At 43.5% G+C, this 284,286-nt stretch overlaps 10 protein-coding genes, 1 non-coding gene and 2 pseudogenes across 28 annotated transcripts; 7 read left to right on the forward strand and 6 right to left on the reverse strand.

The window, feature by feature from the left end:
• Nucleotides 1–1,175: 1,175 nt before the first annotated feature.
• On the reverse strand, nt 1,176–55,839 carry Rpa1 (replication protein A1). The gene is made up of 17 exons (XM_026388872.2): nt 55,703–55,839; nt 50,661–50,711; nt 49,371–49,449; nt 48,614–48,722; nt 38,273–38,361; nt 24,319–24,411; nt 19,145–19,277; nt 17,709–17,811; nt 15,602–15,670; nt 15,268–15,460; nt 14,977–15,116; nt 14,464–14,612; nt 11,799–11,931; nt 9,227–9,403; nt 7,425–7,532; nt 3,553–3,639; nt 1,176–2,117 (listed from the first exon to the last, which is right to left on the reverse strand). Exons 1-17 carry the CDS (start codon nt 55,733–55,735, stop codon nt 2,013–2,015), a joined length of 1,851 nt encoding a protein of 616 aa, XP_026244657.1. The 5' UTR covers nt 55,736–55,839; the 3' UTR covers nt 1,176–2,012.
• Nucleotides 19,524–21,894, forward strand: LOC113182764 (14-3-3 protein theta pseudogene; annotated as a pseudogene).
• A 167-nt stretch (nt 55,840–56,006) lies between the features above and the next one.
• Smyd4 (SET and MYND domain containing 4) lies at nt 56,007–117,419 on the forward strand. Of its 8 annotated transcripts, none has more exons than XM_077800854.1 (12): nt 56,007–56,329; nt 57,312–57,457; nt 68,185–68,329; nt 74,566–74,655; nt 76,231–77,383; nt 89,331–89,513; nt 90,202–90,365; nt 91,904–92,027; nt 92,966–93,082; nt 93,580–93,703; nt 115,038–115,149; nt 116,926–117,161. In XM_077800854.1, the coding sequence occupies exons 2-12, from the start codon at nt 57,324–57,326 to the stop codon at nt 117,076–117,078; spliced, it is 2,499 nt and encodes an 832-aa protein (XP_077656980.1). In that variant the 5' UTR covers nt 56,007–56,329; nt 57,312–57,323; the 3' UTR covers nt 117,079–117,161. The 8 variants fall into 8 exon arrangements, 7 of the variants coding, with proteins under 7 accessions (XP_077656980.1, XP_077656978.1, XP_077656979.1 ...); XR_013343963.1 differs by lacking the exon at nt 116,926–117,161 and adding an exon at nt 111,238–111,715 and having other exon boundaries at nt 56,008–56,329; nt 91,904–92,036; nt 115,038–115,107; XM_077800852.1 differs by having other exon boundaries at nt 56,008–56,329; nt 91,904–92,036.
• Nucleotides 98,981–111,131, reverse strand: Serpinf1 (serpin family F member 1). 2 transcript variants are annotated; one of them, XM_026388827.2, is made up of 9 exons: nt 111,028–111,131; nt 107,314–107,478; nt 107,013–107,100; nt 105,214–105,412; nt 104,287–104,442; nt 103,698–103,901; nt 102,562–102,704; nt 99,947–100,157; nt 98,981–99,353 (listed from the first exon to the last, which is right to left on the reverse strand). In XM_026388827.2, the coding sequence occupies exons 2-9, from the start codon at nt 107,424–107,426 to the stop codon at nt 99,094–99,096; spliced, it is 1,374 nt and encodes a 457-aa protein (XP_026244612.2). In that variant the 5' UTR covers nt 107,427–107,478; nt 111,028–111,131; the 3' UTR covers nt 98,981–99,093. The 2 variants fall into 2 exon arrangements, with proteins under 2 accessions (XP_026244612.2, XP_026244610.2); XM_026388825.2 differs by lacking the exon at nt 107,314–107,478.
• Nucleotides 117,420–118,211: 792 nt separating the features above from the next.
• LOC113182909 (small nucleolar RNA U83B) lies at nt 118,212–118,299 on the reverse strand. The gene has a single exon (XR_003300809.1). It is a non-coding gene; the product is annotated as a small nucleolar RNA U83B (small nucleolar RNA).
• Nucleotides 118,300–120,026: 1,727 nt separating this feature from the next.
• Nucleotides 120,027–127,992, reverse strand: Serpinf2 (serpin family F member 2). Of its 3 annotated transcripts, none has more exons than XM_026388881.2 (10): nt 127,728–127,992; nt 126,266–126,332; nt 126,078–126,116; nt 125,896–125,958; nt 125,415–125,616; nt 124,780–124,923; nt 124,454–124,657; nt 123,914–124,056; nt 121,177–121,381; nt 120,027–120,520 (listed from the first exon to the last, which is right to left on the reverse strand). In XM_026388881.2, the coding sequence occupies exons 2-10, from the start codon at nt 126,326–126,328 to the stop codon at nt 120,108–120,110; spliced, it is 1,476 nt and encodes a 491-aa protein (XP_026244666.2). In that variant the 5' UTR covers nt 126,329–126,332; nt 127,728–127,992; the 3' UTR covers nt 120,027–120,107. The 3 variants fall into 3 exon arrangements, with proteins under 3 accessions (XP_026244666.2, XP_026244665.2, XP_026244664.2); XM_026388880.2 differs by having other exon boundaries at nt 126,063–126,116; XM_026388879.2 differs by having other exon boundaries at nt 126,057–126,116.
• Nucleotides 127,993–128,945: 953 nt separating this feature from the next.
• On the reverse strand, nt 128,946–140,942 carry Wdr81 (WD repeat domain 81). 2 transcript variants are annotated; one of them, XM_026388801.2, is made up of 10 exons: nt 137,038–140,942; nt 135,434–135,541; nt 134,979–135,169; nt 134,666–134,856; nt 134,224–134,389; nt 133,981–134,146; nt 132,641–133,330; nt 131,851–131,996; nt 131,350–131,529; nt 128,946–130,095 (listed from the first exon to the last, which is right to left on the reverse strand). In XM_026388801.2, exons 1-10 carry the CDS (start codon nt 140,702–140,704, stop codon nt 129,775–129,777), a joined length of 5,826 nt encoding a protein of 1,941 aa, XP_026244586.2. In that variant the 5' UTR covers nt 140,705–140,942; the 3' UTR covers nt 128,946–129,774. The 2 variants fall into 2 exon arrangements, with proteins under 2 accessions (XP_026244586.2, XP_026244587.2); XM_026388802.2 differs by lacking the exon at nt 135,434–135,541.
• Nucleotides 140,943–153,305: 12,363 nt separating this feature from the next.
• Nucleotides 153,306–154,987, forward strand: Tlcd2 (TLC domain containing 2). Its single transcript, XM_077801268.1, is given in 8 exon segments — nt 153,306–153,351; nt 153,354–153,418; nt 153,420–153,475; nt 153,689–153,870; nt 153,873–153,907; nt 154,425–154,582; nt 154,584–154,734; nt 154,736–154,987. Coding segments are annotated over 8 exon segments (945 nt in total).
• A 28,702-nt stretch (nt 154,988–183,689) lies between these two features.
• On the forward strand, nt 183,690–218,329 carry Prpf8 (pre-mRNA processing factor 8). The gene is made up of 43 exons (XM_026389017.2): nt 183,690–183,765; nt 183,970–184,080; nt 184,535–184,703; nt 186,116–186,280; nt 186,374–186,592; nt 186,707–186,919; nt 187,148–187,273; nt 187,369–187,474; nt 189,848–190,038; nt 190,148–190,267; nt 190,358–190,547; nt 190,666–190,785; nt 190,895–191,029; nt 191,374–191,503; nt 191,828–192,024; nt 192,154–192,360; nt 192,484–192,647; nt 192,789–192,915; nt 193,035–193,227; nt 193,497–193,684; nt 193,818–194,056; nt 194,232–194,378; nt 194,564–194,774; nt 195,031–195,147; nt 207,147–207,394; nt 207,512–207,691; nt 207,908–208,043; nt 208,312–208,481; nt 208,871–209,000; nt 209,121–209,267; nt 209,644–209,804; nt 210,136–210,327; nt 210,595–210,832; nt 211,401–211,529; nt 212,475–212,588; nt 212,671–212,844; nt 213,053–213,246; nt 214,550–214,789; nt 214,884–215,025; nt 217,139–217,279; nt 217,435–217,574; nt 217,667–217,869; nt 218,010–218,329. Exons 2-43 carry the CDS (start codon nt 183,981–183,983, stop codon nt 218,162–218,164), a joined length of 7,008 nt encoding a protein of 2,335 aa, XP_026244802.1. The 5' UTR covers nt 183,690–183,765; nt 183,970–183,980; the 3' UTR covers nt 218,165–218,329.
• LOC113182890 (POU domain, class 5, transcription factor 1-like) lies at nt 200,289–201,515 on the reverse strand (annotated as a pseudogene).
• Nucleotides 218,330–218,881: 552 nt separating the features above from the next.
• On the forward strand, nt 218,882–222,407 carry Rilp (Rab interacting lysosomal protein). Of its 5 annotated transcripts, none has more exons than XM_026388831.2 (8): nt 218,884–219,313; nt 219,392–219,479; nt 219,569–219,675; nt 219,767–219,946; nt 220,228–220,373; nt 220,796–220,918; nt 221,589–221,672; nt 221,934–222,407. In XM_026388831.2, the coding sequence occupies exons 1-8, from the start codon at nt 219,086–219,088 to the stop codon at nt 222,076–222,078; spliced, it is 1,101 nt and encodes a 366-aa protein (XP_026244616.1). In that variant the 5' UTR covers nt 218,884–219,085; the 3' UTR covers nt 222,079–222,407. The 5 variants fall into 5 exon arrangements, with proteins under 5 accessions (XP_026244618.1, XP_026244619.1, XP_026244616.1 ...); XM_026388832.2 differs by having other exon boundaries at nt 219,386–219,479; nt 220,796–220,914; nt 221,934–222,102; XM_026388830.2 differs by having other exon boundaries at nt 218,885–219,313; nt 219,386–219,479; nt 221,934–222,406.
• Nucleotides 222,408–222,533: 126 nt separating this feature from the next.
• Scarf1 (scavenger receptor class F member 1) lies at nt 222,534–234,196 on the forward strand. Its single transcript, XM_026388829.2, has 11 exons — nt 222,534–222,979; nt 223,284–223,345; nt 223,585–223,686; nt 224,797–225,319; nt 226,568–226,786; nt 227,164–227,292; nt 228,669–228,763; nt 229,183–229,303; nt 230,230–230,351; nt 230,428–230,574; nt 231,202–234,196. Exons 1-11 carry the CDS (start codon nt 222,762–222,764, stop codon nt 232,143–232,145), a joined length of 2,682 nt encoding a protein of 893 aa, XP_026244614.2. The 5' UTR covers nt 222,534–222,761; the 3' UTR covers nt 232,146–234,196.
• Nucleotides 234,197–238,765: 4,569 nt separating this feature from the next.
• Slc43a2 (solute carrier family 43 member 2) lies at nt 238,766–283,035 on the forward strand. Of its 3 annotated transcripts, none has more exons than XM_026388997.2 (14): nt 238,767–239,084; nt 239,974–240,170; nt 249,336–249,543; nt 251,029–251,084; nt 252,371–252,447; nt 270,189–270,281; nt 271,637–271,770; nt 271,853–272,055; nt 272,486–272,632; nt 275,768–275,906; nt 277,223–277,352; nt 278,926–278,999; nt 280,225–280,348; nt 280,859–283,035. In XM_026388997.2, the coding sequence occupies exons 2-14, from the start codon at nt 240,011–240,013 to the stop codon at nt 281,018–281,020; spliced, it is 1,707 nt and encodes a 568-aa protein (XP_026244782.1). In that variant the 5' UTR covers nt 238,767–239,084; nt 239,974–240,010; the 3' UTR covers nt 281,021–283,035. The 3 variants fall into 3 exon arrangements, with proteins under 3 accessions (XP_077657281.1, XP_026244782.1, XP_026244783.1); XM_026388998.2 differs by lacking the exon at nt 238,767–239,084 and adding an exon at nt 239,483–239,572; XM_077801155.1 differs by lacking the exon at nt 280,225–280,348 and having other exon boundaries at nt 238,766–239,084; nt 280,859–280,949.
• Nucleotides 283,036–284,286: the final 1,251 nt, after the last annotated feature.

Consider the following 284,286-nt stretch of genomic DNA (forward strand, 5'->3'; position numbering starts at 1 on the left):
AAAGCAAAACAGTGGAGCCAATTTCTGAGGCTGCTCTGCTGGTGATCTGATTTTTTAGTAGGGAAATCTGTTAAGCATCCTCCCTCCAGGGAGCCCCCTCCCTCTCACTCCCCCTGGATTTCTAATCACATCCATGTAGATATGCTGCTTTCCTTGCACTGGCCGAGGACCAAGTATGGAGACTGGTCCAGCGTCCTCGGACACATGCTGGTAGAGCTGCTAGTCAGTCCCCCTCACTGGGCAGACAGATACATGCTGGGGAGAAGGAGGAATGTCGGGAATAGTAGATATAAAAGACTGGTTACTGGACTGAAAGCTAGATTACCATCTCCAACCCACAATTTGTCAATCCCAAACAGCGCTTAAGACTATAATTTTCTAGTCAATGCTTGATCAGCAAGGTCAGACAGAAAAGAGTTTCCTTAAATATTGGTGAGACCTCAGCCAGAGAATCAGGTGCAACCCAATTCCCTTCTTCTGAGATGAGGGAAGGGTAAGGAGAAATGAATCTCGACCCTCAGTGGGCCTCAAAGGAAGCCATTCTGTCTGTTCTCAGCAATGGGAGTCATTCAGTCTAAGGTTGGCTGCTTCCTCTTGAAAAAGGAGAGCAGAGGATGAAACAGACAGGGTGGCATCACTCTTGGGGTCCACAAAGCCTCCACATGCTGCTTCTACACAAATTAGAAACCAGGACCGCAGCTGCAGGCCGACTGCAACACTGCCCGCATACTTGGAGAGATGTGCAGCAAATGCCAAGCGGTGTGTTGCAGCAACTGGATAGATAATTAATATGATTAGGAACACACAGCGCAAGCATGCTCTTGCTGACTGAAAAGCCCAGTAGCATAATTACTGTTTTCTTACTGGCTCACTGTCTGTACACATTTCAAAGCCTGGTTGGTGTTAGACTGCTGTGTAAACATCAATAAAATCCCAAAGTGCCAGATCATCAGCATTCTTGGGCACAATGGCTTTTCTTTTTTGTGTTTTCATTCTTTTAAAGATGCATTTTGGGGTTGCAAACATTAGCAAGAATGATCTCCAGGCCTTGGACTAATCTCCAAGTTTGTAACGAGTTAACATCTCTCCCAAGTGAACATTTATTATGAAGGCTAATTAATTGCTTTCCAGTTACAAGAACCCTTTGCATTCAAAGAAAGTACGATTCACATGCATAGAATATACTGTTTATTAAAACAAAGTAAGGGAAACAAAAGGCTTTTTCTCTTCAAAATCCTTTCTATTTAACATAGCTTTAATCAAGAAATGAAACACACAAACACAAGAAATGATGTACAGGTAGACACAGTGTCGTTCACCAACCAAATGCAGCATTAATTGAAGCAAAAACTCCAGCAATGCTTTGTGGTTGCCTGCATGTCCCTGGGGGACAGCAAGTCAATGCTTATCAGCCATCCTCACAAGAAACAATTTTGATTAATATCAGACCCATCTGACGCAGTCTATTAAATCTATTAAACCCTGAAGGAAGGATAGTCTTCAGATATAAAGATATGCCTTTGATTAATAATTCTACCCTACCGCCATTCCAAGCTTTAATGACGATGTGGCACCTCTCTCTAGAGGCTTTGAATTCCAGGAAGACACACAGACTCAATGCCTGGGTTCCTCACCAACTCGCCAGGCTCCACCCAGGAGGAACCCAAGTTGAAGGCGTCACCACTGGAGAAGCAAAACTTGAGTGACATAATTTAATTCACTGTTTGCAGAGTTAGGGTCAATTACTTGTAACATAATTGCTGCTTGAAGATAAAGAAATTTTAATAAAATCAGTAAAAGCCTGAAGCCAGAGGGAGGGCCTGGGTCTGAGAGTTTGCACTACAGCCCTCTGAGCACTTTGTCCTTTGCCTGGGTCCCATGAGGCACTCAGAGGGGAAACTGCCAGTCCACCACAGAGGTGCTCTAACTCTTGACTATCATGTGGGGGTAGGAACGAGACTGACTCCATTTTAGCTTTCAAACTTCTGCCCAATCAGCGCTGCACTGCTCTCTTACATCGCCGCGTTTCTCCTGATGTTCATGATCAGTCTTTTGCCGTAGTCTCTGTAGTCCACGGGCTTCACGTCCATCACAGTGGCCTTAATTCGAGACTCATCCTTTGAAATGAGAAAAGCGGTTTGTGAGTGATAGAAGTCCTGGCATGGAGCAGTGGTGATAACCCGCTTTGCTTCAGTGATTTCAACAAGCCCAGCAGGAGGAAACAGACACACTGATTCAGAGTTCAGTAATTCCCACAAAGAAAACACTGTGTGTGAGAGCCTAGCCCAAAATTCTCAGGGCTGGGACAGTGGCCAAAACATCTCCGCTTTGTGCAGGCCCTTTCCTTCCTGTCCTCAGGCGCTCAACACTCAGAGACCTCAAAGTCTAACTGAATGGCTTTGAGGGGCATCTCTAGTCTTTATTCTTTTTACAGGGGGGCAAATAGGAGCCCCGAGAGGATAAGTGACTTGCCCAAAACCACACAGCTTGTTTGAAAGCTGATTTTCATCTCAAGAAAAGCTGAGCTGTTGTCAAAGAAAAAGCATCTATAGCAGAGGGGGTGGCCCTGTCTCAGCTCTGACCACTGAGGGGACTTAAGTGACCCTAAAATCATCCCTCTTTAGCCCAATCCATTCCCTCCTGTCATATCACACTGCTATTTGACATCCATCTCATTTAATGCTTACAAACATCTCACCCAAAGTCTGATAATACAGAATGAGTTAAATGCTGCAGCTAGCAAAGGTTGGTAGACTTCTTCCTTCTCACTCATATATTATCTCCAGGGACTGAGTAGTGCCTTTAGAGGCAGAAAGGGCGATGCCCAGAGGTTGCATGGTCCAGCTAGCAGCTCTCACACTCCCGAGTGCTCAGTACATTATTAAATATACTGATATTTAAAAAAAACGGTTAGGAGAAAAGCTTATAAGTCGAACAGCTTGGGTTGGAATCTCAGGTCTGTTGCTTGCTAGCACATGACTTTCAGGCCAGAGACTCAATCTCAGCATGCCTGCATTTTTCATTGGCAAAATGGGGGCACCACAGGGGGTACTGTGAGGATCAAGTGAGACAACACATGTAAAGGATGTAGGACAGTGTCTGACAGTGCTCAGTGAAAGCTGCTTATCATGCTACACAACCGTAGGACATGGGCAATTAAAGGAATTTTCAAGGTAATTTTAACTACATGTGACCTTTGTTTCATATGTTGATTAAACTTATAAGAGCTGTGAGTCTAGTATAGACATTACCATTTTTTTTATCAGTACACAGACAAAAACACCAAACCAAACAAAAACCCAGATTCTAATAGAAAGGGCCATACAGACAGCATTTCCCTGTCTAGATGTTCAAACAAGACATTGAACCTGAGTCTGTTTCCTTGGGGTAAGAGTGCCTCAGTGCAAGGAAAGTTCCACAAGTAATGAACACAGGGTGCTTAGCTGTGGGTCAGGCATTCAATAGGCCACTCAAAGACTCCAATATCAGAACGTTGCTGGGGAGCAGTCATTTCCCACTGTTAACCCTTCTGTCTCTGATGACCTTACTTACATTGTAGGTCTCCAGTTTGACCCTGATTTTGAATGTGAAAGATCGAAAGTTGGCGTTCTGGAAAACTTCTTCAAATGCCTGCTCATTCTGTAAAAAACAAACATAAAAAACTACACATGGGGACTGAAGATATAGCTCAGTTGGTAGAGTGCTTGCTTTGCACGCACAAGGCCCTGAGTTCAATCCCCAGTACCACCAAAAAAACAAAAACAAAAACAAACTACACATGGAAACCACTAGATTACTTGTATAAGAGCATGTGTGTGCATGTGTGTGTGTTGCTAGGGACTGAACCAGGTTCTTGCACATGGTAGGTAGGTGCTCTATCACTGAGCTATATCCTCCAGCTTTTTATTTTTTGAGACAGGGTCTTACTAAGTTTCCTAGGTTGGTTTTGAATTTTCCGTCCTCATGACTCACCCTCTTAAGTAGCCACTGTACCTTTTGAATTATCATGCCCCCCCAGCCCCACTTGAAATTACTGAGAAACGACTTACAAGTGATGTTTCATCACATAAAACCATTTAAGCAGAATTTTATTAAAAATTTCAACACTCTAGAGTACCAGTCTCCCTCCCTGTTCCATGACCTCCCCTCAAACAAATACCAAAGGATACTCAAGTTCCTCAAATAAAACAGCATAGTATTTACATAGAACCTACGAACATACTCCCATACACTTTACATCATCTCTAGATTACTTTTAATATCTAATACAATGTAAATACTATGTAAATAGTTTTGTATACTGAATTGTTCGGCAAATAAGGACAAGAAAAAATATGTGTTCAGCTTAGATGCAATTTTTTTTCCCAAAAAAATTTTTTTGATCTGTGGTTGATTGAATTTCAGATGCAGAGGGCTGACTGCCATCAAATTCACAGAAGCAGAATGGTGGTTACCAGGTGCTGGGAGAAGTTGGGAATGGGGAGCTATTGTTTGAATACAGTTAGTGCCAGTTAGTTACATGCTTCAAAATGGTTACAATGGTAAGTTTTATGTCTATTTTTCCACATATGAAAAATTAAAAACATTCTTAGAAAACACATTTCTAGGGGCTGGGGATGTAGCTCAAGTGGTAGCACGCTCGCCTGGCATGCGTGTGGCCCGGGTTTGATCCTCAGCACCACATACAAACAAAGATGTTGTATCCTGCCAAAAACTAAAAAATAAATATTAAAAAATTCTCTCTCTTTCTCTCTTAAAAAAAAAAAAAGAAAACACATTTCTAAGACTTCAAATGTTTGTGATGGAATTGAGGTTGTGGCTCAGTGGTAGAGTGCTTGCCTCACACTGGGTTCAATTCTCAGCACCACATATAAATAAATTAATAAAATAAAGGCCCATCAACGCTAAAAAAAAATTTATATATATATATACACACACATATGAATTTGGTGAGAAAGCTGGGTATGGTGGTGCATACTTGCAATCCCAGACTCTCAAAAGAGACTGAGGCAGGAGGATCTCAAGTTCAAGGCCAGCCTGCATAACTTAGAGACACCTTGCTCAAAATAAGAAATATAGCCAGACGAGGTGGTGCATGCCTGTAATCCTAGCAGCTGGGGAAGCAAAGGCAGGAGCCTCAGCAAAAAGTGAAGTGCTAAGCAACTCAGTGAGATTCAGTCTCTAAATAGAATACAAAATAATGCTGGGGATATGGCTTGGTGGTCAAGTACCAAAAAGAAAAGAAAAAAAAAAACCCAAAAAACCCAGGTGGGAAAACACCAGAAAATGTAAGTTCAAGTTCAAATTGTCATTTATTTCATTATTTCAGTCTCTGTATAAATACTAATTTAGTAAGTACATGTAGACAGGTAGAATGGGCAAAGGTCTGAGAATATCTAAAAACACAGTCCTTTCTCTCTTATTTGCATTCCTCAATGCTACTTAAAGTTTTTGTATTGAAAAAAAATTTTCTGGTAAGGCAAGTATGCATAAAACACATAAAATAAACTTATTAACTTTACATATAAAACTAATAGTTGCTGTAAGTAAAGTAATTTGCAAGCATATGGAACATGAAAATGGCTTTATCATATGGACCTCTTTTCATAAATGTTACTTGAACAAAATAGTCATTCTCTGGGCTTTCAACATGTAATAAAATTATACGTTAAACCTTAAGAGAATTATACAGCCGCCATTATTCTTCCAGATTAGGAAAAGCATGGCTGCACACATCCTCCATCTGCACCTGGACCCTGTGGAACACACCTACAATCCCAACCTCTCTAGAGGCTGAGGCAGGAGGACCACATGTCTCCGCCAGCCTGGGTAACTTAGTGCAACCCCTTTTCAGAAATAAAAAAGACTGGCCTGGGGTGGGGCTCACTGGGAGAGCATTTACCTAGCATGTGTGAGGCACTGGGTTCGATCCCCAGCACCACATAAAACAAACAAACAAACAAAAGAAATTTTAAAAAGGCTGGGGGTGTAGCTCAATGGTAGAGCACTTGCCTAGCAAGCATGAAGTCATGGTTCTATTCCCAGTACTACAAGAAAAAAAAAAAAAAAAAAGCCACTATGCTTCCTGAGGGAAGAGTTCCTATATATCCTTATTCACCAGCAGTAAAAACAGTCAAATATAAGCTCATAAAAAATCCTGAAGGCTGACTGGAGCCTTAAACTCTGATATGAAAATAAAGGACCAGATGAAATAGATAAAAGATACTATCACACTTCAAAGTCAATTCCAGTTATTTTTGTAAAAGAACTTGTTGCTTCTATAAAGCAAGCGAGATTATAAAATATATCTTACATAAAAATGCATAAAATAAACTATAATAACTTTATATAAAAATAATAATAACTTCATTATATAGACATTTTATAAGTATTATATGACCAAAAATAAAAGTTGTTCCCTAGGCTTTCAACATGTACATTAAAAGAACTTGTGACTATTTTCAGAGATCTCATGGACAATTTAAAATAGAAGTGGGGACAGAATCAAATAGAACCAAGGACAGAAAGGAAAAAAAATGGCAAATTCTCTTTTCTTTGTGATCTTTGTAAGCATTCCAATTTGGAGGAAATATGGGGAGGCTGGGGGTGGGGACAACACAGATATATAGATGGACGCCGATTTTCATGGCCTAGAAAATACAGGTTTACTAGTCTTCTATGTTACATCTGAGCAACTTACTAATTAGTAGTCTATTCTCTGCACTAAATAATCCTAATATATAAAAATTCGAATTTGTAAAAATAAAATGGGTAAAATCTTATGAAAGAAAATTGCTTCATAAGAATTATATCTGATGATCTTTAATAGCAAGCACTTCATGTGTGCATTTAAAACAGAATTTGACTCAAATGTTCTGGAAGGCATTTATTATATTAAAAAGGCACACCTAAACTCTGGGTTATTTACCATCCAAATTTGAGTGATAAGAAGCACACATAGTATCTACATGGAATAAACAGGTGCTTTATTTTGTCAGGCCTGGTGGCACATGCCTATAATCGCAGTGATTTGGGAGGCTGAGAATGGAGGATTGCAAGTTCAAAGCCAGCCCCAGCAACTTAGTTGGACACTAAGCAACTTAGACTGTGTTTAAAGTTAAAAATAAAAAGAACTGGGGATGTAGCTCAGTGGTTAATTGCCTCTGTGTTTAATCCCCAGTAACCCTTTCACAAAAAAGGTGCCTTATTTGTAAAGCTTTTTTTATACACCTGTTTCATTACCTCATTGTTATACACATTCAAAATGGACAAAATTAGAAAAAAATCAGATGTGATAACAAATAACCACCAGACCAGAGAAATGATATATAACACCCAAAATTAGGAAACCAAAAAATATTAAACAGCAAAAAAGTGCTCATTGTTATGAGAATAATTACAGCTATAAAAAATATGTGGCTAACCTTCTCTTTTAATTCCCCAAGATAAGCAGCGTTTTGTCCGAGGATAGCTTCAGCAGACTCCTGGAAACAAGTCACCCACTGATTTTCTTGAAAATCCGCAATATTTGCCTAAAACACATAATTTTATTATTTCAACAAAGAAATAATAAAAGACACACTGAAAGTGAGAGATTAACTTTTCCCACTCATTAAAATGATTTCCAAGAGAAAAAATATTACCGTTACATATAGATGTAGTTGCCAACTTAGGGTGATTTGACTTAATAATTTTCACCTTATGCAAAAATCATAACCATTCAATAATTGTCTTCCATATTAAGTTCAGTATTCAATAAATTATATGAGATTCAAGACTTTAATCATAAAACGGGTTTTGTAAACTGAGTGTGGTGATGTACACCTGCAATCCCTCAGTTTGGGAGGTTGAGGGAAGAGGGTCACAGGTTAGAGGCCAGCCTCAGCAACCAAGCAAAACCCTCCCTCAAAATAAAGGTTGGAATGTAGCTCAGTGTCCCTGGGTTCAATCCTCATCAATCAATCAATCAATCAATTTGGGGGCAGGGGGGAACCAAACAGGCTTTGTGTTGCATGATTTTGCCTAGCTATAGGCTATTAAAAATGTTCTGAGCATGTTTAAGGTAGGTAAGGCTAAGGCTAAGCTATGATGTTTGGTAGGTATAGTAAATGAATTTTCAACTTAGAATATTTTCCACTTACCGTGGATTTATCAGGATGTAATCCATTTAAGCTAAGGGGCACCTATACTATATCCTAAAAACTGTGAAAGATATAGAAAGGAGTTTAATATGGAGGCTGTGGATGTGTGATTTCAGAGCTCAGTGGGGACTGAGCCTAACCAAACTCTCCTCCAGATGCAAACTCAGGCACATGGAATCTAGGTCACCTCCAGATGCAATGTGCTATGAACTAAAGTTTTTTTTTTCTTCCTTGTGGTGCTGGGGATTGATGCATATGTCTCTGAACTATGTCCCTGGCACTTTTTTATTTTTATTTTTTTAATTTTTTATTTATTTATTTTTAAATTCTAAAAAAATCATGTTTGCCCTGGGTTCAATCCCCAGCACGGCCAAAAAAAGAAAAAAGAAAAAAAATCTGAGAAAGGTTCTTGCTATGTTGACAAGGCTACCCTCAAACTTGCAATCCTCCTGCCTCAGCCTTCCAACTTCCTGACAGGAAATATAAACATTTTTAAGGTTTCTGATACATTATTGCCAAATCATTGTGTGGAAAAATGCAAGAGTGCCTGTTTTATTGTATCATTACCAATTACTGTCATGAAAGAAAAATGAACAATCTTTACAATACAAAAAAGCAACAATCCCATAGGAGCACACAGTCACATTCCTACCATGGCTAGAAGAACAAATTATCCATAAGAAAAATAACTAAATATAGGCACTGGCTGTATAAGTACAATTATTGCTCTCCAGAAATGCCATTTCAAATTAATTTATCTTCATAACTGTTAGCAGGTGAGTGCCACCAATACTGTAAGCTGTATGACATGCACAGAAGACTGAAATCAGCCAGGGCATCTCAACATAACTTTCTGGCATTAAAAAAAAAAAAAAGCTTTTAGTAGCTGAAAACAGACTGCTATTCAGTTGAGTGAAAGGCCCTTCCTTCCTTATTTATAGAACAGTAATAAGCTCTTCAGCACTTACTCATCTGTAAGCTTCCTACCATGAACGATCTTGTTTCTGCTATTGTATCACAGTACCTGGCACGTGGGAATGACTCAAAAAATACCACATTGCTTCTCATCTACCCATTCTACTTACCGACAAGATCATGCGGTATTTAAAATTGGCAAATTCACTGTCGCACTTTTCACAGCGGTACAATCCATTTTGTTGGTCAATCACTTTCTTATTGCAGTCCTGAGTTGGGCAAGCCTGGTACATACAGTTCTCTTTTCGAAGATACACCACTGTTGCCACAGAGCTAAAATAGTCTGCCTTCAGAAGAAAAGAATGACAATGGGACACTGAACACCAAGCCTATGTTCAGGACTGGACTCAATGGCAGCTCAAAGCCTACATACATGTACTCAAATTCTTAAACTCACAAAGTGAGTACAAGGAATCATGCACTCTGAATAATTCAGAAATAATTTGTACTGCTTACAAAACCCACAAAGGTAGTAAACCAAGTTCTAAAGCATATAATTCCTTATCAACACAAAAATGCATTCTAAATTAGACTCAATTAATTAATTAAAACTGACATTGTTTTCATCTTTGAAGATTATAGGCAAGACAAAACTTGTTCCTCCTTAGCCTCAGACCCTCTAGAGGCTACAAATCTAGGAAATAGACTAATATAGATCACAAAAATCTAATGCAGCTATGATTAGCCAATCCCCCCACATGAAAATCAAGGACTGTGATTTCTAGGCCCTAGATTCACCTTTATCTTTGTCTAGGCCAGAGATAAAGCTAGATTTTTTCTGCTAAAAGCTGAACAGTGAGGGCTGGGGTTGTGGCTCAGAGGTAGAGCACTTGCCTAGCACATTAGGGGCCCTGGGTTCAATCCTCAGCACCACATATAAATCAATAAAATAAAGGTATTGTTTCCAACTACAACTGAAAAATAAATATTTAAAAAAAAAGTTGGACAGTGAATATTTTAGGCCTAATGAGCTATTCAATAATACAGTCTATTGCAACTACTCAACCCTGCTATTATGGGGCAAGAAGATCCATGGTTAGCATGTAGATGGAAGCACATGGCTATGTTCCATTAAAACTTTATAATAGGTGGCAGGTTAGACAAGACCCTAGACCTTGTTTGCCAACCCCTGGTCTGAGTCATTCAGTAGAATACAAAAATACCAGTGCCTAAGAGATGTGCCTTCTAAGCAAAGAAATCATGAATGAGTAAATCTAGCAAGGGATAAGTCTTGTTTTGGGGATTTTTGTTGATATTTGTCTTTTCTTTTAGCACCCCACAGAGGATCTCAGATCTTAGTACTGGCAGGTAGCAGTTGACTCTGGGTGTACCCTGAATTCAGAGTCAGGTCAGCATCACCGTGTCTTTATGATATCTCAGACCAAAAGAGGCAATACAACGTGTGTGAGCCAGGGCTAGTACCCAGTTTAGATGGTTCTATGGCTGGGAATGAGCCTAACAGTAGAGCACATGCCCAGCATGCATGTGGTTTTCTGTATTTGTGGGTTATACTTGGAAGTCTAGGTATAGACAGGTATTTTATATGTCTGATTTCTTTTGTTTCTTTCTTTTCTTTTTTAAAGAGAGAGAGAGAGAGAGAGAGAGAGAGAGAGAGAACTTTTTAATATTTATTTTTTAGTTTTTGGTGGACACAACATCTTTATTTTATTTTTATTTGGTGCTGAAGATAGAACCCAGCACCCCACGCATGCCAGGTGAGCGTGTTACCGCTTGAGCCACATCCCCAGCCCTATATGTCCGATTTATTATTATATATTGCTACTTTTTTTTTTTTTTAATAATATTTATTTTTTAGTTTTCGGCAGACACAACATCTTTGTTTGTATGTGGTGCTGAGGATCGAACCCGGGCCGCACGTATGCCAGGTGAGCGCGCTACCGCTTGAGCCACATCCCCAGCCCTATTGCTACCTTTAAGTTAAGAAAGAATTTGGGTGACAGGACAACACAGCTTTGTCCAATGTTTCATTATCAAGATATTATATAACAGCGTCATAAGTTGCTGTTCATGACAATGATGGATGGGGTGTACGGTGAAATGAAACAATAAGAGACTAAAACCTAAATCGTATATGATGACAAGAAAGGAGCAGGGATTGCTATTTGGGGAAGCATAAAAGAAAAATAAATGATTTAAATACTTTACTGACATAACAGGTTAGATAAGATGGGATAGGGGTCATTAAGTACAAACCTTAAAAGGAAAGCTGCAACTAAGTCAAATACCAGAACCAGTCCTCTCAGCCTATGAGAGGTTAAAGCATATGGGAACTGCTGGACACTTGACACTGAGTCTGACTAATGCTCTGTTCAAAAAATGTCTCCATGATATGTGATACTTTGATTTGCAGAAAAGAAATATGGATGTGAAGTCAGTTCATATTATACAAAGCTTGGTTATTACCACTTACTCAGGATCCCTTGAAGAGGTTTTCACATTTTCTGCCTCAACATACTAGGGGGCCACAACATATTCCCATTTGCAAGCACAGCCCCTTCACTCTGGTGGTGACTCTCAACCACTGTGTCACCCTCTGGGCAGGGAGCTCTGGGTAAGAATTATGGCTCTGATCAGAAACCAGATTTCAAGACAAACCACATTTCAAAACTCATCCCTTTGTACACATTTTCTATGATCTTGTGAATGTAAGGAACAAGATACCTTGTCACCTTGGCCCAGATTCTCTGATTTAACCTCATACAAGGTTTTCCAGTTGGTGTTGCTTCCTCCTACTCCTCCACTCTTCAGATCAGAGATGGAAACACCATCTAAGGCTTGTCCTTCTGAGTCAAACCTGAAAAAAAAAAAAAAAAAAAAAAAACAAGGACAGGCACTTCTTTATTATTATTATTATTTTTTGAGTTATAGATGACCAGCATGCCTTTGTTTCCTTTTTGTGTGGTGCTAAGAATCGAATCCAGTGCTCCCCACAAAATAGGCAAGTGTTCTGCCACTGAGCTACAGCCCCAGTGGGAAGGACAGGCACTTTATGTACTTTTCAAATGTGCCACCTGTTTCTATATACCAAACATAGCTCTCTGCCTGGGCACCCAACTTTCACATCAGTCATGGTCATATGGACTCAAGTCAGTATCTTCTACTGTACCCTAAGTCTACTGAAGAAACCAAATGTCCTTTGTTAACTAATTTGCTTTGATGCCCCCCAGTGGTCAAAACAAACAGTGCCAAAGTACCATAGACCCTCTTTCTAAACTAGCCATGCATATCAAGAGTGGCTGGGCTACAGCCTCAAAACAGTAACACACAAAGACAAAAAGAGAAAGTAATAATGGGGATCTATGGTGTAATCCTTTGGGCTACTAATGCTCATCTCAGTTGGCAGATGCCTTTTTTGTTGTTGTTGGTACTGAAGAAGGAACCCAGAGATGCTTTTCCATTGAGCAACATCCCCAGTCCATTTTTTATTTTGAGACAGGGTCTCCCTAAATTGCTGAGGCTGGTTTTGAACTTGAGATCTTCCTGCCTCAGCCTCCTGAATTGCTGGGATTACAGATATGTGCCAATGGCTGCAGATGCATTTTTATCATCACTGAAATGTATTTAGTATGAAAAGGGGGCAATTAACATGTTGGAATAAGTTAGTCAAAAAACATTTTTATGGTAGAAAACTTCTAAAGCCTGATAGAGTTTCAACAATTATATAACCCAAAGTAATCTAACAGAAGGCATTATCTCCTTTTTTTTTGAAATTACTTTCTTAGTGATATTTTACTATTAAACTTAATTTGTATTGAATCATTATTAAAATTCATCATACTTCCTGATCACCTATTAGGTGATGTGAAGGAAAGGAGACCAGGTAAAAGGTGGTTCAGAAACACACCTGTGGCAGGCAGTAGTCAGTCTGAGATTAAAAACACCCAACATCATCCAAAAGGTGGATAACTAAAAGCTAACCATGTACAGAACAGGCTTCCTAAAAGAGACCATCTTACAGAATGAATGTTGCCCTAAGCTGCAGACAATTGCCTTCTCATTCTGTCAGGTAAGCAGCTAAATCCATCACAGAGGCACAGCAAGGTCCATAAATCTGTTTCACCACTACTAGCTACACAACTTTACGGTTTCAAAAACTCCAAGGAGACATTTGCCACCAAAGACAGCTCATCAGGAGTCAACAGAGCAAGGAGAGAGGCAGCCCTTCTTACAATAAAAATTCCACTTTGTTAGAGTCAAGATCTAAACATCACTAATCCTTGCCTATGTGGGGTATGTGCACCAAACTTCTCTTTGATCAATGCCAAGTTATTTTGTCCTGGGGACAGCCATGTCTTTTTATGTTGCCAGGGATCACAGTTATTGACAAGTGAAATATGAACACCTTAAATGTGGGCACACAATTAACCTGGGGTCGAACTCCAGAGCTGGAAAGCAAATCAAGCAACAAGAACAAAATGAAGCTGTGGTTATTTCTAGTCATACTATAATGGGCTCTGCCTTATAATACAATGCCAGCTACCAGAATAGTTAAATAGATATATGTGGACTGTACTCATGGGAATGGCTAAAGTGACATGAATACTCCAAATACATTGCCTGAAACTATTTAAATACTACACTACTGGTTCACATTAGACTCAAAACAAAGTGAGGAGTATGAAATATGAGCCAATTCTGAAGTCACTTAAACCCTAAGACACAGCTGGAAACTGACACACATGCCCCTGTGACCAGCTATACAAATTATTTAAGCCTGGGCTAGTTAAAGTGTTTTCCCTGACCACATCAATTCTTGCATACCATGTTTCAGGGTGAAGTGCTCTTTTATAGCAGAGTCTTAATGCCTTAAAAAGTTAGATATTGTGAGGAGATTTCAATAGGCTCTCCTCATCCCTTGAGTGCTTTGGGAATAGCAATATAATGCCAACAAAAATCCCAATGTTCCACCATGCTTTACCAGAGTCCAAGTAATACTACAGATGTGAGTCCACAGAGTAAGAAAGTACATTCTTGCCAGACTCCTGTAGCTCATGGTATAAGCATGCAGTCCTGCCCTCATGCAGTCCTTCCCCACATTGCTGCTACAGTTTGGTACCCCTTTTTGGCAGGATGGAGGTCAGCATATAGTACTCACATTCTAACAGCCTCCCTGGACTGTCCAGGTTTGTCATGGATTATGGGCTTGTCAGTTTAAGGGCTTTAAAATCATCCTCTCAGAAGGTGTAACACCACCAGGAAATATGGAAACTGCTACATTAAATAGTGAAGCCTTTTAGTTGGCAAAGAACTCACATACTGATGGTAACCTGTTCTTCTCCAAGCCTAGACTAAATAATTCATCTTAGTTTAGTCCTACAAAACCTACCATCCACGAAGCTTATAGGCCTCTGGGATGTCAGGATTCACAATGATAGTACTTGAAGACAATACGGAAAGGCTCCGTCCACCAAAATCGGAAACTCTGGCTCCTTTAATGGCCATCACGGGCTGTCTAGAACCATCAAACTTGTCAGCCTGCCAAATGAACACCAAATGCACACAAATGTCACCAGCAAGAACACGCAAAGTATTTTTTATAGAAAACAATCAACAGTAGAGTGAATATAATCAATGTATACAAAATCTATACAAGATAGACCTCAAACAAATCTGCTCAGTGATATATAAAAACTAATCTATCATTTCTTTCCTAGTGTTATAGGAAAGAACATTTTAACCAGAGAAAGCTGAAATCATAGTACATTCCACAAAAGTAAACGAAAAGATTTCAAATAATTACGACAGTACAACCCTTTGACACCCACATGACCAAAGCCCCACAACTTATAGGACAAGACAGCCAACCTGTGGAGCATTCTACTAAGCGTCAAGTACTTACATCTTCTCCCCACAGAGTAGCATTCACCACTTTCCCTGACATGTCCATTAAATAGATATTTCTTTTAGAAACTTCTCTGTTGGTTGACTTTACTGTGATTTTAGTAGCATCTTCATAGCTCTTGCAGATCCCAATTATGTCTAAAGCACAAAAACAAAGTTTTAAAAGAGGTCAAGTCTCCCATTATAACATGACCAAGGCTTAATGACAAGCTTGTAAGTCTTTAAGCTCCCCATACACTGCAAATAAAACTGATCATCACCACTCTTTTTCTCTCATATTTGGACTTACCTACAAGTGAGTCTTTAGGCTTATTCTCTAAGTCACCAATCCCTGTGAAATCAAACTGAACCGTAGGTAAATGATGATCATCTTCACAAGGCATGACAGAAGTCTCATTATTGAAAGTCATTTCATAGTCATTTTTAACAGCAGAGAATTGTTTGTTAGCGATCTTCAGGGTGCCTTTTGAGAAATAATACACCTGTAAAAGAAGCCAAGCCACTGAATGCAAGATAATTTATCAAATTGGGCATAAAAACCCTTTACTGCTCCAATGAAGGGGCGTCTCCTTGTTCTCACTGTACCACCCAACTGCATCAATTTTAAATCAACACTTTCGTACCTTGTTAACTTCAATAAGGGGAAAGAACTTGTCCACTTGTTCATTGAATGCAGTAGCTCTGATTTCACCCTGTAGAAGCAAGTGAGGGTAGATTAGGATTGTGGTGTTTGACACTTGAGTTCAACCAATGAAAAGGCAGGCCACTTTAGCATCAAGATGACACCTTTGAGCTGAGCACAGTGGCACATGCCTGTAACTCCACCATGTGTGCTCCACCATGCCTGGCCATCTGTATGTAACATTTTGATTGACTGAAAAATAAATGTGAAAATCAAATCACAAGCAACTTTCTTGAGTGACATTTTTGGTAGTGACTGCCAAATGTGAAGTGGCTCGGGAGACTGAAGTAGGAGGATCCCTAGTTCAAAGTCAATCTTAGCAATTTAGTGAGATGCTAAGAAACTCAGCAAGACCCTGTCTCTAAATAATATACAAAAATGGGCTGAGGATATGGCTCAGTGGTTAAGTGCCCTTGAGTTCAATCCCCAGTTCCAAACAAACAAACAAACAAACAAAAAGACCTTTGAGCAGTGGCACAAACACAAAATGGACCACTGATTGAGAAGGCTGCATATATACCAGAAACCCACATCTTTTTTTTTTTTTTTTTAGAATTTTTAATATTTATTTTTTAGTTCTCGGCGGACACAACATCTTTGTTGGTATGTGGTGCTGAGGATCGAACCCGGGCCGCACGCATGCCAGGCGAGCGCGCTACCGCTTGAGCCACATCCCCAGCCCAAGAAACCCACATCTTAAATCATACTTAAGCCATCTGCTGACTAAACAAGAGTTCAACTAGCTGATCCTATAATCATGCTTTAATCATGCTTTCTAACCTCAAGTTAGAAACTTAAAACAATGACACGTTTAATATTCTGAAAATAAACAAATTTTAGATACCAAGGACACAACTGAAGCCCACAGGAAGGATGCTGAACTAGGATGATTCAGCAACTTCTCACACTTGCAACCTAGATGATGAATTACTTCACATTCAGCAATCACTACCAAAATGTCACTCAAGAAATATTTTTAAGTTGCTTGTGATTTGATTTTCACATTTATTTTTCAGTCAATCAAAATGTTACATACAGATGGCCAGGCATGATGGAGCACACCTGTAATCTCAGCTGCTTGGGAGGCTGAGGCAGGAGGATTACAAGTTTAAGGCCAGGTTGTACTATTTAGTGACAACTTGTCTCAAAATAAAAAAGCTGGGAATATAGCGCAATGGTAGAATGCCCACAGATTCAGTCCCCAGTACCACCAAGGGGGAAAAGAAAAAAAAAAGTTACAGAATAAGAAAAAATAAATGATGGAATTTTAGCCAACTGCAGATTAGTGGAACAACTTGCAGAAAATTAGTTTTTTGATAATAATTACACTATCTTCCATAAAAGAGAAGAAAATAAATTATTCTTTCCCCTCACGTTTGGGGCTTCAAGCCAATAGGAAATATGCAGCAGTTTGAAAAGAATACTTAAAAGTATAATTTAGCCATTATAAACAAAACTATGGGCAAATCAGTTATCAAAACTCAAGATTCCATGGCTCAGGAATTTTGTCCTACCATCAGGGTTCTGTTTCATTTAAATAAGGCATATATGGGGCTGGGGATGTGGCTCAAGCATGCTCGCCTGGCATGCGTGCGGCCCGGGTTCGATCCTCAGCACCACATACAAAGATGTTGTGTCCGCCAAAAACTAAAAAAATAAATAAATATTAATAAGGCATATAGACAATCTGCCCAGACAGAACCCATTTCCCACACCGTTCACTATACAAGGTGGCTTATTGCCTGCCTTTTGTTGGGGGTCAAAGCCCCAATTTGCTTATTAGTAGACATTACATCCTAGGGCTTCAACTAAGCTTCCAGCAAATCAGACAGACCATCTCAGGTTTTTTTGTACCCGAGAGGCAACTTATACATTTAGAAAACTAATTTCTAACACAACAAATGCTTTCCTTTAAGTTCAAGGATTTTATGTATGATCTTTAACCCTCTACCCCAGATAGCATCTAAGAAGCAAAACAGAAGGAAAACCACATCTCCACCACATAGGCCAGCAGAGCTCAGCCTAAGATCCACTTGGCATATACTCACACTTTCATCAACCAGTTCTATAGAGAAAAGTTTCCCTTCTCCTCGAGAATTGCTCCAGGTACGGATCTGACTTTTGTTGGTAACACGAGCACAAATAGTCCACCTAAAAACCAAACAGGTCACATTAGTGTTTGGTGTCTTACTTGGAATAAAGATGAAGTAAGAAATCATCTTCCTATGGCCTTTCTTATCTTATGCATATTCCATTTGTCAATGTCAGCTGTACTTTAATCCAGCTAATTAAACCCCAAGATGATATACAGATTTGACAATTTATAGGATAGACAGAGTAAAACATACAAGGTGATTTAACACTAAATCATTCTTCTGTCAAGTAAGTAAATGTATAAACTCTCTGTCTTCTCCAAAAGCCATCACCAAGGCAACAATCTTCCCTTAATGGAAGGATCTAAGCTAAAAAATGCAGTAATACCAGCAATTACATTTTGCCACTATTTTCAGTTTTGGGAACTGATATAACCGGTATCAAACTCCTGTTTCATTTCTAATGCATGCCAATTATAAACATAAGCCACAGAACATTGTGTCTGTGGACCACCAAAAGAAAACACACTGAAGCTGTATGACCTTGAAAAAGCCCATTAAGCTGGGCGTGGTGGCATATTCCCACAATCCTAGCAACTCAGGAAGCTAAGTAAGGAATATAACAAATTTGAGATCAGTCCCCCAACTTAGTGAGACTTTTGACTCAAAATACAAAATCAAAAAGGATATGGGTACAGTTCATTGGTAGAGTGCCCCTGGTTCCATCACCACTTCTGGGATGAACAAAACAGAAGGGAGGGAGGGGCAGGGCCCAAGAGACAAGACCCAAGCCTAGTACCCATCTTAAAAGCAGGTGCTGGGCATACTGGGTTCCTTACTTACAATTTCACAGGGGAATTAATTTTATCTATATTACCAAATATTGAAGAATAAATAAATGCATATCTGAAAGAATTCTAGAAAAAGAACTAATTTTCAATGGAAAAAAGTCACATAAAACAAATACATGTTCAGGGTATATTTACGTGATTAATACAAATAGTACAGATTATCTTAGCCAAACTAAACTATAGCAACAATTTTTAGACCAAAAGTCACTTACTTATATGAGATAAAATGCCTTCTGAATTAGCACAAATATTTATTTTTATTCACAAGCCTAATGATCTATTCTTCAAGCAGTAAATATTTAAAATTTTAAATTCTTAAAAAATGAATGAAACCTCACAGGCTATGGCAGATTGCTGTTTATGTTATTCTTTTTGATAGAAAAGTTAAAGTTTGTTGTAATTTGTACTCTCCTCCCCTCAGAATAAAGAAACCCACTCTATGTGTGGTGACTGTTCACAACTAAGTCACACTAGAGCTCACAATAACTTCCTATACCATTTTGTAACTACATTCTGTACTTGACCTATGCATCAACTCACTTGGACTGGTAAGGGGTGAGGCTGGCAATGGGTACCACTTTGGACTGCGTCCCCCCAGAAGGATATGATAGGCTGGTTCCTCCAGGTTTTCCAAATGTCTTTGGAGCACCAAAAGCCTTAGATGCAGTAGAACCTTTACAAACACAAAAAAATGATTTGATTGAACTTTTATAATAAAGTTTTATAATAATTCTTATTGCTGATGTACCATTGTCAAATTATATAAAATGAACGGCAAAGTTTTTCCTTTACAGTGTCTGAGAGATATGCAATCAGACAGACTGAAACAAGAGGCCAGGAAAGCCATTTGGAAGGAAGGATGAGCACACAGTAGTTCAGGAATCCATCTGCTGACTTAAGCCCTAAGGTGAAGATAACAATGGTAATGTATGCACAAAACACTTTCTGAGATTCACCCTCCAAAAACTTTCCCTTGCATCAATGGTCAAGATAATGGGCCAGAGAAAGAAAATCAACTTTCTTGACTGGGAAAACTAATGGCAAGTCATTAGTCTCATAAGAAAAGAAAAGCAGGGGCTAAGGAGATAGCTCACTAATCCAGTATGAGACACACCATAGGTTCTACCTCCAGCACTGCCCCTCCTTCCCCCAAAAAGAAAGACTAGATGGTAAAGGATCTAGAAGACAAATGTGGGGGGCTGAGGTTATAGCTCAGTGGTAAAGTGCTTTCCTCACAATGGTGAGGTACTGGGTTCAATCCTCAGCACCACATAAAAATAAATAAAGATACTGTGTGTTCATCTACAACTAAATAAATGTTTTTTTTTTAAAAAAAAAAAAGAAGAAGAAGACAAATGTGGGAGGTGAAGGACACCTATCATAAATGCATCAGCTCAAAACACCACCACAGGAAGAAAGAGTCTAGAACAAAGTCTATAGGATGCCATTTAGTTAGCAAAAGGCAAGAATCAGTTTTTGGTCAAGATAGGTAAGTGGGTGGCACACACCTGTAACCCTAGTGACTCAGGAGACTGAGGTAGAAGAACTGGAAATGCAAGTTCAAGACCCTTTCCCAAAATTAAAAAGAAAAAAAGAAAAAAAGGCTGGGGATGTAGCTTAGTGGTAGAGCACTCTTGGGCTGATCTCCAGTACCAAAAAACAAATAAGCAACATAGGTGAGTGGTCCTGTGAGCCTTGCCCAAGCCTGTGTGGCTGCCCTGCAGTATTAGATGAGTTTCTTTATATGCACATTGCATCTCTAAAGCTTCAACCTCCTATTCAGAAAACCTAATTTAGTTCAATGATCTCCTACATTTTATACCAAAATGTTTCCTCCGAATAGAATTTGGCTAAAAATATAAATTCACCATTTATTTACTGAGTTTCCACAGCATGCACACACTATTCTAAGTATTTGTAGCACTTAGTGAGAAATACACAAAGGAATGGCCCAGATCCTAAAATTCCCTATTCTAACTGGGGAGTCAGGAGAGATAAACACATACACAGCAGTCATAATGATCTTAAGATGATGCTAGGAAATGCACATATATGACAGAATATATGTATGTGTATATACATATACAATATAAAATACACAATTTTATTACACTCATAAGCATCCATTCATCCAATTTTTTTCCACCCAATTATTTTTTCGGGGGGGGGGGACCAGGGATTGAACTCAGGGCCACACCCCCAGCCCTATTTTGTATTTTATTTAGAGACAGGGTCTCACTGGGTTGCTTAGCGCTTGGCTAAATTGCTGAGCTGGCTTTGAACTTGAGATCCTCCTGCCTCCATCCCCTGAGCCACTGGGATTACCCTGCACCACCACACCTAGCTCCACCCAATTTTTGTATGCTAGGTAGCCACCCCTCAGTACACATGTAACTCACTATCCAACGTAGAGTATATTAAATAATCTTTATAAATAAATTTCAAGACTCGAGTTGCGGGTGCGAGGGGACCAGAAGCTCTAGAGGAGGAGGACTCCCGATCAGGGCTGGCGCTCGTCCTCACTGGCCTTGCCCCCAGCCCTGGTCCCTGTGCCAAGGAGAAGACCCAGCTGACCCAGAAGGCCAAGCTGACTGAGCAGGCCGAGCAGGCCAAGCACTACGACGAAACAACCACCTACATGAAGGCTGTGACCGAGCAGGGTATGAGCTGTCCAATGAGGAGCGCAATGGCTCTTGGTGGCCTACAAAAACGTGTTCAGGGGGCCACAGGTCCGCCTGGAGGGTCATCTCGAGCACTGAGCAGAAGACTAACACCTCCGAGAAGTTGCAGCTTATTAAGGGCTATCAGGAGAAAGTGGAGTCAGAGCTGAGGTCCATCTGCACCACGGTGCTGGAATTGTTGGATAAGTATTTAATAGCCAATGCAACTAATTGAGAGAGTAAGGTCTTCTATCTGAAAATGAAAGGAGATTACTTCCGGTATGTTGCTGAAGTTGTATGTGGTGATGATCGAAAACAAACTCTAGATAATTCCCAAGGAGCTTATCAAAAGGCATTTGATATAAGCAAGAAAGAGATGCAACCCACACACCCAATCCTCCTGGGGCTGGCTCTTAACTTTTCTGTATTTTACTATGAGAACCTTAATAACCTAGAGCTTGCCTGCACACTGGCTAAACAGCTTTTGATGAGGTCATTGAAGAACTTGATACACTGAAGACTCATACAAGGACAGCACTCTCATCATGCAGTTGCTTGAGACAACTTAACATTATGAATATCAGACAGGGCAGGAGAAGAATTGATGTAGCAGAAGGGGCTGAAAACTAAATGCAAACAGGGTGTTATCCTTCTTCTTTCTTTTTTTAAAGAGAGAGAGAGAGAGAGAGAAAAAAAGAGAGAGAATTTTCTTTTTAATACTTCTTTCAAGAAACCTTTTTACACATCTCCATTCCTTATTCCACTTGGATTTCCTACAGCAAAGAAACCCATTTATGTGTATGGAATCAACTGTTTACAGTCTTTTCACACTACAGCTTTGGGAAGACTCATTCCTTGATTTGTGTTTGTCTTGGCTTTCCTAGTGTGCAGTTACTGCTGTAGAAAAGTATTAATAGCTTCATTTCATATAAATATAATTAATTCCAAACACTTAGTAGAAGACTAAAAATGTATGTGGTATTTGAGTAATCTGAGTCAGTTCTACAGGTAGCTGTGTTTTGTATTATGTGAAGATAAGAAAATGTAGTTAATTGCAATTTCAAGAGTGTTCTAAATGACTTCTTAATTTCTACATTTCCTTCCTTGTTCTTCTTTAAGGCTTTCCTTTCAGTAAGTAACCTCTCTCTCTCTCTTTCTTTCTTTCTTTTGTGGTGCTGGGGATTGAACCCAGGGCCTTGTGCATGCAAGGCAAGCATTCTACCAACTCTATACCCCCAGCCCAGTAAGCAACCTTTCTATACTCTTACTGTTATTCCTTTTTAGCAGGAATCCAGAACTATTAGATCGAATAGGAAAGCACTTGACATTTCCTGACTGCTGGGGGGGAGGATAGCATTCGTGTGTGTGTGTGTGTGTGTGTGTGTGTGTGTGTGTGTGACAAATTTAAATGTCTTCTATATCCCATGTTGCGAAGGTCATGTCTATCTGTGATAATAGGGAGTTTTCTTATTCACTCATCATTTGCTGCTGTTTAAGTTGACAATTTCCCTTCCCAGTAAAAATTCACTTACACTTCCTGCCTTTGTAGTTCTGGTATTCACTTTACTATGTAATAGAAGTAGCATGTTGCTGCCAGAATACAAGCATTGCTTTTGGCAAATTAAAGTACATGTCATTTCTTAATACTCTAGAAAGGGGAAATAAAAGTACACAAGTTCAAGTCTAAAACTTTAGTACATTTCCATGCAGATCTGAGCACTTGTGAGAGGGTATCCAGTTTGTCTAGTGATTATCCTTTAGACAGTTGGACCACTATTGTGTGTTGCTAATCATTGACTGTAGTCCCCAAAAAGCCTGTGAAACTGTTATGCCCTATGAGGCTGGGGTTGTAGCTCAGCGACAGAGCGCTTGCCTTGTACATGTGAGGCACTGGGTTGGATCCTCAGCACCACATGAAAATAAATAAAGACATTGTGTCCATATCAAAAAAGATCTTTTAAAAAAAAAGGTTATGCCCTATGTAATAGCAGAGTAACATAAAATAAAATTATATTCTATAATAAGTAAATAAATAAATTTCAATGTAATTCAACAGATAGATGGAAAGATGAATCTGTGTAGGGAGAAGAAAGAATAAATACTGTATTATTTATATTTCAGTCTAAGGAAGAGGCTTTTGCGGTTATTTAGCATTTTGGATAATCTATTCCACTACCCCTTCAACAGTCCATAATTTGAGAGCTGTGTATAAGTAGATCCACTCATAAAGGGAGATGGATAGATGAGAGATACACAGATATTACAAGGTAGATAACAGATAAAAACAACAAAGACCAAAGGGGAAAAGTAGTATGTCCTAAAAGTTTCACAGAAACATCAGTGATGTCTTAACCCCGCTGTTCTCAGAATCCTGCATTGAAAAATAGAAACTAATAATGGAAGGGAAGAGAAGAAGAGGTGTAGGTGATGTTGTGACAGAAAAAGAAACTTCTAAAAATAAATCCAACCACATTCTACAAAGTGTTAAGTCTCACTATTGACTTCCAGAGCAAGTAGTCCCTAAAACAAAGGCCAAACAGTAACTAAAATGATTCCATCAGGGCCTCTCAGGACTTGCTGAAGAGAAAATTAAAAGGAGAAATTATTTCTCATCCAGGAGTCTGAGAAGCAGAACCTATGACCAATATAAATGATTGTGTCTTCAAGCAAACAACAAATACTCAGGAGATCCCAAACTGAGAAACTTGGAGAGAGACAAGCCAAATTTAATAAGTGGATCCTAGATCATTAAAAGGCAAGAATTTAAAAGGTATGCAAATTCACAGGCAGAGGGTGTAAAACATAAAGATGTGAGAAACCACCAGATGAACTGAGAAGGGTATATGATTCTGATAAGAAAAGACATATTATTAAGCATCTTTCAAAGACTTTCATTTTTTTCAACCACATGCTCTACAATAAGAATTGCAATTATTCTTCACAACTGTATCATGAATGGCATTTGAGAAATTCCCTTCAGTCCAGAGTAACTTTTAAGGCATTAAAAAACCTGACATACATAAACAACACACGTCCAACACATGGCAATCTTACCCACTCCCGAGCTCCCATTCTGTTGCTGGGGCTTGCTGGTTGGTGCACTGACTGCTGAGATGGGGGAAGGAACTACTTGCTGCTGCCCTTGTCCTGAAATTCAAAAGGGAAAGGCCATTTTAGTGCAAATAATTTGAGCTAAGAGACTTAAATTTAAGTATAAAAAATACTCCAAGAGAGTGTAAATTTATTATTTCTCATAAGGTCAGAATTCATGCTGGGGCATTCAAATGCATGTGGTGAATTTGCTAGGGGTTCACTTTTTGTTTTCCTTGTAGAAAAGGTTAGCTCCATTTACCTTTCACCTGCTCATAATTGATGGCTTTCAGTTTTAATGAGGTTCTCCCCTAAAGCCTTGCCCATTTCTCCTGCAAGAACCTGCAGTAAAGTTACTGGGCTGAATCTGTGACACTACCACTATTTCCATAGCAACAAATAGATGTCATCAACAGAACCGTGTGTTCATGGCAGGATCTATCAGAAGAAAAGGCTGGGTGGTAAGAAAATCTAAAAGCAGTTCAATTGTCTCTGAAGTGTTCCTGTTTCAAAGGAAAAGGAGACATTCAGAAAGGACTCTCCCCTTTCCCTCCCAAAGCAACCTTATTTCGCATCTGACAGTTGGCGGAAAATAAGAGTTGAAAGAGTCTTAGGTACCGTGAAGCGCTAGTGAACTGTCACAGCAGGGAGAGATGAGAATGGAGTTCAGAAGCAGTTGTGTCAAGAAAACAGGAAGATTAAAAGGAGAGGAGGGGAAATGAACATGTCCCTCAAGCAGAAAATAAGAATTTGCCCCTTGCCCTTTATAAAAATGTTTATGAAGTTGAAGAATGTTAAAATGGTAAAACATGCCCCATGCTTTAAAATATTAGATTCATGGAATTTGATTTTGCCTTTGTAATTGGCTTCAAGATAGAAGTCAACTTCATCTGGGCTGCTCACCAAGAGTGCTTGCAGCACACAAGGGCAGCTCAGAAAAATGTCCTAGAGTGTATTAAAACATTAATAGTGAGCATAGCTAGCAAAGTTCCTCATTTGCCACTCTGTCTTTGCCTTCTTCAACTTGCTGGTTCAAGTTCCTGTTGGACTTCCCAAGGTCCTAACTCAAATGGGCACGTTACATACTGATTTTACTGATTTACTTCTGCCACTATTATGATTAAGCGGTATAGCTAAATGAGACATAACTGTGTCATTAGAGTATAATAAATCTAGCATAAAATGAAAAAGGTTAAATAGAATTATTCTTTAGTTCTTCCTATGGAGAGAAAAATTGAGATTTTATTTACATAGAAAAAGGACCTAGATTATTGACACAAATTTTCATGCTTACTTTTTAGCTTTTCCATTATCTCTGAATTTACAAAAGTGTCACAGAAACAGCATGGGAGAACTGTCTCCTTTAACAATGTGTCTTGTGAAGAAAACAGTTTTAAATTCTTAAATGAAACTTTTGAAAAAATTAGTAGGGAAAAGATGAGTTACTCAGTAAATAGTACTGAATTGGTTGGGGGAAGAACTATCTTTACCTGCTTCATAAAATACATGCCAAAAAAATAAAGATTAAACACTTAAAAATGAAACCATAAAATACAAACCCCTACTATCTCCCACCCCAGTTCCTCCTTTTCTTCTATATAGTCTCAAAAATGTCTAAACTATCTAAACAATCTAAAAAGTCCCTTTCCTTCTCAGGGACCAGGGAGGAGAGGAGGGTAAGGGAAAATGCTAGGAAACAATACTGACCAAATTCTATTATGTGCATGTACCAATATGTAAAAATGAATCCCAATATTAAGTGTAATTATAATGCACCAATTAAAAATATGGAAAAAATGTCCCTTTCTCAGGGTCTTGTCTGCTGCCTCACATACTGGTGGAACAGGAAACAATCACTGGTTTTTGCTGATTACACATATTCAATTTCTATAAAAATGTAACTGAGCCAGGCATGGTGCAATGGTGTATAGGCCATTTTTTTTTTGGGGGGGGTATCAAGGATTGAACTCAGGGAGGGACACTCAACCACTGAGCCACATCCCTGTTTTGTATTTTATTTAGAGACAGGGTCTCACTGAAATGCTTAATGCCTCACCTTTGCTGAGGCTATCTTTGAATCTGCGATCCTCTTGTCTCAGCCTCCCAAACCACTGGGATTACAGGTGTGTGCCACCATACTCAGCGGTGCATATGCCTTTAATCCCAGCAATTTAGGGATTGGGATTGGAGGCTGAGGCAGGAGGACTGCAAGTTTGAGGCTAGTCTCAGCAATTTAGTGAAGCCCTAAGCAATTTAGCAGGACCTTGTCTCAAAAATAATAATAATAAGGGGTTGGGAATGTAGCTCAGGGGTAAAGCACTCCTGGGTTCAATCTCCAGTACCAAAAAAAAAAAAATAAAAGTAAAATTAAAAAAGATAACTTGACTCTTAGGAGGAAGTGGAAATAGTCAAATATAGAAAAGCAAAGTAGAAGAGTGGTTACCAGGGCTGGACCCAGTGGCTCACACCTGTAATCCCAGTGGCTCCGGAGGCTGAGGCAGGAGGATCAAGAGTTCAAAGCCAGCCTCAGCAACTTAGTGAGGCACTAAGCAACTCAGTGAGACCCTGTCTCTAAAAAAAAAAAAAATACAAAATAGGGTTCGGGATGTGGCTCAGTGGTTGAGTGCCCCTAGTTCAATTCCTGGTACCCCCCCCCCAAAAAAAGGGTGGTTACCAGGTATGAATAGGAGTGGGAACTGGGAGTTGAGTGTGTATGGAGTTTTAGTTGGGGAAGATGAAAGTTCTGGAATAGAGAGTGGTGATGGAAGAACAAAAGTGTGAGCAGATTTAATGTCACTGAGTTATGCACTTAAAAATGGTCAAGTAGCCAGATGCAGTGGCATGTACTCATAGTACCCCATACTTAGGGGAGGCTGAGCCAGGAGGACTGCTTAAGCCCAGGAGTTTGAGACTACCATGGGCAACATAGCAAGACCACGTCTCCCGAAAAAATAAATAACTAAATAAATAAAAGAAAAAAAAAAAAGGAAGAACGAACTGCTCAGTTGCAGAGCGCTCGCCTAGCATGTGTGAGGCACTGGGTTTGATCCTCAGCACTGCATATAAATAAACAAAAGTCTGTGTCCATCTACAACTAAAAAATTAAATTACAAAAAGAACTAAATGTAAATTACTTAGTTACCTATTCTAAAAAGCACATTTTTTACATTTTAATATGTGAACTAAAATTAATGTTACCATAATATAAGTATAGCAATGATATACAGTCTTAACATTTATTTATTTAAGCAGTACTAAGGATTCCACCGAGAGCCTCCCACATGCTAGGCAAGCATTCTACCACTGACCTATATCCCCAAACTTTAAAAAAAAATTTATTTTCAGACACAGTCTTACTAAGTTATCCAGGCTAGCCTTGAATTTGTGATCCTCTTGCCTCAGCCTTCCAAGTAGCTGGGACTACAGGCACGTGCCACCAAATCTGGCATAACTATTGGATTATTAAGATCCGATGAAACATCTAGCTAGTCTCCATTTAATAATAGCTACCATTTTCTGAGGGCTTACTATGCACCGGGTTCAAGGTCAAGTGCATTATTCCAGGAAGTATTAGTACTATGATGTAGACAGTACTATACCTTCTAAAAAGATGAGAAAACTAAGATATGTAAATGAAGTACCCAAAGTCACACAGCTGGGAAGAGTAAACCTAATCTTGAGTTCAGGTTTATGTATGTCCATGCACATCACTATATGCAGTTAAGGGCGGGGGGGGGGAGAGGGAGGGGTGTGTGTGTGTGTGTTATTTGGGACTGAATCCAAGGCACTCTATCATCAAACTACATTCCTAGTCCTTTTTATTTTGAGACAGTGTCTTGCTTAATTGTCTAGGTTGGTTATGAACTTGCAATTCTCCTGCCTCAGCCTCCCTAGTCATTGGGATTATAGGCTTGAGTTAAATTCAAATTTTAAACAACTAGTCCTGGCATTAATAAGTCTAATTATATAGAACATAACTAATAACCATGTCTGGTAATCAGGAATAGCTACTAATCGGCTTAACAGCACATTTATTTATTTATTTATACATATATATATATATATACATCCCCTTTTAAAATATTTTATTTAGATACAGTGTCTCACTGAGTTGCTTAGGCCCTCACTAAATTGCTGAGGCTGGTTTTGAACTTACAATTCTCCTGCCTCAGCCTCCTGAGCCACTGGGATTATGGGCCCAACAAAAGAGCAATTCTTAACTCCTTCCTGCTTTGAACCATACTTCAAATCTGGGATAAGAAACAGCCCCAAACAAATGGATAGTAAGAATCTTGGTGCATTCTAAATAGCAACCCCTCAACTAATGCACTTCGACATAGCAGCTGCTCACAAGACCTCACATATATCAGTTTAAACTCAGCTAAAGTGCAATCTTTCTAAAAATCAAAATTATACTGCACAGCAGTAATGTTGAAACTCAGTTTCTGATAATCTTCTGCTTTAAGCCACCTGCAAATTAAACCATTACAATAAAATGGATCAATATCATAATTCTTAGACTCTTGATCTGCGCTGGTTTTCACATCATTGGCTCTGATACAGAAAGGAAATATTTAAAAGCAGACTCTTTAGCCATGCCTGGTGGTGGACACCTGTAATCCCAGTGACTCCAGAGGCTGAAGCTTTAGTAACTTAGTGAGACCTAAGCAATTTAGAGAAACCCTGTCTCAAAATATAAAAAGGGCTGGGGATGTGGCTTAGTGGCAAAAAAACAAACAAACAAACAAACAAACAAAAAAAAAACCAGACGCCTTGATTTACCTGCACTCACACTTATCATTTTTATTATCTATTATAATAGTAGGTGAGTCATGAGCAGAGAAAAAAATAGCTTATAGCTAATGGAGTATACAGAGCAACAAAAATCACAACTTTTACCAGCAAGTACTTTCTTTTTTTTTTAATATTTATTTTTTAGTTGCAGTTGCACACAATACCTTTATTTTATTGATTTATATGTGGTGCTGAGGATCTCGAACCCAAGGCCCTTCATGTGCCAGGCAAGTGTTCTACCACTGAGCTACAACCCCAGCCCCAGCCCCAGCAAGTACTTTCTTAATACCAACTACAAAGAATAAATATCATAATTATAATTTTCTGTTTACACAAAATAGACAAAATCAGTCTGAAAAGAATTCCAACTAATGTCAGTAATAAAATACTAATAACTAAGAATTGGGGCTGGTGTTGTGGCTCAGTGGTAGAGTGCTTGCCTTGAATTCGTAAGGCACTGGGTTCAACTCTCAGCACCACATATAAATGAAAAAATAAAGGCTCATCAATAACTAAAATGAATAAAATAAATAATTTTTTAAAAAGAATTGTATAGTATACTTAAGTACAATATTATTAGCAACAGTATATCTGTACAGAGAATTTATACACAAGCATATACACTGACAAAATTTAGTGGTAAGGGCTGGGAATGTAGCTCAGGCGGTAGCATGCTCGCCTGGCATGCATGCGGCCTGGGTTCGATCCTCAGCACCACATACAAATAAAGATGTGTGTCCGCTGAAAACTAAAAAATAAATGTTAAAATTCTCTCTCTCTCTCTCTCTCTCTGTTTAAAAAAAAAAAATTTAGTGGTAAGTATGAAAGATTTAAAATAATCCAATTCAGTATTATATGAAGTATAAATTGTTTGAAGCTTTATTTCTTACACTTCAGAAATTCTGTAATCATCTTTACTTAATCTAGTAATGGTACTATACATGCATATTTAAAATTTCAATGCACATTTTGGAATCCTACTTATTTCCGGGCTTGATTTAGTCAACCAATTTTACTGGTCACCTGACAAGTAACAGGTTCAGGATTATGTACTGGGAGGATATAAAAATCTGATTTTAGTTCTCTGCCTACTAACACAAGTTTCCTTACTTTCACAATAGAAAATTAGAAACCATTACTGTGAATATACTACAAGGCAGCTGTAACAATATTCCATCATGGCCCAACAATGTCTAGTAACAATTCTATAATAAATAATTCTGAACAGCAAAATATTTTCCTATCCTTGGGCACTTTTACAGACTCTGAAGAAAGGGAAGGGCCGTTAAACTGGATATTGAGACAAAGGAAGTATTTTTCCACAGCTATAGATCTGACTTCAAGCAATAATTATTTTTCAGCATTTCCATCTCCATCTTTATCACAAACACTTTTGCCCCTGAATCATAAAATGTCCAGAGTAACCATTCAAATAAATACAACATAAAAAGCATTATAAACCTGGCCAACGGTGATAAAAGTTGGCTACAGGCACACTTCCCTGCCCCTACTGCACTCACCAGGGATGCTAACTATTGCTTTACCTTAGCACTCCTTCTAAAAGCTGAGAATGTGATAACCAATGTGCTCATCTCAATAAAACTTTACTATTGCAAAACAAATGTGATATTCTAATTTAATTATTTGGCACTTTACCTGGTAAGTTCCAGTTTTCCCTCTCCAATTTAAAGCACCAAATTACTACTATTTGTGTAAGTAAAAATATCCATCAGGTTCCATTACTGGGAAGAGCATGGTGATGGCCTAGTTCCAAAATCTTGCCACTTTTCCTAAAAACCATACAAAGCAATAAGAACACAAAGCTACCCTATGTATGTTCACATATGTGAATACACACATACCACATAAAAGCTGTATCTTTAATTTAGAGAAACTAGGACAGAGCAAACCTACAAATTTTTCAAATTATGTGAAAGTAAAGCCAATAACAGCACCAGTTAAGAAATCACAACAGTAAGACAGAAGCAGCCTGGATGATTTAAATGTAAAAACTAAAATGTGCAAGTACTAGAATAAGACATGAGCTAATGCCTTAATAACTTTGGAGTGAGGAAGACATTTCTAATTATGGCTCAGAATCCCGAAGTCATAAAAAATAATTGGCAAATCCAATTACATTAAAAAAATAAAAAGCCTACCACATAGCAAAATAAAAACACCATAAGCAAATCAGTCAAAAGGCTCTACAATTCATATTAGAGACAAAGGACTAGACCCTCTACTTTTTCTTTTCTTTTTATAATTCCCCTACTTTTATTTTGGCACTGGAGTTTGTAGTCTTTTTTCTGTTTTTATTTTGAGATACACTCTTGCTAAACTGCCCATGTTGGTCTTGATCCTCGCCTTCTAGTCACTGGGATTACAGGTATGTGCCACCTCACCCATACCCCCTACTTTTCCATAGAAAAACAAAAATAAAACCAACAAGGTGCTTAAACATTTATGCTGATCTTGCTCAGAATACATGTTAAAACTACACCTAGATACCATTTTTCATCTATCAAATTTGTAAAAATTCAAAATATTAATAGTATACTATCTTGGCATGGCTATGAAGAAACCAATATTTTTGTGTACTTCTGGTAGGAATATAAAAATGATACTATCTGATATGAAGTAGAATATCTAATTGTATTTACCAACCAGATACATTTAACAGTTAACTCAGTTATCTCATCTGTGGCAACCAAATCCCTTGAGTTCATATACCTGCCTATGTATGAAATTGTTCACTGTAGTAATGTTTCTTTTTTCTTAAGGTGCAAGAGATCAAACCCAAGGTTTCAGACATTTACAGCACTGTTTTAATAGCCAAAGTATGAAAGTAATCCAAGTGTCTTTCAAATAAAGGGATGATTAAATAAACTATGGAAAAGCCACACAAATACTTAATTTAGAAAAAAAGAAAAAAATGCTGCATATATAAGGAAATATCTCTAGGTTAAAAACTTTTTAAAAACGGTTTATAAGAGGATAAAAAAGAGGGTGTGGTAATGTATACCTGTATCCCAGTGACTCAGGAGGTTGATTACAAGTTCAAGTGATTACAAGTTGAAGATCAACTTTACAACTTAGCAAAACCTTATCCTAAAATAAAAAAGTAGAGGGAAAAAAAGAGAGAAAATAGTGCCATAATATGCTGCCTTGTAAGCAAGGTGGAGTACAGAATGATAATATATAATATTTGTGCTTGGTTATATTTACATAAAGAAATATATGAAGAACAAAAATAAATCATTATAAAGGGCAGCAGTGCCATAGAGAAAAATAAAATTATATCATTTGCAGGAAAATAGATGAAACTTGAGATCATTATTTTAAGTAAAATAAGCCAAACTCAGAAGGTCAAGGGTTCTATGTATTCTCTCATTTGTGGAAACTAGAGAGAGAAAGAGGAAAAGGAAAGGGACAGGGGCAGGGATCTCATGAAAATCAAAGGGGATTAGTAGATGAAAGGGAATAGGGGGTGGGAAGGAAGGACAGAGGAAGAAAGTGTTAAGGAATGATATTGGCCAAATTACATTGTTAAATTGTGTCCATGTGTGAATATGTAACAAAAAAAATCCCATTAATATGTAAAATTATAATGTACCAACAAACAAAATGTGGCCAGAAAAAAAAACGTGGTAGTAGAGACAGTAGTAGGATAAGATTTCTCTGACTATATAATTTTATAATTTTGACTTCAGAAAACATATATTTAGGCTGGAGTTGTGGCCGAAGTGGTACAGCAAGCGCATGGGGCACTGGGTTCGATCCTCAGCACCACATAAAAAAATAAAATAAAGATACTGTGTCCACCTAAAACTAAAAAATAAATACTTAAAAAATATATATATTTAAAAATTAAAAAAATTAATGTTTACTGAAAAAAAATCTGATCATCTTTATTGTTTCAATTCAAAAATTATACATTTAAAGGGCACATATACTAATATGAAATAATGATAACTTCCAATTATTTGACATTCCCATAATGGATTCACTCACACAATCTACATACCTAAATATAATTTTTACAGTAGGTAAAAGTTTGGTGTAAAGGTTAATCCTCAAAGTCCAGGATACAACAGAAAGAGGCTTCAGCTGGAAATCACCAATACTAACTCATTTCCTCAAGCAATTCACCATGTGACTTTTGGCAAGTCCCTTCCTTACCCTAACAACTGACCTCTAAAATTATTCTCTCGTTCTCCCATTCTGTAATTGTGTTCAGAATTGAAATCCAAGTTTCTTTTCCCTTCCTTTACTCTACTTGGGCAAAGGCTAGGACCAAGTTTTATTTTTTTATTTTTATTTTTTTATATTTTTTTAAGAGAGAGAGAGAAAAAAAATTTTTTTAATATTTATTTTTTAGTTTTCGGCGGACACAACATCTTTGTTTGTATGTGGTGCTGAGGCTCGAACCCAGGCCGCACGCATGCCAGGCCAGCGCGCCACCGCTTGAGCCACATCCCCAGCCCTAGGACCAAGTTTTAGATTCGATAACCATGACAGGATGTAGTTAGCCTCCAGTACAAAATTTATCGGGTTCAACTTCATTTATCTTTAATCCAGAGAAACTATGAAAGGATTGGGGTGAAGCTCAGTGTACAGCATCGCATGTGAGAGCTTGTAAAAATAAAAAAGAGGGGTTGGGGCTGTGGCTCAGTGGTAGAGTGCTTGCCTAGCATGTGCAAGGCTCTGGGTTTGATCCTCAGCACCATATAAACAGAAATAAATAAAATAAATGTATTGTGTCCAACAGCAACTAAAAATTTTTTTAAAAAAATTAAAAAGAGGGCTGGGGATGTGGCTCAAGCGGTAGCGTGCTCGCATGGCATGCGTGCGGCCCGGGTTCGATCCTCAGCACCACATACCAACAAAGATGTTGTGTCCGCCGAGAACTAAAAAATAAATATTAAAAATTCTCTCTCTCTCTCTCTCTCCTCTCTCACTCTCTCTTTAAAAAAAAAAATTAAAAAGAGAGAAAGTGTGGACTGGAATTGTGGCTCAGTAGTAGAGCGTTTGCCTAGCACAGATGAGGCACTGGGTCCGATTCTGTGGCAACCAATAAATAAATAAAGTAAAGGTATTAAATAAAGTAAAGGTATTGTATCCATCTACAACTAATTTTTTTTTAAAAAAGTGTGAGAGCGAAAGTGTTAAGCACAGAAGAATAAAAATGAAGATGATACAAAAGTTCATTCATTGAGGGTAACTATACACGTAAGATGACATCTTTAAAATCCTGAAAAGAAAATAAACTGTCTACCTAGAATTCTATTCTCAGCAAAAATATCTCTGAAAGCCAAAGGGAAAATATTTTCAGACACAAAAACTGAAAGAATTCAGACTGGAGATATACCTCAGTTAGTAGAGTGCTTACCTTGCATGCACAAGGCCCTGGATTTAATCCCCAGCACCACACACACAAAAAAGCAAAGAATTCACTACCAGTGGAAAGGATACCAGTTGGAAAAGTGGCCCTACACAAAGGAATCAAGAGCACTAGAAATGACAACTATATGAGTAAATATGTGACACTTTTTCTTATTATTTAAATCTCTTTTAAAAAATAATTGACTGCTTAAACAAAGATAGTAACAGGGGCTGAGGTTGTCACTCTGTGGTAGAGCACTTGCTTGAATGCATGAGGAACTGAGTTTGATCCTTAGCACCACATAAAAACCAAATAAATAAAGATATTGTGTCATTCTACAACTAAAAACATTTTTTAAAAAAGATAGTAGCAATGTATTATAGGATTTATTACACAGATAAAAGGAAAATTGTTGACAACCATAATACAAAGTTTGGAGAAAAGAAAAGGGAGATTCCTATACTATACATGAAGCAGTACAGTATCACCCACAATAGACCATGATAAACTAAAATGCATACTATAAACCCTAAAGCACCAATAGAATAACAAAAAATTATAGTAATGAAGCCAATAAAGAAGAAAATAATCATAAAAAATATTCAACCAAAAAGAAAGTATAAAGAAAAAAGAAAAAGAAAACCAGATAGGACAAATAAAAAACAAATAGAAAGGAGAGACTAAACATATCACTAAGTTATATGTTATAACTATACAAAATATAAAGAGTCTAACCCCCAACCCATTAAAAGGCAGAAATTATCAAACTGGACAAAAAAGTAAGACCCACATATATATACTGTCTATAAAAATACAAATTTAATATTTAGATGTATTTAAAAATAGATTCAAATAAAAGGACAGGAAAAGATATAGCAAGCTAATACTAAATTTAAAAAAGCTAATGTGGCTTTATTTGTATTAAAAAAGATTTCAAAGCATATATTTTCACTGGGAATAAAGGAAGTCATTTCATGATGATAAAGGAATCAATTCATCAAAAGAACATAATAGGTCTAGATGCTTATACACTTAATAATGGAGTTTCAAAATGTAGGAAGCAAAAGCTAACAAAAATTGCAAAGAGAGAAACCTATAACTGTAGCCAGAGTCTAAAATGAATCTCTCAAAAATAGAACAAGAGGAAATCAGTTAAGAATACAGAAACCGGGGCTGGGAATGTGGCTCAAGCGGTAGCACATCGCCTGGCATGCGTGCGGCCCAGGTTCGATCCTCAGCACCACATACAAACAAAGATGTTGTGTCTGCCGATAAACTAAAAATAAATAATATTAAAAAAAAAAAGAATACAGAAACCTTGAACTACACTAACTTGACTTAACTGACACAATACTCCACCCAACAACCAAAATACACCTTTTTCAAGTACACACATAATTTACCGAGACTATAATCTGAGACATAAAAATAAGACTAAATAAATTTAACAGGATTTGAGTCATAAAAGTATGTTGCTTGGCCACAACAGAATTAAATTAAATATCAATAACAATAAGATCCCTAGAAAACATTTACATTTGGTAAAAACCACAAAGTCAAAGAAATTAAAAAGGGAAATAATACAGTCTTTTGAACAGAATAAAAATGAGAATGTAACATTCCAGAATTTGCTGGATGCTGTTAGAGCAGTATTTAGGGGTAAATTTATAACACTATAACCTATATTAGAAAGAAGAAAGCTCTCAGTAAACGTAGCTTCCACTTTAAGAAAAAAAGACATCTAAAATATAATGTAAACAGCACCACATAAAGATCAAAATCATAAATCACTACAATAGAAAACGTAACAGAAAAATCAATGAAACTAAAAGTTGGGTCTTTCAAATCAATAACATAAACCTCTAGTTAAACTGATCACAATAAAGAGAACATAGAGCTAGGGATATAGCTCAGTGGTAGAGCTCTTACCTAGCATGCACCAGACCCCAGTGGTACCACAAAACAAACAACAACACACACATACAAAAAGAAAGAAATAAAAAGAAAAAACTAAAACAAGAAAAAAATTACCAATATAAGGAATCAGAGAGGTGATATCACCATAGATTCTACAGACCCTAAAATAATAATGAGGGAATATTATATGAAACTACATATATGTATGTTTATAAGTACATATAAATCCATTTGATATTTTCTGCCTTTTAATTTATTTTAATTACTTTAACTAATTATTAATGTATTTATAACATTTAAACTTATACAGGCCAATAAATTCAAGAACTCAAATGTAATGGCTATATTTCTTAAAATACAATCTATTAAAGCCCACAGAAAAAGAAATAGATAACCTGAATCACCCTGTATCTATCTGATTAAAAAAAAAAATGAAGTTAAAACCTTTTCGGGGCTGGGGTTGTAGCTCAGTGGAAAAGCACTTGCCTAGCCTGCGTGAGGCACTGGGTTCGAGTCTCAGCACCACATAAAAATAAACAAATAAAATAAAGGCATTCTGTCCATCTACAATGACAAAAAAATTAAATAAAATTTTAAAAAAGAAAAAAGGTAAATAAAGGCATGCTATCTGTCTATAACTACAAAATAAAAAATAAAAATCTTTTCATAAAAAGTAACAAAGGCTAGGGTTGTAGCTCAGAAGTACAGCACTTGCATGTGAGGCACTGGGTTCGATCCTCAGCACCACATAAAAATAAATAAAAAATAAAGGTATTATGCCCATCTATTTAATATATATTATATATATATATATTGTATATAGCAAGCAAACAAAATACATTGGGCATCTTTGGTGAATTCTACTAAACATTAAAAAAAATTTTTTTTTTTAGTTGTCAGTAGACCTGTATTTTATTTATTTATATGTAGTGCTGAGAATTGAACTCAGTGCCTCCACATGCTAGGCAAGTGTTCTACTACTGAGCTACAACCCCAGCCTATCTACTAAATATTTAAGGAAGAAGTAATGCTAATTGTATACAAACTCTTAGAAAATTTAAGAAGGAACACTTTCCAACCAATTCTGAGATCAGAGTTATTCTGATACCAAAGTCAGTCAGCCATGATTTAATAAACAAAAAACTATTGACTAATCTCTCTCAGAGATATGCAAAAATTCTAAACAAAATCAAATCAAGTAGTCTTAGAAAAACAAATCCAACAATATATAAAAAGAATAGTACATCATAATGACACAGACTTACCCCAGAAATCCCAGGTTGGTATAGAATTAAAAAAAAAAAAAAATCAATCAATATCATTCACTATATTAATCAAACAAAAACAAAACAAAACCCCCCACAATTATAATTATCAATAGAAACAGAAAAGGCATGACAAAATTGCTGAGGCTGGCTTTGAACTCCCCATCCTCCTGCCTCAGATTCCCGAGCCTCTGGGGTTACAGGTGTGCACCACCATGCCTGGCTCACATTTTAAAAACATTAATGTGCCTTAATCTTAAGAAAACACATTTCTCATTAATATTACAGACATCCTATAGTACCCTCTATTGTTATAACATCCTAGACAGTTGTTATTTTTTAGCCTACTCTAAGTGAATCTTACAGAGAATGTCTGTTACATTTTCTTTTTCTTCATAGATCATTTCTTCAGTATTGAAAATAAGGCAGAATAACCTTGTTCCCAGATCCCCCAAATCACTGTGATTTTATTAAGACTAACAACTGAATCCATAAAATAGAATCCTGGATCAATAAAGAGTTATTCTGTTAAGGGTACAAACTATAAAGAGCATTTTACCTTCATTATAGGGCACTGGATTACCAATTTTCATTCCAACTGTTTCAGCTGATTTCAAAACTTCTAAGTCCATCAAAATAACTACTCTCCTACAAGGGCAAAATAGAAACAAGATAGAATAAATTCAGAAGCATTCTAAATGACAAACTATTTAAAAAGCTTATCCTCAATAATCATTTTGATAAAAACTATTATCCCTTTGTCAACTGTTTTTCATTGTTGAATAACTTGAGAAATATATGATATCAATTCCTACACAAATATTTCCTTTAATCTTTCACTGCATCATTATCAAGCCTTTTAATGATTGCAGGGTATTCACTTCCCATGTAGTCCTTTAATTAAAATGCTGCGTTCTTGCTACACACCATATCTTCAAGGAGCCACTGACATGATAAGAATTTAGATTATTAAACATGAGAGTATGTGGCACCAAAAGATTATGAATTCTCAGCAACATACTTATCTAAATAATTACAAAACCAATTATGACAGCAGGTATTTTAAAAAATGTAATTACCTATCCTTAAGAACTTACAGGCCTTTGACACATCTTTACCTCGGATTAAAATTTTTCAATAACTTTCCCAAAACCTTAGACCCCAAAAACCACTTTGATGAGTAAGATAAGTAACTAAAATAAAAACCTTTGACATGTTTTACAAGGCTTTATGTGGTCTGGCCTTTCTAACCTCTCTGGTTCAACTCATCCCTCCTGAGTTCTCTGCCCTCTAAGCCACATCTTTCTATTCCTGCCATATGCCACAAGGCCTACCTCTGTACAGACTGCCCTCTGTGGCTTTTTACCCCCACTGATTCTTCTTCATCTAATACTGTTTTTTTAAATTCTTTTTTAAAGTATTTATTTTTTAGTTGGACACAATATCTTTATTTATTTATTTTTATGTGGTGCTTCGGATTGAACCTAGGGCCTGGCACATGCTAGGCGAGCGCTCTACAGCTGAGCCACAACCCTAGCCCTCTAATACTTTTAACCTCTCATCTCAAACATTATTACATTAAGAAATAATTCTCCAGTCTCTCATTTAAATCAGGTCTCCTTGTTCTACTCTTTGCTATAGCTATGATTTCTTTTTTTCAGAACACTCCTGTTAGTTTAATTTCATATTTATTAGTAATTATTTTATTATATATCTCTCCTGGACAGGATCTCAATAAGTTCCCCAAGACCTTAAACTTGATATCCTCCTGAGTAGCTGGGATGACAGATGTGTACCACTGCACATGGCTAAGAATTCTTTAGAAAGTATTTACAAAAATATTTCTGAATAATATAATGTCTGATATTTACTTCAAATTTTTAGAGGAAAGAGGATGTGGAAAGGAGTACACAAAGCAAGATTGGATATCAGGTAAAATACGAAGCTGAAAAATGGGCTCTAATGGGAACTCACAATACCACTGTATGATCTTTTTTTTTGGTACTGGGATTGAACCCAAGGGCACAGTACCACTGAGATACATCCCAAGTCATTCCTTTAAAAAATTTTTCTTTTTTTTTAATTTGTAAGTGGATGCAAAACTTCATTTTATTTATTTATTTTTGGGTGGTGCTGAGGATCAAACCCAGTGCCTCAGTGCTAGGCAAGCACTTTACCACAGAGCCACAACCCAGCCCACCCAGGTCCTTTTTTATTTTTGAGACAGGGTCTGGCTAAGTTGCTGAGGCTGGCCTTGAACTTGCAATTCTCCTACCTCAACATCCTGAGTCACTGGAGTTACAAGTATGAACCACCATACCTGGCTCTACTGTTTTAGACATTTAAAATTATTTAGAATAAAAACAGATTAAAAAAGAGAGAGAAAGGAAGCTAAGAGGATTACTTTCTAAGGCAGAATTTACTTTCTAGGAATGAAAGAACAGTTCATTATTAGATAATCTATTAAAATAATTAATAATGCTAAAAGATTAAAAATATGATTGTATCAAAATACAGTAAAAGCTTTTTTAAAAATTCAAGAGCCATTGCTAACAAAACCCTGAATAACAGAAGGACCTAAAAAATACCCTGAACATGATAAAGTGCATGCATTTATGTGATAAACACTATGGTAAGCACTAAGCATTTCCATCAAAATCAGTATACAAATATGGTACCCACTACCACCATTACTTTGATAGTGCTAGCTAATTCAATAAGATTAAAAATAAACAAAATGAATGATATAAATATCGAATAAGGAGATAATACAACTGTGTATCTAAAAAATCCGAGAGACTTTAAATGGATACATACCATATTCTTACATAAAAAGGTTTCCTAACATCAAATATTACATAAATGTAACACAATTATTTGTATTCCAACACAATATTTGCTTTGTTTTCAAACTCGATAACAGAACTCTAAAATTCATATGGAAGAATAAAGATGAGGACTGCTAAGAAAACTTCTGATATTTACTTCAAATTTTTGTAAACTGAAGTAAAAAAAGGAATATATTGTCAAAAGAGACTACAATACTCTACAGAATCTGATATTTTAACTGAAACTCTATATCACATAATTACAAGGTTGGCTAGGATATGTGGAAACTTCCACACTCATATGCTGCTGCTGAGAAGCTGCTTTGAAAAATAGTTCAGTAAGTTAACATCTGATCCAATTTTCATTCTAGATATGGTTGGACCTCAGAATCTATAGTGACTAGTTCCAGGATACCACTTAACACAATCTGGTAATATCTTTATCATCTATATTTTTTGGATAAGAAAACTAACATACTGAATTAAGTTTCTTTCATAAAGTTATACTTCTAGTAAGAGGTAGGGTCAGTATGTAAAATGCAGGTTTGTTCAGTCTTTGAAGTCTGTGCTCTTAAATGCCTCATATTTCTGTAAAAAATTAAAATTATTTAGAATAAAAACAGATTAAAAAAAGAGAAAGAAAGGTAAGAGGATTATTTTTTAGGCAGAATTTACTTTCTAGGAATAAAAGAACAGTTCACTATTAGATAATCTATTAAAATAATTCATAATGCTAAAAGATTAAAAGATTTTTTCCCTTAAAATAGAAATATTTAAGAACCAGACATCTGACACACTCCTGGAATCCCAGCTAGTTGGGAGGCTAAAGCAGGAAGATTGCAAGTTCCAGGCCAGCTTCAGAACTTAGTGAGACCCTTAGCAACTTAGGGAGACTGTCTCAAAATAAAAAATAAAAAGGGTTAGGAATGTAGCTCTGTGGTAGAACACCCTAGGGTTCAAAACACAGTACCACTACCAAAAAAAAAAAAAAAAAAGGTAGTGAAATAAAGCAGATCCCATGGGAGTGGAACTGATTCCTGACTGGAGAGAACAGGCATTGAAGAGTTTCCCAGGAAGGACGGTACTCAATTCCAGCAAGGTCCTCTACCCTTTCCCATAATCATGTCCTAAAGGACAGAAAATGGATGGAAAGCACAGCTTAAGACACACAAAGGTGGCCTGGAGTGAAAGATAACAGGTCTCAAGCGACAAGATTGGCAAGAAGGCACACTTAGCATAGTTAGAGCAAACAGCAAGTCTGGATAGAAGTGTCCACATGAAGCTCAAACAAGACAAAAGGAGACAACACAGCAATACTGCAAGACAATAATGCATAAAAATGAAAGGAACAAGGGAAGCGAAAAGACAATGAAAGAACCCAGCCTGGAAGAAAGCAGAAGCCAAGAAAGGAAATGGATAAATACGACTGAATTTAAAAAATATTTATATACACACACACACACACACACACACACACACACGTGCCAAAAGATTAGGTGAAACAAGACACAGAACAGGGACCTTTTTAAAAAGCTAAGAAATTATTACACATCTAATACTTAAAACATAAACATTAAAGAAGAGAAGAGAGCTAAAAACTATTATGTTGAGAAACACTGATGGAATCCAACACATATTAGAAAAAGGATTGAAGCACACTAAAGACTTACACGGAGAACAAAGTTACCCAGGAATTCAATAAATTACATAGAAAACAGCATAAGGGAATAACACAGAAAAAAACTTCAAAATGGAAGAACTGAATCTGCAGACTGAAAGAGCATACCGTATGCCCGCAGTGGGTGGGGACCGATAAATCAGAAAAACTGATACTGAAACATAACCAGGTAAGTAACTGAACATAAAGTATAAAAATAAACAAAGAAACAAAATAAAGGTATTGTGTCCTTCTGCAACTAAAAAAATATTTAAAAAAGAAAAGAAAAAAGGCAGAAATTGCCAAGCACGGTAGCGGACATCTATATTCCCAGCAATTTGGGAGGCTGAGGCAGGAGGATCTCAGTGGTTTGGGAGGCTGAGGCAGGAGGATCTTGAGTTCAAAGCCAGCCTCAGCAACATTGAGGTGCCAACAAACTCAGTGAGACCCTGTCTCTAAAATAAAATACAAAATAGGGTTAGGGATGTGCTTCAATGGTTGAGTGCCCCAGAGTTCAATCCCTGTACCTACTCCCCTCCAAAAAACAGCATAAATGCAGAAATCAGAATAGGCTGGTCTTGACTTCTATGGATCAACATTAAAATTCTGAGGGTAAAACTACTGTGGAACTCCAAAACAGATACCCAGCCAGGTTGTCATTCTAGAATAAAGGCAAATAGACTGGTATTAGGGAACAGGAGTATCCCAGGAAAAAGAAGTTTCTGAATTAAATCAAACTAGTCAAGAGAATCAAAATTAAGGAGATAAAGAGAAGGAAGGCTGGCAAAAATACAAATGTCCTTAAATTAATTTAACAGATTTTAAAGCCATTTTAATCCTTTAAATTTGTTTATACATTTTGTCTTATTTAAATCTTTGTTATGTGGGAGAGCAGGAGAGCTCTACCACTGAGCTACATCCCTAGCCCTTTTATTTTGAGACAGGCTCTTGTTAAATTGTAAAGGCTGGCCTTGAACTTGAGATCATTCTGTCTCAGCATCAGGATTCACTGAAATGACAAGCATGCGCCACCTGACTTCTTTAAATCTTCCCAGAAATTCACAGAAGTTTCTTTCTTCTGGTAAAGAAAAATTTGTCTGATTAAACCAGTTCCTTCCGTTCATTTGTGTTAAATCACTTAAAAAAATTTTAAACTAAACACAGTGTGAAACTTTGAAATGTTTAGTTCAACTTCCTAACCACAATAAAATCATCAAAATTAGGAAATTAAGCTGGGTGCAGTGGCGCATGCCTGTAATCCCAGTGACTGGGGAGGGTGAGGCAGGGGGATCACAGTTTCAAAGCTAGTCTCAGCAATGGCAAGGCACTAAGCAACTAAGTGAGACCCTGTCTCTAAGTAAAAATTTAAAAAAAGGGCTGGAGATGTGGCCCAGTGGTCAAGTGTCCCTGAGTTCAATCCCTGGTACCAAAAGAAAAAAAAAAGAAATTAATATTCATACTTCTATCTAATCCCCATAACCCACTCAAATTTCATCAACTGTTTCAATCATGCCCTTTTTTTTGGGGGGGGGGGGGGACTAGGGATCTAACCAATGGGTACTCTACCACTGAGCTACACCCCCAGCCTTTTTCAGTTTGAGACAGGTTTATCAAATCCCCTCCTGCCATAGCCTCTCAAGAGGCTGGGACTACAGGTGAGCACCATCCTGCCCAGTTGGATGATGCCCTTAATAGCAAAAAGATCTAGTTACATTTAATTATCACACCTCTTTAAACTCCTTCAATCTGTAAGTTTTTAAATTTTTCTTTTACTTTCAAGTTTGAAATTCTGAAGATCAAAGATCAGTTATTTTGTAAATATCCCTCACTCTTCTGAGGCTTCCTCATAATTGGATACAAATTATATACCTTTGGCAAGAATATGACAGAATAGTCTCTGAGTTACTACTGTATTCTATTAAGTGACACAGGATGTTCACTTGTTGCATTACTGGCAATTTTATCACTGACATTAGAATATGTCAGGTTTCTTCCCTGTTAAAATTTCTTTCTAGGGCTGGGGTTGTGGCTCACCTAACATGCATGAGGCACTGGGTTTGATCCTCAGCACCACATAAAAATAAAACGAAGATATAATGTCGGGCTGGGGTTGTGGCTCAGTGGTAGAGCGCTTGTCTAGCACAGGTGAGGCCTGGGTTCCCCAACACCACATAAAAATAAATAAATAAAGATTTTTAAAAAATATATAATGTCCATCTATAATTAATATATATATTTTTTAAAAATTACCTTTTAGCTGAGCACAGTGGCACACACCTGTAAACCCAGCAACAGGGGCCTGAGGCAGGAGGATCACAAGTTTGAGGTCAGCCTCAGGAACTCAGCAAGGTCCTAAGTAATTTAGGAGATTCTCTCAAAATAAGAAATTTTTAAAAAAGGGCTTGGGATGTAGCTCACTAGTAGAGCACTTCTGGATTCAATCTCCAGAATTAAAAAAAAAAAAAAAAAAAAAACTTTTCTGTTTTTAATTAATAGTTATGTTGTTAAGAGGTACTTTAATTCTATAAATATCTTCTTATCAAATCTTCACCCACTTGTTTTAGTATTTGTTGTAGGTTGAATAATGATTCCACAAAACAAACCCACATCCTAATTCCTGGAACCTGTGAATGTTACCTGATATGGCAAAAGGGGACTTGGCAAATGCAACTAACTTGAGGGCTAAAATGAGAAGATCATCATAGAAGGGTCATAAATGTAATCACAAGTATCCTCATAAGAGGGAAACTGAGAATTGACAGGCCAAAGAGAAGGCAATATGACAATGGTGGCACAGATTGGAATGATGCAGCCATAAGTCAAGAAATGCCAGCAGCCACAAGAAGCTGGAAGAGTCAAGGATTGCATTCTCCCAAAGCTTCCAGATGGAACACACAGTCTGCTGACACTAGTGAAACATCTCAACTTCTGGACTCCAGACAAAATAGTTTGTTGTTTTGTTATTATCTGGTAAGTTTCTATTGCTTTAAAGCACCAAATTTGAGGTAGCAGCCACTAGAAACTTAACCAGCACTTATCACGCATCAGTCATTACCATGATGGTAGCCCAATGCTGATTTTCTAATTATATAATTCCTTCTTCTTTTGTAAGATGGCAATCTGTTATAAGAAAAATCTTTCTATTCCAATCACATACATTCATTCATTTATCCAGGATTTATGAATTCCTATTTCCTCCAATAGGCTTAAGTCTGTTACTATCTTGATTTTTAAGTTGTCCCAATTTGGCAATTTTAAGGCCCTGACACCAGTTTCTGTCATTTTGACATGACTTCCTCACTCTTCTAGAATAATAAGATATTTTAGGATCATCTTAGAATTTTCAAGCCTGCCAATCACATAAAAGCAAAACACATACAATTATGTATAGTACACAATTCCTGATAATAATAACAACTATATTACTAAGTTTATGTATTTACTATACTTTAAAAAAATTTTTTTAGTTGTTGACGGAGCTTTATTTTATTCATTTATTTATATACAGTGCTGAGAACTGAACCCAGTGCCTCACACTTGTGAAGCAAGCCCTCTGCCGCTGAGCCATGACCCCAGCCCCTATGTACTATACTTTTTATTGTTAGAATGTACTCCTGATTACTAGAGAAACAAGTTAAATCTAAAATGGTTGCCATGCTATGCTAGCAGTAGCTTCATTCTTTTCATGTTTGTATCTCTTGACTGCACCAAGAAGCCACATCCAACGACGACCTCTCCCATCTAGGCTTGTGTAAATGTACTCTATGATGTTCACACAATGACAAAATTACCTAAATGCATTTCTCAGAACAACCTCAGTCATTCTTTTTTCTTATTTGTGATGCTCAGGATTAAACCCAGGGCCTCCTGCATACAATCTACCACTGACCTACATCCCTAGCCCTGAAGTATCACAATCTTTAAGTGACATGATTAAAACTTTCAACTTAGAATTCGACACCTGATAAAACCAGCTTAACCAAAAGTCAAAATAAAGACATTTTTACATAATAGTTTTACCATTCAAACTCTCCTTTAAGTTCCTAAAAGATGTGCTTTAGAAATTGACCAAGTTGGGGGCTGGGCTGTAGCTCAGTGGCAGAGTGCTTGCCTAGCATGTATGAGGCACTGGGTTTGATCCTCAGCACTACATAAAAGTAAACCAATAGGGCTGGGGATGTGGCTCAAGCGGTAGCGCGCTCGCCTGTCATGCGTGAGGCCCGGGTTCGATCCTCAGCACCACATACCAACAAAGATGTTGTGTCCGCCAAAAAATAAATAAATATTAAAAAAAAAAATCTTAAAAAAAAAAAGTAAACCAATAAAATAAAGGCATTCTGTCCATCAACAACTACAAAAAAAAAGAAAGAAAAAGATATTGACCAAGTTGGGCACAGTAGCACACATCTGTAATCCTAGTCATTAGAGAGGCAGAAACAGGAAGATTGCAAGTTGGAGGCCAGCCTTGGCAACTTAATGAGATCCTGTCTCAAAAACAAAACAAAACAAAACAAAGGTTGGGGATATAGTTCTGTAATAGAGCACCCTAGGGTAATAGAAGACCCTAGGGTTCAATCCTCAGCAATTAAAACAAAACAAAAAGAAAGAAAAATTGAACCAAAAAGGAAGGAGTGTGGCTAAAGAGGCAAAGGTGAGCTAACAAAATATAAGCAACCCTCAATAGGTGCTGACTCTAGGAGAGAATAAAGTTAACTGGAGGAAATAAAAAACAAAGTTGAACCTTCAATCCAAACAAAGTCTTCAGACTTTTTTTTTTTAACCATGATAAAAACACATAAAAATATGACATGCTTTAGAACCTATGTTCACTCTATATTTTATAGATTTTTTTTTAAATTTAAGAATTACCCAGGAAAGCAGAAATAGAATATAAAGCTTACAAACCAGTAGGGGAAAAAGGAGGAAACTCAATCAATCCCAGACAGGAAGAGAGAAAAATTAAAACAAACAAAATACAGAAATATAAAATTAGAAAAAAAGAATCAACACCAATTAAATCTCAAGTTGAATTTTATACCTATATGCTATTTATAAAAGTCATTCAAAATTTACAACAGAAAGGTTAAAAGTTAAAAGAAGGATAAATCTGGGTGTGGTGGCATAGCCTATATAATCCTATCATCTCAGTATGCTGAGGCAGGAGGATCACAAGTTTGAGGCCAGCCTCAGCAACTTAGCAAGGCCCTAAGCAACTTAGCGAGACCCTGTCAAAATAAAAAATAAAAAAGTAGAGAGATTGAGGTGTGGCTCAGTGGTTAAGCACCCCTGGATTAAATCCCTAGTACCCCCCAAAAAGAAAAAAAAAAATACAAGAAGGATAAAGATACACCTAACAGAAATAAATTGAAAAGCTGCTTGGAAATATACAGATAATTTAACATACATTGATATATCCTTAGTCATATGGGAATGCTTGTCATTTTTGCATCTCGTGTGTTTTGGTTACATCTTGTGATTGAAAAACTAGACAGGAAAATAGTATATAAAGCACCTCCCCTGTAAAATGAATCATTTAGTAAAAGGAATAAGTTTTGTTCCCCAATGTACTTCTAGCATATAACATCTACTTGGGAGGCTGAGGCAGGAGAAGCACAAGTTTCAAACCCAGCCTCAGCAACTTAGCAAGACAAAATTTTTTTAAAAATGCAAAAGGCTAGGGATGTTGCTCGTGGTAAAGTTCAATACTAGCACAAAATAAAATTAAAAAAAAAAAAGACTCCAAAAAAAAGGGACATCATTAGGGCTGGGGTTGAGGATCAGCAGTAAAGCACTCACCTAGCACATGCGAGGCCCTAAGTTCGATCCTCAGCACCACATAAAAATAAATAAATAAAATAAAGGTATTAAAAAAAGGAACAGCTTATGTAATTAAATATGTCTTTTTGTTGTAGTAAGTGACCTCTTCTCTTCATTAAAAGATACTAAAAACAGTGAAGAAATTAGAAATGAGGTCTGGTGCAGTGGCACAAACTTTTAATCCCATCAACTCATGAGGTTAAGGCAGGAGGATCACAAAGTTTGAAGCCAGCCTGGGCAACTCAGCAAGACCCTGTCTCAAAATCTAAACTAATAAATATAGAGAGCTGGGGGTGTAGCTCAGTGGTACAGAATCTCTGGGTTCAAAGCCCAGTGTCAAAAAAAAAAAAAAAAAGAAAAAAGAAAGAAAGAAAGAAAGAAAACGAAATTAGAAAAAAATTGTAGTTATGCATTCTGCTTTGATCTGCTCTGAGATTTCCGATTTGTTGCCGTATTTCTCTTGATACCACATTTTAGACACCTGAGCTCAAACTCATTACTGCCTTTTAAAAATTCCTAATTGAATTTTGGCATCTAATAAAATTCTCTGTTCAAACTCCATTCCATAATAAAATAAAACAGAAAACATAACACATACCTTCCATCTTTCAGAGTGTTAACAATAAATCGGTTAATTTGGCAAATACAATTACTGGACAACCGTTCTTCCTCAACAAGAGGGTTCAACTGTGTTGCCAACATAAAAGCTGCAAAGCACAAAGATTACTTTAGCCTTTAAAACAATTCAGTCTTAAGCATCTGAAAGCTAATTACAAAGAAAAAGAATGACTTAAATATGGTCCTATTCAAGGACTAATCAGATTCTGCCTACTCAAAAACAGTATAATCAACTATGTGTTCAACATCTGCTGCTATTCTTAAATGTATATATTTCTTAAAGGGCCAAAACTAATTTTTTTCATCATTTAGGTTTCTTGACAAAAACTAAAAAAGTCTTTTCTAGGTCTTTCACATTGTAACCAGAGATAGCAAGCCCATATTCTGAAAATTCTTTCCTGTCTTGCTTTTAAAGCTTCCTACACGGAAATAAAATCCCCAAAAATGCAAGTATAGGACAGCTAACCCATCACAGTCACTAAATGTCAATATCATCCTTAGGGAAATTAATCAAAGAAAACATAGAGCACCAGTTAGTGAAAATTAATTAAGCCAAGTGGCAGCTTTCCACTACATCCAGTCTATTGTTAGAACACTCTCCAAGAGCTGCAATTCTGAATAAAGTGCACAGTCAAGCAAATGCTGACTTCAGGAAGGTGCTAAAATATTGAAATCTAAGTACTAGTTGTACTTTTATTATTTAAATACAAATTCTTAGACTTATATATCATACTCACATGACAGAGTGTTCAATCCATCACTCATAAGCAGTCGATAACGTGGTGGACTATTCCCTGTTGTGATGGGACGGATGTTCTAGGACAGAAAACTTGATTCATTAGCCAGATTTGCTGCCCAATCCCCAAAGATAAGTAAACCTTAGTGGTAGGACAGTGGGTTTGCCATTAGTTCAAAATGAGGGGCTGGGGTTGTGGCTCAGTGATAGAGTGCTTGTCTACCACATGTGAAGCACTGGGTTCAACCCTTAGCATCACATAAAAATAAACAAATAAAATAAAAGTATTGTATCTATCTTCAACTAAAAATATTTTTTTTTAAAAAAGAAGAAGATGATAAGATTCTCATTCTCTTGCCACTTAAACCTAAACAAAAGAAAAACTAGATTAGATGATTTTCCCACCAACCTTTCTCCTCAAACACAATACAGACCAGAATAAAATGAACTGCCAATACTCTGTGTTCCCTCTTCCCTAACTAAAATTTGGCTGAAAATCATCCCCCAAATAATAATAATTTTAAAAAACAAGGTACCTAGTTTATACAAGATAATATATAGGAAACATGCTAAAAATAATAAATAAAAATTTAAAAAATCCTTGAACTGCAGGGGCTTACAATTGGGATGGAGATGGAAGCAGAAAGACACATGCAATAAATGCACCTAACGATATGGGGCAGAGCTGATACATTTACTTGAACTTGAAGTTCATTTTAGGTATCTCTCTGCAGGTTACACATAAGGCAGATTTAAACAAGATAAACCTAAAAGCAAAGTGACAAGTAAGAATTGTACTAATGCATTACAGTCATCAACCAACCATGGAAAAGAACATAGACACAAAGCATTAAATCTGAACCCCCCAAAGGTTTAACTTTAGCTCACATTAAAAAAAAAAAAAAAAAAGGCCTGGTTCCTTTCCCAAGTATGATGTGGACTGGCCTACTTTTTTTTTTTTTTTGCAGTGATGGAAAGAATTTCCTGAAGTGGACAAATCTGTACGTTCTTCATCAAACATATTTAACATGAGTCTAAAAAATGTTCAACATCCTGGGCTAGGCAGGGGTAGAGCACCTGCATAGCATGTGTGAGGCACTGGGATCAATCCTCAGCACCACATAAAAATAAGTGAAATAAAGGTAGCATGTCCATCTGCAAATAAAAATATTTTTAAAAAAATTCAACATCCTGAATTGGAAAAAAAATTTCTCCAAGACCTTACTGGAACAAATGGCAAAAGACTATATAATAGCTAAAGGGAAAGAAAATTACATACAGAGGTACTTACAATGACCTGGAGAATAGGTTTTATGGATGTATCTCCCTGTTGCATTATGGCCTGAAAGAGTAAAAACAGATTATAAGATATGCACTCAAATCACCATTAAAAACCAACATATTTTTTACAGTTTGGTATATGGAATAAACTACACATAATATTGTTGTAGGAATATGTAGGGCATGGTGGTACATGCCTGTAATCCCAGCAAAATTGAGTCAGGAAGATTTTCAAGTTGAAGGCCAATCTCAGCAATTTAGTGAGACCACAAGCAACTTATTGAGACTCTATCTCAAAATACAAAATAAAAAGGGTTGGGGATGTGACTCAATGGTAAAGTGCTTCTGGGTTTAATCATCAGTACCAAAAAACAAAACAAAAAAAAGTCAGAGTCAGTCATTTGAAAAACCTAATTTATCACTCTGAACAAATCATAGGAATGCCTGTTTTCAAAGAAAACAACAAATAGTATCTGTTGCCAAAAGTAAAAGTGTTTCCTTGTAAAAATCAGAACTTTTGAATATTTACATTCACTACTATCAACTTTAAAGTTTCACAATACTTTTCTCATGAAATCACTGGTAATGTTAATGAATTTGAGTTTTTGATATAGTGAAATACATCAACATTTGGAAGACCTGCATAATGTAATGAGCTAATATTTCCCAAATGACTAATACATGTTAAAAATAACACAAAGGGGGGGGGTGGCTGGGGTTGTGGCTCAGAGATAGAGCACTCACCTAGCATGCGTGAGGTACTGGGTTTGATTCTCAGCACCACATAAATAATAAAGGTATTGTATCTATCTGCAACTAAACACACACACACACACAGAGTTCAGTGTGGTAACACATCCCTGTAATGTCAGCTACTCCAGAGGTTGTGGAGGATTCAAAGTTTGAGGCCAGCCTGGATGTAGCTCAGTAGTAGAGCAGCTGGGTTCAATCTCCAGCATCACCAAAAAAAAAAAAAAAAGAGAGAGAGAGAGAGAGAAAGAGGGGGAGAGAGAGAAAAATAAAGGGCCATAAAAGGATATTAAAACACTCCTCCCTTTTTCAATTACATTATCTTGTGTGAGGCCAGATTTCCTTCATATAATTCAAACCAAACTAGACTGAATACAGAAGTGGATATGAAAACCTACATATCATGTTTTCTACCAAACGCCAGATTAATGAGGTGTACAAAAATGTAAAACATACCACTTTTTCACTATTTTTGTTTTGAAATGTTTTTCACTAAATGTTACTTGTGTTAATGAATGACTATACTATTATTTTAAATAAGTAAACATTTTTAAACATCTTGGTTATAATTTCAAATTATAAATATTACAAATATAAACCAAAAAACACAAACTCCCAGTGGACCTCAATGATTTTTAAGAGTCTAAAAATGATTCTAGGGCTGGGGCTATAGCTCAGTGGCAAAGCACTTGGCTAGCACGAGTGAGGCACTGAGTTAGATCCTCAGCACCACTTAAAAATAAACAAATAAAATAAAGGTACCTGTCCATTTCCAACTACAAAATAAATTTTAGGGGAAAAAAACGGTTCTAACAAAATTATGGATTGAATTTTTAAATATTTATTTTTTAGTTTAGTTGGACACAATACCTTTATTTCATTTATTTTTATGTGGTGCTGAGGATTGAACCCAGGACCTCACACATGCTAGGCGAATGCTCTACTATGAGCCACAACCCCAACCCCTGGATTGAATGTTTGTGACTTCCCAAATTGATATGTTGAAACCCTATTCTCCAATATGATTGCATTAGGCAAAGCCAACGGGAAGCAACTAGTTTTAAATGAGGTCATAAACATGGAACAACCCTCCTGCAATGGGATAAGAGACCAGTGCTCTCTTCCTGCAAAAGCACAGACATCTATGAACATATAGCAAGATGAAAGCAGTCTAAAAGCCAAGAAGTGGGCTCTAACCAAGAATCAAACCTACTGGTACCTTGATCTTGGACTCCCAGTCTCCAGAAATGAAAAAAAAAAAAAAATAGTGTCTGTTTAAGCCATCAGGGCTATGGTATTTTTTTATAGTAGCCCCAGCTGACTAAGAAGATACACAGTCCAAGAGTAAAGAACACAGCTAGTCATCAATAGAGATAAATATGAATCAAGAAATAAAATACATAAATAATCCAAAAGTCAGGAAACCTAAAAACAAAAAAAAAAATAGAAAACAAGTAGCAACACAAAAAATTTAAAACCTAAATACATAATTATATTAGGTGTAAGTGGTTTGAGCATTTCAACTAAATGGCAGATATTGTCAGAATGAACTATTTGCTGTCCACAAGAAAGGCAATTTAAACATAAAAAGACAAATTAAAAGTCAAACACTGGGCCATGGTGGTGCATGCCTGTAATCCCAGTGGCTTGGGAGGCTGAGGCAGGAGGATCACAAGTTCAAAGTAGCCTCAGCAAAAGCAAGGTGCTAAGCAACTCAGGAGACCCTGTCTCTAAAGAAAATACAAAATAGGGCTGGGGCTATGACTCAGAGGTTGAGTGACCCCGAGTTCAATTCCCGGTACCCCCCCAAAAAAGTTAAACATTGGGCAACGCACAGTAGTGCAGGCCTGTAATCAGAAACTTGGGAGGTTAGGCAGAAGGATGGCAAGTTTAAGGTCAGCCTGAGCGATTTAGCAAGACTCTCAACTCTGTCTCAAAATAAAAAATAAAAAGGGCTGGGAATGTAGCTCATTGGGAGAGCAACCCTGGGTTCAATCCCCAGTACCCACTCCAAAAAACTATGAAAGTAAGTACCACTTTGTCTTTCCCAATTTTTAAAGTCTCAAGGCAAATAGCTATAAATTAAATGAGGACTACCATTTGTGATCACTTCCCAGGCTTCGCAATTTATTCAAATAATCGCTTGACTCTTGCAGGGCACAGAAAGTTATATTAACTAAATAAACAAAAATGTAAACATACATATATAATTATTTATAATAGGAAATATACACTAAACATTTACTATATCAGGCACCACCTGTAATTCCAGCAACTAGAGGCTGAGGCAGGAAGATCGCAAGTTTGGAAAAGCTTTTGGTAAAGCCTCAGCAGTTTACCATATATCAGGCAGCAGGCTAAGCACTTTAAAATGTAATAACATGGGCTGGGGATATAGTTCAGTTGACAGAGTGCTTGCCTTGCATGCACAAGGCTCTGGGTTCAATTCCTAGCACTACACACAAAAAAAAGTAATAATGCACTTAATCCTCCCACTAATCTTACAAGTAACAGGTATCATTTCCCTTGTTTTACAGGAAAGGAAAAGAGGTTAGTATCTAGCCCAAAGTCACACATCTAATAAGCAAATAAAGAGAAATTAAGGTCTCAAAGTAAAGACATTTAAGCCAGCTGTGGTGGTGCATGCCTGTAATCTCAGTGGCACAGGAAGCTGAAGCAGTAGGATTGCAAATTCAAAGCCAGCCTCAGCAATTTAGCAAGGCCCTTGGCGACTCAAGAAGACTGTCTCAAAATTAAAAAGGCTGGGGATGGGCTAGGGTTGTGGCTCAGTGGTAGAGCGCTCGCCTCGCACGTGAGAGACCCTGGGTTCTATCCTCAGCACCACATAAAAATAAATAAACAAAAATAAAGATTGTGTCAATGTATAACTAAAAAAAAAAATTTTAAAAAAAAGGCTGGGGATGAGAGTTGGGGACTGGGGTTGTGGCTCAGTGGTAGAGCACTTGCCTAGAATGTGTGAGGCACTGGGTTCGATTCTCAGCACCACATATAAATAAATAAATAAATAAAGGTCCATCAATAACTAATAATAAAAATTTTTTAAAAAAGAACTGGGGGTGTAGCTCAGTGGTTAAGCCCCTGGGTTCAACCCCTGGTACCAAAAAAAAAAAAAAAAATTACTTGTTTAGTAAGGAAAGTCAAATGAAGACTTTCCTGAAACAGTAATTGATCTGAATTTGAACATTATGTTAGCTAGTGAGGTAGGAGTCAAGAACAATCCAGGCAGAAGAAAAAGAATGATCAGGGCACTGAGAGAAGGCAAAGGTAGACAGTATACAAACTAGATGGGAATGGTGGGAGCCCGGTATGCCAAGTGAGAGCACCCGGGGCAAGAAATGATGGTGCCAGTGTGGGTGGAGAAAAGTCAATGGGCTTAAAAGATCTATATGGAGATAAAATACACTTCACTTAGTAATGAACTGGGCAACCAGAGTGATGAAGAATGTAGAAAGAATGACTCCTCCATTTCCTGCTAGCATAACTTTCTAAAGGTATCATTCGCTGAGACAAGTACATCAAGAGGTCCCCTTATGTAATGCATTTGCTGAATTTGAGATGGCTTTGAGAATCAACAAGGCAGACAGACCACAGAAGCTCGTCTTTTAGAGTAAAGGTGGCTGGCACAAAGGAATTAGTGCGACTGACATCTAGATGGCAATGAAATTGCCCAGGGAGAAGAGGGCCTAGAGGGAATCTGGAGTGAACAGAAATTTACAAAAAGAGGCCTACAAATACGACGGGAAAGACTAGCTGAGCCACAGAACCCAGAAGACGACAGTGTTAGCAAAAGGCAGCACGGATCAATACAGGCCCAAACAATTCTGATTATTCATCTAAGTCGAAATTTGAAAAGCGGCTGTCGAACTTGGCGACCTGGACGGGTAACTTTCGCCAGTTTTCTATAGTGATCAGAGGACTGTCTGATTGGAGAGGGCTATGGGAGGTACGGAAATGAAACAGGGGAAAGGAACAACTCTACGAAAGTTTGGGTGTGGATGGGGGAAGAGTTGGAGACAATGTGGCCGCAGGTGGACGATGGGGGGGGGGTCGTTTATTTTGTTTTCTTAATTAGAAAAGTGAGCCTGTTTAAAAGACAAGGAAAAAATCCTTTCAGGAAGCATAGAGAGAGAGAGACCCTAGGCTGTCCTCCCCACGGTCCTCCACTTCTCCCCCTCCAGCGTTCCTTCCCCATAGCCTGCGGCTTCCTCCCGCTCCGCTACCCACAGCTCCGGGCCTACAGCCTCCCGAAGCCACCGGCTCGGTTTCCTGATGTCTTCTCACCGCAATGGCCCCCTCGCTTAAGGGTCCAACCATGGTTCCAGGGCTCTAACTCCCGCGCTCGCGCTCCTCGGCTCCCCAACTTCACTACCGGGGTCCCGCGGGCTGTGCAGCGATTGGCCGGAGAAACTGTGCGCGCCACTCCCGCCCCCGACGTGTGCGCGACGCTGGGGCGGGCCTAGGCGCCAAGCAGCCATCGTATTGGTCGAGGCTCGATGGGCGGTCCACGTGATTCGCCCGTGGTTGGGTCCGAGGCCAGGTGGCGGGATGGCGGGTCCTGGGGGTGAGGCCGAGAGCCAAATTGCGCGCGCAGTGATTGGCGGGAGCCCCTGAAGGCCCCGGCGCCCTCTTCCAGGTCCTTTCGCAGCGGGGTTTCGGAAGTGTACCCGCCACGGCCTTTGGCCGATGGGCCGCAGGGTAGCCCAGAGAATAGAGTTGTTTTCTGATAACTGTTCTAAATGTAGTCAAAGCAGTGACCTGGTTCTTTCCGCAACCCACTGCAGGCCTCCCGCCCGTGCCAGGCCCAGAGCTTGGCACCGTGGGATCCCTGAAGGTAAAGAAGCCTCAGATGTGAGCACAGTCTGTTTGGGGAATTTCTACCCAGAGGAACCCACACTCAAGGTAGACAAGGTATGGGCCCCCAGTGTGATGCATCACAGGTGGAAAATTAGGAAGGCAACCCAGACGAAGTGCCATTTGAATCGAATCCAGTAAGTGTGGGTATTTGCCAGGTGGACTCCAAGTGACTGTGGATTCTGGAAGAACAAATGGCCTATGCAAAAACATTGGAGACAGGAAATTACCTGGCAAGCCTGGGAATAACAATGAGTAGCTCAGTATGATAGGATACCGAGGAAGAGGAGAATTAGAAAGTAAGCCAAAGATCAAATAATGACGAATTTGTACTGGGTTTCCCTGTATGCTAGGAGGAACGAATTGACAGAGGACTGAGGTCTCTCCCAATGTGTGGAGTAGATTTGAAAGGGAAGGAAGGATGGGATTGAGGGGATGGAGACTGTTATAACACTCTGGAAAGAATCCTCCAATGAGCTGTGAGTGGCATAGGCCTGTGATCCCAGTTACTCAGGAGGCTGAGGCAGGAGGATCACAGATTCAAAGCCAACCTGGGCAATTTAGCCAGAGACAGACACACACACACACACACACACACACACACACACACACGATGGTGAGAGCTTTGATGGAAAGAATGATCTGGAGATTGAAGCAAAAAACTGATTTATGGAGAGAAATATTTAATAGTTGCTAGTGTGAGTGGAAAATAAAATCTGGAGTGACTTGGGCAACTAGGGAAGATGGAAATTAAATAGGACTGGGATGGTAGCTATCTGCTGTTATCTGATTGTCTTTGTATAACCACTACCTACCATAATTCCTGGAACAAAGTAGGCTTTTGATAAATGTTTCTGACTGAGTTTGTTGAGTGGATTGGCATGACAAAATATTGATCCTTCTTCAGCATATGAACAATTACAGTAGAAGACCATAAGAATCGATTTTGTTGCTTTACATTTGCTTGGATGAAATCTTGATTTTCTAGAATTATACATTTGTAGAAATCTGAATTCTTCATTTCTTACTCACTTTACAGACCTGAAATAGAATGGATCTACCTGTGGATGAATGGAAATCATACGTATTTCAGAAGTGGACTTTACTCCCGAAGTCTGTTCAGGTCACCATTTCCAAAGCAAAGACTTTGAGTGATATCTTTCTTCACTCCTCTTCGCTTCTTCAGTAAGTGAATGGAAGCTTTAACCAGGGAAGTTTCAATCTGAGAAATGTTCTCTTTTGTCATTTGCTGTGAAGTAGTATTTCTTTGATGGAAAGGTTAAATAACTTCAGATTTATGTATTTTAGGGGATTTACCAGTTCTTGCTGTTGTGGTAATTTATTGAACATAGAAAACTAATTGATGTGAGTTTGGGGAGAAGAGTAACATGATCTGATTATATTTTAAAACAGAGATTAGCAAAACTACAGCCCAAAAGGTAAATCTATCCCACTTCCTGTTTTGTGTAGCCCACAACTAGTAATGGTTTTTACAGATAAACAGTTGCAATTGATTTGATGATAAGAAACACAGGCTTTGTACACTAAGCAAAATGGTTCCCATTTAAAAAAAAAAGAAGAAGAATTTCAGTTTTTGCAATAGTAGACCTGAATTATAAAAAAATTGTTATCTATTATAATTATATTTTGAATTTTGTCAATAAAAAGGTTTGGGAAATTAATTTTTGTTATGTAAGTACCTTTGTAAGAGCTTTGGTTTTGTCTCTTGGCTCACAAAGCCTAAATATTTACTCTCTGGCCTATACCAAAAAAGTTTGCTGACCGTTGTTTTAAAGGAATACTCTGACTGCTAAGTTGAGGATAGACAGGAGAGTAGCAAGGGTGGGAGCAGAGAGGACTGGAGGGTTGTATTAACCCAGGTGAGAGACAAGATGATGATAACTTGGGCCAGAGTGGCAGTTGTGGGGAAGGGGAGAAGCAACTGGATTCTGAGGTATATATTTAATAGCTTTCCTGACAGGTGGAATGTAGTGTGTTAGAGAATATAAAAAGCAACACTCTGGAAGTAGAAGAATGACATTGTCATCATTAGGGAAGGCTACAGAGGTGGCTGTTTCAGGAAGAAAGACGAGGGCTTCATATTGGAGTTTTAGATATCTAGTAGACTCCCTCAGCTAAGAATGTTTTGTTTTGTTTGCTCGTTTTACAGATTACATTTGCAATTGGTGATATCTAAATGAGTGTGGAGTTTAGGAGAGAGGCCTGGGGTAGAGATACAAATATGAAAGTTGAGCCAAGTGCGCTGGTGCACGCCTTTAATCCCAGCAGCTCAGGAAGCTGAGATAGGAGGAGCATGAGTTCAAAGCTAGCCTTAGCAACTTAGCAAGGCCCTAAACAACTCAGTGAGACTATGTCTCTAAAAATAAAAAATAAAAAAAAAAAAAAAGGCTGGGGATGAGGCTTAGTGAATGCCCTGTCTTCAGTATATATATATGCATACACACACACACACACACACACACACACACACACAAATATTAATGTTGAACATGGCTTTAAGAGTCGTGAATCTGGATAAGTTCACCAAGCAAGAAGGTATAGATACTTATTGCATATGATACACTTTGATATTTTCCCTTCTACTTATCTCATTTTAAAAATGCTAATCAGGACCCACTAAATTAATTTCATGACCCACTGAGTCATGACCTATAGTTTGAAAAATAATATCTAAAGCTCTACAGGATCTGTGGATTTCCTTTGCAGAACTTCCAAAAATAGAAAACTGCTGGTAAAACTTTGGAAAATAGATAGCTGTCCCAATACAGTTTATTCACAGCAAAATGTAATAATCAATGAGAATTGACAGCAATATAAATTAAAGAAGAGATTTCCTGGTTGTTTAATATTGAATTCCTTAAGACTCCAGCATGGGTTTTCTTTCCTGTTTACTGTATTCTCAACTGAGGTGGTCACATTCACACCTATGACTTCAGTTATCTCCTGTATACTGATCACCTTTAAAATCATTATCTCTAGCCCTTACCTCTGTTCTGAGACTCAGATATTTGAATCCAACTGACTACTTGAAAGTCTCAAAGATACTTAAAATCCAGCTGGGTATCGTGCTGCATGCCTGTAATCCCAGTGGCTTGGGAGGCTGAGACAGGAGGATCACAAGTTCAAAGGCAGCCTCAGCAAAAGCAAGGCACCAAGCAACTCAGTGAGAACCTATTTCTAAATAAAATACAAAATAGGGCTGGGGATGTAGCTCAGTGGTCAAGGGCCCCTGAGTTCAATTACAAATACCCCCCCCAAAAAAAGAGATACTTAAAATCCAGTGTATTCAAAACCAAACTCAGGATCCCACCCTCAAAATTATATTCTCTTTCAGTGATTCCTATCTTAGTGAATTGCATTAGCTTGTTTTCATTCATTATATTCAACAAGAAACCTAAGAGCCATTCCATATTAAACACTGAACTCATGATCTTCTCCCATGCTATGTCATATCATCTTATGTAATCTCTTAATGAATTGCACTATATCTGTCCAGAAACCTAGGAGTCATGTCTAATCTTTCCCTTTCCCTCACAACCCACATTATTCTCAAATCTTGTCTATTGTAGTACTGTGAATGCTATGTTTCTTTGGCATATGTAGTTTTGCTTCTGGATAGGATATGATAGATCACAGAAGGCAACATTCTCAATGCAATTAAAAATATTTTATTTAATAAATGTTTTTAAAGACATAAAATAGCAATAAGAGCTAGAGGGACTAAAATTGCAGAGAGGGACAACTTCTTCCTAGGTGATCATTTTTTAGCATTTTCTTTCCTGGGATAATTTCAGGCCAAGGATCAGGCTGGACCCTAACAGAGGAACTGTCCTGGAGGAAACGGAAGCCAAAAGACTCTATCTCAAAAAATAAAAAGAACTGGGGGATAGCTCAGTGATAGAGCACCTCTAGGTTCAGTCTCCAGTATCCCAAAAAAAAAAACAAAAAAAACCTATATGTGCAAATGTACACAAAAGTGACCAATAATTAATCAGAAGAAAAATAAATAAATATTAGAAACAGTCCAACTCATGTCCACATATAGGAGTTTGTAAGCAGGAATTTAAAATAACTATAATTAATATAGTTAAGAAAATAGAAGGCTAAGATATTGTGTCCATCTACAACTAAAAAAATTTTAAAAAGAAAATAGAGGAAAAAATGGACAAAGTAGACAAAAAAAGATGTAATTCAATGAAATATTGGAATCCATAGAAAGAACAACAAGCCAGACATTGTGGCACACACCTCCAATCCCAACTACTCAGGAGGATCACTGGAACTCAAAGAGTCAAGGCCAGCCTGGGCAACATAGTTATATCCTCATCTCAAAACAACAATAAAAGATTCAGATGTACTTCTAGAACTGAAAAATACTCATTTTAATTTGAACGCTTCTGATTATTAGTGAAATAATGTTATTTTTCTGACATAACCCATTTGTATTTCTTCTGTGAATTGGTTATTTGTGTTCTTTGCCCATATTTTCAATAGGTCATCTTTCTCTTATAAATGTATAGACCTTCATAAATCTGGCTATATGATTATTTGCTATATTTGTTGTTAATTTTCCTCCTAGTCTGTTTTATCTTTTAGCCCTTTTTATTGTGTCTCACCATACAGTCAGCCCTCCATATCCATGGGTCCTGTATCCATGTATTCACCAAACCTTGGATGGGAAACATTTGAGGGGATCCCCAGAAAGTCCCAAAAAGCAAAACTTGAATTGCGCCAAAAACTATACTTAATCCACACAAATGACATGATGTATGGCAAACCCTGCAGTAGCTTCCTGCCATTTCACAAAATCAAATCTCAATCTCTCTCCAGCACTCAGTGTTTGAGCATTGTTTGCTGCGTGTCTGGGCATCTTGCTCATGTAATATGTAATTAGGCCTATGGTGTTTAATCAGTCCTAAGATGCACAGAATTCTTTTTTCTTATCATAGTTCCCTAAAGCATATAGTGTAACAGCTATTTATAGAGCTCTTATGCTATTAGATATTGTAAGTAATCTAGAGATGATTTAAAGCATAAGGAAGGATGTGCATAGTTATATGCAAATACTACATCATTTGATATAAGATACTTGAGCACCTGCAGATTTTATTATCTGCAGGGGCCCTGGAACCAATGCCCCTCAGGAAGCAAGGGATGACAGTATATAAATTATGTGTATTTGTTTTGCATTTATAGCTGGCATTTTTTATAACTTTTTTTTTTTTTAGTTGTAGTTGGACACAACACCTTTATTTCACTTGCTTATTTTTGTATGTGGTGCTGAGGATCAAACCCAGGGTCTCACACGCGAGAGGCAAGCGCTCTACTGCTGAGTCACAACCCCAGCCCCCTTTAAAACTTTTATATTATGTGTCTTACTTAGTTAGGATGGTCTACTTTTCCCAAAAATTACAAAGCTACTGGATTTTCTCCTAATTTTTTTGGTGGTTTTATGCCTTTTTTTTTTTTTGGCCATACTTGGGATGGAACCTAGGGGTGCTCATCCCTTTCTTTTCTTTTTTTTTTTTTTTAAAGAGAGAGTGAGAGAGGAGAGAGAGAGAGAGAATTTTTAATATTTATTTTTTAGTTCTCAGCGGACACAACATCTTTGTTGGTATGTGGTGCTGAGGATCGAACCCGGGCCGCACGCATGCCAGGCCGCTTGAGCCACATCCCCAGCCCCCTTTCTTTTCTTTGTTTTTCTTTTTTTTTTTTTTTTTTTTTTTTTTTGAGAGAGAGAGGCCGGGGCCTGCAAGTTGCCTAGCTGGCCTCAAACTTGTGATCCTCCTGCCTCAGCTTCCTGAGTCACTGGAATTATAGGCATACACCACTACAAGCAGTTTATGCTTTATTTAAAAAAAAAATTTTTTTTTTAGTTGTACATGGACGGTGCCTCACAAGTGCTAGGCAAGCGCTCTACCACTGAGCCACAACCCCAGCCCCTATGTTTTATTTATTTAGTTAGTTGTAGATGGACACAATATCTTTATCTTTGTTTGTTTATTTTTAAGTCATGCTGAGGATCAAACCCAATGCCTCATGCTTGCAAGGCAATGCTCTACCACTGAGCTACAACCTCAGCCCACCCCATGCTTTCTTTTAACTCTGTAATCCATCTGCAGCTTTGTAGAGATATAATTGAAAAATAAAAGTTATTATATATTTAAGGTATACAATATGAAATTATGATTCATGTACATATCTGTTTGACGTGAAGGAATATTCTAACTCCCCCCCCATAAACAGTTTTTCCACAGCATTTATTGAATGGTCCAACCTTTCCCCAATGCTTCAAAATGCCGTACTTATTGAATCATTATTATATTTCAACTTACCATAACCAAAGGGTTTTAATTACCATGACTTTACAGTATCATTTCAGGACTCTGTTCAGTTTCAAGTAACCGAAACTCAGTTCAAATTATGAAACTGATAGCTATGAAACTAGGGTGTGCAAAAGCAGATCTATTTTCAGACTGGGTTGTTATCCAGAGGCTCAGAGGATTTCATCAGACTCCATATTTTTTCATCTCAGACTCTGCATCTGGTGGATGCTGTAACTATTTGCAGCCTTGGACACACCCTGATTGCTAAATAGCTCCAAGGAAAGAGGCCATCTTTCTGGCATATTTCAGCAAAAATTCTGAGTTGAGCTCAGAGTAACCTAACTGATCATATGCAATAACATTCACATTCCTTCAAATACAGATGTGTGGTTCCCTCCAATTTCCAGACCCTATTGTGATGTTGAGGTCAATCCTACTTCAACCCAAGGAATGATTTGTCCACTGAGATTTGCCAGAGGTAGGAGGAAGAGCCACTATAAAGCAGGGAAATTTGTAGTATAAATGTGACTTAGCTATCTGTTAAGCCAAGTTTCCCCACATATATACATAGTCATTGTGCTTTTCTAAGAATATCTTGACTATGGTATATGCATTTCCCCCATGTGAACTTTAGAATTGGTTTATCAAATTCCATAAAAAATGTCGCTGGGTTTTTGATTGGGATTGTGTTGAATTTATAGATTCATTTAGGGAGACCTGACATGTTTACAATATTAAATTTCTTCATCCAAGTAAAGAGTTGTCTTGCCATTTATTTAGGTTTTCTTTTATGTGCTTAAGTAAAGTTTTATAGTTTTCTTTATATAGGTCTTGCACATTTCCTGTTAGATTTATTCTTACTTTGTTGTATGGTAATCCTTCCCCCTCCCATAACATTCTCTAATTGGTGATTTGAAATGTAAATAAAAGAAATTCTTTATTATCTTAGAGCTGGCCACCCAACTGTACTTTCATGTTACTTCATCATTATTATTCTAATCCACTTGGAATATTTAGATTGAGTAACTATATCTGTAAATAGTTATCCTCCTTTTCAATATTTGTACCTCTTATTTTACTTTTTAATTTCATAGCTTTAGTTCAACCTTTAGTACAATGTTGAATAGTTATAGCCATTTAGGACATTTACCATTGATTTGTGGTATATACCATTTAAGGAATACCATTCAGTTTAAGGAAGTTGCCCTATATTCTTCTTCTTTTTTTATGGGGTGCGGTACCAGGGATTGAACTCAAGGGCACTTCATCACTGAGCCACATCCCCAGCCCTATTTTGTATTTTTTTTTTTTAGAGATAGGGTCTCACTGAGTTGCTTAGCGCTTCACTTTTGCTAAGGCTGGCTTTGAACTCTCAATTCTTCTGCCTCAGCCTCCTGAAACACTGGGTTTACAGGTCTGCACCACCATGCCAGGCGCCCTATATTCTTTTGTGTGTGTGTGTGTGTGTCGGGGGGTGTTACTGGGGATTGAACACAGGATGCTCTATCATTAAGTTATACCCCAGCCCTTTTTTATTTTTAGTAAAAATAAATGAATAAAAAGTTAAGGGGGCTGGGAATGTGGCTCAGGCGGTAGCGCGCTCGTCTGGCATGCGTGCGACCCGGGTTCGATCCCTAGCACCACATACCAACAAAGATGTTGTGTCCGCCGAGAACTAAAAAATAAATATTAAAAATTCTCTCTCTCTCTCTCTCTCTTAAAAAAAAAAAAAAAAAAAAAAGTTAAGTTGCTGAGCCTGACTTTGAACTTGTGATTCTCCTGAGCTGCTGAAATTATGGGTGAGAGCCACATCGCCTGGCTTTTTTTTTTTTTTTTTTGTAATTTTGAGACAAGGTCTTGCTAAACAGGTATTACAGGCCTGCATCACTGCACCTAGCTTGTATAATAATATTCTTAACAAAAAAGTATTGAATCTGATTCTAATCATGAGGAAATAATGAGACTAAACCAGAATGTGGAACATTTTCCTAGTCTTGAGTCTTCAAAAATGTTACTCATTAAAAAGAATTGGCCAGACACTGTGGCACACACTTAAAATCCTAGCAACTCAGGAAACTGATGCTGGAGGATCACAAGTTCAAGACCAACCTCAGCAACTTAACAAGACCCTGTCTCAAAATAAAAGGGGGTGAGGGAGATGTGGCTCAGTGGTAGAGCACGCCTGAATTCAATCCAAGTACCACTAAAAAAAAAAAAAAAAAAAAATTCAATACTTCATTACAACCTTAATCCTGGATAGGGTTGACATGAGAAAAAGATATAAAGGACATTTTAAGAATAATAGGGAAGCAGGCACAGTGGCATACGCCTGTAATCCCAGCAACCCAGGATGCTGAGACAAGAGGATTGCAAGTTCAAAGCCAGCCTCAGCAAGTAAGTGAGGCCCTCAGCAACTTAGCCAGACCCTGTCTCAAAATAAAAAAATAAAAGGACTGGCGAGGACTGGGGCTGTAGCTCAGTTGGTGAATGCTTGCCTTGCATGAATGAAGCACTGGGTTCCATCATTAGCACCGTATAAAAATAAACATTAAAATAAAGGCCTGCTATCCATCTACAACTACAAAAATATTTTTTTTTAAAAAAGGCCTGGGGATGCAGTTTAGTGGGTTCAATCCCCAGTAACCCCCCCCCAAAAAAAGAAAAGAATAATAGGGAAAATATAAATTTAGATGATATTTGAATTTGTGTTATTTTTTTTTAGTGATAATGATATTGTATTTGTATAGCAGAATATCCTTTGTCTTAGCAGAGGCCTGCAAATATTTAGAGGTGAAATTCAATAATGGCTGTACTTACTTTCAAATGGTTCAGAGGAAAACAATATGTTTACCTGGATGTGTGCCAGTTATTAAACTACTATTTCCAATCTCAAACTTCTGATTGAGTACTTCTGTACTCTGTGACTGGGACTGAAATTTTCTGCTTTGCCAACTGATTCCATAAGTGATTGCTTCTGTAGGGCTCCAGAGAAAGAAGTCAAGACTGGGGGAATAAGGTACTTGGTTCATCTGTATGAATCCACATGTAAAAGGATGAAACTGGACCTTTATTTTACACTATGTCTACACACACACATAAACTCAAATTGAATAAAGAAAATCTAAGTGCTAAAACAGTAAAACTCTTAAAAGAAAACATGAGAAAAAAATCTTCATGATATTGGACTTGACAATGATTCCTTGGATATGATACCAAAAACAAGCTACAAGAGAAAAAAATAAATTAGACTTCATCAAAATTTATTTTTTGTGCATCAAAGTATTATCAAGAGAGTAAAAAGACACACAAAATGGGAGAAAATACTTGCAAATCACTTACCTGATAAGGGATCCAGAATACATAAAAATACATAAATACATAAATACTCCTACAACTCAACAACAGAAAATCCAGTTAAAAAATAGGCAAGGACTTGAGTTAAACTTGGTACCTGAAGAAAAGAATGAATTATTGCAGCTTAGTTTTTAATTAAGCCAAAGAATAATTATAAAACATGAGTTTGTTATTATTTTGATCTAAAATTCAAAAAATATCTATGTTATACAAAAACAGTTTTGCTATTCTTGCTGTTTACCACAACCATTTCATCTGAACTAGGATTTTCAGGTTTAACCTACCTTAAAACAAAAACAAATAAGAATAGATTCTATAGTGAGCTAGGTATGGTGGCTCCTGCCTGTAATCCCAGCAACTCTGGAGACTGAGGCAGGAAGATTGCATATTTGAGTCCAGCCTGGGCAATTTAGCAAGACACTGTCTCAAAATAAAAAATTAAAGGTAATGGGGTGTGACTCAGTGGTAGAGTGCTCCTGGGTTCAATCCACAATATCAAAAAAAGGATATGCTCTATGAAGATATACATGGGAATATTATCCCCATATGTTCTGAACTGGAGTAAATTTAGGACAGGCAAACAAACATACTTTTTTTTATTTATTTTTTTTAGTTGTAGGTGGACACAATACCTTTATTTTGTTTATATGTGGTGCTGAGGATTGAACCCAGGGCCTCGTACGTGCTAGATGAGTATTCTGCTGAGCCACAACCCCAGCCCACAAGCATACCTTTTGAATTAAATCTTTCCTAATTTTTTTTGTGTTGTAATTTTGTCTATTATATTTAAATATTAATTCACATTTAATAGTAACAATTTTTAACTTATACACAGCAAAGACAATTTTTTTAAAATATACTATATACATACATAGAAGCAGCATACCAAATCACAGTGTAAAAGGAGGTTTTTTTGTTTGTTTGTTTGTTTTGTTTTGTTTTTGCAGTGCTGGGGATTAAACCCACAGCCTATTGCATGCCAGTCAAGTGCTCTACCATTGAGCTACACCCCTAGCCCATAGAAGGTATTTTTTATTATTGGTTCTTGAAAACAAAAATTTTAAAGCCATATATAAGCATTCTGTAGGGTTTTTTTTATTTTTTTGTAGTTGTACATGGACAGAATGCCTTTATTTTATTTGTTTATTTTTATATACTGCTGCGGATTTAACCCAGTGCCTCATGCATGCTTGGCAAGCGATTTGCCACTAAGTTACAGCCCCTGCCCCATTCTTCCAAGAATTGCTTAAGAGAATTTTTATTTTTCATATCATCTTTGTTTCTACTTTTGTTATTCATATTTTACTCTATGGCATTATAGTTAAAGAACGTAGTACAGGTTATTCTATACTGTTTCTCTTTATTGGAAAAAAGGATGTATTCTCTATTACTAATGTATGTGTGTATTTATATGTTAAATCAACTTTATTAATTCTGTTATGTAGAGTACTTATATACTTATTTTTTTGTTTCTGTTTTGTATTGGACACTCGGGATTGAACCCAAAGGCACTTTACCACTGAGCTACATCCCCAACACTTTTGTTTTTTCATTTTCTTTTTTTTTTTTTTTAAGACAGAATCTTACTCCGTTGCTTAAGATCTCACTAAGTCTAAGTTGCTGAGGCTGCCCTTGAACTCTCAATTTTCCTGCCTCAGCCTCCCGATTCCTGAGATTACAGGCATGTGCCATGGCACTCAGCTTGTATACTTACTTTTAAAACTTTTAGAGTTTGAAATAATATCAGACTTGCCAAAATCATACAAAGAATCACTGTATGATAGCCTTTTTCCAGATGCCCCAGATATTAACAATTCATTACATGTACTTTATGATTCATTTCCTGTCTCTCTCTCTGTCTCTCTTCCTCTCCTCGGCCATTAACAAGTATTTTCAACACAGTTTAAGTGAAGAATACTCTTTGGTACAAAGAAGCCATGTGTTCTCCACATCCAATCTTATTTATGATATATGATCCAAAGAATGGTTCATTAATCAATAAATATGAGATAAAGAATAAAACATTAGCATTATTTCAAGAAATCAGAAGAATACCATGAGATATTTTCCTCCATAATATGTACAGACTTGTATGCTCCAGTGTTCTCAGGCACACATTCTTGTTTCAAGTGTTATGGTTTGGAACTTCCCTTGAAATAACAAATTTCTGTTGTTTGCCCCCCGCCCCTTTCTCTCTCCTTCTTTACAAAGACCTGAGGATGAGATATTTTTAAAAAGACTTTCTAGAGACTACCTGGTGGAAAAGGACCCCAATGCTCCCCTTTTCTACAGAGAAAAAGGAAACAATAAATTCCAGGAGAAGGATTATACAGGAGCTGCAGTGCTGTACTCTAAGGTAAAATGCTCCCAGTCCAGCAATTCAACAGAGCATATTTCTGCAGAAGATAGAGCAGTATTACTAAATTTCTAGCCAGATATTTTTGTCTATAAATCATGCATTGGATTTGAAAAAAGTAAATTGATAGAATTCTGCTTTTGGTTGTATTCTGAAACAAAGGGTAGTTCATCTGTCCTGAATTTTTTTCTCTTTTTCCTTTTGTTTTGTGGTACTGGGCATGGAACCCAGGGTCTTGCACATGCTATGCAAGTTCTCTATCATTGAGCCACATCTATGGCCCTTTTTATTTGTATTTATTTATTAATTTTTTTAATATGAATTTTTTAGTTGTTGGTGGATCTTTATTTTACTCATTTATTTATATATGGTGCTGAGAATCAAACCCGGTGCCTCATACATGCCAGGCAAGTGCTCTACCACTGTGCCACAACTCCAGCTCCTTATTTATTAATATTTTTGAGACAGCATTTTGCTAAGTCGCCCAGCCTGTCCTTGAACTTGCAATCCTCCTGCCTCAGCCTCCCAAGTACCTGGGATTACTGGCATGCCTGCTCTGAATTTCATTAAGAAACTTATGTTCATTTATTCCTTCAGACATCTACTTAATATTCCTGACTTAGAGAACAACTAGATTTTAAGTAGCCACAGTGTCAGCTCAGAACCAAAATGACTTAGATACTAAGTTTGAAAGGAAAATGAGCTGATTTGCCACAGCCCAGTTAAACTCCATTTTATCGTTTGCAAGTATTTAAAATTATATTAACCATCACTGAGTAGATTTATGAGGAATCATGGCTTGTAACAATCTTACCCTTGTTGGCCTGCTTCCATGGTAGAAACTGGAATAAGATCTGGAGAGACTTTTTCAATAGTTTTGAAGAGATTTGTATGATCTTAAAGCAAGTACATATCAATCCCTTCCATCAGGTCTGTGATCTTATTTATTAAAAGAATGAGTATAAGCTGGGCATGGTAGCACACACCTGTAACCTCAGCTACTTGGGATGCTAAACTAGAAGAATCACAAGTTCCAGGCCAGCCTGGGCAACTTAGAGTACAAGGGACTGGAGGTGTAGTTCAGTGGTAGAGGGCTTGCCTAGCATACATGAGACCCTGGGTTTGATCCCCAGCACCCCCACCCCAAAATGTGACTTGAAGGGTGTACCCTTATTCTCAATCTTTAACAGGCCTATACTCAAAGTTTGGAATTAATTTTTCAAAAACTGTCAAACCTATAACAACAGCATCTGCAACTGATAAAAACCCTGCTTTGTAGTGTTATAACAAAGTATTTAACTTTAGTGATTGCTGAAGGAGTAAAATCCATTAGAAATAATGATTTAATGATAAATGGCTTATAAGTTTTGTTTGTTTGCTTGTTTTTGGTTCCAGGGATTGAACCCAGGGGCTCTTAACCACTGAGCTACATCCCCAGTCCTGTTTTTGTATTTTATTTAGAGACAGGGTCTCACTGAGTTGCTAAACACCTTGCTGTTGCTGAGGCTGGCTTTGAACTCATGATCATCTTGTCTCAGCCTCCCAAGCCTCTGGAATTACAGGCGTGTGCCACTGTGCAGGCTGGCTTAATAGTTATTTAAAACTAATATAAGCCAGGCATGGTGGCGCACACCTGTAATCCCAGCGTCTTGGGAGACTGAGACAGGAGGATCGTAAATTCAAAGCCAGCCTCAGCAATGGAGAGGCGCTTAGCAATTCAGTGAGATTCTGTCTCTAAATAAAATACAAAATAGGGCTGGGGATGTGGCTCAGTGGTCAAGTGACCCTTAGTTCAGTGCCCTGTACCCAAAAAAAAAAAAAAAAGTTAATCTTGTCAGCTTTATACATGTGCATCATAAATGTGATCATATGGAGGGCTGGGGATGTAGCTCAGCAGTAGAAGACTTACCTAGTATGCATGGACCCTGAATTTGATTCCCAGAACCACCACCACCAAAAAAAAAAAAAAAAAAAAAAAAAAAAAAATCTGATCACCTGAAAAATTGTTGAAGGAAAAATAATAAAATAAAAAATTAAGTCAGAAAAAAAATTAAGTCAGATAAAAGATTAAGATTGCGCTAGATATGAAGGGAGATGAGCTTCCTATTTCCTAAAGCTAGTGTTTGGGTAATTATGGTGCCCTGCAATTTTCTAGAAAGCTACTATTTTCTTTCTTTTTAAAAATAATACTTGTTGTTTTTGTCTGTGAAAGTAATATATGTTACTTTGGAAAATATAGAGAAGTCTAAAGAGTAAAAAAATCTCATAACCAGTGATAGACACTGTTAACATCTTTGCTTATATCCATCCATCTAGACGGTTTTGCTCTGAAAATGTGTTTTCCTTTTACAAAATTGGGGTAATGCTGCACTTACTGTTTGGTAACCTGCTTTTTCCCCTCAACAATTTATTGTGTCCATTTTCTCGTATTATTAAATTTTCCACTAGAACATGATGTTTTACAGCTGGCTTAGTGTTACATTACAGAGAAGAAATGGACTTAATTTAGCATCTAATGTTGACATATGTTTGGTAAAATAGTGCTACAGTAAGCACCTTTCTATGTAAATATTTGTATACAACTAATTATTTTCTTAGGATAAACCTAAAGGATCAAAGGCAGTATATTTTTAAGGCCTTTGATACCTGATGCTGAATTGATCTCTTGGAGAGAACTAGTTGACATGCCTTCTAATAGAGCATGGAATGTTCATTTCATCTCCTAAGTAATACTGGCCATTATGGTTTTATTATCATATCTATTTATTTTTAATAGTGAATATGTTTGCATAGTTAGATTTTAAAAGTTCCGAGAATATACAGTGTAGTCTGCTTCTGCACCCTAGCCACCTCATTGCCCATCCCCATAAATAAACACTGTAACTATCATATTTCTCACACATATAAGTGAATATTCACAGTGGCAGGAGGATTGTTTGAGTCCAAGTGTTCAAGACCAGTCTGGGCAACATAGTGAGACGCTGTCTCTTAAAACAAAATTGATTTTTAATTAAATATAGGGTTAGGGTTAGGGTTAAGGCAGGGCCCAGCAGTGCATGCCTGTAATCCCAGTTGACTCAGGAGGCTGAGGCAAGAGGATTACAAGTTCAAGGCTAGCCTCAGCAACTTAACAAGACCCTAAGCAACTTAGTGAGACCCTATCTCAAAATAAAAAATAAAAAGGGCTGAGGCCTTGTTTCAAAATGAAAAATAAAATAAAAGGGGCAGTGGTACACACCTATAATCTCAGAGACTTGGGAGGCCCAGGCAGGAGGATCTCAAGTTCAAAGCCAACCTTAGCAATTTAGCAAGGCCTTAGGCAACTTAGGGAGACCCTGTCTCAAAATAAAAAGGTCTGGGGATGTGGCTCAGTGTTTAATTCCCCTGGGTTCAATCTGTGGTACAAAAAACAAACCACAGACAGAAGTATAGCTCAGTGGTAAAGCACATGACAAGCATGCACAATGCCCTGGGCTTGATCCCCAGCCCCACAAATAAATAAATAATATTCACTCCTACACTCCCAGTCTCATTTTACACAAATGATACCATTCTGTACAAACCGTTTGACACCATATGTTTTGTATTTAACAGTAAGTTTGAAGATCATCCCACATCGGTAGGTAAAGAGCTTCTTCATTCTTTTTTAATAGCTACATGATAGTCCATTAAATGGATGTATCATAATTTATTTAACCAGTAGTCTGTAGATGATTATGAATGTTGCTTCCTATCTTTTGCTATCAAACAATTCTATGATGAGAAATTTTTCATATATTTTGTTTTATACATGTCTGTAAGATAAACTATCATATTTATAGAATCATTTCCTAGAAGAAGAATTGCTGGTCAATGGAGATTTTGTGTGTATATATAATATGTATAATAAAGTATTGATATATATTGCTAAATTGCCCTCCATAATCATCAGACCAATCTGCAGTGCCACTAGCAACTCAATGAGAATGCCTATTATCCCATTCCTTTGCCAACTCAACGTGCTGTTTTATTTATTTATTTATTTATTTATTTATTTATTTATCTTTCTTTGCCAAATTGATATGTGACAAATGATATCTCAGAATGATTTCAATTTGCATTTTGTTATGAATCAGGTTGAGCATGTTCTCATATGTTTTAGAGCCATTTGTATTTCCCTAAAAGAACTGTCCATATCATTTGCATATTTTCCTATTGAAATATTGGTTGTCATCTTATTGATCTGTAGAAACTCTTGATAAAGCAATTAATTCTTGGGCTGGGGCTGTAGCTCAGTGGCAGAGTGCTTGCCTATAGCATGTATGAGGCACTGGGTTCAATCCTCAGCACCACATAAAAATTAACAAATAAAATAAAGGCATACTGGGGCTGGGAATGTGGCTCAAACAGTGACACGCTCGCCTGGCATGTGCTAGGTGCTGGGTTCGATCCTCAGCACCACATTAAATAAAATAAAGATGTTGTGTCCACCGAAGACTGAAAAATAAATATTAAAAAATTTTCTCTCTCTCTCTAAAAAAATAATTAAAAAATAAATAAAGGCATACTATCCATACACAACTACAAAAACTAAATTAAAAAGAAATTAACTCTTTGCCTGTAATATGACTTGTAAATTTTTTCCAGCCCAATGTTTGCTTTTATATATATATATTTTATATTTTTTTATATATATATATATATTTTATATATATATATATATATATGTTGTAGATGTACACAATACCTTTTTTTTTTTAAAGAGAGAGAGAGGAGAGAGAGAGAGAGAGACAGTGAGAGAGAGAGAATTTTTAATATTTTTATTCTTTAGTTCTCGGCGGACACAACATCTTTGTTGGTATGTGGTGCTGAGGATCGAACCCGGGCCACACGCATGCCAGGCGAGCGTGCTACCGTTGAGCCACATCCCCAGCCCCACAATACCTTTTTTAATATTTATTTTTATGTAGTGTTGGAGATCAAACCTAGTGCCTCACATGTGGTAAGCAAGTGCTCTACCACTGAGCTACAACCCTAGTCCTAATGTTTGCTTTTTGATACTGCTTGGGGTTTTTTGTTTGTTTGTTTTGTTTTTGTTTTTTGGTACCAAGGATTGAATGAAGGGGTGGGGTGCTTAACCACTGAGTCACATCCCCAGCTCTTTTTTATATTTTATTTTGAGACAGGATCTTGCTGAGTTGCTGAGGCTGGCTTTGAATTTGCAATCCTCCTGCCTCAGCCTCCGGAGGTGCTGGGATTATCGGCATACACTACTGCACCTGGCTCCTTTTACTGTTTTATGTGATCAAATTTATTAACCTTTTATGACTTCTGGGTTTAGACTATTCTTATAGTTTCCTCCAATGCTATTATAATTGCTTTTTTTTTATGTTAGGAGTTTGATCCATTGGAAGGCAGGAGGTGGCAGAGTGAGAGGGTAACTCAGTGATAGGACACTTACATGTGTAAGGCCCTGGGTTTAATCCCCAGCGCCCCGCGGCCCCCCCCACTCCCCGCCACCAAAAAAGTTTAATCCATTTGTATTTCCTAGAGAAACACTTCTCATACATTGAGCTAACTTTACTTTTTCTCAGAGGCTACCTACTTGTCCCAATACTTTCACTGAATAATCCCCATCTTTTCTCTAATCATTTGAGACTCCACCTTTGAGGTTATTATTCTTGCCAATTTGATGAGAGGGAGAAAAGTAAGCCTTTTTTGCTTTCGTTTTCATGTGTTTGGTAGTCCATATGTAAATTAACTATTTGTTTTTCATATATTAACTCTTTGTTTTTCTTATTTAGTGAATTTCTATTTGTAACAATCTCACTCTTTGTTTCTATTTGGTTGCTTGTTTATTTGTCGCTAGGGATCAAATCTAGAGCCATGCACATGTGAGGCAAGTACTCCACCGTTGAGCTGTAACCCAGTCCCACACACACCCTTTGTTAAATGCAGAATTTTGCTTGCAAATATTTTCCTCAGTTTTTTCATTTGCCTTTATTGTTGTTTTCAGTTGAAGCTGTGTCTGATGCTGCTATCTTCAAAGTGTTGAATATTTATTTCTTCACTTGGTTTTCACAGCTTTGCTCTAAGGTAGTTAAAAATGAACTGAAGCAGCTGGAACACATAAAAACGTAGTGACTTTCCCAATTTCATTCAGTCTTTATTAGTAGAGCCCTTATTATCCAGAAAAAAAAAATGTCCTTAGATATTCTAGTTTCCATTTATGCCTTTAACAATTCATTGTTTTGCAGGGAATTTCACATTCAAAGCCTAACACTGAGGACATTTCACTGTGCTATGCTAATCGTTCTGCAGCCCTCTTCCACCTGGGTCAGTATGAAGTGAGTATCAGGATGCCAGGAGCCTCCTGCTTCACTGAAGATGGCCTCCTCTCGGCTTCTTCCTTATACATGAAATCCAGCTATGTTGCAACTCATTAATTGGGAGCACATTAATATCCAACCAAACTTGTCCTTTCTCCTGATTTATTTTACCTATCACCCATGACCAGAAAATCTGTGGCACACTCCATAGGGCCATGGACTATAGCCAATAGGTCAGCTGTTCTTAGTGTCAAGCTCAGCTGTACAAAATACATTGCTAATAATACTTCAGGTTCCAAGTGTGTCCCAAGTATTTGCTTGTTTATTTGTTTGTTTTAGATAAGTAAGGAGTGTTTAAAATTATCCCTGTAATAATATAGCTCACCCTAAATAAGCCACAAGAAAATAAAGGTACCCTGAGTACCTGTGAGTGCCTATGAGGTGAGCTTTCTGTGAATGGCTTTCTTCTGATCCTTTAATTGTTGAGAATTGGGTCAGTGGGGTTTTTAAAACAGGAAGTGACCAAAATCAGATTTGTGCTTTAAAAAGTCACCTCTGGGACCTCTGAAGTTTATAATAGAAAGTCCTAAGTACAAGCTCTAAAGTACCATTTGGTACATCCATTTCAGAGTTCCACAGAAATTCTAGTGATACCCTACAGTTAACAACTACTAGAATAGTCACATGTTCACACTTACTGCCATTCAGACTAAAAGAGAAGAGCAAGAATCTAACTGTAGATCCTAAGCAAGAAAGTCCTGGACTAATGAGGACAGTTATTTTTTTAAAATATTTTCTTAATTGTTGATGGACCTTTATTTTATTTATTTATATGTGGTGCTGAGAATTGAACCCAGTGCCTCACACATGCTAGGCAAGTGTTCTACTACTGAGCCACAACCCCAGCCCAAGGACAGTTATTAATAGAACTTGAAAAACATTTAACCCTTTATAACTTTTCTATATTGACTGTTTCTGTTTTTCTTTTTCTAATTACTATTTATTGAGAACATACTATGTTCCAGGCCCTTCTTTCCGCACTTTGGACATATTATTTTATTTCCTCATTAAAATAATCTAGTGAGATATTATCCCTGTTTTTCAGATGAGAAACTAAGGCATTAAGAAATTATGTTATCTATGTAAGGTCATGTTTCTATCTGTGTCAGGTCATGCATAGTCAGTATTTGAACACAGGTTTGTTTGGTTCAAAACTGCCCTCTTAAATTCCCTATAATTCTGTAAGATATTTTCCCCCTTAGAAATAGAAACATTTAAGAGCCAGGTGTGAAGGTGTGCACCTGTAATCCCAGCTCCTCCAGAGGCTGGGAGTGAGGAATCACAAATTCAAGACCAGCTTGAGTAATTTAGGAAAACCCTGTCTCAAAATAAAAAGGGCTGGAGATATGACTCAGTGATAGAATAGCCTGAATTCAATGCCCAGTACCACAAAGGATTAAAAAAAGAGCTCTTGGTTATAGTTGTTTCACTTTTTTATAATACATAACTTTCCTGTAAATTTTTGGAAGGATTTTCAGTTCACATTGAAGAGTAGGGACCAAGGATATCTTGGGATTTTCTTTCTGTTTTCAGATGTGTCTTGAAGACATCATCAGAGCACAGACACATGGATATCCAGAAAGACTGCAACCTAAGATGAATTTGCGTAAGGCTGAATGCCTGGTGACTCTGGGGAAACTTCAGGAAGCAAGTCAAACAGTCAGTGATCTTGAAAGTGACTTTGCTGCCAAACAAACCCTAGCAGCTTCCTCCTTTCAAATTCTGCAGAAAAACCTTCATCGTCTAAAAAAGAAAGTACAAGAAAAGGAAAGTCTCCCAGAGACCTTCCCACCATCTCTAGCCAAAGCCTTGGAGGATATGGACCTAAAGGAAGAGAATGAACAAATTTCCAGTGCGTCGCCATCTGTCAGCTTATGCACAGACCCTTTAAAAGGCCGCTGTCTGATCGCCACAAAAGACATTCTCCCAGGAGAACTCCTGGTGAAGGAGGATGCTTTTGTGAGTGTCCTTATCCCAGGAGAAATGCCACATCACAGCCTAGAGAACAAGTGGGATACCAGAATTGCCATTGGGGACCTCTACTGTCACCGATGTCTGAAGCACACTTTGGCTACTGTTCCCTGTGATGGGTGCAGCTATGCCAAGTATTGCAGTCAAGAGTGTATGCAGCAGGCCTGGGAGTTCTACCACAGTGTAGAGTGTCCCCTGGGGGCGCTGCTTCTCACCCTGGGTGTCTTTTGCCACGTTTCTCTGAGGTTGACTCTTCTGACCAGATTTGAGGATGTTGGCAAAGTCACAAGTAAGCTTCGTGATGAAATTAGTAACAACATCTCTTTCCCTAAAAGCAAGAATCTGGTCAAGATGCTCAATTACGACCAGGAGGAAAATGAGGAACATGACAAAGTAGTTAAGACCCCAATTCCCGGATGCGATATTAGTGGGAAGTATGAAAATAATTATAATGCTGTCTTCAACCTCTTGCCTCATACTGAAAACCATAGTCCAGAACACAAATTCCTTTGTGCTCTAAGTGTCTCTGCACTGTGCAAGGAACTCAAGGCAGCCAGCTCCCGGGTCCTTGCCACAGGTCTGAATTCCTCTAAGCTGAAAGCCACAGTGACTCCTGAGTTGTGTGCAGATTTGAATATTTGGGGCGTGGCCATGCTGCGACACATGTTACAGCTGCAGTGTAATGCTCAGGCCATAACCACCCTACAGCACACAGGTAAGGCGGGAATCTCTTTTTTGGCCTTACTGTTGTTTTTGTAGCTGATGTTTGGCGGGGGGAGAACTATAAAGGAAAACAAACCTTCAAACAAATCAGTGACCTAGTGAGCAAACACAGCTGTCTTGTCTTATCATTATTATGCCATAGAGAAGCCATGTGACTGTAACAAATTATTTTATCCTACTGTGCTTCAGCCTTCCCATCTGTAAAATGCATAGTTCATCTAGCCTAACTACAGAGTTGTGTATGTACATGCACAAAAATCATTTAAAAAGTTAAATGTGTGTTACTGAGATATTTTGATTTTAAAGGAAAACTCTCAAATAGTAATAACAAGTTTGTCAGAAAGATACACCCACAGAGAAAGCTAAATAGCAGGAAAGGCAAAAACAATAGTGAAACGAGACTGCATAAGGATAGGGTCCAACCAAGAGCAGTGGAGAATGCCTATAATCCTTGTGACTCAGGAGGCTGAGGCAGGAGGATTGCAAATTTGAGGCTAGACTCAGCAATTTATTAATGACCCTAAGCAACTTAGCAAGACCCTGTCTCAAAATAAAAAAGACTGGGGAATGTAGGCTCAGTGGTAAAGTACCCTGGGTTAAATCCTCAGTACCAAAACAAAACAATAAAAACAGAGAATCCTTCCCAGCCAGCTTTTCACACTAGACTATACCATGAACTATTGGCCACCCTACAAATGGCCTGTCTATGGTCAGGTGGCCAGCCATCCAAGGACTACCTCTAGACACTGACCAGCCAGCCTAGCACTGCTTATCTGAACTAGGTTCTATAGCCAAGGGTTTGCAAGCTAGATAAGGAGGTTGAATGTGCCCAGAATCGTGAGTGAATCTCCAGTATGACTGTATTGACAACAGAGCACAATTAATAGAAAGTAAATGACATTTGTAATATTTCTATTGTATGATTTTCATAGCAGAAAATGTGTTTTAATTCTATCAGTTTATTACACTTAACTTTTCCAGTTAATTCATTGAAAGGGAAGAAATTAGATGTTAGCTAAACCTAAGATTTATAAGCAGATTAATAGTCAAGATAGTTTAACTAAACGTATATTTAGCTCTTCTGTTTTTCATATTAGGTAATTTAGAATTTATCAGCATTTTAGTGTGCATTTTATGTTTAATTTTAATTTAGTTACCAAGCTATATGGTATATAGATACCCACTAGAAAATGTTTTAGGACCTGATACTCTCTCCTAACCACAAGCACATGGAACATCTAAAACTAGCACTAGCCTGGTGCCATTGTATTACTGAAGGCACTTCAGAAGAGTCTGTTTTCTGCTTTGCCTTCTTTTGCTTCAATAGAATCAAAATAAAATAAAATGGACTGGGGCTAGGGTTGTGACTCAGTGTAGAGCGCTTGTCTGTTGTCAGCACCACATATAAATAAATAAAAGTCCATCAATACCTAATAAAAATATTTTAAAAATAAAAAATAAAATTGACTGGGGATGAAGCTCTGTAGTAGAGTGCTTGCCTAGCATGCATGAGGCCATGGATTATCCCCAGTACCAGGGGGGGAAATATGGATTGTATACCTTTCCTATCATTTTATGTGCAGATTTGAATATTTGGGGCATGGCCATTTTAGAGGGAAATTTTTTTTTTAAACCTCACAGTGGGGCTGGGGTTGTGGCTCGATGGTAGAGTGCTCACCTAACATGCTTGAGGCACCTCATAAATGTAAAATAAAGATATTGTGTCCACTTAAAAGTAAAAAATAAATATTTTTTAAAAAATTAAAAATAAAAACCTCACAGAGCAAAAGATAATAAAAATGAGTTTATAATAGTAAATATAAACTGGCTAAACACCTATTAAAGGAGTCTTTTCAGGATAGATTAAAAATTTTAAATTCAACTATATTCTGTTTCCAAAAGTGACTCCTATAGCAAAATGACAGGATGTTTGGACAAGACATATAAAGAATCACAAGTAAATCATGGCATTGGTATTAATACAAAATAATAGAACTCAAGGTAAGATACACAGTAAAACAAAGAAAGCATTTTATTTTTATAAAAGAGGCTCTCCACACTGAAATATATCATCAGCCTTAGCTCTCAGAAACATATCTATAAAACAAAAATGGTTAGGTATACAAGGAGAAGATTGTTTCCATTGTTGTGAAAAAATTTAATGTACCACTCTGACTTTGACTGATCAAATATATTAAGGATCTAGAAACCAAGATAAAAATAATAAGCTAGGGGATTTAGTAGATATCTATCTATCTTTCTAAGCTTGTATCTCATAGATCAGAAGTCGCAAACTTTTCTATAAAGGGCCAGATAGTAAATGTTTTAGATTTTAGTGGCAGTATGGTCTCTGTTGCAGCTTTTCACCTCAAAAACAGCCATGAACAAAACGCAAATGAATGAGAAATTTGAATTTTTGAAATTTTTCACATTTTAGAAGAATCATTCTTTTGTATTTCTTTTTCCCAACCACTTAAAAATGTAAAATCCAGGGCTGAGGTTGTGGCTCAGTGGTAGAGTGCTCACCTAGCATGTACAAGGCCTTGGGTTCTATCCTCAGCACCACGTAAAAATAAATAAATAAAATAAAGGTATTGTGTCCAACTACAACTAAAAAATAAATGCTAAAAAAAAAAAAATGTAAAAACCAGCCAGGCATGGTGGCACACATCTGTAATCCCAGCAGCTCGGGAGGTTGAGACAGGAAGATAAGAAATTTAAAGCCAGCCTCAGCAAAATCGAGGTGCTAAGCAACTCAGTGAGACCCTGTCTCTAAATAAAATACAAAATAGGGCTGGAGAAGTGGCTCAGTGGTTGAGCGCCCCTGAGTTCAATCCCTGGTACCCCCAAATTAAAAAAAAATGTAAAAGCCATTCTTAGACCACAGATTTCAGTTTATAGATTCTTGATATAGACAAAGATCTGGCAAATCCAATTAAGAAATCTGTTTGGGGGAGGGAAGGCCACAAAATTTGAACAATAAAGGAGATATTTTATAAATTCAAATGTGAAAAACTTTGATGCCAGGTACAGTTACACATGCCTGTAGACTAAAGCCACTCAGGAGGCTGAGGCAGGAGGATTGCTTGAGCCCAAGAGTTTGAGGCTAGCCTGGGCAATATAGTAAGACCCTATCTTGGGCTGGGGTTGTAGCTCAGTGGTAGAGCACTGGCCTAGCATGTGTGAGGCCCTGGGTTCAATCCTTACCACCACATAAAGAAATAAATAAGTAAAATAAAGGTATTGTGTTCAACTACAACTAAAAAATAAATATTAAAAAAGACCGTAGCTCCTTAAAAAATAAGTAAATAAATAATAGAATTTTAGGCTATTCATTTTGTAAATATTAAGTAGACAGCTTGCTTTTTTGTTTTGTTTTAAGACAGGGTCTTTCTAAGTTGTGAGGGGCTTGCTAAATTGTTGAGGCTAGCCTTGACCTTGCAATCCTCCTGCCTCAGCCTCAAAAATCCCTGTAATTATAGCATGCACCACCAAGTGTGGCACAAAAAAAAAAAAAAAAAAAACAACTTTTAAGGAGCATACTTAACTATAATTTTTTCTTTCAGTAAATTTTTATTGTGCATAAAAATTATACCATAATTTTGAAAAAAGTTATCTTAAGAAAAAATTGTTTCTGTGGTATATAAACTGTTCCAGAGAATGGGGAAACCTAGCCCTCTTTCACTTGTGAATATAGCTGTTAAGACCATGAATAGGGGCTGGAGTTTGGCACAGTGGTAGAGTGCTTGCCTCCCATGTGTGAGGCACTGGGTTTGATCCTCAGCACCACATAAAAAAATAAATAAAATAAAGTGATTGTCCACAAAATGAGTGGCAAATATCTTAAAAAAAACATGAATAAATCACTCCCATATCACATCCTGCAGTTGATTAAAGGAATAATAATAACTGACCATGTAAGGTTTCTCCCAAAAGTGTGAAGGGATCTAAAAGGATTGGATAAACAGACATGCCATCTTCTTATTGGAAAGACTGTAAAGGTGGCAGTTTCCCTGTATTAACCTAATCATCTTAATGCAATTTCAAACAGAATCAAAATTGGGCTTTTCTTGGAACTTGACAGCATTCTAAAGTTCTTCATGAATGAGTGAGCAATACTATAGATGGCTGTTTTTATTTGAACACTGAAGGGTCTTGATAATATTAGATCGTATGCCAGCATTAAAGCTACAGTAATTGAAAGCAATATGGAACAGATGGTAGCCCCCAAATAAGTATTAGATTCTTCAAATCATCAAAAAGTTAAATATTTAGACATGGTGCAGTGGCACACTCCTGTAATCCCAGCAACTCTGGAAGGTGAGACAGGAGGAGTATAAGTTCAAGGCTAGCCTCAGCAATTTAGCAAGGCCCTAAGCAATTTAGTGACCCTATCTCAAAATAAAAAATAAAAAGAGGGGCTGCGGTTGTGGCTCAGTGGTACAGCCCTTGCCTAGTAAGGGAGGCACTGGGTTCAATCCTCAGCACTACATAAAAAAAATAAATAAATAAAATAAAGGTATTGTGTCCATCTACAACTAAAAAATAAGTGTTTTTTTAAAAAATGAGGCTTTGAGCGTGTATCTCTCAAATCACCATGATGGTTTGATCCCTAGGACCACAGAGTGGGGGTGGGGGACATCATAAAGGATGAAGAAGATAAGGATAACCTGGTGTGGTGGTGCAGGCATGTAATCTCTGCTACTTGGGAAGCTAAAGCAGGAGAATTGGGAGTATTAAGCCAACCTGGACAACACAGAGAGAGAGAGCCTGTCTATTAATTAATTAATTAAGGTGAAGGATGTAGGTGAAAGAGGCGTTCAAGGAATGAAAATGTTGAACTGGGATATGAAAGACCTGGTTCTTGAACTCCTCTGTGTCTCAGGGCACTTATATATAATGAGAGAACTCAGTGAGCCTCAAAGTCTCTGGGGAAGATTGTTTACAAAGATAACCACAACTATTTCTCCTATCCCTATTTGCCACTTTGTAGCTTGACATTACTTTTGTCTCATCAAGAAGTGGAATATCAGGCTGGGGAAAGAGCTCAGTTGGTAGAGTGCTTGTTTTGCATGCACAAAGCTCTGGGTTCAATCCCCAACATCACAAAAAAAAAAAAAAAAAAGAAAGAAAGAAAATCAGAAACTAGAGTGTCTTTCCTCTCCCCTTGAATGTGGGCTAGCTCTCTAACTTGTTTTGACCAATAGAATACAGTAGGAGTAACATTATATAACTTTTGAGTCTAAACTTCAAAAAGCCTTATAACTTCCACTATCACCTCTTTGGAATGATGATGTCACCATGTGAACAAGGGCTCCTTAAAGAGAAAAGACCATGTGCCAGATAAAAGCAATCACATGAGTAATCTCTGGATAAAACCAGCAGAAAAAAGCATTCAACTGAGCTTAGTCAAAATTGCTAGCACATGGGATTGTGAACGAATGAAATTGTTGTTTTATCATCCTTGCCCCTAAAAAAACCCATAAACAAAAATTAAGATGTGGATGACAAAATGAAGAACATCTCTAGCAATGATACAACTTTTAAAATGAGCTTTTAAAAATCTGCATAGTGATGAAAATGTTCTAAAACTGGATTGTGGTAATGGTTGCATAACTATGTAAATTTCCCCCAAAATCATTGAATTGTACACTTAAGATGCATGAATTTTTATAGTAGATAAATTATATCTCAATAAAGCTTTTTGAAATGCACATGAACAAACACTATATCAAAGTAGTAATAAAAATGGTCAATCTCTAATCTCATGCTAGAAATTAAAACAAGATAGCATTTTTTTGCCTCTTAAGATTGGAAGAATTGTTTTGTTGGTTTGTTTTTTTCATTATTATAATATGCACTTGTGTTTTGTTTTGTTTGCAGTGCTAGAATCAAACCTAGGGCTTCACATGCATGGCAAGTGCTCTATCACTGAGCTATATCTCCAGCCCTAATATGTGCATTTTAGATTAGGGTGTAAAAAAATGACCATGATATATTACATGAAGAAAAATAAATTACAAATCCCCACGTGCACCATGTTGCCAATTATGTTAAAAATTCCATGCATAGCCAGGAACAATGACGCATGCCTATAATCCCAGCACTATCACTATTTCAAAGCCAGCCTCAGCAAATCAGTGAGACCCTGTCTCAAAATAAAATATAAAAAAGGGCTGGGAATGTAGGTCAGTGGTAAAGTACCCCTGGGTTCAATACCTGGTAGAAAAAAAAAATCATGCATACACCTCGAAAGAAGACTGAGAAAATACATCAAAATGTTATACCTGCCCAACCGGATAACTATCATTATCTCTTTCAAGGGGTTTGGTTTGTTTTGTTTGAAGCACTGGAGATTGAACCCAGGGGATAGCTACATCTCAACCCTTTTTGTTATTTTTTTTTTTATTCTTTGAGAGGATCTCACTAAGTTACCCAGGCTGGCCTTGAACTTGCCTTCCTCCTGACTCAGCCTTCAGAGTAACTGGAATTACAGGCATGCATCATAAACAATTTTAGGTTTTAAATTTTTTTTCTGACTGCCATGTATTTCTTTTGTAATTTTTTTTCCTCTTACAAATCAACAATTTTACTTTTTTTTTAAGAGAGAATGAGATTGGAGAGAGAGAGAGAGAGAGAGAGAATTTTTAGTATTTATTTTTTAGTTCTCGGCGGACACAAACATCTTTGTTGGTATGTGGTGCTGAGGATTGAACCCGGGCCGCAGGCATGCCAGGCGAGCGCGCTACCGCTTGAACCACATCCCCAGCCCCTCTTTTGTAATTTTAATTGTTTTTTTTTAATATCATTTTTTTATTGTTGTTTATGTTTTATATGGTGATGGGGATTGAACTCAGGGCCTAATGCTTGCTAGGCAGGTGCCTTACCACTGAGCTACTCCCCAGCCCCTTAATTAATTTTTTATAACAAAAATAATTCAAATGCTAAGAACTTTTTTTTAATATGAGCATTTTAAGGCACTTGATACATTTTACAAATTTGCCCTCCAGGTAAGTTGTATCAGTTACATGCCCACCAGCAATGTTCACTTTCATTTTTTTAATTCAATCTAATTCTGTTTTAGTCTGCTCATATTTCTAATCTTGTTATATCCCTCTTTATTATTTCTTTGGGGTTCCAACACCTCCCAGTTTAGTGTTCTCATTGAATTTCATTAGCAGCTGTTTCATTAGTAGCACAGAAGAAGGATTAAAGTGTTAACTAGGATAGACTTTGACAAAAACCTATAAAAATGTACATTATTATCTTTTTATAAATCCTTTTTAATCAAAACTCCTTGGAAACCTCTCTCTGGTGCCCATCTCAAGGGCAAGAACTGGCCACCGATGACATCCTAGACTTTGACACAGGTGTGCGTGGTTCTGTCTCAGTGGCACAGCCACAATGCATCTGGATTCATGTCAAAACAAGGCTTACTAAAGCCACAAGTAGCTTCACGTCACTTCACTGCCCTTCACTTTTACTCTTCAACAACCCAGAAATCTACTTTTAGTTTGGGTCCTTGATTACTTGACTCACAGTTCTGGTTTTACAAGATATGGACCAGAGTAGATACAGTCTGCAAGTATTGTGAATGAATTTTTTTAACTTAAATTTCGTTTTAAATGCATTAGGGATATTAGCAAGACAACCTTTTTAAAGAATCATTCCCTCTTTGTTTTTTTTTTTTAAGTACAAAATGTCACACATTAAATTTGCTTGATAAGGCACTTACATATTCTCACTTTCTATTATCTCTACTAATAGATGACTAATGCAAAATATTGAGCAATTTTTAAAAATCAATACTTAATTTTTTAGAAATAATTAGAGAGACATTCAACTCTGACATAAGCACCCCACTCAGTTCCTGGGCCTACTTCTGCTAGAGGATAATCTATAAATAATTCACAGAGCTGACATTATTACTCACTGTATTGTGATCATTTTTTCTGGGAAAATTTTAGCAACTGTTCTAATATGGATTGCCAGTTATCAGTAGTTGGGAATGCAAGTCAACTTTTAATTATGCCGAGGCTGATTATTCAGACTCTAAATTGTTCATGCCCTGCACTGCTCCTTCCTGCTGCCTACCTTTTAGCATTTTCACTGCTCATTAGCACATACTCCAGAAGGTAGACATCGGACAAGCAGGGAGGAGGGAGGAGAGGAAACTAAAATTAGTCAAGCACTTAGGAGAAGTTCTGATGAAAGGTTTTAATACAATTTGTAGAATTATTGACTAAAATCAAGGCATTTGAATTCCCTGTGAATTGTATTTACTTGTTCTATTCTTGTTCCCCATAGCAACAGATAATAGAATTGTCTGCAGAGAGACTACATAATTCCTGTATTTAATGTTTTCCTTTATAGAACATTTTCACATGATGGTTCATGATATTTTCTATATTCATTACATTTATATTTAGAATATTTATTTCCCTGTTGATGGTTTGTTGAGATTCCTAGCATATGCACAGTAATATCACAATTATCTAATGGCTTTCTAGTTTTCTAGAAAACTAAATGTTTTCCTTTAAGTATTAGTATCTTTCATGTTTCAACCAGACTGCTGGAAACATGATCTTTCTCATGCTTATACTGAGGCTATAACATATATACTCCTGGGATATGTGTGGCTATTACAAAATCCCATGCACGTGTGCTATCTATCTAGGAGCCTCTGGTTAGGTGAAATATTACAAGTGTGATAAAACTTGAGGGGTGCTGAGCACAGTGGTGTACACCTGTAATCCCAGTGACTCAGGAGGCTAAGGCAGGAAGATTGCAAGTTAGAGGCTAGCCTCGGCAATTTAATGAGACACTCAGCAACTTAGCAAGATCCTGTCTCAAAATTAAAAAAATAAAAAGCGCTGAGGATGTAGCTCAGAGAAAATGTGCTCCTGGATTCAGTCCCTACTACCTCAATCATTCTGGAGTGGTACTAGTGTTGTGTTGTTGTTTTTTTTTTTTAATACCAAGAATTTAATCTGGGGCACTTTACCACTGAGCCACATCCCCTCCCTTTTTTATTTTGAGACAGGTTCTTGCTAAATTACTTAGGTCTTTGGGATGGGGCCAGGGTTCAGTGGGAGAGCGCTCACCTAGCACGCATGAGGCACTGGGTTCAATCCTCAGCACCACATAAAAATAAAATAAAGCCGGGAGTGGTGATGCACACTTGTAATCCCAGCAGCTCAGGAGGCTGAGACAGGAGGATTGAAAGTTCAAAGCCAGCCTCAGCAATGGCAAGGCACTTAGCAACTCAGTAAGACTCTTAAAAAAAAATACAAAATAGGGCTGGGGATATGGCTCAGTAGTTGAATGCTCCTGAGTTTAATCCCCTGTACCAAAAAAAAAAAAATTTTTTTTCAGAAAATACAATAAAGATATTGTATCCATCTGCAATTTAAAGAAATTTATTTTTTTCCTTTAATTTTTATTGTTGGTTGTTCAAAACATTACATAGTTCTTGACATATCATATTTCACACTTTGATTCAAGTGGGTTATGAACTCCCATTTTTACCCCGTATACAGATTGCAGCATCACATCAGTTACACACCCACTGTTTTACATATTGCTATACTAGTGTCTGTTGTATTCTGCTGCCTTTCCTATCCTCTACTATCCCCCATCCCCTCCCCTCCCATCTTCTCTCTCTACCCCATCTACTGTAATTCATTTCTCCCCCTTGTTTTTTTTTCCCCTTTCCCCTCACTTCCTCTTGTATGTAATTTTGTATAACCATGAGGGTCTCCTTCCATTTCCATGCAATTTCCCTTCTTAAAGAAAATTATTAAAAATATTACTGAGGTCCTTGCTAGGCTGCTGAGGCTGACCTCAAATTTACAATCCTCCTGCCTCAGCCTCCCAAGTAACTAGGATACAGATGTTCACCACCATATCCAGTGGTACTAGTGTTGCTGTACTGGTGTTTTTGCCCTAAAGCTATTATTCTTATGTGAATTTTCTTTCTCCATTTTCATTCTGTCACCTCTCTCCTTTTCATTGTCAGAAAAACCTGCCTCTTATACTCTGCTGGTATTAGTTCCCTGCTTCTGAACTTTTGTGGCCTTAGAAACTACATAACCAAATCAAGTAGCACTGTGTCCAAAGTGAAAGCAAATAGCTGTTACAGTTTGGGTCTTAAATGTCCCCCACAGGCCCATATGCTAAGGCTTGGTTACCAGGCTGTGGCACTATTGGGAGGTGGTAGAACCGTTAGGAAGCAGGACCTAGTGGAAGGAAATTAGGTTATTGAGGGTGTTCCCTTGAGGGGATCCTAGGACCCCACCCTGCTCCCCACTTCCTGGCCACCGTGAGATGAGAAGCTGCTTCTGCCGTGCATTCCCAGTATGAAGCACTGTATCACCACAGGCCCAAAGCTGCAGGGCCAGGCAAGCATGCACCCTCTGAAGCAATGAACCAAAATAAACTTCTCTCTTGAAGTTGATTTTCTCAGGTCACAGAGACAGAAATCTAACACATTGGCCAGCACATGAGCCGAACAACTCGCATGTGAACATAAATTCAAGAGCTTTGGTGCAGAGCAGGCTCACTACAGGAGGCCTTTTTCTTTCTTCCTGATTTTCAATCATATAGTTAAGTTGCTGGTCAATTGGGCGACAAAGAGATTATTTGGAGCATGAGACTGTCTTCAGTAAAGCTAGCACAGAGAGTCAGCTTCCATAAAAACTTCTAACTGGTTTCCCATAAAAGTGGGACAAAGGGCAGGATGGAGAAGTGAGTGTAAAAAATATGATTTTTTTTTTTTTGTACTGGGAATTGAACCCAGGTTACTCTACCACGTGACTTCTCTACCACTGAGCTACATCTCAAACCTTTTTTGGCAGGTGGGGGGGTACCGGGAATTGAACTCTGTGGCACTCCACTACTAAGCTGCATTCCCAGCCCTATTTTGTGTGTGTGTTGGGCGGGGGGGGGGGGGTTGTTTGTTTCTTTGGTACCAGGGATTGAACCCAGGGGCACTTAACCACTGAGCCACATCCCTAGCCCTTTTTTATAGTCTGTTAGACAGGGTCTCACTGTGTTGCTTATGGCCTCATTAAGTTGCTGAGGCTGGCTTTGAACTCTTTTTTTTTTCTTTTTTTAGATGTTGATGTACCTTTATTTTATTCGCTTATTTATATGTGGTGCTGAGAATCGAACCCAGTGCCTCACACATGCTAAGCAAGTGCTCTACCACTGAGACCACAACCCCAGCCCTGGCTTTGAACTCTTCATCCTCCTGTCTCAACCTTCCAAGTTGCTGGGACTATAGGCGTGTGCCATGGCACCCAGTCCTTTTTTTTTTTTTTTTTTTTTTTTTTGAGATAGGTTCTTGCTAAGATGCTGAGACTGGCCTTGAACTTTGCAATCCTGCTGCTTCAGCCTCCCAAGTTATTGGATTTACAGGCAAATTTCTATACACAGCAGAAATATTGATTTTTTTTATATACACTTAAGCCTACTTAAATATATAAAGTTCAGTAAGGTAGTTAGGCCACTTGTTCTGTTAACCATCCAAGGACCTATTAAACAAAAGCACTTAGTCTTTGGGAAATAATCCCAACACGTACTCTAGTTTCTGTGTCCTTGTGAATGTTATGAAACTGTCTAGAAGGCTCCCTACTGATAATGCCTTTTTTATGATTTTTTTTAATAAATTCCAATCTTGAGGTTTTTGTGCATGTGGTGTAGAGACACAATGGCTATGTTCCAGGATTCCAGTGGACTTTTCATGTGTTCGTTCACTTTGCTTCCTGGGGACCAGAATTTGCTGTGAGTCATGTTCCATCCAATTTATATTGTATCTGACTGTGGAGCCATGACTCAGATGGGCTTCAGGCCCAGCTGCCTAGCTCATCTGAAGAATGGCTGATGAGGCCAGGACTTATGTTCTGATACATTTTTCCTTCTGCCTATTGCACTTTCAGGATCTAAAGAGAGCATCATTGCCAACAGCAGGCAAGTACGCCTTGCCACGGGTATCTTCCCTGTTGTCAGCCTCCTGAACCACTCCTGCAGCCCCAACACCAGCATGTCCTTCACCAGCACCGTCGCCACCATTCGGGCAGCACAAAGGATTAGAAAAGGGCAAGAGATTCTCCACTGCTATGGTGAGCCAGCCCTCCTCACCACTGTCCTGCCCTTTACCGACTGAAAGGACGAGGTACAGAGGAATGAGCAAGGCGATGGGCAGGTGCCTTCCCCTGTCCAGTGTTTGTTTCCTGGAAAAGGCATCCTCAGGCCAGGGGCAATAAAGAAAAGAAAAAAGGTCTTCTTATCATAGTACAAAACCATATCATCGTGTCACTCACTTAATCCCTAAAAGCCTCCTATACTGAAAAGGGTCAAGAAGCACCTTCTCAGCTTCTTTTTCTTCCTGTCCCGGCAACTTGGAAGCTTATTTATTTCAGTAGCCAGTTTTACAAATGTTTGAGTAATGGTCATCAGTCATGGTGAATGATTGTCCAGACCCTCAGCTCTGCTAAAGGCTTTTTTTTTTTTTTTTACTGACAGTTGGGGAAGTTTTATTTCAAGGGAACGTTTCTGCAAGATCAAGCAAAATTATGATTTCTTTGGTAGATTATCATTTACATTGGCACAGTCAAGACACATGGAAACTAACCTACTTTGTTCTAGGACAAAGATAATGTTTTTCATTCTCAGATTCAGTTGAGCCTTCATTTTATTTCTGAAAGTTGAAGGAAGGTGTAGTCTACCAGTTATAAAAACTGCTAAAGGCTTTTAAGTGGTGTTGAACTCTCTTGCTTTAAGTCTCAGCCAAGGGTGATCTCTCTCCAGGACCTCACCAGAACCGGATGGGTGTTGCTGAAAGGCAGCAGAAGCTGAGGTCTCAGTACTTCTTTGACTGCAGTTGTCCAGCCTGCCATACTGAGGAGCTCAGAACAGCTGCAGGGCCCAGGTGGGAAGCATTCTGTTGTAACAGTTGCAGAGCAATCATGCAGGTAAATCTCTCTTCTCCCTTCTGAGCCCAAAGGTCATCAGACTTTAGGAGGAAGCCTGGGGGACTTATAGATCCTGAGAGCAATAATATCAATTCTGTTTAACACAACAGAAAACTCAACTCGTGGGTTTTTCCCTCCAAAGGAACCACAGGGAAAGGTTGGAGTTAGTGATGCTTCTCTTGCAAATGATAGAAAATCCCATCTAAACTGATTTAAGGAGGGGAAAAAAGACTGCAAATTTATTTGCTCAGGTAAATCAAGAAGTCCCAGGGCAGTAATACATGCCTATAATCCCAGAAGTTTGGGAGTCTGAGGAAGAAAAATCGCAAGATTGAGGCCAGCCTGGACAATTTAGACCTATCTCAAATTAAAATATATAATAATAATAATAGGAATGGAGCTTAGTGGTAGAGCACCCCTGAGTTCAATCCTCAGTACCATTTAAAAAAAAAAATCCTCGGGTAAGGCTACTTCAGATTCATTTTGATTCAGAGGCTCAAATAATGTCACCAGGACCCTATTTTTCTGCTTGCCTCTTTCAGCTCCAATCCCTCTGTGCTGGCCCCATCCTCAGACAGACTTCCTTGTCACCATGCAAGAACATCCAGCAGCTCAGTCTCCTTGTCCTCCCTGCCCAGGAGGATGAAAATGTGTGCCATTCCAACATAGTCTGGACAGAAAGTCCTATTGTGTCATTGACCAATGACTGTGGCTGAAGGAAAATCAGAGCCCACAGTTGTCCTCCAGCCATTTGGGCCAGAGGAATGGGTCACATGGGAGCCACATGCCCAACACCTCAGCTATGGGACACTAGGGAAGGAATTAGGAGGATTTCCAGGAGAAATTGGATTGCTCTTGATGGCATAGATATTGGCATCTTGAACACAGCAAATGCCCACCTCAGGTTTTATCCTCTGCCAGAGGAAACAATGTTCTTCTTAGGAAGTAAAATACAGAGCTAATTATTTGGAAATCTGGAATTGCAAACCTAAGGTCAAATGCTTTTCTTTTTTTGTTTGTGCTGGGGATGGAACCCAGGGCCTTGTGCATTACTAGGCAAGTGCTCTACCTCTGGCCTTTTTTTTTTTTTTTTTTTTTTTTAATTTTATTTTGAGACAGTCTTCCTAAGTTGCCCAGGCTAGCTTCAAACTTGAATCCTCTTACCTCACCCTCCTGAGTAGGTGGGATTATAGGCTTGCACCACCCAGCTCTGTTGGCTTTTCTTAATAACCACTAGAAATGTGTTTGTCATTCAAAGGTCTGGCCCCAAAGAGAGGTAAGAGAGGGGCTGCTGAGATGGAAAGAAATTGTGAACTATTCTGGAACAGTTCTGTTCCAAAAATGAAATCTCAGGATTAGATCAGCTACTGCTTTCATTGGAGTAGCTGCTATCAGACGAAATTCAGTCAGGCTTTGATCCTGATGTATTATTGCAGGAATTTCTTTTCCCTATCACGTCAGTGATCCTATAATGTAAGCACATGCAATATTAATAACCGACTCCGGTATAGGAATAAAGACAGTGCTAACTTCCACAGGGAGATGATGTGCTGAGCTGCGGCAACAGATTTTGTACAGAATCTGTCAGCAGGGATCACCTGGTCTCTCGGTTACAAGACCTTCAGCAGCAGGTTGGGATGGCCCAGAAGCTTCTCAGAAGTGGTAAGCTAGGTGAGACTGGCTCCCTGCTTTGATCGTCCAGTCCCTTCCCTTTTGTTTATTCTCAAAACAACTTGCACTTGCATATACTCAGGAATGACTGAAGAACTGAATTCAATTATCCCCACACCAGCCACAAGATGGCTATGTAGGCCAGTGAGACTAAACCCTAACCAGCTCAGACTGGTGTCCTTGAAAAAGTTCCAGATAGTTCAAGCTGTTGTTGTCTTAGGCATCAGATAGCTAAGTTACAACTATCTGAACTTATCCTGACCGCTGAAGGGTTATCTCTGACTTCCATGAGCTTTATGCAGTTCCAGAAATTCAGTGTCATTTATTTTAACTCCACAGTCTTTTTTTTTTTAATATTTCTTTTTTAGTTTTCGGTGGACACAACATCTTTATTTGTATGTGGTGCTGAGGATTGAACCCAGCGCCGCACGCATGCCAGGCAAGCACGATACTGCTTGAGCCTCATCCTCAGCCCCAACTCCACAGTCTTAATGATCTAACTTCCTTGGAAGGTTGTTCTGCCCTCATAAGGGCCTGTCTCTTCTAGAGAGCAGTGAGGCATGTGCCCAGTGGAGACAAGAATCCTGTTATTGGACCAGGGTATATGGCTCAGTGGTAGAGTGCTTTCCTAGCATGCATGCGGCCCTGGGTTTGATCCTCAGCATCACTAAAAAAAAAAAAAAAAAAAAAAAAAAGGGAAGAAAAATAGAAAGGAAAAAATCCTCTCTTTAGAAAAGTAGTTGTTGGACTCCCGCTTAACCCTTACAAGTTAGAGCTTGACATTATGAAAAGCGGTAACGACCCAGGGAAGAAGGGGGAGTTTCCACATTCAGCCCAATGTATATAGAACTTGAGACCTAGGTTCTCATTTCCAGGGCTGGGTCTATGTCCATAGTGAGGCGCTTTTTTTTTTCCCCCTCAATCAACAGAGAAAGCCATTCAGCAGTTGTTGAGATGCCAGCAAGATGCAGAGAGCTTCCTGTCAATTGAGCACACCATGGTGGGAGAAATTGAGGATGACTTAGCCCAAGCCTATGCTGCCTTAGGTATGGTGTGTGTTTTCATTTCCAGCATCATGTGCTTTGTCCTACTCCTCGCCTTTTCTGGTTGTTTTTTTCAGTCTTTAAACTGAGGCTGTTCTCCCTTCCATTTGGCTTTCCATACCCTGGAAATTTATCCAAGTTAACTCTGTTTTTACAGTGCTGGGATTGAACTCATGCATGCTAGGCAAGTGCTCTGCCACTGAGCTACATCCCCAGCCCTTGACTATGGATATTTTTTGTGGGTTTTGTTTGTTTGTTTTGTGTTTTGTTTTTTGTTTTTGTGCCAGGGATTGAACCCAGGGGTACTTAACCTCTGAGCCACATCCCCAGCCCTTTTTATTTTTTATTTTGAGACAGGTCCTCATTAAGTTGTTGAGGCTGGCTTTGAACTTGCAGTCCTTTTGCCTCAGCCTCCTAAGCTGCTGAGGATTACAGGCATGTGCCACCGCACCTGGCAGACTGTGGTCCTTTATAGAAGTAAGATTTTCCTTTTCTCACAGGGGACTGGCAAAAATCAGCTGCCCACCTACAGAAGAGTCTCCGAGTGGTTGAGGCTCGCCATGGCCCATCCAGTGTTGAAATGGGCCATGAACTCTTCAAATTGGCCCAAGTCTTGTTCAATGGGTGAGTCTTTCCCTTTTCCTAGTACTTTGCCAGGGTACGTTGTCCTGTTTTTTACTAGGCACTTCTGTGTATGGGGTTTTTGTTTGTTTGTTTTGTTTTTTTAGTTACATAGGTGGACACAATATCTTTATTTATTTTAATATGATGCTGAGGATCGAACCCAATGCCTCACGTATGGTAGGCAACTGCTCTACCTCTGAGCCACAACCCTAGCCCTCTGTGAATATTTTTTATGATACTTTTAAGCATATCGAAGCTTTTTTCTTTCCTCTTCAGAAGAGATCTTTGCTTTCTGTTATACTGACAAACTTGAAGCTTTAAACTTTCCTCCAGAGAGATGCAGGGAAAGCACTTAAATCTGAAGCAAATTTCCCAGGGGGACTTTCTTGGCAGCCCACCACCCACCAGCATAGCATTCCTTCTCATTCCTGTCTGGTTAATCACACCTCCTTGGCTCTTATTTCCAACAACCTCAACTCTAGGGGCTCTGCTTTTTCCCTAGTTTGCATTTGCATCCTATTCCTTTTAAAGTAGTTGTTTTCAACCAGGAGTGATTTTTACCCTCAGACAGTATTTGGTACTGTCTGGAAACAGTTTTGATTGCCATCCCTGGGGTTGAGGGGTGCTACTAGCATCTGTTGAGTAGAGGCCAGTGGTACATACGTAAATATATAAATGGACTGAGAGAATAGCTCAGTTGTAGAGCACTTACCTAGCATTTGTGAGGCCCTGGGTTCAAACTCCAGCACCACACACATACACAAACAAACAAACAAACATTAAGAGTAAGGAGGGCTGGGGTTGAAGCTTAGTAGTAAAGCACTTGCCTAGCATGTGTGAGGCACTGGGTTCGATCCTCAGCACCACGTAAAAATAAAATAAATAAAATAAAAGTATTTTATTAAAAAAAGTGATTAAGGAACAGCAGGGTTGATGAGGTGATGCCTCACTGACTTTCTTTACTGAAGTTATTGCAGGAGATTTGATTTCAGTATTTCTGGATGTAATATCTCCAGCCTTAATAATAACTGTCATTGGCATACATTGGTATGAGAAAGCGTTTGAAGCATATGAAGCTTAAATGTAAGATTGTGAGTCATAGGGTCAAAGAGAGAGGAAAGAGTGCAGAATTTGGTCCGGGTAGACTTGTTTGCCCTAGGATGAACACTCTTTCATAAATATTGCATAAAAACCAGGCACGATAGCACATGCCTACAGTCTTAGCAATTTAGGAGACTGAGACAAAAGGATCACAAACTCAAAGCCAGCCTCACGAATTTAGCAAGGCCCTAAGCAATTTAGTGTCTCAAAATTAAAAATCAAAAGGTCTTGGGATGTGGTTCAGTGGTTAAGTGCCCTTGGGTTCAATAATAATAATAAAAATAAACCTTGCATAAATATCAGATTAGAGCTTTAAATTTACCTGTTTTCTCAGGATTCTGGAGTCTTTCTTTCTTTCTTTCTTTCTTTCTTTCTTTTTTAGTGGTAGATGGACAGAAAACCTTTATTTTACTTATTTATTTTTATGTGGTGCTGAGGATCAAACCCAGTGCTTCACAGGTGCAAGGGCAGCGCTCTACCACTGAGCCACAACCCTGCCCCAAGGATTCTGGAATCTTTATACTTTTAATCATAGCTTTTTTTCCCTCAAGCTTACCTTGCAGTATATTTGTGAAAGTGTCTTATCCTAGATTATAAGATCCTGGAGGATAGAAATGAACTTAGATGACTTTCTGTCTTTCACAGTATGTGAAAAAGCCTTCAATTAATATTTGCTCGACTGGCTAAACTAACTCCTCTTACCTCCCTTGGTCCAGGTTTGCAGTACCTGAAGCTCTGAACACCATACAAAAGGCAGAAAAAATTCTGTTGGTACACTGTGGCACTTTGAGTGATGAGATCCAGGAGCTGCAAAAGATGAGATCCTTTTTATTGGACTTGCCACCCATTCCTACAGGGCCTTTAGGGTAAAGTCCCTAAAGGTCTCTGGCCCACTGGAAAGGAATCATGGCAGAGTAAAGAGATTCTTTTGCTGCAGACCTGTCATCAGAGAAGGCAGGATTTGCCCAGCTATCCCATGCCAAGTATTATGAGGGGCAGGGAGGACACTGCAGTTGGAGAGAGATGCACACCTATTTTGATGAATATGTCTTGAAGTAGTTAATCGCCCTCCAATAAAAAATTCCCAGGCCCCAGAAAAGACTTACAACTAGTATCTAGAGAATCCAAACCCTTTAAAAGGGTTGTAGCTGATCTGCAGGCATCTGGATGTTAGCCTGGGGTTTTGGCTAAATTCCATTTCACTCAGTGATGAGAATCTGTTTCCCTGGAACATTCCTATGGTTTCTAGTAGTAATGAAATGTTGCATACCACTCCAGTGGGAACTTCAACTCTTAGTAGTTATATTGTAATTGAAAAATAATTATAAAGCAAGAAACCATCATGGCTTCTTAACCCTAGAGACACAGAATTCCACTTACAGCATCTAGCTTCCTCAAATCCTTTGTTAAAACCAGGGAAGAATAAATTGTTACATAAAGAAATAAATATGGGGCCATTTTATTGCTGGACAGTTTCTTCCTGTAATGGCAACTCTGTATTTGTGTTTTACCAGTCCTTATTCCCTGGCTTTGAATCCTTTTGGGAAACTCACTAACCAAACACTAATAAAAATCAAACTCACAGGAATGACTTGATAACACATGTGCCTCTTTTTTGAGTTCTACCTGTTAGCAATTTGAAAAGAGACTACTTATTTCTACCAAACCTCCACATACTGACAAATGAAATACAGATTGTGTGAGTACCTGGAAGGAAGATGGAGGACTTCAAAAAATGCCGAGAGGGTCCTGAGGATATAGTTCAGTGGTAGAGTGCATGAGACCCTGAGTTCGATCCCCAGTGCCACCAAAAGAGAAGTTGTGAGGATGTGTGGATGTTGCTTTTTGTAGTTTCAAACCCAAGAAACAGAAGATAGGGATGGCATCCCATGAGGTTATGTAGCAATAATCCAGACCCCATCCCAATCAAGACTGTGGGAGTCTCTAGATCTGAACCCTGCTGCTGTATCACTACTGGTGACCAAGTGGTTCAGATGAGTTAGTGGGAAGGAAGGCCAGGCCAACTCTACTTTTGAAGGTTTACTTACCCTGGCCATGCCCAAGAAGTACCCGTCAGTTGCCATGGCATTATAGTCAGGAAATGAATAATCCTAAGCTGGTGGCAGCTTTCAAAAAACTGAATATTTAACATACAGGTTAGGGCTGGGGATGTGGCTCAAGCGGTAGCGCGCTCGCCTGGCATGCGTGCGGCCCAGGTTCAATCCTCAGCACCACATACAAACAAATATGTTGTGTCCGCCAAAAACTAAAAAAAAAAAAATAAATATTTTTTAAAAATTCTAACATACAGGTTAGCATTCAAACACTTGTTGAATGGAAATCAGGCAGAATGTAGTTTCTCCTCTAATAACTCACTGTGGCAAAGGAGTAGCCAATAAGATTTTTTGCTAGGGCTTTTTCAAGAAAAAAAAATTTTAGTCAATTGCAGGCAATTTCTGTAGTTATTCCATTCCAAACATTTAGCATGTTTCATGTTCCTAAAGAAGGCTCTCTTGTACTTTGTAATATAGGTATACTTCCTTAAAGGATACATTTATGACTAGGGTTGTGGCTCAGTGGCAGAGCGATTGCCTTGCACATATGAGGCACTGGGTTTGATCCCCAGCACCACATAAAAATAAACAAAGAATTTGTGTCCATGTATAACTAAAACATATATTTTAAAAGATTTGTTTAAAAAAAATGATAAAGGGACTGGGGCTGCAGCTCAGTGGTAAAGTGCTTGCCTCTTATGTGTGAGGCACTGGGTTTGATCCTCAGCACCACATAAAAATAAATAAAGATACTGTATGTTCATCTACAACTAAATAAATATTTTTTTAAAAAAGGATACATTTAGAATTTTATATATCAAGTCCCATTTTATGTGTACTTGGGAAATTTCTTTAAATGCTTTATAAAAAAATTATTTCTAGGGCTGGGGTTGTGGCTCAAGTGGTAGAAGTGGTAGAGCTGTATCACTACTGGTAGGGTACTGGGTTCGATCCTCAGTACCACATAAAAATAAAGATATCGTGTATACACCTAAAACTAAAAAATAAACATTAAAAAAATTGTTTCTAGCTAGATATACACCTGTAATCCCAGTTACTGAGGAAGCTGAGGCAGGAGGATCACAAGTTCAAGGCCAGCCTGGGCAACATAGTGAGACTCTAAGCAACTTAGTCCTTGACTCAGAATTTTAAAAAATAAAATAAAAAGAGCTGAGAATGTGGTTAAACGCCCCTGGGTTAAATCCCTAGTACTAAATGAGATCCAGTACTAAATAGATAAATAAATAAATAAAATATAAAGGGCTTGGCACAGTGGTGCAAGCGGCTCAGAGGCTGAGGCAGGAGGATTACAAATTCAAAGCCAGCCTCAGCAACTTAGTAAGGCCCTAACAACTTAGCAAGATTGTGTCTCAAAATTAAGAAATAAAAAAGGCTGGGGATATAGCTCAGTGGTTAAGCACCACTTGGTTCAATTCCCCCAGTACCCAAAATTTTTAAAAAAATAAATAAAAAGAATTAGGAGGATAGCTCAGTGGTAAAGCACCCCTGGGTTCAATTCCCAGTACACCTCCCACCCCCCAAAAAAATCATAGTTTTTTTTAATATCTTTTTAGAAGTATGGACCTTTATTTTATTCATTACTTATATGTGGTGCTGAGAATCGAACTCAGTGCCTCATACATGCTAAGCAAACGCTCTACCACTGAGCCACAGCCTCAGCCTCAGTCTTGTAGTATATTTTATTTAAAAGCTTGTGCTACTTTGGTTCTTAGTTGCCTGGGCTGTCCTTGAACTTGAAATACTCCTGCCTCAGCCTACTGAGTAGCTAGGATTACAGGCATGCACCACTTGTACACTTGGCAAACCTTTTCCCTTACTAATTGTCTCAGGTATTTGTTATAGTAATGGAAAGTTGACTTAGACAACATGCTTCAGTGACTGTGGGTATGGGAGGTGCCCTCCAGGAGGGATTAGCAGTAGGACTAATACATAAACACTCCCACAGCAGAAAATCAGTCCCTGCATTATACAACACAGATAACTAAAAATACTTATAAATGGTAATTTTCAGCAGAGTTTGAACAGAACCAGGCTCTAAGTAGGAAATGTATCTTCATAGCTCAAAATTGGAGGAGAAACAAAGTAACAAAAGTTAAGGAGAAAGCTCTTTTATTGCAAAGTATACATTGAAACTAGGGGTGTCCTTCATGTAATGTATAATCTGCCATCCCTCTGGGGTTTTCTTCTAGGGTTCTAGAATGTTGAAGTAGAGCATTAAGTGCCCCTGGGGTCCAGAATTTTGCCTATGAAGAGAAGGGCTCCTGTGTCCGTGTCCCTCAGTACAAAGATGAAAGGTTGGTTAAGGTGATATTCCAGGGGAAAAGTGAGGTGGGCAGGCTGGAGGTCTGGGCTGGGGGTGGTTCCTGCCCCATCCTCATTCCACTCAAAACCAGCCTTGTGTTCCACTTGGGTAAGCTTGATAGGTTTGCCTGTGATCTTGGTGAAGTCTGGTGACTCAAATAAGGATTGCAGTTCTGCAAAGATAAGAGATTCCCATTAAAACCCACCCATATCCAACACACCAGAGGATAAATCCTGAATCCTATATCCTGAGTCTCAAAAAGGCAAGCAAGCTGGAGTGGAGCCCTGCTTTTGATCTTCTGTGAATTATGTAGACCTCTGAGCAGGCTGAGAGGTAAGTGCTCCACCCCTGAGCACACAGCACATGACAGCTTAGAAACCCCGGTCAAACAGGCTGTGGCTGTGGCTCAGTGGTAGAGCACTTGCCTGGCATCTGTAAGGCCCTGGGTTTGATCCTCAGCATCGCATATAAATAATAAATAAAATAAAGGCCCATTGGCCACTAAGAAATATTAAAAAGAAAAAAAAAGAGAAAACAGGTCAAACAGACCTGTCTGGAGGGTCAATGTTCTGACCTGTGATGGGGCTGAGGAATGAGTGACAGGAAGACAGCTCGGTCTTCCCCTCCAGAACTAGTAGAATAGAGGACATGTGCAGGGCCTTCCAAAAAGGCCATGGAGCTCTTGAGTTCTGCTTAGCAAGGCAGAATGCTTGAAGATTTCAAGCCACCCCACCCACCGAGAGCAAAGGGGTGTGGCAAACATACTCATCTCCTGTATGGACTTGGTAACTTCGCCTTCATAACTCAGCTTCAGCTTGGGGATGCTCAGGACTGCTTGGATAGTCTTCAGTTCTCGGTCTATGTCATGAATGAACTCAGAAGTGAGACTCTCTTCTATCAAGGTCAAGTTCTGAGTCACTTTCAGGGGCAAGAAGAAGATGATACTCATGCTTCCAGATAAGGGCAGCTGGGCAATCTGAAACAACAGAGAGGAAGGATAAGGGTCAGCCCTTTACAGCCCAAGAGCTTAGGAATGGACATACACCAAGAGCTGTCTTCCTCTTTCTTCTGGTGGGGCCCAGGCCTTATGTGTCCCGAGACCCTGATCTATGTAACAGTTGTCTCCTAGGTTGTTGTTTTCTGGCAGAAAGTCATCTCTGAATATTCCTTCAAAAAGTAGGCTTTGGGCCAGGTACATTGGCACATGCCTATAATCCCAGTGGCTCAAGAAGCTGAGGCAGGAGGATCAAGAGTTCAAAGCCATCTTCAGCAAAAGCAATTTAGTGAGACCCTGTCTCTCAATAAAATACAAAATAGGTCTGGGGATGTGGCTCAGTGGTTGAGTGCCCCTGAGTTCAATCCCCAGTTACCCACCCCCCAAAAAACAAACAAACAAACAAAAAAAGTAGGCTTTAGGGCTAGGGATGTGGCTCAGTGCTAGAGTGCTTGCCTAGTGTGCAAAAGATTGAAAGCAGCAAATTAGAATTATGTATATGGGCCATTAGCATCATGGTCAATAGACGGAGAAGTGTTTCTTTTTGCTTGTTTGTTTGACCTCATGTCCTGAGTTCAATCCCCAGTATTACAAAAATAAAAAGAAAAGAAAATGCACAGAAGAACACACCTATAATCCCATTAACTCAGGAGCCTGAGTAAAGCAAGAAAATCTCAAGTTCAAGGCCAGTCTGGGTAACTTAGCAAGACTTTTCTCAAAATAAAAAATAAAAAGGGCTGGAGATATAGCTCAGTGGTAGAATACATCTGGGTTCAATCCCTAGTACTGAAAAAGAAAAAATAATATGGGGTGGTGGTGCTAGGGATATAGCTCAGTGCTTGCCTCCCATGTGCAAGGCCCTGGATTCAATTCCCAGTTCCATCAAAAAAAAAAAAAAAGTTATACTCTTCTTAGCCTAATACCAACTGAAGTTATCTGTGGAAAGAATTTTCTGGTATAGTTCTAAAGAAGTAGAATTGAATTTCAGGTCTCTGTTTTCTCCCAAAATCCACTTGCCAACATTAATTTATTGATTGATCATCTGTTCTGTGCAGGTAATTGAACTAGAAATGGGAGTCTTGCACACAGCAATACAAAAGCAGCAATATCATAGAGTTTTTGACCAAAGATTGTTAACCTAAGGCCCACAGAAAAAAATATAAGGGTCCCAAGAACCCTTCTGGGATCTTACAGAAATGGGTTCATGTGCACAAGTGGCATTTATCCTGTAGTATTTCAGGCACTATTGTCCTAAAGACATCCATAGCCCAAAAAAGGGTTAAGAACTACTGACAGAATTACAAGAAGTCAGGTATGCACGAAGCCTTAGAAAGCCAGCAATGTGGAGTTTGTAACAGTTTGTGGAGTTTGGTTCTTAATTCTAAACACAAAAGTTCTCAAGAAAATATATTATTGGTGTTAACATACTTTATATACAACCAGAGATATGAAAAATTGTGTTGTTTATGTGTAATAAGAATCGTAATGGGGAGCTGGGGTTGTGGCTCAGTGGTAGAGCGCTTACCTACCATATGGGTTCGATCCTCAGCACCTCATAAAAATAAAAAAATAAAGTTATAAAAAAAAGAATCGTAATGCATTCTGCTGTCATTTATTTTAAAAAAATAAATAAATACAGTGGCTGGGGTTGTAGCTCAGTGGTAAAGCACTTGCCTAGCATGTGTGAGGCACTGAGTTCTATCCTCAGCACCACATAAAAATAAATAAACAAAATAAAGGTTTTTAAAAAGTCATCCAACTTATTTAAAACTTATTTAAAATTATTTAAAATTAAAAATAAAATAAAAATACAAGCTTGGATTACACACACAAAAAAAAGAAAGAAAAAAAAGATATCAACATAGCTTACGGTAGAGAGTCCCAGGGAGTTCAATTCCCAGTATCCCCCCCAAAAAATGAAAAGACATCAATATTTGAGTGCCAAAATTTGAGGATCCATTTTTCATTACCTAATCCTTATACCAAGTCCTGAGAGGATAAGTTTTGACAACTACCTCTCACCCAATTTTGAGAAGAAAGGTTTTGAGATGTATTTTGTTTTAGTTTTTGGTACTAGAGATTTAACTCAGGGTCACCCCTGAGTCCATCCCTAGCCCTTTTTATTTTTTTATTTTGCGATAGGGTCTCACTAAGTTTATAAGACTGGCCTTAAAGTTGTATCCTCCTGTCTCAGCCTCCTGAGATGCTGGGATACAGGCATGCGCCACCACACCTGACTTGAGAGATGTTATTTACTTGCTCAAAGTCACAGAGCTGGCCAAATTCAGATAGCTGTAGAATTTTAAAAGTATATCTATTTCTGCTATACCATTCTGCCTCTCTAAGACCTCTCCCACCACCCTCCATTGACTTCACCCCTACAGACCTTGCAGTTGAGATCAGAATCCAAGCCATAGCGTAAAATGGCCTTAGAGTCTGACATCATGGGGACTCTCACAGTCCTTTCCTCATCCAAGTGGAAATCCTGCAGAGAAGTCTTTCTGGCGTCAAACTTTGTTACCCACTGCCCTGAAATGAAATGAACAGAGTATCCTGAGCCCCAGTGACCAGAAAAGCCATGGGATCACACTGTATCTCCAAAGCCCACTACTGAAAATTGCCCAGTTAAAGAAATCTTAGTCCTCAGTGGCTCTGTATTGACACCTGAGGGAATAGCTGCTCCATGTTGGCAGGTATTGTTTGGACCTCAGTATTTCCAGGACCCTCTGCAAGCAAATAGGTCTGGAAAACTCAGATGCAAATAATTTGATTTTGTTGATTTGAATGGATTACCAAGCTCCTTTGGTTTAATGTGGCTTTGAATATACTGGGTCTGTGACTATGACTCTCTCACTCCCTGGATATCAATGCTTGAAATAGGAAGCCATCAGACTTTTCTCTAGGAATTCAGGGGTTCACTCTTGCTACTACCTGATTTATAGTCATAAAGCATTTTAAGGGGAAGATTCCCCAAACCACTCTCTGCAAAGCCTTATCTGAATAGCACTGGCTTCAGAATGAGACCTGTGGAACAGTCTCTGGGTACATCACCAATACCTAGAAAAAAATTGGTAGATAACTAACAATAGTTTACTGAGCACCTGTTGTGTTCCAGTTATAGCTGTAGGGGTGCTGAGAAGACATATAAAGTGTCTACGAAGTCAGCGTGTGACCTGTACATTAAAGATGAGAAATAGACTCAGAAACATTCTGAAACTTGTGCAGGGTCATGCAGCTCATAAAGGCAGAGCCAGGATTTAAACCTGGTCTAAGTCAAAAGCCAGAAATCTAACACAGTGCCCAATGCCAACAGGCTTTTACACCACGTAGATACTTATCAGATACTTTCTGGGCACTTGGTAGATGACAAGCAGGCATACTTCAGGCACCTGTAGTTCTTGTATCCTCCTCTAGCATTCTCCCTGGGTTGTGTTGGGCAAGGTCTTTGACTTCGACTCTTTCTCAGCCCCCTCTGACACCTGCCATCCACCCTTGGACAAAGAGAAGTGGAGAAACCCTCACCCTTAAAGTAAGCCACACTGAGAAGGAGGATGCTGACTTCACTGGGCACTTCCCTTGTGGACCTGGCAATTTTCCCTTTCATCTGGGCCTGTACCCAGTGGTTAATCTCCTGAAGGTCCACTCGAGGGTTGCCAGTCAGGATTCTGGGCCTGGTCCCATAGGCCTTCTCCAGTGGTGAGACAAAGCTGGATTTTATCCGCAGCTCTGAAAAGAGGTGGAGCAGAGGTTAGTATCCCAGAGCTGAGCCAGCACCCTCTCTTTGAGAACATGCTGGGCTTAGGTTCTAGTTGACCACTCAGCAGGCTCCAGTTTCCTGCTCAGCATCTTTCCATGACTCCATAGGACCTCTGCCAGCTTCCCCAGGAACTGGACAGGGAGCAACAGATTTTGCCTATTGCTGTTCTTTTTCACATTACTGCCTTCCCCGTACCCTCCCACTGTCCCTACTTCCTCTTTCTGATCCTCTCTGGGCTCACAGATCCCTTTCTGCCCACCAGTGCCAGGCCTGGCCTGAGCACACGTGGTCTGTTGTTTAAAAGAAATTCCTGGGATAGAGCACAGAGCCCCTCAGGCTGGAAAGGCAACTGACTCTTCTCAAAGACAATCCGGGAAGCACTCTTGAGGTTCTTCTGGGGGGCGGTGACGGTGGCAAGGAGTTCCTTGTAGGTGCTGTGGATGTCAGGGTTGCTGATCAAGTCATAGTAGAGAGCCCGGTGGATGGTAGATTCTGTTCGCTGTTCCGCTCCTGCCAGAGAGATAAGCACAGGAGCCTTGATAACTGCCTGCCGGCTCAGTCAGGCCTCCGCCAAGACAGGGAGACTATACTCCTATTCTTTATTATTATTATTATTAATCTTTTTAGTTGTAGATGGACACAATGCCTTTATGAGGTGCTGAGAATCGAACCCAGTGCCTCATGCATGCTAGGCAATTGCTCTAACACTGAGCCACCACCCCAGCCCTATACTCCTATTTTGTTTTGTGTGCTGAGAGCCTAAATAAGCCAATATTGCAGACATTCTAGGTGGGCAAGGAATTTGAGGGCAATAGAAGCAAAGTAACTGCATGCTTAGAGATTTTCTTAGTGGCACTAACCTAGAGAGAGGTAAAGGTAGGGGTGAGGCAAAGTCCCTGCACTTCCATCACCAAACCAAACACTTTTTTTTTTTTTTGTAGTGGTTGGGATTGTTTTGTGGTTACCTATTCATTGCCCCCTGTGAACTCAGCTGTGACCCACTGAGGGTGAACTCAGGCAGTTAGATCCCCAGGACCTGAGTGAATGGCTGACACATAGCACAGCTTTTTAAAGGAAGGGATGAATGAGCAGTAAGGTCATCGTGTCCATAAGTGGAGGGAATTGTGGGTGTGTAGCCCTCAAGCTCCCATGTATATAGATTGGTACCCTGCCAGGGCCACCTTCCCAACACCCCTTACCCATCCTGGAGCCACACACACACAGACCCAGTGGGGGACTCCCCCCAGGTCCACCTGGGGCCTTTTGCAGCTGCTCACTCACCCAGTGAAAGGGCAGAGAGAGCAGTGGCCACACTGAGCGGGGACAGCAGTACGTTGGCCGTGGGACTCGCACTGGATTTCAAGCGATACAGGTCATAGCCAAAGTTGGAGACAGCTGCTGCCAGCTTGTTCACAGGTACTTTGAAGAAAGGGTCCTCCTCCTCCACTGGTTCCCCTGTGCTATCAGGAGCCAAGGAACCCTGATGGGTGACAGGAAGTCCTGGATTAGAGGATGAGGACTAGTAGAGACACACAGTGAATAATGTCTCCTGTGGCTTTGGGTGGGGTTTTTGTTCTGGCCCCTTATTATGTTTAGTCTTAAGAATTGGGGTGAGTTTGCTCCCTGGGAAGCATGAGCTCTCTGCTGGGGAGAAATTGCCCAGAAGAGAAATTGTCTGGCCAGGTTTAAACACTTGTGACCTGTGAGCTGCAAGCCTCACACACTTTTTTCAAAATGGCACTTGGGCTTGGTGGCACACAGCTCTAATCCCAACCACTCGGGAGGTTAAGCCAGGAGGATTATAAATTTGAAGGCAGCCTGGGAAACTTAATGAGACCCTGTCTCAAAATAAAAAGTGTTGGGGCTGCAGCTTGGTGATAGAGTGCTTGCCTAATAAATGCAAGGCCCTGGGTTTGATTCCCCACCTCCAAAAAAGGCAAGGAACTCTCCTCCCCACTACCCAAGAAACCCTATACTCAGACCACACCAGGCTCCCATCTGCTCACCCTTGCTGACTGCTCCCAAGTCTTTGCCTTCCTGTCTTTCATGACTAGATATCTTTTCCTCCATCACAAATTTTCCCTGACCACCCCTATCTAAAGGGCACTTCTAGTTTTCTGATCGTTTTGCAGCATCTGCTGCCACTTACTTATTAGCTACCTACCATTTCTTCTTCTTTTTTTTTCCCTCCTTTCTTCTTTTAGCAATGCTGGGGATAGAACCCAGGGCCTCACACATGCTAGGCAAGCACTCTACCACTGAGCTACACCCAAAACTACCTTTTCTAGTTCTTTTTAACTAATTTCAATTCATACTGGTTGATAGATGTATCTGATACCCAAAAAACTAATATTTCAAAAGAATTTGAGTTCCTTGAAAGCAAGAATAAATTCTTTTACATTTCTACCCATCCCCAGCAGCTTCAGAGTAGGTGTTCAGTAGGTAAGAAATAAATGAAAGGCCACAGTGGCCCTGTAAGGAAACAGAGACTGAGGTAAGAGTCACTTGTCTAAAGTCACCAAGCCAGAATTCGAACTTAGAATCCATGACAAAGTCCAGGGCTCCAGCTGATAGTTCCTAGCTGCCTTGTCTGTTGTGTGGCATGGCTACCTTACACACACTGTCATATAGCAGAAGCTTTCCTCCAAGGGCCTGTATCTGCCTTTGCAACCCTACTATGCCCTCTGGCCAGGAGGGAGGTCCATCTGCGCTCATTCATCCTTTGCTGTGCCTCTGGTCAGCATGGGAACAAATACTCAAGAACATCACCCACTCGATGAGCCCCACAAGTAGTACATGTAAATGAGGAAAGATCTTGACAGAAGGGGCACCTTGGACTTGTTCAAGTGCTTTGGATTTTCACTGTTTTGGATCTTGTTTCTGTCCCCACTCTATCCCTTGAAAGACAAGGCAAGACATTTTCTCTGTTTTGCTGCTGAAGAAACCTATGCCCTGGAGGAATAAAGGCCAGAGCCTGGCTTGGAACCCAAGTGCCAGCTCCCTGTCCTGTCTCCCATGCAGCCTGTTAAGGAGGGGCTGGGACAGCAGATGCCCCCACCTGCCCTCCCATCCCCACTGACCTCGGAGCTGCCAGCGACATTCTGGCAGCTGCTGTGCCCAAGCAGGGCTCCAGTCCAGAGCAGTAGCACAAGAACCTGCATCCTGGACCTGGAAGAGAGAGAGGAACAGGCCACTCCCCTAGCCCACCACCCTGGGCGGAACGGGGGATGAGCAAGGGAAATAACTTCCCAGCCTAGAAATGGACCCTTAGCCTGAGGACGACTGCCTCCCAGCAGGGTCCTCCCCAATCTGTACCTGCCTCTCACCCACTGTCCCCCAGGAGCTATGCCCTTATCCCATGCTGTCTGTCCCAGGACCCACCTTAAACCTAAAACTCCAGAGCGGTAAAGACCCAGCAGTGCTCCTCTGCATGGAGTAGGACCTGGCACAAATGCAAACTGAGGCTTTTCCCTGGAGGCACCCCGCCAGCTCATTTGATAGGATTCGGACCCTCTTTCCCAAAGCAGTGGGGGCAGAACCAGGTCTCTGTAGAATCACAGAATACCAAGAATGGGAGCATCTGGTCCAGCCCACACAAGTTCTCAAACACTTCTTGAATTCCTCTGGCCTGGCCTAAGGGAGTTCATTCCCTTCTCATTTCCATTTCAAGAGTTCTTCCCCTCATGGTTAGCAATGCAGGGCCGAGGGGTCAGACTGCCTAGGTTCAAATCTTGATTCTGGAAGTTAATTGCTTCTAAAAAAAAAATAAATTTTTTTCCTTGCAAAATGTAAATCAACTGGGCACTGTGGCACACACCTATAATCCCTACTACTTAGGAGGCTGAGGCAGGAGGATTGTAAATTTGGGCAGCCTGGGCAATTTAGTTAGAACTGGTCTCAAAACAAAAAATAAATAAATAAATAAAAGGGCTGAGGATGTGGCTCTGTGGTAGAACACTTGCCTAGCAATGCCCCTGGTTTCAATCCCTAGTATCACAATAAATAAATAAAGCACTTACCTATTGTTATGAGAATTAAAAATTAGACAATGTCTTAGCAGCACTTAGTGCTAGAGATTGGAAGGCACCCAGGGCTGAATCTGTCCCCCTTCAACCAGAATTCTATGGCTTCATGGCTCCCATGTAAAGCCATAGCCCCACCCCAACCCCAGCCCAGCTCAAAATTAGCTCTTAAACTCCTTCTTTCCTTCAGGTTAAAGCTTCCTACTTCTTGGTAAGACCACCCACATTTTTTTCACCTTCCCCAGCAGAAGCCCCTCTGTCCAGCCTCTGGTCTGGCAGCTGGACCACAAGGGACAACTCAAATCTGGATCTAGTGCTCTCTATCCTCCTGTATTCACCTCATCTCTGCACTCCCCTGGAGTCAGGATCTAGGGATGGGAGGGGATGAAGGCAGCTGGGGGGAGGGTCACAGATACAATCTTCCAAGAGGCATTCTATTTATTTATTTACTTATTTATTATGTATTGGTATTGGGGATTGAAGCCAGGGGTGCTTTACCACTGAGCTACATCCCCAATCCTTTTTGTATTTTATTTTGAGAAAGTGTCCTGCTAAATTGCTGAGGCTGGGCTCCAAGTTGCAATCCTCCTGCCTCAATCTCCCTAGTTGCTGGGATTATAGGCGTGTAGCACCATGCCCAACTCCAGGAGACCTTCTAGCTACAAAGTCAGTAGCCAGGACCACTGGCTGCTCCTTGATCTCCCTCCATCTGTCTATCCTGCAACATACATATCCTGAGGGTCTCCTGGGCTCTATCTTCATCCTTTTACACACACACACACACACACACACACACACCAATTTTTCTGTCTTCCCAGAGCAAATTGGATCAGAAAAGTTAAGAGTGCAGTATGTGATTGTTGGCTAAAGTCCTTAAAATTAAATCTGATAATCCACCAGACAACACTCTAGTACGTGAAAGGCAACAAAAGAAACTGTCTCTGAGTTTGCTCAGCTTAAGGCAGGACGGCTGGCAGGAACCAGCCTCAGCTTTCTAAGCCCTCCTTTCCCGCTGCTCTGAGTGAGAGTTCCAGGGAGCCCTGTGTTCTCAGCCAGCTGCTCTTCCACTTGGCTGCCCTGCTGCTCAGGAAGAAACCATCCATTGAGACTACAGGAAAAGCTTTTTGTGGCACAGGACAGAGACCTCAATGCCATCCACGACTGCAATTGCTCTCCACCCAGCAGACCCCACCCTGCGCTGTCAGGAGCCTCCCTTGCCTGAGCCTCAAGAGACTGGTTTATTGGAGACTGAAAATTCAGTGAGATGCAGGCGGAGGCGAGACCAGAGGGGAAAGCTGTCTGCTCAGGGATCCTCTTGCAGCAATAGGAAATGGAGAGAAAAGGGAGGAGACAGGGTCACCCTGGCAGAATACATAAGGAAGCAATTCTGATGCGCTTGAAAAGAGGACCTTCTTGAGTCCCTACAGAGCCTAAGTCCAAGCGCCCGCTTATGTGACAGAGAATTGTCACCAAATGGGTAGGCTGAGGACAGAAGATGAGGTAAGGGAACCTGTCAGGGGAAGGCACAGGGGTCCAGAGCCAGCCCCAGAGCTAGATGCAGGGATAGGTAGTGTAAGTGGCATGTCTTTGAATCTGCCACCTCAAGCCATAGGGATTAAGGAAGTGGAGAGATCAAAGCCACCTACCAGGGGACTGAGAGGGCAGAAATTAAGGGTTGTAAGGGGTGTCCCTCAGAGCACACGCAAGGCCCTGTGAAAGATGATTGTTGTGTGGGCTGGAGCAGGCAACCATTGGCTGGCCAGGGGCACAGAGACAATGATGCCATCCTGGCCAAAGGGCAGTACTGGAGTCAGACTCCTGGCCTACAGAGTGGGGAGGGCCTGGGAAGGAGGTGAATATGATCCCTGCTGCCCAAGGTCAGCCTTCCTTTCTGCCACAAATCTAGAGGCACAGGAACTGTGATGACTTCAAGCTGAGAGGATAAATTTAAGCCAGTACATGTGTTTCAGATTAAACCCAGTTGTGAGACAAACACCATTGCTCCTCCTCCGCCTCCTCCCAGAACCACACAGCCTTTAAGCCACATGGCCATAGAGCAAGGAAGGGCACCTCCCTCTCCCCTGGCTCTGGAAACAAGGGTTTCTAGGGGTCCCCTCTGACCCACCCATGGTGTCACCACCAGTCCCCAGGCAAGGTTTTTTCCTGAAATCTTGGAACCTAAATGAGTCAGGGCAAGTTGCCCCAGAGTAGCACCTCTGCACACCCCAGAAAGATCAGCCCTGGGTCCCCACCCAGCCCACCCCAAAGGGGTCTGAATTCCTGGTGGACAGGCCTAGACCAAACAAAGATGGGGTTTGGGGAAGCCTGCAGCTTTTCTTTGGCTCAGACCAAGCCTTCCCAGCTGTGGCTCACCCCAAGGAATGTGAAGGATGGGCTGAGAGAGCTAAGGCCCAAACCCCTTGCACTGGTGGAGCTAAACAGTGGTTGTTGTTTGCAAAAGGCCATGACCTCATGTGACTCCCAGCCTTTATTCACAAATCATGTGGCCAAAGAGAATGGTGGGGACAGAACAGAGGGACCCTGCCGTATTCCATCCCAGTCCTCAGCAGGACAGCTGCCTGGTGGCACTGGGAAACTACCTTTGAAATCAGCACCAGTTGGTTTTGGAAAAGTGTCAGGGAGCTGAGTGAGCGGAAGCCAGGCTGGGCTGCTGGAGGGACACCTTCCCCACTGCCCCTGGCAGAGGCAGCTCCCTGAGAGTGTCCTTCCCTTTTGGGTGCTGCTCAGACCTGACTCTGAACTTCCCCATCACACACCTCCACTCCATTGTCCCCACTCACTCCATTCAAAAGTCCTTCCAGTGTCTTCTATAGCAGTGGGGGTTTGGGGTTAACTGGCTCCGGGTCTTCTGTGCTCCCATTCCCCTTGCCCTCTCCCATCTACTCAGCCTGGTGACCAAGTTTCAGGCATACTGCCTCACCACCTCTTCCTCTTTGCACCCCTCTTTTCTGCTCCCTGGGATACCCCAGCCTCTTGCAGTCCCCTGGGCCCAGGGGAACCTCTCCCAACCTCCCCTGATGCACAGACACAGACCGGACAGGAGCAGCTTTACCTGAGTTTTGCTGCAGCTCCACTCCCAGCCCAGGAACCTCTCAGAAGCACACAGAGGGGCTCCAGCAAGCTGCCTTTCAACCCAGCGTCCAGCAGGCTTCAGATTACAGCTACTCCTTTCTTAAAGCGACCTGCACTCATTTTGGATTCTGTGATTGCATCATTGTTTGGTGTTAACTTTAACCCACTGCTGTTTCCTTCCACCCCCCAGCCCCAGGACCCACACTCGCATACCTCCTCCACCAGATCTTCCTTGTGCGGAGGCCCGGGTCTTCGTTGCTGCTCCCTGGGACTCCCTGCAAAATGGTCAACCCCAGAAGGCACCTTGGCCACCTTGGAGGACTGGACAGAGCATGAGTATTTTTCAGCAGGAGTGGGAAGAGAGCAGGGAGAGGAAACACTGGCCCAGCATGGGGATTAGGGCTACTGCTGGTCATTGACTCTGGTGCTAACTGGCATCTGGGGCAAGATAACTTTCATGGCTCTTCCTTCCCCTTGGCTGAAAAACAAAGAGATAAAAACAGAACTTTCCAGATCTGAAATTCTATGATTTCTGAAGTATAAAAATGGAAATGGGGCAAATATCTGACCATTGGAAGAAATGAGAAATACTGTACACATCAGTACCAAGAGGAGGCCTACAATAGAGGCTGCCTGGAGAGGAAACCACTTGTGCCCAGCTTGCTGTGGTATTTATTTATTTATTTATTTATTTATTTATTTATTTATGTGGTGCCAGGGATTGAACATAAGAATACTCAACCACTGAGCCACATCCCCAGCCCCCTCCCTTTTTAAGTATTTTTAGTTATAGATGGACACAATACCCTTATTTTGTTTATTGTTTTATGTGGTGCTGAGGATTGAACCCAGTGCCTCACATGTGCTAGGCAAGTGCTCTACCACTGAGCCATAACCCCAGCCCTTTTTATTTTTTGAGACAAGATCTAAGTTGCTGAGGCTAGCTTAGAGCTTGAAATCCTCCTGCCTCAGCCTCCAGGAATTTCAGGTATGTGCCCGTACACCCAGCTCTCACCCATGGTATTTAGGAGCTTACACTGTGGTTGTGAAACTAAAAGATCAACATAAGAAATTATTAGATTACAGGTTGAGTATCCCTTATTTAAATTGTTTAGGATCCAAAGTATTTCTGGATTTCCGATTTTTTTCAGATTTTAGAATATTTTCATTTAGGTGATGATAAATCTTGGGGATGAAACTGAAGCCTATATGCATGCATGGGCTCTCTCTCATCCAGCGAGGAGATCCAGGGAACAGGGTAGAGAAGAGTGTGGCTGAGGAGTCACTAATCAAGACCTCTGGAGACCAAGCAGGAAGCAGGTCTGATTTTATTGCACAGTTACCATGTATATATACTGAGGCAGTAGCTAAGCAGATTACAGGCAGCCATCAGTATAATTTCTGGCCAACTGTCTATGTAGCGACCAATCGAGAGTGGGCCGTGGAGCAAGCACAGGGACTGTAACACATGGCCTCACGCCCAGGGCTGTGCCTACGGGGTAAGCAGTTTGCCATTCACACCCCTAGCACTTGTCCCCACATCTATATACAAAATTCATTTATGTTTCATATACACCTTATACACATAGCTAATTTTATACAATATTTTTAATAATTTTGTGCATGGAACAAAATTTGTGTACATTGACCCATCAGTCTTGTGGCTTCATATCAGCATTCAAAGAATTCTGAATTTTGGAGCATTTTAGATTTCAGATATTCTGATTAGGAATTCTCAGCCTCAATAACAAATTATTTTCTAAGCGGATATAAGTCCTAAATGAGAAAATCCAATAGTTATTCAGAGAAGGAGATATCAAAGAAGGAAAGGCGAGTACTCTTGAATATTAAGTTCATAAAAGAGAAAACTGCTGGGTACAATAGTCTGTGCCTATAATTCCAGCACTAAGGAGGCTGAGGCAGGAGGATCCAAAGTTTGGAGCCAGCCTAGGCAACTTAGAGAAACCCTGTCTCAAAACACAAATAAAAGGGGCTGGAGCTGTAGCTCAGTGGTAGAGTGCTTGCCTAGCATGTGTGAGGCCCTAGGTTTGATTCTCAGTACCACGTAAAAATAAACAAATAAAATAAAGGCACCTGTCCATCTATAACTACCCAAAATTAAAAAAAAAAAAAAAACCTACAAATAAAGGGGCAGGGATGTAGCTCAGTGGGAAAGCACCCTGGGTTCAATCCCAATACCAAAAGAGGGAGTGGCTGAACTCCAGGTGTAGCTCAATGGTAGAACACGCCCTGGATTCAAGAAAAAAGAGAGAGGAAAAAAAAAAAAAACTTACAGGAATCTATGTGTATTCTCATATAAAGACCTAGGGAGCAGAGCTAGGGTCCCTGCACCACTTTCTAGTGGGCAACTTTCAGCTTTATAGAAAAAAGTGTGCCAACCGTCAGAGTTCAGTCTCTTCCAACAAAAATTTGTAGAGCACCTCTAGCAAATCACCATGCTACAGACTCAGTGGAGGAGTATTTAAAAAAAAAAAAAATTTTTTTTTGTAGTTGTAGATGGACAGAATACCTTTATTTTATTTGATTATTTTTATGTGGATCCAACCCAGTGCCTTCCGCACACTAGCCAAGGGCTCTACCACTGAGCCCCAGACCCTGCCCACAGTGGAGGAGTGTTGTAGAGGAATGAGACTCAGGGCCCACCCTCTAGAAACTCACTGCACAGTGAAAATAGATTGTTCCTACGTAATGTGGCACATTCTACACAGCCATCTTTACAGCTGCACCATCTACTAACAGTGCCTACTAGCCACCCGTGCCTTGCTTTAATATAAAGTGAATGTGAAATTTCAGATATTTTATATGCGAAAAACATTTCTCCAACATTTCACATTAGTTACATATATTAGGCTAAATAAAATATATTATTAAAATTTACTTTTTTGTGTGGTTCTGGGGATTGAACCCAGGGTCTCATGCATACTATACAAGTGCTGTACCACTGAACTATATCCTATTTACTTTTTTTTTTTTTTTTTTTGTGGTGCCAGGGATTGAACCCAGGGCCTTGTGCATGTGAGGCAAGCACTCTACCAACTGAGCTATATCCTCATTTTTTTTTTTTTTAGACTGGGAATTGAACCCAAGGCTATCTTACTACTGAACTATAACTGCAGTCCTTTTTTTTTTCCTAAATATTTTTTAGTTGTCTATGGACCTTTATTTTATTTATTTGAGTGTGGGGCTGAGGATCAAACCCAGTGCTTTCCACATACTAGGCAAGTACACACCACCAAGCCACAACCCCAGCCCCATGCAGTCCTTTTTTAAAATTTATTCTTTATTTTAAGCCAGGGTCTTGATAAATTGCTAAGACTGGCCTCGAACTTGTGATCATCTTGCCTCAGCTTCCCCAGTGGTCACTGAGGTTACAGGCATGCGCCACTGCACCCAGCTCTACTTACTTAATTTTGAACAGGCTTTTTGTTTACATGATTTAAAACTCAAAGGCAGTAAAAGCTATACCGAGGGCTGGGGTTGTGGCTCAGTGGTAGAGCATTTGCCTAGCATGCGTGAGGCACTGGATTCAATCCCCAGCACCACATAAAAATAAATAAATAAATAGACAAAATAAAGTTACTAAAAAAAAAAGTTATACAGAGCTGGGTGTAATCCCAGCTACTCAGAAGGCTGAGGCAGGGGGATCATAAATTCAATATCAGCCTCAACAACTTAGCAAGAATCGTTTTCAAAATTAAAATAAAATAAAATAAAAGAGCTGAGGTACATATAGCTCATTGTTAGAGCACCCCTGGGTTAAATGCCCAGTCCTGAAAAAAAAAAAGTAACTATTACATTTGAAAAGATGGAAAAATTTACAACCATGAAAAATAACAAAGTTAAACCACATATATCCAAACAGACTTCTCTCACAAGGTGGAGGGGCACAAATTGAAGAAAGAAATGAACAGTCTGATACCTTTACGTAAGGTTTTTTTTTTTTTTTTTTTTTTAATTTATTTTTTTTAGTTCTCGGCGGACACAACATCTTCCTTGGTATATGGTGCTGAGGATCGAACCCGGGCCGCACGCATGCCAGGCGAGCGCACTACCGCTGAGCCACATCCCTAGCCCCCTTTACGTAAGGTTTCAAAAGATGCAAGACAATACTATATATCATTCAGGGATTTGAAATTTACATAGTGAAGCTAAGCACACTGACATACATCTATGATCCCAGCTACCTGGGAGGCTGAAGCAGGCAGATGGCAAGTTCAAGGCCAGCCTGTAAAACTCAGCCAGACCCTGTCTCAAAAGTTAAAATAATAATAAAGAATGGGGGTGGGGCTCAATGATAGAGTGCCCCATGGGTTCAATCCCAAGTACCTCCCCACAATTTTTTTAAAATAAAAAAAATCAAAAAGACATTTCTTTAGGCCACATCCCCTAAAGTCACACCCATTTCTTGGTCTCCTCCACAGACACAATGGAAAGAGTTATTTACTCATGTATCTACACATTCTCAGGTCCCATTTCCTTCCAAATGCCTTGCTCCTGTGCCCACTATTCTTTGAAACTGCAGTTGCCACCTTCCTGGATGACCTGGTGCTCAGCACTAAGGGGACACCTCTGTCCTTGACAGCAGGCAGCAATGGACCATTCTCCTTCCTTGAAATCCATACTCCATGCCCCTCCATTCTCTTCCACCTCTCGATACCTCATCTTTTCTGTCTCTTCTGCTGGCTTGATCCTGGGACCCTCTCTTCTCTATTAGCATCACCTCCCCTTAAGTGGCTTCCTATAGTTCCATGACTTTGGTGGAGTGTTAAGGATCAAACCCAGGACCTTGCACATGCTAAGGATGACCTCTATCCAGCCCCTATGATTTTACATGCTCTCAGCTATGCACTTCTATTTCTGATCCAAATATCCAATTGTCTACTTGACCCAGCGATCGCACTACTACCATGTCCACATGGATGCCAGGTAAGTACGATGAACCTATAACTGATCATTTAAACAGGGATACCTCTAAAAGCAAAAGGGGGTGCTAACTAATTATGTTAGAACCACAGGCATAACCCAAACTTTCCAAGCCAACTGGAATGTACAACCAATCACCTTGTGTTCCTGTGGTATTTCCATCATAACTTGTTCAAAATGGAACTCTCCAACCCACCGTATAATTGTCCCTCACTCTGTGTCCCATCACAAAAAAGGGACTGTTACTAATCCATTTTCTCAAAACAAAAAAACCGAGTGTGGGGGATGTAGCCCAGTGAGAACATGTGTCAGGCTCTGGTTTCATTCCCAGGACCACAGAATAAACAACAAATAAAAGGCCTAAGAATGTACTGGGTGTAGTGGAGCACGCCTGTAATTCCAGTGGTTCGGGAGGTTGAGGCAGTAGGATCGTGAGTTCAAAGCCAGCCTCAGCAATGGGAAGGCACTAAGCAACTCAGTGAGACCCTGTCTCTAATAAAATACAAAATAAGGCTGGGGATGTGACTTAGTGGGTCCAGTGCCCCTGAGTTCAATCCCTGGTACCTAATAACAACAAAAAAGACCTAGGAATTTATCTATGAGCCCCATATCCTTGAGTCTTCCTTCTCATTCTCTCATCTCCCACACCATCTATCCACAAGTCATCCTTCTTCTTCTCCTTCTCCTTTTTCTTTTATTCAATACTGGGGATTGAACGCAGGGGCACCTTCCCAGTGAGCTACATCCCCAGGCCTTTTTTATTTTTTTGAGTCATGGTTGCCTGGGCTGGTCTCAAATTTGTGATCCTCCTGTCTCAGCCTCCCAAGTAGCTGGGATTACAGCATGTGCCACCATGCCTGGCTCTACCCACAAATTCTATAACGTCCATCTGAAAAATACATTTCGATTCTGACTGCTTCCCCCATTTCCACAGCCAGCACCTGGGCCAAGGTACCTTCATCTCCTGCCTGTCTACCTGTCTTCCTGTGCCTATCATTCCAGTCTGTTCCCCACATGGGAGCCAAAGGAGTCTTCCAGAACTCAACTCAGATCACGACACCCCGCAATTAAAAGGCTTCCACAGTGACAGAGTATTGCCATCCTCGAAAACACAGATGGATCTCACAACCATGAGCTTGCACTAAAGAAGCCAGACAGACACGAGAGAGCACAAGACTGTGAGATTCCTTTATCTAAAGCCTGAAAGCAAGTAAAAACTCATCGCTGTCACCAGGGGACAGGAATGTGAAGTCTGTTTCTTGTTTGGGGTGCTGGTTGCACAGGGATATTTGATTCATGAAAATATTAATTAGGGGCTGGGAATGTCCTCAGTGGTAGAGCACTTGCCTAGCATGTGCAAGGCCCTGGGTTTTATTCCCCAGTAGTGCAGGAGAAAAAAATATATATTAAGCTTATATATAGCTACAATTGTATACTTTTCATATTATATTTCAACTAAAAAATTTAAAGCGAAACACTCTTGCAGGGCTTCCCTTTGTACTTGAGATAAAATGCAAATCCCTGGCTCTGGCCTGCAAGGACCCACATGATCTGACTCCATCCAGCTCTAGTTTCATCTTTTTATTTTTTCTCTGGCCTCTCACACTCTCATCACACTGTCCTTCCTTATGTCTCTCCAATAATCCAAATCCTTTTGTGCCCAGGGCCTTTGCTCCTGACTGTTGCCTTATCCTGAACAATAAATGATCAGGTCTCTCTAAATAGTCAGGTGGTTATAATATCCATCTTGCTGCTCAGATGTCACCCTTGGAAAGGATTTTCCTAGTTACCCATGTGAGTTTTCTTCTTTTTTTTTTTTTTTCTTTTTGTACCAGGGAATCAAACCCTGGGGTATTCTACCACTGAGCCACATCCCCAGGCCTTTTTTCTTTTTTATTTAGGGTCTTACTGAGTTGTTTAAGGCTTCTCTAAATTGCTGAAGCTGGCTTTGAACTTGTGATCCTCCTGCCTCAGCCTCCAGAGCCACTGGGATTATAGGCGTGTGCCACCGCACTGCCATGTGAGTTTTCTTTAAAGCAGTTCTCATACTGTTTAATGGATCTTCTCTTTTTCTTCTTCCTGAGATGGAGTTTCACTAAGTTGCTGAGGCTGACCTCAAACTTGAGATCCTCCTGCCTCAGCCTCCCAAGTGGCTGGATTACAGGAATGTGCCACTGCACGGGGCTTTTTTACTGGATCTTGTTTTTGTTTTGTTTTGCTTTTTCTCTCAGTAGGAAGGCAACAAGAAACAGTCCCACAGTCTGATGAGCTGCTATGCCTCCTGTTCACTCCAGGCTTCATAGCTGAACTTTATCTTAAATTTTTACTTACTATCTAGACCACTTGGGCTTGGGCATCTCAGGGTAATGGAGATCCTATTTTCTTTATTATTGCTGCATTTGCAGAGACTGGCCACTTGGGAGGTGCTCAGTAAGGAGTTGCAGGACAGAGGATACCATTAAGTAGCAGACCAGCATCAGGGAGACTCAGTCAATGGCAGTGACCCTGGGCAGTGATGACTAGTGGCCTGGGCACTGGTAGCTGAAATGGAGAGGAGGAGAGCACTGAGAAAGACCAGAGGTAAAACTGAAGTTGATTGATGGGTGAGTTAACCTTCCAGTGACTTCTTACCTCTCCTAAGACAGAAACCACATTTTCACCATGGCCCTGGAGCCCTAGCGATCCGTCCCAGCAACTCTCTGACACCATGCGCTTCTTTCTTTATCCACCTCCCCATGCTGCTAGCTCATAAGCGTGGAGAAGCCAGGTCTCTCTGACCTCCAGGCACTTTAGGACCCAAGGGGCTGCTGCCAAAAGGACACCCTGCACTCACAGATGAAGGCCCAGCAGGGAGGCGTGGCCAGCCCACAGGCCCCGCCCACTTAGACACCCGTGCTGCCCCCAGTTCCTGGACTCTCACAGAGGAAGTTGCAGCCCTGTGCCAAGGTACCCCCAACCTTGTTCCCCAAATCCTCAGGCATGATGGCCTCCAGCTGTCAGCCTGCCCCCGGCTGGCGGGCGCCAGCTCCTGGCAGAGGGGCTGATGTGTAATTAAAAGCCCCACAAACCCCCTAATTGCCAGTTCTCGCAAACCAGGAGGCCGGGGCTATTCTGAGCTGCCTTTGTTGCCGGCTGCCTGAGGCATGTGGAGAGGAAAAGGCTGAGAGCAGAGCCAGGCTGGCATGGAGGTGGCCCTGGAGAGGACTGGCATTTGGCCAGAGACCAAACGTGGCACAGAGAGGGCTCACTGCAGTCTGCTCTGTGGCCGCCTCCCTGCCTCCCCTCTGCCCCCACTTGCTCTCGGCCCTACGGCCCTACTCAGAACAGTGACATCCAAACAGCCCAGCCCATTCATTCTTTATTCAGGTGGCATAAAAATCACTACAAAAACTTTACAAAATTGCCTGAGAGAGCTAATGAGACCCTTCCCTGCCTCAGCCCCTGAGCTCCCGGCTGAGGAGGAAGACAGGAGAGAGGAAGGAAGGGGAATCCTGGCAGTGTTGGCATCTCTAAGGATGAGGGTGTGTGGACAGGAGACCGGGAGTGGGCAGGACATCTGGGGTAGGCTGGAGGCTGGTAGGCCTTTAGCAGGTTACATCAGAGGTAATGTCAACCTTGACCTATGGATACAAGAAGGATACAAGGTCCTATGAGAGACAGAGGTGGAACCCAGGGCAATGCTCTGCCTTCTGAGCCACCACCAGGGCCTCTCTTCTCCCCAGCCAGAGAGTTCAGGGATAAGGCCAAAGACAGCCCTCCCTCCAGTGCCCCGGCTGATTTAGGGACTAACCTAGTTTGCTTCCTGTCAAAACCGGATCCACCACTGTCCTAATACCCTAGCCCTCAAAAGGACAACTTCTGAGCTTCTTTGGAAGAAATGAAGAGGGATCCAGCCCAACATTCCCTAACGCCTGCTGGCTTCCGGCCCCAGCCCATTCCCCAGACTCCCCAGGAAGAGCTGGGAGAGAATGGCTCCTCCCCTTTCCCAGAAGACCCACCCAGCCCGCCCCCCCCCGCCCCCCCCCCCGCCCCCATCCCACAAAGCTGGTTGGAAAGAGTCACACAAGTTGAGAGGCTGGTCCGGATGGGGACTCAGGATGCTGGTGACCAGGGCCCTCACTTGGGGCTGTTAAACTCAGAGTAATCCTCCTCGGAGGGTGGCATGAGTTTCAAGTCAGGGCCAAAGGGCTTATCTCTGTGGAGGAAAGCTTTCTGGTCCTGGAAGGAGTCCCTGTTGTCAGGGGAATCCTGCTGCTCCTGGAGCTCAGGCTGTGCGCCAGGGTTGGGGTTCCTCACACTGCCCACAAAGAGGGGCAGGCCTGTGGTGTCCTCGAGGATGAAGAAGAGGAAGGGGCGGTTCACGCTGAAGGAGGAGAGGGACATGCGGGACATGGCCGTGCTGGTGGCTGCAGCTGCCTCCACACCAGCCTCACTGAGCTCCAGCGTGGACTGATGCTGCACACTGGATACCACCAGCCTCTCGTCTGAGATCCCACGCAGGTCTGGGGACTGGAACAGCTCCTGCAGGCCTGTGCAGGGCAGCAGACAGCTGGTCAGGACCACCCTCTCTCCCCCAGGCTGCCTGGGCCTGTCTAGCACCTTGGCCAGGGAACACCTTGAATCCACAGATTGCTACTTAACTCCTGTTTAACCTTCAAGTCTTAGCTTAAATATCACTTCCTCTAGGAAGTCTTCCCTGATCCCCAGCCCCAAAATCTAGAGTGGGTACCTGCTCAGTATTCCCCTGGGTGAGCCGGAGAAAAGCCCTGTGTCTTTATCACTTATGATGGACTATAAATTCCTGAATCCCTGGGTGCCCACCCCATTAGACTGAGCATTCTTTATAGTGTGGGTTCTCAGTGCCTAGCACAGTGCCTGGAATCTAGAAGTTGCTTAGCAAATGGCTGATAGGTAGATGCACCCCAGCTTCTCCAACCCCTTCCAGGAGAGTCAGCAAGGCTCATATGCTGCCCTGGGCTCTCTATTAGGAGTCTTTGCAGTGCTCTCTCTTGGGCAGCACTGTAGCTCCTCATACCCTGGGTTGCCCCAGTTCACCCCAGGACAGAAGGACAAAGGACTCATATAATACACTCTCACCCTCCCCCAACCTCTAGAAAACGTCAGGATTCAGAGCCAGCTCTGAGTCAGTCTTCTCCTTGCCCAGCCCCACGCCAAGCCTCCTTACCCAGCTGGCTGAGTGTGGTCACCAAGTCCAGGTGGTGTTTCAGATGCAGTTTAGGCAGCCGCACCTTGGTGGGCCTCTCCCGCAGCAAGGGCTGGTGCAGAGTGTCCCAGCTCAGGTTGGCCAGTATCTGGGACACGTTCCACTCAAAGTGGGTAGGCACCATCACCACAAAGCTCATGTTGTTCTTAAAAGGGAAATGAGCCACCTACAAAGAGGAAGGCGAGAACATGAGTATCAGAAAGCATCCAAACCTACCTGGAGTCTGGTCCAGAATGTACTTTTTGAGACAGATAGACTGGGGTTCAAGTCTATCCTGATCAAGCCTTTACCTCCTCACCTGGTGAGGTGGAGCAACATCTCCTGCCCCACTGCAAGCTGACATGAGACGGGACAAGATAATGTTTTTATTCTAGCAGTGTCTGGACTCAGGCTGCGCTCAATAAATAAAAGCTATCTCACTTGGTGCAGTGGCCCATGACTAATTCCAGTGACTTGGGAGGCTGAAGCAAGAGGATCACAAGTTTGAGGCTGGCTTTAGCAAGTTAGCGAGGCCCTAACTTAGTAAAAAACTGTCCAAAGACTTTTTTTAAATTAAAAAAGGGCTGGGGATGCTGTAGCTCAATGGTAAAACTCTTCTGGTGTTAACCCTAGTACTAGAAATAAATAATGTCTCTCTCTTCATCTTGTACATCTAGCCATATGAATGGGCTAAAGAACCACCTGTCTTTGCTTCTGATATTCTCCATGTGAGGGGGTCACTGTTTTTATTTTTCTTTTCATTTTTTGGTACTGGGGATTGAACTCAGGGGCACTGGACCCACTGAGCCACATCCCCAGCCCTTTTTTTGTATTTTATTGAGAGACAGGGTCTCACTGAGTTGCTTAGCACTTCACCATTGCTGAGGCTGGCTTTGAAATCACGATCCTCCTGCTTCAGCCTCCCAAGCTGCTGGGATTACAAGCATGTGCCACCATGCCCAGCTGGGTCACTGGTTTTCAAACTAACCTAGAATTCTGTGCAGGAGCCACTGCAAAAGGTAGTCCCCTCCCCTCTCCCTCTCACTTCATGCAGTGATTTTGTCAGCTATGAATATACACTGAGTTTCAGGGTGAGAGTTCCTGCAGCTAAGGCACTAGGCTCAAGGCGCTTTTGTAGCTGAAACTCCTTGGGTTCTAGCAGAGCACCTGTGTGCAGGCCTCCTGCCCGCAGGGAGAGGAGCACTAGGTCTGGTTTCCTGGGCCTGAGAAAGAGGAAGGTTAAAGAGGATGGGGAAATGGAGATGAAGAATGAAGGAAGAGAAGGCCTTCTTTCAGGATGGAATGGAGAGAAGCCATCCTAGGCGAGTGCTCTACCACTGAGCTATACTCCTAGACCTTTTCAAAATTTGATTTTGAGACAGAATCTTACTACATTGCCCAGTCTGGCCTCAAACTTGCCATTCTCTTGCCTCAGCCTCCCAAATTGCTGGGATTACAGACAAGCACCAATATGCCCGACTTGGATCCTTCTATTTTTTTTTAAATTTTATTTATTTATTTTTATATTATAATTCTTAATATACCACTATACCATAATTTATTACATCCATTTTTAAAATTTATTTATTTTAAAATTTTGAGAGAGTCTTGCTAAGCTCTTTTTTTAATTTTTTTTTTTTTAGTTATAGGTGGACACACAATATCTTTATTTCATTTTTTTTTTAATGTGGTGCTGAGGATTGAACCCAGAGCCTCACACATGCTAGGTGAGTGCTCTATCACTAAGCCATAACCCCAGCCCATCTTGCTAAGTTCTTGAAGGCCTCACTAAGTTGCCCAGGCTGACCTTGAATTTGTGATCTTCCTGTCTCAGTCTCCCAAATTTCTGGGATCACAGACCTAAGCCATGGTGCCTGGTTTAGATCCTTCCTTCTAAGCAGCACTGTGTGAGAGAGCCAGTGGAATTTCCAAGGCTTGGGGGTTACTAAGGCACTGAGTAGCTACCTGGCTGCTGGGATTGTCCCTCTGCTGCCCCACAAACTTCAGGTCCTTGGAATAAACCCATATCACCAAAAGGCATCTAGATCTCAAGTCAGTGCCTCCTCTTGAAATAATTTTCCCTGACCATATCACTACAGATCTCCCTTCCTTCCTTCCTTTTTCCTTTATAGGACTTAACTCTATCCAAAATGATTGTGTGCCAGGTGCAGTGGCACACGCCTGTAATCCCAGTGACTGAGGCAGGACGATTGAGAGTTCAAAGCCAGCCTTAGCAATGCAGTGAGAGCCTCAGCAACTCAGTGAGACCCTGTCTCTAAATAAAATTTTTAAAAGCTGGGCATGTGACTCAGTGGTTAAGCGCCCCTGAGTTCAATATCTGGTACCCCCCGCCCCTCAAAAAAAATTAAAATTAATATAAATTAAAATAAAAACAATTGATGGTGTTGATTTATATTTGCTCATGCACTGTGTATCTTCCCTCCTAAGAGTAGGACCCTGATCTCCACTAAAACCCACTGTGTGTAGAACAGTATCACACACAGCAAATGCTCAGTATAATTTCATTGACTTAATAAACTTCAAAGATCCTGCAGCCTCAGTTCTCCTGGGTGGAGTCACAGTGCTGCCTTTCAGAGCCTCCTGCCTCAGGGTTAAGACTGCAAGGAAAGCGGGGCATCCGCTTCACCCCTGTAAAACTACTCCACAGCCTGCCTCCCCCCTTCCCTGCCTCCCAACACCCAGGCCCAGCAAGGGTGACCTGTATCTCAGGCTGCTCCAGCAAGAACCAGCGCAGGGGGTAGGAATGGGCTTGCATCATGTCCACTGGCACCGTAAACTGTTCGTCCAAGTGGAAGGAGTCTTTCTGGGTGAGGCTTGGGTCAAACTTGGTCCTCCAAAAACCTGCAGCCAGGCAGAGGGCAGAGGCCATGTAGCCTAGGACCAGGCTCTTGCCTATCCTCCCTAGAACCCAGTCAAGGGTCAAGAAGTAGAGGCCAAGACCCCAGGGGGTGCTGTTAATTTGAGTTTTCTTCCCACATTTCTAAATCTGGGCTTGTATTCCCCTCCCCCCGCAATGCTCCCAGGAACCCCCCTGGGTCTTTCTGGCCCCCCATTTTCTCCCAAGATACTCTATCTTCAACCGCCTCATCCCAGTTCCTGAGCCCCTTCCCTACTCCACCCAGAGAGCCCCTTGCCTCATGGCCCAGCCTGAGGTGGAAAAGAGACCCTCGGAAGAAAGCCTACACAACCCCACTCAGCCTGTAGGGCAAGGGGAGAGCTTCTAGGCAGAGAAGTGTACCCTGAAAGTGGATGGCATTGAGGAGAAGCAATATGGTATTATCTGAGAGCTCTGAGAGGAAATTCTCAATCTTTCCCTCTGTGGCCTCCTTCACCCATTGGTTGATGTTCGCCAGGTCATCCTCCTGCCTTCCCACCAGGTTCATGGGCTTTGCACGGAAGAGCTGTTCTGATTGCTCCAGGAAATGCTCTTTGATGGGAAATCCTAAACACAAAGAGCCACACAAGCTGTTCCCAGGGGCTGGGGCCTCCATAGCCACCAATATTCCAGCTGATCATGTGAGGCCAAATCCATCTCCCTCACCATTCTCCCATGCAGGGCACTACCTTTTTGCAGGTACATTCTGGCAGCCAATCGAAAGGTCCCAGGGCCCAAGTTCTGACAGAGGTGGCTCAGCAGATGGGGGAGACAGGATCCTGAGTCTGCATGCAGTACCTGTTGTAAGCTCTGCAGTGTTTGATTCTGAGCACCTGGAGGAGACCATGTGGGCTGAGGCCCTGGTGGGGGCTTCTTTTCCACCCCCACTTCCCATTCCAGCCCTCTCAGATACCCACGATGAGTACGCCCACAAAGCCCATGCTTTCTCCCTGTATCCACTGACTGACAGGACTCCTGAAGGCTACTTTCATCTATGCTGCTCACAGACTGGCCTCATCTTGCTCAAGTTACCTTTCCTCTCTGGACCTCAGTTTCCCACAAGGAGACCCTCGAGTCCAGTGGGAGATATCATAGCTATCAAACTCTTGCACAAAAATCACTAGAGAAACTTGTAAATAAACACATTGTCAGGCCCAATCCCTGGGAATCTGATTCACAGAGACTGGTGAGGGCCCAGGAATCTGCATTTTTACCAAATGTCCATGTGACCCTGATGAAGGAGCCATCCACTGATAACCTCTGGAGTAGTGAGTTCCTACTGGCCTCTCAGTTCTGCTGGTCTGGATAGGTGCTGCCACAGTACCTAGTGCCAGGTGAGACAGAGCCAGGGCCACACTCAAGGGCGACAGGATGAGGTTGGGGCTGGTGGAACTTTGGGCCACCAGGGAGAACAAATCAGCGGTGAATGACATTATGGCCTGGGCCAGCCTGCGAGTCTCCTCTGGAGTTGGGGCACCTTTGCAGTCTCCTGGGGACCTCTTCAGGGCAGTTGGGCCACCAGGCTCCTACAAGGACAGATTGTGGGCAGTGAGGTCAGAAGCGTCAGCTCCAGGTACTACATTGAATGTCTCCTTCATAGACCCTGTGCCTGATTGTGGCAGGGCCTTGTCCCAGCCCTTGGGGTAGTGGGAGGCCACCTGAGGGTCCTTCCTACCCGATCCCTTCTGGCCTCTGAACCCCTGAGGTTCAGCCTCACGGCCACGCCTCCCAGTTTCCTCACCCCTGCTGATTGGCCCTTCTCCCTCTGGCCCTGCCCACTCTTCCCCAGCCCCACCTGGTTGTACCTGGTTGCCCAACTTGAGGAGGGCAAGCGGGGACAGCTTCTCCTGGGCCTGCCCGATAATTGACTGCAGAAGGAGGAAGCAGATGGAGAGCGATCCTCTCTACAGGTCCCACACCCTGCCCAAGCCACAGGCGAGACCCCTCAGGTCCTCCCTTCTCTCACATGCACCTCATCGCCCATTACTTGCTGGTCCAAGGACTCCATGGCGCTCACAGGAGAGAACTGTTGAGAAAAGGGTGAGGCGAGGTAGGGGAGCCCCCTTGAGCCAAGCCCTCCCTGGACCCAAACCCCTTCAGCCCCACGGCTTTCCCCCACCAGCCACTTCTTCAACTTGACTGACCAGCCCCACCCAGAACTCAGCCCAACCTCACCACGGAGCAGGGGCCTTGCAGGCAAGACAAGCTGAGCACCAGGAGCCCTCGGAGCAGTGCCATGTTCCTGTGTCAGGGACAGGAAGGCTTAGTTTCCACCTCAAGCTCCCACACCAGGTGGTGGAATCCTACCCACACATACCCTGACTCAGCCAAGCTACAGAACCAGGATGCACACTAAAAACACACTAGCAGTGGTTCTCAATCTGAAGGATGGGATTCCCTCCAACTGTTTTCGCCTTTGTCGTTTCTAGGTCTTCCCATTTCATTCACTAAGGACATTTTGGTTCATCGGGAGTTGTTAAAGCGTTCTCATTCTTCTAGGGCTTGCATTGTTCATCAGACATGGGTTTGCATCTAGGCTCTGCCTCTTGGCTGGAGGCCTCAGGTACCTGCCTTGTCTTGGAAAATGGTGGCAGAAGTCCCCGCCTCCTCCCATGTGGATTGTGAGAACCAAAAAAAGACAGTCTTTATAAATGCTGAGTACAAGGCCTGGCCCTCTGTGGAAGAAAGCTGGCAGGCTAGCTCCAGGGCCACTACGGTGGAAGCCTGTCCTGAGCCTCTCGGAAGGGCTCCCACACCAGAGAGCCTACCCAGCCTGCCGTCTGTTTGGTCAGTCTTTCTCAGGTTGGTCGGGTATTGCCAACAATAGTGGACAGGACCGTGAAGCCCTGAGGCTCAGCAGGCGTGGTGGGGTGGACAGAGGACTGCCTCTTTGACCCAGCAGCAGAGCCCAATGAATGACTGGTCCAGCCACCTTTGGACTTACGGGAATCACAAGCCTCGCCCCCTGCTCTGTTCCACGCCAGTTCAGGAAAATCAGGCTGATAGGTGGGAATGGGCATGTCTTTTTTTTTTTTTTGCGGGGGATGGGGAGTAACCATGGATTAAACTCAGGGGCACTCGATCACTGGGCCACATTCCCAGCCCTATTTTGTATTTTATTTAGAGACAGGGTCTCACTGAATTGCTTAGCGCCTTGCTTTTGCTGAGACTGGCTTTGAACTCGCTATTCTCCTGTCTCAGCCTCCCAAGCCGCTGGGATTATAGGCATGTGCCACCACGCCCAGTAGCATGTCTTGATTTAGGGGAGGATAAATCAGCCCCAGCCTTGGCCTAAGAGATGGTCTCACATCCCCCATCTCTATCCCTCCCCTATCTCAGGGCCAATCCTTCTAGAGGATCCTTCTATCATTCCTGAGCCCACCCCCATCACATACAAGGGCCCTTGGCCAGCCTGGTCTCCAACCTGGGCATTTGACTCTTCCTAGCAAGAAAGACCTTATCTCTCAAGTCCCAGAGGGACTTCTTCTGGAACCCCCACCTTGACTCCTCATTACCCCAGGAGGCTGCAAAACTACAGGCTTCCTGAATAAATTCAGCCCAGACCCCTCAGCCAAGTAAGCAGCTCCCCACCTCCACTCCTGCCCCAGGGGCAGGCTGAGCCACCCCTCCACCCTACCTCGACAGGTTCCTTGCTGCTGCACACGATGTTCCTCTGGCCCAACTCGGTGCTCCCCACGCTCTGGCGGGCTCCACCAGCCCAGCCTAGCCCTCCCCTCCTACCAGGACCTTTGCTCTTAGCCAACCCCTGTTCAGATAGCTTTCTCTTCTGGTAAATATTGACCTGAACATCCGGTTAAACATTGATATGAGTGCCAGAAGCCCCTTTTCTACAGGGGTATCTAGTCTTGAAACAGTTACCCAAAGCCTCTGTGGATTTGGATCCACCTGAGCCTGGAGAAAGGACGTTCAGAAGGAGACAGTTGAGGACGCTGGATCTGGTCAGCCAAGACCAGGACACACAGGGGTCTCGCACTATGTCAGACCTCCCAGTGGAGATTATCCCTGTTCAGTCCAGCTCAGAGAGGCTATGTGCCCTGCCCAAGGACACAGAGCTGGATCCAGAGTCACATCCAGTTTCCTGCTTCCAGTGTCCCCCCCTCCCCCCCCACAGCTGCCTCCCCATCCCAAGGGGAGGAAAGGTGAGGCTGCACAAGCCTATGCAGAGACCCACCCCCATCCCTTACAAACCCCAGATCCTGGCTGGCTGTTCAGCGTGAGCCAGAAGTCAGGGCATGGAGAGAGGAGAGAGAGGGTTGCAGTCTCCACAAGTGTCCTACCTCATGAGGAACAAGACTTGCTTACTCTTCCTAAGAATGAGGGTTTGGAAAACTGACTTGAGGCTGCACCAACTAGAAGCCCTGCACCCTCTGCCACCCAAAGAGCAATAACAATCAGGCTGCTTTCCCTGTTCTTCATCTCCTAGACCCAGCTGCTGAGTTTCAATTGTCCCCACCCTGCCACCACCATTAAGACAAGTCATAAGTTTGGTTTGGTGGTGTGCGACTATAACTCCAACTACTTGGGAGGTCAACCAGGAGCATCCCTTGAGGCAAGCTTGGGAAACATGGTGATACCTTGTCTCAAAAAAAGAGACCCAGACCGGGTGGCGCAAGCTTGTAATCCCAGTGGCTTAGGAGGCTTTCAAGTTCAGACAGCCCTAGCAATTTAGTGAGGCCCTAAGCAATTTAGTGAGACCCTGTCTCAAAATAAAAATAAAATAGGCTGATGATGTGGCTCAGTGGTTAAGCACCTCTGGGATCAATCCCTGGTACCAAAAGGAAGGAAAGAAGGAAGGGAAGAAAGGAAAAGAAAATAAAAAGACAGCTCACTCTACTCCATGGCTCTTCCAAAGGATTTATGTAATATTTACATCTATTGCAAATAGTAAGGAGGCAGCAGGGGCCATGAGCCTCAGTCCTCATGTCTGCTCCAGCTAAGGACCCAGAGATGACTGGTTCTGTCCCCTGGGAGAGACCTGAGATGCAGAGATGAGTCTTCTCTCCCCCTCAGGATCTTGGACACCTCCAGAGGTTCTGGGCCCAGAGGCTACCTCCTCAGCTCAAGGCACAAACACTGTGGTTAGGGGTGGGCAGACAAGGCATAGGTCACTCCTGGCAGGCACCAGCTGGCCCAGCCCACCTTTTGTATCCAGTTCTGCCCTCTTTCTGGGGCAGGCTGGGTGAACACTTAAACCCCAGACCAAGGCCCTTAACTCCTGGATCATGGTCATCCCTCCTTAGGCTGGAATCCAAGCACCATCAGTGCCCTCCTCTGGGGCAGCTTCCTGTTCTTGAGGGACAGGGACAGAGAGAGCCCAGAAAGGGGCAGGGGCTTTCCTAGAGACTAGCTGGCAAGGCCAGTCTCCCTTCCCCTTCCTGGAGCTTCCTTGTGGATCCCCATGTGGATCCAGAGGGCAGAGCTGGGGAGAAACGAGATGCCTTCCCTGCTCTCCTTGCTTCCCGTTGACTAGGAGCAGCATCTCCCAAGCCCTGAATGGGAGACCTCTGGCAGCCTCGTGGCTTTGAGGATTCAAGGGCTGGAATCTCAGGTGGAGGCCTTAGCTGGCAGGGCAAGGGGACTGGGGGCAGCCTCTAGGGAGCTGCTGGGGGAACAAGGTTGAAGATCTAGACTCAAGGGAGATGCCAGCCCACTGGTCCCTCAGCCTATGCCAGGAGGCGAATGACACCATTGTCCGAGCCCAGCAGGAGATGGCGTTTAGTGGGCAGCAAGGCCAGGCTGGTGAGTGTGCCACGGAAGTTCTCAGAACTGAGTTTTGTGGTAGCCTGGGAGGGTGGCTCAAGCAGGGAGCAGACACCAATCTTGTTGGCCACAGTGCCAGTGACCACCTCGTTGCCATAGAGGTCGAAGGTATGGATGGGGTCGGATGCTGACTTGTAGTGGTGTGTGGGCTTCTGTTCCAGTTCCTTCCAGACGGTCAAGGAGTGGTCAGAGGAGGAGCTGACCAGGACACTGCCTTCCACTGCCTGCCAGAGAAGAGGAGATTCTCAGCAACGGCCTGGACCCACCTGTACACCCATTGCCTCCCACTTTGCCCAGGAGAGACAGGCCTTGTTTTGTTTTGTTTGGTTTTTGTGGGGGGAGTACAAGGGATTGACCCAGGGGCACTTAACTACTGAGCCACATCCAAAGCCTTTTTTTATATTTTATTTAGAGACAGGGTCTCACTAAGTTCTGAGGATGGCCTCTAACTTGCAATCCTCCTGCCTCAGCCTCCCACACCACTGGAATTACAGGCATGAGCCACAGTGCCCAGCTCAGACAGGCCATCTTGAGGGATGACAGGCTGCCACCCTGCCACATCATATTAACCATAGTTAACATTGATATATTCAGTGTCATTAACCTAATCATTCTCTCATTTGAGAACTTACTATTCACAGGTATTATGCTAGGCATGCTGCCCATACTAATGACCACATTTAATCTTCAGGACAACCCTATGGGGGAGATGCTGCCATTGTCCCCATTTTTCAGAGGAAAAAAATGAGGCTCACAGAAATTAATTAATCCTAACAGGATCATAGAGCTAGTAAGTGGCAGAACCAAGATTAATACCAAGGCCTTTCTGACACTTTCTTAGAATGTCAGAATTTAGAGATACTTGAAATCTGAAGGGAGATGGGGACAGCCTGGCCTCAGCAACAACAACACATGGTCTCCACCCAAGCTGGGGAAGAGAGTTCCAGTTGCCTGTAGAAATCTTCCCCACAAGTAGCCCTCCTCCCCTGCTGGACTGCTAACTAGTCCCCAGGCCTGTGACTGAAAATGGGGTGGTGGAGAGTAGGATCCCCATGCCCAGGCCTGCTCCTGCCCCCACCAGAGCAGCCCAGCAGGGGGCATGGACTCTGCTCAGTGGTCTGGGGGCAGTAAACAGCCTCCCAGCTGAGCTTTATTTAACCTGAATTGGGTCACGGACAGGGCCCGACCCCTGACCCTCCAAGCAAGACAAATATGGACAAGGGTTACTCATTAGAACATCTCCATGGAGCTGCAGGGTCAGCTCTGCCCTTGGTCCCCGCCTCCACGGCCTATCTCCTGCCAAGGCCCCAGCAGTGCAGCTGGCACCTGAGTTGGCCCAGAAGAGCCACCTTCCCTGCCCATCAGGCCTTGAGCAGATATAAGGGACACCAGCTCAAGCCTGTCCCTAGGTGCGCCTTGAGCCCAGGTGATGAACCGAGGTTGGGTAGTAAGGAGTAGACGGGAACTGAGCCCATCACCTTGATCTGCAGAATGTCCCCCTCATGAGCTGGCCAGCCTCGTAGAACCAGGCCTGTGCGAGTGTCCAGGAGCACCATGAAGCCTGAGGAGAAGCCAGCCACGACGCTACGGCCACTGGGGCTGACCGCTAGGGAGCGGACAAGCCCAGGATTCAGCCCGCCACCCAGGCGGAACTCGTGCTGCAGACAGAGGGAGACTCTGTTGAGGCGCTGTCACTAAGTCACCCCACCCTCTCGCCCCTAGGTCCCGCTCACCATTTAAGCTTCTACAGCCAGAAAGCCTGAGCCTCTGGCCCCATCTGAGGAAAGGAAAAGCCCAGAACCCACCCCATCATAAGCCAGAGTCCTGTCCCCAGGGTTGCTGCTGAGGATGATTTATCTCCAAAGAGAAATTAACCAGAGCCCCAGGGCAGCAGTCTGCCTTTCTGTCTTGATGGGTGTCCTCCCTGCCAGGTCCCCAGAGAACCAGGCCTGAGCTCAGGAAACTGCATATCCCCTGACCTGCAGGCCAGGCTTCCTGCAGTCCACAAAGCGCAGGGTAGAGTCAGAGCTGGCCATGGTGATGCTGGTGTGGGGGGCAGGCATGACAGCCACAGCAGTCAGGGGCACACGGCTGTCCGATGGCTCCACTGTGCGAAGTGTCTTCCCTGAAAAGGAAGGGCACAGTGGATCTGGGGTCCTAGCTGAGGGAAGAACCCTGACTCTTTCTTGTCCCCTGTCTCTCATTCCCCAAGGATACTCAGAAAATGCTAAAGATGTTTCCAGACTCTCCCGCCTTCCTGCTTCCATGACCAGATCAGGCTCCCATTCCCAAAGCAATGGCTTCTCTTTACACAGTATCCCCTGATTAGATACCATCTCCCTCTTTCTGTCCCAACATTACACCTGTCCCTTTTATTTTTTCCCTTCTCCTCTTTAACCATATTTTCCCTATGATGATGCCAATGAGTAATTAAGCAATGGTTTGCCAAACTTGTACTACATGCATCAAGCCAAACCTCTAAGTGTGTTATCTTCTAAACCACTTTTTCTAATTCCTACTTTACAGATGGGAAAATCAACGCTTCCAACAGCACAAGGACTTGCTCAAGTTCACAAGCAAGTAAGGTGGTGGAGCTGATGCAAATGCAGATCTAAAACATTCTAAGCCCTAACTGCTCCTCTATATAGCCTCACTGAATCTCTCCCTAAAACATACCACTATATCCCCCAACTCTCAGGATCAATTCCCAGGGGCCTGTCAGAGCGAGGTCCAGCAGCAACAAAACAGGCCTCACCTGGGCCCGCTCACCTGTGAAGGGGTCCCAGACGTGCACAGCCCCGTCACAGCTCACCACATACTGCAGAGCCTCGAGCTGGCCTGCGTAGAAGACACTCTTGCGGTGCTGGGCATAGATGAGTCGGGGGGCTGTCTCACTGGTACCATCCCCATAGTTATACAGTGGCCAGAGGCGCACAGTACGATCCTTACTGCCACTCAGAAAGAAGTCCTCGCTACTCAGGGGTGCCACACACTTGACAGCCCCTGAGTGGCCGGTGAAGCTCTGCAGGCGGATCTGGTGGAAGTGGAAGTGGGCATCCTGCTGGTTCACACCAATCTCATACTGCCAGTACGCCAGCCAGTTCCCACTCAGCCCGTGGGCACTCCGTGGCAGCTCCCGCTTCAGGGCGTTGTCTTCCCTCCCATTGCCAAGGCCCCCCCCACCCACTCCAGAGATGGGGCCCAATGGGCCAGTGCTCTCAGGCTGAGAGTCATTGGGGATCTGTATGCGATTCCCAATGAGAACACTCCCAAAGGTCCCTGAGTGGCCATCATCCTGGGGACAGACTCCACCCTGGGGGTCCCACTCAGGGCCGGTGCTAGGCACAGCAGGTTCCACATTGGCAGGATTGCGACTGCTTGGGCTGATGCTTTCCAGATAGAGTCCCGCCAGCTCCCCAACCAGCTCGTGGTTGGGAATGATTTTCTGGATGATGTCACCTGGATGGGAGTGGAAGAGGTCCTAAGATCCGGGAAGATAGCAGGTGGCTGTCGCCACCCATTCAAGGGCTTTGAAACCACAGAAGACAGGGAAGATCTGACTGTATAACTGGGCAAGTAAGTTCTCACTCTGAGCCTCTCACTATCCTACCCAGTAACTGATTTCATCCAGTCCATATGTGTGTGGTCATTTCTACACGCTAGGTACCATGCTAAGCAACAGAAATGATAGTGAACTGGACAGGTGGTGTGTGCCCTGCCCTCCCAGCGCTTAGAATTTCGTTGGGGGGATAATAATACATCTATCCACAGGGCTACTTATCCTGTTCAGAGAGATGACCCACGGAAATGCCCAGCATAGTGGGAAGCTACATAAATGGTAGGTCACTCATTCCTTCCCACACAGCTCCTGTGGATCATCAGTACATCAACCTGCCTCCCCTTCCTTCCCCAGGGATTCTTGAGCCTCTCTTGCTGACTAATGCTCAGTCCCCGTTTATATATCACCTTGGGACTTGGAGGGCCGAGGGCTGACCCCCAAATCTGTTTAAAACCCACTGCTGACTCTTAGCTGGAGGGGAGTATGGGGCCCTTCCCAGGGAAGAGATGTATCCACAAAGACTGTGCAAGGGAACACGATAGGGCAGTACCCAACAGGCAGGAGAAGGGCACGTAGATTGTGTACGCCATCTCCAGGGTGAACACCTTCTTCAGCTCGTCCAATAGGGTGGGGTCCACTGGCCGCCGCTGCCCATCAGAGAAAACTGCCTCTGGCAGCTGACCCTCACTGCAGCCCTCGGGATCCAGCTGCAAATCCTATGGGGAGGAAGCCCAGGGAGTCAGCTAGTCCACAGCCCTGGCCCAGCCTGCCCCACCCTGGCAGCCCTGCCTACCTGCTGCCGCAGCTCATGCAGCTGAGAGAAGACTTGAAAGAAGGCGGCCACAGGTTCGCTCAGGTGCTGCTGGACCATCTCCTGTCCAATCCGCAGGCAGATGAGGGCAATGAGGCTGATGGTCTTCACACACAGGACAGTCCGGGCCTGAGCCCCACTTGGAAACCTAGAAAGACAGCTCATGAGCCTGGGACCTATCCTGCAGATAGGTCTTGTTCAGATCTATCAAGAGCTTTAAATGGCAGGGTCTCCAAGGTCAACTGATTCAAACCAGATGAGGAAACTGAGGCAAATGTTACTTGCTCAGGATCACAGAACTGGGATCAGAACCAGGATTCCTGACACCCAACCCAGTGTTATCTTCTCTGCCCTGAGCTTCCCAGCCCCTTGGGAGGCTACTCAGCTGGGCTGCTCCCCTCACAGGGTTGGGGCAGGGGCCTACCCGGTGATGAGGGAAGTGAGGAAGCTGAGCACAGGCAGCAGGACCTCATGGCTGATCCGGGGAAGGATGTCCATAAGGGTGGTGTCGGAGAGGTACACGATGATTTTCTGAGTCAGCGTCACTGCAGCCAGCAGCCCTGCCTCCTTACGGCTGTTCAATCGGCTGGGGCTTGAGCTGCTCCCAGGGGCCACCTGGGGCCACAGAGTAGATGAGAGCTAGGCTGCCCCATAGACCCCCTAATACCCCAGGAATCCTGAGCCAGCCCTTAAGTCCACAGCCTCCCCACCCAAGGCTTGCAAAATCAGCAACTGACCAGGTAGCTGATGTAGGGCAGGTACTGGTAGGTGAGGACAGGTTCCCCATACAGGTGGGCAATGTGGAGGAGACAGCTGAGCACAGGCCCTGACACAATGTCTCCCAGTACTGGCCTCTTTTGGTAGATGTTGCCGGCACTCAATGGGGGGCTTTCGCCACTGCTGACTGTGAACTGCTGCCGAGTAGGCCCTGCCAAGGAAGAGCAGCATCCTTGAGCAGCTAGTGGAGGGCAAGGGGGAGGTTGGTCCTCCAGGACCGTGGGAACTGCTCCTGCTCACTTTAGCTTAAGGTCTGCCCCACGCCCTGCCCTAAGAAGCAGCTTACAGATTGGGACCCAGGATCTTCCCAAGAAGTGGTTTGAGACAGAGGTAGGAAGGATCTCCGAGAGAGTACTGAAGATGGATGAAGGGCCTGGGAGGAAACACCATCTCCATTACCAACCGCAGGCCTTACCAACATAACAAGATGTCAGCAGGCGCAGCAGGTTCCGAGCCACGTGGCGAGAGGCTACTGTGGGGCCGAGCTTGGCAGACAGCCAGCGGACCATCTTGCACGCTGTATCTGCAGGGCAGGAGCAGACCCTGAACTCATCAGATAACGGTGGCTCATCACTCCTCCCACCATCCCTGATGTACCACACCCACCTAGCTGACTCTGGCTATAGCTCTGCCAATGAGCCTGGCCTAAACTGGGCTATCCCACACCCCTCCATTTAGCAGTGGCAGAGGGGCCAGGCCCTCTCCTTAAGCATAACCTATAGGAAAGTTGCCCTTTCAGTGAACCTCCCCAAACTCCTGAGGCCAGGCTTGGCCCCCTTCTCTCAGCTCTCTCAAACAAACCATGCTAGCCTTTCACTGCTTTGATGAAAATGTGACAGCCTCAGAGCCCCATACATGCTGTTCCCTCAGACTTGAATCCTCTTCCTCTTCACATACTACCTTTTTTTTTTTTTTTTTTTTTTTTGTGGTGCTGGGAATCAAACTCAGGGCCTTGCATGTGCTAGGTGAATGTTTTCCCACTGAGCTACAACTCCAGCCTTTTTTGTTTTGAAACACTAATTGTCCAGGCTGGCTATGAACTTGTGATTCTCTTGCTTCAGCCTCCTAGAAAGCTGGGATTATAGATGTACACCATTGTACCTGGCTACAACTATCATTTATCCATTTATTTTCCACTTCTCCTTGAACCTCAACTGTCCATACTTCTTCTTTTTTAAAAATATTTATTTATTTATTTATTTTTGCACTGCTAGAGATTGAATCCAAGGTCTCACACATAACCAGGCAAGCCCTCTACCTCTGAGCTACGCCTTCCTATTTTCAAAAAAGCCTTCTCTGACTCCTGAAAACTAGATCTAAAGATCTAAGCCCTATTTTCCATTCAGACATAGCAACCCAGCTAGTTTTGTTCTTTTTTATTTTTTTGTCTCAGTAGTGGGAATTGAATCCAGGGATACTCTACCACTGAGCTACATCCCCAATCCTTTTATTTTTAAGTTTTTAAATTTTGAGACAGGGTCTCACTAAGTTGCCCTGCTGGTCCTGAACTTGCAAACTTCCTACCTCAGTCTCCCAAGTCATTGAGATTATACCATACCTTGCTCAGCTAGGTTTTTTTTTTTTTTTTTGGGGGGGGGGCAGGGGACAGGGTCAAACCCAGGGTGCTTTACCACTAAGTTACATCCCAACCCTCTTTATTTTTTCAGATATGGTCTTAATAAATTGCTTAGGCCTCAGAAGTTGCTGAGACTAGCTTTGAACTGGCAATCCTCTTGTCTTGGCCTCCTGTGTCACTGTGATTACAGGTGTGTGGCACCATTCTGGGCTCAAAAAGGTTCTTTATAGTATTTACACTACATAATCTCGGTTGTAGAGTGCTTGCCTTGCATGCACAGAGTCCTGGGTTCAGATTGTTTACCATTTGGCACCTCCTCTGCTGATGTGTACTCCGTGTGCATCTAACTGGATATAAAGCTTGGCACAGAGCAGGAGTGCAGCAAATACTGAGAACAAAGCAGGGGAGTGACTGACCAACACCTCCCAGACCTGAGGACTCACCAAGGAGGATCTTCTGTTCCTTGCCTTCTGACTGCACAATCAGGGGCTCCTCTTCTTCCTCACCATCTCCCCCACCACCAGCAGCCACAACTGTCTCCATGGACAGCACTGTATCTGACAGAGTGAGCTCAGATGCCCCTGTGACCTCATGGGGCTCCCCCTCATCTTCTTCCAAGACCACACAGCATTCGTCCTCCTCCTCTTCCTCCTCCTCTTCCTCCTCAGAGGCCTCACTTTGCTTTAAGTCCTGGCTGCTGTCACCTGACCTGAGGCTGCTCTTGTCCATAGGAGCACCCCCATCATCTGCAACCCTCTCCTCGCCCAGGGAAGTCTCGCTGGTGCTGCTCTTGTCGCTCAGTCGGCCTAGGCTCACAGCCTCAGCCTCCTGAGGCTGAGGAGACTCAGACACATACAGCCCCGCTTGGAAGTCCTCTGTCTCAGGCAGGTCAGCCTGGTCATGGAAGCTGACACCAGATGTGTAGTCTGGGAGCTCCAGGCCTGAGGTGGCAGCAGGCTCTCCATCCATCTGAATCTCCTCCCCAAAGGCACAGGAACCAGGCCCAGGCCCTGGGAGCTCACTTTCCTCATCCTCAGCAGCGCCAACAAGGCCCTTGCTCTCCTCCTGGGAGGTCTCTCCACCAGCCAGCACCTGCAGGACATGGGGCAGCAGGTGGACGAGAAAGGACTGCAAGCCCAGCCGCACCATCAGTTGAGCCACAAAGCAGTCAGTGTACAGGTAAAAGCGTCCATGTAGCCGGCAGGGGCTCTCGTAGGCACCAATGAGAGGCTTCAGGAGGTACTTATTGGCATTTTTAGGGCCAAGTGCCTTGGCAACAGGTTCAAATAGGTACCAGGCTGTGTACACAGCTGTGTGTTCCTCAGACATGAGTGACAGCACGAAGGGCAGCAGGATCTCCAGGCCCTCAGGAGTGATCTCATTTAGCACGGCACCCAGTTGCTGCCACAGAGTAAACACCAACTCCCGTCCCTGGGCCTCATCCTCCACACGCCTTGCCTGGTACAGGAGGATGAACCTATGCAGTGCCGGGAAGTACGGAGGGAAAGGAACCAGGGAGCTGAAGGGGCTGAGGAGCTGGGCTGGGGAAGGAGGGGGCAATCCTTGAGAGACAGGCTTGTACTGAAACAGTGGGTCCAGCTTGCCTCTCTTCACTACCATGGGACTTTTGGGTCCACTCAATTGTAGGAGTGTATTCAGCACAGGCTGCAAAGACACAGGGACCTCCTTGAGGTGGCATGTGCAGAGCCCTCGAACAGCCTCAAAACGTACCCAGAGAGGTGCATCAGGCTGCAGCGTCCGGACTCTGGTGGCAAACACCATCTCAGCCAAAAGGACACCCAGTGCCTGCATGTCCCGATGGAAGAGGTCCCGCAGCTGTACTGGTGACTGGACCTGAGGCTGCTCAGGTAACTCCAACTGGCCCCCTAGGCCTTTGGCCAGGAAATTGCCCATTTTTTCCAGCTCCTCCAGGAATTGCAAGGGATTGAATCCCTCAGGAAGAAGGATCTTCCCCTCCTCAGCCTCCCCAGAGTCTGCGCCAGCAACTTTGTTTCTGCGGCCTGGTCGAGAGGCTGAGGCTGCTGAGAAAGACAGAAGGCCGGGAGGGGCTAGACTGGAGGAAGAACCCAACTGGTCACCTGATTTCCCAGGAAGGGAGATGGAATCCAGAGCTTCTGTGGCCTGCTCCAAGTCATCTTCCCCTGCCATGGGCCTCTCTCTGGTCCAGCCAGCCTCACAAGGAGTAGCCTCTAAAACCAGTCTGCCCACCCCACTTGTGAGCTGTCCTGGAAAGTCCTCCCGGCCTGTGGTCTCCTGGATGGTCTGGACCAATAGCCGAGGAATGAGAGGAGGCTCAGGGGCAAGGGAGGGAGCACCTGCCAGGCGCTGGGGATGAGGTTGATCAAAGAGCTGCACCACACCATAGCTGGTCAGGTGAGTGTGGGCATCTACCAGGTGCAGACACACATTCTTCTCCTTCACAGCCTCCTTGCCCTGGAGTTTATAGCCAAAGGTGAGGTCAATCCAGTGGTGCAGGTCCTGGGATACCTCACGGCTCTCTAGCAGTGCTCTATGAGCAGCCACAAACTCCTGGCTGGAATTGCACCAAGCTGGCACATCCAGGTCAGGCATGTCAGGGTGGATGGAACAAAAGATGGAAGGATCAGTGTAGAACTCAGGAATGCACTCGTCAGGTGTCCAGGTCTGCATCCGCTCCATGCTGGCGGGATATTCATGGGGCTCCCACTGGGCACGGACGTGTTCACAGAGTACTGACCGGGGTGTGCGCCGAGCCTTGTACACATAGTATGTGATGTCAGAGAGAACATCTGAAATGTGGTGAGGAACATGAGGCGGTTCCCCACCACCTGCACCACTTGCTACAAATTCCTGCCGAGTCATCTCATATGTGAAGTCCAGTTGCTTATCTCCCTTGTTGAGGCGAAATTTGGACTTGCGTAGGTCTCGGAAGCGCCCATGGGGTGTGGTGAAGTCCACCACCCAGGGTAGCACTGGGTGGTAGTTGGGATCCCCCTGCCTCCGACCTGCCAACCGATTAAGCTGCATAAGGTAGTGGAAGTTGCTGATGCGGCCATGGACCCAGTCTAGCACAAGGCCCCGAAGTTCCTCCCGGCAAGAGGGACACCCAAATCTCTCCAGTCCCTCCTTTTCAGACTTATGGCCTGTCCCACCCCTCTTTTCAGGGGTTTCCTTGTTCTCATCCAAAGTGGGCATCTCATAAGCACTTAGGTCCAGCCGAAGTTCACTGCAAAGCTTCTCATCCACAGCAATGTGGTGCAAAGACAGGGACCCACAGGCCAGCCCATGGCGGTGACAGGCATCCATGGCCCTCAGCACTCGAAAGAGAATGAAAAGCACCTTGGCTTGGCTGTTGATCAGTTTGGCAGGGCTGAAAGTGACTACATCATGCAGGGAGAACTGCATGTAGGGGTGCACAACATACAACATCTCCAGTGATTCCAACAGGGCCTCAGCTCGCAAAAGGCTGGGGCAGGCAGGGCTGCCCCGGGAGGGACAAGTGCCATCTCTGGTATATGAGGGGCACTGGGTGGCTTCACCCACTGGCAGGAAAGAGCAACCATAGACCCTCTGCAGAGCCTGTCTTACTGAGTCCAGAGCAGGGGCAGCTGAGGGAGCAGGGCTATGACTATAGGGCTGCCCATAAGTGTGGTATGCATGGCGCCAAAGATTTCGATAATTCTGGGCAGCCACCTCCTGCATGAAGCGAGTGAGAGTCTCAGGGCCGCAGGATCCCTCCTCAAAGGGCAGGCCCCCACCCAGCGGGTAGGACAGTCTCCGCTTCCGCAGCCCGTGCACCTCCACACGCGTCCAGCCTGGGGGCAGCCTCTGTACCGAGCGTTGCAGGAGAGTCTTGACTTCCGCTTCGCCCAGGCCCTCTGCCCGCGGACAGGGTCCCAGCCGGCGTTCACGGAGGCTAGCTAGCCAGCGCACGGGCACTAGGGCCACCACGTGGGTGCCCCCTGGGGCTGGAGCCATCTGACGGGCATCGATGTTCAGGTCCCTCTCCACTCTCCGAAGCAGCTCCTCCATGTCGGGGTTTGGGGGTGGGGACCAGTCCTCCCTCCGGGTGCTAACGGCGACTTCCCGCCCCCTGCTCCCCAGGGCCATCTCTTGCTGGCCGCCTGGGGGTGGCGCGGGGCCGAGCCCGGCCACGGCCCTCCTCGTGATGGCTTCCTGGGTGCCAGGCCGAGCGGGTTGGGATGGGCGAGGGGCAGGGACTTGAGTACAGGTGGCTGGGATGAACCGACAACCGATGAGAGGGGCGCTCTTACCCCTCCGAAGGGTCCTGCGCTCCGGGCGCGACCTGGCGGGGGCTGCCGGGTGCCAGCGCTGGGCTTTACCGTGACGGGTCAGCTGACGCGGGCCACGTGATCGTCCCGGCACGGAAACAACAGCACGTGGCTCGAAAGGGCCCGGCAAGACCCCGCCTCCAGCCGGCACCGGTTTCTGAGCCCACCCTCCAGCGGCTTTGCCCCGGCCTCGTCCAGTCTTTGCCCCACCCAGGGGCTGCACGGAAATCCAGGAGCCCTGGCAGCGCAGGCGAAGGTTATCCTGACCCAGAATTCCCTCCCTTGCCTTCTTTTCTCCTGGCGAATGCGGAGGAGAGAGGCTCTTTTCAGAGATGCCAACCTTTATGCAGATTATCAGCAAAGCCAGCGACAGAGCTGGGACTTGGAGCATCAAACCCACTCAGTACTTCTATGCTGCCTTCCTAACCAAGGAGCTTTTTACTTTCCCCAAGCACTTCATCAGTAACATTGCACTTGGCCCTCACAACACTCTGTGGGGTGGTGAGGACAGTTGTTACTGTTTATAGTTTATAGGTGATAACCAAGAGCCACCAAAGAGATTTGCCCTAGGGGCAGAATAGAGACTTAGAAGCTGGTGTCCAGAGAAGTCTTTCTTCCTTGGAGCCCTCCCCTCCTGACATCCTTCTTGGAGTCTTTTTTCTTCTGATTTAACTCGGGGATATCTGGGCAGAGAAGTGGCCCAGCACAGAGGCCTGGAGTTCTTGGGAGGAAATGATCCACCAAAACTTCCTGTCAAAGATCTGCCTCTGGTTGCCAGTGTGGTCTCGGCCTTGCAGATGCCACTGTGGCTGTGGGTAGGGTGCAGCACAGGATAGGGAACAGAAACCAGGCAGCAGGCATTGGAACTACATGTCTTTTTCAAGGGTTCCTAGTTCTGACTCATTTGCAGTACAGACAGGCCATTGTCTACAATGAAACAACTAAGGTTTTTTGTTTGTTTGTTTTGTTTTTGTTTTTGAGTCTGGTAAGCGTTTGGGGGATGAAGTTTAAGGAAAAACAAGCAGGGATCTGGGCATGGTGGCAAACTCCTGTAATCCCAGTCCCAGTGACTGGAGAGGCTGAAACAGGAGGATCATAAGTGTCAGGGCCTCTGCAGCTTAATTGTAAAACAGGATGTAAACCGGGGCTCACTGGCAAAATGCCCTTGGGTTCAAACTCCAAAAAAAAAAAAAAAAAAAAAAAAAGGGAGGCCTGGTGAAAGACAGGAATATTACATCTGCATCTGTCTCCTTTTTTCTTTTTCTTTTTTTCTTTTTTTTTTCTATTTTTGAACTACAGATTGAACCTAGGAGCATTCTACCACTGAGCCACATTTCCAGCCCTTTGTGGGTTTTTTATTTTGTTTTGTTTTGTTTTTTTAATTGTAGAGGTACACAATACCTTTATTTTTATGTGGTGCTGAGGATTGAACCCAATGCCTCCCATATGCTAGGTAAGCTCCCTACCACTGAGCTATATCCCCAACTGCTTTTTTCTTTTTCTTTTTTTATTTGAATCAGGGTGCCTCCCTCTCTTTCTCTTTCTCTCTCTCTCTACTAAGGGGGGTCACCTTTGAGACAGCGTCTTTTTTGTTTTTTTCCCAACCCAGGCAGCACTTACTAAGCTACATCCCCAGCCCTTTTGATTTTTTTTTAATTTTATTTACTTATTTTTATGTGGTGCTAAGGATCAAACCAAGGGCCTCCCACGTGCTAGGCGAGCGCTCTACTAAGCCACAACCCCAGCACCTTTATTTTTTTATTTTGAGGCAGGGTCTCACGAAATTGCTGAAGCTGGCTTCAAACCTATGATCCTCCTTCCTCACCCTCCCCAAGTAGCTGGAATTACAGGCCAGCAACACTGCAACCAGCTACACTATTGTTTTTTTCACCTGGGAAATGAGATTTGATATGAAAAACTGAATTGAGAAAATTAATTTTTTAATTTGTTCATTAATTTCCTCCCCCCCCCTTTTTTCAGTGGTGCTGGGAATTGAATCCAGGACTTTGCACATGCTAGGCAAGTATTCTAGCTGTGGTACACCCCCAGTGCCCATGGTATTTGGGGGGATGTGACGTGGGGTTTCTTATTCTTCTTCTTATTATTGATTGGTTCTGGAGACGGAACCCAGAAGAGGACCCATTTTGATGGTCAGGAGGTAGTGCCCCCTTCTTAGTACCAATAAAACTTGGTCCATCTGGTCTTTGCTCTAGTTTCCATTTACTTAGACCAAGCAGGACTTTTTCTTTCTGAAAGTCTGTGTTTGCCCTGCCCTCTAGTGGTGTTGGCTTGAACTACAGTAGTGACCTTGAGTGTACCTAACTTTACTTCTTGAAGTTCTTTCTCTGCCTAGAACTGAAATGTCCTTGCAATGCCTGGCCTTGGTTCTCCTGAGATTTCTGAGCTTCCTTGACCTGAGCCCTAGAGAAGGGAATTGTTTTTCTTCTTTTTGAAGCTCTGGAGATTGAACCCAGGACTTCTTGCATGACAGCTAGAATAAGTGCTATACCACAGTGCTATATCTCCAGGCCCAAGATAAGTGTTTTTTTGTGTTTTGTTTTTTGGTACCAGGGATTTAACCCAGGGGTGCTTAAGCACTAAGCCACATCCCCAGCCCTTTTTGTATTTTATTTAGAGACAGAGTCTAACTAAGTTGCTTAGGAGGCCTCGCTAAATTGCTGAGGCTGGCTTTGAAATCACGATCCTCCTGCCTCAGCCTCCAAGCCACTGTGATTACAGGCATGTGCCACTGTATCCAGCAAGAAGTGGTTTTTAATAGGGTGTACTTTTTAATTCATTTTTTTATTGATAGAGCTTACTTTTAATTTAGTAGACTGGAAAGGGTGAGACCTGGGAATCTGAATTTTAACAAGCACCCAGGTAGCAGCAATCTTCAAGGCATATCTTGAAAAATAATGCTCTAGGGCGAGGGCTATAGTGCATGCCTAGGATATATGTACAAGACCCTGAGTTTGATTCCCAGCACTAATAATATTAATAAGGGATATAGTTCAGTGGTTTTATTCCCAGCACTACAAAATAATAAGAATTAGTAATAATAATGATAATAGTTTTACTCCCAAATTTACCTCTCCCTCACCCCACAAAGTCTCTCCCTGAATCTCAACTCAAGCACCTTTGGGCTTTACAGAATCTGGGACCAAATTAGTCAATCCCCTTTGCCAACCTCAATATTGGGTTTCCAGGAGGTCATATCTTGGATAGCTAGGGAGGGAAGCTGCAGCTGTCCTGGAAGTCCGCCCAACCTGAGTGAGGTCAGCTCTCACTGATCTGGCAGGGAGAAAAGTAAAGGAAGTTAACATTTAATGTACCAGCTGTGGGCCAGTGGGCCAGGTACTGCCCTGTTTTCAAACAATATATTTAAATCCTTACAAACAAACATGAATTTATTATTCACCCCATTTTGTAGTTGAGGAAAGTATCTTCTATAAGCTTACAGCTAGAATTTGAACCCAAGTTTTCCTAACTCAGTAGTTCTCAACAGTAATATTTTGGTCCCCAGGACATCTGGTAAAATCCGGAGACACTTTTGATTGTCATAATTGGGGGGTTGCTACTGGCATCTGAGGTAGAGGTCAGGGATGGTACTAATCATCCTACAATGCACAGGGCAGCCCCTCCCCCAACAATAAATTATCTGGCTCAAAATGTCAAGAATGTTTAGGTTGAGAATCTAAACTCAAAGCCTGCTTTGGGTGAAAGGTTAGGGAGCAAAACAAAATGGAAAAGGGTACCCCCCAGGACCTTGTGGAGAAAGGGGATGAGATTTCTATGCTAAGGATAATGGAGAATGGGGCAGCTAATGAGACTTCTCTTTCTTCCAAGCTTGGCCAGGGCCCTGCTCAATTTCTCCCAACCTTGCCAAGTCAGTCCTGGGACTTCACATTAAGCTTGTCCTGGAGTGACCCTGACTCCCAGCTTAGGGCTGGGGCAAAATACATACACATTTTTGTTTGTTTGTTTGTTTTGTTCCAAGGTTGAACCCAGGGGTGCTTAATCACTGAACTGCATTCCCTTTTTAATTTTTATTTTGAGACAGGGTCTTGCCAAGTTGCTTAGGGCCTTGCTAAGTTTCTGAAAATGGCTCTGAACTTGCAATCCTCCTGCTTCAGCCTTCAAACTGCTGGGATTACAGGCATATGCCAGCATCCTCAGCCAGCAGGGTGAAATATTTACCTAGGTCTTTCTGCAGGACTTCCCAGCCAAAGCCCTGGCTTCTCAGACCAGTAAGTTCAAACTGCCGTCCCAGGACAGCTCCACATTCTGGGAGGGTGGATGGGGGCAGGGTACCACTTAAAGAAAATGATGAACCAGCCAGCCCAGGGGCCAGCTGGCACCCGAGAATAATTAGAAGTGAGTATATGGCAAAGCCAGGAAGATCCCCTCAGCAGGCCCCTGACTGCTGAGGAATAGAGCAACCTGAGCAGGGAGTAGAGGGCAGCTGGCATGGGAAACTGGGTTCTGACCCTAAGGTTTGCTTTCCGCAGTGAAGCTTAGATTGCAGCTTCACTGTACTGTCCCCAGTACCCTCCTCAAGGGCCCACACACCCAGCTGTCCACCATTCCGGGCTTCCCCAATAGTGGCCTCCTCAGTAGACTGGAGAGGGCGGGTCTGAGCTGACTATGCTGACAGGAAATACCTCTAGCTCCAAACTCACAATCTCTAAGGAGCTGGGATGGAGTGACAATCTTGCAGTGATGGGAAAGAGCAAGTATCATACAGTTGGCCCCCATATTTTGGGTTCCACTTCCTATTTTCCCCTCCTCTGGAGGAGTAGTGCTGGACAATAGGATGGAGGAGGGCATGCAAGGAGGAGGATGTGGTAACAGCTGATTCGTCCCCTAAGGTCACACTTTCCAACAATCAGCTGTTACTGGGGCGGAAGGCAGGATGTCTCCTTAAAGGCATAATGTTCTCAACACAGAATTCAGGAGCTCCAAGGAACCATGGCAATCACCTGATGAAGTCTGTATTTAACACAGAAGAAGCTATCTTATGCTCCAACTTTATCTGTTACCGGTACCCTCAATTTGGATCTTTTAAGTGATGGATCCTTACGGACACTTTCCCTTTTGGTGAGGGTGATGGGGTGAGCAAGTGATGAGATGGAGCGGGTCGCAAGCTTGCCCCTTTAAATAAGCAATTCAGCAGCTTTTGCCAAGTCATTGGGTTCATTTCAGTTTGTGCCCATCCCCCGCCCTCTAGACTCTGATTGGTCTCTGGGGAAGGAGCAGCCTCTTCATTGGTCTCCACCTTTGAAATCGCTTCCCTAAGAGGCCGGAGTCTATGGAGAGCTTTGGAGGGCGGGACAGAATGGAGGTTAATCAAAGAGTGGGACTTCTGGTCACTTGCACTTTGGCACCGCCCATCCCCTAATTTCTGAAGCCTTTCCTCTAAACTGAGGACTGTGCTCTCTTCCTTTTATTAGGAAGCTGTCCCTTGAGAGGCCCTAGAACTCTTCTGTGACAGGAACAAGACATCTACCAGATAAAGCTGAGCTTATTAGAAAGGGTTCCCCAGGAGGAGTCGACTAGCTCTCTCCAGTGAAAGCTGGGGCTGGACAAGGTGGGCTACCCTCTCTCCCCCAAAAGCCCTCAAGAAGTATCCCAACGGAATAGTCTGCTGCCTCAGGGGCTGATTTCCAGCTTCATTTTTGCCCACTCCTGCTGCATCGCCTATTTCACCTTTCTTTAGAGAGTTATAGCTTCCGGCGGAGGCCAGCGAATCAGATTTGGGTTTGTCTAAAAGAAGCACTCAAGGCTCCAGAAAGATGGGGCTGTAGCCCTTTAAGGATTTCCCCGGGATGGATTCTGAGATCTGTTTAAAAATGCCAACTCACAGAGCCCGCTGCATTCTGGGAACGAGAGTGTCAGGCCGAAAACTACACTAACCAGTATGCCCTGCAAACACACACGCCTTTACTTCCTTCTTCTCTTCAGACTCCGGTTTGACGTAGCTCTCTTTTAAGCCAGTCGTTTGGGTGGAGGGGTAGGCCACGCCTTTTCATCTATTGGTCAGTTTGTGAGCTTGTGGGCGTGGCTTAACGCAACACTGCTAGGCAAAGGGGTGGCCTTCTTGCCAATCAGAACCGAGACGCCTGGAGTGGGTGGGACCAGGGAAGAAGTGAGGGCGCCCCCGAGTGGGTGTGGTCACGTTGCCCAGCAGTGGGCGGTGATTGGCCCTGGGCGGTGCAATCGCACCTTGTGCGTCACGACGCTGCCAGCTGATCGGAGACTGGAGCCGGTGTGTGCTGGGCGCTGGGAAGAGACAGCGCCGCCGGCCGTGGGGAGCGGACCGCAGTGATTTGCTCCCTAACCCTCAGCAACCCCCACACCCAGCACCAGGTGGGTGTGATCTGGGGACCCGGTTACACTGGGGGGGGGAGTAGTGGTAACGGGGTAATGGGGTAAAGTGGGGTCCTGGCGGCCACACCCTGCCCTTCCGGGGGAGGGAAGAGGGGGTGGCGGGGGTAGCGGCGCTCGAGGGGAGATGGACCTGAACTGGGTGGAATAGTGTGTCATGAGGTTTAAAGAAAGAGTCCGAGACAAGAGCCGTGGAGGAAGGTCTGGGGGAGTAGCTGCGGGCAAGATGAGGGGCTAGAGGGCCGGGGTCGACTAACCCAGGCGCCCTCTGATCTGAGGATCCGGAGTCGACCGTCTAGCATGGGGAGTATCTGGACGAGCGAGTAGCGGGGAGGTGCTTTGCTTCTACCGGCGCTCACTGGGTCAGGGCCAGTTCAGTTCCCTGGCAGGGAAGGGGTCGCTGGGCGGGTCGGTCCCTCCTCTCATTCCCTCCGGGGGATGTTATGTAAGGGGGGAGGGGAGAAGAGTAGGGGGCGGCGACGGTGCGGGGGCCTTATGCAACCCAAAGGTTAGGGTTTCACGCGGTTGGGCGGAGGGTGGGAGGGAGACGGGCAGGAGGAGGGCCTGGAAACTCTAACCCCCCCAGCCCCAACTGCCTGTCTTGGGCGGAGAGAAGGTCACCTTTGCACCTCCCCCCAGGCTGTCCGGGTGTGAGGCCCCTAGCCCAGGCCTGGCCCTGACCGCCTGGGAAGCCGGCTGGCTGGGTGGGGCGCCTGGGTTAGTCATCACTGGGCTCCCTCTCTCCCCACCTCCCGGCCAACTCTTGGCCCCTCCCCATGGCCTCTGAGTAGGCTATCGCCCCCACCTCCCTCTGGCCTTAGTTCCAGCCTCCAACTCATTTGGCCTTCATCCTGGCTGTCAGACTGGGCTAGAAGCTGTCTGAGTGCCAGAGGGTTGATGGAGCAGCTGGTCAGAGGGTCAGTGCCCTGGGCCCACCCCTCCCTGAAGCCAAGGGCACCTGCTTGGCACAGACTCTCAGCAGCCCTGAATTCTGTGGGCAGAACAGAGCCGTCTCATACAGAGGAGTTGGACAGAGTTGGATGGTCACCTAAGAGAAGGAAGATACCATAAAGTTCATGCCCCTCAAGAGGTTTTTGGAATTTGAAAACCCCCCACCCCCATCCTAATCTTTCCACTCTCTTAGTATAGAAATCCCAAAGCAAAATCGCCTTGGCCTCTCAGTCTGGCATGGGCCATGCCCTTGGACAGAGTGTCACTGCAGACCCGCCCTCCCCAGCTCACAGTTCTCAACCTGCCACGCCCCCAGCCCCCTCCCTGGGCCATGCTGCAGGGCCCGGCTTTTCCTGCTGATTCATGCGTTGGAACTGTGGGGGCGGGGCTTGGAACTTGGAACAAAGTTCAGACATGGAGGGGCCGGCAGACAGCCTGGAATTCATACCAGATGTACCCGGAATGTGCAAGCGGAATGCCTGGCATCTGAGAGTCCTGAGGAAGCTGCCCAGCCACCCTGCCCATACCTCCCTCCCCTCCAGGCTTAGGTCCACTGTCCTCTCCCTTACAGTCTGGGAGCCTCTGCTGACCTTCTTCCAAACACTAGATCTCTTCCCTTGCTCACTCTTCCCCAGTCTAGGCCCCCCAAACTCTCTTCCAGCTGAATTCTCTAGGAACAAGTCAGTTGGGTTGATCACTGAACTCACATTTCTGGACCTGAGGTACAACTTCTTACCTGGTTTCTGAGTGACTGGTGGGGTGTGTCCTGGGTCCTAGGCCCTGCCCTCTCTGAATGCTGGAGAGGCTGAAGTGCCCAGTGGATTGCTAAGAGTTTCTGTAGCTCTGGTCTGTGAAGAGGAGCAAAGGAAGTCTCTTTGTAGCTGTCTGTCACTGAAGTTTAGAGCTCCTTCAGTCCCAGGTCCCAGCCATGAACCCCCTCATTAGAAGGCTGAAGGTCTGCTGGAGCTGCGTTTTGATGGCTAGTGGGATGATGTCCCTGTGACACAGCCCTGCTTAGTGCCTTCCCATTTTTCTTCCCTTTCCTTATAGGAGCTTGTGCCTCCCCCATCCTCACCTGGCTGAGCCGCAGTAGTTCTTCAGTGGCAAGCTTTATGTCCTGACCCAGCTAAAGCTGCCAGTTGAAGAACTGTTGCCCTCTGCCCCTGGCTTCAAGGAGGAAGAGGAGAAGGATCTGCTTTCTCTATCATCTGGAAGGTGACAGAACTGGGGCTGGGAAGATCTTAACTGCAGGGGTGATAATAGCTTTGGGGAGGAAAGAAAACCCTACTCAAAGAACCTTCACCCAGATTGTCCCAGCAAAGGAGCAGCTTTAGATAGAGATGCTGGCTGAATTGGGGAATAGGTGGCTCAAACACTCCAAGGTTAGTTGGTCTTTGTGTGGCAATGGGAAGAAATGGAGAGAAGGAAACTCTGTACACCTGGACCCAGATTTCCTCCTTCACCTACTTTCCTTATCTCCCAATCTTCCCTACTGGCCTTTCCAAAAGTGAGTTTACTCTTTAGGGAAAGGTGATAGTAAAACTCTTACCTCTATAAGTCATCCCTCTGCTCTTTTCCCTGTGTTTTCTTAGACTGGCCTAGATTCTAGATTTAGGGACACCTAAATCTTTGGGACACCTGTTTCTCCACCTGGAGATGGGGAATCCCACAGATGAGTACATAGAAGGGCATTAGAAACCCACCTGTGCTGACTCAGCCTGGGCTCTCCTTCCCCTGTGGGTGGGAACAAAACAGCTTTTCACATAAATTCTCCCTCCCCCATCCCTGATTACAATCCCAGGTGTTGGGGGGTGGGGAGATAGAGCGAGGGGCTTAGTAAGAGCTCAGTCTTTATATTGACTTCCCACCATGCAAGCATGACCTAAGGCTTCCCTTGCCACCCAACAGCCAGTGGGGTTCTACTGCTGCTTCTCTCACTTTGCTTTCTAGGGTAGTGACTGACACTAAGCTCGGGCTTGTACAACCGGGGAAGATGGGTTGTGGGATGTGACCCCCTTTTGGAAGTCAGACAGTGTAAACCCACCACCTCTAGCTCCTCGTTCATTCTCACTTGTGGGCTTGGGCTGGGGCTCTGGTGTGATTCAGCCTTGGATCAGTCTCCCTGACAGAACTACCCAAGTTCTGGGATTACAGGAAGCTGTTTGATCTGTTTGGTGAGAGGAGATGTGCAGGGGGGCTCGATCCTATTCTCCATTTATGAGAAACTGAAAGTCATAGGGGAGAGAAGATCATTGAACCCAGCTCCTCTGTAGCCTTAACTGAGGGGCAGGATGTGTGTAGGACTGTGGTAGAGGAGGGTGGGTAGACTGAGTCTACTCAGGGGCTGCAACAAAGATTGCTCTGTCCCTGGACATTGCTTCCACCCTTTCTTCCCCTCCTCACTTCACTGGCCACAGTGTGTCCATCCAGCTCTGAGCATATAGCTCTGCCATGTTCAGCCATCACAGAGCAGAGGTGAGGAAGGGCAGCCTGAAAACACAGAGGCAGGCAGAAGACCAGTGAATGACCAGACCTGGAGAGCACAGGGCTGGATCTGGGCAGCCAGCAGTGGGGCCCATCAAGGACTGGAGTTCCCCAGGAGGAGGGAGAACAGCCAGCCTCCACCAAGGACAAGCTTCCAGCCATCTCCTACTTCACTCACCATTGTTCTTCAGTCCTTTTGCCTCTCTTGGAGATGTGAAACCATGGTGAAGTGTCCCATGGCTTCACCTGCCTTCTTCCAGCTCTTTCCCAGCCTGTGATTTTTATATAAGCAGCCTCAAGGAGCATGAGGCAGCTGTGAAAGGACATACACAGGAAATTCATAAAAGGAATTCAAATGTATAAGATCATGAAAAAATGATTTTATAATAATGATTAAGGAAGGAAAAAAAATCACTGAAAGCATTTTTCCCTTAGCATAATAAATAAGATGCAATATTGGCCAAAGAACTCTTATACATTGTATGTGGGAGTATAAATTGGTACAGCCTTTCTGGATGGAAGTTTGATAATATGTATTAAACACCCTAAAAAGTTTCATGTCTTTTAAACCAGTGTTTTGACATTTGGGACTCTCTTAAGAAAATAATTAAAGATTTAGTTATAAAATGTTCGTTCATTCCAGGCCTAAAGAAAAATGGAAAGCAACTGTTTGGGAATTCATTCCTTTTCTGCTGTAATGAAAATTTGCAATAGGGGATTTCTTAAGTAAATTATTGTATATCTGTCCAGATGGTGGAGTACTGTGCAGCCATTAAAAGTCATGTACAAGAACATTTTGACTGGAAAGAAAAATGCTCTTTGAATATTAAAGAGGTTACAAAAATAGTGTATGTGACAGTTTCATTTTAAAACCAATTTTGTTGTTAAAATATGGTTGTAGGGGTGGGGATGTAGCTCAATGATAGAACATTTGCCTAATGTGCACAAGGCTCTGGATTTGATGCCCAATACCACACACACCCACACACACACAATTTTGTTGTAATGGGTGTATGCTTGTGTATATAGAAAACAGACTGAAGATATACTCAGATGTTAATAATGGTTACTTGAATGGTGGAATAAATGTAATTTTCATCTTTGGTTTTTCTGTAATTTCCAAATTTTCTACATTGTATATTGCTTCCGTATAATAAAAAAATGTAAAAAAATCACTGATTTTTTTTAAGCCTTTGGATAAGATGGTGTAGAAGAAGGAGATGTTCCCAGGTGAAAATATTTGGATGGGGCACCTACTGGTTTATGAACTTCATTCTTTTTTGGGGGGAGTAACGGGGGATCAAACCCAGGGTCTCCTGCAACCCTGTGAACTTAACTTTTCAGGACTGGCCCTCAGCATACAGAAAGCAACTTTCTGACTTGCTGCCTCTCAGCCAGCTAAAAAGGTGTGGAGAGGAGTAGGAAGGAAAAATAGTAAAACAAACAAAAAAACTGTTGCTCTCCAAGATCTGAGGGATTGGGAAGGGTTTTCTTCTTAAGACTTCTGGACTGGGCATGTAGCTCAGTCTTGCAGCCCCTTGCCTATTGCTTGTGAGGCTCTGGGTTCAATTCCCAGAGGGTTCTAGGATCCTAACAATCCTGCTGCTGAAAACACCACTTTTTATTTTGATTCTGCCCCAACCTGACATGAACCTGTTACCTTCCCTTGTCCTCTGATTGGAAGAGATTCTCCTGCCTATCCAAAAGATACGAAGCCCTGAGAAAGGAAGTAGTTCTCATGACTGCCTTGGTGAGGCTTACCATTTCCACCCTGCCTTCCTTAAAAAAAAAAAAAAAAAAATTGGGGAAAAATAAAAAGAGGCTAGGGTCCCCAGTGGGTTACTTCTCCAAAATGGGGGCTGTTGTTCCTTTTCGGAAGCTATGTAAGGGGGCAGGACTCCTGTACTTAACAAGTGCTGGGATGTGTCCAAAGTTCTGGAAACCTTGGGAAGCAGAAGGGTGGCTCCAAGGAATTGAGGAGTAGCATTCCCACAACTAACACCGGGAGGGAAAGATGAGTCCGTCCTGGGGTCCGTGTTGGGCCCTAGTGCTGGGTTGCACTTGCCTCACCTTCAAGTCTGTGAGGGGTGCATGGGGAGCGGTAACAGTAGGTGAAAGATGAGGCAACAGGGAAGAGAAGGTGAGAGTTAGTGGGGCGGGGCCCTCAGGAGTGTGAGGTAAAATTAGGAACCCATTTCTGAAACTTGGAGGGATTCAGGACACGAGGAGTTGAAAAAAAAAAAAAAAACCAAAAACCCGCTATTTACATCCTGGCAGTCTCTCTGTACTCGGTCTCCCTGCTTAGTACCCAGAAGACCCCAAATCGCTCTCCCCAGGCTGATGCAGGACGCGATCGGTTGCCGTGGCTCCTAGGGCGGTGGCCCCACGGCTGCTCCAATCAGCGCCAGGCGGAGGAATCGGGGCGTGGACAAGCCGAGGAAAGTTATAGCAGATGCGGAGGGCGGGGCCGGCAAGGGAGCCCCGCATCCTGGCCGTGTCAGGAAGCCAGACCACCCATCCCGCGGGGTGTCTTGGCGGCGTCCTGCGGGAGGGCACAGGGGCCACAGGAACCCGTCCGGATCTAGTTGACCCAGGGAGCCATGGCGCCTTCGGGATTTCTCCTGACTGGAGCCTCCTTTGCCGCCTTCGGGGGCTGCAGTTGCTGCCCATGCCGGGATCTGCTGCACAGAACCGCTGGAAGTGGCGGTACATCTGTAGTCTCGCTGATACACAGCCTGCTCACCGGGACCGGGATTGGGGTGCTGCTCCGGTGCGGGGCCCCAGGGATTCGAGAGGCACTGGAATGAGGATGAGCAGGGAAAGCTGAAGCTAGAAGACCCGGCGTGTACCTTCAGAACTGATTGGAGAGTGCTTCAAAGTCTGAGACTGGAGTGGGGACATGAATGGGTGGGAGGGAAGTACCCAATCTGAGAATGGGTCGGGGTCTCAGATAGTCTGGCCTTGGCTCCCCCATTTCTCTCAGACGACCACCAACTGGATTCATGGCCACCGGCCCTGAGTCCTGCTGCTGGGGTCAATGTCAGTGGATCTGCAAGGAAGACTGGGCCGGTGAAGGGCAAATTTCGAGTGGGAATTTCATGTCCCCTTCTCCCATCTCCATAGGTTACTTCCTGGCCAATGGAGCTTACATGCTGTGGATCCAGACCTGGGTCAGGCCTAGGACCTTCTTTGTCACCATTTGTGGGAGGACTTTGAGAGGCCAGACAAGAAGGGAGACCTGCCCAACTTGGGTTCTGAACCTCTCTTTAGCTTTCTTTCCTCTGACTTCACACAAATTCTTTGACCCTAGCTGGGGTTGATCATTCCAATCCTAGGATGAATTGGAGGAGGGATTGACCGCTGGCCACAGTTTGGAATTTGGACACTGCCCAAGAAGCTTGGATCCCTCCAAGTGTCCAGCTGATCACAGAAACTATGAATATGGAGATTTCTGATATAGGGTGTAGGGATGGGGCACAAAAGCCCAGGAATGGAAGTTGGGGGTACTGTACAGATGCTGAAGCCCCAAGATTAGACAGCCCCTGAGCCAAGGTAGTTCAGTCCCCATGACAAGGGAAAGCATAAAGGTCAGGTTTGGGGGAACTTTCACAAAATGCTCTAGAGTCCCTTGTATAGGGAGAGATTGGGACATGATGGGTGCAGGTCATGGAAGGTCCTCTGACCTAGACTTCCACTCCCAGATAATGCGATGCCTCTCCCAGATAATGTGCTGCCTCAGCACCATTGTTCTGTCTCCTTACTACATGGGCTTCTTAGTGGTGTCTCTGCTCTTGGAGCTGAACTCTGCCTGCTTGCACCTACAGAAACTGCTGCTGCTTTCTCACCAAATCCTCTTCCTAGCCTTCAGTGTGACCAGTGGCCCTCTTCCACCTGATATTCCTGTGGTAGATGAGTCTGTGGTTGCTCTGGCAGCAATGTCAGGTGCCTCTTGCTCTGGTCATCCTTGGTGGAACTGGACTGGTCATTGTGGTTGCTGCAAGTATTACACTGTGTGTTGGAATCCAGATCAGTCATCACTGTGGTCTTGGCCCCACCCTTCCTTGGGTTGAAGAAAACCAGGTGGACTAGAACATGTGATGTTGAGCCTGTCACCAGGGACAATTCCATTCTCAGCCTAAAAGTCTACAAAAAATGGCAGGCTCCTCCTCTACCAGCCCTAGACAGGAGATGGGGCCAGGATAAGGAGATGGTGATCTTTACTGAACAGTTCTCCGTGGGGATAAGGACTGGACTACCGTACCTCAGGTCCTCTTCCAGCTAACTAACCTCCCCCTAGTACCCCCTTTTTTGTTTTGTACTGGGTGCTTAACCACTGAGTCACATTCCCAACCCCCCCCCCTTTTTGGTGCTGGGGATTGAACCCAGGGCCTTGTGCATACAAGGCAAGCACTCTACCAACTGAGCTATATCCCCAGCCCATCCCAGCCCTTTTTAATTCTTATTTTGAGATAGGATTTCACTAAAATGTTTAGGACCTTGCTAAGTTGCTGAGGGTGACTTTGAACTTGTGATTCTCCTGCCTCAGCCTTCCAAGTCACTGGGACTACAGCATGTATCACTACACCTAGCTACCTACCCCCCCCTTTTAAGATCCAGGAAGAAATGCTGATGTTGGTGACTGGCTGGGAATGTGGGCTCCTGTTCACTGAATTCCATCATCAGATGACCACCCTTTCCAGAAAAAGAACTGAAGAGAACAACCAGAGCTATCAATACAAGGTGGCAAAAGGCATGAAGCTGGAAGAAATTGCCAATAGAAACAGAAACTCTTTACTCTAGCATAGGGACAGATGAGGGAAAGTGAGGTCCCACTAGAATCAGAAAGATCTGGTATGAAGACGGTAGGACCAGAAGAAAGAGAGACCTTATGTGATCAAATTATGTCAGTGGGAAGGGGGCACAAGAGATGCTATTGCCAATAGGAATGGGTATTACAGTTGCCAAGTGACAGAATAACTCAGGCCACTGCAATTACTGCTGATGCTTTTGGTTCTCAAAGCCATACTACAGGTATTGAGTTTGTGCTTAACCTAGTCCTACTATGTTCAACCTTTTTAATTATTTTGTATCTTCTGATTTTTCAAAGAAAATGTACATTCTTAGAGGAATGGGGATGGGCTAGGTCTGTCTTAAGATAGCACTGAAGCCCAGAGCCATAGATGGAACTCAATTAACCATCCTGAGTGTTTACTGTAGGACTTTCCCAGGGCCAGGGTCTCATGAAAGAATGAGGGCAGGGGCAGAACAGGTGATAGAGGTTCCCACTTGGCTGCAAATGGATAAAAGAATAGTTGGACCTCTTCTGGATCTCATTTGAGAGCTCTCCTTCCTTCCTTCCCTGATATTCCTGCTATATGTTTTCTATGACACAAGACACCTCCTTTCTCAGTCAAAACATCCACATTGAGCCAAGAGCAGTGGAACAGGCTCATAATCCCAGTGACTCAGGAGCTGAGGCAGGAGGATTGCAAGCTTGAGATCAGCCTCAACAATTTAGCTAGGCCCTAAGCAACTTAGCAGACTCAGTCTCAAAATATAAGACAAAAAACACTGGGGGCTGAGGTTGTGCCTCATTGGTACAGCACTTGCCTAGCACGTGTGAGGTCCTGGGTTTGATCCTCAGCACCATATAAAAATAAATAAATAAAATAAAGGTATTCTGTCCAACTACAACTAAAAAATAAATATATATAAATAAATAAATAAATAAATAAAAAGAACTGGGGATGTGGCTCAGGAGTATAATGCCCTTGGGTTCAATCCTGAGTACAAAAAAAAAAAAAAAGAAGGTATGATAAATATAGAGCAGATTAAGGTTATTATTTTATTTTATTTTTTAAAAAAATTTTTAGTAGTAGGTGGATACAATACCTTTTTATTTTTATTTATTTATTTTTATGTGGTGCTGAGGATTGAACCCAGGACCTCATGAGTGCGAGGCAAGCACTCTACCACTGAGCTATAATCTCAGCCCTGGGTTACTATTTTACTAAGCAATGGAAGAAAGAAATAATACTTTCTATCATCCACAGAGAAGATACATAAACAAAAGCAAAAGACAAGATTTTTTTTAATTTATTTTTTTTAGTTGTAGTTGGACATAATACCTTTATTTTTTATTTATAATGTGGTGCTGAGGATCGAACTCAGGGCTTTGCACATGAGAGGTGAGTGTTCTACCACTGAGCCACAATTGCAGCCCCAAGATTTTTTTTTTTTTTAAGTACTGATAAACAAGCAGGGTATGGTGGTACACACCTATAATCCCAGCAGCTCTGGAGGCTGAGACAGGAGGATCAGGAGTTCAAAGCCAGCCTCAGAAAAAAGCAATGCACTAGGCAACTCAGTGAGACACAGTCTCTAAATAAAATACAAAATAGGGCTGGGGATGTGGCCCAGTGGTCAAGTGCTCCTGAGTTCAATCCCCAGCAAACACATATGATCAAATTTCGTCAGTGGGAAGGGGCCACCCTCGCCAAAAAAAAAAAAAAAAAAAAAAAAGTTTGTTAAGAAGCTAAAGGAAAGACAAAGAGGATGACAGAGATAGGGATGGATAGAAGGAGGCACAGGGAAGGCAGAAGCAAAGAAAGATTGAGAGTGAGCAAGAGAGACGCCTTAGCAGAAATATAGAAAAAGATGTTATTACAGAGGCTGAGAAGAACCCAAATCACAACTAGCCACAAAGAAGACAAGAGAAATTTGAATAAAATAAAGGCTGATAGAAAAGAATTCCAAGTATAAAAGGCACAGCCAGTCTAGACAGAAAAATAGTGAGAGTGAGTGATAAGGAGAACAAATAGACTCTGGAGAGATGGAGGTGATGATAGTGGCAGATCCAGAGATTAGCATAGGGAGGAGAGTGGAAATAGAGAGGGGATTAGTCAGGGGAGCTGGGAGGCAGAAGGGCAGAAGGCAGAGACGGCAGCCAGTGGAAAGACTCACTGACAGAGGAGGGGAGCAGGAAATATGTTGAACTGGTGGCAGACAGAAAGACAAAGGACAAACAACTATAGTGCAAACCACTGGCTGACAGTGACTGATAGAGAGTGGCAGGAAGAGAAGGACAAGACAGAATCAGAGATGTACACTGAGACAGAAGAATAAGCAAAGGGGCTGACCAGAAGATTCTCAGAGAGGAGAAAGGGGGAAGAACAGAACAAATAAATATTGGAAGGAATGAAAGGAAGAACAAAGAAATGAAGAGAGAGAGCACACTGAGTGTCGTCTCACATGTCTGTAATTCCAGCAATCTGGGAGACCGAGGTAGAAGGATCAGAAATTTGGGGCTGGGATTGTAGCTCAATGGTAGAGCGCTTGCCTAGCACATGTGAGGCACTGGGTTCGATTCTCAGCACCACATATTTATATATATAAGTTCATCAAAAACTAAAAAAAATTTAAAAAAAGAAGGATCAGAAATTTGAGGCCAACTTTGGCAAGTTAACAAGATCCTATCTCAAAATAAAAAGGGGTAGGTATTTAAAAATAAAATAAAATAAAAAATAAATAAAAAGAACTGGGGATGTGGCTCAGGGAAAAATTTTTTTAAAGTATGTATGATAAATGTAGAGCAGATTAAGGTTACTATTTTACTAAGCAATGGAAGAAAGAAATAACACTTTCTATCATCCACAGAGAAGATACATGAACAATAACAAAATTCAAGATCTTTTTTTTTTTTTAAGTACTGCTAAACAAGCAGGGTTAGATCATTTGCCTAGTATGTGTGAAGCCCTGGGTTCAACACCAGTACCACAAAATAAATAAATAAATAAATAGAATTAATATTTGTTTTGGTTGTTGATAGACCTTTATTTTATTTATTTATGTGCGGTGCTGAGAATTGAATCCAGTGCCTCACACATGCCAGGCAAGTGCACTACCGCTGAGCCACAGCCCCAGCCCCGACAAATTAAAATAAAAAAAATTATAAAATAAATGAAGAAAGAAAAAAAGAAATAATGGAGACCTGGAAATAAATTTAAAAAGTGAGATCTCTGTCACAGAGTCCTAAAACACTGAAGCTCAATGGGGAAAAGTAACAAATAGGAGCTCAGGCACTGGGTTCAATCCCCAGCACCACACACACACACACACACACACACAAACACACAAATGTAGAGATTGAGGAGAAACTCACAGTTGGAACTAGATAAACACAGGCAGAAAATAAGAGCAGAGGATTTCCATGTAATAAGACTAGACTCTGAGAGGTGCAAGTATAGAAATTAAGATAGAGAAATAGGGGCTGGGGCTGCCAGGGCTCAGCGCTGGGTTCAATCCCCAGCACCACAAAATTAATTAATTAATGGATGGATTTTAAAAAGAGAGAGAGAGAAACAAAGGTTTTTTTTTTTTGTTGTTGTTGTTGTTGTAGTTTGTTTTACAATACCTTTATTTTTTATTTATTTATTTTTAATGTGGTGATGAGGATGGAATCCAGGGCCTCGCACATGAGAGGCAAGTGTTCTACCACTGAGCCACAACCCCAGCCCCTGTTTGTCTGTTTTAAAGCAGTATTTCCCTATGCTGCCCAGGCTGGCCTGGATCTCCAGGACTCAAGCCATCCTCCTACTGAGCAGCTGAGACCACAGATGCTCACAACCACACCTGGACAAAGTCGAATTTTGTTAAAGAGTTTGTCCTTAATGAAGTATCTTTAAACCAGGCATAGTATTACTAGCTTGTAATTCCAGCAACTCTGGAGGCTGAGGCAGGAGGACCACAAATTCAAAGCCAAACTGCAATTTAGCAAGCCCCTATCCCAAAATAAAATAAATAGGACTCAGAATGTGGCTCAGTAGTTCAGTGGTAGAGTGGTAGCAAGCAAGAAGCTCTAGGTTCAATTCCTTGTACAGAAAAATAAAAAAATAGTATCTTCAAAACTCAATTTGTGGGGTCTGGGGTTATAGTTCTTGCCTAGTGATAAGAGTGCTTGCTTCACACGCGTGAAATAAAGAAATAAAAGTATTGTGTAGGGGCTGGGGATGTGGCTCAAGCGGTAGCGCGCTCGCCTGGCATGTGTGCGACCCGGGTTCGATCCTCAGCACCACATACAAACAAAGATGTTGTGTCTGCTGAAAACTAAAAAATAAATATTAAAATTCTCTCTCTCTCTCTCTCTCTCTCTCCCTCTCCCTCTCTCTCTCTCTCTCTCTCTCTCTCTCTCTCTCTCTCTCTCTTTCTTTAAAAAAAAAGTATTGTGTAGTACAACTAAAAATATTAAAAAAAAAAACAACATTCAATTTGCAGCTGGATGTGGTGGTGCACACCGGCAATCCTAGTGGCTCCAGAGACTGAGGCAGGAGGATTGAGAGTTCAAAGCCAGCCTCAACAATTTAGTGAGGCCCTAAGCAACTCAGTGAGACCCTGACTCCAAATAAAATATAAAAAAGTCTGGGGATGTGGCTTAGTGGTTGAATGTTCCTAGGTTAGAGCTCCAGTGCCAAAAAAAAAAAAAAAAAAAAAAAAACGCACACAAAACAAACAAAAACCCTCAATTTGCTATCTTAATTGAATACCTTGTTTAACAAAAAATGTTTTCTGTCTTGAATTTTCAAAGAAAAAGAAATCTGAAAGGGCTGGGGATGTGGCTCAAGCGGTAGCGCGCTCGCCTTGCATGCGTGCGGCCCAGGTTCGATCCTCAGCACCACATACCAACAAAGATGTTGTGTCCGCCGAGAACTAAAAAATAAATATTAAAATTCCCTCTCTCTCTCCTCTCTCTCTCTCTCTCTCTCTCTCTCTCTCTCTCTCTCTCTCTCTCCTCTCTCACTCTCTCTTAAAAAAAAAAAAAGAAATCTGAAAAACCCATGTGAGGAGGGTGTTGAAGTCAATATTAATTCATTAATTTACTGTCATAAATTCATGGTTCAAGTGAGTACCCTCTGAGTAGAAATTGATGATATCTGTGAGGGGTGCCCCAAAACTTGACCACTAGGGAAATAAGACTGCTTTTGTTGTGAGTTACCTAGTAAAACCCCTATAGGAAGGATGAAGTTAGCTGGAGTTAGTGGACATCTGAAGAGTTTGGGATCATACACAAATGTCTATCATTATGGCCCAGTGAAATTTCAGAAACACAGGACTGAATTGTGATTATCATTGAGTAAGCAGGGCTGGGGGTATAGGTCAGTTGGTAGAGTGCTTGCCTCACATGCACAAGTCCTGGGTTTAATTCCCAGTACCACAAAAAAAAAAAAAAAAAAAAAAAAAAAGAAAGAAAGAAAGAAAGAAGAAAAAAAAATTGTGAAAGCAGGAGTGAAACAACATAGTGTGGATCCAGTAAAGATGATGTGACTCAAAGAAGAATCGAAAAATCAGGACCCTAGAAAAATGGAAGCTCAAAAACATAGAGGTGGGGCTGGGGATATACTAAGTGGTAGAGCACTTGCCTGGCATAAACAAAGCCCAGGTTCAATCCCCAGCACCACATTAAAAAGAAAAAATGTAAGAAAGAAAGATTTTAAAAAAGTAGATCACTAAAAAAGAAAGGAAGAAAAGAAAGCAGAGATTGGCAGATGCTTTATTTGGTATGAGTCTAATCACCAAGATGGTGCTTGCTGGATCTAACCACAACCAGGTGAAGTGGTCTTCAAGATTACTTCCTCATTAATTCTTTAGTAGATGACAGAAGCTGCTTTTGTAAACCAAGCTAGAAAGTGGATCTCTGAATAGAGAGTTGGTAGAACTGCATTTTGATGAGAGTGTAAAGTTGATTCAGTTACAAATTTGAATATATCTATTATATATGTGCTATATGCTTTTGCAGGGGGGTACCAGGGATTGAACTCAGGGGCACTCGACCACTGAGCCACATCCCCAGCCCTATTTTGTATTTTATTTAGAGACAGGGTCTCACTGAGTTGCTTAGTGCCTTGCTTTTGCTGAGAGTGGCTTTGAACTTGAGATCCTCCTGCCTCAGCCTCCTGAAGCGCTGGGATTATAGGCATGTGCCATTGCAACTGGCTGCTATGTGCTTTTATATAATGCATTTTTACAAATGTCATATGTATTTATACACAAACACTTACCAATGAGATATAGAGAGAAAGAGAGGAAGAGAGATATTTTTACTAGTGGTTCCTAGATCTATAGAACTTTGTCACATTCCTTATGACTAAAACACTCTGGTCACTTCAGGTGAACTGGGCTGCATGAAATAACCACACAAGAGACAGAGATACCTTTTTCTTTGGGGTCCTCTGACGGCTCCTCTGACCTCAAGGGTCCACAGTAAAGAGAGAGTGAGAGACAGCACTTGCTGAACCCCTTTATTGAGGAGAAGCCAATCAAGAATGAGGCAAGGGGCCAGGTTTCAGGGGGTTGAGTCTAGCTTCATAATGTTTGCTGCCAGCAGGTTGATTGACATCTAGGAAGGCCACACCCAAAGGCAGAGCAAGAGAAGGGGACACACAAAAGGGCATTTCCATGGAACATTCTATCCCAAACAGGGCAAAGGAGTAGTATTACAGAGGAATAGGTGAGTGTAGCTCAACTCCATGGGTGACACGCCTACATCTGAAGACACGCCCTCAAATTCCTGGTCAGGACACCACAGTCCAGGTCACTAGGAAATGTAGTGACCGGTCAAAGCCTCTTGCTTCAGGATGGAAGGCTCAAATCATTCAGAGTGGCTCCCCACAGAACTTATTTTACTTATGTGCTGCTTTGTGGTGTACACTGCACTATTAATTTTCTGCTCCCTTTAACGACATTGTAAGTCTCTTGAAGGCAAGAACTATGTCTTTAGCTTGTTGCATTGACTGAGTCAATAATGACAATTTTTTTGCTGCTTATGATAAAAATACACATATATGTATACACACACATATATTTGTTGTGTTCGGCCAATAGAAACTCCCACTTGAATTAAGATTATAGTTTTTAGGGCTGAAGTTGTAGCTCAGTGGTAGAGCACTTACCTAGCACGTGTGAGGCACTGGGTTTGATACTCAGCACCACATAAAAATAAATAAATTAATTAAATAAAGGTGCCTGGGTTTAAATTAATTATTTAAATTAATTAAATAAAAGTACACTGTGGCTCAGTGGTAGAACGCTGGCCTAGCATGTGTGAGGCACTGGGTTAGATTCTCAGTACCACATATAAATAAATATAAATTAAAAAAATAATAAAATTATATCAACAACTAAAAAATTAAAAATTATATATTTGATTTAGTGTTTGTAGCTTTTATGGGTTAACCTGGTAAATTATTTTCATTCCTATTACATTGTTTACAGTGTACATGAGACATTTTATTAATGGACATGAATTTGTGTACTTAGCCTTAATACTTCTTAAGGAATGTGATGGTGCACTAGCATAGTATTTTAGTAAACTTTTTCACCACTGTGACTCCAGTTAACATTCTTTTTGAACTACAAAGCCCTAGAATACTCCAGATCTTCTACAGTCAAATTGCAAATTCATGCCAGGTGCGGTGGTGCATGTCTATAATCCCAGCTAGCTGAAGGCTGAGGCAGGAGGATTACAAGTCGGAGGCCAGGGGGCTGGGGATGTGGCTCAAGCGGTAGCGTGCTCGCCTGGCATGCGTGCGGCCCGGGTTCGATCCTCAGCACCACATACAAAGAAAGATGTTGTGTCCGCCTATAAATAAATAAATAAATATTAAAAAAAAAAAAAAAAACAAGTCGGAGGCCAGCATCAGCAACTTAGCAAGGCCTTTATAAAGTTATCGAGACCCTGTATTAAAATAAGAAATAAAAGGGATTGTAGTTCAGTGGTAAAGCATCCCTGGGTTCAATTCCTAGTACAAAATCAGCACTGGGGTAAAAACCCAAAGAATTGTTTAGCCAGATTAATCCTGCTTTTACGAGAAAATTAAACTGAAATCTTCATAAATTAATTGTCAACACTTTATCATGTTTAAAATCCAGATTTGTCAGACTGCAAGTTAGGAACCCTCATTCTGTAAGAGACCATGAAAGAGAAGTTACTGTAAAAAGAAGACTACCTGTTGAGATGAAATGTTTCTTTAGGATGATTAATTAAGTCATAGCACCCATGGCTAAACCTTCATTGTGCTCCCACCACAAGGAAGGTACTCTTTATACATTATCCAATTTAATCCTATATGATAGATTCATCCATCAGTTTTATATGAAAGAAAAGAAAAAGGGTTCAGAGAGATTGAGCAATTTTTTCAGGTTTGCCTACTTACCTAGTGCCAAGAAAGACCTGGACTCAACCCACGTCTTGCACCATCTGTGGCTGACACCCCCACGCCCCCACTCTATCTCTTTCAATGCTGGAGATCAAATCCAGAGCCTTCCCCATGCTAAGGACATGCCCTACCACTAAGCTACAAACCCAACCCAACATCTCTATTTTTGTCTGCTAACAGTATAGGAATTTTCTTTTGAAAACAACCCCTCTCCCACTGCTCTTCACAGTGGGCATATGATCTAAGCCTGCTCAAACAGAATATCATATCCTCTTTTGCTAAATTAAGTTCATGACAAAGGAAAGACATTGAGCCTCAGTACCTTGACTACTACTAGGACTTTCAGCTAAGATGTGCTCTATATGTTCTGATCTTGCTAATCCAGGATGTAAAAGAGCTTTCCTGAGCAATGAAGCAACACAGAAAAAAAAGGACTCAAAAGATGGAGAGCAGGGCTGGGATGTGGCTCAAGCAGTAGCGCGCTCGCCTAGCATGCGTGCAGCCCGGGTTTGATCCTCAGCACCACATACAAACAAAGATGTTGTCTCCGCCAAAAACTAAAAAATAAATATTAAAATTCTCTCTCTTTCCCTCTCTCTCTCTCTTTTTTTTTTTTAAAAAGATGGACCAATTTCTAGCATCATTTGAGTATTTAGATCAAGTTGAATTGGAATTACATTTGAGTCATTAAGAGTAGAATCATCTGGAGTGTGGAAAAGAGAACAATGAGGAGAATCAAAGAATAATAGTCTGTTCACTTGGGACCCTGGAAAAGAGAGGCTCAATTCAGCAAAAAAACCAAACCAAAACAAAAACTTAGTTGGATACAGTGGCACATGCCTGAAATTCCAGTGACCCTGAGGGTTGAGGCAAGGTGGATGGTAATTCAAGGACAACTCTGGACAATTTAGTGAGGCTCTGTCTGAAAATAAAATTTAAAAATGTCTGGGAGCCAGATATAGTGACATATGCCTGTAATCTACTACTTGGAAGTCTGAGTCAGGATGATTACAAATTTGGGGCCAGCTTAAGCTATTTAGCAAGACCTGTCTCACAGTAAAAAATAGAAAGAGCTGGGGATGTGTCTCAGTGATAGAGGGCTACTGGGTTCAATCCCTAGTTCACACACACACACACACACACACACACACACACACACACGAGAGCCCTGCATATGTAGCTTAGTTGTAGAGTGCCTGCCTAGTGTGTACATGGTCCTAGGTTTAATCCTCAATACACACACACACACACAAAAAAAAAAAAAAAAAAAAAGATTACTCAGTCTGGAGGAACTAAAGGAACTGAAGTCTGGAGAAGTGAAGCAACTTATCCAAGCATACCCACACAGTTTGCAGCACAGACAGAATTAGAATCCAGGTCTTTGATTTAGTTCAGGGCTACTTCTTATATACCAGATTGCCTCTTTCTTTATAGAAAGTCTGAGAAGTGAAAAAACTTCAAGGTGGAAAGGTAAGAGCCAGCTAACAACTGAAGATTAATCGAGTCACATAAATTGCCTCTAAAGTAGTATTTATAGGTCGGAATGTTTCAGTTTGAAAGCCAGACTTTACCCACTATTGATTTCTGTACTTTTAAAGAATACAGTAACTATGCAGGGCAGAGGTTCACTTCAGTTTTCTTCTGCAGACGTGAACAGCACTTAACTTGGTATTGCAGAGCAGTACCTGCCTCTGATCTAGCAGAAGCCAAGACTTCACTGGCCTCACCTTCTGTAGGACCTAGACACAGAAGTCCAGATCTCAGACTGAAGGCTTTTTTTTCTGCAGCAATAAGGATATCAGCCGTGTGGCTTTAGGAGCAGAAGAATCGGAGGTAATTAGTGAAGTAGGATGTTAAGAGTCCCTAAAAGGGACTCCACTGCCAACCAAAAAAACAGACCCTGGGACAGCTTCTGACATTCCAGAGATAGTAAATAATTTCTTAGGGTTAAACTTTGTCCCCCTCTATCTGGTCTGCCTGCCCATGCCCTTGAGTGAACTTCCTCATCTCCTTGACTAGTGAAAATTGCTAATCCTAGAGGTTGAGAGAGTTGCATGGGGACTGTCCCTGCATCACATCCCAAATCAGGGCATTGCAAAAGGAAGACAGAGAAGCTTGCACAACTGGTATGTCACAAATGCTTGATTCAGACCAACAGTGCCACCTACTATTCACCAGCTCCCCTTAGCAGCTTGTCCAAACACCATTTTCCTCAAGCTCCTGCCTTTTCTTCCCCAATTCTGTTTGCAGAATCCAAATGTTCCTGCCTTCCACAATGAGTCAACGGCATTGCTCTGTAAGACTAGAAGAATATAGGAATTATGAATGGGGAACTAGGGTCCTGGGGAGATTGAGGAGGGAAATGGACACAGTCTAAGGCAGCTGTAGAAGCATTTTCTTGACATATATCAACTCTTTTTTTTTCTTTTTTGTAACTGGGGATTGAACCCTGAGGCAGTTTACCACTGAGCTACATCCCTAGCCCTTTATTTTTATTTTTTTAGCTGTAGATGGATACAATATCTTTATTTTTATGTGGTGCTAAGGATAGAACCCGGTGACACACACGTGCAAGGCAGCACTCTACCTCTGAGCTACAACCCCAGCCCCATTCCAGGTCCTTTTGATTTTTAGTTTTGAGATAGGAACTGCACCTGGCATATATGGACTCCTAAAAAATCATATGAACTTTACATTCCCCTTCAAAATCTATCATTATCTGTTTTAACATAAAAATAATATTTGAAATAAAGTTTCAATGAAATTGCAATCCTTGTGGGGTGCAATGGTTCATGCATATAATCCTAGTGGCTTGGGAGGCTGAGGCAGGATTGAGAGTTCAAAGCCAGCCTCAGCAACTTAATGAGATCTTAAGCAACTCAGCAAGACCCTGTCTCTAAGTAATCTACTACTGGAAGTAATTTTTGTTTTGAGACAAGGTCTTGCTAAATCACTCAGACTGGCCCTGAACTTGTGATCCTTCTCTAAGTAAAATATTTTTTTAAAGGGCTGGGGATGTGTCTCAGTGGCTAAGAGCCCCTGGATTCAATCCCTGGTACAAAAGAAAAAAAAAACAATATTTGATTTTTAAAAATTTAACAAAATTTCAAGTGAAATTGTCAATATTGTGATCTAAGGAAGATATGCCATTTTATTCTGTGGTTTCAAGTATCTCTAGCACCTTTTACTTTTACTTTTTTTCCCTTTCAACAAATATTTATAAAGTACCTACTATATACCAAGCACATAGGAAGATACATAGTAGCGAGTTCCTTAGGGAGTCTGGAGTAAGATGGGAAATTGGGAACTTAAGAATCGTCCAGGGGAGGCAAACCAGAGGTGATGGATGTAGAGAAAGGTCACCCAAATATATATAGCCCAAGAATGAACAGATGACCTATAGATGATGAGTTGGTTTCCTTCTGACATCCCAGGGGTCCTGATCAGAATCCTTCCTCTTAAATCTATACTTTCCAGTATTCTCCTAGCCTGTGCATAGCAGTGCCAGTGTGAGTCAGGAAAACAGGAATCCTCCTCAAGTTAAACTATCCACCTCCCACTTCCTACATACGCACACAACTAATCACCAAGTTCAGAATGACTTTCACATCTATCCATTCCTTTCCAACTCTGTTGCCCCATCCTGGGCTAATCAGCTGTAGATTGGCCTCACAAGTATTCTCTCCATGGCAGCTCATCTATGAATGCTAAAATGCAAATGTGATCCTGTAATTTCCATGCAAAATAACATCCCATTTAAAAAATACCATTAAAAAATGGTATTGGGATTGAACTTAAGTGCACTCTATCACTAAGATATATCCCCAGCCGTTTTAGTTTTTGTTTTGAAACAGGGTCTTGCTAAGTCACTCAGACTGGCCTTGAACTTGTGATCCTTCTCCTGTCTCGGCCTCTGGGATTACCTGCATGCACCACTGGTATTTTCTACTTCACTTTTTGTGTGACTTTCTTCAGGTTACCAAACATGCCATGCTTCTTCTTCTCTTAGGACCCACATCAGCAGTGCCCAATGCCTGATATGTTTTCCATTCTCCCCACTTTGATCCTTCTGGTTTTCCTCCTTCTTCTCACTTTTTGTCTTATACATTTTCATTCTGCAGTACTCATTTCCAACATCTCTTTCCATAAAAGAATTTCCAAGACTCTTCACCCACAATTACGTTAAATCTCTCTGTGATTCTCATCAGAAGCATTTATTACAACTTCAATTAAATAACCAATATAGGCTTTGAGAAAAGTCCATAATAAGAAATATGTACAGAAGAAAATAAAATGAAAGAGAAAAATGGGAACAACTGTGGATAAAATACACATGGATAATAAAACTTGAGAAAAGCTCTTCTTAAATTCCTCAGAGAGACAAGGGAATATATTGTAACCATGAGAAAAGAACATGATACTACCAAAAGAAACATTCAGAAAGAACTAAACAGAGTACTTGAGAATTAAAAGTGTGATACCGGAAATGAAAAAACTCCTAGAAGAATGAAAGATAAAGTTAAGAAATCTCCCCCCAAAAGAAAATAGAATGAAAAAAAAATAGAATTAGAAAAGATGAGACACTCATGAGACCAGTGCAGGAGAGCCAATATCAAAATAATGAAAGGGAACACTAGGAAAGGAAAGAAAATCATCAAATAAATAATTAAATAAATATTCTCAAAACCAAAAAACATGGGTTGGGGTATAACTCTGTTGATAGAATGCTTGCCTAGCGTGCATGAAACCCTGGATTCAATCCCCAGAAACACACACACAAGGGGCTGGGGATGTGGCTCAAGTGGTAGCGCACTCGCCTGGCATGTGTGCGGCCCGGGTTCGAGCCTCAGCACCACATACCAACAAAGATGTTGTGTTCGCTGAAAACTAAAAAATAAAGATTAAAAAATTCTCTCTCTCTCTCTCTGTCTCTCACTCTCTCTTAAAAAAAAAAAAAAAGAAACACACACACAAACACACACACACACACACACACACACACACCCCAAAATGAAAAAACAGGGCGGGGGTTGTAGCTCAGTGATAGAGTGCTTGCCTAGCATGTGTGAGGCTCTGGGTTGGATTCTCAGCACCACATACAAATAAATAAACAATAAAGGTCCATCAACAATTAAAAAGCAATAAAAAATAAAAAACAAAGAAACAAAAACATGAGTAGTCAGATTGAAGGATTCATGGAATTCCCAGAACAAAATAAAAGGGCTGGGGGGCTGGGGATGTGGCTCAAGTGGTAGCGCGCTCGCCTGGCGTTCGTGCGGCCCGGGTTCGAGCCTCAGCACCACATACCAACAAAGATGTTGTGTCTGCCGAGAACTAAAAAAAAATAAATATTAAAAATTCTCTCTCTCTCTCTCTTTCTCTCCTCTCTCACTCTCTCTTTAAAAAATAAAAATAAAAATAAAAGGGCTGGGGATGTGGTTCAGTGATTAGGTACCCTTGGGTTTACTCTCTGGTACAAACAAACAAACAAAATAAAAGAAAGAAAGAAAACAGATCCACATCAAGCAACATCAATGGACTGTGGGGGGTGGTGCATGCTTATAATCCTAGCAGTTTGGGAGGCTGAGACAGGAGGATTACAAGTTCAAAGTCAGTGTCAGCAAAGCAAGGCACTGAGCAACTCAGTGAGACCCTGTCTGTTGAGAGCCACAGCCGAAGGGGCCCCAGCAAACTTTCAGACTGCCAGCTGATGATTGGCTCACAGCGGCCCCAGCAACATCTAGCTGATTGGCTCCTCTGCGGTGATGCTCATTGGGCTGTTTCCCTGCCCTTTCAGACCCCGGAGCTGCTCATTGGGGGACTTTTTTGGCTCCACCCACGCGACCCAGCCAATCGGCCTCAAGAGCAGGAGGATTGTGGGAGGTGGAGAGGCTTGTGGTTTTGGGGGAGAGGCTTGTGGGAAGCCGGTGGCGGCAGTTGGGCTCTGAGGGCTTTTCCTGAGGAGCTGTTTTGTTTGGCTCGTGTGGTTCTAAAAATAAAGTTAGTTTCTTTTGACAAGTGGCTCCTGATTGTGCCCAGCCAGACTGTGGCATTTGGTGGGCCACACGGGGAACGACTGAGGGTAAGTGATAAGGTAAACTGCTCGCCCCTGAGGGCAGGGCGAGAGGATGGGTAGCCATTTTAAGATTCTTCTTTTGTTTTGCTTCACTTTTGTTTTAAGTTGCCTGTCCCTGGAGATGGGTGAGACGGAAGAAAAACCACTCACATCTGAGGAAAAACTATTTGCGTCTGAGGAACAGATAGGGAGAAAGGACGGATGGATATTTCAGGAGAATAGAAAGGCTATAATGATTTTTTTGTTGTTCCATTTTTATTTCATTCAGTCTCAGTTTTATTTGGTGTTATCTTGTTGGGTTGTATTATAGTAGAAATATGGGATCCGAAATTAGTAAAAAACAAACCGAAAGAGTGGTAAGTAAATTGTTAGAGGAAGGAGGCATCCCAGTAAAATCAAGAGCAGTCAGGGCATATGTTGATACAATACAAAAATGTAGCCCATGGCTTTTTAAGGAGGAGTTGTTAAATATATCACAATGGAACCATCATGGTGAAGATTTAAAAAGAGTAGAAAAGAAAAGCCCAGGGACTCTGCCAGTTGGCACATTGCCATTGTGGACGTTCATATCTTGTTTGCTTAGTCCAAAGCCTTCAGTTCAGATAATGGTAGAGGAAGGAGAAGACATATTGATTCAAGTAAAAGAGAAGTACTCTCAAATTAGTCGGACATAGGAAAAGATTCAAGTAAAAGAGAAGGTCTCTCAAGTTAGTCAGAGGAAAAGATTCAAGTAAAAGAGAAGGTCTCTCGAGCTAGTCAGACAGAGGAAAAGATTCAAGTGAAAGAGAAGGTCTCTCGAACTAGTCAGACAGAGGAAGAAAGCTTAGAGCAGAAAAAGCCATCAGGGGAAAAGTTACAACAGGAGACTGCTACTAACACCTTTCTATCACCAGAGGGCATAAGTGTCCAACCAACAGCGCCACCTCCATATGCTGGGAGGCTCCCAACCCCCGCAGTTGATAGTTGGGATCCTGAGACAGGATCTCAAATATTAACATGCCCTGTATTTGAGGCAGGAGGGCAGCGAATTCACCATGCTTTAAATTTCAAAACAGTGAAGCAGCTAAAAGAGGCTGTAACAACCTATGGTCCTCAAGCACCCTTCACTGTAAGCTTCGTCGAATCCATAAACAACTTGAACATGACACCAGCAGATTGGGCTAATATGTGTAAAGCTGTGCTAAATGGAGGACAATACCTGTTATGGAAGGTTGCCAATGAGGAATTTTGCAAGGAGACGGCTAGGCAAAATGCAGCAGCTGGTTATCCTCAGAGAAATCTAGATATGTTGTTAGGAAAGGGACCTTATGAGGATCAGCAGCAACAAATTGCATATGATCCTGGCGTATACGCACAAATTGCTGTAGAGGCAGTTAGGGCATGGAAGACTTTACAAGGACATGGAGGTTTTTTTTTTTTTTTAAAGAGAGAGTGAGAGAGGAGAGAGAGAGAGAGAGAGAGAGAGAGAGAGAATTTTTTTAATATTTATTTTTTAGTTCTCTGCAGACACAACATCTTTGTTGGTATGTGGTGCTGAGGATCGAACCCGGGTCGCACGCATGCCAGGCGAGCGCGCTACCGCTTGAGCCACATCCCCAGCCCGGACATGGAGGTTTACAAGGTCAATTATCTAAGATAATACAAGGAGCTAATGAATCTTACGCTAAATTTGTAGATAGGCTTATTCAAACAGCTACCAGAGTTTTTGGGAATACAGAACAAGCAATGCCGTTAATAAAACAACTGGCTTATGACCAAGCGAATCATTGGTGCAGAGATATCATTAGACCATGGAAACATGAAGATTTAAACACATATATTAAATTATGTAGAGACAGTAATGAACAAGAGCAAGTCGTGGCAGCTGCAGTAAAACAGGCTTTAGGGGCTGGGGATGTGGCTCAAGCGGTAGCGCGCTCGCCTGGCATGCGTGTGGCCCGGGTTCGATCCTCAGCACCACATACCAACAAAGATGTTGTGTCAGCCGAGAACTAAAAAATAAATATTTAAAAAAAAAAAATTCTCTCTCTCTCTCCTCTCTCACTCTCTCTTTAAAAAACTAAAAAAAAAAAAAATAAAAGCAAACTCTTCTGTTCTCTGCTTATGAGAATACACTGTATTTAAAAAAAAAAAAACAGGCTTTAGATGCCAGAGACATTAATGAACAAGGGCAAATCGTGGCAGCTGCAGTAAAACAGGCTTTAGATGCCAGGCCAAGAACATGCTACAATTGTGAACAAACAGGACATTTTAAAAGGAATTGCCCCATAGGAGGAGGGTTTAACAAAACTAGGTATTAAAGGAGTAGAATACCAGGTATTTGCCCACAATGCTGTAGAGGGAGACATTGGGCTAATGAATGCCGTTCTCAAACCACCATAGAGGGTACTCCATTATCAAAAAACGAACAAGGACCAGGTGTTTATCCACGATATGGTGGAGAAAGGCATCGGGCTCCATTGCCAAAAAATGGACAGGGGGGCCCAATGCTCCGGGGCCCCAAACCACAAATATACGGAGCACTGGAGGAACCCAGCAACCCCATCAGGGTAGTGCCCAGGACACATTGTCCATCAGATCCCTCATCAGACAAACCAGAGGGAGCACAGGGTTGGACATCTGTGCCTCCGCCAGAGCAGTACTAACTCCAGAGATGGGAGTTCAAATCATTCTCACAGGGGTAAAATGACCTCTTCCCAAAGGAACAGTAGGCTTATTATTGGGACGCAGCTCTTCTACTCTAAAAGGACTTATGATAAGTCCTGGGGTAATTGATCCCGATTATGAAGGTGAAATAAAAATTATAGCCAGTTCTCCAAAGGGTATATCAGTAATTTCACCAGGAGATAGAATAGCACAGTTACTAATAATACCCAGCCTACATGATAAATTTTCCAGTCGTACTGTAGAAAGAGGTTCCAAGGGATTAGGCTCCACAGATGTAGATTGGGCTATGCTTTCTTTAAATTTAGATTCTCGCCCCATGCTAAAACTAAATATTCAAGGACATAAATTTAATGGGCTACTGGATATAGGTGCAGACCTTAGCATCATCTCTCGTCAAGAATGGCCAAAACATTGGCCATTACAACAAGCCACTCAAACGCTTCGAGGCCTAGGAGTGGTGACTAATCCCTATAGAAGTGCAATGGTATTAGATTGGAAGGATCCTGAAGGATGTGAAGGAACTATACAGCCATATGTATTGGATCATCTTCCCGTAAATTTATGGGGAGGAGATGTCCTAGATCAATTAGGTTTGACATTAACAAATAACATCAACCAAAATGCACCCACTATTATGACTAGACAAGGTTTTAGGAAAGGAAAAAGATTAGAAAAACAAGAACAAGGTATAGCAGCACCAATACAAATAGATCAAGGAACACACAGACATGGGTTGGATTTTCAGAAAGGGCCACTGAGACAATAAAAATTACTTGGAAATCAGAAAGACCAGTATGGGTTCCTCAGTGGCCCCTGACTAAAGAAAAGATACAAGCAGCCCATGACCTTGTCAAACAACAATTAGCAGAAGGACATATACAACCTTCTGTATCTCCCCATAATACTCCTATTTTTGTCATCAAAAAGAAATCTGGTAAATGGAGATTATTGCAAGATTTAAGAGCCATTAATAATGAGATGGTTATTATGGGACCTGCTCAATCGGGGATTCCTCAATTGTCTGCTTTGCCAAAAACTTGATATGTTATAGTTATAGATATTAAAGATTGTTTTTTTTCAATTCCAATTCATCCTGAGGATAGTCCACGTTTTGCATTTACTATCCCTGCACTGAATCATGAAGGTCCTGATCAGAGATATGAGTGGAAAGTACTCCCTCATGGGATGGCTAACAGCCCAACTCTGTGTCAAATTTATGTTAACAAAGTAATCCAGCCACTTAGAAATCAAAATCCTGAACTACAAATATTTCACTATATGGATGATGTATTATTAGCACACAAAGATAAAAACACATTGCTAGAATGTTATGCCACACTTACAAACTTATTAAAAAATTATAATCTAGAGATAGCAATAGATAAAGTACAATTAAAATTTCCAATTAATTATTTAGGAGTTCTATTATCCTCAACCATGGTCCGTCCACCAAAAATTCAAATACGAGTAGATCAACTCAAATCACTTAACGACTTTCTTTTCTTTTTTTTTTAAAGAGAGAGAGAGGAGAGAGAGAGAGAGAGAGAGATAGAGAGAGAGAATTTTTAATATTTATTGTTTAGTTCTCGGCGGACACAACATCTTTGTTGGTATGTGGTGCTGAGGATCGAACCCGGGCTGCACGCATGGCAGGCGAGCGCGCTACCGCTTGAGCCACATCCCCAGCCCATACTTAAGGACTTTCAAAAGTTATTAGGAGACATAAATTGGATAAGGCCTTATCTAGGTATACCAACAGGAGAGTTGGGACCTTTATTTGATATCCTAAAAGGTCCATCAGATCCAAATTCACCCCGAATGTTAACGCCTGAAGCAAGAAAGGCATTAAAAATCATTGAAACATATATGGAAAATATGCATTTGGATAGAATTGATATAAGTTTGCCTTTATTATTTATTGTACTACCAACAAAAAATATTCCTACAGGAGTATTTTGGCAAGAAGGTCCATTATTATGGATACATTTATCTTATTCTCCTAACACTATTCTTACTAGGTATCCTGAGGCTGTAGGACAATTAATACTCAAAGGAATAAAAGCAGCAAAGGGAGTGTTTGGAATTTCTCCCAATAAAATTATTACTCCATAGTCTATGAATCAAATTGTTTAATTAGCTAATAAGTTAAATACTTGGGCAATAATCATGTGCAAATCTAATGTTTCATTTGATAACCACTCACCATCTAATCCTTTATTGTCTTTTTGGTCATCGCATCCTGTAATTTTTCCAAAAATGACAAGAAAAACACCTATCATGAATGCTCCAAATATATTCACTGATGGGTCAAATAATGGTACAGCAGCAATAGTTACACCTGATCAAACTTTTACATTTTTAGTACCCAAGCAATCAGCTCAAAAGGTAGAGCTTAATGCAGTATTACAAGCTTTTGTGATGTTTAAAAATTCTGTATTTAATTTATTTTCCGATAGTCAGTATATAGTTAATGCTATAGTATCCCTTGAAGATGCTAGTAGGATTTCCCCTTCCTTTACTGTTTTCTCTTTGCTTTCTACTATACAAAGTCTAATCTGGGACAGAAAATATCCATTCTTTATAGGACATATCAGGGCACATACAGGATTGCCTGGAGCCCTTAGTTTGGGCAATGATTTAGCAGATAAAACTACACATGACATACATATTTTCTCTACACTAGAAGAAGCTATAAATTTTCATAAAAAGTTCCATGTCAATGCTAATACTTTACAAAAGCGTTTTAAAATAACTAAGGAACAAGCTAGACAAATAATAAAACAATGTCAAAATTGTGTGACCTTTTTACCACAAGTTAATCTGGGAGTCAATCCTAGAGGACTGATACCTAACCATATTTGGCAGATGTACGTCACACACTTGCCAGAATTTGGAAAATTAAAATATTTGCATGTTACAGTTGATACTTCTTCTGGATTTTTGATGGGCTCCCTTCATGCCGGAGAAAAAACTAAAGATGTTATAGCTCATTGCTTACAAAATTTTGCCACTGTGGGCGTTCCAAAACAGTTAAAAACAGATAATGCCCCTGGTTATACTTCTACCTCTTTTAAACAATTTTGCTCAACATTTGGCATTACTCATATAACAGGAATCCCATACAATCCACAGGGACAAGGCATAGTTGAAAGAGCTCATCAAACTATTAAAATGTACTTATTAAAGCAAAAAGAAGGAATTGGGAAGGGGTATATATTCCCCAAAGATAAACTTAAAATAACCCTTTTTACTCTAAACTTTTTAAATTCGGATTCATCAGGACTTAGTGCTGCGGAAAGGCATATGTGTCCAAAAAATTGTGCATAAGCCCAAGATACTTTGGAAGGATATTCTATCAGGACAATGGAAAGGTCCTGACCCAATAATTGTCTGGAGTCAGGGGTCTGTTTGTGTGTTTCTACAGGGAGAACAGCAGCCGATTTGGATTCCAGAGAGATTAACCAAGGTCCTGACCCAGTGATTGTCTGGAGTCAGGGGTCTGTTTGTGTGTTTCCACAGGGAAAACAGCAGCCGATTTGGATTCCAGAGAGATTAACTAAAGCGATTTCTACAGACCAAAAAGAAGATGATTTGGCTCAAATCCATAACAGCTGATATCCAAAACTCCAGTTTGGCTATTCTTACATCTGCAACAGAACCAGGATGCTTTTTTCAATATCTATTTTATTATTTCCCTTTGCCATATCATGACGTTCTATTTTGTTTTTTGAGCTCATACAGACCTAGGTTAATGTTTTGCTGATCAGTTCTATTTTTTGACTATAGAGTTTTTAAACATTGCAATGGAGATTTCACCTGTAAAAAGTTATAAGGCCTTTACTATTATGTTATGTGTTGTATGTATTATATTATGTGTGCACACTTGTGTTTTGTGTTATATGTTTGAATGTACGTATGTCCATATATCATATATGATGAGCGCTCATGAAAAAATGGATCCAAATATTTTTTTTCACGTGATTTAAATGGTTTAATTTAAATTGGGTAAACAACTGTTGAGGATTGTTTTAATATGTGAACAAAAAAGGAGGTTAACAGATCTGTTTGTTTACTTTCACCTTTCCTTTTCATTATATTTAATAATTCTCTTCAAGATAATGTAAATTATTAAGAAAATTGTTTTCTTTTAGTGCCTTCTGGAATGTTACATAATTTTTTCTTTAGTCATTATTGCCAGAATTCCTGTCTTCATCCCAGTGCTGGTGAAGACAAAGATAAAACCAATCTACAGCTTCTGCAATAGCCATCACTGAACTGCTTGCAGAAGTTGCCTGGACTATGTATCACTTGTATGCATTGTGAACTCACCTGTATGCATTGTGAACTATCTGTTGGTGCAGCGACTTGTGGTAGTGTTGGGGTATTTTTGCTGATGATGTCATCGGTGGTACAATTTTTCCAACAAGAGCCGTCAATTGGCTTGGTGTATCTTCCTCCCTTCTGCTTGTCATGATCGTTCAGCTAAAATCTGGGGGCCAACAGAGGTGAGGCAAAGAACCTCACCCCCCCCCCCCCGCTGGTACAAAGACCTCTCCACAGGTGTGGCTGTATACTGGACAGGTAGTCAGTGACAGGTAAGACCCAATTGCAATGGTACCAACCTAAGACAGGAGGCTGATGCCTTGAGGTCAGCTCATCTGATAACGGGTAAGGACCATATGAACTATTGGACAACCTAAGACAGGCACGGTCCCTAAGCCACATGCTTGTTGTTTAAACAGAGAGGGGGAGATGTTGAGAGCCACAGCTGAAGGGGTCCCAGCAAACTTTCAGACTGCCAGCTGATGATTGGCTCACAGAGGCCCCAGCAACATCTAGCTGATTGGCTCCTCTGCGGTGATGCTCATTGGGCTGTTTCCCTGCCCTTTCAGACCCCGGAGCTGCTCATTGGGGGACTTTTTTGGCTCCGCCCACGCAACCCAGCCAATCGGCCTCAAGAGCAGGAGGATTGTGGGAGGTGGAGAGGCTTGTGGTTTTGGGGGAGAGGCTTGTGGGAAGCCGGTGGTGGCAGTTGGGCTCTGAGGGCTTTTCCTGAGGAGCTGTTTTGTTTGGCCCGTGTGGTTCTAAAAATAAAGTTAGTTTCTTTTGACAAGTGGCTCCTGATTGTGCCCAGCCAGACAGTGGCACTTGTCTCTAAATAACATACAAAATAGGGCTGGGGGGGCTGGGGATGTGGCTCAAGCAGTAGCGCGCTCGCCTACCATGCGTGCGGCCCGGGTTCGATCCTCAGCACCACATACCAACAAAGATGTTGTGTCCGCCGAGAACTAAACAATAAATATTAAAAATTCTCTCTCTCTCCTCTCTCACTCTCTCTTTAAAAAAAAAATTTAAAAAAAATAGGGCTGGGGATGTGGCTCAGTGGGTGAGTGCCCCTGAGTTCCATCCCTGGTTCCCCTCCCAACCACCAAAAAAAAAAAAAAAAAAAAAAAAGCTAGGGATGTAGATCAGAGGTAAAATACTCCTAGGTTCAACGTCCAGTACTGCGAGGGGGGAGACAATGGATCGATGCTACCAAAATTTGAAGGAAAAATTATTTCAAACTGGAATTGGATAGTTAGCTAAACTAGCCATCAAGTGTGAGGGATGAATAAAGGTATTATCAGATGGGCAAAGTCTCAAATTTATCTTCCATGTATCCTCTAAGAAAGCTCCTGGAAGATACATTTCACCAAAATTAGAGAGTCTACCAAGAAAGAGGAAAACATAGATACAGAAAATAGGAGATTCAGTGCAGAAGAGAAGAAAGGGAATTCCCCACAGGATAGTGAAGGAGGATTACAGGAACAGAGCTGTAAACAGAGAGGGAAACTGGCATATACTGCTTCATATCAGGAAGTTCTGGGAAAGAAATTATTTTTTGGGGGGCGGGTAGGTGAAATGGATATATTAATTTATGTGTCAGAACACTTAAGTAGAGAATTAAAAACTAGTAAAGTAACAGTGGTAATTGGCAATCAGTCCATAGAAAACTGAGCAAATACAGCTACATAAATGAGCTGCACACTCATGCATACCAGGTGCAGGGAGAGACATTTTAGCAAACTAGAGTGGCACCACGGGATTTAAATTCCAAGCCAGTTATTAGCCACATTGGTCTTTGGCACATTACTTGATGTCTGTGTGCCCCAGTATCCTTGCCTGTGCAATAGAATGACATTAATGGGATTATTGTAAGAATTAAGTGGATTAATATGTACAGTGTGCCTAGAATAGTATATAATATACTCAGTGATATATAAGGATAAGCTATTGGTTTAGTCATTTTTTTTCTTCTATGACCAAAAGTCCCAACAAGAACAATTTTAGAGGAGGAAAAGTTTATTTAGGGTTCATGGTTTCAGAGGTCTCAGTCCATAGATGACTGGCTATGTAGCTCTGGACCCAAGGTGAGACAGAACATCATGCTGGAAGAGTGTGGCAAAAGAAATTAGCACAGGAGATGGTCACTAGAAAGCAGAGAGAAAGAGACTCCTCACCAGGTATAAAATATATATGCCACAAAGGCACGCCCCGCAATGACCCACCTCCTCCAGCCACACCCTACTTGCTTGCAGTTACCACCCAGTTAATCCCCATCAAAAGATTAATGTACTGATTAGGTTAAAGCTCTCAAAAATCCAATCATTTCATCTCTCAACTATTTTGCGTTGTCTCACACATGAGATTTTTGAGGACACCTCATATGTAAACCATAACTGTTATTATTGCATGTAATTACAATTATGTAAACATTGGTCTTTTTTAATTGTTTGCTTTTTTTGGTGGTACTGAGTATTAAACCCAGGGGTGCTTTACCATTGAGTCACATCCCCAGATCCTTTTATTTTTTTATTTTAAGACAGGGTCTTGATAAATTGCCCAGGCTGGCCTTGAACTTTTGATTCTCCTGTCTCAGCTTCCTGAGTCACTGGGATTACAGGCTTGAACTACTTGTGCCTGGCCACAAACATTGATTATTAATCTCATCAGGGCAGGGACTGTAGCTCATTGGTAGAGCACTCGTCTAGCACATGTGGGTCCTGGGTTTTCTTCTATGACCGAAAGTCCCAACAAGAACAATTTTAGAGGAGGAAAAGTTTATTTAGGATTTACAGTTTCAGAGGTCTCAGTCCCCAGTACTACAGGAGGTGGGGGGACTTGATTATTCATTGCACCAAAATTTTAACCATATTAGGAAAAGGGGGTAGTGGGATTTGAGCATACATGTAATGGGAACCTGGAGGAAGGGGTGGATCTCCATTTTTCTATAGTGGAAGGACAGTAAACAACTCCTAACAGTCAATAATCCAGAAGTAGCAATACATGCTTATTATTCATAATAATATGCCAAATGTGGAAATATGATATGGTATGGAAGTAAGTGCCAAAATAGTTAGTTAAAATTAGTGAAAGTGGTTTCTTTTGGGGATGGAGAAATGGAAGAAGTGAGTATAGACTGCTGTTTTTTTTGTCAAATCTTTGTAACAAAGCTCTATAAGATGGTATAACTCTGTAAAAACTAAAATCATTATTTATATGACTAGTTATTTAGTGTCCATCTCCCCATGAGCAGCACACATTCTCAGTAGGCAGAATCTAGCATTGTGAACTCTCCTCTGAATTCTGGCATCCTGGAAAGTCTAGGCACCTAGAGGTGCACATTAAATCTTTGAAGAAGGAAGTCTTTAAGGGAATTTATGTTTTGAAGAGACTACTTGCAATTGAATGGGAGTTTGCACAAGCTAATCTTTGATCCCTGCCAATTCAATTGTTCTAACCTACCTTCAGTCTTATTTCAATTTCTCTCTCCCTGCTTCTCTCTTCCTTCCCCTCCCCTTCTCTCTCTCTCTCCTTTCTCCCTTCCCTCCTCTCCCCTCTTCTCTCCACCTCCCCCTTTCTCTTTCCTTTCCCTTCCCCTCCCCTCCCTTCCCCCCACAACTTATGTGGTACTGGATTTTAAATCCAGAGGCATTTTACCACTGAGCTACATCTCCAAAATGTATTACTACTACTACTGCTACTACTACTACTACTACTACTACTACTTATTTATCTATCTATCTATTTATTTATTTATTTAGAGACAGGATCTTGTTAAGTTTCTAAGGATCTCATTAAGTTTCTGAGGCTGGTCTCAACTTGAAATCCTCTTGTCTCAGTCTCCCAATGTGGTCATGCATCACCATGACCAGCCATCCCCAGCCCTTCTTATTTTTTGTTTTGAAACAGGGGCTCATTAAATCATCTGGGTTAGCCTCAAACTTGCAATTCTCCTGTATCAACATCTCTAGTAGTTGGGATTAAGTTGTGCATTATAGTGCCCTACTTATATATATATATATATATATATATATATATATATATATATATATATATATATTGCCCTACTTGGTCTTAATTTTTCTTTCTCTGTCTTGCTTTTTTTTTTTTTTTTTTTTTTTGGTGGGTGGCTAGGGATTTAACCCAGGGCTACTGGTTTGGTTGCTGTGAATGGTTCATAATAATGACAGTATTTTCTCTTCAGATCTGTTCTGGTTTTGTCACTTTCCTACTCATCTGAGTTTTATCAGAAAGACTAAGTGTGAGCTGTTAAGCAACCCTGAAAGAAGTTCCATATTCTTTAAGCCTTAGTTTCTTCATTTAAAAATTTCATTTATAGGCCTGGCTGGCACAGCAGTACAGACCTGTAATCCCAGCAATTTGGAAGGCTGAGGCAGGAGGATCACAAGTTTGAAGTCAGCCTCAACAACTTAGTGAGATCCTCAATAACTTAGTGAGATCCTGTCTGAAAATAAAAAAACGTCTGGGAATGTTGCTCAGTGGTAGAGCACTTACCTTCTTACCTACCATTAGGACTCACCCTGAATTTGATCCCCAGTATGGCAGAGAGAGAGAGAGAGAGAGAGAGAGAGAGAGAGAGAGAGAGAGAGAGAGAGAAGGTAGAGGTGGAGAGAGAGAGGTAGAGGTTGAGAGAGAGAGAGAAAGAAAGAAAGAGGGCTGGGGATGTGGCTCAAGTGGTAACGAGCTTGCCTGGCATGCGTGTGGCCCAGGTTCGATCCTCAGCACCACATACCAGCGAAGATGTTGTGTCTGCCGAGAACTAAAAAAAAAAATTCTCTCACTCTCTCTTTAAAAAAAAAAAAAAAGAAAATAGTACAGATATAAGGTATACATGTGTGGAGCCATTATATGATACCCCATTAATATGTAATTTTTATGTTTTTGTGTACCATTTTAATAATGAATACTTAAAAAAATGAAAACAGTACAGAGAATTCCTACATACCCTCTACTCAGCTTATCTTCTTACATACCCCTAGTATAACAATCAAACCAGGAAATTGACATTGTATCATACTTTTTTTGTTTTCTTTTGTTTTAGTTGTAGTCGGACACAATACCTTTATTTTATTTATTTTTATCTGGTGCTGAGGATCAAACCCAGGGCCTTGCACATGCTAGGCTAACGTTCTACCACTGAGCCATAACCCCAGACCTGTGTCATATTGTAAAAAAATTATTTTAGTTGTAGATAGACACAATATATGTTTTTATTTTTACGTGGTGCTGAGGATTGAACCCAGGGCCTTGCACCTGCTAGGCAGTATTCTACCACTGAGCTACAACCCAGTCCTGCAACACACTCTTAGTGAAACTACAGACCACATTAAGATCTCACCAGGAGCAATGTTTGAATGTCTGGCACATAGTGAAACTTATACAGGTGGTTTTTTTTTTTTTTTTTTTTTTTTTTTTTTGATCTCACTACAATGACTGTGATAATGTTGATGCTAGACTGTTGCCAGGCTGATCTGCTGGCTGTTTCCAGAGAATGCCATGTTCATTCCTCCTTCTAAATTATTATTCTAGGGGCTGGGGATACAGTTCAGTGGTAGAGCCCTTGCCTAGCATGCTGCGAAGCAATGACAAAAATAAATAAATGCATTCTAACTACTAGTTTCTGCCACCTGGAATTAGTTAATTCCTTTCTTTTCATTTACCTGTATCAAATCATTCACATCCATCCATCTCCATCAAATCTTTAATAATTTCACTTTCCCATTTTTTATTTTGGTCCCCCTTTTGCAGGCTGAAGATTAAATACGGGGTCTTGGGCATGCAAGATAAGGGCTCTGCCACTGAGTTATATTATATCCCTAGTCTTTACTCCTATATTTTCTTCTAAGATCTTTACAGTTTCACTTCTTACTTAGAGGTCTATGATTTATGTTGAGTTAACCTTTGTGACTGGTGTAAGGATGTGTAGTCATTGCCAAAGAGGAAAGTGGAATGGAAGAGAGACACCCACCAATGAAGCTTCCCAAGGAATGTTTTATTTTTCTAGGCTCACTGATTAACTGTCACTGGTTAACTCCTACCTGAGTTCGCAAGGAGGAGGAGGAAGCTGGGGGTGGGAGTGGAGGGTGCACCCAGGGACTCACACCTGCTAGGCAAGCACTCTATCTCTGAGTTAAAACCCCAGCCTTGCAGGCTGGATTAAATGCCCTCCTGGGGAATTCCCACCACGCAGCATTGCGAAAGCCAAAGTTTTTGACCGCTTTCCTGCTACTCCGTGAGCTCAATAAAGTTGTTTTTTTCTCTGATATTATAAATTCTTGGTACCCGATGGGCACTCGATAAATGATGATGGAATGAATGAATGTTGTAAACAAAGGACTGATTGACTTGGAGGTAGTATTGCATATCAAGTTTGCATTTATGAGAATAGACACGGAACAATGTACAGTGTTGACAAGTTCATTAATATTCTGTAGTCTTTGGTTGCTTGCAAGGCAACACGGAAGAGCAATTACTTATTAAGTTCTGCTAGAGGCCTGGGAAGCAGCCTTGGAAACGCGCTAGGCGGGGCCGACCCCGCCACACCTCCTGGCTCAAATTCTTTCCGCTTATAGACCCGCCCCCTCCGGCTCAGCTTCCAACTCTAATTGGTTTTCTCGCTTATCCATCTGAGCACGTCGGCGCCTATTGGGTCAACTTTTACACCCTGGTTGCGCACTTCCCGGTGTTGGGAACGCGGAGCGGACGTAGGCTTGCCGCCATTGCGCTGAGGAGAAAGTGGCTGTCTGTGTGAAGGGCTGCGGGGTGCGTGGTGGGCTTTCGGGGCTGGGCTGCGGGAGGCGTGGTTGGGGTCGGGCTGAACGGTCGGAGGGGTTGAGCCACGTCAGGCTGAATGTGCTGTTAGCGAGGCCGGAGTGTAGGCCGTGGGGTCTCTCCGGACGCGTTCCAGGGGTGCTTTTTGAGGGCCTGGGCCTTGCTTGTTAATTTTTGTTTCCCGCCGCTCCCCAGATTCTCCGGGCATGGCCGGAGTATTTCCTTACCGAGGGCCGGGTAACCCAGTGCCCGGCCCTCTAGCCCCGCTGCCGGACTACATGTCAGAGGAGAAGCTGCAGGAGAAAGGTGAGTGGGTAATGAGTGGGAGCTGCGCACGGGGACCGGAACCGGGCTGGTATGCGCGCTCGCGCAGGCTGATTTGAACCTATCCTCTTAAAAATAAGAGCATGTCATCAGGTGTCAGTCCTTGTTAGACCCATTTAATTTCATTCATTCAAGTTTTTTAAGAGTCTCATTTTCAGGTCCTGATCCAGTGGGGAATGTAATTGTGATGGAGAGAAGGCTCCTGCCCCTGTAGGGTTTAATTGCTTTGACAGAGAAGGACAATAAAAACCCTAAATATCTAACAAATATGCCAGTTAGTGGTAAATGCGATGTGGGGGGGGGCGGAATAAAACGGAGCAAGATAAAACAGGGAGTGCTGATCTCTCACAAGGCCTGATGGAGCTTACCCTACTGCAAGAGTGGGGGATAATTAGGCTAAGAGTGTGCAGTCCTTTAAACTGAGATGCTTTTGTAGCCAGAAAATGGCAGCAGTTGCAGGCCAAACGTTATGCAGAAAAGCGGAAGTTTGGATTTGTGGATGCTCAGAAGGAAGATATGCCCCCAGAACATGTCAGGAAGATCATTCGAGACCATGGAGACATGACCAACAGAAAGTTCCGCCATGACAAAAGAGTCTATCTGGGGTAAGCAACGTACTAAAATAATTTTATTTGGAGTTTGGCCTCTTTCTCTTATCTCTGTCCTACAGGTTATAGACTTGGATAAGTCCTGTGTTTTTTCAGGACAGGACCATTCTTTGACAGCCTGTCTTTGCAATTGTAAGAGAAAGAAAATCACTGGGATTCTGTGATAATTTTCAGATCTTGCAATTGCAATTTATTGCTGATTTCTGTTTTTAATCTAGGATTGGCACTTTAGTTTGTCCTGTTGATGCCAATATAAAGTGCCCCTGTCAGTGAGCAGGTTGAAGCCCATAAGTGTGACACTTTATGCAGTCTGGCTGCCTGCACCTTCCTAGTGACCAAAATTCTGAGGTTTAGGGGATTTAACTCCTGAGATCTTTGAACTATTGTTTTTCTGTGCCTCTAAGCTTGAGTGAGTACAAGAACAAATTGTTGAACAAATCTCTGTTTCATTTGGACACAAATGTTAACCACTAATGAACAAGTCTAAGCTAGACATGAAAGTTTTTTTAGTTAAAGAAAAAAATTTTTTTTTTCTAGTGCTGGGAATGGACCCGGGGTCTCATGCATGCTAGGCAGTCACTCTAACACTTACATTTTCAGCCCCTGGGTCATGTCTAATCCAAACTACTCAGGAGGGTGAGGCAGGAGAATCACAAGGTCAAGATCAGCCTAAACAACTTAGGCCCTAAGCAAGTTAGTGAGATCTTGTCTCAAAATAAAAAATAAGGGGCTGGGGTCATGGCTTAGTGGAAGAGCACACGCCTTGCATGTGTGAGTCACTGGGTTTGATCCTCAGCACCACATAAAAAGAAATAAAGGCATTGTGTTCATCTACAACTCTCTCTCTATATATTTTTTTTAAGATAATAAAAAATAAATAAATAAAATGACTGGGGCTGTAGCTCAGGGTGCAAGGTCCTGGGTTTAATCCCCAATACTATAAAAATAAGTAACTTTTAAAGAAAATTTTCCTGGGGATACAGCATTAATACATACAGGTAATAATTATCTCCTTTCTGTAGGGTACAAGCTAGTGTTTTGATAGACATGAGAAACAAATAGTTTCAGTAAAGTATGGTGAATAATTTTTTATGGAAGGTGCAGAGGAATAGAATGTGAGATACCCTAAAAACTGTCTTCAGAGGGATAGCTATTGATTTCAGGGGACTGATTCCTAGTATTGCAGTACTGTGAAGTTTAAGAGGAAGATTGGCATAAGGTGAAGTTAGAGACTGGGAGTCAGGACTCCTAGTCATTGAGTGCCTGTGTGTTAAGTTGGGAAATTTGGACTATAAGGCAGGATTTTCTGTGGAATGTGATAGTGTGATAACATGTTTCTTTTTGGCATGGGATAAGTAGCACAACACCTTGTCGTTCCTGATAAGTCTTTTCTCTTTTTAATGTGATAGTGCCCTAAAGTACATGCCCCATGCAGTCCTCAAACTCCTGGAGAATATGCCTATGCCTTGGGAACAGATCCGGGATGTGCCTGTGCTGTACCATATCACTGGAGCCATTTCCTTCGTCAATGAGATTCCTTGGGTCATTGAGCCAGTCTATATCTCCCAGTGGGGGTGAGAAGGGCTAATTATGGTGTGTGGTATGGGGAGTGGTGGTTGGGGCACAGTGGGTGGAAACTGATATTTTGTGATATTCTTGTTTTCTAGGTCAATGTGGATCATGATGCGTCGAGAAAAAAGAGACAGGAGGCATTTTAAGAGGATGCGCTTCCCTCCTTTTGATGATGAGGAGCCCCCCTTGGACTATGCTGATAACATTTTAGATGTTGAGCCTCTAGAAGCCATTCAGCTAGAGTTGGACCCTGAGGAGGATGCACCTGTGTTGGACTGGTTTTATGATCACCAGCCATTGAGAGACAGTAGAAAGTAAGGAGTGGGTGGATACCTATGAGTTCTGGAAATGGGGGTCCTTGAAGAACAAGAGATGGTATGGTTTGAAAAACTCCCTACTTGTTGTGGACTCTCTTTCCCTCCCTTTAGGTATGTTAATGGCTCCACTTACCAGCGCTGGCAGTTCACACTGCCTATGATGTCTACTCTATACCGCCTGGCCAATCAGCTCCTAACAGATTTGGTGGACGACAATTACTTCTATCTTTTTGATCTAAAGGCCTTCTTTACCTCCAAGGCGCTTAATATGGCCATTCCTGGAGGCCCCAAATTTGAACCTCTTGTTCGAGACATCAACCTACAGTAAGTTGGAGAGAGGTTTTAGGCACTTTGGGTAGAATGAAGATTAGACGTGTGTGTGTGTGTGTGTGTGTGTCTGTGTCTGTCTGTTGATTGAAACCAGGACCTTGTATGTACTAAGGAAATGCTCTTGTTTATGAGCTACATTCTCAGTCCTTAAACTTGATTCTTGAGATTATGGTATAACTTCCAAACTAGTAAGTTATGCTTATCCTTGATTTTGTACTCTAGGGATGAAGATTGGAATGAATTTAATGATATTAACAAAATCATTATTCGGCAGCCTATCCGCACTGAATATAAGATTGCTTTTCCTTACCTATACAACAACCTTCCACATCACGTTCATCTCACCTGGTAAGAGAACTGAGTGCATCAGTGGGAAAGGAAAAGGCTAATATTTAGGGTGGGCTAAGGCAGGATACTTTGGCTGACTCTTCCTTTCATTTTAGGTATCATACTCCTAATGTTGTGTTCATCAAAACTGAGGATCCTGATTTGCCAGCTTTCTACTTTGATCCTTTGATCAATCCAATCTCTCACAGGCATTCTGTCAAGGTGAGGAGGGACACTTTTTTGTTGATTTTTTTTTTTTTTTTTTTTTTGAGATGCTGGAGATTGAACCCAGGACCTTGCTCATGCTAGGCAAGGGCTCTACTCAATTCCAGCCCTAGAGAAGAGACACTTGGCCTCAGCTTTTAACAGAGAAAGTTTATGAGCTTAGCTATTACTAGATAAAAATGCAATTAGGGAGAGAGAGACATGGTTTCCATACTATTAAATGTTCCCCAAATAAAATTCTCAAGGTTAACTTGAAATTTTATTTGGCTCAAAACAGGTTGCTATAAACTTGGGTTTTGTGATTATCTGTTTGGGCTTATTGTTACTCCTCCTGGGTTCTCTCTGTAGTCTATTCTTGTCTGTCTTATTGGGTTCTTTGTTTTTTTGAATCTTTTCTTTTTTCCCAGAGTAACACACACAAGTTTATTAAAGGGATAGGACAAAGGAAAGGGAACACTCTCAAGGGAGAAAGTGGGTCCTCTCAGAGAGGAGAGAGACATTGTGCCTTTCCTGTATTCCAGTTTTATTGGGGACCCTACAGAGTCCCGCTCAGGTCCACCTCTTTACTTTTTTTTTTTTAAGTTCTAATTAGTTATACTGACAATACATTTTTTGAACCATCATACATAAGTGGAGTATAATTTCTCATTCTGATTGTACATGATGTAGAATCACACCTGTTGTGTAATCATATATGTACATAGAGTATTAATGTCCATTCCACTATCCTTCCTACCCCCACACCATTTCCCCTCCCATCACTCCCCTCTGTCTAATCTTCTATTCTTCCCTAGCCCCCAGCCTCCTATTCTTTTTTGGGGGACAGGTACTGGGGATTGAACTCTGGGGCACTCAACCACTGAGCCACATCCCCAGCCCTATTTTGTATTTTATTTAGAGACAAGGTCTCACTGAATTGCTTAGCACCTTGCTGTTGCTGAGGCTGGCTTTGAAATTGCAATCCTCCTGCCTCAGCCTCCCAAGTCCCTGGGATTACAGGTGTGTGCCACCATGCCCGGCTCTGCCTCCCCCCACCCACTTAAAAAATCTTTAATGACATATTATCATACAGCCACTTAAAGTGTATAATTCTGTGGTTTTCAGTTTATTTTCAGAGTCGTGCTGCCAGCACCACAGGCAATTTAAGAACATTTCATCACACCAAAATGAAGCTCTTAGTGGTCACTTTCCATATTCCCCCCACCCCCATTTCCCTTGCCCTATACAACTACTGATCTACCTTTTATCATGAATTTGTTTCTCTTCTGGACATTTCATATATAAATTCATAGGTTATGTGGTCTTATGACTGATTTGTATATTTAGCATGATGTTTTCAGTGTTCAGCTTTGTTCCATTGTGTGTATGTGTGTGTGTTTGCTAGTGGTGTCAGTTGAACCCAGGGCCTAGCAAGTGCTATACTAGTGAGCTACCAGCCCCATTGTGTTTTTTTTTTTTTTGTACCAGGGATTGAACTCAGGGACACTCGACCAGTGAGCCCCTTCCCCGGCCCTATTTTGTATTTTATTTAGACATATGGTCTCACTGAGTTGCTTAACACTTCGCTTTTGCTTAGGCTGGCTTTGAACTCACGGTCCTCCTGTCTCAGCCTCCCAAGCCATTGTTGACATTACAGGCATGCGCTACGACCCATTGGTTTTTTTTTTTTTTTTTTTTAATTATTATACATGGGCACAATATCTTTACTTTGTTTATTTTTATGTGGTGCTAAGTGCTCTGCCATTGAGCCACATCCCCAGACCCCATTGTGTTCTTTTTTTTTTTTTTTTTTTAAGAGAGAGAGAGAGAATTTTAATATTTATTTTTTAGTTTTCGGCGGACACAACATCTTTGTTTGTATGTGGTGCTGAGGATCGAACCCGGGCCACACACATGCCAGGCGAGCGTGCTAGCACTTGAGCCACATCCCCAGCCCCCCATTGTGTTCTTAATATGAGCAGATTTTCCCCAAGATCAGACTTTAGAGCTTGGCCAGAAAGTGATGAGTGTTTTTTTGTTTTTTTTAAGTCATAGAGATGTACACAATACCTTTGTTTTATTTATGTTGTGCTGAGGATCAAACTCAGGGCCCCACACGTGCCAGGCAAGCACTCTATCACTGAGCCAAACCCAGCCCCGTGATTGGTGTTTACTATACTATTAGGATTCCCTTCAGAGGTGTTTGGTGGTAAACTAGTTGGGATATGAGAAGAGATGCTTTCTTGGCTTGTTCTTTGCTCCTTTGGCCTCCATTGCCCTAGCCCTTTGGGCTTCACTTGTTTGGCACCTCAGTTCCCATGGCAGGTGTAGCTAGTGCTTACCCTCTTAAATCTGTGCTCAGTTCAAACCTTTTGGGGTTTCATTTTTCAGAGCCAGGAACCATTGCCAGATGATGATGAAGAATTTGAGCTCCCAGAGTTTGTGGAGCCCTTCTTGAAGGACACACCCCTCTATACAGACAATACAGCCAATGGCATTGCCCTCCTTTGGGCCCCACGGCCCTTCAATCTTCGCTCTGGCCGCACCCGCCGGGCTCTGGACATACCCCTTGTCAAGAATTGGTACGGCTTCTTCTACTTAGGGGGATGGTAGTGGATATATAGGAGAAAAGACTTCATCTGGGCAGGCATGCAGCCTTTTTTCAAAGCTCTGGTGGGTTTGTTTTCCCAGGTATCGGGAGCATTGTCCTGCTGGGCAGCCTGTCAAAGTGAGAGTCTCTTACCAGAAGCTGCTTAAGTACTATGTGCTGAATGCCTTGAAACATCGTCCCCCTAAGGCCCAAAAGAAGAGGTAAGTTGCTCAAGGGACCCTGCTCCAACTTTTGTTCCAGAGAAAATAATCAGTGCCTAGCTCTTACTCCATTTTTTTATCGTTGCCCAGGTATCTGTTCCGCTCCTTCAAAGCTACCAAATTCTTTCAGTCCACAAAGCTGGACTGGGTGGAAGTTGGGCTGCAGGTTTGCCGCCAGGGCTACAACATGCTCAACCTTCTCATTCACCGTAAAAACCTTAACTACCTGCACCTGGACTATAACTTCAACCTCAAACCTGTCAAGACACTTACCACTAAGGTCTCACATTGGATCTTAGGGTTCTCCTGGGTTTAGGGATGAATGACTAGTTTTGTTTGGCATGTATCCATTTGGGACCATTACTTATTAATGCCCTTTCTGTTCTTGGTACTTTTAGGAAAGAAAGAAATCTCGTTTTGGGAATGCTTTCCATTTGTGTCGGGAAGTACTGCGTTTAACTAAGCTGGTTGTAGACAGTCACGTGCAGTATCGGTTGGGCAATGTGGATGCCTTTCAGGTGAGGCTAGGAGTCCCTGAATCCTTCCCAAATGGGGAGGCTGGGTGAAGCTTTTGCTGATCATAGAACTGGCTCAGGTTCATAATCTGATGGAGCAATTGTATTGCAGCTGGCAGATGGATTACAGTATATATTTGCCCATGTGGGGCAGCTGACAGGCATGTATCGTTACAAATACAAACTGATGAGACAGATCCGCATGTGCAAGGACCTGAAGCATCTCATCTATTACCGCTTCAACACGGTGAGATCCTGTCCTTACCAACTATTTCCTTAGTTCTTTTTTCATTTTTATATCTAGTCAGGGCTCTTTACTAGGGATATATTCAGAGAGAGAGAGAGTATGAGTGTCAATCATTATTGCCCTCACTTTGTGAATCTCAACACTTCCCTCCCAAACCTACTTTTAAGTCTGAATAGGGAGTCTCAGTCACTGACTTCTTCAGAGTTTTTCGTTTACTCCCATTTTAGATGTTGATATTCCAATGTTTTTTTCTTTTTAATGTCCACTTCCCCACTTTATCACTGTTTTCTTTTGTTATTTAATTGAAATGCTAATTTGTATTCTTGACTTCTGCTTGTATCTAGGGTCCTGTGGGGAAGGGCCCTGGCTGTGGCTTCTGGGCTGCTGGCTGGCGTGTCTGGCTGTTTTTCATGCGTGGCATTACTCCTTTGCTAGAGCGATGGCTAGGCAATCTCCTGGCCCGGCAGTTTGAAGGTGAGTGGTCTTTGTCCAGCATTTCCCATTATTGCTTCAAGGGTAGTTCATGTGTGCTTCTTTCTTATCTGATTCCCTGCCCTTGTAGAGAATCCCTTCACGCTAGGTTGCTTCTAAATCCCATTATCAAATGAATTCTCCCTGTGATGTGCTGTTTATTGGGTTTCTCCCTGGGGCTTTAAGATTGTCATGTATTTGTAAGAGTGCAAATTCCTCAGATGCATGGTTGTGAATACCTGAAGTAGCTTGTCTTTTTGTATGTGCTGGGCATATGGATACTCTGTTAATACCAATTTCTATCACTTTGGATCACTCCACTTCTAGGCCGACACTCAAAGGGGGTGGCAAAAACAGTAACGAAGCAGCGAGTGGAGTCACATTTTGATCTTGAACTTCGGGCAGCTGTGATGCATGACATTCTGGATATGATGCCTGAGGGGATCAAACAGAATAAGGCCCGGACAATCCTGCAGCATCTCAGCGAAGCCTGGCGTTGCTGGAAAGCCAACATTCCCTGGAAAGTAGGTTTCTCTCCAACTCCCAAGAAGGCATCGATATCTATCTTCCTGGGGTTAGGAGTACCACTCCCAGGCACCATTAGGGGCTGTCTGACTTCTGTCACATTCTCAGGGTACCTTTTACATGTTCAGGTCCCCGGACTACCAACACCCATAGAAAATATGATCCTTCGATATGTGAAAGCCAAGGCTGACTGGTGGACCAATACTGCCCACTACAACCGGGAACGGATCCGCCGTGGGGCCACTGTAGACAAGACCGTTTGCAAAAAGAACTTGGGTCGCCTTACTCGATTGTACCTGAAGGCAGAACAGGAGCGACAGCACAATTACCTAAAGGTTGGGCATAGTAGGCTGGGTTGGGTGTAGGAAGTGGGCAGGGGGGTGGAATGCAGAATTGGGACCTTGTCTTGTCCTGGGATTGGACTATAGTGTGAGGCTAATTTTATGTGCAACTTATAGGATGGGCCTTACATCACAGCAGAGGAAGCAGTGGCAGTGTATACCACTACTGTGCATTGGTTGGAAAGCCGGAGGTTCTCGCCCATTCCATTCCCCCCACTCTCCTATAAGCATGACACTAAGTTGCTAATTTTGGCTTTGGAGCGACTCAAGGAAGCTTATAGGTGAGGAATGGGATAGTTGGGCTCTTTCGGGGGAGGTAACTGGGAAGGAATGGCATTGTTGTTAGAGTCGAAACAAAGCCTCAGTGCTTTCAGGGTTTGACATATTGGTTTTCTCATTCACCTTTCCTGTTGCTTTGTCAGTGTGAAGTCTCGATTAAACCAGTCTCAGAGGGAAGAGTTAGGTCTGATTGAGCAAGCCTATGACAACCCCCACGAGGCATTGTCTCGCATCAAGCGTCACCTCCTCACACAGAGAGCCTTTAAGGAAGTGAGTAACATGTCCCACAAATTTTCTTTTGGGCTGTCCTCCTCTTTCTTTGTACCCAGACGGGCAGTTTTCCATGTGTAATTGTTGGATTGATGTGAGCTGGCTCCCTTGTTCCACAGGTGGGCATTGAATTCATGGATCTTTATAGTCACCTGGTGCCAGTGTATGATGTGGAACCATTGGAGAAGATAACTGATGCCTACTTGGACCAGTATCTGTGGTATGAAGCAGACAAGCGCCGCCTTTTCCCACCCTGGATCAAACCTGCTGATACGGAACCACCTCCACTGCTTGTTTACAAGTGGTGCCAAGGTATAACTTCTGGATTGCTTTTGGGAATGAGCAATGTTTGAGTTCTGTATAAGAATTCTCATTCCGGCAGTGTGATTGGTGTACTGTTTTATTGCATAATAACAAGGCAGTAATGTTAATGTGAGTGAAGTTGACTCTTGTAGTGATCCAGGTAAATGAATGGAGTGGGTAGTGAGATTGTGTTATGAAATTTATCTATAGCTGCTGTGAGCACTGGTCCTGAAAGGAAATTTCTAACCTGCTGGGAATATGTCTTACCTATTCTTCAGGCATCAATAACTTGCAGGATGTGTGGGAAACCAGTGAGGGTGAGTGCAATGTCATGCTGGAATCACGCTTTGAGAAAATGTATGAAAAGATTGATTTGACCCTGCTCAATAGGCTGCTGCGACTCATTGTGGATCACAACATAGCTGACTACATGACAGCTAAGAACAATGTTGTCATCAACTATAAGGTTTGTGTTGGGGAAGGGGGGATGTGGCCACTAAGTTAGGATTTGCTGAAGGGAGAACAAGAATTTGGACCCTGGAGTGACCTAGGATATAGTTATGGGTTATTAAGAGTTGCTGGCTGTTCTTTCTTTCTAGGATATGAACCATACTAATTCATACGGGATCATCAGAGGACTGCAGTTTGCCTCTTTCATTGTGCAATACTATGGTCTGGTGATGGATTTGCTGGTACTGGGATTGCACCGGGCCAGTGAGATGGCTGGGCCCCCTCAGATGCCAAATGACTTTCTTAGTTTCCAGGACATAGCCACTGAAGCTGCTCATCCCATCCGACTCTTCTGTAGATACATTGATCGAATTCATATTTTCTTCAGGTGAGGGGCTTACCTGATTCTTTTTCCTATATGTCTCTGAAAACAGCAGTTAACTCACTGGTGGGTTGGGGCTTTCAAGTGAATGAAGTCTGAAGTGGGGTAGGATTTCTATCTGGGCTGGAGGTCTCATAGGGCCCCAGGGTATTGAGCCTCAACAGTATACCTTGTCTGGTAGGTTCACTGCAGATGAGGCTCGGGACCTGATCCAGCGTTACCTAACAGAGCACCCTGACCCCAACAATGAAAACATCGTTGGCTATAATAACAAGAAATGCTGGCCCCGAGATGCCCGTATGCGCCTCATGAAGCATGATGTCAATTTGTGAGTCTAAGTTGGGGTTTGGGAGCTGGAAAGACATCAGCCTGAGGTCTCAATGAGATTTAAGAACATTTAGGAGGTTGTGTTCTGGGTGGGAGGAATGTATCCTGGTAGGGATATTATCAGTTTGGCTTTTAATGGCAAGTCTTTTCCAGAAGACTGAGTGACCATATGTTCTTTGTGGGCAGAGGTCGAGCAGTATTTTGGGACATCAAGAACCGTCTGCCACGATCAGTGACTACAGTTCAGTGGGAGAACAGCTTCGTATCTGTGTATAGTAAAGACAACCCTAACCTGCTGTTCAACATGTGTGGCTTTGAGTGCCGCATCTTGCCTAAATGCCGCACCAGCTATGAGGAGTTTACACACAAGGATGGGGTCTGGAACCTACAGAATGAGGTATAGTTTGGGAATAGGATTCTGAATAATCTCACCCCTGTACCTCTGGGACAAATCTGGGTGAGGAACACAGTCATACTTTTTCCCAATAGTTGGGGGTTTTAGATGTAGACCACCATGCCCAACTTGGTAAGCATATCTTTTCATTATCAGTCTATTGAGCCTTGTTGGGTGGGTAGGGCTTAATTGTGGTCATATTTGGTTCTTGCTCTTATGACAATTCCAGAGGCAAGTTAACCTTGACATTGTGATTTAGGTTACTAAGGAACGGACAGCTCAGTGTTTCCTGCGTGTGGATGATGAGTCAATGCAGCGATTCCACAACCGTGTACGTCAAATTCTGATGGCTTCTGGCTCTACCACCTTCACCAAGGTATATAAACCCCTTAGCCCCAGCTTCCCTCATATGCCTCTGCTTATTTCATATCCGATTCAGCTCTCCCCCTGATTTGCACATCTTTCTAACTTTGTTAAGGATACCGGTCTCCATGCTGTGTGAAATAGCAATCAATTCACATTTATTTTCTGAGAATTCCTTGTAGGGATTCAGCAGTTTACATCTGTGGAATTGAGATTATTTTAAATAAAGGCAAAAGTAGATGTTGGATTTGAACAAAAAAAGCACATCTTAGTATTTTCCCAGAGGCTTGTTATCTAAGTTATATAGTGCACTTTAACCAGTAGCATAGACTGCCAATTAAAACGCAGTTTTCACTAGGTATCTGTTCATTTTCCCTCCAATTGTTTCCAGAGGCCCAGCTTAAAGGCAACTAGAATTGAGAAAGAATAATCCAAGGGTTTGTTGACTGTGTATGCTTAGGTTTCTGCTGGACTTATAAATTCACCTCAGGGCTGGGGATATTGCACAGTGGTAGAGCACTTGTCTTGCATGCTGAGGGTTCAGTCTCTGGTACTGGGGGAAAAAGTCACCTCACCCTGGTTTCTCTTAAAGTAACTTGTAGATGCAACATTTTCCTTTCAGTTTGACCTTTTTATCTCTTTAAATATGCAGTATATGTAGAATGCTATATATATATATTTTTTTTTTTAAGAATGCTTTACATATTTTAGTAAGGCTTCTATTAAGAGTGCAATTTGGGCATTTCCCTGAATTTCTCATGATACATTTTTTTGAGTGTAGAACAAGGAAAAAGTTTGTCTTTTTTAGGTTGGTCTTTACCCAGAAAGAGGGAAATATCTAAGGCCAGACAACAGGAATAATGTAACTTGTATTAGTATTTGTTGTTGGTTGCTGTGTTTTCTAGGTATTGTGCATACACTGGATGCTACCTTCTGAGCTCACTGTCTAGTTGGAGAGACAAATACATGGTCAGAGAACTATAATAGGTCATGACATTTATAGAGGTTATTATTTGGGAATCTAGGAACACTACAGAGTTGTGTTCCCAGTAGGGTAAGGCTACTGAAAGAAGTCATGAGATGGGGCAGGTGGAGTTGGGACTGTCAGGAGATGAGACTGGATAAATGGACAAGAGCTATATCATGGAGGGCATTACCAACCTATTCAAAATCCTGTTAGGGCTGGAGCTGCTGTTCTAGTAGAGTGCTTGCGTAGCATGAGTGAGGCACTGGGTTCGATTCTCAGCACTGCATATAAATATAAATTAGAAAGATAGTGGGCATGGTCACGCATACCTGTAATCCCAGCAATTTGGGAGACTGAGGCAGGAGGATCACAAGTTTGAAGCCACCCTTAGCAACTTAGCAAGCCCCTGTCTCAAAAAAAAGGGTAGGGGGGTTAAGGATGTGACTCATTGGCTAAGTTCCCCTATGTTCAATCTGCAGTACCCAAAAAAAAGAGGATGGGATGGAAGATTATTATGGAAGTCTAGGTTAAAAAAAAAAATGAAAGCAGGTAGAGGAAGGAGAATAGAACAGATTTGATAAGGAGTTAGCAGATAAAGTCAGTAAAACCTTGTTTGGGATACTAGGGGGAAAAAAAAGAAGTAAAAATTAGATTCAGTTTCAGGCATGGGTGAATGGGTGCTTATCTGCCATTGACTGGAAGAAAATATGAAGAGCAGGGTGTCATCGTCCCCACCTCCCAACTGAGTCTCACTATGTTGCCTGGGCTGGTCTTGAATTCCTAGGCTCCAGCAATCTTCCTGACTTGCTTCTGTAATAGCTGGGACTATAGGCATGCACCACAATATCCAGCTTGTTTTGTTTGTTGTAGGTTTTATGTGTTAATGTACGTATGCATGTATTTTTTTGGTGCAGGGGATTGAACTCAAAGCCTTACATGTGTTAGGCAAGAAGTACTGTACCACTAAGCTACTCCTAAACCCAAAGAGAGGCTTAAGAGGGAAAATAAATGAAATCAGGTTATAAAAAATTTGAAGTTCATGCCAGGCATGGTGGTGCATGCCTGTAATCCCAGCAGCTGGGGAGGCTGAGACAGGAGAATCGCAAGTTTAAGGCCAGCCTCAGCAATGGTGAGGCACTAAGCAACTCAGTGAGACCCTGTCTCTAAATAAAATACAAAATAGGGCTGGGGTGTGGCTCAGTGATTGAGTACCTCTGAGTTCACTCTCTAGTACCAAAAACAAGACAAAACAAACTGAAGTTCATGAGAACAACTATGAGGTGTCCAGCAGGCATTTATTTATATTTCTTCACTTCTAAGACACATGTATACATGAATGCATCATATATGTGTGTATACACACAGATATACCCCCCTTCCTCTTAGTAGTGTCTCTTAAATTGATGATCTCTTAGATTTGATGAAAAACATGAGTTTGAGGCTCTAGGGAAAGAAACAAAATAAGAAATAAGAGCAATCAGTGTTAACTTAGAGGGTTTTCCTATAGGATGTCCAAGTAATTAAGGAGTCTGTTGACATAAAGATTGAAAGTTCAAGAGTGAGCAAGATCTTGGAGCCTGGGGAACACCAAAAACCAGTGTGGCCAGAAATGGAGGGAGAGTGCCAGGACACATGAGCCAAGGCTGTAAGGAATGAGTGTCCAGAATTGGAGTAGATACATAACAGTGTCAGTTGCCTAAGAGCTTTTCGGTTAGATAAGGACTGAAAAGCATCCACTGGATTTGCCAGTTAGGACGTCATTGGTGACCTTAGAGCTGTTTCAGAAATAGTGGGGATGAAAGCCAGATGGCAGTGGGTGAGGCTTTATGGGAAGTGAGTGGAGACAAGGACGATCTGTTTGCCAGAGCTGGAATTAAGAACATTAGATGCCGCCTAGAGGGAGCTATAAGTCAAGGCAGGTGTTTTGAATGGGAGTGACTTGATTAAGAAGGAGCTAGTTGCAGTTGCAGGTACATCACAGAAGTGTGATGATTGATGAAGCAGAGTTGCAGAGGTGTTCAGAAGGGATAAGGCAAGTAGAGGAAAATGTCCTCTGAGCCTAATAGGTGTGAATATAGGTGAAGTTAGTGGGAAGTTCAAACAGCATCTTGAATTTGTCAGCTTATTTGTGCAGGAGTGAAGGGCTTGGGTTGTGCACATTAGATGTGAGAACTGTGATGAGATGTGATAATGATTGTTGAAGAAATAAGAGATTGGCAGGTGTGCTGAGAACCCAGGTGGGTTTCTAGAAAATAAAAGTCAAGGAGAGTAGAACAGATTTGATAAGGAGTTAGCAGATAAAGTCAGCAAAACCTTGTTTGGGATACAAGGGGAAAGAAAGAGGTAAGTAAGTGGGTATTCACTTTTCACGGAAGCACTCAACTGTTCATTGATGAGATAGAGAAAGCACATTAATTTTAGTGGTTGTTTAGAATGGGGTTTGTCAGAAGGCTGTCATAAATTTCTGGAAAAGGATTGGGTAAAGAGGAAATCAAGGATGCTGGACCACATTGGGATCCTGGATGACAGCAGAGAGGAAAGAAGGAAGAAACCAAAAGTGGCCGTTGGCCTTGGGAAAAAATAACAGATCAGCCAGGAATGGTGGTACATACCTGTAAACCCAGTCTCCTGGAAGGTGGGACAGGACGGTCACAAGTTTGAAGCAAGCCTCAGCAACTTGAGAGAGACCCTGTTTCAAAATAAAATAAGGGCTGTGGGCAATGTACCTCATTGTTAGAGCACCTTTAGGTTCAGCTACCAGTGACAGACACACACACACACAAACACACACCAACCAATTAAAAAATGAAATAGTTAGAAAGTTACTTATTTTTAATGTGATTATACATTCCAGAGCAAATCTAAACTGTTATAGCTGTGTGTGCGCTATATAATTTAATATGGGTACTTATAGCTTGAGGGAAAGGTATAAATAAAGTCTTAGTTAAATAATCTTCATACTACGCATTTTTTTCTTCCTCTTAACTATAATTCTTGGTCACTTAAGTCTTTTTGTTTATATTGGCAAAAAGTTGAAATATTTGGATGATTAGGAAACTAAAATTACAGATTGCTTTTTGCTCCCTCAAATGGTACGTTCGCTTTAGCAATAGATTTGAGGGCAGGGTGATGAGGGTAGGTATAGAAGTATGTAGAATGTATAACATATATGGAAAAACATCCAAAGCTGTTGGAGAAGAGGAAGCAAGGATAAATTTGTTTGGATTATGTTGGATTATTATTTTTTTTTCTTCCAAGCAGTGCTGTTGGGGATTGAACCCAGGGCTTTGTACTTGATGGACAAACACTCTACCACTGAGCTATATCCCCAGCTCTCTTTATTATTTTTTATTTTGAGATAGGGTCTCACTAAGTTGCTGAGGATGGCCTCACTGAACTTGCAATCCTTCTGTCTTAGCTTTGCTAGTTACTGTGCCTCACTGCATTCCTCAAGTATTTATTTATTTGTATCAAGAATTGAACCCAGAGGGTGCTTAATCACTGAGCCACATCCCCAACCCTTTTTTATGGTATTTTATTTACAGATAGGGTCTTGCTAAGTTGCTGAGGCCGGCTTTGAACTCCTCCTGCCTCAGTCTCCCAAGCAGTGGGGATTATAGGCTTGTGCGGTGGTGTCTGGCCCCTCAAGTTTTTTTTTTTTTTTTTTAAATATTTATTTTTGTTATAGGTGGACACAATAGATATGTGGTGCTGAGCATCAAACCCAGTGCCTGACATATGCTAGGCAAGCACTCTACCTCTGAGCCACAATCCCAGCCCCAAATAAATGCTCTGACATTTCTTTTTTTTATTTTTCTTTCTTATTTTATTTTATTTTATTTACTGTCTCCCAGGCTTCTTTATTTAAGAACGAAGTATGAATTATGTGGGAATTAAAATCAAGAGCATGATTGAACTTCACCTTCCCTCCAACCAATTCCCCAACTCCTTTTTTTTTTTTCATTTATCATGATCAAGTGGGATTTATTCTAGGAAGGCAAAGATGGTTCAATTGTACACAATCAATAAAGGCAATACCAGTTCCCCAACTCCTCACCCCACCCTTTGAGCTTCCAATTCCCTCCTTAGTGAATGAAGAACTTAATCCCAAAAGCCCTGGTCCAGACTCCAGGTTCTCTCCCTAGCTCCTCTTCCCTCTGCCCCCATACCTGGGAAAGGCAGGTACCTCAGTTTGAATGCATGGGAGAGCCCAGAGTGGTGACAGAGACAGAGGGAAAGGCTTCCCCCTCAGGAAGAGGGACCGGGGAATAGAGTATGGTGAAGTGAGGGCTTCTGTAACCTGAGGTACCAAAATGGGGCCCTGGAGCCAGAGGAAAGGATACAGGTCCCCTGAGAAAGGAGAAGCTGCAGCCTCAAAATCCTCCTCTCGTTGGGAATAAACAATGCTTGATGATTTTCCCTTCTGGCGCCGGTTACAGAACTACATTCAGACCACATGGGAGTGGATGACACAGGAGAGTGACATTAGACCACAAGCTCCTGGAGTTGGGTCTGGCTTTGCTTGATCATTTCACCCAGCGCCCAAGTGGCAGGAGGACAGGAGCTAGAGCTGGAGAAAAGGGAGTGGCAGCTAGGGAGGCAGAGAGATGGCGTGGACAGGGACAGGTGCACTCACATCCTTCTCAAGCTCTGGGTGTTCGGCAGTGTGGCTGATCTCCTGCAGTATGGATTTTGGGTACTGTAAGAACATGTTCTCCAGGTTGCCTCTTACTCCGGTCTCGATATTTGTTCGCTTTCTCTTCCGGGCTTGCAGGAGGGTCTCCGCTTTGCATATCTCCTGAAGGTTTTTATTATTGTCTGCTTCCTCCACCCACTTCTGTAGCATGGGCCGCAGCTTGCACATGTTCTTGAAACTAAGCTGCAGAGCCTCAAAACGGCAGGTGGTCGTTTGGCTGAACACCTTCCCAAAGAGAACCCCAGTGTGAGCCCCACATCGGCCTGAGTATATCCCAGGTTGATCCTCTTCTGCTTCAGTAGCTTGGCAAATTCCTCCAGTTCTTTCTGCCAAGCTTGGATATCTTGGGATTCCTCGGGGTTTTAATCCACCTTCTCCTCTCCACTTTCACCACAGCAGGGTGAGCAATGCAGGGCTCAGGGGAGGCCCCTTCAGAGTTGCTTTCCATCCCAGCTCCCATCTCAGGCTGAGAGCTCTCCAGGCTACCATGGGGGATCAGGCCCATTCCAACCTGAGGTCCACAGTATGCCATCTCTACTCATAGGGCGGAGGGCATGAGGGAATCCCCCCAGACCTCCGAACCTGGCCCGATTCCTGGACCACCGGGAGGGCCTGGGAAGCTTAGCCAGGTCCGAGGGTCAATCCAGCTCGGCTCTGGCCCTCCTGACCCATCACCCCCACCACCCAGAGGGGGTGAGAAGGCAAAGTCTAAAGCCATGGATTAGAAGTGCACCCCAAGCCGGGGGCCTGAAAAAATAAGTGCTCACCAAGGAACTGCTCAACACCTCTTTCCCTCCCCAATCCCACCTACTCACATTTTTTTTTTTTTAATTTTTATTTTTTGATGATGCTGGTGATTGAACCCAGGACTTTATGCATGCAAGGCAAGCACTCTACCAACTGAGCTATATCCCCAGCCCCTTCTCAAGTTTTAATGTATTATGTTTTTAGTTTATTCAGTTAAAAATATTTTCTAATTTCCCATGTGAGTTTTTATTTTACCTAGAGGTTTTTTATAAATATACTGTTTGATTTTCACATATTTGGGAGTTTCTTTTATTAGTTTCTAGTTTTATTTCATTATGATCAGAGAATATGTTATTCTGTATATTCTTAATTTTATTTTATTTTTATTTTTTTAAAAGAGAGAGAGAATTTTTTAATATTTATTTTTTAGTTTTCGGCAGACACAACATCTTTATTTGTATGTGATGCTGAGGATTGAACCCAGCGCCGCGTGCATGCCAGGCGAGCACGCTACCGCTTGAGCCACATCCCTAGCCCCTTTTGTTTTGTTTTTTAATGGACTAAGACTTGTTTTATGGCCTTGCATATATGGTCTACTATCTTGTTGACTGTCCAGTTGATCAGTTAATTGATAACATTGTGATCAATTTGTGTATTTTTTTTTCTTGATCTATTTCTATCAGTTACTGAGAAAAGAGTATTAGTTTGCTTGTTTTGTATTTGAAATGGAGTCTTGCTATGTTGCCGAGGCTGAAATAGAGCTCTTGGGCTCAAGTGGTCTCCTACCTTAGGCCTCCAGAATAGCTGGGGTTTACTGGTGTGCATGCACCACTACACCCAGCTTTGTATGAGGAATGCTGGACATTTTCCAGCTATAGTTGTCGATTTATTTCCCTTTTCAAGTTCATCTTCCTCCCTCCCCATGCCAGCATTGAGGATCGAGCCCAGGGCCTCTTCATGTGTCAAGTGTTCTACCACTGGGCTACATCCCAGCCCATTCTATGGTCTCTTTTCAAAAGTTTTTGCCTTACAAATGGTCTGAATACTCCAAAAAAGGCTAATATAACGATCAATAAATCATTTATCTTGTCCCCCCCCCCCCCAATTTGGTAATGGGGATTGAAATCTGGGGCACCCTACTACTGACCTATATCCCCAGCCCTTTTTATTCATTTTTGAGCTCTTTCAGACTTAGCTTCCCTAGTCTTGCTAGGCCCTCCTTGTTCGTCTGTTTGTTTTTCTTTTTGGTACTGGGGATTGAAACCAGGGATGCTTAACCACTGAGTCAAATCCCCAGCCCCTTTTTTTGTTTGTTTTGAGACAGGGTCTTGCTGAGTTGCTAGGGCCTTGCTAAATTGCTGAGACAGGCCTTGAATTTGTGATCCTCTTGCCTCAGCCTTGAGGCAAGTTGCTGGGATTATGGGTATGTACCACTATGCCTGCCTCTTATTTATTTATTTATTTATTTATTTATTTATTTATTTTTTTTTTGTACTGGGGATTGAACCCAGAGAAGCTTAACCATTGAGCCACATCCCCAACCCTTTTTGTTTTATATTTTGAGGCATAGTCTTGCTAAATTGCTTGGCCTCACTAAGTTGCTGAGGCTGGCTTTGAATTCATAATACTCCTGCCTCAGCCTTCCTAGTCACTGGGATTACAGGCATGCACCACCTTGCTTGGCCTCCATTTTTTAATTTTTTTTACATCTCCTTTTCTCTTTTCCTGCCTTCTTTTGTGTTTAGTTATTTTAATTTTATTTTTTGTGTTACTGGGATTGAACTCAGGACCTTGAACATGTGAAGTGAGGGCTACACATTTACCCAATAAGTAAAAAGTGGAGGTAAATTTAAATTATGTTCACTATTCCTACTCTTTGTAGTATTTTTGTTCTATGTTTTAATTGTACGTGTATTATAAATGCTATACTACTACTTTGTTACAATTTTTGCTTTAAAAAGCCATTTGTTCTTGAAATTACAAATTGTAGGAAAAAAAGTTTTGGTTATTTTGTTTTGTTCGATGGTACTGGGGATTGAATGGAGAGGTGCTTTACCACTGAGCTATATCCTTAGTCTTTTTTTTTTTTTTTTTTTTAGGTGTAGATGGACACAACACAATGCCTTTATTTTTCTGTGGTGCTGAGGTTAGAACCCGGGTCCCGCCTGTGCTAGGCGAGCGCTCTACCACTGAGCCATAATCCCAGCCCCCTAGTTTTTTCTATTTCATTTTTTTTTTTTTTTAAAGACAGGGTCTCACTAAGTTGTTTAGGTTGATCTCGAACTTGCAGTCCCTCTGCCTTAGCCTCCCAAACTTCTGTGCCACTGCCCCTGGCAAGAAAATTGTTTTTACGTTTTACCCATATACTTAATAATTCTGATTTCTCTGTTAACTTTGTCTAAATCCAAAATTTTATCTGGTATTTTTTTTTCTCTTAAAAGAATTTCTTTTAATAGAAAAATACTGGCAATGAAGGTATTCTTTTGTTTACCTGAAAGACTCTGTTTTGCATTCATTTTTATGAATATAAACCAATTATTTTCCTCTGCAGTTTCCAATGGAATTTATCCCATCAGTGATTTATTGTAGTCCTAGGGATAAAACCTCAGGGTTTTGTACATGCTAGGCAAGTGCTCTTTCATTAGGCTACACTCATGTGCCCATCTGTGTATATTTGATTTTCAGATATTATAGTTTTTCCTTTAGATCCATTTGAGTCTTTTAATATCTCTTCCTTACCTGGTTATATTCATGTAGCTATTTTAAGGTCTTTGTCTACTAATCCATCACCTTTGTTCTTACTGGTTCTCTATTAATCATTTTTTCTTCTGTTTATGAGTAATGTAGACACATTATAACTTCTTATTGCATGGTGGAAAGTGAATTTTATATTGTCAATTGCTGGATTTTGTTATGTTTCTTTAAAGAATGTTGTACTTGTTCCCGTGTAGTTACATAAATGTGTATTAGTTTGATTCCTTTTTTAAAAAAATTTTTTTTAGTTGTAGTTGAACACAATATCTTTATTTTTATTTATTTGTTTTTATGTGGTGCTGAGGATCGAACTCAGTGGCTCATGCGTGGGAGGCAAGCACTCTACTACTGAGCTACAATCCCAGTCCTAGTTTGATCCTTTTAAAGCTTGCTTGTGGCAGATCCAGAGAGCACTCTTTGTTCTGGGGCCACTTTGTTACCTTTGTTGGGACTACCCAGTTCTCCTGTTTTACAAGGTCTCTGCTGTGGCTGGTGGGAACACAAACTAATCTCAGCCTTATATGAGCTGTAGGTCTTACTCAACCTACTGCTTTCCAGGGTTTCTTTCTGTGGCTTCAGGGAGTTTTACTGCATACAAATTGGTATTCAGCCAGAAACCTGATGGGATCCCTTCCAGGATCTCTTTCTTCTGCCCTACAAATTCTAGCTGCCTTGTCTTCTAGAACCCTAGTCATAATTTTATCTTCAATTCAGTGAGACTTTGGGTTCTCTTTTTCATGTCTATGCTACAGCTTGGAAACTGCTACTAAGCAGTTAGCTGAGGTAATAATAAGTGTCAATTCATCTGTTTCCCTTTTCCTTTTTTTTTTTTTGGCCTGGGGATTGAACCAGGAGCACTTACTCTGAACTGCATCGCCAGACCTTTGTTTATTTTTATTTTGAGACAGGGTCTCATTAAGGTATGGAGGCTAACTTTCAACTTGGGAACTGGCAATCCTCTTGCCTTAGCCTCGGAAGCCATGGGGATTATAGGTATGCGCTGCTGTGCCTGGCTAGTTCCCTTTTCTCTTTGGTTGTTCACTGTGTTATCAGTTGTATAAAATCATTGTTTTAAATAGCCCACTTAATTTTCTAGCTGTTTATAGTGGTGGGGGCAATTTTTGCAGGCCCCATTATTTTTCTTTCTTTAATATTTTAGTTGTAGTTGGACACTATATCTTTAATTTATTTATTTATTTTTATGTGGTGCTGAGGATCAAAGCCAGGGCCTCGCGTGTGCTAGGCGAGCGTTCTACCACTGAGTCACAACCCCAGCTCTATTTTTTAAGATATTGATTGGCCTTTATTTTATTCATTTATTTATATGCAGTGCTAAGAATTGAACCCAGTGCCTCACATGTTAGGCAAGTGCTCTACCACTGAGCCACAACCTCAGCTCCCCCCCATTATATTTTAATAGTTTGTTTTTGTTTTTATCACCCTGTCCCCCATCTCCCACTTTTGGTTTCCCTGGGGTTACTTGTATTTGATTGTTTATGTTTTGCAATACTGGAGATTTAAAACGAGGGTCACATGCATGCTAACTAAGTGCTGTACCACTGAGGTACATCCCCACCCCTTTTTTAAATTTTGAGACAAGGTCTTGCAAAATTGCCCAATCTGGTTTTGAATTTGTGATTCTCCTGCCTCGGCCTCTGGAGTTGCTGGGATTACAGGCATGCCCCACCACACCTGGTTTATTTGGTCTTGAAAGTCATTTGTACTAGACTCTGTTGTATCATTTCATTTATTATTGAAATGTAATTCACACACTATGAATATATACACACACAATTTTAAATCTCATAATTTTGCATATTCATTAATTAGGCAGCCATTACCACTACTTCATAACATTTTTTTATCACCCCAGAGAAGAAATTCCCATTCTCTCTCTCTCTCTCTCTTTTAATACTTTTAGTTGTAAATGGACACAATACCTTTATTTAATTTTTTTATATGTGGTGCTGAGGACAAACTCAGGGCCTTACACATGCTAGTCAGGTGCTCTACCACTGAGCCACAATCCCAGTCCCAAATTTCCATTCTTATCAGCAGCAGCTCCCCCCCCCCAACACACACACACACACTCTATAGTCCCTGACAATTTTCTTTCCTTTTTAGTTTTCGAGTTTTTTTTTTTTTTTTTTTCCTGTTTTGTTTTGTTGTGTTTTTTGTTGCATTGATGGGGATCTCAGCTGAGGCCTCTTACATGCTGGGCAAGAACTCTACCCCTGAGCTCTACCCCCAGCTCCTCTTTCCCCTACCTCTTCCAACTACTTTGCGTATTCAGAATAATAGCCTTTTTTTGTCTTTTTTTCACTTAGATAATGTGTCCATATTATAGCCTATATCAGTATTTCAATCTTTTTTATGAAGTAGTAGCATTCTATTATACGGATATTCCATGTTTTGTTTATCAACTTGTAAATTGATGTACATTTGAAAATTTTCCCACTATTTGGCTATTATGAATAATGCTGCTAATACTTATACAGGTTTTTGTGTGGATGTTTTCATTTCTTTTGAGAATATACCCAGGACTGAAGTTGCTTAATCAACCTTTTGATAAATGCCAGTTTTCCAAAATTACCATTTTATATTCCCACTAGCAATATATGAGGGTGCCTTTTTCTCTACATCCTTGCTAATACTTGTCATTTCTGTTTTGATTATATCCATCCTAGTAGATGTGGAGTGTCATTATGCTTTTGATGTCTATTTCCATAATGACTAATGATGTTGAACTCTTAAGTACTAGAGATGTAACTGACTGGATCTAAGCCATATTCACCACCACCCCATCATCATTGTTCATCTGGAATTTACTGTTTCCCACTAACTTTAGATTGTGAATAAGTGGAATACAGCTCTCATTGGCCTTATGACATACTTTCGGGAGGCTGTGGTGAACACCCAAGAACTCCTAGACTTGCTGGTGAAGTGTGAGAACAAGATCCAGACACGTATAAAGATTGGACTCAACTCCAAGATGCCAAGTCGGTTCCCTCCTGTTGTGTTCTACACCCCTAAGGAGTTGGGAGGACTGGGCATGCTGTCAATGGGCCATGTGCTCATTCCCCAGTCTGACCTAAGGTAAGGCTTGGTTGAAAATCTTTAGTGCTAGACTCTATTGCATATGCCCTGAGGGAAAGGGGTGTTTCTTTACTTTTGGGCTTTACTTTTATCTCTAATCATGGTTGCCTAAAACAGGTGGTCCAAGCAGACAGATGTAGGTATTACACACTTTCGTTCAGGAATGAGTCATGAAGAAGACCAACTGATTCCCAACTTATACCGCTACATACAGCCATGGGAGAGTGAGTTCATCGATTCTCAGCGGGTCTGGGCTGAATATGCACTCAAGAGACAAGAGGCCATTGCTCAGAACAGGTGGGCATCCAGGAGGGTATACCAATACTGGGGTGGGGGGCCAGAGAAGGGGTTAAACTTTGAGTCTTGTGTGGAGGTCATAGGCAGAACATGGTATATTTTTATGGAGTAAGAGGGCAGGTTCTACTCCTGACTCTACTTATCCTTGGTCAGGAGGAAATGATTAGTTCTTCACTTGAGAAGACATTTTGACTTTAATCTTACTTTCTTGGGCAGACGGCTGACATTAGAAGATCTAGAGGACTCTTGGGATCGTGGCATTCCTCGAATCAACACTCTCTTCCAGAAGGATCGGCACACATTAGCTTATGATAAGGGTTGGCGTGTCCGAACTGACTTTAAGCAGTACCAGGTTTGTGGAGCGAGTAATAGGTTAAAACTTACCACCTACCACCTGGATCTGGGGAGTCCAAAACAGTTTTCCAAAATGATCCATTTTATATTCCCACTAGCAGTATATGAGAGTGCCTTTTTCTCTACATCCTTGCTAATACTTGTCATTTCTGTGGAGTAGTGTACCATTTTATATTCCCACTAGCAGTATATGAGGGTGCCTTTTTCTCTACATCCCTAGGGTATTAGGCACTCACAAGTTTGAACGTATCTGTTCTTCCATCTAGGTTTTGAAGCAAAATCCGTTTTGGTGGACACACCAGCGACATGATGGGAAGCTCTGGAACCTAAACAACTACCGTACAGATATGATTCAAGCCCTGGGTGGTGTAGAAGGCATTCTGGAACACACACTGTTTAAGGGCACTTACTTCCCTACCTGGGAGGGTCTTTTCTGGTATGGATTCTCTTTCTCTCTTTTTTTGGTGGGGGGTCTTGTGTATACTACTGTGGGGTTGAACCAGGGCCTCACTCATGCATGCTAGGCAAGCTCTCTACCACTGAGCTACATCCCCAGCCCTTTTTTTAAAATTTATTTTGGGACAGGGTATTGCTAAGTTGCCCAAGCTGGTCTTGGACTTGGGGTGCTTCTACCTCAGTCTCCTGAGTACTGAGATTATAGGTGTGTATCAGTGTGGCTGGCTTTTTCTCCTCTAAGAGGATGACACAGGTCATCCCTTCTGTGTTTTTGTCATCTACTGTAATGTTCCTTAGTCACCTTTAGGAGGTCAGCAGTGTGCTAGGAGATGGCGAGACATCACCTCACTTGGCTCTTCTGCTCCCCAGGGAGAAGGCTAGTGGCTTTGAGGAATCTATGAAGTGGAAGAAGCTAACTAATGCTCAGCGATCAGGATTGAACCAGATTCCCAATCGAAGATTCACCCTTTGGTGGTCCCCAACCATCAATCGGGCCAATGTAAGTATGGCTGTTAGACCTGAGAGATGGAAACTAAAAACAAGTGTTTCCACTGCCTTAATATGTCCTGAGAACCAGAGTCCCTTGACCTCTATTGTCATGTTCTCTTTATCCTGGCAGGTATATGTGGGCTTTCAGGTGCAGCTAGACCTGACAGGTATCTTCATGCATGGCAAGATCCCCACGTTGAAGATCTCTCTCATCCAAATCTTTCGAGCCCACTTGTGGCAGAAGATCCATGAGAGCATCGTCATGGATTTGTGTCAGGTGGGCCAGTTGAGGGGTTAAGATACCATAAAAGAGGTCAGCTTGCTCTTTTTTTTTGTACCAGGGATTGAACCCAGGGGCGCTTAACCACAGAGCCACATCCCCAGCCCTTTTGTGGTATTTTATTTTATTTAGACATAGGGTCTCACTGAGTTACCTAGGGCCTTGCTAAGTTGCTGAGACTGGCTTTAAACTTGTGATCATCATACCTGAGCCTCCCCAGTCACTGGGATTACAGGTTTGCGGCACAGCGCCAAGCCAGCTTGCTCTTTTGCATATGGGAAATCCACCCTGGAAGTGCCAATTAATGTAAATTCTACAAACTTTTATTTTAAATGGATTTCTATAAGTTAAAACCTATCACCTTTATCCTCAGGTATTTGACCAGGAACTGGATGCACTAGAAATAGAGACCGTACAAAAGGAGACAATCCATCCCCGAAAGTCTTATAAGATGAACTCTTCCTGTGCAGATATATTGCTCTTTGCCTCCTATAAGTGGAATGTCTCTCGACCCTCGTTGCTAGCAGATTCCAAGTAAGTATTTTATGAACCAGCTGTAGACATCCAGTAACCTTAGTGTTACTGTTCTTTTGGGAGACTAGTCTGTGTATGTCTTTCAAACTTGGAGTCAGTGCTACCTTTGGAGCCCATCAGTCAGATCTGTTGAATCTCTGGCTATTCCAGATCAGCAATCAATCTGTTGCAATTTGGGAGGAGGCAGAAACAGGAGAATCTGTTGATTGTTGATTTGGAATAGTCAGAGGGGATAGTTTTGGAATTCAGGCGAGTTGTAGTGATTTTAATTTCTTATGGTTTGGGGAATATTGGTTATACCTGGAAACCTTACCTCTTTTTCTACCCTTAGGGATGTGATGGACAGCACCACCACTCAGAAGTATTGGATAGACATCCAGTTGCGCTGGGGGGACTATGATTCCCATGACATTGAGCGCTATGCCCGGGCCAAGTTCCTGGACTATACCACAGACAACATGAGTATTTACCCTTCGCCTACAGGTGTGCTCATTGCAATTGACTTGGCGTATAATCTGCACAGGTGAGTTAGGGTTCAGATGCATGTATTTTCCATTAGTCCCATAGTTTAATGTAGATGTGGTTTTTTGTTTTGTTTGTCCAGGTGAGGTGAGTATTAGCCTTTTCCTCTGCTCTTCTGGGTCACTGACACTTCTCTGTAATGTGTACATTAGCAGATTATTGTTATCAGCCTGGTCAACCGTCCTTCTTTCTTTGTAGAGTTGTACTTTACCTTGATATTTGGATATCAGCCTGGGATTAACTCTACTTATTCTCTCCATTCTCACAGTGCTTATGGAAACTGGTTCCCAGGCAGTAAGCCTCTCATACAGCAGGCCATGGCCAAGATCATGAAGGCAAACCCTGCCTTGTATGTGTTACGTGAACGAATCCGCAAGGGGCTACAGCTCTATTCATCTGAGCCCACTGAGCCGTATTTGTCATCTCAGAACTATGGTGAACTCTTCTCTAACCAGATTATCTGGTTTGTAGATGATACTAATGTCTACAGAGTAACTATCCACAAGGTGAGTGTTGGGCATTACCATGGGAAGCCAGGTGTGGTGTTGCATGCCTATAATTCTAGCAACTTGGGAGGCAGAAACAGGAGAATTGCAAGTCGCAGGCCAATCTCAGCAATTTAATGAGATCTTGTCTTAAAAAATAAATAGGGCTGGGTGAGGCTATAGCTCAGTGGCAGAGTGCATGCCTAGAACATGTGAGTCACTGGGTTTGATCTTCAGTACCACATTAAAAAAATATAAACAAATAAAATAAAGGCATGCTGTCCATCTGTACCTACAAAAAATAAAATAGGGCTGTCCAGGCATAGTGGTGGATGCATGTAATCCCAGTGATAAAAGAAGCTGAGGCAGAAGGAGGAGGATCATAAGCTCAAGGCCAGCTTTAGCAACTTAGTGAGACCCTGGCTCAAAAAATAAAAAAGGACTGGGGATGTAGCTCAGTGGCAAAGTGCCCCTGATTTCGATCTTCAGTATTACCAAAAAAAAAAAAACCTGCAGAAAGGCATGAGAGCAGTGTGCGGTGACAGGATGGTTGTTTCTAGGTCATACTAATAATATAATCATCATTTAGACCTTTGAAGGGAACTTGACAACCAAACCCATCAATGGGGCCATCTTCATCTTCAACCCACGGACAGGGCAGCTGTTTCTCAAGATAATTCACACATCTGTGTGGGCTGGACAGAAGCGTTTGGGGCAGGTAAGCAGGATCAGGGATAAAGAGTCCATAGAACCTTGCTGGCCCTTATTGGTTGGGAGGCAGTGATGGGGAGAAAATAATAACTATTAAAAGATCAAGCATATCATTTAAACATATTCCCTAAATTACTTTACTTGAAGTATTCTGCAAGAGGTCCAGGGGAGTTTGAGGCCCTTCATTACTTTTTAGCTGATCTTTCTGCTTCCTGAATCTCTCATCTTTAAACAAAGCTACCAAAAAATTATCTTTAGAGAACAAATATTCTTTGGCTTCTCAGACATTAGATATCTCTCAGGGTTATACCTGTCCAACCATAGTTTCTTTTCCTTTATATATATATATTTTTTTTCTTTTTCTGTTGGTCCATGATCATATTAGCCCCAAACCCTGATGTTTATCTCCACTTCTGTGGCTTTATAGGATTGGGTTTCCTATAAGGATTATAGAGAGGAAAGGAGAAGAGCCTCAAGCAGCTGACTTCCCCTTTTATCTTTCTAGAATGAACTGTCCTCTGTTCATCATCATCTTATCCATTAAGACCCATTTCTTGGGGCTGGGGTTATGGCTAAGCAGTAGAGTGCTCACCTCTCAAGTGCAAGGCCCTGGGTTCAATCCTTAGCACCACATAAAAATAAATAAATAAATAAAATTAAGTTAAATTTTTAAAAAGGACCCATTTCTTTGTGTAACTCTTTATGACACTAGTAACCTTAATTTCTATTGTTCCTGGAGTACATAATTGAGCATGCCATTTCTTATGGGTTTGTGGTATTATCTCATAAGGTTGAAAAACCCCTTTGGACAAAGCCATATGTTACCTTTTCTACCTTCTAAGTACCTAATATTACACACCAGTGTTCATTAGAAACAGTTTATTTCAAGAGTATGATCTTCTGTTTCAGATAGTTCAGGTAGACTCAATTTCTATTTTCTTCTCCTTTTTAGTTGGCCAAGTGGAAGACAGCTGAAGAAGTAGCTGCCCTGATCAGATCTCTGCCTGTGGAGGAGCAGCCCAAGCAAATCATTGTCACCAGGAAGGGCATGCTGGATCCTTTGGAGGTTAAGAGGGTAGACAGGGTAGAAGGAAGTAGGTTTGAGACCTTCAGGCTCTGTTTCTGATCTTGAACTTGATCTGTCTTAGGTACACTTGCTGGACTTCCCTAATATTGTGATCAAAGGATCGGAGCTTCAACTCCCCTTCCAGGCTTGTCTAAAGGTGGAAAAGTTTGGGGATCTCATCCTTAAAGCCACTGAGCCCCAGATGGTTCTCTTCAACCTCTATGATGACTGGCTTAAGACAATCTCATCTTACACGGTATGAAACCACCTTAGGAGGAGATGATTCTGTTCCTTAGGGTCATTTTCAAATTTTTGAACTATAGATGGGGCAGGAACACTACTAATTTATGAGGAGTTAGGATCTTAAAGTTTAGAAGATTGGGTTTCCTATAAGGATTGTAGAGAGGAAAGGAGAAGAGCCTCAAGCAACTGACTTTTCCTTACTCTTCCAAATCTCTTCTCAGGCTTTCTCCCGTCTCATCCTGATTCTGCGTGCTCTGCATGTGAACAATGACCGGGCAAAAGTAATCCTGAAGCCAGACAAGACTACTATTACAGAACCCCACCACATCTGGCCCACCCTGACTGACGAAGAGTGGATCAAAGTGGAGGTGCAGCTCAAGGATCTGATCTTGGCCGACTATGGCAAGAAAAACAAGTGAGTGCTGGGGAGATAGATGGGAGATCCAAAAAGTTAGGTGGCTTAGCATATGGGTTCTAGAGTTTTGAAACATTTAAGTTCAGAAGGTTTTCTGGAAATAATGCCCATAGAAGAGAGGTAAGCAGCCAAGTGTGGTGGTGCACACCTGTAATCAGAGCTATTCAGGAGGCTCATGATGGCAAATTCAAGGCCAGCCTAGGCAATTTAGTGAGACCCTGTCTCAAGATGGGGGGTTTGGGGAGGCTGGGATGTAGTTCAGAGGTAGAATGATCCTAGGTAGAAGAGAAGCAGTATCTGAGGTTTCAGGACTTCATTCTGACTCTTGACCATTCTTAAAGGGGCCCCATTGCCTTTTTTTTTTTTTTCTCCTTTTTTAAAATATTTTATTAGTTGTTGCTGGACTTTTATTTATTTTTATGTGGTGCTGAGAATCGAACTCAGTGCCTCACACGTGCTAGGCAAGCGCTCTACCACTGAGCCACAACCCCAGTCCCCCATTTCCATTTTTAGCAGGGCATTTCTGTACTGTCCTTATGTTACCAAAAGTTTATGTGTCTAAGACCCCAAGTATCACAGCTGTTGGTACACACACTCTGCCTCCCATCCCCTCTTGAGCAGTTGTGGCAACCAAAAATACCCATTTGATTTCCAGTTACCCACTAAAGTGATTAATACCACTACTTTTGAGTAGGAGGCAATGATCTACAGTTTCTGGGGTTTCCATTTTTGAAAAGTGTCCTGTGCCAGGGCGCTTTTTTTTTTTTTTTTAATATATATATATATTTTAGTTGTCAGTGGACCTTTATTTATTTATATGTGGTGCTGAGGATCAAACCCAGTGCCTCACACATGCTAGTCAAGTGCTCTGCCACTGAGCCACAAGCCCAGCCCTGCTAGGGCACTTTATGTGGAGGAAAAGTGGGAATTATGGACACCAAATAGCCAAAAGGTATGTGTGCAGAGTTCTGTCCTGCTTGGAATGTGATGAATCTTCAAAGTATCAACAATCTTTACTTCAGGCTTTTTAATTTTTTTTGTAGTTGTAGATGGACAGAATGTCTTTACTTTATTTGTATATGGTGCTAAGGATCAAACCCAGTGCCTAGCACATGCTAGGCAAGCGCTCTGCCACTGAGCTACAGCCCCAGCCCCCACTTCAGGCTTTTAAAAAAAAAAGTGTCACTAGAGAACTATCTGAGTGAGAGTATGACCTGCCCTTTCTACCAAGTTATACTCTTTCTGTTGAAACAAAAGTAACTAAGGGGTAAGGATCCTTGTGTAACTCACACTATGCCCACAGTGTGAATGTGGCATCACTGACACAGTCAGAAATTCGAGACATTATCTTGGGTATGGAGATCTCAGCACCATCACAGCAGCGACAGCAGATAGCAGAGATCGAGAAGCAGACAAAGGAACAGTCACAGCTGACTGCAACACAGACTCGCACTGTCAACAAGCATGGTGATGAGATCATCACCTCCACAACCAGCAACTATGAAACTCAGACTTTCTCCTCAAAAACTGAATGGAGGGTCAGGTATGTGAAGGGCAAAAGGGTAGGGATGGAGAGGTTGTTGGTGCTACTGGAGATGATGCTTGGGCTGACAAGTGCTGACATGTCCTGTTTTTAGGGCCATCTCTGCTGCCAATCTGCACCTACGGACCAATCACATTTATGTTTCTTCTGATGACATTAAAGAGACTGGTTACACTTATATCCTTCCCAAGAATGTGCTTAAGAAGTTTATCTGCATCTCTGACCTTCGTGCCCAAGTAAGTGTGCTCAGCGAGACCACAGATGCCCCCACGTATTACATGCTTAAAACTCACCTGATATTTCCTGGAGTTTGGAATGCTGATTTCAATATTCATGGATGAATAACTGTAAAAGGATAGCCCAAAGAGGATGTGGGCCCTTATGAGATATCAAAATATTTTATAAAGCTTTAGCAATTAAGAGACTTTTTAAAAAATATTTATTTTTTAGTTGTAGGTGGATACACAATATCTATTTCATTTTTATGTGGTGCTGAGGATGGAGCCCAGTGCGTCATGTGTGCTAGGTGAGCACTCCACCACTGAGTCACAACCCCAGCCCAAGAGACTATATTATTGGCTTGGGAAGTTATTGGGAAAGAAAAGCATATGGTCAGAAATAGATTCATGTGTTATTTTAAATAAACATGCTGTATCAAATCTGGGAGGTTAAACATACCTATGATACTGAGACAGGTGGGGAAAGGCAGGATCCCTGCCTCATACTACTTGCAGAAATAAAACTAGATAGGGGCTGGGACTGTAGTTCAGTGGTAGAGCACTTGCCAAGCATGAATGAGGTACTGGGTTGTATCCTCAGCACCACCTAAAAATAAATAAAATAAAGGTATTGTATCCATCTACCACTAAAAATATTTTTTAAAAAAGTAAAATAAAGTTGATTCAAAATCGGAATGTTAAATACTGAACTGCAGAGCTAATGCAGTTTTTTAAATAAATCACTAAAATATTGATGACGTTAGTGTTGGGATAACTTCCTTTAAAAAGACATAAAACAAAACTATAGTCAAAATTAATAACTTGTGATACAGAGTACTACAAAAGACAAAAATGAAAAAGTATTTCATTAGTCTAAGATTAGATAATGAATTAGCATGTAAAAGAGGGAGTTTTCAGAAGTTAATTTTTTAAAAGTAACTGAAGAAGAATGAGCAAAGAATAAGAAGGGCATTAGGGTGTAGCTCAGTAATAGAGTATGTGCTTATCAGTAAGCATGGGACTCAGGGTTCACTCCTTAGCACTGAAAAAAAAAATAAAACGGTGGTTCAGAAAGGGACTCCAAATAAGTTTACTAGTAATTCATATTCATATGTTATAAAACACCACATTGTGGCCATCAGGTCTACTTTTTTGTTTGTTTGCTTGTTTTGGTACCGGGGATTGAACTCAGGGGCACTTAACCACTAGTCCTTTTAAATTTTGAGACAGGGTTGCTAGCTTTGAATTTGTGATCCTCCTACCTCTGCCTCTCCACATTGCTGGGATTATAGGCGTGCCTGGCAGATTGGCAAATTTGAAAAGATAACTAGTATTCTATATGAGTGATTTTATAGGAAACAGTTTCCCTAACTTTGTTGATAGCAATGTAAAATTTAAAATTCTGTCAGGCTGGGGTTGTGGTTCAGAGGTAGAGTAGTGCTCACCTACCATGTGTGAGGCACTGGGTTTGAGCCTCAGCACCACATAAAAATAAAATAAAGATATTGTGTCCACCTATAACTAAAAAATAAATATAAAATAAAATTCTGGCTAGTGCTGGTTTTCCAGATGTGGTATTCAGCTTGTGGAAATTAATTGAGCTGGCTGGATATGGGGACATATACCTATAATACCGGCTACTTGGGAGGCTGAAGCAGGAGGATTAGAAATTTGAGATCAGCCACGACAGATTTGTGACCAATCTTCGCAATTTAATTAGACCTTATCTCAAAAAAAAAATAAAAAGGGATGGAGATGTGGTTACAATAAAGTACCCCTGGATTCAATGCCCGCTACCAAAAGGTTATGTAGCTCAGTGAAGCACGCCTCAGTTCAATCCCCAGTGCCAAAGAAAGAAAGAAAAAAAATTCATTAGCTGTGTGCTTGTTTGTTTATTGATAATAAGTAACTATCAGCTGGGGAGCTTGAGAGCAGTGCAGATTCCTAGATTATATCACAGATTATGATGAAGAAGTCTAACATTTTGAACAAGAACTCCAGGTGATTCTGATGCAGGGGGTTTTGGCTCATTTTTGAGAAATTTCATTCTTGTTCTTGGAGGTAGGGAGGGAAATAAGCTGACACCCCAACTCTGAGTTGGAACTAAGATTCCTAACCCCCTCATCTCCAGATTGCAGGGTACCTGTATGGGGTGAGCCCACCGGATAACCCCCAAGTGAAGGAAATCCGCTGCATCGTGATGGTTCCACAGTGGGGTACTCACCAGACTGTGCACCTGCCTGGTCAGCTGCCCCAGCATGAGTACCTCAAAGTAAGTGGTGGTAATGAAGCTTGGAAGTGTAGGAGCTTGAAAATATGTGCCTTTTTGCCCTCAGGGAGGAGACAGGCAGGCATGTTAGTCAAATGGGTGAGAGTTCTGTTTGCACATGGGATTCTGAACAGTTCTTTACTGGTATTTGCCCATAGGAGATGGAGCCATTAGGTTGGATCCACACTCAGCCCAATGAGTCCCCCCAGCTGTCACCCCAGGATGTCACCACCCATGCCAAAATCATGGCTGACAACCCATCTTGGGATGGCGAGAAGACCATTATCATCACCTGCAGGTGGGCTTGGACCCTCTTAGGAAGAAGTATTGTGGGGCAAGTAGGCATTTCGGGTCAGGGGCTGAACTGTCACATGTCCTTGTCCTCTCTAGCTTCACACCAGGTTCCTGCACATTGACAGCCTACAAGTTGACACCCAGTGGCTATGAATGGGGCCGCCAGAATACAGACAAAGGCAACAACCCCAAGGGTTATCTACCCTCACACTATGAGAGGGTCCAGATGTTGTTGTCAGACCGATTCCTTGGCTTCTTTATGGTTCCTGCTCAGTCCTCATGGAACTACAACTTTATGGGTGAGTAGGCTGTGTGTGAGGGCAGCATGGGAAGTGGGGACAGGGTTGGGGTAAGTGACGTCATTACCCTTAGCCCAGTGGCCCAGGCTGGTTGCGGAAAGGAGACCCTTTTAACATTTAATGTTTCCCTCTCACCTAAGGTGTCCGACATGATCCCAACATGAAGTATGAGCTACAGCTGGCAAACCCTAAAGAGTTCTACCATGAGGTGCACAGACCCTCCCACTTCCTCAACTTTGCCCTCCTGCAAGAGGGAGAGGTCTACTCTGCAGATCGCGAGGACCTATATGCCTAGTTGTTTCCTCACCTCCTCCTGTTTCGGACTTTTCAAGTGCTGAAGCCTCTTATGCCCACATACAAGCTGGTGACATTCAGCAGCTTGGCCCTTTTTTCCTTCGTTTTTGTGCTTGTATCATTAATGGCTTGTATTCCTGAACAACATACAATAAATTTTGTATAAATAGAAATTTAGGGTTGGTTGCCTTTTTTTTCACCCTGCCTGACCTCAAATTCTGAATGTGGAAATGACAGGGGGCTGGGGCAGTTGTTCACAGTTTGGTGCTGGGTTCTATCTTGAGTGAGTAAAAGGCTCCCTCCTGTTCAGGGCTTTGGACCTGAATATCCCCTAGACTTAAGGAACTGATGTGGGATTGGGTTTTCACACTCTACTGACTTGACTATCTTTATGGTTTCTTTGAAAAATACTTGTAAACCATCACCATTTTTCAACATACTTGGAGAAGTTGCTCCCCTTTCTGGGTTTAGCTCTGTAGCTTGTGGTCTGTAGTTGTAGCACACAGTCTAGTCTCAACTTTTCTGACACTGTTCATAGAGAAACAGCACTCACAGGCCTTCAGTCTCACTTCTTGCCTGGAGTGTTTAGCAGCCAAGTCCACTTCTGGACTTGGGCACAGGGGTGGAGCCTGGACTGGGTGCTAGGGGGAGGGCCTGCCTACAATGACCACTAACAACACCCGGCCTCTGCTTTTGGACACCTGCCTGGGAAATGGTGATTCAGTTCCCTGTGACCTTGGGGGTTGAATGGGACAGGGACCGGGGTGCACCGCGTCCCTTTCCCAGTCCTTTACCCCTTGTTGCTCCTCCCTTGTCACTTCTACCCCGCCCTTTACATTCCTAAACTTCCTGGGACGGAACTGTTTGGCATTTTCCGGTCTTAAGTTGAGGGCTGGGGTGCCCTAGGTCTTCTGGGGGGAAAATGGAGCCCAGGAGTGCAGCGCCTGGGCCACCCAGCTGGATACCTCAAATTGCCTCGGGGTCTGCGACAGCAGCTGAGCTCGTATACCATCTAGCGGGGGCCCTGGGCACTGAGCTGCAAGAGCTGGCGCGTCGTTTTGGCCCAGAGGCAGCGGCAGGGCTGGTGCCGCTTGTGGTGCGGGCACTGGAGTTCCTGGAAAAGGCTGCTGTTGGGCCCGCCCCGGACTCGGTGAGTCACTCCTCGCTCTGCTTACCCCACCGTAGGGATGGCAGGCTCTAATCCCAGCCTGTACATCCCCAGCTGCAGGTGTCTGCCCAGCAGGCCGAACTGGAGCTACGGAGGTTGAGGCAGGAGAATGAGCACCTCCGTAGGGAACTACGCTCGGGACCGCAGGGTAAGTCCAGGCCCCACCGGGACCAGGGTGGGCTGGGGACTAGTTAGGGCCTCAGCTCCTGCAGGCCGCCACTAACACGCCTTCTTCAGAGGAGCACGCGCTACTGCAGCAGCTCAAGGAGGTGACGGACAAACAGCGGGACGAGCTCCGGGCTTATAACCGCGACCTTCTGCAACGTAGCCAGGAGATGGAAGCCGTGAGTGCGGTCGGTAGGCGTGGGGCGGGGCTCAGGCGGGCCTTGGCGCCCCGCCTGTCAGCTCTCTTCTCTCTTCTCGCTCCACCCACAGTTGCAGGAGCAGCTGCAGCGCCTCCTGCTGGTAAATGCGGAGCTGCGACACAAGCTGGCCGCCGTGCAAGCCCAGCTTCGGGCTGCACAGGACCGCGAGAGGGAGCGTGAGCTACCACTGCAAGGCCCTGGCAAGCGAGAGCAGAGACCTGAGCTTGATCCAGTGACTCCTGAGGACTCGGTGAGTGCAGGAGGAAGGTAGGGACCCGACTCAGACCCACAGAGTCTGGCACTTATTAAGCACTGGGCAAGTTGTACCAGGTACATAGCAAATCCGTTGGAAGGTGACACATAGATTTGCACCTAAGACCCACTCAGCTGCAGCAGTGCCGCCCTCTACTGTTGCACACTTGCCCCCAAAGTCTTCCAATCACTTTCCCTAGCCTTCCTGTGATAGTATTAGGGTTTAGGTAGGAAGGATAATGGAGGCTGCCCTCCTCAATCATGTCTGCCCTTTCACAGATGCATACCCCACCACAGCCAGAGCACCCTCCGGAGGCAGGGCAGTGTGGCTTCAGCAGGGAGGAGGTTGAGCAGATCCTTCAAGAGCGGAATGAGCTCAAAACCAATGTGTTTCTGCTCAAGGAGGAGTTGGCCTATTTCCAGCGGTAAGAGGCTAGGAAGAGGAGGTGCCTCCACTTACTTACCTTGGGCCTCAAGTCACCCACTAATTCTTTATTCACTGATATATCCACTGTGACATATGCCAGGCTCTGCTTGGGTACTGGGAGGACATGAATTAAATAGTTCCTGCTGTCCTGGAACTTCATCCAAACATGTGTGTGTGTGTGTGTGTGTGTGTGTGTGTGTGAAAGAGAGAGAGAGCGCGCACGAGCGCACAAAGGGTCACAACAGCAGCAGCAGCAAGTAGGGAAGTATTCCTAGGAAGCAGGCCACCTAGAGGAAGATCTGAGAAATGTTAGCAGTGCGAAGCAGTATTTCAGGAAGAAAAAGGCAAATGGGTAATTGGACTGGAACCTACAGTTGGCATCCTCACTGCTTTCTCCCTGCCACTTCCTCTCTCCTATAGGGAACTGCTCACAGACCACAGAGTCCCTGGGCTTCTGCTTGAAGCCATGAAGGTGGCTGTCAGGAAACAGCGAAAGAAGATCAAGGCCAAGATGTTAGGGACACCAGAGGAAGCAGAGAGTAGGTAGGATCCTGCCTCCATTTCCCCGATCCAGCCTTTCCTCTCTCCCTCCCAAGTTTTGCTGAGCCTGATGACCTAGATAGCCACCTCTTAGCATTTGCTGACCTAGTGGTCACCTAGTTGAGCCTGCTGACCCAGCCTGGTCACCCCTTATATCAATCTCATCTAGTCACTTCTTGGACCATCTAACCTGGCCTCCTTATCCCTGAGCCTGCTGTCTAGTCTGTCCTGCTAAACCTGCAGCTATGATTAGGTCACTCCTTGGGCCTGCTGACTTGGCCTGGTCACACCCTGAGCCCACCGTCCCACTTGCTATCGTCTTTCTGGATCACACTTCTCCCACCTGCCCTGTCTGTTGTATAATCTGCTGAAGAAACCTGCTAATGCTGCTTCTCCACACTCAGTTTTCAGTTTCCTGCCTTGACTGGGTCTATCTGTTAGAGGAATGGGTCTGGGCCTGCAGCTTTGCCAGGGGCCTGCTACCTGCCAGGTTATAAAGTAAAAGCCTCAAGATGTCCTGTGATTCCTTCACTCCAGCTGGGAACCCTGAAGTCCTTCTGTCCTTCCCTGGTGCTCCTGGAGGCCATTCAAAAAGCTCCACGTGAGCTGAACTCCTGTTGTCCCTCAGGGCCTCAATATGTGGCCCTCACATCTTCTCTTTCCTCTGTCTTAGTGATGATGAGGATGGCTCCTGGCTCCAGCTCTCTAACAATAAAGGAGATGATCCCCCACCCTCTGAGTCCAGAATACAGAGTTTGTATGTTGAGGGAAGGGAAGGGCAGGAGGGGAGGTGAAGGAGGAGTCCTGTTTTTTTTCCTTTCCTTCTCCACTGCCTCTCACCCTGCTGTCCTGAGCTCCAACAAACCCTCCCTCCTGACCTGACCCCATTCAGCTCCCCATGACCACACACTGCCCTTTTTTCCCTCTGTAGCTCCTTTCCCACCACTCCCTGCCCTCATCCCATATCTTTGACTTCTCTGGCTTTCTGGTTCAAAGTACCTCCTGGCTCTCCCTCCAGCTTTGGCTCATGGTATCACAGTGAAGCAGGGGCCTCAGAAGCTAAGACCAGCAATACCACTCCTGGTGAACTAGGGGAAGAAGAGGAGGCCCCACAGCAACCTCACTTGGAGCCTGTGGGCACCCCTCCAGCCCCCAACTCCTGACTGGCGCTGCTCTGCTTTTGATAAACATCTTGGTCTGAGGGCCTCAGCTGCCCCAGAGGCCTGACTTTGGGGTCTGGCAGTGGGTGAATGTGTGAGCTCAAATGAGGATAGGGCTCCTACCTTCACAGCCCTCTCTGGTGCTCATCTCCTATCCTGCCTGTGCTCACCATGACAGGGAGCTCAGCCTGCTTACCTTCCTGACTTTCCTACACCAAGCCTTGGGCTATCTGTGCAAAGGTGTTTCTTCTCCAAGTTCCCCATTCAGGAGACAGAGGACTGATTATCTACCTGTCTGAGGATTTGTACAGATAACTTCAGCTAATGTAATAAAGCAACTGCCCACAATACCCAAAAACTTCTCCATGTCTGTCTGTTAGTGGGCCATCCCACCTTCCAAGCCTGCCAGGAGCAGGGACAGCCAGAGGTTTCCTCATGGGGTTTCCTTCTTGGTTGGTCGCTGGATGGAAGACTTTTCTCAGCTCTGGCTTCACTTTGGGAGTACCGTCTAATGGAAAGCCATGCCCACCCCCTTGCCTGTTCTCTGTATCCAAGGACATAGGCCTTTGTTCTTCCTTCCTGCCTTCAGATTAAGACCCATAAATCCACTCAGTTCTTTCTTTCCCTTTCATTTCTGAGTGTATGGCCTTCCTAGTACCCATGGGGCCCTTTCAGGGCGGAGCATCATGTCAGTCCACCCCTCCGGCCTGGTTTCCTCAGGAAAAGCCTTGGGAGGAAGCAGGGAGGGGGTTGGGAGCTGTGGGAGCCAGATTAACTCAAGTCCTCCCACTTTATTGGCCGCCATGGGGCTGGGGCTGCTGTTCCTACTGCTGCTGCTCTGGACTGCAGGGATCCAGGGGTCTGAGCTGGATCCCAATGGGCAACACGTCTGCATGAGCAGCAGGTGGGTCTTGGGGAAGACTGATGGGGATGATGCCTGAATTATTGGGGCATTTCTGAGAATGAAAAATTGAGGCATTTCTGAGAATGAGGATGTAGAGGAAGAGGTCTTGGCACTAAAGGGAAGGGTTTTGAGGGATGATCTGGCAAATAGTGGATAGTCAGGGCAGGTGTTATTAAGGCCAAGGAAGGAGACCGGAGTGGACGGGCACAGCGGGGTAGATCTCCCTGGTGGTCTGAGGCAGATTACCACACCTCAGCTGGAGCCAGTGATTCACCCTGTGGGCTGACCCCTTTCTGCCCCACAGCCCCTCTGCTGAGCTGCAGTGCTGCCCAGGTTGGAGGCAGAAAGATCGAGAATGCACCATTCGTGAGTAGCCAGGCTGGACCCCCAGCCAAGGAGATGGGAGATATCACCCAGTGACAACCCTTTCTTCCTACTCTTTCCTCTCCAGAGCCCTAAAATCAGGGTTCATCCTGTGACACACATCCCCAGCCTTATGAGGGTGGCTTTTAAGGGAGCAAAGCCCCTGAAGTGGGTAAAAGGGAGAGGGTGTCCCCTGGTTGTGTGTGCCCCAGACTTTCAGACCTGGGTGGGGTGTTTTTCAGCTATCTGTGAGGGACTGGATGCCTGCCAGAAAGACGAGATATGTGTGAAACCAGGCCTCTGCCGATGCAAACCTGGATTCTTCGGGGCCCAGTGCAGCTCCCGTGAGTCTCAACTACAGGATGAAGTTACTGGGCAGAACTAGGTGGTGGGTGGGGGAGGGAGGGGCATGGCAGAACAGATGGAAATGTAACCTTAGAACAGCAGGGCCAGAATCCCTACAAGTCATTTATTTGTTTGTTTGTTTGTTTGGTACCAAGGATTAAACCCAGGGGAGCTTAACCACCTAGCCACATCCCCAGCCCTTTTTTATATTATATTTAGAGACAGGGTCATGCTGAGTTGCTTAGGGCCTCACTAAGTTGCTAAGGCTGGCTTTGAATTCATCATCCTCCTGCCTCGGCCTCCCCATTCCCCCAAGTTTCAAGTTTGAGGAAATTAAGGCCCAGTTACAGAAGTGATGTACCCCTGGTAGATGTCCTGAGTCATCTGTTTTTTCTCTATATCCACAAAGCCCTGCCCACTTGGGACCTTTGCCTCGTTTTTTAACTTCTTAGAGAAAATGCCTGTGATCCCTGTTAACTGTGTAATTTAGTCTCCCCCACAGATACCTTATATATGGGTGGAGGGCAGGAGACTCCAAACCGGACTCTCTGCCCTCTCTGGCAGAAGAGGGGGATAGAAAGGGGGTTGGTGGACCCATAGCCTGAAGGTAGGCCCCAGGAATCCCTGGGTGGGAAGCTCAACAGGGGTTTGTGAATAAAGCCCCCACCCACTATGTGTGACTCTGGGAACACCCCCTTTTCACTCAAGACCTCTGAGTGTGCTCTAGACCATCAAGTGGGAGGCTGGGCCCAGGCTAAGGGTTTTTTTTGTTTGTTTGTTTTAATTTTTTTCATTTAGTTATAGATGGACATAATACCTTTATTTTATTTATTTATTTTTATGTGGTGCTGAGGATGAACCCAGTGCCTCACACATGCTAGGCAAACACTCTACCTCTGAGCCACAACCCCAGCCCCAGGCTAAGGGTTTTTGTAGTTCAGAGTCTGGAGCAGGAAGTGAGCTATGCTCCAGGAGGACAGGTTGCCAGATGTTCCAGGGTCCATCCTTGTCTCTTGGAGGGTTGGCTGGACCCCTCTGCTTTGAGGAAAGGACAGGACAAGGATCTGTGCCTGGCCCTGAGCCGATTTCTGTTCCCTGCAACCCTGCAGGCTGCCCAAGCCAGTACTGGGGCCCCGACTGCCGTGAGACTTGCCCCTGCCACCCACACGGCCAGTGCGACCCAGCCACCGGCAAGTGCCAGTGCCAAGCGGACCGCTGGGGCAGCCGCTGTGAGTTCACGTGTGCCTGCAGCTCCCACGGCCGTTGCGACCCTGAGACGGGTGTGTGCCACTGCAATAGGGGCTGGTGGTCATCCACGTGCCGCCGCCAATGCCAGTGCAGTTCTACATCACAGTGTGACCAGACCACAGGAGCCTGTCTCTGCCACTCTGGCTGGTGGGGCCGCCGCTGCAGCTTCCGCTGCTCCTGCAATGGCTCCCCTTGCGAGCAGCTTTCGGGCCGCTGCATCTGCCAGCCTGGCTGGTGGGATTCCGAGTGCCGTCAGAAGTGTCAGTGCGTGCGTGGCCTCTGCAGTGCCACCTCCGGTCAGTGCTCTTGCCCTCCTGGCTTCCATGGCGCGCGCTGCGAGCTGCCCTGTGCTCCCGGTAGCTACGGGGTGCAGTGCAGCAAAAGGTGAGCCCCCCTCCAAGGAGCACCAGGGAGGACCCAGGTCAGGGGGAGTGAGCAGGAAGAGCAGGAAGAGGCAGGTACCCAGTGAGAAGTGCTAGACAGGAGTGCAGGATCCTAGTGCTATCCCCCCAAAATATACAAGACAGGGAAGAAAGAAGAAGAAACCCCTTGATACCCCTGGGTTGAGCCCTCCCACTCCTTTCATCCATTTAGTTAAAGATATAATACTAGCAAGCCATACTTAGGAAAAGAATCACGATTCAAAAGAATGGCCCTTTAAGACTCAGTGGCTTTCAATTATTGATCAGCTCAAGAACAAGAAACTACATCCCACATGACACATGTAGCACATTTTATAACAGAAATAAAAGTAACTAGACAATACATCCTTATATTTATACATACACATACACTGTAGTGTTTTCCTTTTTTCTTTTTCTAAATGCTAGTCAAGATTGGTTAGACTGGTTTTATAAACTCCTTTCTTCCCTTTTGATAATGGATCTGACCCAAGTCTATCATCCCAGATAATTAAGAATCTGGAGGGAGAAACTTCAAGTTACTGATAAGCATCAATGAAAAATTTAGATAAGGTAAACTTGAAAGTATAGTAGTTAAAACAGTCATAGTCATTCATTAGTCATATATATATTTCTTTAGTTGTAGATGGATACAATATCTTTATCTTATTTATTTTTTGTGGTGCTGAAGATCAATCCCAGTGCCTCACGCATGTGAGCAAGTGCTCTACAACTGAGCCACAACCCCAGTCCCTGATTTTTTTTTTTTTTTAAGGTTGGTCTTGCTTGCAGTCTTATAATTGACTTTTTTACATTTTCATGTTGTGGGATAGAGGATAAACCACTGAGCCCTGATCTCAGGGATGGCATAGTGTGGGAGAGAGAAAGGGGAAAGGAAGAGAAAAGGAAAGCTGGGCAGAAACAGGTGGAAGGTAGAGTGGTAACTTGGTGTCCTGGCTTTACTATAGCTTCAGGTGACCCTGGGACCCAGGGAAGGATGTATCATAGAGCAAGGAGAGAAATGGAACTCTGTGAGAGCCCTCAGATATCATCTATCTGATCTTTTTATTGCACAGAACAGAGAAACTGAGGCTTGAACCTGCCTGAGTCACCTAACTGGGACCTGGATGCTCTCTAGTGCCCCTGAAGATCTGAGTGGGCTATAGGTGGGTTGGAGGAGTTGAGCTCTCCATCTGTCCCTGGTGCTCCCATGAACCCTTTCTCTTACCAGCTGTGGCCAATGTGAGCAGAATGCATCGTGCTCCCCAGACACAGGCCACTGTGAGTCCTGCAAGCCAGGCTGGGATGGGACCCAGTGCCAGCAGCCCTGCTCACCAGGCACCTTTGGCAAGAACTGCAGCCAGCAGTGCCCTCGCTGCCGGCTTGGGGAGGCCTGTCAGCCAGAGACAGGCCACTGTCAGCACTGTGACCCTGGCTGGCTAGGGCCCAGGTGAGGACGCCACCCTACTGAGGGTGGACTAGACTTTTCTGTAGGATCCTTACCTTCCCCAACACACATTCAGCCCTTGGGGCTACCTCCTGGTAAAACTGAGGGTCAAAGAAGAGTTTTGAGGGAGTCCTGGGATGCACGCTCTTCTAACTTCCTTACCCCTTGGGGTTTCCTTCCCCTTTTCCCTCTAGGAATTTGTAGTCTGTCACCTACTGGTTTGGTTCTAGGTTCAAGGCCCTGTTTACACCTGAGCTTCACTGCTGAGGAGTGGCCAGTTGGGTTTCTGAGTCCTGGAGCATGGGGAAGGTGGGTAGGGTCCCCACTATGGGGGCAGACCTGCTCTACCCTCCCCATCCCTGAGTCTTGTCTCCCCTCAGGTGTGAAGACTCCTGCCCAATGGGCACCTTTGGGGAGGGCTGTGGCTCTACGTGCCCCACCTGTATTCAGGGCTCCTGTGATGCTGTAACAGGAGAATGTGTCTGCAGTGCTGGCTACTGGGGGACCAGGTAAGGACTGAGCCCTGTGGGCAGGAGGGTACTGGGACTGAGTAATGGTTCCTAAACTTTCTTTCCTGGGGCTTTCCACCTCTCAGATACCTGTCTACCATTTTCATAACTCAGAAGTTAGTACTCCTGTTATGAGGTCATATCATCTGAGGAAAGTCATAATAACAAATCTAAAAGGACTAAAAAAAGAAATAAGTAAGATTAAAAAAAAAGGAAAGAAAAACAACCAGCAGCCCACTAACTCATGTGTATAGGATAGTGAAGCAGCTAATAATTAGGGGTTTTAATAGTGTATGCTTTAGAGAGTGAATACTAGTCATGGCTGACTAATATCTAACAAGGAGCTTGACCAGTGTCAGGCAGGGTGTAACAGTGCATGATCTCAAGTTTTCTTTTTGTTGTTGTTTTTTTGTTATTAAGGATTGAACCAAGAGGTGCTTAACCACTGAGCAACATCCCCAGCTCTTCTGTTTATTTTTATTTATAGACAGCATCTTGCTGACTTGCTTAGGGCCTTGCTAAATTGTTGAGGCTAGCTTTAGACAATTCTTCTGGCTCACCCTCCAGAGCTGCTGGGATTACAGACATGTGCTACCACATCTGGAGGATCTCAAGGGTTTTTTTTCTTTTTTTTTAATATGTATTTTTTAGTTTTAGGTGGACACCATATCTTTATTTTATTTTTTACATGGTGCTGAGAATCTAACCCAGTGCCTCACGCATGCTAGGCAAGCGCACAACCACTTAAGCCACATCCTTAGCCCTCAGATTTTCAATCTGAAATCTTAGGGGGGAAAAATGACAGAAAAATAATTTAAAAGAAAGAATAAAAAAAGGACTTACTCCCTAATTGGATGGGACCTTACTTAGGGATAGGCTCTAGACCCACTGTCATTTCCCTAAGGTCTTCAGATGGAAAACAGTGTCTCCAATCAAGTTTTCACTTATGAGACAGCTTGTAATGTCAAATAGAAGAGACCTCATTTTATAATGGAAAGGTCCGAGGCTTGGAAAGTTAGGGTCAAGGCCAGGCTTGACTCATACCTTCATATCCTGATAGCACCTCCCTGAATGCCACTGGCATCTTGCTTATTTCACATTAGTTCTGGGTGGCTAAGGGGCTGAGGATAGTCAGAGGTAGACCCTGTCCAGAGTGCTGTACATTGGCCTGCCAATAGCTGGGCAGCTTCAAGCCTGAGGGTTTCTTCCACTGCCAGAGGCAATTAGAATGTGACTCAGAAGTGAGATTCTTGGGTATCATCCAGGGAAATGGCAGGGGGTGGGTATAGTACTCAGAAATCTGCCTTCCCTCTCCCCTGCCCACCTCCATCCCTTTTCTCCCAGCCTTCAGTCTGCCCCTCCTTGTTACCCCACAGCTGCAACAGTTCCTGCCCATCTGGCTTCCATGGAAACAACTGCTCTATTCCCTGCCAATGTACAGAGGGACTCTGCCACCCTGTCTCAGGGGCCTGTGAGTTGGGGAGAGTGCAGGGAGGATGCAAGGTGCTGCAGTAAACAGGGAATATCTCAGCCTTTCCATAAACTCCAGGAGCCCCACTTGCTAGCAAACCTGAGCCTGCTTCAGAGACATTCCTGTTCTTGGAATCTGTATGGATGCTCTGGGACCCCGGGAGAAACCAGGGTAGATCCAGGAAATGAGTAGGCTGGCTTGGACTCTGGAATGGCAGAGTACAAGAAAATCAGGATAAGAATTTTTAGAATGGGGCCTGGACCGTCAGGAGGGGACAGACCAGCAGAGGCTGGCTGGAAGAGAGAGAGGTACCCATAAATAGAAGACTCTGGGGAAGTGGCAACTCAGAGCTAAACATGAGGCATCATGCATGGGAGAGCAGAAATTCCTGAGTGTTTGACCATCTCTTGTTTCCCCAGGCCCTTACAGTAAGGATGCCATCCTCACTGCTGGCATCCTGGTCCCTCTGCTGCTGCTCCTCCTGGGCATTGCCTGCTGGGCCTACTACCGATGGACCACTCGGTTGGACCCCAAGGACAGGTGAACACTGGCCGGTCCCATCTGGTTTCCTTTCCAGGGTGTGGAAGGGCTGGCCTTGTCAGTGCTTAGATCAGAGGTAGTGGAGACAGTTGGTGGTTCAACGGAGAATATGGCTTTCTAAGAGACAGAAGGGAGGAAGGAATGGGCCAGTGGGGTTGCCATAGGGGAGTGTTGCTCAAAGGTAGCTCTGTTCTTCACAGAACGTCCTCATGCCTCTTAACCTCTTGGAGACTCAAAAGTATGGAGGTTTGGAACAGGAAATGTGGGGGCAGGAGGATTATCATCCTCAATTCATAGAGGTCACTGAGGCCATAGGTGACCCAGCTAGTCACGGCACACACACAGCCCCCAACAGGCTCTCTGGATTCTGTCCAGTTCTCTCATGGCCTGATCCTTGAGTGTGTCCTGTGTGCTATTGGGCATCCACAGATAAGCAGATCCTGTTGTCCTTGCCCCATGGCAGAGAGCCCTGGGGTGGGGAAGAAGCCCCTCCCAAGAAAATGAGGACATATACAAAGGCCATCAGACCAATGTTGACAGGTGGAGTAGTAATGACTGCTTGGGAGCAGAGAAGCATAGGGACAAGGACAGGCTTACTGGGGTTCAACTAGGATGACAATAACAAAGAGCTACATTTTGGAAAACCACTGCCAAATACTATGCATCCTGAGAAAAACTCTGATATAAGATTGTTGTCCCCATTTTACAGGGAGTGAAGTATGAGCCAGAGTTGTTACCCAGGTCTCTGTGACTCAAGAGCCATGCTATTTTCTGTGATTCAGATCTTGGGCTCGGTAGTTAAGATTTTATTCTATAATTGATACAGAGCCATTGAAGTAGATGTAGCCGCCGTCACTACCCTGCCAAGGTAACACAGGTCACTTTGTGTTTTGTGCACTGACCACCCTTCCTACTCCACTGCTTAGGCCTGTGAGAGATGGTGCTGCCTTGTCCAGGATGAAGCAGCAGGTCTGGGGGGCGCTGACCAGTCTAGGCTCTGCCCTGTCCTGTGGTTCCCTCAGCAGACACAAACTTCCCTGGGTGACAGGTAAGGACTGAGGATGGGGTACTGGGATGGAACAAAGATTCCCATCAGGCTCTGTGCTGATCTGTATCCCCTACAGTCTCTCACCATGACCCAGAGGTCCCCTTCAACCACAGCTTCATCGAGCCACCCTCTGCTGGCTGGGCCTCAGATGACTCCTTCTCTTCTGATCCTGAGTCTGGAGTAGAGGACGAAGTTCCTGCCTACTGTGTGCCACCCCAACAAGGTAGCCCCCAACAGCCCAATGAACCCCTGAGCAGCTCTTCCCTCCAGCAAACATATAAACTTGTATCTACTTCCCATTCTATGATAGTTATTGATCCTGGCTCTGGGGACACAGTAGAGAACAAAATAGATTATTTTCAGCAAGCCTGTGGTCTGGTAGGCAGTAATCAGACACAGGACAGAGTGATAGATGCTTCGATGGGGGATACACTAGGGTGGGCTCATAATCTAGCCACGTCTGGGCCGACTGGCATCAGGGAACACATCTATGTTGGTGACAGCTGTGTTGTCTGGCAGGGTTAGCTGGAGTTAATAAAGTGAAAGTTACAATTGGGATGGTGTTTCAAGTAAAGGGAACAACGTTTATGATGGCCCTGAGAGAGAGGGATGTGGCTCTGTGGCATTGCAAGTTTCAGCTTGACTGGAGTGTACTAGTGATTCAGAGTGGGAAGGGGTGGTAGAAGAGTGAAGTAGCAGTGTCTGCTGAATTGGCCCCTTCCTGCCTCTCTGCATCTTCCCTCCTTTCCTTGCGCCATTTTTGAGGCTTCCCAGAAGATGCTGAGCTGTAGGTGGGATGAACTAGGGTGGCCAGCCTAACTGCAACAAGCTCTTCTGTCTCCTTTGCCAGGGATGGTCCCGGTAACCCATGCAGAGTCAGCAGAGGCCAGCCTGGCTGGTGGCCCCTTCCCTCCCCCAGAGGATACCTCCACACCATTTGCTATTCCACGCACCTCCAGCCTAGCGCGGGCCAAGCGGCCATCAGTTTCCTTTGCTGAAGGCACCAAGTTTGCGTCACAGAGTTGCCGAAGCTCAGGAGAACTCTCCAGCCCATTTCGAAAACCCAAAAGGCTCTCCAGGGGGGCCCAACCAGGTACTGAAGGTCAGGAAGCCAAGGAGTCCGCAACTCTGGAGCAAGGAAACACAGATGAGGCTGCTCTTGCTACTGTTAGCCCTGGAGATTCTGCTATTGACCACCAGTACTACCTTGAAGACCAGACAGCAGCTGAGTGTGTGGAAGCCATTGACAGTGGTGTCAAGGAGACCTCAGATCCTGTGGCCACAATCTACATGCTGGCAGGGACGCCCCAGAGATCTGAGGGTCCTGTCTTGTCTATCTTTCGGCATTTTGGTAATTTCTGGAAAGGTCAGGCAGAAGCTAAGGTCAAGACTGCCATCCCTAAGCCTCCACGCCGAGCCCTGGGTCAGAACAAGAATAGCCCTGGGCTGGCCTCTAGTTCAGCCAGTCAGAGGCCTGGTGCTATTGCTAAGCCACCACGCCGGGCCCGGGGTCAGAACAAGGGCAACCCTGGGCTGTCCTCTGGCTCTGCCAGTCAGAGCCTTGGCTTAGCTCCCAATGCCAAACTCATTTGTACCATGGAGTCTATAGGAGTTAGATCAGAGGAAGTGTCGAGAGGGGTAGGGGATGGCATTGAGAGCTCAGGGAGGGCCCAGGAGCCAGTCATTGGGAACAGTCCCCCAGAACAAGATCTCCAAAAGCAGGCAGAAGAGGAAGGGCAGGAGGAGCCCTTGTATGAGAATGTTGTACTCGTGTCTGGGCCACCAGAGTCCTAAGGACCCTGAATTTGGGGAACTAAAAGATTGTGGATGGGTGGAAGGGCAGGGAGGGGGCACCAGAACTACTCATGGATCAGATTATACTTTGTGATGGAAAATGATCCCAGAGCCAGAGCAGTAGAGCCTCTGCCTTGGAGAAGGCCAGAGTTAGAGGCCAGTTGGCTCTGCGCCCTGGCAATGCTGGAAGCCTGGGCAGAGACCCTGCCAGATGGGGTCAGGAAGGGGGAAGAGATGGCTACAGGGACTTTTTCTCTGTTATTCTAAATTCTGCCCCAAAGGACTATTATTTCCTTCATTTGCAAAACATTGTTCTGGAATCAGAAACAAACTAAATGTTTGATGATGAAGATAGACTAAACAAATATTTCTTAGAAAAATCGTGTACAAGGATAAAATATTTGTACTATACTAAGTATGTAAAAAGCAATTTAGAAATAAGGGTATACAGCGTAGCTTTTTTTTTTTTTTCTTTTTGTGTGTGGTGTTTGGGTTAGAACACAGGGCCTCAGTCATGCTAAGCATGAGTATCACTGAGTACTACTGAGTTACATTCTCGATTCCCTGTGTTTCTTTATTTTTTGAGGAACCAGGGATTGAACCCAGGATCTCAAGCATGCCAGGCATGAGACTTTGCCACTGAGCTACAGCCCCAGCATTTTTAATTTTTTATTTTGAGACAGGGTCTTGCTAAGTTGCTGAGTTGACCTTGAACTTACAATTCTCCTGCCTCAGCCTCCTGAGAAGCTAGGATTACAGAAGTGTGCCAACAAGCATCCAGACCCATTGTTTTCCTTTTATAAATTTTATTTCATGTTGCCTCCAAATGAATTTTTAGAATTCTCCCTTTTTGTGTACTTAGTGACTACTTTATGAACTTTTGTGTGTGTGTGGTAGGGGGGTACTAGGGATTGAGCCCAGGGGTGCTTTTCTACTGAACTACATTCCCAGCCCTTTTTATTTTTTGAGACAGGTCTAAGTTTCTGAGGCCAGCCTTGAATTTGTGATCCTCTTGCCTCAGCTTCCTGAGTTGGTGGGATTGCAAGCATGTGCCACCACACATGGCTATGTACTATTTTTAAAAAACAAATGTGCATAAGAGTAAAAGACTTGAACTTGGCATGGTGGCACACAACTGTAATCCCAGTGACTCGGGAGGCTGAGGCAAGAGGATCCCAAGTTCAAGTCTGGCCTCGGCAACTTAGTGAAACCCTAAGCAATTTAGCAAGGCCCTATTTCAAAATAAAAAATAAAAAGGGCTGGGAATATAGTTTAGTGGTAGAGCCCCAGTGGGTTCAATTTCTAGTGCAAAAATAAAAAATAAAATAAAAAAAAATTTTAGGGAAAAGCATCAGCTTAAATTATATTTTTCCTGGGAGATGACATTGCAGTTGAATATTTATTTTCTTCTTAAACTTTTGAGTAATTTGCAAATTTTCTACAGTAAACATTTTTTTCTCACTAGATTGAATTTTTTAAAATAATTTTTTGAATATTTGTTTTAGTTGTTGCACCTGTATTTTATTCATTTTTTTATATGTGTTGTTTAGAATTGAACCCAGTGCCTCATAATACTAGGCAAGTGCTCTACCACTGAGCCACAACCCCAACCCTAGACTGAATTTTTTTAAAAAAATTATGAAAGGTGGGGCTGGGATTATAGAATGCTTACTTAGCATGTGTAAGGCACTGGGTTCGATTCATAGCACGGCACAAAAATAAGTAAATAAATAAAATAAAGTTATTAAAAAAATTATGAGGGGCTGGGGTTGTGGCTCAGTGGTAGAGTGCTTATCTGGCATATGTTTGGCACTGGGTTCGATTCTCAGTACCACATATAAATAAGTAAATAAAATAAAGGTTCATTGACAACCAAATATGTATATATATTTTAAAAATTATTGGGCTGGGGATGTGGCTCAAGCGGTAGCACACTCGCCTGGCATGCGTGCGGCCCGGGTTCCATCCTCAGCACCACATACAAAGATGTTGTATCTGCCAAGAACTGAAAAATAAATATTAAAAAAAAATTCTCTCTCTCTCTCTCTCTCTCTCTCTCTCTCTCTCTCTCTCTCTCTCCACTCTCTTTAAAAAAAATAAAAAATAAAAATTATGAAAGGTAATTTGGTTCTTTGTTAAAAAATAAAAAGTGCTAGCTGGGGCAGTGACAAGTGCCTGTAGTCCATTACTCAGAAGGTCGAGGGGGAAGGATCACTTGAGCCCACAAGTTTGAGACCATCCTAGGCAATAAAAAGAGAGCTCATATGAAAAATAAAAATAAATGAAATAAAAAGCTATAACATTACAAACATGTATAAAGTAAAACGAAGATTTCCCTTTTTCCCTAGAGGCAGTCTGGGGATAAGACAGAGGTCAGACTTATTTTTCACTGAGTGCTTGTTGGTCTTATTTGAATTTGGCTGTTATATTACCTAGTCAGAAAAGAAGGGGGAGGGCTGAGTCTGTAGCTCAGTGGCAGAGTACTTGCCTAGCATGTGTGAGGCACTGGGTTTGATCTTTAGTCTGCATAAATAAAGAAATAAAAAGAAAAGAAGTTAGGGGAGGGGTGTCCCTTTCTATCCCAGTGTGCAGAGAATCTTACAGTTGAGATACTCTGATTTCTTTTTTCTTTTTCTTTTTTTTTTTTTTTTTTTGGTACCCAGGATTGAACTCAGGGAGCACTCAACCACTGAGCCACATCCCCAGCCCTAAATAGGATGTGAGGATGTATTTTAGTTAGAGACAGGGTCTCACTGAGTTGCTTAGTGCCATGCTTTTCACTGAGGCTGGATTTGAACTCTCGATCCTCCTGCCTCAGCCTCCCAAGCCACTGGGATTACAAGCATGTACCACTGCCCGGGCTTCAGATTTCTTTTTTTTGTACACATGTAAATATATGTTTTAAAACATGCTAAGCATACTATTTTGCAACTTGCTTTTTTTTTTTTTTTTTTTTTTTGCAGAGCCATTGAACTCAGGCCCTTGTAAGTAGTAAGCATGGGCTCTATCACTGAGCTACACTCCCAGCCCTGCAACTTGCTTTCACACTTATCAAGATATTCTCTATAACTTCCGAAGTCAGTAAATGTAAAGCTACCTCCTTTCATAAAATATGACCAGGTGGAATTCCATCATGTGGAAATACGACAGGTTATTTTATACCATGCCCATTGCCAATGGACAGCTGAGTTGCTTCTGATAAAATAAAATGTATCCACATTTCTTATTGCATGAGTATACATTTTTTTGTAGAAAATATTCCTAGGAGGGAGCTGTTGAGTTATAGTGTAAGAAAATTAGAAGTTTCTATACTTCTTCCAAATTGCCCTCCAAAATAGCTGTATGGGTTTGTAGTCACAAATTAAAGGAATAAGCATGGTCAGGTTTCATGGCACAAACCTATAATCCCAGCTCCTTGGGAGGCTCAGGCAGGAGGATCATAAGTTGGAAGCCATATTTAGCAATTCAGCAAGACCCTGTCTAAAATAATATTAAAAACAGTGCTTGCCTGGGGCTGGGGTTGTGGCTCAGTGGCAGAGTACTTGCCTACCATGTGTGAAGAACTGGGTTCGAATGTCAGCACCACATGTAAATGAATAAAACAAAGGTCCATCAATAGCTAAAAAATAAACAAATAAATAAACAGTGCTTATCTAACATGTAGAAGACCCTGGGTTCAATCCCTAGTCTCTCTCTCTCTCTCTCTCTCTCTCTCTCTCTCTCTCACACACACACACACACACACACACACACTCACACACACACACACACACACACACGGGCATTCATTTCCTTGTAAATTTAATTAGGTAGAAAATGGTAAGTTATTATTTTAGCACAAATGGAATAAAGTAATACATGTTAAAGTTCTTAAAATCCTTATACAAATTAAAAAACAAAACATTCTTTTAACCATCAAAAACTGATATGTCTGCATTTGAGGATGTTGTTCAGTAATAGAGTGCTTGCTTAGCATACCCAAGGCTCTGGGTTTGATTCCCAGCACTGAAAAAAAAAAATCTCATTTCAATTTGAATTTCTATGATTATTCTAAGGTTGAGGTCTTTTCAGACCTTAAATTGCTATTTGTATTTTTCCTATAGATAATCTGGGTATATTCAATTTTGAATTGAATTGTTCATGTTTTTCTGGTTGATTTGGAAGTACATTTTCTGTATCAAGAATATTAATTATTTGCTCAGTTTGTGATAGGTTTTTAAAACCTATTTAGAGTTTCTTCTCTTTTTCTCTACAAGGGCAAAGGTCTTCTCTACCCTAAAATTAGTGAAATAATCTATATTTTCTTCTGGTATGTTAGTGGTTTTATTTTATTATTATTGTTGTTATTATTTTTGCAGTGCTGGGTAGCAAGCCCAGGACTTTGCACATGCTAGGCAAGCCCTCTATCACTGAGCTCCATTCCCAATGGTTTTATTTCTTTTATAATTTGGCAACAGTGCTGGTGTTGTGGCATCAGTACTCCTGACAAAAAACGAAGGTTTCACTCAGATCTAGACTCAAGTCCCAGCTTCAACATTTCATTTTGTGGCTCTGGAAAAGTTGCTTAAATCCTCTGGTTTTTCTTCTGAAAAATGAAGACAATGCCTATCTCCTAGTGTGTTTGTGAGGATTAAATGGCACAAATGATGAAAAGCATGTAGTATATGTTTAGCTCTCAATAAAAGCTAATTATTATTGGCACTACCATCAGATCTGGTGTCATAGAATCTGGTACTTTTCAGAACTTTCATTTTTATTCCACAAACCCATATTGTGTGTCTCCATTGTGCTTACTTCAGTATTAGGAGCTGGTTATCCAAAGTTGAATAATACATATTCCCGCCCCAAAGTGTTTATAGTCTGTGGGGAAAGTGGATACAACCATGAATAAATAACTATGAAATACCATATTATGGACAAAGATAGCAAAGGGTATTACAGAGTGGCCAGGGAAGGCTTCCCAGAGGAGGTGCTATTCAAGAAGGGGCTATAGTGAAGGCCAGAGGTGGAGATGAGAATAGTGGCATAAGAACCACAAGCAATTTGACAGTGATTGGAGCACCTAAGACCAGGCAGGTCAAACAGCCCCAAAGAAGAAAAAAATGTGTTGGTGGAGAGGAGCCCATATGGGTAAAATTGTGAATGTGAACTTCAACTTGCAGATCAAATGGTAAAGTTTCTGAAAAATTTTAGCAGAGGTCCTATTTGCATTTCCCACAGTTTACTGGATCGGGTGGGGAATGGATGTGAGTTGTATGATTGTGTGCTAGGGATATAAATGGACAGATTAAATATTTAAGAGATACGGCTGTACGGGTCTGGTCATAGCAAGTACCTAACAAATGTTTGTTGAAAGGATGGTTCACTATATTTACCTTATTTAAGGGAGATCGGGAGTGGCATAGTTTTGAGGGAGAAACTGAATAATTATTTTGGTGATGTTGGGGATTGATCCCAGGGCCTCCTGTACACATCCCTAGCCATGGAAAGTGAATTAAAAGATTTATTTGAGGTCTGGAGAGAGTCTTCAGGCAGTTGGCTAAAGGAAGGCGAGTGAAAGAAGGGAGAGCTGTCAGGTGCGGTGGAAACCTTGAATAAGAATCTATGGGGTGGGTAACCCAATAGGTAATCAGCCAGGATCCTCTTGGCACAAACCAACAATACCAACCAGCACTGTGCTGGAGAGGATGTCCTTGCAGGGAGGCCAGCGGCAGTTCACGGCAGCAGAGGGCGCACTGGGACTGGGGGAAGCGGAATAGGAGGCTACTGGGGCTCCTATAGCATTGGGATATTGAGCCAGCTCCCGGAGTACACAGACTCTGGGGAACACAGGGTTTTCCAAGGTCAGGCTAGTGCCTCTGGTCAGGAAACCCTGCCGGACAGCAGAACCCTTAGAATCCAGCAGTTCCTCGGGGCGGCTCTTCTGCTCAGGGAGGCCAAAGCACTCTTAATCCCGGGCGACCCCTCGCACAAAGACCACATAGATACTAGCAGCTTGGCATTGCCCAGGGCTCACTCTGCTGAGAGGACCCATACCCGAAAGAGATGTTCGGGATCAGGTAGCACAAAAATGATCTGAGTTAGGCCACCCAGGGGATCAAGGAAAGCGGGAATTCGAATGGAAGCTCCAGAGTCTGAATGGAGGACCAGAGAGACAATGTCCTAACACTGGACCGATAAGACCTCAACTCCTGCTTTAAGATCCTCAAGGGATACCTATTATGGACCCAGCAGATGGCACCTAGGAGAGGGCAAGAAATCGGTGAATAAGGAGTGCAGGGAAGAGGGGTCCGAAGACCCGAGACCCACAGACTACACCTGGATGGGGACCACCATAGGCAGGAGAGCGAGGAACCAGAATACAAAGCCTGAGGAAGTCGGGACAACATCGCTGCGAGGGAAGGAGGCAAGTGGGGACTTCCGAGAGTGAAACGACCTGCGCGGAGTCACAGCATCCACGCGTGAAGCCTAAGGGCGCAAGGGAGCTGGAGACTACCTAGCGGGTCAGAGGAGAGCGGAGTGCGAGATCGGAGGCGACCGCCACGCAGCTGGGGAAGTCCGAGGAGCGCGGGAACGCCTAGCTGACGACCCAGCCCAGGGTCAGGGCTCCGGGTGGGGCTCTGGAGAGGCGGTGGAGCAATGTCCCGGGGGTTCCCGGCCTGGCTCCGGCTCCACTTTAAAACAGCAGAGTCAAGACAAGGCCCACAGCTGCCCCAGGCCCCCCCAACTCTCTTGTTTGTCTTCAAGTCCGGCCGGAACCGGCTTCTGCTTGCCGGGGGGCGGGCGGGTGGATGATGATTGGTCAACGCCTGTTTCCAGCCCCCACTCAGCCAATCAGCACGCAGCAGTGTTTTCATCTTAGGGTCGGAATAAAAGGGCTGGAATAAAAGAGGGCAGAAAAAACGCCGGGCGGGCCCGACACACATCAGTAGGAGCTGGGTGAGCTGAACCCCGGGGATCCGGGTCCCAGGCCAGGGAGTGGGGGGTCAGAAGCCGCACAAGAAGGGGTTTAGAAAATTTGTGAATATGAGAGGGAAGAAACTGGATACAGGATCCGCCAGGGAATAGATTAAGAACCGGGGAGGGAGCTGAGGGATGGAGGGGCCGGGGTCTGCTTCTATGGAAACGGACTGATTGCCGAGGTAACAGCCCGGGATGGGGGCTCTTCGGCAGGCTCGCGCCGCCGGTTTGAACCGGCTTCGCCTCTCCCATGCGGGGTTCGCGTGGCCGCAGCGCCTAGCGACCTAGACAGTGGCCAATGGTGCGGCAGTTCCTGCGCGGTCAGGCCAATGAGCGCTCCGTGGGCGGGCCGTTCCGGGGCTCGGTGCGCTGATCCTGTGGTTGAAAGAAACAGCACTGGGGAAGGGTCTTGAGTGCGGGCGGGCGGACGGGAGCTCGTCAGGTTCCCTGGGAGTGGCAGCACTCAGGTATGCCCCTACCCAGGTGGCCATACCTTAAGCTTTTCCCCCTTCCGGCCCCTGGGCTAGCTATGTCAATCCTGAGGGGGTTAGGACTAATTCCACGTCCTTGAGCATGCGTTAAGTCCATTCTTGCCTCCGTGCCTCAGTTTACCTCGGAATGCGCTGAGGAAGAAGTCTTTCTGCCTGGCCAGGGAGGCTCCAGAGTAGCTGAGGGCAGTGTGGTACGAGCCTGCCGTGGATTGAGGGGTTGGCCCAGGTCTGGGACAGGGCTGGGGCTTGCTTGCTTCTCCGCACGCACCTATAGCCAGGGCCGCGGAGGAGTGACCATCTCCCCGCCTTGGGACAGCGGTCGGGGGCGGCCGTACGGACTGGGTAGGGCCCGCGCTGACGCCGAGGTCTGTGCGCAGGTGGCTGCAGAGCCGGGCTGCCGCGCCGCGCTGCACCATGGCACCCACCCTGGCCACTGCCCATCGGCGCCGCTGGTGGATGGCCTGCACCGCGGTGTTGGAAAACCTCCTCTTCTCGGCAGTCCTCCTGGGCTGGGGCTCTCTGCTCATCATGCTGAAGTCGGAGGGCTTCTACTCCTACCTATGTACTGAACCAGGTGAGATGGACGCCTTGCGCTGGGTACGGTTCCTGGAGTGGGGTCTTTGGGAGAGGGCGGATGGTAGTGAAGACCTGGCCAGCAATGCCCCCCTCGCTGCGCAGAGCGTCCCGGGTTTCCAAAGGCCTATTTGATCCTAACCTAGCTCTGCTGGGTACGTGTTATTATTTTCCCGTTTCATGGATGAATAAACTGAGGCTCAGACCAATCTTGTTATTTGCCCATGCCGGAGACTACCATAGACCCAAAACTGTCACATCCAGGAGTTTTTTCTACTAGCTAGGAACTGGACTTACGTCCTCTCTGTGCCTGGAACATTGCTGGCCTTGCAATAAACATGTTGCTCCGTGGTTATGAGAAAGAGGAACTCCTGATTTAGGGACTGGGGTGCAGCGAGAGAGAGGAAGTGGCTTTGCCTCCACCCCAAGGAGGTTTCATCTAGAATCTAGATTTTTTTTTTTTTTTTTTCAGTCAGGCCATTATGGAGTCTTCTAAGGGCTTGCCGGATACGATTTCTTGTCTATTTTTGCTGCTTTATGATTCTCCAAAGGCCACTTCCTCCCACGGGCAATGAGAACATCTCAGTGGCCTTCCAACCCCATGGGGAGGAAGAGGAAGGGGGACATTTATAGAAACGATACTAGGTTTGCTCCCTTCTCTTTGCTCCACCATTGGTGTTGCAGAAGGCAGGCTGAGGATGCTTGCAGTACATGAAGTCTGTCCTCTGCCCCTTCCCCTAAGGTCATACCTTCCCACCTTAATTGCTTACAGGTCAATAGGTTCAGCCAAAGAAGCTCCCAATTTCTACCTTCCTTCTTAGGCAACTGTGTTAGGAAATGCTTCCTTCTACCTTCTCCTGATCCCAACAGAGGCTACATAATAGTTGAACTCACATAATGTCTCTCTCCAGTGCTTGAGCTCCTTCTGATGGAGATATCCTAGATTTGTGCCCCCAGCATTGCCACTAGTGCTTCTTTTGTTTTCAGAGTTCTTAGCAGGAAGAGAAAGATTTGGACCAGCCTGCACTGCCTGTTACCCTGTGTCAGATCCCCCCCTCTTTCCCTTCTCTGATCTGTCCAGAATATTCCTGAGTGTCTGAGTGTCTATGGAGAATTAGCAGAAGTTAAGGGCAAGAGAAAGAGAGGGAATGCAAAGGCTGCCTAGAAGAGGACAGAAAGTATATCATTTATAACCAACCTTTAGCCTTTAGCCACTCAGAAATATTTCCTAATAGCCTAAGGGTTCTTGGCAGGCCTTTCCCCACATCAGCAAGAAATCTTGGGAGATGGGAGAGTCAGACCTTGTTCTCTGAACAAGCTTTCTGTTTTGCCCTAGAGATGTTAGGAGATTAATGACTCTTCTGAAAGGAACAGGTTGGACTGTTTGCCTCTTCCTCTCTTTGAGGGTACAGAGAGGGTTTTAAACACACACGAAAATCATCATCCCTTGACAAAGCTGTTAGTAACTCATCCAGACCAGAGACTGTTGCAGTCAGATTTTTTACCCCACTGTGGTGTGAGAAAGGTCAGATTCTAGTTTTTTTTTTTTTTTTCACAGATTGTTCACTGATTTATTTTATGGTATTGGCAGCATGGGGCTGGTCACTTCATTCCTCCTGCAACCTTGGCTTCTTTCCTTTCAGTGGGAGGAGTCCCAGAGATTGTGCCAACACAGTGCTGAGTTGGTATTTAAGTCCTTGAGAGACTTGACGACAGGTTATTCCTACACACCAAAGTGAAGGTGAAGGGTCAGGATTGTGGGTTGAACATCAACTTCTTATCCTGTTTCTTTGCTCCTGCATCTGATTTTGGTTTTTCTGATTATCTGGCAAACCCGCTGACCTAGCATCCTCTTGGGGGAAGCCTGCTGATTCCTCACAACTTATCTCCCTGGCCTCCCTGCTCCTTGCATCTTGGAATCCCTGTAACCTTTCAGAGTCAGAAACCCTTGTGCTTCCCTTAACTTGGAGTGCCTGGCAAAGTTAAGGTCAAGGTTTCCACTCAGGCCTAACATTTTCAAACTTGGTGGATGGCTGCATTGTAGAGAAGGCCATTTACTGAATTTATTGAATTAGACTTGAAGAGTTGACCAGTGTACAGCTCATTAAGATGCAAATTTCTCAGCTTTTTTGTTGCTTTCAGGATTGAGGTTGGAGTTTGTTCTCTAAAGAAAATTTGCCTGAACCTGTTAAAAGGTTCCCGGAACCTTTATTTGGGACTGCAGCCAGAATCTGGCTATGGACATGGTGTTGGGTTCCAGCTTGGTGAGGTGGGAGAAGGAATTCTCTTTTGTCCCTCAACTTGTTTTGCCTTGCCCACCAGACAATCAGAAGTGACAGGGATGGGGCTGGGAATTGGATGAACTTGGTGTAATATCCACCAGGCAGATGTTGGCAGCTGGATACCACTGTAAAACCCCTAATGTGGACAGAAGACCAGTTAGTTTCCCATCCTGGGAAGAGTGGGACTTTCCCAATGTTGTGTCCTTTTAGCCTCTAGATGGACACTGTAGCCACCCACACCCGACCTCTTTCTTTGATTTTTTTCGGTTGTACAGTGGCCCACTTTGACAGGGTCAGCTCAGGGGGATGGAGCTACCTGTGGAAGTTCAGTCTCCTTTTTCACCAACCACACATTAGTAAACATTTATTGAGGTGCTGTACTGGGGGTGAGAGTGAGCCACTCATGAGAACCAGACTCCATGGAGCACAGGGTGCTGAGAGTGAAATCAATGATGGGAATTTGGTTGTGATCGGTAGGAAGCTTCTCCGATGTTAAAGAGGAAACCTGAAGGGTGAGGAGGAGGCAGGGAGCCCTGGGGCAGACCACATCTTGGAGGAAAGGAGAAGAGAGGCTGGGACAGCAGACGAATGGTGACATGGGGAGACATCAGAGTTTGTAGGGTCTGGGAGGTCACTTGGGAGACTTGGTTTTATTCTCAAGGAAGAAGCCATAGAGGTGGAGGAGGGGGGACTCGTTGGAGCTTTTAGAAATTGTGGAGGGTGTGCTGGGTGCTGGGTGTTGGGTGGAATGAGGGCTGTGAAGTGGAAATCTTCATGGCCTCTGCTAGAGGAAGGAACCACCCAGCCATAAACCTGAAGGCAGACCCAGGTTCTGAGCTCTTGACTATATGGCTGCTGTGCCTGTGGTGGTAGGGAAAAGGGCAGAAAGACTTCTGCCCCTCAGGGAAGCAGAGCCAGCCCTGGTCCCCACCCGGCCAAGTGGGGGTACAGATGTGGACAGGAGAGTCCCCTGCTGCTTCAGGGCCTTCTGTTTTTATGAGCTTCTTACATATTCACAGCCCAGTGGTTGACATCTTTCAACAGTCTAACATTTTGCACTTGCACACGTGTGTAGTTTGTGTGTTTGTGTATGTTACTGGGATTGAACTTGGGGCACTCTACCATAGAGCTACATCCCCAACTCTTTTTACGTTTTATTTTGAGGCAATATCTTACTACGTTGCCCAGTCTGGCCTCCAATTTATAATCCTCCTGCTGCAGCCTCCTGCGTAACTGGGATTCCAGGCATGTGCCACCACTCCCAGCTAACCTTTCACTTTTATCATTGTATATGCGACTGTTTTTACTTTTTTCTCGCTTGTTTGTTTGTTGTTTTTTTACAGTGCTGGGTATGGAATCCAGGGCCTCACACCTGCCGGCAAGGGTTCTACCTGGGCTCCACCTCCAGCCCATTCCTGGTTTATTTTGAATTTTTAAGACAATCCCATTAGAACCAGTAAGAGGGGTTAGAGACTGGTGCACACAGCCTCAGAGTGTGTCACAAAGAAGAGCTAGGACCCTTGGCTAGCAGCAGCCCAACCTTCCTCCTCCTCATTTCATGATCTGATTTCTCTCCCCTGTATCTGTTGGTCTCCTCTGGCTTCTTGGTAGTCCATGAAAGTTTAACAGTCTGGGGGTGGCTTTCAGTGACCTCCTAGGAGATTTGGGGTGTGTGTATATATGTGTGTGTGTGTGTGTGTGTGTGTGTGTGTAGTGTGTGTGTGTGTGTGGATTGTTGAACCCAGGATCTCATGCATGGTAGGCAGGTACTCTGCCACTGAGCTACTTTTTTATTTTGAGTAGTTATGTAGACTCGCCTTGAACCCTCAAACTCCTTGCCTCAGCCAGCCTCCCAGGGAGCTGGGATCACAGGTGTACACCACTAGGTCTCACTAGACAACATGGAGGGACACCTGGTATTGCCCGACACTGTGTGACAGATTTTTCCCAGTTCCATTCTTTCAGCATTTTCTCCTGAGATACAGGCTGCCTCTAACCCAAGAGGACAGCATCAGCATAGCCCAAAAGTTAAGAGCAAGAGCTTTGGGTTCTGACAGCCTGCATTCAAGTCCAGCCTCTCCCAAGACCCTCTGCCAGTGACTGACCTGTGCTGAAACTCCCCATAGAGTCATGTGGAAGGAATATGGGGTCAGAGTGGGAGGGCGCTAAATGACCCAGGGGTTGAATACCCCTGAACTCTGTGGCCAGCGCACACAGGCACTCTGCAGAAGGAGGCTGCTACTGCCATGACTATACCAAGGGGGTTCGGCCCTCTGAGTGAACGTCCTGCTTCTTGTTTGCTCTGTGACTGAGCTGACCTCTCACCCACATCTCTCCTGCTGGACTGAGATGATGCTTCCTGTTGCCGGATAGACTAAGGATTGGAGACAGGAGATCCCAGGGCAGGTACCATCAAAACAGGGCTGCCCAGGCATCCCACACTGGAGTGGGGCTCAGAAAGCAGCCAGTCAGCCAGGCATGGTGGCACGTGCCTGTGATCCCAGCAGCTCCAGAGGCTGAGACAGGAGGATCGCGAGTTCAAAGCCAGCCTCAGCAACACTGAGGCGCTAAGCAACTCAGTGAGACCCCGTCTCTAAATAAAATATAAAACAGAGATGGGGATGTGGCTCAGGGGTTGAGTGCCCCTGAGTTCAATCCCTGGTACCAAAAAAAAAAAAAAAAAGGAGAAGAAGAAGAAAGCAGCCAGCCAGGGAAGAGGCTGACCCCAGGAGTGCAGAGGGCCACCAGCCTCCAGCTCCTTGGCTCCCTGGAGCATCATCTGAGGAGCTGCTCTGGAGGCTTGCCACTTTCTTTCTTTCACTGGGGCAAAAGGGAAAGGAGCCACTTTGACCCAGGGAGACTTAGGGGAGCCTGAGTAGGGTCATAGCTCCCTCTTTCCTCCCCAGCTTTTTCTTTGAAGATTTTGTTTGTGTGTCTTCTGAATTGGGCTCAACAGTGCGGGGCATTGTTCTCTCTTTCTTGGCCCTGGGTCTCCTAAGTAGCCTTCATCCTGTTGTCATCGGCACATTCTGCCACACCAACTGCTTGCCTGTCTCCTTGGCTCACCTTCCTCAGCTGGGCTAGGCCACTCTGGCCACCCACTGAGGAGGCATCTGTTTAATAAACAGGTGCAGGTGAGGCACCCCGTAGGCTGGGCTGGGTGGGGGCTGAGATCTAGGCTGGGACCAGGGCGGCACCCTGCAACTTGGCACTTCCTGGGTGCTGATCTGTTTATCTCTCTCCTGATAGCCTGCGTGTGATGATGTTTCGGGCATCTGTCGGGGCTGAGATTATTCATGTGGGCTGTTTACTGCCAACAAAGCTCCTGGACTCACAGAAGGTTTAATTCCCTCCAGGAACAAGAATACTCTTGCTTTGCTCCCTGGGCAGGCAAGTGAGGCCACTAAGTCCCCCAACTGCCAGGCTCATCTGGCATTGGGCTTTTTACTGCCTGAGGCAGGGGGGTGGAGGCCAGGTGGCCCATTGGCAGGGATTTGTTTAAGAAAAGAAGGCTGGTGGACCAAAATGCAGGTCCCTATTCTGTGATGCTCTAGGATGAAAGAGGGAAGGACATACCCTCACCTCCTCCCTAGCTCCTCTCCTTGGGGAGCCCCCTGTCTAGCTACTGGGTTATTCAGATCTCTAAACAATTTAGGATGCTTCTACTCCTATGCCCACACCTAACATGTCAGGGAGACTGCCTTGGGACTTTTTGTTTGTTGGGGATTGAATCTAAGGGATTGAGCCCACTCATGCTGGGTGAGCAATTCCACTACAGAGAGATACCCCTATCCATCTCTTGGGATTTTATCTTCCATCTCTTATCTTTCTCCTTCCCTTTTTTTTTTTTTTTTTTTTTTTTTAATCTTGAGACAGGGTCTCACTAAGTTGCTTTGGGACTTGCTAAATTCCTGAAGCTGGCTTTGAACTTGTGATCCTCCTGCCTCAATCTCTGAGCTGCTGGGATTACAGGTGTGCACCACCACACCCGTCCCATCTCTTGTCTCTTGCTGAGGGAAGTCATGGATTTAGGGATCCAGCTGTGGCTCCTCTCTGAGGGTACTGGGGGGTTGGGGGCTAGTTCTCTCCTTGTGGGCAGTAATGCCTTGCCCCTCTGTTCCTTGTTCCCCCATGGCTTCCTATAACTGCAGATCCTGTGGACCTCAGGCCCTGAAATTTCCCATATCCCCAGGTGCAGTAACTGGCCCCTGACCATGCATGGCCATGACCACAGACTGGCAATCCAGGCCCTGGGGCATGCTTGCTACCGACTACTCTGTCCCATCCATGCTGATTTGCTCATATCCGCACATTGAGCTGGAAATGGTTGTTGCATGTGGTGGCCCTGTCCCTCCACGGAGGACCAGTTCCTGTTGCTGCTCGCAGAGCTGACACCTGAAACCAGCACCCACCTGTGTGGCAACTCAGCCTTCCAGGAGCTGCTCAGCAGTGTGATCCATTGGCTTAAAACTATTCTGCATCCTAACAGGCTCAGGGGACCTCACCATGAATTTTGGCTGCTGGGATGGTGTACTCAGTAGAAAATTGAGAGAAAGTGGCAGGGGCAGGGCTCTGGCTTGTTAGGTTTTGTTTCTGTGGTTTCAGGGAGTTAACTTTGTGCCTGTAATCTCACTAAATCCCCTCTTCTTTGACTTGGTTCTGCAAGTCCTATTTCCTTTCCTCTTGATCCTTTTGAGTGTTGTCATCCAGTTCCATTGTTTTCATTCATTCAGTAAACAACCTCTGTGGCCAGAGCCTAGTGAGGTGCTGGGACCAGGGGTAACCGGAGCACAGTCCTGCCCTCAGGGCTCGCAGCCCAGTGGGAGATTAGACACCTATTCAAGCCACTCGCAGTTATAGAATTGTGGTTTCCTGTCACTGTGACCAGCTCTGCTGCTAGGCAGTTAGTTGCACCATTACCCCTAACGCCCCCCCCCCCAAGCCTCCAGTAAGAATAAAAACAACATTTGGGGGGTTTTTGTTTGGTACTGGGGATGGATCCCAGGGGTACTTAACCACTGAGTCACATCCCCAGTCCTTTTTCATATTTTATTTAGAGATAGAGTCTCGCTGAGTTGCTTAGGGCCTCGCTAAATTGCTGAGGCTGGCTTTGAACTCGTGATCCTGCTGCCTCAGAATCCCCAGCCCCTGGGATTATAGGTGTGCACCCAGCTTTTGGTTGTTACGAACACTTTCTATGCCTGTGTGAGCTCTAGAACGCTGTCTGGACTTTCTCATTGATCTTCCTGAAAACTCTAGAGGTAGATGCTATTATTATATTATGGCCATTTTACAGTCAAGGAAACTGAGACACAGAGCAAAATTAAATCACTTCTCTAAGGTTATAGAGTAGGAAGTAAAGGGACCAAAATTGGAACCCTGAAGCCAGGTTCCAGGACTGCCATCTCAACATGCCCCCAGCAGGGCTTATTGGTCAGAGGTTGTCTGGGGCATGAATCACCCCCAAGTGCTTTCTTTTCAGTGACCTTGGGGCAGCTCCAAGAGGCCTGGGCAAGCCTTTGCAGACCTCAGCTTTATAGCCCTGGCGCCAGAGGGCTGCAATTGGGAGGCAGGCCGTTATCTGAGCGAGATTTTCCTTGACTCTCCAGCGTAACCTCATAGCTAATCAGTCTGCCCCTGCTCCTGCACAGTAGTCAGCATCTCTTGACTAGCAGTCCTGGCAAGGACTTCCTCAGCTGCATTCTCAGCTTGGCCCCTGTCTTTCCATCCTCAGCTGCCACGGCACTTTTTCCTCCCTTTTTGTGTTGTTTGGGTGCTGGGTGGACTTTGGAGGGGGTCCTTAAGGGCTGAAGTTACAACACAGGTGTGGCTGACACACCAGGTTGGGGGCTCAGCACCCAACAGAGTGTGGGTGTGGTCGAGGGGGACAGCAGTACAGTAACCCCAGTGAGATAAGAAAGACGTGTTCCTCAGCAAGTGAAAGCAGAGAACTGTGGACTCTTCAAAAGCACTTTCCTAAGCGTATATATACTTTCTCATGGATCATCTTGAAAACTCTAGAGTTAGATGCTATTATACTTATGTATATGTAGTAGTTTATGCTTTTCCAGGAGGAAGAGATGGCATATGGCTGGTTGTATGTTTGAGATGCCAATTGTACTTGCCAACAAAGGAGGCAAGGAGGCCCAGTTTCTCCATACTAACTGAGGGGAACCAGGGCATTATAGTGAGACCAGCAGCTTGTCCTTCCACAGTGGTCTAGGCTCTGCCTCTAGGCTAGCTAAACAAAGCTGCTGAAAAGGTTCTAGTCAGTATGGGGCCCCAACCAAGGCTGGGTCCCAAGATCTACTGTCATAGAGTATAGGATACTCTGGAATGGGACTCCTAATTGGGATTCACGGGTGTCCCCAAAACTGTGGACAAGATTTTGTTTTCTTTCTTTCTTTCTCTTTTGGTACCAGAGATTGAACCCAGAGACACTTAATCACTGAGCTACATCCCTAGCCCTTTTTATTTTTCATTTTGTGACAGGGTCTTGCTAGGTTGCTTAGGGCCTCACTAAGTTGCTGATTCTGATTTTGAACTTGAGATCCCCCTGCCTCAGCCCCCTGAGCCACTGGGACTACAGGTGTACACCACCACACCTGGCTGCATAGCTTTCTTTATTGAATTATTTGAATGGTGTATGATCCTACAAAAGTTAAGAACCTCTGCATTATTGCTTTAGGGATCTTGGGCCAAATGTATGTCCAAGCCTGCTGTAGGGGTCACTGGGATCCTCCAGGGGCCCAAAGCTAGCTCTGATATTCCCACTGGGGTGACTGAACATGCATCTCTCCCTCTGATCTTTGGGAGTCTCTGCCATGACCCATTCTTCTGCACTTTGGGATTTCCTGTCATGTTCCTTTCCTCTGCCTACTCAGAAAATGTCACCAATGGCACAGTGGGGAGTACCGCAGCACCAGAACACGAGGAGGTGAGCTGGATGAATGGCTGGCTCAGCTGCAAGGCTCAGGACGAGATTCTAAATTTGGCCTTCACCGTGGGCTCCTTCCTGCTCAGTGCCATCACCCTGCCCCTGGGCATCATCATGGACAAGTATGGTCCAAGGAAGCTCAGGCTGCTGGGCAGGTCAGTGCAGGTTCCTTGAGGGAAGAGGGTGGGCAGGTGGACGTCCTGGGCTGCATTCCCTGCTGGAGGGAATCCTGAAATGTGCTGTCAGGTGCACCATGGAATCCTAGAACCTGCTGTGAGATGCACTGATGTATGCGTTCCCTAAACGCCTTCCCACAGCGGGATCCTACTCATCTGACACTGAATCATTAGGTACTGTGATCCTCATAGTGCACCAGTACTGCATAGAGCAAGCACAGGACCCTGGCCTACCTGGGAGGATCTGGAATTGCTTGTCATTGAAAACACGTTTTTCAGAAGAAAAGATTTTGAACATGTACAATATAAGCACATCAATTCCAAATGATATACACACGTATCATTATTTTCGTTGTTCTTTGCAGTGCTGGGGGTTGCACCCTGGATCTCATCCATGCTAAACAAGCCTTCTACTACTGAGAAGTAGCCCCCAGCCCACATGACACTGTTCTTAGTTTTATATGCTTTAAAATACATGTACAAAATTATAAGGGCTGGGAGTGGAGTTCACTGGTAAAATACTTGCCTAGCATGTGCAAGGTACTGGGTTTGATCCTAGCACTACAAAAAATAGAAAATAAATACAATTTATTAATTAATTAAAATGAATGACATTAAAAATCGCAAAATGGAAGTCCCAATAGATAAGTACCCTCGTGGATCATCTTGTGCACCCCCTGGGGTATGTATCTCTAGTGTATAAAGCTCCATCTCTCAGACTCAGGAAGTTCATATTAGCTGGCCCTATCAGGCCAGGGTCCTTCCCAATCCAATTGTCCCTGTGAATGATCACCTTATAGGGCACTGGTTTGTGGTGGGCAAGGCCCATAACCATGAGGTGGGTGGTGGGAGATCACTTCCATTTGCTCTTTGAGGCTGAAGAGGCATCAATTGCCAGGATAGAGTCAAGTGACAAGTAATCTGGCACAGCCATTCAGTCATCTGTCATCTGTGTCCTGCCCAGGGTCTGTCTGACCCTGGCTGAATGGGCTCAGGAACCTGAGGAATGAATTGTATCCTCTCTTGTTTCAGAGCATTGGCCCTCTGGGGTCCAGGAGTGGCAGGAGCCGGACAGTGGTGTTTATAAAATCTGGTTTGGGGGCTTCAAGCTTAGCTTAGCCTCTTAAAAGATGGGACACCTTGGAGAAATTTGTTTTCCTTTCCTTCTTCTTTTTTTTTTTTTTTTAAATGAGATTTATTTTCCTTTTAAGAAAATTTGGGCCAGTTATTCTCAGAATCACACCCCCCCCCCCCTCAGGGATTGAACCCAAGACCTCATTTAGGCTAAGCATATACTCTACTACTGGGTAACACCCCAGCCCTCGGAATTGTTAAATCAGATTAAATGATGATTGTTAGTGCTCTAAAATGACACATAGTAAATACCCACAAAGGATAACAATGTATAATAATAACAATCAGTAATGTAATAATAACTAACATACTCTTTCTGTTTGCTTTTAGTGCCTGCTTTGCTGTCTCCTGCTTACTGATTGCATATGGAGCCAGTAACCCAAACTGTGAGTTTGCCTTTCCTCCACCCTTTTTTCAGGGACTGGGGAGAGATTGTCCAGAGGTGCTCCCTGGCCCACCTATGCGTTGATGCTTCTGGTCTTGGTGCTCCCTGCTGAAGTTAGAGGGGCTACCTGTTAGGGCTTTACTCAGTTCCTTATCTCAGATGGGCAGCCAGGTAAGAAAGTTATCATCTTAAAAGGAAATTTGAGAGGAGCTCTCGGAGTGTGAAGCTCCCATCTCATCACAGGCTAGTCTCTGATGGCCTCATTGATGCCAACCTGAGAGATAAGCTCTAAGAGCCAGGCCAGCTGCAGGGACATGGTCCTCTGTATGTATAGAAGTCATGAGCTGAGTCCTCTCAGGCAGCTCAGGCCAGTACTTTAAGGGTGGCTTAGAAGCCACCTGTTCCCCATCTTTATTCAGATGGAGCTATCGATTAAAAAAATGTTTAGAACAAGCATCAAAAATCTGACCTGAATTTTATGTCTCTTTTGGGGGGGGTGAGGGAGGGTACCAGGGATTGAACTCAGGGGCACTCCACCACTGAGCTACATCCCCATTTTGTATTTTATTTAGAGACAGGGTCTCACTGAGTTGCTTAGTACCTTGCTTTTTGCTGAGACTGACTTTTTTTTTTTTTTATTTAAATATGACAACAGAATGCGTTACAATTCGTATTACACATATAGAGCCCAATTTTTCATATCTCTGGTTGTATACAAAGTATATTCACACCAATTCATGTCTTTACACATGTACTTTGGATAATAATGTCCATCACATTCCACCATCATTTCTAACCCCATACCCCTTTCCTTCCCCTCCCACCCCTCTGCCCTATTTAGAGGTCATCTATTCCTCCCACACTCCCCCTCCCTACCCCACTGAGGCTGGCTTTGAACTCAACAATCCTCCTTCCTCAGCCTCCTGAGCCGCTGGGATTAAAGGCGTGGGCCACCTTATCAGAGTTTTAACCAGGCTTATCTACTGGTTTTCAGGAACCTAGATTTTTGGTTTCTTTGAAGCTGTGCCTTTAGGCCTCTTGCTTGCTGCTAAGTTAATGGAGAAAAGAGGATAAGTGTTTACCTTTTGTAAGAAGAGCTCAAGCTCTGTGAGGCAGGCAAGAGGAGCAGGGGGAGGAAGAGGCCGCTCTGGCTCCCCAGGTATTAGGCACTAACCCTTTGTCCAGCCTGCATTTATTAGAAGCCTATTTGAGTGGGGCACTGGGCCGGGCCCTGGCCTCCCTGGACTTTAGCTGTGCTTTCCTGCTTATGCCTCTGTTTTCCTACAGCTCTCTCAGTCCTCATCTTTATCGCCCTGGCTTTGAATGGCTTTGGTGGGATGTGCATGACCTTCACCTCATTAACGGTAAGTACTCATATTTCTTTTTCTTTTCTTTTCTTTTTTAAGATATTTAGTTCAGTAATCTGCTTATGACCTTTTTCATTGATTTGTTTCTTTCTTTATTTTGGTACTGGGGTTTGAACCCAGAGGTGCTTTACCACCAGCTACATCCCCATCCCTTTTTTGTTGTTGAGACAGGATCTTTCTAAATTGCCAGGCTGATCTAGAATTTTCAATCTTCCTACCTCAGCCTCCTAAATTGTTGGGGTTACAGGCATGCACTACCATGCCGGGCTGTTTTTTTTTTGTTGTTGTTGTTGTTGTTTGTTTGTTTGTTTGTTTTGGGATGTTGGTGGTTATACCCAGGGCTTCTTGCATGTTTGGCAAGTGCTCTGCCACTGAGCACATCTCCAGCCCTGCTTATGAATTTGAGCTAGCTTTGTTTCTTCCTCTTTGCCATCCATTTGTCTGCATATGTCTGGACATCCCAAGCAGTGGAGGCATTGGGTGCAGTGGCCTGACAACAAATGTAGTCATGGCCTCCCAAGCTGGGAGGTCCTGAAGACAGCAGGGCAGGGCTCCCCTACCTTCTGGCCTTGGCTTTGGTCTGAGGAAGCAGTTTACTAGCCATGTGCCCAGGGAAGACAGGATTAAGTAGAAAAAGAGATGTCACCCATTTTTCTTCTATTTTCCATGGTTACCACCTCCAGGGTGTCCAGGAGCTCTGGCTAACTGTGCAACCCAAACACAAACCTCCCTTGGAACTGCCCCAGCCCCAGCCTTTGCCTTTCTCTAGAATTGAATGAAAAACTCAGAGGAGTACCTGTTGGGCCTTCCTCTTAGTTTTCCAAGTGCCAGGGCACAGACAGCCTGACTGGAGGGAGACATTTCCACAGGATGCTGAGTAGTCCCTTCTTGGGAGCACCAGGGTGCCACAAAATGTGCTTCTTTTTGAGATGGGGGATGAAGAAAGGTGCAGGTGAAAGAAACCCAGAAAACAGGAAGAACAAAAAAGGGCTGGGAGTGTAGCTCAGTGGTAGGGAGCTTGCCTAGCACTCGTGAGGCACTGTATATGAATAAATAAAATAAAGGTATGTGTCCATCTACAATGAAAATATATATATTGAAAAAGAAAAAGAAAGAACGAAAAAGTCTTCCCCAGAGAGAAGGGAGCTCTCTTTGGTTGGCAAGAGTGCTATTCAGAGCTGGCCCCTGGGAAAGAAGTAAGGGTGATAGACTCTTCAGAGAGACTTCTGTCCAACAGGGAAATCTCACCTGCTTCAGTTCGCCCATGAAAAAGCTTTTAGTGTATAATACCTACCATTATTATTTGCAGTGCGCTCTTTTCTTTCATTTTTCTTTGTTCCAATGAGTCAAGAATCATGCTGTTGAAGGGCTCTTGTTTTGCTTTGAGGGAATGCTGGGGATTTTCGGTTTGGGGGAGGATCTTTAAAGGTGTTGGCATCCCTGTGACCCACCTTCCGGCTGTGTGAATCAAAGGCCAGGCCCCATTTCTTCTCTGTGCACCCTTCCTCTACTTTGTTTTGCTAGCTCTGTCCTGATGAGAAGGATGAACTGTCTGTGCCTAGGTTCATAGACATGAAAAGTTCATTGCAGTTGGTGTCAGGTGAGAAGAACCTGGCACAGGGCATGCTCTGGGTGTGGGGGTATGTGTCACACATAAATATGGGGCCTTGATTGCTTTGCCTCAGCTGGTGCCAGGGAGATTTACTATGTACTATTTTGGGCCTTTTTATTCTTATTTTTTTAAGCAGGTAGATTTAAAAGAAAAATAGATACATTTCCTTTCTCTCAAATCCTCAGAGGAAAACAAATGTCGAAACTGTGAGAAATATGTTTGCACTATCAGAAGTACACACATTCCACTGAGTTGTGTAAATTGTGAAACAGGAGTCATGGATCTGTTTGTTCTTGGATAGTGTGAAAACCACCAGCCCTTTCATCAAGATGGAAAATAAAAACCTGGCATCACCCCCATTGTTTTAGTCACGCTGGGCCTCTGTTATGGCAGGTCTGTACTTCAGGGATAGAAGAATGAGATGGTCCTGGGACTTGAGGAATTTAAGTTCCAAAATGCAGAAAGATGGTTTGTCATAATAAAGCATAATATAAATAGAGACTGGGAATGTAGCTCAGTGGTAGAGCACTTGCCTAGCATGCACAAGGTCCTGTGTTCAGTCCATCAGCATGGTCAAAAAAAAAGATGATAAAAAGCACCATACTGTGAGTCCTTTTGAACAAAGCCTTTAAAGTGAACTCTGAAGCCAATGTCCAAGAAACTTTTATTAGAAACTAATAGGCCCATATTCTTTTTTTTCTTATTTCTCATGATTATAAAACAAAAATGTTCTAATTTTTATTATTCTATTTTATTTTATTTTGTTGTGTTGTGTTAGGGATTGAACCCAGGGGTGCTTAACCTCTGAGCCATATCCCTAGCCCTTTTTTATATTTTATAGAGACAGGGTCTCACTAAGTTGCTTAGGGCTTTGCTAAATTGCTGATGGTAGGTTTGAACTCTTTTTTTTTTCCATTTTTTTAATTTGTTTTAATTAGTTACACATGACAGTACAATGATCTTGACATATCATACATTTGAATCAGATGGGATATAATTTCTCATTTTTCTGAGTGTACAGGTTGCAGAATTACATTGGTCATGCAGTCATGTATATACCCACAGCAATAATAATGTCTATTTTATTCTGCTATCCTTCCATTCCCCCCTTCCCCTCCTCTCCCCTCCCATCGGTTTGAACTCTTGATCTTCCTGCCTCAGCCTCCCAAGTCACTAGGATTATAGGCAAGTGACACTATACCATGATTTTTAAAAAATTTCTTTAATTTTGAATGAGACAGCATTCTTTCACCTCTTGGTCATTTGTGTCTTGTGTGAATTGCTTCTTTGTGTCATTTGTCTATTTTTTTCTGCAGAGTTCTTTATCCTTTTTTTTTTTTTTTAATGCTTTGTAAGAGCTCTTTCAAATACAAAGGAGCTAGCTCTTTCTGAGAGAGCAAGGGATCTCACTTTAGGGTTTTTAGTCCTCTTCATAGTTCATGAATAAGTTTCAGGAGGGCTCTGCACTCCCTTGAAATTGTTTGCAAGGAAATGTTGTGTATATGCTGCTTAGGGGCATTGGGCCAGGGGAGTGTACCTTGCTCTCTTCATCCTCCCTTAGGGCTGTGTGAAGGCTGAGATGATTGTGTCAGGAGCATCTCTGTCAGCTCCTGGCTCTCCCTCCTATGGGGAGGAGATAAAAGGCCACCTACTTAGGGGAGGTATCAAACAGGCAAGAAAACTGTCCGCTCATCACTTAATGTGTTTGGTTACCAGGGATATGTTTTAGGGAGGCAGACAGCTAAGGTCCCCATTCTTGGATCTAGAGCAGAGGTCAACAAACTACCACCTCATGCCAAATCGAGGCCACTGCCTGTTTTTATAAGCAAAGTTTTAATGGAACCTCCCCATGCCTATTTGTACACATATTGTCTACGGCTGTTTTCGTGCTATAGTGGCAGTTAGACAGTCGTGACAGAGACCATATGGCCTGAAACGCCTGATATATTTACTGTCTGGCCCTGTATGGAAAAAGTTTGGCAGACTTTGGTCTGGAGGCTCCAAGAAACTGCTACAGAACTATTCCCTGCCTGAGGGTAGGGGGGCTGACACCCTCTACTCACTCCCACATTTTCTAATTGCACAGACCAGCTCTCCAGGCGCTTTGAAACTCTCACACTCACACTCCTCTCCCTGCCTGGAGGGATCTCCTTGGACACTCCTCCATTCTACAAGGCCTCCCAGGAGACCTGAGGTCCCCTGAGAATAGCCCCAAATGGGGAAGGGGAAGCAGGTCAGTGAGGACAGGCTGGAGGTGCTGGGCAGTGTTCTGGGCTGGCCAGAGCTTCTGCTGAGCAGAGCTGAATCTCATTCTGACACAGCCCAGGCCTTTAAAAAGCAGAACTGTCAGGACCAGCTCCCAGAGATGCGGAGCTAGCAGCACAATGGAGCTTTCTGTTTGTGTCTCCCACCCATGTTCTTGTTTTGGGGACAAAGGAGTCTTCAGGGTTGCCTTTAGGAGCTTCCTAAATCAAATTCCTACAACTGCCATGGATAGGGCCATAGATAATCACTCCTTGACAACCTGAGAATGTGGGGCGATGTGTTGCCATGGAAATCCTAATTTGGGGACTTTTTGAGTCCCAGGGGGTTTTGTGTGGCATGGGGTATAGTTTAAATAAAGACAACCAATTACTCCCATTGGTGGAGAGGGGCCCCCAAGTTGGCAAAATGCCTTTTCCTCTTGGTCTGGGAAGAGATGACTGATTGCCCTCCCCACAGAGCCTGAGAGGTTTGTGCTTATGGATGATTTCTGAGGGCCACTGGGCCTTACACATACTAGGCAAGCACTCTACCACTGATCTACATCCTCAACCCTTTCTAATTTTATTTTTGTGATATGATCTTGCTAAATGCCAAAGCTAGCCTTGAACTTGAGATCCTCCTGCCTCAGCCTCCCGAGTAGCTGGGATTATGTGATGCACACTATGCCTGGTTCATGTGTGATTCTTCCTGTAAGAGTAGGGGCTCAGAAGGTAAGGGCAATCCTGTGACAGGTTAGCTGTCCAACAGCCAGGACTGACTTGTTTTGGGGACAAAGGAGTCTTCAGGGTTGCCTTTAGGAGCTTCCTAAATCAAATTCCTACAACTGCAGCCTGGGTCCTGGGCAGCATGTGGCATCCTGGAGGGAGGGTACCAGGCCAGTCCAGGGGTGCAGCATGCTCCCTGTGGTGTGGAACACCAGCCTCCTCCTGGACATCTGGTGTGGCACACTCTGGTCTATTTGCTCAGTGAGTTGCATTTGTCTAACCCTTTAACTCGCTTCATCGGCCGGAGCACAAACACTAGCCGGGTGACTGAAGTGGCGTCTTTGGGCCACCACCCTTCAATCCAAGGCCTGGGTTGCTTAGAGATGGGAGCAGATGCAGCCAAAATTGTGAACATATCTTTTCCACTTCATTACTCTCACCCCTGTCAGTGCGGGTGGGGTGGGGAGTTCTGGGCTGAAACACTCACAGAAAAGGGGTTACAAGGTGTTGCCAGGCTCCTTCAGGAAAAATTTCTCTGTGGGCTTTTCCTGTTTGATTCATTGAAGTCTGATTTTTAAACCTGAGGAAGAAATGATCCCATGGGAATTGGTTCAGAGTTTGAAGAGAAAGGAGTAAACATCCCTCTTCAAATACCTGAGAGAAGGGCGGGGAAGCACATGCCCTGGGGAGGAGATGGGAGTTTAGCATTTTTGCTCAGTGGACCCCGATTCTGTAGCCGGGGGAAGGTCCCACGGTGCTTCCTGCCTCCCCCTGGTGAGCCCAGGTGCCTCGTGGGGCAGGACTCCTGGTGCCTGGGGCCATTTTGGCTTCTGAACCTCCCTCCATTTCTATCTGTGCCTTGGGTACCTGAAGCAGTCAGCTGATTGCCACTGGTTTGGGAAGAATTTGCCCATCAGAGGTTCCACCTCAGGGGTTTGCTCCAGCACGTGACTTGTGCAGGGGTGGACAGAAAGTGCAGTGGGGGCATCAACAGAGCTAGAACGGGCAGGTAGGGAGGGAAATGACTGGGGGAAGGCAGTTTCCCTTCCCTGCCCTTCAGCAGTGGAGCGGAAAGGTGACCACAAGGACCTTCTCAGCAATGTGTGCTGAGAGGCGCCGGATTGTTTATGTTAGGAAACAGCCCAGCTTTGCTGAATCCGCTTGTCCAGACTGGTACCTGGATCCTGGCCTTTACAGGTTGTACACAATGCTGGGTGTGTACCTCAGCCACTTGAGGACAAGGCTCACCTCTGCAAGGGGCCTGAGGGCCAGAGTGTCAGCCCCCACCCACTGCTTGGCTCTGGAGCCTACCCAGACTGTGGGTGGCATCTCTCTGAAAGCCAGGGTGTTTCTCCAGGGCTAGTGGACTCAAGAGGCCATAGATTTGGAAAACCAGTGCCAGGAGCTACACTTGGCCCTGGTCTGCCTGTCACCAACCCCATGGCCTGCCGTGGAGGATCCTAGGGAGAGAGGCACGTAACCTTGGGCATCTTAAGAGTCCTTCAAGGAGGACGCAGTCCTGTGGCCCTGGCCTCTGGGACGCTTGTCCAGTGGCCATGCTTTGTGCCCAGAACACCAGGGAGGGGCTGCCTGCAGCTGCTGTGTTCCCCTCTGGGAAGGTCACACAGCCTGGCCTGTTTATGGTGCAGCTGAGGGGCCCAAAGAGAATGAGTCATCACAGGCTTCCCTGACCAGTGAGATCCGGTAGCCCAGGCTGGGAGGGCAGAGGCTGCAAGGGGCGGTGAGAAGACCCCCAAAGCCTGGAGAAGGTTCTGCACTCTCCACCTGTGACTGTGCTTGGGAGTCAGGAAACAGCCTCTGCTGAGTGTTTCCCCTGGCATCTGTCACTGCAGAGCGGCTCCAGCTTCCTCTTTGGCAGTGGAGCCGCTTCTTCCCCTCTGCCAGGCCCTGGAGGCCGCACCAGGCCACTGCTCAGCACTCAGCTGCCACTCCATTATCTAGGCCTCTGAGCAGCCATTGTGTGCAGCAGAGATGAGGCCGAGGCAGAAGGAGTGAGCAAGCGAGTGGGGTCGGCCAGACCAGTGAGGGAAGAGACCAGACGTGAAGAGAAACAGGAGTCCACAGGAACATGCAGATCACTTGGTGGTGTGGCCCAGGACCACGGGGGAGGTCAACCAAGGAAGGCCGAGGGTAGGTGAGGGCAGGGGCAGGTGGGTCATAAAGGAACACCTGAAGGGATGTCAGAAATCTCCATTCGGCTAAAGTCAGACAGAAGGCTCAACAGGAAACGTGTAGGAGGCGTGAGGAGTGAGGAGAACTGCCTTGGAGCCCCAACTGAAGGGAGTATCAGGCAGGGCCCCGGGAGGCTCCCAGAGGCAGGGTCACCTGGTGGCTCTGCCATTTCCTTGCCCTGCATAGAATCCTAAATTTGGCCTTTGCCAGTTTGAGGAAATGCCTTGACTCTTAAGTTTTGTACCCAGTAAATAAGAATAAGTAATATTTATCTTACAGGTTGCTTTGAGAGTTTTAAAGATAATAGGTATTAAAAATAGTAGCTAGGGCTGGGGATGTGGCTCAAGCGGTAGCTCGCTCGCCTGGCATGCGTTCGGCCCGGGTTCCATCCTCAGCACCACATACCAACAAAGATGTTGTGTCCGCCGAGAACTAAAAAATAAATATTAAAATTCTCTCTCTCAAAAAAAAAAAAAAGAACAAATTACTGATACTTACAATAACATGGGTTAAATGTTAAAAGCATGTTAAAGTTAACCCAGAGCAAAATGTTACTTACTGTATAACTCCATTTAAAAAAAAAAAAAATAGTAGCTATTGGGGCTGGGGTTGGGGCTCAGCGGTAGAGGGCTTACCTCACTTGTGTGGGGCACTGGGTTTGATTCTCAGCACTTATATAAATAAATAAATAAATATTAAGTCCAACAACAACTAAAAATATATATTTTAAAAAAAAAGATAAATAAAAAAGAATTCAGGATATAGTTCAGTGGTAGAGCCCTCCTGGGTCCAACACCCAGTACTTCCCCCCTCAAAAAAAAAAATAGATAGCACCATGAATTTTTAACTTCAAAGAGGAAGTTAAACGACAAATTAGGAAAACATACTTTAGTATATGAACAAATTGTGGATGTCTTCAATGTAAAAAGGACCTCTACAAATCAATAGAAAAGATTAACATCCCCATGGGGATAAAAAGACAAATGAAGTGAAAATGAGGGATTTTTTTGATTTTTTTTAGAGGTGGAGAAAAATGTTCAGTCATTAGAAATCAAATAAATGCTTTTCCTCACTATTTATTTATTGTAGTACTAGGAATTGAACCCAGGGTCACCTCTAGTCCTTTATTTTATTTTTTTGGGGGGAGTGTTGGGGATGGAACTCAGGGGTACTTGACCACTAATCCACATTCCCACCCGAGTCTCACTGAGGTGCTTAGCACCTTGCTTTTTTCGGAGGCTGGCCTTGAATTTGGGATCCTCTTGCCTCAGCCTTCCAAGCTGCTGGGATTACAGACCCTCATGTGCTACTGCACCCAGCTCCTCTAGTCCTTTTTAAGGCAAGGTTTTTTGTTTTGTTTTTCAGTGCATTTTTACATTTAGAACAGAACAGTTGAGCAGATATTACATAGTTATATGCCTACTATCCCCCACATACAATTTCCTCTATTATTAATATTTTGCATCAGTATATTTTGTATACAGTCCATAGTTCACACTAATATTCATTCTCTGTTAACACCCTCCTATAGTTTTGGTGAATATCATGATGTGTCTGTCATTATAATTATAATTAAGGATAGTTTCATAACCACAAGAATTCCTTGTACTAATTTGTATTAATGCTTTTCCTAATTTGTATTAATGCTTCTCTCCCACCCCAAACCCATGACAATCATCAATTTTTTACTATCTTTATACTTTTGCCTTTTCCAAAATGTCATGTATTTGGAACCCTGCTGGCTTCTTCCACTTAGCAATATGCTCCCTCCATGTCTTCATGGCTTACCAGTACTTTTTTTTTTTTTTAATTGCCTAATAGTGTTCCATTGCATAGCTATACCACAGGTTGGTTTGTTCAGTCACCTACTGCAGGATGCCCTGGTTGGTTCCAAGTTGGGGTGATTATGAATAAAACCATTAACATCCAAGTGCAGGTTTTCATGTGGATATAAGTTTTCAATTCAGCCAGGAAAATTCAGCTGGTAAATACACAGGAGCCCAATTGCCTGTAAGACTCAGCTTAGCTTTGTAAGAACTGCCAAAGTGGCTTCCAAAGTGGGTGTGTCACTTTGTACTCCCGCTAGCTACAAACAAGCATTGCTCTTGTTCTGCATCCTCGCCAGCATTTGGGATTGTCAGTTTTCCAGATTACAGTCTTCCTAATAGATGTAGAATGGCATGTGATTGTTTTAATTTGCAATCCCCCATGGTGTTGAGCATCTTTTAATATGCTTCTTTACCATTCATATATCTCCTGTGAAGTATCTGTTCAGATCTTTTGCCCATTTTTAAAAATTTATGAGTTATTTGTATATTTGGGATTTTTATATTTGGGGTACATGTTCTTTATCAGATATCGGTGTCTTAAACACTGAGCCACACCCCCAGCCCTTTTAAACAATATTTCATTTAGAGACAGGGTCTGGCTGAGTTGGTAGGGCCTTGCTAAATTTCTGAGGCTGACCTTGAACTTGGGATCCTCTTGCCTCAGCCTCCTAAACCATTGGGATTACAGGCATAATTCACTGTGCCCTGCTGAAAAGCTTTTTTTTTTTTTTTTAATTTTCTGAAAAGAGGTGTTTTGCTCTTTATGAGCAATTCTCCAAAGAATAAACTGCTCATTTGAGTCATCTGTTGGACCTTGTTTATGAGTCCGTCCATCACCTCTTTACTTCTGTGAAGTTGGTGCCTCATAAATATAAACTTCCTGTTGAAGGTTTCAACTAAGTGGAGACTAGAAAAAGTGTTACAGAAATAAATAAATAAAGAGCTACCTTACTCACAGAAACAAAATAAGTGCTATGTTCTTCTTCTCTTTTTTTTTTTTTTTTTTTTTTTTTTGGTACTAGGGATTGAACCCAGGGGTGCTTAACCACTGGGCCACATCCCTAGTCCTTATTTTTAATTTTAAGACAGGATCTCACTAAGTTGCTGAGGCTGCCTTTGAATGTGCTATCCTCCTGCCTCAGCCTCCTGAGCCTCTGTAATTACAGTTGTGTGCCACTGTGCCCAGCTTTCTTTCTCTCTCTCTCTCTCTCTCTCTTTCTTTCATTCTTAATACTAGGAATTGATTAAATCCTGGGTCACTTAATACTGAGCCACATTCTTAGCCCTTTTTTTTTTTTTGAGAAAAAGTCTTGCTAAGTTGATGAGACTGACCTCAAACTTGCAGTCCTCCTGCCTTAGCCTCCTGAGTTGCTGGGGTTACAAGCATGAACCACCTGACTGTTCTTCTTTTAATAATTAACTTTCAAGTAAAGTACATGTGGGCATTTATTTATTTATTTTTTGTTTATTTATGGTACCAGGGAATGAACCCAGGGGCACTTAATCATTGAGCCCCAGCCCCAGCCCTATTTTATATTTTATTTAGAGACAGGGTCTTGCTGAGTTGCTCATAGCCTCATTAAATCGCTGAAACTGGGTTTGAACTGGCAACCTTCTGCTTCAGCCTCCCAAGCTGCTGGAATTACAAGTGTGCTTTTGTTTTTTAATGGAGTTCTCATCTCAGAGAGTTAGGGAAAACATCCTAAAATATACATGTATAGGATGTCTTGCCTTTTTTTCTTTTCTTTTTTCTTTTTTTTTTTTTGGTGCTAGGGATTGAACCCAGGGCCTTGGGCTTATGAGACAAGCACTCTACCAACTGAGCTATACCCCCAGCCCTTGCTTTTTTTTTTTTCAAAGAGAGAGAGAAAATTTTTTAATATTTATTTTTTTAGTTTTCGGCAGACACAACATCTTTGTTGGTATGTGGTGCTGAGGATCGAACCCGGGCCACACGCATGCCAGGCGAGCGCGCTACCACTTGAGCCACATCCCCAGCCCTTTTTTTTTTTTTTTAATAGAACTTTGAGACTTTACTGAGATTTGAAACACAGATATATTGTTACTTTGCAGGTTTTGATTAAGTAGGAACAGAGAAGGACTTGAGTGTCTGCAATTCTTATCAAACACTCTGGTCACACCAGTGCTGGTGGCCAGTGGCCACACTTTGAATTAGCAAGCCTCAGGACAGCTTTTGGACAAATGAAAGGAATACCTTGAATATCCATCATGACTGCCAAACTCTGTTAGCTAATCTGTCTTGATGAGATGGGGCAGCTTTTCAAATGTTGCATTTCCAGAGTCACCTTGGATAGCTGACAAAAGAAAATTGCTTGACTTCTCCATCTCCATCAAAACAAGTAAACTTTGTACAATTTAATTTTTAAAACTATTTTTAGTCTTTTCAAGAATAGATTTTAAAAACATGTAGTCAATGTGCACTGAGTGAGTATCAAGAGAGTAAACTTGCAGCCACATTAATACAGAGTCTTGCCAGGTGCAGTGGCACACACCTGTAATCCCAGTGGCTCAGGAGGCTGAGGCAGGAGGCTCTCAAGTTCAAAGCCAGCCTCAGCAAAAGTGAGGTGCTGATCAACTCAGTGAGACTCTGTCTCTAAATAAAATGCAAAATAGGGCTGGGGATGTGACTCAGTGGTTGAGTGCCCTGAGTTCAATCTCTGTTATATCACTCCAACCCCGCCAAAAAAAAAAAAAAAAGGGTCTTGATACATTGCCCAGGCTGGTCTCTTACCTAAGCCTTTTGAGTAGCTGGGATTACAGGTTATGTGCTACACTCAGCTCACCTTATCTTTTTTTTTTTTTTTAATTTTTATTTATTTTTGAACTCAGGGCATTTTACTACTGAGCTGCATCCCAGTCCTTAGGGATTTGCCAAGTTGCCAAGGCTGGCCTTGAACTTGCAATCCTCCTGCTTCAGCCTACTGAATTGTTGGGGTTATGGGTGTTCACCACCATGTCCAGCCCCAAAGAAGACTTCTTTTTTTTGTTTGTTTTCTTTTTTTGGTGGTTCTGAGGATTGAACCCAGGGCCTTGTGAATGCAAGACAAGCACTCTACTGACTGAGCTATATCTCCAGCCCCTTATCTTTTTAATTATGGACAATTTTAAACATACATGGTTTTAGAGAAAAAAATATAATGAACCGCATGTGCCTATCTTGTAATTTAATGCTTGTCAGTTTGTAGCCAGTCTTGTTTCATTTGTAACTCCATCCACCATCCAGATTATTTTGAAGCAGATATCAGTCATTGATTAATGTCGTTCATATATACAAAGAAATGGATTTTTTTTTTTTTGGCATTGCTAATGATCAAATCCAGGGTCCTTATGCTTGCCAGGTAAATACTTCACCACTGGGGCTGGGGATGTGGCTCAAGCGGTAGCGCGCTCGCCTGGCATGCGTGCGGCCCGGGTTCTATCCTCAGCACCACATACCAACAAAGCTGTTGTGTCCGCAGAGAGCTAAAAAAAAATAAATGTTAAAAATTCTCTCTCTCTCTCTCTCTCTCTCTCTCCCTCTCTCCTCTCTCACACTCTCTTTAAAAAAAAAACAAAAAAAAAAAACTTTACCACTAAGCTACACCCCTGCCAAGAAATGGATTTTGAAACAAGGATCCTGGGCTTTTCACAGTGGTGCACACCTGTAATTCCAGCTACTCCAGAGGCTGAGGCCAGCTTGTGAATTTAGTGAGACCCTGTCCAAAATAAAAATTTTTGAAAAGGGCTTGAGGGTATAGCTCAGTGGTAGAATCCTCGCCTAGCCTGCTTGAGGCCCTGGGTTCAGTCCCCAGCACCACACAGACACATCACACAGACCTACCAAAAAACAAAACAAAACAAACAAACAAACAAAAACAACTAAAAGTCGAGGATATTAGTAAAGCAGTGTATGTATTGCAAGACCCTGTCTGCAAATTAAAAAAATAAATAAAAAGGACTTGGGATGTAGCTAAGTAGTAGAATGCCCCAGGTTTAACCCTCAGTACCACAAGAAAAAAAAATATATTTCATATACTCCCAGTTATATTAAAAGTTATATTAAAAATTTATAGGCATTAGTAGGAAGAAGATTAAAGAGAAAAATATATATCAAAATGGTAATATGGCTCTATAAGGGTGACTTTTATTTAATTGTTTATGTATATTTTGTTCCAAATGTTTTAAAACAGACATACAATTTCTAATCAGGAAAAAAAGTCATAATTTAAAATATAAGGTATAGGTATTGGCAGGAAGCTGTGCTGTGTGGTTTGCCCTGAGGCTCTGTTCTCTCCTAGGAATGGTCCTTCTGACCAGAATAACATGTTAGAGAGAGTTTTCATAGTGTTGATAAGAATGTTCCAGGCAGGGTGAGGCTGGTCAGCAGGAAGGACAGCTAGAAATTTGCTGTCCTTGTTCAAGCCTGAGGGCAACAGTTCACCTGCTGACAGGTGGAAAATCAGCCTGTCTCCCAGGTGCTATTCTTTCCTGGATCTAGTACCAGAAAAAGGATCGAGAAGATCAGGGTAGGACTGCATGCTGGCGCCAAGCCACTGCTGTTCTTTCGGCATCTAGCCTGAGTGAAAGTTAAGGCAGGCTTGAGATTAAAGGGTAGAAAGAAAACTAACGGCAAACTAGCTGTGTGCTTTTTGGAGTATTTCTGAATCCCGGTTGAGAAGTTTGTGCCCAGAGGTGATTCTACTTTGGGGAATCTACCCTAAAGAAACAATAGCTATGTGCACATATGTTCATTCTCAAGGAAAAGAATGTTCACCTGGCTTAACCTTCGCCTCCATCTGATCTTCTGGTTGGGTTCTAAGCCTTCTCTGATCCCTTTCTCTTTTTATCTGTACTGGTTGGAGTGGAATCCCAGGCAGGAACAGTTCCCTCTTTCCCCATAGACCTAATCTTTGGATTTTCCCCGAGGTGGATATGGCTCCAGGATGTCCCCTTACAAAGCCGCTTTGCAGGTGGGACTAGCAAGGACCAGCCCAAGTATGTGAACTCTGGAACCGGGCTTGTCCTTTGAATTGCAGCATACCTAGGAGGCAGGTGTGCAGAGAATGCAGTTTGGCACCTTTCGAGCTCATCGGGGTGTGTCTGGACACACATGAGCACTTCTCATCTCTTTTCTGCTCTGCCTCTCCCTTTCCCCTCTCTGATCCTTCCTGAGAAGCCTAGGACATAGCACCCACTCTTCAAGGGAAGAGTTTTGGTTGTTTTTTGTTTTGTTTTGCAAAGCCAGGAGTGCTGCCCCCCAGCCCTTTATATTTTATTTTGGGACTGGGTCTTATAAATGTCCAGGTTGGCCTTGAACTTGCAAACCTCCTGCCTCGGCCTCCTGAGTCCCTGGAATTACAGAATCTCTGGGATTATAGGTTGTGGCATCATCGTACTTGGCTGGGAAGAGCTTTTTGTTGTGTGCTAGAAATTTTGAGGGGAGCCTAGGTGGGCTCCCAAGCCTCATTCTCTAAGGTGGCTTAGTTGGCCACATACTATAGATTCATTCATGTTCATTTTTAACCCTGGGATACCAAAAAATCTTAAGTCTCTTACTCTTCTTCTCTTCTCTTTTTGGTATTAGGGATTGAACCCAGGGGCACCTAACCACTAAGCCACATCCCCAGCCCTTTTTTATATTTTATTTTGAGACAGGGTCTTGCTAAGTTGTTTAGGGCCTCACTAAGTTGCTAAGGCTGGCTTTGAAACACACAATTCTTCTGCCTCAGCCTCCCGAGCCACTGGGTCTTATTTTCTTAATGGCTATATTGATTATACTGATTCACAAACCAGTCAGTTCACCTGAAGTGTACGATTCATTGGTTTTTAGTGTATTTATATATTTGGTATATTTTGTAGTTGTACATTCACCACTACAATCAATGCTATGACCCCAGACAGAAACCCTGTATCAATTAGTTGTCCCTCCCTCTTTACCTCCCAGGCCTTGGCAACTAGTAATCTTTGTTTTTATGGATTTACCCATTGGGGACAATTCATATAAGTGGAATCATATAATATGTGGTCTTTTGTGTCTGACTTCTTTCACTTAGCAATATGTTTTCAAGATTTATCCATGTTTTTAGGGTACGTCTTTTCTTTTTATAACCAAATACTATTGATGAAGCCAGACACACACACCTGTAATCCCAGTAATTTGGAAGCCTTAGGTAGGAGGATCCCAAGTTCAAAGCCAGTCTCAACAATTTAGGCCCTGAGCAACTTAGTGGGACCCTGTTTCTAAATAAAACATAAAAAGGGCTAGGGATGTGGTGAAGTGTCCCTGGGTTCAATCCCTACTATAAAAAACCAACCAACCAAAAAATAATAATTGAGTATACCAGATTTGTTAATCTATCCATTCATTAATGGACATTCAGGTTGTTCTCACTCTGGGCTGTGATAAGGAATGCTGCTACTGTAGACACTGACATACAAGTTTTTGTGTGAACATCTTTATTTCTCTTAGGTATGAAGTTCGGAGTCAACTTCTGGGTTGTGTGGTTACTGTGTTTTAACTGTTTGAAGAGCTGCCGGGCTGTTTTCCAAAGTGACTGAACTGTTTTTCACCAGAAGTGCATGAGCATTCCAATCCCTCTACATTCTTAACAACATGTGTTAAATCTGACTTTAGTATGGCCATCCTAGTGGGGACCAACTGGTATTTCATGTGGTTTTGATTTGCATTTCTTTGTGATTAATGATGTTGAGTATCTTTTCCTGTGGATTTTTTTTTTTTTTGTGTGCCATTTGTATATCTTCTTTGGAGAAGTGCCTGTTCACATCTTTGTCTTTCTTCTTGTTAATTCTGAGGCACTGGGGATGGAACCCAGGGATGCTCTTCCCTGTGGTATGTCCCCCAGTGCTTTTTTAAATTTTTTAAGACAGAGCCTCATTCAGTTGCCTAGGCTGTCCTCAAACTTGGGATCATTCTACCTCAACCTCACAAATAACTGGGATTACAGGCATGTACCCTTACCTGCTCCTTTGCCCATTTAAAAAATATGTTTTCTTATTAATTATAGGGGTTCTTTATATATCCTAAAACAAGCCCCTAATCATATATATGATTTTTGTAAAATTTTTTTTCCATTCTATGCATTTTGAAACTTTTTTTCCCCCAGTACTGGGGATCAAACCCAAGGCCTCATACGTGCTAGGCAAGTGCTCTACCACCGAACCACATCCCCAATCTGGCTTTTTACTTTTTCAGTGGTGTCCTTTGAAGCATGGGATTTTTTTTTTAATATTTATTTTTTTAGTTGTAGATGGACATAATACCTTTATTTTATTTGTTTTTATGTGGTGCTGAGGATTGAACCCAGGGCCTCACACGTGCCAGGTGAGCGCTCTACTGCTGAGTCACAACCCCAGCCCAAGCATGGGATTTTTTTATTTTTTATTTTTTTGCAGTGTTGCAGTGCTAGGGAGTCAACCCAGGGCCTCATGCTTGGTAGGCACTCTACCACTGAGCTGTATCCCCAACCCAGAATTTTTTTTTTAATTTTTTTTTAATTTTTTTTACTGGGGATTGAACCCAAGGGCATTCAACCAGTGAGCCACATCCCCAGCCCTCCGCTTTTTTTTTTTTTTTTTTTTTTTTTTGATACTAGGGATTGAACTCAGGACCACTGGACCACTGAGCCACATCCCCACCCCTATTTTGTATTTTATTTAGAAATACAGTCTCACTGAGTTACTTAGCACCTTGCCATTGCTGAGGCTGGCTTTGAATTTGTGATCCTCCTGCCTCAGCCTCCCGAACTGCTGGGATTACAAGTGTGCACCACCACACCTAGCCCAACCCAGAATTATAAGTTTTGGTAATGTCCATTATTTACTTACATTTGTGAGGAGAAAAAAGCAGAAATAATGAGGAACAGGCATATAACCAAGTTCCAGCTGCCTCCATTCAGCAGCAACGATTTAGCTTGCAGTAGCCATGTTTGATAAAACAAAAATGATTCAAGTCAAAAGTGGGGAAGGGGAATATAGCTTATATCCCTGGAGGCAACCTGAATTCAATGACATTGGATAGCATAACTCTCAGGAGCAACGACAGGGACATTGTGGGTGTGAGTCTACTGCATTGCAGTCTCTCCTGAGGCTGGAGAAGAAAAGCTATGGCTAGTTGTTTGGGAGGATGTACTTTGCCCCAGATCTGTCTGAATTCATGACTCTGTAGCATTTTACTGTACCTGGGTTTCTGCAGAATCACTGAGGGTTGGGCCTTGAAGTCTTGTTCAATGGGCCATCTCTTGCCCTGCACCCAGGGTGAGCTGTCATGACACAGGGCCTGATTAATTAAGGCTAATTCCACCATTAGCCTTCTCAGGTGCCCATCGCTAGGATGGGACCTCAGGTGGGAGGAGGATCCCCTATTTGTACTTAGAAATTCAGAACCAGGAACCTGCGCTGGTTTTCTTATTAGCCCTGAGGGAACTATAGAATTCTGATGGCACCTCCCAGAAACCTACTCTCTCAAAACTAAAAGCAGCTTTTGATGACATCTGGTCCTTCTGGGACTCTGATATTTTTATTTATAAAGTGACGTTCTTATCCCCAAATAGATTCTTATTTTTATCGGGCTTTCTCCCTTTGAGGGATGCCTGAGGCTCTTAACTTTGCTCTCTGGCATCTCAGTATAACCCTGAAAAGATAAGAAGGCCCCTGGCCTATGCCAGGGGCAGAAACAGGGGGATACTTAACCCCCCAAAAGTCAAACAATCATCTCTTTACATTTGGAAACCCCCTCTTTTTTGGTACTGGGGTTTGAAGCCAGGGGTGCTTGTACCACCTGAGCCACATCCCCAGCCCTGTTCATATTTTATTTTGAGACAAGTTTCTCAGGGCCTTGCTAAATTGCTGAGGCTGGCCTTGAACTTGTGATCCTCCTGTCTCAGCATCCTGACACAGGCATGCGCCACTATTACCCAACCTGATTTTTTTTTTTTTTTAATTTTCCTTTTCTTGTCTCATCCATCTCAGTCCAGAAAGGGAAAATCTGCAATTGATAGTAATCACCCCTGGACTACCCTGTGGCTTACCCTGGAGCAGGGCAGGTGAGCGAGCGTCCCTGACACTGCCTAGGCTCTGAACTCCCTCCCCTAAACCTTGCCTCTGTCCATCTTTTAGCTGCCCAACATGTTCGGCGACCTTCGGTCCACATTTATTGCCTTGATGATTGGATCCTACGCCTCCTCAGCAGTTACCTTCCCAGGAATCAAGGTAAGGGTGTGGCCATGGGTCTTCAGCAGGGTACTTTTGTGCTAGTGTATGTGCAGAGGCCTCCCCCAAGGCTCCTTAATCCTCTCTGAAAAGAGAAGTCATTGTTAGCCCTGGAGAAGGCCCCTCCCTTTCCACCCCTTGCACCTGGGCAGGATGCACCTGGGCACCACAGGAGTAAGAAAATAAAACCCCTAGGCCGTGGGGAACTGGAGGTTCAAGCATATAGCTGTAGTGTGTGACCACAGGCTGGGTTAGGGAAAGGAGGGTGGGTGAGTTCCCTCCGGTCTGAGTCCCCCTAGCCTGTTGTTGTTGGGCTGTGGCTCCTCATTAGCCAAAGCTCTGCTCTTGGCCAAGTTGCTTCAGCTGTTTCCCTCCCGGGCAGGATTCTATGTCTGTGGAAGTCACATGGGGTCAGGATGAAGCAAACACCTCCCAGTCTACCAACCCAGGTTCCCTCCCCAAATCCTGTTGCTCTGTCAGAGCTTCAGCAAGGACTTTATCCTCCCTGGGCACCAGGACCCAGTCAAAGCCACACTCCTCAGAGATGTGAAGCAGGGGGGCCGAGGGGGGGGGAGCTATTACTGATGAGGGGAGGCAGTCCCAGATGTGGACTGGTCACCTAGGAATCAAGGTGGTAGGAGGTAGGAATCTAGGACCAGCTGTCCTGTGGACTTTGGAGGTTCTTTTGCTCCTAGATGGTGAAGAAGCCTACAAATTCCTCTACCTTTTCTCAGTGTCTATAACTGCTGGCCTCCTCCCTGGGCAGCTGTAGCTGGGCAGCTGTATGCCAATACTTTGGGGATTCTCATGTAGACACTGGAAATAATCAGTACTCACAGCAGTAACTGTTAGCTTACTCAGCACTCGCATTCTCACGCCCACCTACCACACAACACTCTAAGGACCCATGCCAGCGTCACACCCATTGCACAGAGGAGCTGAGGGAGATGCATTCATATGTGCACGTATGCCTCAAAGCTACCTTGTTCACGCTTCTGTGGACAGGGTCAGCAGCCTCCTGTCCTCAGGGAGCTGGACTAACAGCAGACAAGTAAATCCATCAAGCAATGCGCTGATCTCACCCAGGGCTGCTCGCTGTGGGCCAGTGAGGCAGACGTGACAGTGATGGGGTAGTAAGCAAAGGCCTCTCCAAGGCGGTGACCTTTGGTCCAAGTTAGTGACATGCCAGGGCCAGGCAAGTTGGAATTATTGGAATGCAGGGTTTTGGATGACCAATGGGCCAGCCAGGCTGCCAGGGCTGTGCCTCCTCCTGCAGCTCAGCACAGGGAAGCAGGGGCTTCCAGGTGCCTACTGCCCACTCTGACTCTGACCCTTTGTCCCCATGTGCCTGGCAGCTCATCTACGACTCGGGTGCCTCTTTCATCGTCATCCTTGTGGTTTGGGCAGGCTGCTCTGGGCTGGTTTTCCTCAACTGCTTCTTTAACTGGCCGCTGGAGCCCTTCCCGGGGCCGGAGGACATGGACTACTCGTAAGTCTGCACACTTTTGGCCCCAACCCTCATGCTAGCCAGGGTCCTGGGTCACCAACAGACACTATCCTGTGGCTTCCAGGGTGAAGATCAAGTTCAGCTGGCTGGGCTTTGACCACAAGATCACAGGGAAACAGTTCTATAAGCAGGTGACCACCGTGGGACGCCGCCTGAGCGTGGGCAGCTCCATGCGGAGTGCCAAGGAGCAGGCGGCACTGCAGGAGGGCCACAAGCTGTGCCTGTCCACTGTCGACCTGGAGGTGAAGTGCCAGCCAGATGCTGCAGGTATTCACCGCACGGCCCCCACCCCCCAGGTCTGCCTGAGACCTCAGTGTCTGCGCCCTGGGTGATTGGGAGGAGCTGCCAACCCAGAACTGGAGGGGGTGGTTCCAGCACCCCCTTTATTAGGGCCAGTACTAACTGAGGCTCTGTGGTATCATCTCATTAAATTCCTACTTCATCCTGGAGGGCTTGGTGGCATCACTTGCCCAGTTTTACAGATGGGCACACTAAAGTTCAGGAGGGTGAGAGTTTTACCCAGCTCCAGCACCAGCACAATGAACCCCACCGGGCTCTTCCTTATTTTCCCCTGCCAGTCTCCATCGTGGAGTGACTTGGTCAGCATTTTGGGCCTCCCTTCCTCTCTCGCACTCAGCTCCTGGCTGCTGAGTGGGCTGTGTGCCTCAGCCCTGAGCCCTGTACCTTTTCCCTGCAGCGGCCCCCTCGTTCATGCACAGCGTGTTCAGCCCCATCCTGCTGCTCAGTCTGGTTACCATGTGCGTCACGCAGCTGCGCCTCATCTTCTACATGGGGGCCATGAACAGCATCCTTGAGTTCCTGGTCAGTGGCGACCAGAAGACAGGTAGGTGCCCCAAGAGTGCCATTCACTGCCACCAGCTAGGGTCATGCCCCACAGCCACCTACTGGAGTGTGTTAGGCTGAGCTGGACCAGAAGGGCCCTGAAATGGCAGTGTCTGTGGCTCTGTTTGCTGTTAGAACTATTTCACCACAGCCAGCCCTGACTGTTCTCAGGTCTCCATCAGGGTTTCCCGGTTTAGGAGGGAGGGAAGGACCAAAATAGCTCCATGTGTTTAGGGCGTGGGGTGTATGTTTTCCAGTGCTGGCGGGGAGGGCTGAAGGATGTGTCTGTAAATGAAAACAGGGCAGACTTCTCCACCTGAGTGACACAGAAGGCCAGCAAGTCTAGCCCCATGTAGACTGGAGTCTCCATGTGTGGAGCTTCTGGGGGTCAAGGAGGAGGACATAGTCCTGGGTGGAGACTTTTGGGTACATACTGGAATCCGTGCCCTATATGGGTAAAACAGGAAGGCAAAGATTTCCTGGGAGCATCATAATCCAGTTAAGGCTTGTTAACTCCGGGAAACAGAACTGATAACCCATGCGAAAACAGCGAAGGTCTTCAGCTGATTAGAGGTTTTGCTCCTACAAAGAAAGTCAGTACTTCCCCAGGGCCTAGCTGAGTCAGCTTTAGTCATCCCCAATGGGACAAACACATTCGGCAAATCCTTTTATTGGCAGACTCACTGGCATGCAACTTTCTTTTGTTGGTTTACTTGTTTTTCACTGTGGGGAAGACATGATAGGCCTTGTAAGGGGTGAAACAAAAGTTTATAACTAGGGTAAGAAATCCTGTTTTAACAAAGGCAAAAGATAGCAAAGGGAACTAGGTAACACTATTCCCTCAGTACCAAAAAAAAATAAAAAGTGCTGGGGATGTGGTTCAGTGGTGCCTGGTAAGCGTAAGACCCTGAGTTCAATTCTTAGTACCAAAAGAAAAAAGTAGAGGAAATTGGGCCAGGAAGTTTGGTCTATGGTAGTAGACAAGGGAGTCTGAGAGTAAAGCAAAGGGGAGAAGGACTAAATAGTGTGTGCAAAAATGTGTAATGAAGCCGGGTGCAGCGGCACATATCTGTAATCCCAGCAGCTCAGGAGGCTAAGGCAGGAAGATTTCGAGTTCAAAGCCAGCCTCAGCAAAAATCAAGGTGCTAAACAACTCAGTGAGACCCTGTCTCTAAATAAAATATAAAATTGGGCTGGGGATGTGGCTCACAGGTTGAGTGCCCCAGAGTTCAATCCTGGGTACCAAAAAAAAAAAAAAAAGAGTATAATGAACGTGAATGCAGTAAAGGGCCTCAGGAGCTGTATAGGGGGGGAAAAAAACCTATATAGCTTTGTTTAGTCTAATGATGTTCTCCCAAATTTATAACATATAGGAACCCTTAAAAAAAATTTTTTTTTTTTTAACTTGGGCTGAGTTCAGGGTTTCCTTGAACTCCTGGGCTCATGTAATCCTCCTGCCTCAGCCTCCTGCATAACTGGGGTCATATGCATATCATTGTACCCACCAGAACCCCCTTTGTAGCTAGTATAGTGGCACATGCCTGTAATCCCCTCGGCTTGGGAGGCAGGAGGATTACAAGTTCAAAGCCAGCCCCAGCAATTTAGTGAGACCCTGTCTCAAAAAAAATAAAAAGGGGCTGGACATGGTAGTACATGCCTATAATCCCAGAGTTTTGGAAGGCTGAGACAGCAGAATTGAGAATTCAAAGCCAGCCTCAGCAAAAGCGAGGTACTAAGCAACTCAGTGAGACCCTGTCACTAAATAAAATACAAGATAGGCCTGGGGATGTGGCTCAGTGGTGGAGTGCCCCAGAGTTCAAACCTCAGTACCAAAAAATAAAATAGAAAATGCTGGGGATGTGGCTCAGTGGTGCCTGATAAGCGTAAGACCCTGGGTTCAATTTATAGTTCCAAAAAAAGAAGTAGAGGAAATTGGGCCAGGAAGTTTGGTCTATGGTAGTAGACAAGGCATTGATCTTCCCCAGCATGTTCCTCTGGAACCCAACATCTAAAGCCCTATGGCCCTAGCTCTTCCCAGAGGGGCTGCCATAGGGTCAGGGAGCTGGTAGAGTATAAGGACCAGCTCTGGTATCAAATGGTTTGCCTGGTTGTCCGGTGGATTCTTTGACCTTTCGCTTTGAGTGCAGCAGGAGGTAACTGACAGAGCAGCATTCCCACAGGGTCACGCGGCAGTGGGGGACCCTGATTCTGCAAGGCCTTCTGCACGCAGCACATCACTTCCCCATCACTTTGCCCAGCCAGCACCACAGGCCTGACTCACCAGCCTGCCTGCAATGAGGCACCGGCAGACAGGAAAATGTCAGCCGGCGCCTGGGCTGGGCCTGCTCCCAGATCCACTGCAGGGAGCCTGCTGCAGTCTCAGCCTGCTGAGTGCTCTGAGCAGGTCTTGGTGGGAAGAGGTGTGTGAACACTAGCCTGCCTCCTCCCCCATCCCCTCTAATGGCCTTTCCTACCACTAACCTTTGTCTTTTCTGCTTTTTCCGCCTTTGCTTTCTCAATGCAGTGATGGCCACGGGTAAGCAGGGGGTTGTCAGGGAACATTGCAACACCCCTCCCCGCCAGTCTCTCTTCAAAGGGAGATTTCTCACCTTGAACTCTCATCATCCTGCTTGGGGTGGGGGTGGGGCAGGGCAATCAACTTTCAGCTATCTCCCTGAAACTGTGCTCCTGTCCTTTATAACTTTAAGTCTCTTTGCTGATGAAAGCCTTTACGTCACAGTCCTGATGAGTGGTGCCTTCCTGGGTTAGTCCTAGAGGCAGAAAACTAATGGCCAGTCACACGCAAAGGCTCCATCGTGGGCATTGGTAATTTTGTGGTTCCCAAGTCATAGTGACTTCTTAGAACTTCTGATGAGGGGGATCATTGTGACATACTGTATTTTATTAGCTGTTTCTGGGAAGTAGGCAGAGGATTTGGAGCAGAAAATTGAGTGATCTGCCTCTTGCCCAGCTCTGATTTCAGAGGTTGTCTCTGGGCTCTCCCCAAGACCTGCAGTGACAAAGGGGCTCAGAGGCAGACCCCAGAAGGACTTGTGGGTACCTTCCCAAGGCCTGCTCAGCCTGTGCCCTAGGGCTCTGTGCAGGAGCCCCTGTGACGCAACTCCTTCCTCCCCAGTTGCCCTCTATACCTCCATCTTCGGCGCACTCCAGCTGCTCTGCCTGCTGACTGCACCTGTTATCGGCTACATCATGGACTGGAGGCTGAAGGAGTGCGAAGACACCTCTGAGGAGCCCGAGGAGAAGGACACTGCCCAGTGCGTAGGCAGAGCCACGGCCCTGCTCAGCCCCTGGAGAAGGCCCACTGAGTCTCAAGTTAGGCAGGGACAGGGTGGAGGGTTCAATTTTTTAGGCAGCAGGAGGGCAGGAGCGGAGTGTGCTCTGTAGTCTGGAAACTCTTTGAAGATACTCATGCAGCCAGCCCCCTGCACATTCAGGTCTTCAGTCTCTTTATGGAAATTCTTTGGTATGCTAAAGTTTGGAGGCACAAAGCAGGAGAGAAACCAGAAGGGAGACCTATGGCCCCAGGATGGCCCTCAGATCCTTGGCATGAATAGCACTATGGGACCATCTTGCCCATGGGGTTTATTCCACTCAGTTTGAGTAGTAAGATTTAATAACCAATATATTAATAGATTTGTTGATGATTGGGAGGATTAAGCAAGGTGCTGGAGCCTTACTTTATGGAAGGGTTGGGCTTTTAAGATCAGAGGATGAATTAAATGCCATCTTCTGAGACTCCACCTTAATATAATAAGCTGCTATTTATTGTATCAGGCCCAGTGCCAAGCACTTAACACACAATACCTCAGTTAAGCCTCACTTCACCACAGGGAGGTGTGTACTAGTGTTATACCCATTTCACAGATGAGAGAACTGAAGCTGGGAGTCTGAGTCGTTTGCCTGAGGTCACATAGTTAGGAAGTGGTGGGCCTGGGACTCCCTGCAGATCCCTGAGCACTTGGCATTGGTTCTTAGACATGGGATCATCCATGGAGTCTAGGTGTGGGTGGTGAGACTGGACTTCGTAATAGTTAATTCACAAGGAAATAATTACAGAGCATGCTCTGTTATCTATCTGTTATCTGTCCCACAGCCAAGAGGTTATTTGTGCCCATCCTGGTTCCATCTGCTACATGTTTATTTCCCCTTCACCCTCTCTGCACCCCAAGGGGAAATCCACTCATTCCCTTATTTGGCTCATTATCTAGCTGATCCCCAGCTTCCTGTGAGATCTGGGTGAACTCAAGGCAATGGCGCAGTGAGGCTCCCCACACCCTAGGTGGGCGCATACCTCCCTCCCCCTCATTGGCACTTCAGTGAAGTAGGGTAGTGTGTAGAGGGCCACCTTCTCGGGTCTGAGACCCTCCACTGACGTTCATACCTGGTGCTCAATGTAGAAGTTGGACCAGGGAGTGTCCCTAGTTCTCTGACACAATCGCTAAGATGCACTTGGGTGGCCTGTGAGTTTTGCATCAGTCGGCATGCTGGGACTCCCAAGGCCTGACTTTTGGGAAAGGTCCACCTTCCTCCAGGGACCCTCCCAGTTCCAGTATATGTTCCATCTCCACAGAGGTGAGAAGAAGAAGAAGCGAGACCGTCAGATCCAGAAGGTCACCAATGCCATGCGGGCCTTCGCCTTTACAAACCTGCTGCTTGTGGGCTTTGGGGTGACTTGCCTCATTCCCAATCTCCCTCTACAGGTGGGTATGGGGAGAGGGAGAGGCCAGGTGGGGAATGGGACAAGAAAGAATGTTGTTTAGAGACTAGAAGTCACTGATAAAGCAATGTGACTTCACTCTTTCAACTTAACCAATCAACCAATGCCAACCCACCAAACAAGCCACCATTATTTATAGAGGGCCTGCTACCTGCTAGGCTCTGTGTTCAATGGAAGAGGGAGCTATACAGGAGGGGTTTTTGTTGTTGTTGTTGTTTTATTTTTTTTTTAAATGTTTTGTAGTTGTAAAGGGACATCATGCCTTTATTTTATTAATTTTTTTATGTGGTGCTAAGGTTTGAATTCAGTGCCTCACACATGCTAGGCAAGTGCTCTGCCTACTATTGAGTTATATCCCTTCCTGTTTATTTATTCATTTATTTACTTATTTTTAGTTGTATATGGACTCAATGCCTTTATTTGTTTTTATGTGGTGCTAGGATCAAACTCAGTGCCTCATACTTGTGAGGCAAGTGCTCCATCACTGAGCTAAAACTCCAGCCTTCCCCCCCCCCCCTTACTTTTTTATTTTGAGACAGAATCTTACTAAGTTATCCAGGCTGGTCTCAAATTTGCCATCCTCCTGCCTCAGCTTCCCCAGTTCTTGGGATTACAAGCACTCACCATCACACCCAGCTTGTAAAGGAGATTTGGATTGTCTTTCACAGAACTGTTCTTTGTGAAGGCACATTGTTCTCCTTAGTCTCTTGGACATCTCACATACCATGAGAACCACCATCATGCATTTACTGGAACTCTGTGGGATAGTTGTGTGGTTACTTGTTTTTCATTTGCTCAAACAGCTGGAATCTGATGTCCAAAGAGGTCTAGCCAATCTGTGGTGTGGTTGGGAGACTCTGCCTCCCTAGAACAAGAATGCCCACAGGGCCTCTACCCTGGAGACAGTGGAGAAAGACCATGATCATGGCTTGGCATCTGGGTTCAAAGGCTTAATTTCTTTGCACAATATTTCTGATGTTTTAGAAACCTGACTCTTGTCAGAGATTGCAAGCAAGGTAGACCTTGTCATCTGTCTGGCCCCATCCTTTGATCTGTGAAAGTGTTCTAACAGTAGATTTTGGCTCAGTCCCAAGTTCACAAACTATGAAGGGATACAAGTGATGGCATTGCTTTCAGATGGGCGTAGCCCAAGTCCAGATGGTATCTTGCACCTTGCACAGTAGGAAAGCAAGAGTCCCTCCCTATTTACGAATGGCCAGGTGTTGAAGTACATTGAACACACAGGTGTGCACACCCACGGATTCTGTTATGTGTCTGCGTCAACACTGGGGTATAGACCACAGTAAGCCATGGGAGGCTGTGCTAGTTCTAGGTGGGAGGGTCCTTGCTTCCTGGGTGTCTCCCCTGGCCTTCTGCAATACTGGAAGACCCTTGCCCTGACCATCTTGCCTGATTAAAGGGCAGTGCTTAGTGGGCGACAGCCAACTGTTGGTTTGCCCCTGCTCCTGTGACTCAAGACCTCAAGAACTGGAGGGCATGGGGCAAGGTGAAGACCCTGGTGGTCTTCTGCTCATTCTCTGTTCTCCCTCCCTCAGATCTTCTCCTTCATCCTGCACACGATCGTACGAGGATTTATCCACTCTGCTGTTGGGGGCCTGTACGCTGCTGTGTAAGTTCTAGCAACTGTGGGCATTCTAGCGGACAAGGAGGAGGGCATGACCTGGGGAGCTTGTTGTGGGACTGAGAAGACCCTGAGGCTGAGCCAAACTGCCAAGGCAGGGTTCATCTTCTTGCATGAGGGGATGAGTACTATGGTTTCTACTGGGCGTGTGTAGGCAAAGCCATACCTGATCCATGGTCAGTGGTCAGTGGACAGACAGTTGGGTGCACACAAGACTTGGCATTTAACATGAAATCGGTTCTCCCAGCCACAGTCAGTGACCCCGTGCAGCACAGCACGTAGGGCCTCTGGGGCTGCTGCTCATCCGAGTCTAGGGCTGCCCTGGCTGCTCACTGGGAAGTACAGGGATGGGTTCTGGCTGCTGAAAGCTACATGTTGAAATTCTAATGGCCCTCAACAAGGACAGCGACATAGATGGCTGAGCCCAGAATGTGCCAGACAGTTCTCACCCAGAGCCTAAATGGCCCAGTGCCGGCCACAGCCTTCTCAAACCTCGGCTAAAATGAAACCCTATCTTTATTCAGAAGCCACCCAGCTGTTCCCCCTTTGACCCAGGGATTGGCCCCAAAACTGGAACCCAGATACCGTCATCCACGTCTGTGACTAGGAGACCAGCTCATTCCTTGCGGGGAGCCCCTTCCCACCTCTGGGCAGCAAAGCCTGATGTTTGCCGAGATTTAACCCAGAACTCACTCCCTTTTCCAGCAGTATCCCATGGGGGTCATTCCAGGTCTGCCTGGCCCCCGCCTGGCCCCCCTAGGCCTGGAGGAAGTTGTGGCTGCCCTGGCAGGACGGGAGGGAATCGGGGAGAGCAGTGATGCTGAGTTTCCGTGATTACACAACACTCCCCGGGAGGAGGGTGCCGCAGAGCCAGGCCCAGCCTCCAACCTGTTCCCTGGGCCTGTTTCCCAAGCCGCAGACTCCTGTTGGCACCACGTCCCCACTCGGCTCAGCCAGACACCCACAAGGCCCAGGCACATCTGGGTGGGGCAGGTCGGGTGGGCCCTCTGCAGAGTCTGGGGCCTCGGGCTGGGCCAAAAGAGAAACTGCAGAACTGCTCAGCAGAAAGTAATCCAGGGACTCGGAGGCTGTTCTGGCCTCTCCCTTCAAGCAGGTGTAGCCCAGGGCACCAGCACACCTTGACCAGCTGAAGCCAAGGCATTGTTTGCCTGAGAATGGCCCTGACTGTGACAGGTCTCAATTGCTCCAACAGGTACCCCTCCACGCAGTTCGGCAGCCTCACGGGACTGCAGTCTCTGATCAGTGCGCTCTTTGCTCTCCTGCAGCAGCCACTATTTTTGGCCATGATGGGTCCCCTCCAAGGAGACCCTCTGTGGGTAAGAAGGGTTAGAACAGGGTGTCACAGACATCTGCTCCACTCTACTAACTGGGAGCTGGGGGCTTCAGAGCACGGATGATAGGCAATTTGGGAACTTGGTTAGAACTATGTCCCCTTGTAAATGGTGGCCAGGCAGAAAGAGAAAAATGACCTCTCTGGACTTGATTTTGGGGTAAGTAGAAGAGAGGTCCTGTCCCAGGCCCTCCTGCATTCTTAACCAAGTACCAGGAGTTGTCACAGCCCCAGCCCCACCCTGGAGACTCAGATCAATAGATCTAAGGTGGAGGGCCAGGCCCTGAGGGCTGCTGGTAGCCTGTGGGGAATCGGGGAATTCAGATGCTGGAATGTGGAGTGACGGCCCTGGGATCTCTTGAACCTTCCTGTTCATTTTTTCCTCTTCTCTCTTGTAACCAACTCTTTTCTCCAAACCTGAGTGTGAGGGGGGTGTTGAGCTGGGCGCTGCCTGGCCCCCACCCCCTGTGATGGCCCTCTCCTCCCCACCTCCCAGGTGAATGTGGGGCTGCTCATCATGAGCATGCTGGGCTTCTGCCTGCCCCTCTACCTGATCTGCTACCGGCGCCAGCTGGAAAGGCAGCTGCAGCAGAAGAGGGAAGAGGACAAGCTTTTCCTCAAGATCAATGGCTCATCCAACCGGGAGGCTTTCGTGTAGCACTGACCACCTCAGGACTGTGGCCTCCTGCCCATGCTTCAGTGACTGATCAGTGTCCTCCTCCTCACCCCAGAGGACCCCATGCACCCCCAGGATCCTCTCCTTCACCATGTTGGAGTCCATGCTCCCTCTCAGGGCTTTGGTCCTGCCTCGGAGCTCCGCGGTGAAAGGATGGGAGAGGGCCCAGGATGAGCAATTTTCCTACTGTTGGAAGCAGGGCCGCCTTGGCTTTGCTCTGCCACCCCAAGGGACCCCAGGGCCTTGGGTCTCCATGGTGCCTGCAGGAGGAGCCCAAAGCACTCCCAGCAGGCAGGCTCTCTCCCTTAAGGGTCTGGATTCTGCCTTTTGCCAAAGCAGAGGGGCCTGCCATCCACTGCCCACCACCTGCCTCTCGGCTGCATGCCCACCGACCACACCTGCCTGAGGACAAAGGCTTGCACTGTCTGCAACCCCCTCGCCTGGCCCCTCAGCCTCCTCCCATGGTCAGTCTGTGGCTGCCTGAGGAAGGAAGGACCCGCTTCCTGTTGTTGGTGCTAACCCCTTTGTAATCCCAGCCCCCTGTGGCCTGTCCATGGCTTGTCCTCTCATTTGAGGCCTGTGGAGAAGCCCCCTGGCTCACAGCCTAGTGTGGGGATGGAGGGCAGGATGGCCATACTAAGCCTCAGGAGCCCTGGACAAGGCTGCTTGGTTGCTCCTCACCTCCTCCCTCAGGGCTGGGGGCAGGTGGGGAGAATGTTTCCACTGCCACCCTCGGTCCAGTCTGTGACCTGAAGGGAATTAAAGGGCACCACCAGGGTACCTCCCTGACACACACACACAGAGTTGTTCCTGTGGGGTGGAAATAAGGCTGTGCTGACAGACATGGAGGCCCAGACCTGTACAGGGAAGGAGACTGATCCATGAGGGACCGAGGGGGGGTGTGTTTGTGTGGAATGTGTGTACATGTGGTGTGTGAGATGAGGATGAGCCCTAGGGTCTGTCCTTATGCCCACCAACCAGGCCAGAAGCCCACTGGGCCTGCGGCAGCCCCAGGGTTGGGGAGTCAGTCTGGCTCAGGACGTGGAGCTTGTCCGGAGCCACAGCGCCCCCTGCTGGCAGATTCTGCCAGGGCCCTGGAGCTGTTTACAAGGGAGAAGCCAAGCCTGCCTGGCTGGTTACCCCACCCAACTTGACTGCCCCCAGAAATGTGTCTGAGACCTGCTGGGTGCTGAGAGGAGTGGGCTGATTTTTAGGTCTTTAGTTTTTCTTCTCGTAAGTTTTATCATACTTCTTTTTATAAAGCAATAAATCCATTTTTCCTCCCAGTAAGGGCCGCCCCGCCTACCATATCAGTTGATGGCAGTGTGTGTTTGTTTTGAGCCTGAGAAGAAAAGGCAGGACAAGATGTTCTGCCACTGACCAGCCCCAGCTGTACTCTGCTGCTCATCATTTCTTGGGTGACCTGACTGGGGAGGGGCAGTGAGCCAGGAAAAGACCTTACGTCTGCCTCCACCCCAGACAAATTGGGCTGTGCGGAAGTGTGGGCCACCCCCTCTGCTGCCTGTCCCAGCCAGACAAGCTAATCCAAACCCCGTCTCAGCACCTACACAGATTTCCTGTCACTGCTCCACAACCCCAAGGATTCCTCCTGAGTGTAGGATATAGGGTGACCCAAGAGAACTGCAGGCTCAGAGAACAGTGTCAGGATATGGTGGACAAACAGAAGAGGAGGGGACAGACTCAGGCCTAATTTGAGCTCCATAGTAACAGCTGGCCACTGAATCTCTTAGGCTCAAGATTGCTTAAATATTAAAAATCAACCCATCTGGGCCACCTGTAATCTCTGAGGCAAGAAAGATGACATATTTGAGGTCAGCCTTGGCAACTTAGTAAGACCTTCAGCAATTTAGTGAGATTCTGTCTTAAAAAGGGTTGGGGATGTAGCTCAGTGGTAAAGTACCTTGTGTTCAATAATCAGTACCCCCCCCAAAAAAAAAATCAGAACCCAACAAATAATGGGCTTGGGGTTTAGCTCAGTGTAGAGCACATATTTAGCATGTGTAAGGCCTTAGGTTCCAAACCCATCATCTCCCTGTCCTCCCCACCCCCACTAAAAAAAAAAAAACTGACATTTTCCAAACCACTACCCAGGTGCTGGTCTATGATGTGTTAATGGTTATTCTAATTTAAAAGATGTATAGTCTAATTTTGGAAATGCTCATGGTACTCTTTGAGGGTCTCTAAGAAGGGGTATGTGTACTGTTGCGGCCTGGCTCTAACCACCAGAGCCATCCCCAACATGTGGCCCATGGCTATCTGCAGCAGAGGCTCCTGGCTGTTGGTTAAAATTGTAGATTCCAGTAGTGGCCTCTGGTGATTCTGGTGCCTCCCAAAGTCCGAGATACACTGGTGAAGAGGAGGGCAGTTTGGGGAAATGCTGACTAGCAAGGTCCCTTCCAGCTGGAAGATCTCTATGATGTTGGGCAGATGGCCTGTGCTGTGCCCAGCAGCACCTAGGCCCAGTGCCCACACCTTTAGGGAGAGGCACTTTGAGGGAAGATGTCAGCATTGAGAGACTAGAAGTGAAGGTTGAAAATAGCCTGGAGCCAGCAGTGGGTGAGGATTAGAGGCGTGAAAATGGAAGCCAGCTACAGAGGTGGTGATGAGCCAGATGGGTTGGTACCCCCAGTCAGGATTCGGGCCTGTCATGCTGCCTTTATACAGTTACATATCTTCCTGTTACTATCATTGAATCCTGTAGAGTTAAACAGATAAACTATCATCCCCATTTTACAGTTGGAAAACTGAGACCCAGAGAGGTGGAATAACTTGCCTAGGGTTAAGGGCAGGGCTTACGTGTGGATCTTAAGACATTGGAGGAACCAAGCCCTCAAGACCAGAACATTCCATTATGAGCAGCCGTCTTAGGGCTTCTGGAGCAGGGAGACGAGCAGCCCCAGGAAGGGGAGGAAGCTTAGGTAGAATTTTTATTTCTTGGAGCCAAGAGTTTCATCAGGAAGGAGGGGGTCCTTGGGCTCTGGAGGCTGATGGGTACTTGAGGGTGCAATTCCCTAGCTGCCCCAATCTCAAGAGGAGTGCCCTGAGATGGAGACTGATCGCAGGCAGGGGGCACCAAGTGGCCACCAGCCTCTCACCTTCCCCTTTGTCCTCCAAGTGGGGAAGAAACAGGAAGTGATGTCCAGTCTTGTGGTTTCAGAGTGAGGAAGGGGGCCGAGCCAGGTTTAGGGACACTGCCAGGAGCCCCTCCTGTCTCTAGCTCTGGGATC

This window comes from Urocitellus parryii, chromosome 7 (assembly GCF_045843805.1).
Source record: "Urocitellus parryii isolate mUroPar1 chromosome 7, mUroPar1.hap1, whole genome shotgun sequence".
Taxonomy (NCBI): Eukaryota; Metazoa; Chordata; class Mammalia; order Rodentia; family Sciuridae; genus Urocitellus; species Urocitellus parryii.

What these genes read in the sequence shown, in the direction of transcription:
- Wdr81 (XM_026388801.2), bottom strand. Translation starts at nt 140,704, where the DNA reads ATGGCCCTGGGGAGCAGGGGGCGGGAAGTCGCCGTTAGCACCCGGAGG. An exon ending in CTCACTTCCCTCATCACCGG is followed by an intron (nt 134,390 to 134,665) that starts GTAGGCCCCTGC and finishes CTGTCTTTCTAG; the next exon opens with GTTTCCAAGTGGGGCTCAGG. An exon ending in GGGACATTCTGCAGATCAAG is followed by an intron (nt 130,096 to 131,349) that starts GTGATGGGCTCA and finishes CTTCTCTGGCAG; the next exon opens with GCAGTGGAAGGCAGTGTCCT.
- Serpinf2 (XM_026388879.2), bottom strand. Translation starts at nt 126,328, where the DNA reads ATGGCACTGCTCCGAGGGCTCCTGGTGCTCAGCTTGTCTTGCCTGCAA. An exon ending in TGCAAGGCCCCTGCTCCGTG is followed by an intron (nt 126,117 to 126,265) that starts GTGAGGTTGGGC and finishes TTTTCTCAACAG; the next exon opens with TTCTCTCCTGTGAGCGCCAT. An exon ending in TCTGTCTCACCTGGCACTAG is followed by an intron (nt 124,924 to 125,414) that starts GTACTGTGGCAG and finishes GGTCTCCTCCAG; the next exon opens with GTGCTCAGAATCAAACACTG.
- Rilp (XM_026388830.2), top strand. Translation starts at nt 219,086, where the DNA reads ATGGAGCCCAGGAGTGCAGCGCCTGGGCCACCCAGCTGGATACCTCAA. An exon ending in CAGTGACTCCTGAGGACTCG is followed by an intron (nt 219,947 to 220,227) that starts GTGAGTGCAGGA and finishes GCCCTTTCACAG; the next exon opens with ATGCATACCCCACCACAGCC. An exon ending in GAGTCCAGAATACAGAGTTT is followed by an intron (nt 221,673 to 221,933) that starts GTATGTTGAGGG and finishes CTCTCCCTCCAG; the next exon opens with CTTTGGCTCATGGTATCACA.
- Slc43a2 (XM_026388997.2), top strand. Translation starts at nt 240,011, where the DNA reads ATGGCACCCACCCTGGCCACTGCCCATCGGCGCCGCTGGTGGATGGCC. An exon ending in TGGAGCCAGTAACCCAAACT is followed by an intron (nt 251,085 to 252,370) that starts GTGAGTTTGCCT and finishes GTTTTCCTACAG; the next exon opens with CTCTCTCAGTCCTCATCTTT. An exon ending in TTACCTTCCCAGGAATCAAG is followed by an intron (nt 270,282 to 271,636) that starts GTAAGGGTGTGG and finishes TGTGCCTGGCAG; the next exon opens with CTCATCTACGACTCGGGTGC.
- Prpf8 (XM_026389017.2), top strand. Translation starts at nt 183,981, where the DNA reads ATGGCCGGAGTATTTCCTTACCGAGGGCCGGGTAACCCAGTGCCCGGC. An exon ending in CACAGAGAGCCTTTAAGGAA is followed by an intron (nt 192,916 to 193,034) that starts GTGAGTAACATG and finishes CTTGTTCCACAG; the next exon opens with GTGGGCATTGAATTCATGGA. An exon ending in CTGACTTTAAGCAGTACCAG is followed by an intron (nt 208,044 to 208,311) that starts GTTTGTGGAGCG and finishes TCTTCCATCTAG; the next exon opens with GTTTTGAAGCAAAATCCGTT.
- Smyd4 (XM_077800852.1), top strand. Translation starts at nt 57,324, where the DNA reads ATGGATCTACCTGTGGATGAATGGAAATCATACGTATTTCAGAAGTGG. An exon ending in CACTCCTCTTCGCTTCTTCA is followed by an intron (nt 57,458 to 68,184) that starts GTAAGTGAATGG and finishes TTCTTTACAAAG; the next exon opens with ACCTGAGGATGAGATATTTT. An exon ending in GTTGCAGAGCAATCATGCAG is followed by an intron (nt 90,366 to 91,903) that starts GTAAATCTCTCT and finishes TAACTTCCACAG; the next exon opens with GGAGATGATGTGCTGAGCTG.
- Serpinf1 (XM_026388827.2), bottom strand. Translation starts at nt 107,426, where the DNA reads ATGAGCTGGCGGGGTGCCTCCAGGGAAAAGCCTCAGTTTGCATTTGTG. An exon ending in CAGTGTGGCTTACTTTAAGG is followed by an intron (nt 102,705 to 103,697) that starts GTGAGGGTTTCT and finishes ATTTCATTTCAG; the next exon opens with GGCAGTGGGTAACAAAGTTT. An exon ending in CAAGTCCATACAGGAGATGA is followed by an intron (nt 99,354 to 99,946) that starts GTATGTTTGCCA and finishes TTATCTTTGCAG; the next exon opens with AACTGCAATCCTTATTTGAG.
- Scarf1 (XM_026388829.2), top strand. Translation starts at nt 222,762, where the DNA reads ATGTCAGTCCACCCCTCCGGCCTGGTTTCCTCAGGAAAAGCCTTGGGA. An exon ending in CGGGGCCCAGTGCAGCTCCC is followed by an intron (nt 223,687 to 224,796) that starts GTGAGTCTCAAC and finishes GCAACCCTGCAG; the next exon opens with GCTGCCCAAGCCAGTACTGG. An exon ending in CTGTGTGCCACCCCAACAAG is followed by an intron (nt 230,575 to 231,201) that starts GTAGCCCCCAAC and finishes CTCCTTTGCCAG; the next exon opens with GGATGGTCCCGGTAACCCAT.
- Rpa1 (XM_026388872.2), bottom strand. Translation starts at nt 55,735, where the DNA reads ATGGTTGGACCCTTAAGCGAGGGGGCCATTGCG. An exon ending in CCCTTATTGAAGTTAACAAG is followed by an intron (nt 15,461 to 15,601) that starts GTACGAAAGTGT and finishes CTTCTTTTACAG; the next exon opens with GTGTATTATTTCTCAAAAGG. An exon ending in CTACTCTGTGGGGAGAAGAT is followed by an intron (nt 14,613 to 14,976) that starts GTAAGTACTTGA and finishes TTCATTTGGCAG; the next exon opens with GCTGACAAGTTTGATGGTTC.